General features: G+C 42.2%; 3 protein-coding genes and 1 pseudogene across 7 annotated transcripts in view; 3 read left to right on the forward strand and 1 right to left on the reverse strand.

The window, feature by feature from the left end:
* Positions 1–37,245: 37,245 nt before the first annotated feature.
* LOC124616313 (transferrin) lies at positions 37,246–208,912 on the forward strand. Its single transcript, XM_047144622.1, has 15 exons — positions 37,246–37,379; positions 162,084–162,192; positions 162,276–162,409; positions 169,910–170,043; positions 181,682–181,826; positions 181,916–182,073; positions 185,397–185,533; positions 188,580–188,737; positions 190,696–190,942; positions 191,032–191,183; positions 197,005–197,154; positions 197,329–197,436; positions 206,132–206,259; positions 207,281–207,436; positions 207,819–208,912. The coding sequence occupies exons 1-15, from the start codon at positions 37,313–37,315 to the stop codon at positions 207,987–207,989; spliced, it is 2,154 nt and encodes a 717-aa protein (XP_047000578.1). The 5' UTR covers positions 37,246–37,312; the 3' UTR covers positions 207,990–208,912.
* Positions 74,367–74,484, forward strand: LOC124561512 (annotated as a pseudogene).
* Positions 208,913–219,292: 10,380 nt separating the features above from the next.
* LOC124616361 (acylpyruvase FAHD1, mitochondrial) lies at positions 219,293–244,103 on the reverse strand. The gene is made up of 4 exons (XM_047144674.1): positions 243,930–244,103; positions 242,283–242,379; positions 222,851–222,994; positions 219,293–219,715 (listed from the first exon to the last, which is right to left on the reverse strand). The coding sequence occupies exons 1-4, from the start codon at positions 244,004–244,006 to the stop codon at positions 219,371–219,373; spliced, it is 663 nt and encodes a 220-aa protein (XP_047000630.1). The 5' UTR covers positions 244,007–244,103; the 3' UTR covers positions 219,293–219,370.
* Positions 244,104–244,777: 674 nt separating this feature from the next.
* The window catches only part of LOC124616324 (beta-TrCP), a 116,163-nt gene continuing 72,582 nt past the window's right edge, over positions 244,778–288,358 (forward strand). For all 5 annotated transcript variants that reach the window (XM_047144640.1, XM_047144656.1, XM_047144648.1 and 2 more), the window contains exon 1: positions 244,778–245,111. In XM_047144640.1, coding sequence (XP_047000596.1) covers positions 245,058–245,111 — 54 coding nt within the window. In that variant the 5' untranslated portion in view covers positions 244,778–245,057. The remainder of the gene's footprint in view (positions 245,112–288,358) is intronic.

The following is a 288,358-nucleotide window of genomic DNA, read 5'->3' on the forward strand; positions in this document are numbered from 1 at the left end:
AGAGGCAGACAACGTGCCGTTGCCTAGAAGCATGCTGTTCGAAACAGTTTATCACGCTGCTTTAAAAATGTGGCTCTTTATCGTGGACGCCACTGCGCAATTCTTTCCACGGTAATGAGCGGAAAAACTAAAACGATACTAGGCGGCAAGTGGTTTAGTCATTGGCGCTAACACAACCTTATTATCTATGCTAACTGGTTCGAAAAGTTCAAGTCTGTTACTAGGTGGTCAGAGACTTTGCCTTCTCGAGCAGGTTCTCTGTCTGCACGAAGTAATTTTCAGACAAACGATTCAGAAAAATCTAACATGAATCCCTGTCTTCCGCAAACAAATGAAACGTATTGCTCATAAATAAGCGTAACCATTTATTATTGTTCAATCACGCAGTTGGCGATCATCCACTGGAATCCACAACCTTTAAATTTCTAGAAGTATGCACCAGAGCCACAGCAAATGGAGCGACCACATAAAACTACACTGACGGGAGAAAAATCCCAACACTACGGAGTCGTGCGACATAAACGACAGTGGGAAGGCATGTTTGTATATTTGGAAGATGACTGTAACCCTCCGTTCTTATTTCTCTATTCATTTTTCTGTCTTTATTCTTTGATTATCATGGCAGGCTCAAAGGGTGGTTACTTCTACTCTGTTTAAATTATATTTGCTTCGGTCTGCTTTCGTAAAGAATCGTAGGCACGCGTCTCTGTTAGTGACGGTACTTTCTTCGACTATTTATTATGCCCATAAGCGGAAAGAAATTTGGCCCACCTGCATATTACTTCAGTCTACACTCGACTGAAGGTGTTCCTTAGTACCATTACGTACCCGCGGGTACTATTACAACACGCAACGGATAACGCAAAAATACGAAACTGAAGGCGCTCAGAGAATGTTACGTGCTTTTCTTTAGCTAGAATTTTGCCATGGTTTTGAATTAGGAATTCGTGAATCTACGATCTCACCTCTTTCATATTCACTGTATTATTCAAATGCTTACAGAAAAGGGAATCTCTTTCAGGCAATGGCCTTTAAATGACGTCGGCAAGAGGGACTTGCTATCGTTTTAACAAGGAAGTTTATTCCATCAGTAAACACAGTTAAACAATTGACAAAGAAGTTGAATCTCATAGTCTTTGGAGACTCATAATATTTCTACACATTTTTCACACAAAACTAACTGATAATATACTGACCTGTTAGCTTTACATAGCACGGACCTGAGCGGAAAAGGGAGGTATCTTATGGAAAGCATTTGGTCACCATTCGCATTCCGCAGCAAACTATCACACGCAATGTCGAGAGATGAGCAGAACGGCAAACTCTGCGAAAACTACGTAATACAATACCTTTCGCGGTTCAGGCAGTGAGCAGCGTTCTGTGCCGGCAACTTACATGCGTGAAGCGTCTCTAAACAAGTTAGTGGGTTGAGCGGCTTGTAAACGAAAATGGTTTCAGACGAGTACTAAAAAACAGTACCTATCATTTCCAACAAATCGAAATCCAACGGACCCCAGAAAAAGTTCCCACGCACATCGCTTTTAAGCTGGCTAAATTTCATAACGTCTGCCGTGTAGCGGCAAAAATTTATGGATTGGAACGACTTTAAGAGGGTACTCAGGCCCAATTTCGAAGTATCTACAGTTATGTGAGGCACAAATACACGCGCTACAACGCTCTCAAACGATGTCATTCTGTTGAAAGAAATGCATTCAGAAAATCGCTAAAATGTACTTTAACATCGTCATACGATAAATATAATAAGAATCCAATACTATAAGAACTGAAGAAGCTATTGAATCTTAGAAGGGCGCAAGTTACACTACTGGCCATTAAAATTGCTGCACCAAGAAGAAATGCAGATGATAAACGGGTATTCATTGGATATATATATTATACTAGAACTGACATGTGATTACATTTTCACGCAATTTGGGTGCATAGATCCTGAGAAATCAGTACCCAGAACAACCACCTGTGGCCGTAATAACTGCCTTGATACGCCTGGGCATTGAGTCAAACGGAGCTTGGATGGCGTGTACAGGTACAGCTGCAAATGCACGATACCACAGTTCATCAAGAGTAGTGACTGGCGTATTGTGACGAACCAGTTGCTCGGCCGCCATTGACCAGACGTTTTCAATTCGTGAGCGATCTGGAGAATGTGCTGGCCAGGGCAGTAATCGAACATTTTCTGTACGCAGAACGGCCCGTAGAGGACTTGCAACATACGGTCGTGCATTATCCTGCTGAAATGTAGGGTTTCGCAGGGATCGAATGAAGGGTAGAGCCACGGGTCGTAACACATATGAAATGTAACATCCACTGTTCAAAGTGCCGTCAGTGCGAACAAGAGGTGACCAAGACGTGTAACCAACGGCACCCCATACCATCACGCCGGGTGATACGCCAGTATGGCGAAGACGAATACCCGCTTCCAATGTGCGTTCAACGCGATGTCGCCAAACACGGATGCGACCATCATGATGCTGTAAACAGAACGTGGATTCATCCGAAAAAATGACGTTTTTCAGTTGGTGCACCCAGGTTCGTCGTTGAGTATACCATCGCAGGCGCTCCTGTCTGTGATGCAGCGTCAAGGGTAACCGCAGCCATGGTCTCCGAGCTGATAGTCTACGCTACTACAAACGTCGTCGAACTATCGTGCAGATGGTTGTTGTCTTGCAAACGTCCCCATCTGTTGACTCGGTGATCGAGACGTGGCTGCCGTTACAGCCATGCGGATAAGGTGTCTGTCATCTCGACTGCTAGTGATACGAGGCCGTTGGGATCCAGCATGGCGTTCCGTATTACCCCCCCCTGAACCCACTGATTCCATATTCTGCTAACAGTCATTGGATCTCGACCAACGTGAGCAGCAGTGTCGGGATACGACAAACCGCAATCGCGATAGGTTACAATCCGACCTTTATCAAAGTCGGAAACGTGACGGTACGCATTTCTCCTCCTTACACAAGGCATCACAGCAACGTTTCACCAGGCAACGCCGGTCAACTGCTGTTTGTGTACGAGAAATCGGTTGGAAACTTTCCTCATGTCAGCACGTTGTAGGAGTCGCCACCGGCGCCAACCTTGTGTGAATGCTCTGAAAAGCTTATCATTTGCATATGATAGCATCTTCTGCATCTACATCTACGTACACATGGTTACTCTGCAATTCAAATTTAAGTGCTTGGCAGAGGATTCATCGAACCACAATCATACTATCTCTCTACCATTCCACTCTCGAACAGCGCGCGGGAAAAACGAACACCTAAACCTTTCTGTTCGAGCTCTGATTTCTCTTATTTTATTTTGATGATCATTCCTACCTATGTAGTTTGGGCTCAACAAAATATTTTCACATTCAGAAGAGAAAGTTGGTGACTGAAATTTCGTAAATAGATCTCGCCGCGACGAAAAACGTCTTTGCTTTAATGACTTCTATCTCAACTGGCGTATCATATCTGCCACACTCTCTCACCTATTACGTGATAATACAAAACGAGCTGCCCTTTTTTTCACCCTTTCGATGTCCTCCGTCAATCCCACCTGGTAAGGATCCCACACCGCGCAGCAATATTCTAACAGAGGACGAACGAGTGTAGTGTAAGCTGTCTCTTTAGTGGACTTGTTGCATCTTCTAAGTGTCCTGCCAATGAAACACAACCTTTGGCTCGCCTTCCCCACAATATTATCTATGTGGTCTTTCAACTGAAGTTGTTCGTAATTTTTACACCCAGGTACTTAGTTGAATTGTACTATTTGTACTATTTATCGAGTAATCGAATTCCAACGGATTTCTTTTGGAACTCATGTGGATCACCTCACACTTTTCGTTATTTAGCGTCAACTGCCACCTACCACACCATACAGCAATCTTTTCTAAATAGCTTTGCAACTGATACTGGTCTGCGGATGACCTTACTAGACGGTAAATTACAGCATCATCTGCGAACAACCTAAGAGAACCGCTCAGATTGTCACGCAGGTCATTTACATAGATCAGGAACAGCAGAGGTCCCAGGACGCTTCCCTGGGGAACACCTGATATCACTTCAGTTTTACTCGATGATTTGCCGTCTATTACTACGAACTGCGACCTTCCTGACAGGAAATCACGAATCCAGTCGCACAACTGAGACGATACCCCATAGGCCCGCAGCTTGATTAGAAGTCGCTTGTGAGGAACGGTGTCAAAAGCTTTCCGGAAATCTAGAAATACGGGATCAACTTGAGATCCCCTGTCGATAGCGGCCATTACTTTGTGCGAATAAGAACGATTTTTTTCTGAAACCATGCTGATTACGTATCAATAGATCGTTGCCTTTGAGGTGATTCATAATGATTGAATACAATATATGCTCCAAAACCCTACTGCAAATCGACGTCAATGATATAGGTCTGTAGTTCGATGGATTACTCCTACTACCCTTCTTTAACACTGGTGCGACCTGCGCAATTTTCCAATCTGCAGGTACAGATCTATCGGTGAGCGAGCGCTTGTATATGATTGCTAAGTAGGGAGCTATTGCATCAGCGTAATCTGAAAGGAACCAAATCGGTATACAATCTGGACCTGACGACTTGCCCGTATCAAGCGATTTGAGTTGCTTCGCAACCTCTAAGATATCTACTTCTAACAAACTCATGTTAGCAGCTGTTTGTGTTTCAAATTCTGGAATATTCCATTCGTCTTCCCTGGTGAAGGAATTTCGGAAAACTGTGTTCAATAACTCCGCTTTAGCGGCACAGTCGTCGGTAACAGTACCATTGGCACTGCGCAGCGAAGGTATTGACTGCGTCTTGCTGCTTGTGTACTTTACATACGACCAGAATTTCTTCGGATTTTCTACCAAATTTCGAGACAATATTTCGTTGTGGAACCTATTAAAGGCATCTCTCATTGAAGTCCGTGTCAAATATCGCGCGTCTGTAAATTTTAGCCATTCTTCGGGATTTCGCGTTCATCTGAAATTCGCATGCTTTTCCCGTTGCCTCTGCAACAGCGTTCGGACCTGTTTTGTGTACCATGGGGGGTCAGTTCCATCTCTTACCAGTTTATGAGGTATGAATCTCTCAATTGCTGTTGCTACTATATCTTTAAATTTGAGCCACATCTCGTCTACATGAACCATGGACCTTGCCGTTGGTGGGGAGGCTTGCGTGCCTCAGCGATACAGATGGTGCAACCACAACTGAGGGGTATCTGTTGAGAGGCCAGACAAACGTGTGGTTCCTGAAGAGGGGCAGCAGCCTTTTCAGTAGTTGCAGGGGCAACAGTCTGGATGATTGACTGACCTGACCTTGCAACATTAACCAAAACGGCCTTGCTGTGCTGGTACTGCGAAAGGCTGAAAGCAAGGGGAAACTACGGCCGTAATTTTTCCCGAGGGCATGCAGCTTTACTGTATGGATAAATGATGATTGCATCCTCTTGGGTAAAATATTCCGGAGGTAAAATAGTCCCCCATTCGGATCTCCGGGCGGGGACTACTCAAGAGGACGTCGTTATCAGGAAAAAGAAAACTGGCGTTCTACGGATCGGAGCGTGGAATGTCAGATCCCTTAATAGGGCAGGTAGGTTAGAAACTTTAAAAAGGGAAATGGATAGGTTAAAGTTAGATATAGTGGGAATTAGTGAAGTTCGGTGGCAGGAGGAACAAGACTTTTGGTCGGGTGAATACAGAGTTATAAACACAAAATCGAATAGGGGTAATGCAGGAGTAGGTTTAATAATGAATAAAAATATAGGAGTGCGGGTAAGCTACTACAAACAGCATAGTGAACGCATTATTGCGGCCATGATAGACACGAAGCCCATGCCTACTACAGTAGTACAAGTTTATATGCCAACTAGCTCTGCAGATGATGAAGAAATTGATGAAATGTATGACGAGATAAAAGAAATTATTCAGGTAGTGAAGGGAGACGAAAATTTAATAGTCATGGGTGACTGGAATTCATCAGTAGGAAAAGGGAGAGAAGGAAACATAGTAGGTGAATATGGATTGGGGGAAAGAAATGAAAGAGGAAGCCGCCTGGTAGAGTTTTGCACAGAGCATAACTTAATCACAGCTAACACTTGGTTCAAGAATCATGAAAGAAGGTTGTATACATGGAAGAATCCTGGAGATACTAAAAGGTATCAGATAGATTACATAATGGTAAGACAGAGATTTAGGAACCAGGTTTTAAATTGTAAGACATTTCCAGGGGCAGATGTGGACTCTGACCACAATCTATTGGTTATGAACTGTAGATTAAAAGTGAAGAAAGTGCAAAAAGTTGGGAATTTAAGGAGATGGGACCTGGATAAACTGACTAAACCAGAGGTTGTACAGAGTTTCAAGGAGAGCATAAGGGAACAATTGACAGGAATGGGGGAAAGAAGTACAGTAGAAGGACAATGGGTAGCTCTGAGGGATGAAGTAGTGAAGGCAGCAGAGGATCAAGTAGGTAAAAAGACGAGGGCTAGAAGAACTCCTTGGGTAACAGAAGAAATATTGAATTTAATTGATGAAAGGAGAAAATATAAAAATGCAGTAAACGAAGCAGGCAAAAAGGAATACAGACATCTCAAAAATGAGATCGACAGGAAGTGCAAAATGGCTAAGCAGGGATGGCTAGAGGACAAATGTAAGGATGTAGAGGCTTATCTCACTAGGGGTAAGATAGATACTGCCTACAGGAAAATTAAAGAGACCTTTGGAGAAAAGAGAGCCACTTGTATGAATATCGAGACCTCAGATGGAAACCCAGTTCTAAGCAAAGATGGGAAAGCAGAAGGTCGAAGGAGTATATAGAGGGTCTATACAAGGGCGATGTACTTGAGGACAATATTATGGAAATGGAAGAGGACGTAGATGAAGATGAAATAGGAGATACGATACTGCGTGAAGAGTTTGACAGAGCACTGAAAGACCTGAGTCGAAACAAGGCCCCGGGAGTAGACAACATTCCATTAGAACTACTGACAGCCTTGGGAGAGCCAGTCCCGACAAAACTCTACCATCTGGTGAGCAAGATGTATAAGACAGGCGAAATACCCTCAGACTTCAAGAAGAATATAATAATTCCAATCCCAAAGAAAGCAGGTGTTGACAGATGTGAAAATTACCGAACTATCAGTTTAATAAGTCACAGCTGCAAAATACTAACACGAATTCTTTACAGACGAATGGAAAAAGTGGTAGAAGCCGACCTCGGGGAAGATCAGTTTGGATTCCGTAGAAATATTGGAACACATGAGGCAATACTGACCTTACGACTTATCTTAGAAGAAAGATTAAGGAAAGGCAATCCTACGTTTCTGGCATTTGTAGACTTAGAGAAAGCTTTTGACAATGTTGACTGGTATACTCTCTTTCAAATTCTAAAGGTGGCAGGGGTAAAATACAGGGAGCGAAAGGCTATTTACAATTTGTACAGAAACCAGATGGCAGTTATAAGAGTGGAGGGGCATGAAAGGGAAGCAGTGGTTGGGAAGGGAGTGAGACAGGGTTGTAGCCTCTCCCCGATGTTATTCAATCTGTATATTGAGCAAGCAGTAAAGGAAACAAAAGAAAAATTCGGAGTAGGTATTACAATCCATGGAGAAGAAATAAAAACTTTGAGGTTCGCCGATGACATTGTAATTCTATCAGAGACAGCAAAGGACTTGGAAGAGCAGTTGAACGGAATGGACAGAGTCTTGAAAGGAGGATATAAGATGAACATCAACAAATGCAAAACGAGGATAATGGAATGTAGTCGAATTAAGTCGGGTGATGCTGAAGGAATTAGATTAGGAAATGAGACACTTAAAGTAGTAAAGGAGTTTTGCTATTTTGGGATCAAAATAACTGATGATGGTCGAAGTAGAGAAGGTATAAAATGTAGACTGGCAATGGCAAGGAAAGCGTTTCTGAAGAAGAGAAATTTGTTAACATCGAGTATAGATTTAAGTGTCAGGAAGTCGTTTCTGAAAGTATTTGTATGGAGTGTAGCCGTGTATGGAAGTGAAACATGGACGATAAATAGTTTGGACAAGAAGAGAATAGAAGCTTTCGAAATGTGGTGCTACAGAAGAATGCTGAAGATTAGATGGGTAGATCACATAACTAATGATGAAGTATTGAATAGAATTGGGGAGAAGAGGAGTATGTGGCACAACTTGACAAAAAGAAGGGACCAGTTAGTAGGACATGTTCTGAGGCATCAAGGGATCACAAATTTAGCGTTGGAGGGCAGCGTGGAGGGTAATAATCGTAGAGGGAGACCAAGAGATGAATACATTAAGCAGATTCAGAAGGATGTGGGTTGCAGTAAGTACTGGGAGATGAAGAAGCTTGCACAGGATAGGGTAGCATGGAGAGCTGCATCAAACCAGTCTCAGGACTAAAGACCACAACAACAACAACTCGTCTACATTTGCATAGTCAGTTCGGAAGGAACGGAGATTGTCTCTTAGGAAGGCTTCTAGTGACACTTTATCCGCTTTTTTAAATAAAATTATTTTGCGTTTGTTTCTGGTGGATTTGGAAGAAACGGTATTGAGCCTAGCTATAACGACCTTGTGATCACTAATCCCTGTATCAGTTATGATGCTCTCTATTAGCTCTGGATTGTTTGTGGCTAAGAGGTCAAGTGTGTTTTCGCAGCCATTTACAATTCGCGTGGTTTCGTGGACTAACTGCTCGAAATAATTATCGGAGAAAGCATTTAGGACAATGTCGGAAGATGTTTTCTGCCTACCATCGGTTTTGAACAAGTATTTTTGCCAACATATCGAGGGAAGGTTGAAGTCCCCACCAACTATAACCGTATGAGTGGGGTATTTATTTGTTACGAGACTCAAATTTTCTCTGAACTGTTCAGCAACTATATCATCGGAGTCTGGGGGTCGGTAGAAGGAGCCAATTATTAACTTAGTTCGGCTGTTAAGTATAGCCTCCACCCATACCAATTCGCACGGAGTATCTACTTCGACTTCACTACATGATAAACCACTACTGACAAACACAAACACTTCACTACCACTTCTGCCTAATCTATCTTTTCTGAACACCGTCTGAGACTTTGTAAAAATTTCCGCAGAACTTATTTCAGGCTTTAGCCAGCTTTCTGTGCCTATAACGATTTCAGCTTCTGTGCTTTCTATTAGCGCTTGAAGCTCAGGGACTTTCCCAGCACAACTACAACAATTTACAACTACAATTCCGACTGTTTTTGATCCAAGCATGTCCTATATTTGCCATGCACCCTTTGAGATTGCAGCCCACCCCGTACTTTCCCGAGGCCTTCTAACCTAAAAAACCGCCCAGTCCACGCCACACAGCCTCCGCTACCCATGTAGCCGCCAGCTGAGTTTAGTGAACTCCTGACCTATTCAGCGGAACCCGAAACCCCACCACCCTATGGCGCAAGTCAAGGAATCTGCAGCCAACACTGTCGCAAAACCGTCTGAGCCTCTGATTCAGACCCTCCACCCGGCTCTGCACCAAAGGTCCGCAGTCGGTTCTGCCAACGATGCTGCAGATGTTGAGCTCTGCCTTCATCTCGTAAGCAAGACCGGCAGCCTTCAACAAATCAGATAGCCGCTGGAATGCAGAGAGAATTTCCTCAGATCCAAAGCGACACACGTCATTAGTTGATTGGCGACTCCATAGTGTCCTGTGCACTACGACCAGATAATGGGTATACTTGAAAGGAGAGACAGCATTGGTCGTATATTTTTGTTTATTATCGCAAAATCGATTTTCTGTCACTTAGTGACCATCTTCAGTGCTGTAACATATAACTTAAATTAGTAAGCACTGGTGTCAATAAGCTTACGGCGATCACAAGGCTTTCTGATCAGCCTCCGGGGACGTCTTTCGCTGCTTGCCGCGCCTTGCAACGACCTCCCAATCAACCACAGGCGAGGGCTCAGCCCCACTGCGGGCAGCAACCGGGTCACCCACAGCGGCAGACCGATCTGGGGACAGACGGGACGAGGTTGACATCCCCGTGATACCCAAGTCCAGCTTCCCACAGTGGTGCCCATTGGCAACAGCCTCAAGCTGCACGACCGAAGTCAGCGCCGCCTGCAGCTGTGAGCGAAGAGAATCTTCTTCCTGTCGGTTAAATTTCGCGTCTGTAGCATGTCATCTTCATGGTGTAGCAATTTTAATGGCCAGTATCGTACAACTTGGAAGCCATGTGGCCTTGCCTAGCTGCCACATGGCTAATTCCCTATTCTAATCAGAAAAATCATGACCTCTGTTCTGATAACTCTAACAATAATGTGTAAAAAACAAATAAGTAAATTTATTTACGAAATAAAACATTAAAGTGCCTCTGTCCAACATTTGACACACCCGTTATGGTCGCTTACCCTTCGTCTTGCGAACTCAACGACTAACAGTCACGCGGGGTCCTCTGCTCGCATAACTGCTAGCTTTTGAACATCTTTGACCTAGCCTCCCTGTTCCTGCTTTTTGTCTACCCTCGACAGAATTTAAGTTGGTCGAACATTCAGTAACCCACTACATCTCTTTTGTTCATCTGCTACTTCTTCATAACGTTCATAATTGACCATATACGTTAACAAAGGGTAGAAATGGGAAAAGTACACAGGATGCGCACAATATAAAAATAAAAATAAACACATTTGACCTATAATTGTTCCCCTGCATGTGGCAGTGGGATAGAAACCATAGCACGGTTCATTGAGCACACAAAACAATTAATTTATAATAGTATTCAGGTACCAGTAAAACATACATAGCGTGAGCAAGTATGGAAGCGCTGTTCTTTTAATTATGGAATGGCATCGATTGTGACGTTCCATGGCGTCTATTCAAATTTCGCTCCAGTCGCATAGGTTTTTTCATCGTTGATCGCAATCATATTACTGTTTACTTGGTAGTCTTGCTAAACAGAGAGAACTTGTGGTCTGGTGTTAGGTAGTCACACATCTCTGTTTTGTTAAAAATCTTACCAAAATCTTACGTTAACTCAGGCAGCTGATCCATTAGCATAGTCATTTTAATGCTGGCTTATTCCAATTTATATAGTACAGCCATGGGATTTTTGTATTCCTTTGAAATGGTTTCCCATGCCTCCTTGACAGTTTTTTCCAATATGGTTCTTGCTGTCACATTGTCATTCCCATTTAGGAGAAATGCTGTTTTTGCTTTAGTGCTATATCTCACAGAGATGAAATTGGAGAATTTACCACGTAAATAATTGTTAAGATTGTCACAAATTTCCTTCTGTAACATTACAGGCCTGCCCTTCTCTAATTGTTCTCGACAGCCCGCTTGATCATATATTTTAATCTCCATAACGTTGTCCCAAAACGATTGTGGAATGGGTATAGGAACATTTGTATTTTCTTCTCAAAGAAACATGCCATTATCGGTGGAGTTTATGTTACCTACTGTCCACGTTCTTTATTGCTAACCATAAATCTAGGCGTTCGTCATTTGCTCTAATTTTCTTCTCTAATAGCTGAGGGGTGTTCAGCGGATTGGAGGTGAGACATGTTGACACTTTATACTACTTCAGAATACTTATCAGGTGAGGTTGTCAAAGACTGTTATATACTCTACATGTTCTAAGACGTTGGCAATTCTGAGCAAATGATCATGATGTCATATCTGGTCATACCTCTTAAATTCAGTTGTACACTGCTAAAATAATCGTTAGATAGTGTATGTATAGCGAAATGCATGGAAAAGGAATCATTTACTGAAACATTTCATTATTTCTTAATGTGTACTTTAAGAAATTTAGAACCCTATTTTTCCTCCTAAAGTAAATGTTTTAGGGTAGATAGTAACAGTAAACATACAAAACACAATCAAGTTGCTTATCATGATATGCAAGTACGATCACAAATTTCTGGTCACCAACGAAAAATTCAATCTTTCGCCCAGGACAAAATAGTCTGTATGATTTATCAGAGTGCATAATATTCCGAGTAGAAAAAACACTTGGCATTACTGTCGTAGATTAACTGCTTTACAACATTAAAAAATATACATGACCAACACACAGGCACTATTGACAATCAAAATACATAAAGATTTTTTCTGTAACATCACAAAACACACTTGGCGCTAAAAGTGAGCTAACTTACAGTTCAAAGTGCTCTTGTCAACGAGAATAGTTTGAATTTGTCGTCTGCTGCTGATATTTCTAGGTCTAAATTGCCTGTTTTACTTGTCAAAAACTTTTCTTAGTTCAGCTAAAACTGATACCAAAGATCTCCACACACTATAGCGACCCTCTATGCTACGGACTAAAATTTATCTTTCAGTGCAAAACGTATGTCTTCTTCTGCTGAGGTACATCTAAATTGTCCATATTATTAGTCAGAAAAACACGTTTAAGTTCGGCTAAAAAACGATATCAAAGACATTCATTTATTATTCCAATTGTATGTAACCGCTCCATGTCGCATCAAAAAATTGTAACAAATTGCTCCATACATCACTATATTACAGAATAATTGTAACAAAGTATTCAGAAATTCACATCCAATTGCTTGGTATAGGATTCACAAATTATTTCACGGCCATTCGATTTTCCAGTAGGAACTGGGAATAAATTAACACCTAAAACTTCCCGTGTTAATTCTTCTCTTATACTGTTATGAGGGGCCAGGAGGGACCAGAACATTTTCACAATGCACTTAAAGTCTAATTGTAAGCTGTAAACACCTTTGTATGCTGACGCCAAAGAGCACATAATAATAACAGTATTTTGCAGTTTGTTATTCCATTAACCTAATGAAAACTAGGCAAATCACAGCAACAAAGCGCATAGTGCTGATGAGGAATTTTATGGCTGATATTGATCCCACCAGTATCTAACAGTGATGGATCTCTTCGTCTATTTTTATTGCAATATGTTACATTTATTTCCGGTTAGGGTCAGGTACACATCCCTGTCTGTCTGCCAGAATTTCCCTAGGTTTCTAATGTAGACAGTAACAACCCTATAGCCTCCTTTGACCCGAACATCTGTCGCTTTGGTGCCCTTATGTTTTATAACGATGTATAGGAAACACAAGCGTGGATTATATCTGTGTACTTACTCTAATAAGTATGAGAAAACCCGTCTCAGTTCAGCTAAGACCATTATCAGAGCATCTATATGTACACACATAAAAAAAAATTTTCATCACCCTAGTTCCTAGAACTCCTGAAGATAGACTGTGGATATTGTATCACACACACAGTCCCTTTGACTGTCACTAAATCCACCCAAAGATATAAAGAACCATGCATGAGCAGCGCCTATTAGACAGAGGGGTCCGACAGCCGAGCAGTTCCAGTCATTCCTCTAGGAAGGAGGTATACGGCTCTTGTTGTCTGTAGTTCAACAATGCCTAGACGGTCAATACCGCGGTTCGATCGATTTTGCATTGTTACTTTGTGCCAGGAAGGGCTCTCAACAAGGGAAGTGTCCAGGCGTCTCGGAGTGAACCAAAGCGACGTTGTTCGGACATGGAGGAGATACAGAGAGACAGGAACTGTCGATGACATGCCTCGCTCAGGCCACTCAAGGGCTACTATTGCAGTGGATGACAGCTACCTACGGATTATGGCTCGGATGAAACCTGACAGCAACGCCACTATGTTGAATAATGCTTTTCGTGCAGCCACAGGACATCGTGTTACCACTCAAACTGTGCGCAATTGGCTGCATGATGCGCAATTTCATTCTTGACGTCCATGGCGAGGTCCATCTTCGCAACCACGACACCACCCAGCCCGGTATAGATTGGCCCAACAGCATACCGAATGGACCACTCAGGATTGGCATCATGTTCTCTTCACTGATGAGTGTCGCATATGCCTTCAACCAGACAATCATCGGAGACGTGTTTGGAGGCAACCCAATCAGGCTGAACGCCTTAGACACACTGTCCAGCGAGTGCAGCAAGATGGAGGTTCCCTGCTGTTTTGGGATGGCATAATGTGGGGTCGACATACGCCGCTGGTGGTCATGAAAGGAGCCGTAACGGCTGTCTGAAACGTGAATGCCATCCTCCGACCGATAGTGCAACCATATCGGCAGTTATTGGCAAGGCATTCGTCTTCATGGACGAAAATTCGCGCCCCCATCGTGCACATCTTGTAAATGACTTCCTTCAGGATAACGACTAGAGTGGCCAGCATGTTCTCCAGACATGAACCCTATCGAACATGCCTGGGATAGCTTGTAAAGGGCTGTTTGTGGATGACGTGACCCACTAACCACTCTGAGAGACCTACGCCGACAGTCTGGGACAATATGGATCAAGAGTGCTTTGATGAACTTGTGGATAGTATGCCACGCCGAATACAGGCATGCATCAATGCAAGAGGAAATGTTACTGGGTATTAGAGGTACCAGTGCGTACAGCAATGTGGACCACCACCTCTGAAGGTCTTGCTGTATGGTGGTACAACGTGCAATGTGTGGTTTTCATGACCAATAAAAAGGGCGGAAATAATGTTTATGTTAATGTCTATTCCAATTTTCTGTACAGGTTCCGGAACTCTCGGAACCGAGGTGATGCAAAACTTTTTTTGATGTGTGTATTATAGTCACTCCATGATAGAATATAAAATGTATCTTTCTGTAATGAACGTCTGTCGTCTTGTGTTGATAATGCTACGTCTGTATTATTTGTGAAAATCTCCTCTTATTGTCATTTCGACAAAAACCCGAGCGTTTTATGTGATACATAGGTACTGCACATTAAGTATGTCGAAATTCGCAAAATTCTAAGAAAATTGTACATGACAGTGGTCGAAGCCGTTTCATCAAGTAATCCTATTATACTTCTGTTTTCATTAGCTTAGATACGTGCATGTACACAATAACAAGACAATCGTGGTTAATAGTAGAGGCCCTATTTACAGCTGTGGACAATAGAAGGCGACCAACAGAAAGTGGACTACATGATGAATTTTGCTATGTAGTAAATCAAAGTAAAAATACTTGTATTAAATACCTAAATTATTTTATGTGAGCTCTGTTTCTCTTAAAGTATCTTTGCGATATGCTGTCACCTCGCCAGAAAATGTTGTAGTAAATACTTCCTGTCTGCGGATGTGATACTAAGCAATGCACAATTATTATTAATTAAACGACGGAAATTACTATACAGCCAACAACTGACAAGGGGATGTACTCTTAATGTGATGGATGAAATCTGTGATACGCTTCTAACCACATTTGGTATTTATCTTCTAGGTAAATTACGGGTTATCATAATTTCACATTTTAGTCAACTGCCATTCAATGTGCTGCAGTAAGTGTGGAATTGTTTTAAGTGGCAACTCTGCAGCTTATGACTGGTTACAAAGATGGTGCTCCGTAAATCGAATCGTTTAATATGTATTGAATGTTAGGTGTATTGAGAAAAGATGAATTTTAAGAGAAATAAGATGACAGCGACTGAAGCCGAAACCTCCCTGGTTGAGTGCTGTGCCTGGCAGCAGTGTCATCGGCAAGGCTTATCTGCAGGACTCACGAGCATGGTTAACACATATGCAGGCCGCGAGGTCGATCAGCAGAGTGGTGAATGGTGGAGGCCTGCTCACCGGCATGACATCGTGACGCTGCAGCTGGAGTTAAAGTGGGCACTGCCAGACCGTATATGGCCATACCATCTAGCATAGCAGCATGCAGAGGCAGTCCTGGTGTTCAATGTGACACGCAGCAAGCTTATTGCAGCGCCATAATTATTTGCAAACAACAACCCAACACTCTCTACATGTAACAGCTTCATTTATACTTGCTTACAAGTTCCATCGCAACCATCAAAATTGTGATAAATAATGATGATAAGAAAACTATGACAAAGTGCTCCTGTCCATAAGCCTAGAGTGGAATGGGTTGCACTGCCTGCCTAAATATTATTATTATTATTGTTATTAGTTTAGGTTCTGTAGCTGCATTCCCACAGGGCACTCAGATCTGTTGATCGATAGGGCCAGTCCACCCTCTCCCCCCCCCCCTTTTCCTTTATGACAAGTGCGTACATCACCTGCAACAAGCCAGGGTGGGCGCATATCTAATGTGGGCAGGATGTTGGCCAGTGGGGTGCAGTCAGCATTTCCTCATTCGCAGATACGTGTGCTCTATGTGCAGCCAGCATGCATGCATAGTCTGCAAGGTGCCAATGTTTTATAATAAAAACGTTTTAATAACGCTCTTCTTACTACTACTGGCAGTACAGAACTCTACTGAGTCTCTTCTGGAAGTCAAATTATGCGTGTTATTTCGTTATGTGACACAGAATTTCTAATGTCGTCTAATTTTTGTAAATAAATGGATGTGATCATTCTTGTCCATTGTGAAGAAATGCAAGCATTAACCTTTATATATACAGAGCTCACCATCTCGACTGAAAACGCACAAATGCCACCATCTTGGCACGTGCTGTCATTACACCCCAGAGAATGGCAGGTGGACTAGTTCTATCATATTGGACCCTGTCTCAATTAGGGGCATCTACCTCAGGGCACAATTATCTCCTTTGCATGTCCACTCTCCTAAGGTGCAGTTATGATTAATTGGGAGTGAGGGAGTACCCCAGGACTCAGTTATTAGCCCTACTGTATCGCTTCTGGTTCGTAGTGGGAGAGGGCTCACAAATTTTTCTTTTGTGTTCGTATTCGCTAACCAATAGGACACCTGCCCAAGTGGCCTAGAAGTGTGGGGGGAGTGAGGGTTGCAAATCGTTCTTTTGTCCTCTTATTACTCAACCAATAGGACAGGTTCCCAAGTGGCCTAAAAGAGGGGGCAGAGAAGGGTCTAATAATTCTTTTGTATTTGTATTCCCAACCAACAGTATAATTGGCTTAGAGTTATGTGGGGAGGCGTCCATGAATCATTCAATTCTTCTGGGTGGCAGGTGGGAGAAGGAGGGGGGAGGTCTGGCAACAATGCAGACTGTCCTCGGACTCTCATATCTTCCATACTGATGCATATTGTATAACAAACGAGTAAGCAAGCAATCTTGCAGCAACAGAGAGGTCTGAAACTGCAGCCACGTGACGGTGGAATATATGTACTAGAACTGTTGTTGCTAAGACTATACACTGAAGAGCCTAACAAGCTGATACACCTGCCTAATATTGTGTAGGACCTCGCGAGCACCCAGAAGTGCCGCAACACAACGTGGCATGGACTCGATTAATCTCTGAAGTAGTGCTGGAGGGAACTGACGCCATGAATCCTGCAGGGCTGTCCATGAATGAGTAAGATTAGGAGGAGGTGTTGATCTCTTCTGAACAGCACGTTGCAACACATCCCAGATATACTCAATAATGTTCATGTCTGGGGAGTTTGGTGGCCAATGGAAGTGTTTAAGCTTATATGATTGTTCCTGGATCCACTCTGTAGCAATTCTAGTTGTGTGTGGTGTTCTCTGCCTCGTGATGGTTGGATGTTGTGTGATGTCCTTAGGTTAGTTAGGTTTAAGTAGTTCTAAGTTCTAGGGGACTGATGACCATAGATGTTAAGTCCCATAGTGCTCAGAGCCATTTGTGTGTGGTGTCGCATTGTCCTGATGGAATTGCCCAGGTCCCTCAGAATGCACAATGCACATGAATGGATCCAGGGGACCTGGCGGGATGCTCACGTCTGTGTCACCTTTCAGTAGTATATAGACGTGTCAGGAGCCCCATATCACTCCAACTGCACACACCCTTCACCATTCCAGAGACTCCATCAGCCTGAGCAGTCCCCTGCTGACATGCACAGCCCATAGATCCATGAGCGTGTCTTCACACCCGTATACGTCCATCCGCTCGGTACAATTTGAAACTAGACTCTTCGGAACAGGCAACATGTTTCCAGTCATCACCAATCCAATGTTGGTGTTGACGGGCCCAGGCGAGGCGTAAAGCTTTGTGTCGTGCTGTCAGCAAGGGTACACGAGTGGACCTTCTGCCCCAGAAGCCGATATCGATGATGTTTTGTTAAATAGTTCGCACGCTGACACTTGTTGATTGCCCAGCATTGAAATCTGCAGCAATTTGCGGAAGGGTTGCACTTCTGTCACGTTGAACGATTCTCTTCAGTCGTCGTTGGTCCCGTTCTTACAGGATCTTTTTCCGGCCATAGCTATGTCGGGGTTTTGATGTTTTACTAGATTCCTGGTATTCACGGTACACTCGTGAAACGGTCATTAGGGAAAATCCCCACTTCATCGCTACCTCGGAGATGCTGTGTCCCATTGCTCGTGTGGCGACTGTGACACCACGTTCAGACTAACTTAAATCTTGATAACCTGTCATTGTAAAAGCAATAACCTATCTAATAACTGCACCAGACACTTGCTGTGTTTGATATGTGATCCTTACTGGAATTAAGAAAAACGTGGAAGGGAGGAACCACCAATATAACTTTCTTTTTACTCAACCTGTTTATGTAACAATATATGAAATGTGTTTTACAGATAATCGATGCATTTCACCATAAAATTTTCTTTAACAAATGAACAAATTTGCAAAATTCTTTTGACCTTAAACCTCAAGTTCTTTGCAAAAGAAATCTGAAGTGCTGTATTGCAAAACAGCAAACAATATGACAATGATTACAAGACGGCCGGACCCGCAGCCCACCCGTTATCGGGTGAAACAGCGGTGTTTACTACCGCGCTGGACACAGTCTGTCTTATTAAATGCCCCTCTGCAACACATGAAAACTATACAGGGTGGTCCATTGATAGTGACCGGGCCAAATATCTCACGAATAAGCATCAAACGGTAAAAATACAAAGAACGAAACTCGTCTAGCTTGAAGGGAGAAACCAAATGGCGCTATGGTTGGCCAGCTAGATGGTGCTGCCAAAGGTCAAACGGATGTCAACTGCGTTTTTTTGAGTAGGAACCCCCGTTTTTTATTACATATTCGTGTAGTACGTAAAGAAATATGAATGTTTTAGCTGAACCACTTTTTCGCTTTGTGACAGACGGCGGTGTAATAGTCACAAACGTATAAGTACGTGGTATCACGTAACATTCCGCCAGTGCGGACGGTATTTGCTTCGTGATACATTACCCGTGTTAAAATGGACCGTTTACCAATTGTGGAAAAAGGTCGATATCGTGTTGATGAATCGCTATTGTGATCAAAATGCCCAACGGGCGTGTGCTATGTTTGCTGCTCGGTATCCCGCACAACATCATCCAAGTGTCCGGACGGTTCGCCAGATAGTTCCGTTATTTAAGGAAAGAGGAAGTGTTCAGCCACATGTGAAACGTCAAAAACGACCTGCAACAAATGATGATGCCCTAGTAGGTGTCTTAGCTGCTGTTGCGGCTAATCCTCACATCAGTAGCAGACAAATTGCGCGAAAATCGGGAATCTCAAAAACGTCGGTGTTGAGAATGCTACATCAACATCGATTGCACCCGTACCATATTTCTATGCACCAGGAATTGCATGGCGACGAATTTGAACGTCGTGTGCAGTTCTGCCACTGGGCACAAGAGAAATTATGGGACGATGACTGATTTTTTGCACGGATTCTATTTAGCGACGAAGCGTCATTCAGCAACAGCGGTAACGTAAACCGGCATAATATGCAGTATTGGGCAACGGAACATCCACGATGGCTGCGACAAGTTGAACATCAGCGACCTTGGCGGGTTAATGCATGGTGCGGCGTTATGGAAGGAAGGATAATTGGCCCCCATTTTATCGATGGCAATCTAAATGGTGCAATGTATGCTGACTTCCTATGTAATGTTCTACCGATGTTACTACAAGATGTTTCACTGCATGACGGAATGGCGATGTACTTCCAATATGATGGATGTCCGGCACATAGCTCGCGTGCGGTTGAAGCGGTATTGAATAGCATGTTTCATGACAGGTGGACTGGTCGTCGAAGCACCATACATACTATGGCCCACACTTCGCCGGATCTGACGTCCCCGGATTTCTATCTGTGGGGAAAGTTGAAGGATATTTGCTATCGTGATCCACCGACAACGCCTGACAACATGCGTCAGCGCATTGTCAATGCATGTGCGAACATTACGGAAGGCAAACTACTCGCTTTTGAGAGGAATGTCGTTACACGTATTGCCGAATGCACTGATGTTGACGGACATCATTTTGAGCATTTATTGCATTAATGTAGTATTTACAGGTAATCACGCTGTAACAGCATGCGTTCTCAGAAATGATAAGTTCACAAAGGTACATGTATCACATTGGAACAACCGAAATAAAATGTTCAAACGCACCTACGTCCTGTATTTTAATTTAAAAAACCTTCCTGTTACCAACTGCTCGTCTAAAATTGTGAGCCATATGTTTGTGACTATTACAGCGCCATCTATCACAAAGCGAAAAACGTGGTCCAACTAAAACATTCATATTTCTTTACGTAATACACGAATATGTAATAAAAATGTGGTTTCCTATTTAAGAAAACGCAGCTGACATCCGTTTGATCTATGGCAGCGCCATCTAGCTGGCCAACCATAGCGCCATCTGGTTTCCCCCTTCAAGCTAGATAAGTTTCGTTATTTATAGTTTTTTCGTTTGACGCTTATTTCGTGAGATATTTGATCCTGTATATAGAGATTACAGACGCTGATGAACATACACTCCTGGAAATTGAAATAAGAACACCGTGAATTCATTGTCCCAGGAAGGGGAAACTTTATTGACACATTCCTGGGGTCAGATACATCACATGATCACACTGACAGAACCACAGGCACATAGACACAGGCGACAGAGCATGCACAATGTCGGCACTAGTACAGTGTATATCCACCTTTCGCAGCAATGCAGGCTGCTATTCTCCCATGGAGACGATCGTAGAGATGCTGGATGTAGTCCTGTGGAACGGCTTGCCATGCCATTTCCACCTGGCGCCTCAGTTGGACCAGCGTTCGTGCTGGACGTGCAGACCGCGTGAGACGACGCTTCATCCAGTCCCAAACATGCTCAATGGGGGACAGATCCGGAGATCTTGCTGGCCAGGGTAGTTGACTTACACCTTCTAGAGCACGTTGGGTGGCACGGGATACATGCGGACGTGCATTGTCCTGTTGGAACAGCAAGTTCCCTTGCCGGTCTAGGAATGGTAGAACGATGGGTTCGATGACGGTTTGGATGTACCGTGCACTATTCAGTGTCCCCTCGACGATCACCAGTGGTGTACAGCCAGTGTAGGAGATCGCTCCCCACACCATGATGCCGGGTGTTGGCCCTGTGTGCCTCGGTCGTATGCAGTCCTGATTGTGGCGCTCACCTGCACGACGCCAAACACGCATACGACCATCATTGGCACCAAGGCAGAAGCGACTCTCATCGCTGAAGACGACACGTCTCCATTCGTCCCTCCATTCACGCCTGTCGCGACACCACTGGAGGCGGGCGGCACGATGTTGGGGCGTGAGCGGAAGACGGCCTAACGGTGTGCGGGACCGTAGCCCAGCTTCATGGAGACGGTTGCGAATGGTCCTCGCCGATACCCCAGGAGCAACAGTGTCCCTAATTTGCTGGGAAGTGGCGGTGCGGTCCCCTACGGCACTGCGTAGGATCCTACGGTCTTGGCGTGCATCCGTGCGTCGCTGCGGTCCGGTCCCAGGTCGACGGGCACGTGCACCTTCCGCCGACCACTGGCGACAACATCGATGTACTGTGGAGACCTCACGCCCCACGTGTTGAGCAATTCGGCGGTACGTCCACCCGGCCTCCCGCATGCCCACTATACACCCTCGCTCAAAGTCCGTCAACTGCACATACGGTTCACGTCCACGCTGTCGCGGCATGCTACCAGTGTTAAAGACTGCGATGGAGCTCCGTATGCCACGGCAAACTGGCTGACACTGACGGCGACGGTGCACAAATGCTGCGCAGCTAGCGCCATTCGACGACCAACACCGCGGTTCCTGGTGTGTCCGCTGTGCTGTGCGTGTGATCATTGCTTGTACAGCCCTCTCGCAGTGTCCGGAGCAAGTATGGTGGGTCTGACACACCGGTGTCAATGTGTTCTTTTTTCCATTTCCAGGAGTGTATTTATGAATGCATATAGAGAGATAAGAGCATTCAATGATTTGTTTGGGGAGCAAAATAACTGATGATGGTCGAAGTAGAGAGGATGTAAAATGTAGACTGGCAATTGGAAGGAAAGCGTTTCTGAAGAAGAGAAATTTGTTAACATCGAGTATAAATTTATGTGTCAGGAAGTCGTTTCTGAAAGTATTTGTATGGAGTGTAGCCATGTATGGAAGTGAAACATGGACGATAAATAGTTTGGACAAGAAGAGAATAGAAGCTTTCGAAATGTGGTGCTACAGAAGAATGCTGAAGATTAGATGGGTAGATCACATAACTAATGAGGAGGTATTGAATAGAATTGGAGAGAAGAGAAGTTTGTGGCACAACTTGACTAGAAGAAGGGATCGGTTGGTAGGGCATATTCTGAGGCATCAAGGGATCACCAGATTAGTATTGGAGGGCAGCGTGGAGGGTAAAAATCGTAGAGGGAGACCAAGAGATGAATACACTAAACAGATTCGGAAGGATGTAGGTTGCAGTAGCTACTGGGAGGTGAAGAATCTTGCACGGGTTAGAGTAGCATGGAGAGCTTCATCAAACCAGTCTCTGGATTGAAGACCACAACAACAATGATTTATTTAAGCATGGATAGTTACTTGCTTTTTGTGCCGGAAACAGAACAAGTTATGAATATTTGTGGTGGTGGCGGCCATTTTTAATTCTAGCTTTACATTTATGAATGCTACTATTTCGAGTTTCTATCTGACTGTCAATAAGGAACTTCACAAGGGAGTGATCATAGTGTTAGTTTATCTGTTTGCTCCAGCAGTTCTCTGCAGAATCTGCGGTGATACATGTCGCGTATAATCACACTACCCGTCTTTGGCAAATGAATTTTATTCCATTAAAGTATATTCCCTCATCAAGGAACGAAGTAATGCAAAGTAAACTAAACCGGGTAACTCGTAGGTGGTGAATACTAAGTGGATTATATTCTGCAACAAGCGGCAACGGAAGAGCGACGCAGGAGGAGGACGTGAGACTGTTGACCTTCCAGATACCTGTGGCAGCTGATGAGTTTACCATTCTGTAGGCCGAGCCTGATTGCCTGGTAATGGTGTTTTTCCCGCTCCCAAAACTAATGCAACGGAGCGGTAGTCCCTTAGCAACAGTTGCCAACCACTAGAAAGGTATTATTTTTGTAAACGTCAGTGTCTGCTGCATCTCTATCAACTGTGTTTGTAAATGTAGGGACATATATAAATTTAGATTGTCGAGAAGAGAAATTTATCCACCACACAAGTATAAAGACGGTAAATCCGCTTCCTAAGCATTGAAACCATGTGGTCCTCCGATGACGATCGCAAGAAAACAAATATAATTTGATTAGCATTATCTGTTTACTATGTGCTGTTTCACAGCAATTTGTTCAACAAAGGAATGGCACGTGTAGTAACAGGGTATTGTGTTTGCAAGGAATCATCACTTTCAGTTTGCTTGTGCACCAGCCTGATTGTAGTAGTTCATCTGCCTACATCTATACCCGACAAGTCACCTTAAGCTCTGTGGTGGAGGGTACTTTTGGTAACATAATTTCCGTCTACCCTTTCCCTGCGTATTTCACGAATGATATGCGAGAAGAACAGCCCTGGGTAAGCCATCGTATAAGCTTTAATTTCCCTTTATCGTGTAGGTTATTTAGTAAGGTGTACGTAGGAGGAAGCAATGTGTTGCACAACTCTTCCGCGTACGAGTATCCTCAAAATTTTAGCAGGGCACCTCTCCGTGACGCAGAACGCTTCTCTGGGCGTATCTCCCTAAGAAGCTTTATGGATAAGTATTGCGGCGACGCTAAGCCGAGTGACACACTGGACCCGCATTCCGGAGCACGCTGCTTCACAATACCGTCCGAGAACCAGATTTAGGTTTTCTACAGATTACGAAGGCAACTGCATTTGAAAAGGACGCGGCCGATATACTCCCACATCACTCTTCCTCCTCCATTTTTTTTAAGTCACCAGTTGTAATATCCACGACACTATGTTCTAGCCACAAGATGTTAAAATGAACTAGCTGTTCAAGTTTCAACAAATATTATCGATACTACGTATAAAAAAGACTGTATCGTGTAAAAATGACGATAATTATTTCATTATTTCTGTAATAATTTAATTTCTGTGTGAATTAAAACTATTATCAGAGAACTGCACTCCTAGGCAACGACACTTATAATTTTTTTTGTTATCTGTGATAATTGTGGTTCAGTTGTTCTTCCTGCGCTAAGTGATGAACTGTTCGGACGTGAGACGTGTGGAGGTCTGTAAAGAGAAAACCTGTAACTATATTGTTAATTATTATTTGAAAAATAGAGTCGCTTTTGCCTAGACGTGAATTTGTATTTTTTCAATTGTAATCCAATCTAATTAACGTTTTTCAGTGTTAATTTTCAGCTCCGCAATTAGAAGCGCAGCCATTAGCGCTAGTAACTTACAGCGGAGTTTACTAGTAGCTGGTATAAAAAATATGAAACATTTTTCATTGAGAATAATTTTAAATGCTAAAGAATAGAGAACAAAAGGCTTAAAGACTTTTATCTGAATATATTAACTTGATATAAAAGGAATCAAGAATAACAATAGACAAATTGACTATCGTCTGTCTGCCGCCATCTTAGCAAAAATATCTCCACGGCAGTTTTGAATCGAGAATTTTAACAAACATAAATGTTGTTTTGGGTGGGGGGGAGGGGGCGGCGGCGGGGGTGTCTGGTATCGCTGTCTTTGTTTGACCCCATTAAAACAAAATCCCTACCTGTTTATTCAGTAGTTATTTGGCCTGCATATTAACCTATGGCTGGTTCTCAAGGAAATTTTGAAATTATATTTTCAGAAAAAGAATATTACTTTAATAAAAATGGAACATAAAAGAAAAGAGAGAAAGGCTGAAGACAGAGTATATTTCACTTACACTGATACGATAGCTTCAAATAAGGTTTCAATTAAAATGGCATTAAAACGCAGGCAGATTTTTAAAATAAACCTTATTTGATTTGAATAGAAGAATACGTTGACAAAAGGAAAATAGTGAGTCACGTAAAATTAAATCATATTTTCATGGCATCCCTGGGCAGAGAGTTGGCAGATCTTTGTTATTTTAATTCGTGCGGTAACATACGAAAAGATAAATCTCGTAAAGTTCAAATTTTGAAAGGGAAATTAAGGTTTACTGTCACATTAAGAGACGGTATAGTATATGATATGGAAATGAAGCCTATAAAGGGCATATGTAAGCAAATTGAAGACAGGTCAATTTTAATTCACATCGCTATAGACACATTCCAGCATAGCAATACGAAACTGTGACCGAGTATGACGGACCAGTTGTCACTACGTATAGAGAGCTTATCTCCCATATACGTGGGAAACTCTTACTAAATTTATAACGAATCAAATTTTATCGTGGAAGTAGGTAGCGTGCTAAAAATATGTATATCTTTGGACTAAATATGTTAGAGTCGATGGAATTATTACTCCCTCAGAGTCCTTGTTACTATCCACTTCTTCTTCCGTCACTACAAACGTAAGATCGCAATTTTTGTATCTCTGAGTTAATTATGGATAATAATGTTAATATCGGGATACAGTAAGTAAATCTTATTAAACACGTGTCTTCGCCGTCACTAATTATCTACAGAGATTTATTTTATGTTTCAGCAGCTTCATTCCGCTGGAAAGCGAAAGTTTGGTGATGCGGCGATTACACGCCATCAGTGCGCCGTCATGTGCATATTTGCATCCTTTCTATTAGAACCCGCAGACTAAATTATTTTATATATGAAGTCCGGTTATTCTCCCTGTAAAGTGCGACATATGCATATTAACACGGCCCGCCTTCGCCCAACTTATCGCTATCTCACAGCGACTCTTGCGCCTTGTTTCGTCATAAAAAGAAATTGAACACGTAAGAAAGGGCAGATTCAGATTCAATGTGGAGTTTTGTTTGAATCCCATCCTAATTGCAAACTGAACGTGATCATATTTCTCCCACTGTAGCCTTTGTGATGCTTCCCACCTCCGAACAATTAGCATTCTGAGGTAAAATGCAGTTTAGCAATCCATCTTTATTCTGATCTTTTTACGGAATAAATCACAAATCTTACGAGGACTTACCAGGGACCAGTAGACGTGTAAGGTCGAGTATTGATTGTCTGACAATGTTTGTATTTTGAGTTAGTCTTCGTTTCCTTCGCGAGATAATCACACTTCACAGTTCACTTTTACCCTTCGTCTATACATTGGTGCCAACGATGGCACCAACACTGGCCAGTATTTATGGGCAGTGCCCACACGCTGGAGCCAACATTCAGCCAGGTTCGTACAGAGCCAACGTGAACATGTCCGACGTACAAATCGTTGTCGTTGCATTCGCGTTTTTGAGCGTGATTAACATTGCTCCACTGTTGCTGAAACATTTCGAAAAACTCAACTTGGAAAAAAACGACGACAACGAACGAAAAAACGACCTTGTTTTCGAAACTGCAAAAACAGAAGACGAACAACTTTGGCGACAGTGTGGGGTCGGCGTATCGATATTGGCTCAATATCCTTTGATGTCTGGTCGAAAGCTGACAAGTAGCTATTTCATCGACCCACGGGCGAACACTGATAGCACGAGCGTTAGCCCTAATGTGTGTACCTGGTCTTATACTTTTCGAAATGAAAATAAATAAATGATAAAATTTCTCGAGTGCTCAAAAGAAACGAATCGTTCTGGAATCAAGGGGTATATGGACAGAATTAAGAAAAATGCTTGCTATGGAGAGCTGTTGAATGTGTACCAGGCATGCTATTCCGATGGAAATTTGGAAGACGTAAAGAAGAAATCAGTACTTTGCGAACCGATTTTAAGACAAACTATAAGAAAATCGAGGATAATCACTCTGGAGCCGTACTCTTGGACATATATGTGCCTAACTGCTGGACATTACGGGCACTAAGCTTCCTAAGTACAAGAAGTTACATGGCTCCATCAGTTGCGTCGAAACAGGTAAGCATCATTAAAACAATATTGTACTGTGAAAAAATATTTTTTTTATTTTATTGCAAATAATTGTATTACACTATTTCGTGTAAGTATGAGTATTAGTTATTTATCACAAAATTACATTATCTTTCAAGGGAACTTCCCCTCACTAGCAAAATACCTCTTTCTCTTATATCCTTTGTTGCACTGCTCAAGTACAGAAATAGTCTTATTTCCAAATGCAAAGGTTCTGCACTCACTCGATTTGCATGTCTTGTGAGACTGCCTGCTACATTATCTTCGGTGTCTATCACTCCGTTCAGATAACTCCTTGGGTTTTCCTGCGTAATGTACACTCCTGGAAATTGAAATAAGAACACCGTGAATTCATTGTCCCAGGAAGGGGAAACTTTATTGACACATTCCTGGGGTCAGATACATCACATGATCACACTGACAGAACCACAGGCACATAGACACAGGTAACAGAGCATGCACAATGTCGGCACTAGTACAGTGTATATCCACCTTTCGCAGCAATGCAGGCTGCTATTCTCCCATGGAGACGATCGTAGAGATGCTGGATGTAGTCCTGTGGAACGGCTTGCCATGCCATTTCCACCTGGCGCCTCAGTTGGACCAGCGTTCGTGCTGGACGTGCAGACCGCGTGAGACGACGCTTCATCCAGTCCCAAACATGCTCAATGGGGGACAGATCCGGAGATCTTGCTGGCCAGGGTAGTTGACTTACACCTTCTAGAGCACGTTGGGTGGCACGGGATACATGCGGACGTGCATTGTCCTGTTGGAACAGCAAGTTCCCTTGCCGGTCTAGGAATGGTAGAACGATGGGTTCGATGACGGTTTGGATGTACCGTGCACTATTCAGTGTCCCCTCGACGATCACCAGTGGTGTACGGCCAGTGTAGGAGATCGCTCCCCACACCATGATGTCGGGTGTTGGCCCTGTGTGCCTCGGTCGTATGCAGTCCTGATTGTGGCGCTCACCTGCACGGCGCCAAATACGCATACGACCATCATTGGCACCAAGGCAGAAGCGACTCTCTTCGCTGAAGACGACACGTCTCCATTCGTCCCTCCATTCACGCCTGTCGCGACACCACTGGAGGCGGGCGGCACGATGTTGGGGCGTGAGCGGAAGACGGCCTAACGGTGTGCGGGACCGTAGCCCAGCTTCATGGAGACGGTTGCGAATGGTCCTCGCCGATACCCCAGGAGCAACAGTGTCCCTAATTTGCTGGGAAGTGGCGGTGCGGTCCCCTACGGCACTGCGTAGGATCCTACGGTCTTGGCGTGCATCCGTGCGTCGCTGCGGTCCGGTCCCAGGTCGACGGGCACGTGCACCTTCCGCCGACCACTGGCAACAACATCGATGTACTGTGGAGACCTCACGCCCCACGTGTTGAGCAATTCGGCGGTACGTCCACCCGGCCTCCCGCATGCTCACTATACGCCCTCGCTCAAAGTCCGTCAACTGCACATACGGTTCACGTCCACGCTGTCGCGGCATGCTACCAGTGTTAAAGACTGCGATGGAGCTCCGTATGCCACGGCAAACTGGCTGACACTGACGGCGGCGGTGCACAAATGCTGCGCAGCTAGCGCCATTCGACGACCAACACCGCGGTTCCTGGTGTGTCCGCTGTGCCGTGCGTGTAATCATTGCTTGTACAGCCCTCTCGCAGTGTCCGGAGCAAGTATGGTGGGTCTGACACACCGGTGTCAATGTGTTCTTTTTTCCATTTCCAGGAGTGTAGTTTAGAGATGACAACACGTTATGGTAGTAAGATTCAATTTTTCTGGCTCCTGCGTAATGTCTTTTTGAAATATCCTAAATCTAGGTAGGATATCAACAGCATTTTCTATAATTCTGTGTGCTCTTGTAAGTCTGTAACAGGAAGCATGTTTCGTGTTGTGCAGTACCTTCATGCTATCGGGCTTCTGAAAGCTCTTTTTTAACGCGAATGCATCGTCTGTCAAAAATACAAATGGAAACTTTTCTTCATTTATTGGGAGGAATAAGCAAATTTACATAGTCAAACGCTTACCAAAATTTTAAGCGGTGAATGACACTGAAACGTCCCCTTTGAAAAATTATACATGACTGTGCTTAAACTGACACACAATATTTTTTTAGCGCAACGCAATCTGACTTTCAGTAATCCCTACAAGAGAATGGCCCTGACTAACATTAACCTATACCTTTCACTAATCACTTACCTCACAAAAATCTTCGCTACTCGAACTACTGCAATACAGCGAGCGCCACTACTGCCAGCTAAATAAAAGATTCAAACTACGGAAGGCACCAACTACTGATAGGAATAGTTAGCAAATGAAAGATTTTAATAGAGAACAATCAATGTATTTACCTTAATGGTCATAATATATATAGCAGCTCATCACATCCAGTCTTTCAAATTTCAAAACTCCGCCATCTCTCTCCCCACATCCACCACTGCTGGCGGCTCACCTCCAACTGCCACGCTACGCGCTGTTAACATCCAGCTGCCCAACACTACAATGGCAGACAACAATGCAAACTAGCCACAGACTGCACACAGCACAGCCAGTGATTTTCATACAGAGCGCTACGTAACGTTGCCAATAAGAAAACCTAAACAGCCTACTTACAATACCAGCATCAAATGTTCTACAATTGACTTTAATTAAATAGCCCTTGTAACTGCGCTAAATAGATGCCGAATTCCTAGGTTTTAAAAATTCCACCTGATGCCAAAATCACGACCCACATTTTCATTTCCTCTTCTGACTTGATACATGAAATTAAATTATTGCTTGCTATTGCAACATTTATTAAGAAATTCATTTACTGTTTCTTTGTATATGTATCTGAATTTAATGAAGATAACAGTTTGAAGGAAATTGTCACCACTACCGATCATCCGTCACCAACCACCCATCAGGAGCAGCATTACCATGACCGCTAGCATCACGAACAGCTGCATCACTATTACCAGAAGAGTAACACCATCAGTACCACAGCATCAAGAGTAGCATCAACCTCACCCTTAAGAACAAATCACGAGCATCCAAGTCATTATTGGCAGTTCAATAAAGAGGCAGTAAAACAGATGATTAGGTACTCCACAAGGCCTACGAGTTCATGGCAAAACAAGAAACGGAAAGGGACCAATAAGTAAAGTATGAAGTTTAAAACTATAATCCACGAGTCCTGAGCGGAGCCTGTATATGCAAAAGCGTTTAACGTACGTATTACTGGCAAGGAGAAATGACACTTTGTTGAGGATTTGTGTTTCCCCAGCCCTGGGCCACCGCAAGACATCACATATATTGCAGCCTTGTACTGCACTGAGCGGGGTGGCGCAGTGGTTACCACACTGGACTCGCATTCGGGAGGACGACGGTTCAAACCCGTCTCCAGGCATCTTGATTTAGGTTTTCCGTGATTTCCCTAAATCGTTTCAGGCCAATGCTGGGATGGTTCCTTTGAAAGGGCACGGCCAATTTCCTTCCCCATCCTTCCCTAATCCGAGCTTGTGCTCCGTCTCTAATGACCTCGTTGTCGAAGGGGCGTTAAATGCTAGTTTCTTCCTCCTCCTTGTACTACAAAAACTTTGCAGCTTGACAATGCGGCACACTGAAAAAGATTTGTGTGCCCTCAAAGTTGTGTCCATAGCACAACTAGCCGACAGCACTACCAATACTGCAGTTTGTGTTTCATGATCCTGACGTTTAGAAGTAAGTTCGATACAAGTCACAGTAACCTGTGTTTCCTTTATCTTAGTATGACCTAGAAGTGTCTTTTACTTATTTACCAACTTATTTTCTGTATTTGAAGTCCATAACTGTTTGGCTGTGTGTAGTTTGTTGGACGTTACATAATGTGATTTACTTGTTAACATGGGAAGTGTGCTAAAACTGCACTACTTCCACTACTGAGTTATCCCCAAATTTACGTACTGGATGTGGAATTTTTTGTATGACAATTTGTAAATTTTCAAACAGTACTCGATGCTTTATAGTTCATAAATAGCCAGAATTTCTATCTTAGAATATATGCCGGCACAGTTGAATATGCATTCTGGCACATACCTGTAGGAATACATTTCTTTATCTAAGAGAAAACAAAAACTGCGTAAGTTAGGAATATTTTTTACGGATATCAGCTAAATAATCACAAAGTGTTTTGCACACAATACATTCAGATTATGAAGTGGGCTTTCACATCCAAGTTTCATATAATTACTTGCGTCCTTCACTGTTGAAGAATAGGATAAATTTTTCAAAAAATTAATTTCTCTTTGTGCCACACTAGTATGTGCTTTCATTCCAGAAAAACTTCTGCACGGTATATACAGTCTCACATCTAGCAAAAACTGTTCGGTGAGTGTACGGTTCTCTACGTTACGTGCATATTTATGTATCAAAAAGTACTTTATACATATTTTATTATTTCGTGAACACAGTCAATAGCGCAACATGACGATGCGGGAATTTCGTCGTAAGTGATACAAAACTACACCATTTCTACCTTAGAGAATTTTTTACATTGTTTTCATTTGTTACTAGGTACATTTACATTCAAATAAGTTGTTTCTCACTTAGTCTGTGGCTGCATGCACCCCAAAATTTTCGTCGCAAGGTGGAGAACAGCAGACAAATAATGTAAACAACAGCGAACATAATCTAAACGTGGATAGCTGTCTGCAGACGAAATTGGTTCGAAACAGGTAACGGCACTACTTGAATAAATAAACGTTTTTGTTAACAGTAGCTGATAGCTGTTTTCTTCTGTGTGTGCGAGAATCAACTTGTGTTTAGAACGCTTTGCTTTTAGACCAACTTCAGATTTATTTAGCAGTGTGGGATGTGCTAACTCTGGTACCCAATCAGTAGGTTTGATTGTGTATTACTGATTTCCAGAAAATGTAATTGACACTAATACCTCAGATTCAATTTTTCAAGTAGTCTTTTATTATAAAACAATTTTGAAACGTATAAGCAGTTTTAATCATTGTATTTAACACTGCAGGGTGTCAATGGAGGATTCAGTATGGCATTGCTTTCTTCATTAAATTAAAAACGTAGTATTGGCTTGTTGAATAACACAGAAGCGTGGAAAATTGACTCTACTTCGAAATGAACGTCATACATACGCAATGACTTGTAAGAAGTCTGTGGATACATGTCAGTCTCACCACATTCTGACAAAACATAAAAAGTGTTTTACATTTATTATGTGATTGTATCTTTGCAGTGCAAATATACTGCTTCACAATTTTGTTAAACGTGTTTGCCAATACTACAGCACTAAACTTAAAGCATTCGAATTACCTGTCTGTCGCTATCAATCTGAATGTTATTCCTAATGTCTCTCGAATGCATTTACGTGTCTCATTAACGTATTTTGGTTCTCTATTTTAAGTGTGGCATCATTTATAATTTGTTGTACAATGCAGGTCTCATCCTAAAACAGTTTCTGAAATCTTTCGGGTGTGCAGTAAATTAACATGAGACGAGTCGTTCCTCTTTCCTAGTCATTCTCGGACCCATTTCCTTTTTTTTTTTTCTTTTTTTTTTGTTTGCTTTCCGTTTCTTCTTGCCAACTGGAGCTACAGTAATGTAATTGCGACACACGCTTTCTTTTCGGCATTCGACATCATAACGCTGTGAAACTGGCTTGCCAGCTTACAATTTTGATAACATTATTGTTGATGTATCTGTTTACGCAGCGGAGTTCGCTAGCGCACTCTTGTGCGCAGGCTCTGGTCTCGGAGGTAAGCCAGTTCGCAATCAGGTAGACCAGTCCGCGGGTTAGCGCTATTATTGGCTAACGCTTCTGACGTCACGAGGAATACTGTTCTGCCATGTAAGTTCCCAGCAGCATCGTGAATTATGTGTTGTTAAGTGCGCGCGCACATTATTAGGCATGCTTAAATGTAAATGAAGTGCATAAGAAACAAGCACTTGCATGTTATGATAGTAACCACCTTCATTCAGGCAGAAATAAACCACTCTGTAATGTATTTCGAGAAACTTTGAGGTTATTGTAGAAGTGGACTTTTGCATGATACCGTCACAGCTACACCTCACCCACGAAAACTGACAATATCAGTTGAAACTTTTTTATTTTATTGAACCAGTCAGATAAAGGAGATGTGAGTCCACCTTTGGGGATTACGGATATACAGTCATTTCGGTAGTACCATCTGAATCCTGAAGAAGTTTCTCTGAGACAGAACCCAAGTTGCTGTTAATATGCTCGCATTTAAATGCTATGTAATCCGCAAGATATTTCAGTGCATCTTCGGATTAGCTGTTCCCTCTCTAGGAAACCGTAACAGATCTTTTCTTTGTTGTTGAAATTAGTGCAGTCCAAATCAGCTGTCATATTTCCAGTTGTATTAATACAGAACTCGCTTGTGTTGGACATATGAAGTGTTACTCACTATATTCAGCTGGAGAACCACGTGGCGGCACCTCGCGAATACTCTCCATGATGGATGTTTTTGACTACAAGAGGATGTCTTCTATGTTTCGAGTCAGTATCAGAAGCCGCATTCTATTTTTCACTTCGTAAGGTGTTCTGTTGTTTAAAAGGCGCCCAGACCACAATTCTTGGAAAAATGTTCTTCGAACTGCCTTGGTTTCTATGATGTTGCAGTGCTTGTGTTGTTAAAAAATACGACCCAATGTTCCTTCGGACTTGCACAGGCACTGTGGCGACTACAGCCTTGCGAATGCGGACAACTGTTGTTGTTGTTGTGGTCTTCAGTCCTGAGACTGGTTTGATGCAGCTCTCCATGCTACTCTATCCTGTGCAAGCTTCTTCATCTCCCAGTACCTACTGCAACCTACATCCTTCTGAATCTGCTTAGTGTATTCATCTCTTGGTCTCCCTCTACGATTTTTACCCTCCACGCTGCCCTCCAATACCAAATTGGTGATCCCTTGATGCCTCAGAATATGTCCTACCAACCGATCCCTTCTTCTTGTCAAGTTGTGCAACAAACTCCTCTTCTCTCCAATCCTATTCAATACTACCTCATTAGTTATGAGGTCGACCCATCTAATCTTCAGCATTCTTCTGTAGCACCACATTTCGAAAGCTTCTATTCTCTTCTTGTTCAAACTATTTATCGTCCATGTTTCACTTCCATATATGGCTACACTCCATACAAATACTTTCAGAAACGACTTCCTGACATTTAAATTTATACTCGATGTTAACACATTTCTCTTCTTCAGAAAAGCTTTCCTTGCCATTGACAGTCTACATTTTATATCCTCTCTGCTTCGACCATCATCAGTTATTTTGCTCCCCAAATAGCAAAGCTCCTTTACTACTTTAAGTGTCTCATTTCCTAATCTAATTCCCTCAGCATCACCCGACTTAATTCGACTACATTCCATTATCCTCGTTTTGCTTTTGTTGATGTTCATCTTAAATCCTTCTTTCAAGACATTATCCATTCCGTTCAACTACTCTTCCAAGTCCTTTGCTGTCTCTGACAGAATTACAATATCATCGGCGAACCTCAAAGTTTTTATTTCTTCTCCATGGATTTTAATACCTACTCCGAATTTTTCTTTTGTTTCCTTTACTGCTTGCTCAATATACAGATTGAACAACATCGGGGAGAGGCTACAACCCTGTCTCACTCCCTTCCCAACCACTGCTTCACTTTCATGCCCCTTGAGTCTTACAACTGCCATCTGGTTTCTGTACAAATTGTAAATAGCCTTTGGCTCCCTGCTGCAGTCTGGAACCGCAAGACCGCTACGGTCGCAGGTTCGAATCCTGCCTCTGGCATGGATGTGTGTGATGTCCTTAGGTTAGTTAGGTTTAACTAGTTCTAAGTTCTAGGGGTCTAATGACCTCAGCAGTTGAGTCCCATAGTGCTCAGAGCCATTTGAACCTTTGGCTCCCTGTATTTTAGTCCTGCCACCTTCAGAATTTGAAAGAGTGTGTTCCAGTCAACATTGTCAAAAGCTTTCTCTAAGTCTACAAATGCTAGAAACGTAGGTTTGCCTTTTCTTAATTTAGCTTCTAAAATAAGTCGTAGGGTCAGTGTTGCCTCACGTGTTACCAACTAGCGACCAGAACCAAAACTGTTACTGTCTGTAGTTACTAAAGGCCCTACCCATACCAATTTATTGGGACCGATTTATCGACCGTCCGATAAATTGGGTGTGAAGAGGGGCAATTTTTATTGTCGGGTGGTCGGTTGGGTCCGACCATCCTACAGCCACCCCTACCCCCTCTTCCTCGTCATTTTACCTAATAAATTGTGCCGTGTAGAGCTCATAACATGGAGGTTAGAATAGAGGGAGACGCCGTGACGTCACAGCTGTGAAGCTATGTGAAGCCGAGGGTAGCCATCTCAATCCGACCAAAACATTGCTGCTGTAAGCTTGTGTGCATAGGCTTGTCGCTCGCTTTTGGAAGGATTTTGCGCTATTATGGTGACTTGTGTGGTGTTCGGATGTACGAATCGTTCTGATTGTGATGCGAAATCGGAGGGAATAACATTTCATCTGTAAGTTGTCTCGTTAAGTATGATTTTACAACTTCATTGTGAATGAACGTGTGCTACATCGGTACTTGTACTATAGCGTGTTTTTCTCCTGTATGATTTTAGATTTCCTAAAAATGAAAGTCGGAAAGCTCTGTGGGAGACTGCCGTGAGGAGGAAGAATTGGCGTGCGTCTAAATGGAGCACTATATGTTCTCAGCATTTCCGAGGAGAGGACATAGACCGAACTTCCCTTTCAACAGTAAGGCTCCGAGAAAATGCTGTACCATCAGTTTTCCCTACACACCCAAAACATTTGCAAAAGGTATGTTAACTCAAAGAATTAAATTCTTAGTTTTCAAGTTCACGTTTCAGTATAATACGTACGTATCGTCGATAAGCGAAGTGTTGAGTAACTCACTTTGTCTTCATCATGTACCAAATTAAAAGCTAACACTACATTAACTGGCGTTAAGTACAGGCCTAAACAGGACACTGTGTAGATTTGCCATTCTATGTGCCGTATTGCAGTAAATATTGGTGGTAATGAACAGTGTTTCCCAGTAGTGTAACGTAACTGAAATGCCCCAGTACGTATTACAAACAAGATGTATTTATGGGGTTTTGGAGGGAGGGTATAGCTAACTTAGTTTTCAGTTTCTATTACTTAGTTTGTGATACACGTTTATTACTGAATTAACAAAATTGTATCGTTTACATTGAAGGCTAGCCATTCGTAATATTACATTAAAAACTATTTTTAATCAGAAGAAACGCGGAATTTCGCCTTTACGAGATTTTATTTTAAACAAAAACTTTGAAACAACCAATCTGATGACTTTACATGCGTATATGGTGCAATTAGCGACTGTAATACACGCAGCGCTATAGCACACTGGCAATGTTTTGGTCAGAGTGTCATGGCAGCGAGCCACGCCCCCATGGCTTCAAAACGTAATACGGCTGGGATACGTTGCGCCATTTCCCCTTATTCTTACCTCCATGGCTCATAAAGTATAATATATATCTGTGGAATGAGCATAACCTACTGCGCATATTCACATCAAACCGGACTAGGACGTGATTTTGGGACGACAATACTTGACCACGTTTTGCGATAATAGCGGAAGTTTAATATTACACATATTCGTTTTTTCTTATATACGTTTCTGCACGTTTGAGTATGAATAAATGTTACGGTACAGTATTGCTGTCGCCACGGATGTGAAGAGAAGTATGTGAAAGAACCACTTACTTTTCATAAGTATGAACAACATATGTATAATTATATACCGGGTGATCAAAAAGTCAGTATAAATTTGAAAACCAAATAAACAACGGAATAATGTAGATAGAGAGGTAAAAATCGACACACATGCTTGGAATGACATGGGGTTTTATTAGAACAAAAAAAAATTGCTAGACGCATGATGGGTAGATCACATAAGTAATGAGGAGGTACTGAATAGGGTTGGGGAGAAGAGGAGTATGTGACACAACTTGACTAGAAGAAGGAATCGTTACTCGTGGACACAACTGATCTGTAGAACAATTTGGAATCATAACTTTTCGGCTTTCTCGGAAGCTTCACCGAGAGTGCATGTGGGTAAACCGCTCTGGGCGTGCCAGGCGGTGGCTGACCTCGGTTGCTGGCCACGCAGATTTGGGACCACTCTGCGTGGAGTTTTTGCGCAGCCACGAGAGCGCGCTGCCGTCTGCGAGGTAGCGCTGGCGGAGTGCCTTCAGTTGCGCTGCGGCCGTCGGTGGAGATGGAGGTCCTGCTGAAAGCGCTGCTGCCGCCGCTGTTGGTCGCCGCGCTCGTACACGCCGATGTCTGTAAGTTTTGTCGTCTGCGCCGGCGCAAGGTCTCCTTTCGTGCTGTGTTACTGCAGCGACTAGTGCAAAAGTGATAACATTTCTTGACGAGAGGTGGTGCTGCTGTGCTGAAAACTGCAAGCAAGTCCGCGGAAGGCATTGTAGATCCAGTCGGTTTACCTTCCAGTCTCGTCGATCCACATTTCAGTTGGCTAATTCCATATCAGTATCTTCGTCCACCACAACATTCCCACGAATACTGATGAAGAACAAAGTTTACTTACTGTAGAGAAAAACACTGACCTTTTAACTTTGATGTTTACAATGCGCAAGAAATCAGTTATCAATCGAAATGCCTGTAGCCACTCCTCTCGTCCAAGGGAAAATATCAAACTAAATCTTTACAGTACAAGCACAATGAAGTGACGAGGTTTTACGATTTTGGCCGCTGAACGGAATGCCAGTTCTACCAGAGATCTGAAGATTAATTCTCGACGACTTGTCTTCTCTCTCTTTGTTTTTCTTTTTTTTTCAGATGCTTAATGCAGCTTTTCTCTCCGTTTAGGTGCATGCGTGAGCACGCTAGTGTGTTCTTTGGTCAAACTAGGAGAAATCGATTAAATGGTACATCATATTGTTAAATACAACTTATTTTATTATGATTGGGTTTATTCAATCACCTGCCAGCAGCTTCATACAAATATATCATGTATGCGGAAAAATCACAATATAAATAGTCTGAACAATGATTTTAAATTATTTTGCAATTTCTATGTTTATTCAACACTCATAGCTAAGGTATCTTGACATCAATTGAGGAGCGCCAGAACAAAACCCGTTATATCCACTTTTGCTGTATTCGCGTGTTTGAGCTGTAGGGGGGAGATACAGGAGTAAATAATACATGCTGCCAAAAAATAATTTTCAGCACAACGCGACATCAAGTGTTTTATGGTGTTTTTCTTCTTTTTATATCTTGTGGCCATTTAGAGATCACTGTTTGTTACTTTCTGAATTAACAGCAGATGCGGATTTATCGGTTTTTGTTCCGGCGCTCCTCAAGTCTATACAACATGGAGTATAAAAAAGAAAGTTAACAGACAGTGGGGAGCATACACCTGAAAATTACAGTATTTATGCGACCACAGATACAACACCCATGATTGCCACCTGTCCCGGTTTCATAGGAACCGCTCCTACTTTTCTTTAATTGCCCCGTGCCCCTGCGTGAGTATGACGGGAAACCTCGAGGGCTCTACTTTTTTCGTTTGCTTCTGCAGTTTTATTTTTTTTATATCATATTATATAATATTTAATTCCATATTCTTAAGTTTATCATCTTATTCCTATCACCCAAAGCCAATATGTGTAAAATACAAGAGATGGAAGTAAAGCAATGGGTATAAAGTAAATTGTTTCGCCGCCTCGTTTTCACAATCATGTTGAAGGATGAGTTGTATTTATGGCGTGGCTAAGTGAAGGAGCATTGGTATGTTTCTTACTTAAAATGTTAGGTAGATTAAGTAGAAATACAAATATCAGTAACAACGAATACTGGTGACAGTTATGACAGAACGAAACCCGAAAAAACTGAAAAGAAAATGTTCATTTCGCAATGAAAGGTTAAAGGATAAACATTTCAAAAGTTGATAAGCTAAAGTTGATCATGAAGGGATGGAAAGTGTACAGAGTGTCCTATCTTTTCGATAAAAACTTAGGGCATTGGGGTCGTGAGAAAGCATTTGTTTTGTCAAGAGAGGAACTTAAATTTTCTAGTGCATCAACTTCCAAAAGAAATCGATTGCAAATTTTTTTAGTGTAAAACAACCTTCTATAGACAGTGAAGTTTCAGCTGCCGAACTTTTAAATATTTTAAGTTTCAAGTATGGTATTCGAAGTTTAGTTTTGGGATGAGAATAAAAATTGGCGAACGTTAGTAAGAACTGCACATTTAACATGATAAGTGATACCTTTTGTTTAAAGTGTCCCGACATTTTACTTGCCAAAGGTGACAACCCTAAGAACACTAAATTCCATATACACGCGTTTCAGTGTCGCATAAAACAAAAATGGATTTGTATGTTTTAGGAACTTCATGACATAATAAAACAGAAAATTTCAGAAGATTTTGCAGTAATCCGTTTCGCTGTGGTTCGAATAAACTAAAGGGAAACAGCAAGTAATGACATCGCCTACTTTCTTCCGAAAGTAGCAGAAAGATTGTCTGATACCTACGCGATACAAGTGGAGAGGATTTCAGCTGTGGTTGGTACTCATTCGTATCAAGACAGCTGTCGGCATCTTGCTCGCTCGAAATTTTCGAAACCAGGAGGGGTGTTTCTAATTACTGGTTGGAGCGCAGCTTAATACTGACCTTTATAACAGACTGAAAGCCCCCAGGCCTCTGCCCATTCTTCCACGGCCAGCTTCCGCCTGCAGAAGTTAAAGAAGCTTCATATTTGAAAACAGAAGGAGTCGTGCAGTGTTGCCAGCCAAAAATATGCTATTTCCGCTACAAGCATACTCAAATTCCGCCGCAATGTCAAATATAATTTATAATATAGCCTGCACACGCATTACTGGCGATATATAGGCTAAATAAAGAGCTTAAACTATAAACAAACCTAGTTAGGCCATCTGAAGGTCAGCTACACCAAAGACGACAGTGATGGAACTTGAAGACTGTCGGTCATTCACAAGGTCGCTGTTAATATAACACTTATAGTTTGATGCAACAGCATCTACTCTTTTTAAGGGATTTGAACTTGCGAAGGTATATGGAAATCATTCGCAATCGGGTTTATTAGCTTTATGTTTGAAATGTATCAATGTTTCTTACAATGGCAGTCAAACTTGTGAGCCTGTAAGTACAGCAATATTTTGGTCACCTTGTTATCATTGACTTCAATGCTAGCCCATTCTGGGCTATCTTGCTGAACACATTAGTGTTATAAAAAGCTAAATTGTTAAACATCTCACTTTTTGAGGATAGGTGCTTTGATATAGTTGACTGTCGGATCCTCTACTCTCTGGATACAGATCCTGTACAGAGCCTTTCAGTGACTGATATATCGCATTTAAATGATTAATTAGTGACAGTACGTGGTTAAAAAAATAGAGCTAAGCCTTTCCCGTAGGGATTTTGAAGTTCAGAAAAGAACGTTCAATTGCTGCAGTAAATGATTAACACAGTTCGAAAGATTAGATTAGATTAATACTAGTTCCATGGATCATGAATACGATATTTCGTAATGATGTGGAACGGGTCAAATTTTCCAATACATGACATAATTAAGTTAATTTAACAACATAATTAAGTTAATATAACAACTTTTTTATTTTTAAATTTTTTTTATAATTGTTTGTTTTTTTTCTTTTTTTCTTAATTTATATTTAAAACTTCCTCTATGGAGTAGAAGGAGTTGTCATTCAGAAATTCTTTTAATTTCTTCTTAAATACTTGTTGGTTATCTGTCATACTTTTGATACTATTTGGTAAGTGACCAAAGACTTTAGTGGCAGTATAATTCACCCCTTTCTGTGCCAAAGTTAGATTTAATCTTGAATAGTGAAGATCATCCTTTCTCCTAGTATTGTAGTTATGCACACTGCTATTACTTTTGAATTGGCTTTGGTTGTTAGTAACAAATTTCATAAGAGAGTATATATACTGAGAAGCTGCTGTGAATATCCCTAGATCCTTAAATAAATGTCTGCAGGATGATCTTGTGTGGACTCCAGCTATTATTCTGATTACACGCTTTTGTGCAATAAATACTTTATTCCTCAGTGATGAATTACCCCAAAATATGATGCCATATGCAAGCAATGAGTGAAAATAGGCGTAGTAAGCTAATTTACTAAGATGTTTATCACATGTGGCAACCGTCTTGTTTTACTGGTACTTAATATTTTTAAGAGTATGTGAACTTCTGAAATCCCACTAACACACTCTTGGCGTCTGGAAGAGAGAGAGAAATAGCTACAAACATTCTGTATCACGGCTTCCACATAGCTAGAGATTTCTTGTTAAATAGCTACGGCAACTAAATGCGCTGAATGGCGAAAACAACTGGTCAAATGGAACAGGTCTCGAATGATTCACTTTTATCTAATATAACGTTGGCATTATCAGTGCAAAACCCAACAATATTGTCATCGGATAACTCAAATGTCCCTCTACAATTTTTGAAAATTTTGTACCGACCCCTAGCGTTACCTTCGAGTGCACATATGGGAATTAAACCAAGCAGTTGTGTTTCAACTTCATAATTGTCTATACAGGGCGTTTCAAAAAGAAAGAGCAGATTTCAAACATTTATTTCTCAAAAACTACAAATGATAGAAACACAATTCCAACGGTCCTTCACTCAATATGAGTACCAAATGTTACACAACAAATATCAAAACTGTACCTCAATATGAGCACCATTTGTTACACGACAAATATCAAACCGGTATCTCATTTCTTGCCACACACGACGCAACTGGTCTTTAGTTACCGAATTCACGGCCGCAACAATTCGATGTCGTACCTCTTGAAGAGTAGCGGGCATAGGTGGGACATAAACACAGTCCTTTATGTACCCCCACAAATAAAAATCGCAGGGAGTAAGGTCTGGTGACCTGGGAGGCCACAGACGATGACATTGATCTTGTGCTCCTGCTCTTCCAATCCACCGTCCTGGAATGGTGTTATTTAGGTACCGTCGTACAGGTTCAGAGAAGTGTGGTGGGGCGCCATCTTGCATGAAGATGAAGTGATTTGAATCTTCCTGAAGTTGAGGAAATAGCCAGTTTTCTAACATGTCCAGGTAAATGGTTCCTGTGATAGTTTTCTCCATGAAAAAGAAAGGTCCATAAACTTTGTTTACCGAAATTGCACAAAAGACGTTAACCTTTGGTGAGTCTCTTTCATGTTGAATAACGTCCCTCGGAGTTTCACTCGCCCAAATTCGTACGTTATGCCGATTAACTTTACCAGAAATGTGAAACGTTGATTCATCTGAAAAAATTAATCGTTCGGCAAAATTGTCCTCTTCCATGTCCTGTAGAATTGCAGTTGAAAATTCGAACCTTTTGTTGTGGTCGTCAGGACGCAATGCTTGCAATAACTGCAGTTTGTACGGCTTCATGTGCAGACGCTTACTCAGAACGCGCCATACCGTTGTTTTAGACATGTTTAGTTCGTGACTTGCCCGTGTCGTGGATTTTCTAGGGCTCCTTTCGTAAGCTGCACGGACACGCTCGACATTTTCATCCGATGTGCGTGGACGACCCGTGCTTTTTCGCTTGCAGATGCAACCATCTTCTACGAATCTGTGATGCCACTCATAAATTTGCTTATGACGAGGCGGCTGTTTGTTGAATTGACGGCGGAATGCACGTTGCACACCAACAATGGACTCTAACTTTGCAAATTGCAGCACACAAAATGATCGTTCCTGTGGTGTCGTCGCCATTTTCCTACAAACAAACGCCAGCGCCACTGCGGATTTGCATGGAACTTCTGCGCGGACCATTGAAAAACTTTGAACCTTTCTCTGACAAGAAACGTTTGAATTGTGTTTCTATCATTTGTAGTTTTTGAGAAATAAATGTTTGAAATCTGCTCTTTCTTTTTGAAACGCCCTGTATATCTTGTCAGTAAAACATTTACCTCATACTGATGATATCTGAAATGTCACCTATAAGGATGGGAAATGCGTTGTTTCTCAGATCTTAACTCATCCTTAATATTTTCTTAGGGTACGTCTTAACAAATTTTGTGCACTTTGTGGGACTCTTACCGTTTTTGCAATTGTTGAATAGTTAAAATTGAGTTTGGCTATCTCTAAAACACATTGCAATGAATTGCAACTGAAATTAAGAGCCGCAGCCAACGACATTATTTTTGTATCGGCACTGTAGTATCTTTTTGTACTTTCTCTAATTTAAATGTCTGAAAACAAACGAAACAGAATACAGTGAGCCCCTGCTACACCGACGTAAATAATATTAATGTGTCCTGTATTCATTTGTATATTCTTATATTGCAATTCGTCACTCTAGCTGTAAAGTCCAGATTCGTAAAATACAACTATAATAGCAGTAATATCCACTGCCATTGTGTAACTCGTACGAATTTAAAAGAAAAAGTTTTCCTTCGTGAGAAGTACTTCTTATACGGAGGAGAAGATAAAAGTGTCTAACGGCCCGTCTACAACGAGGTCATTAGAGACGGAGGATAGAGAAGGAAAGCGGTCGTGTCCTTTAGAAGGAACCATCCCGGCATTTGGCTTAACCGATTTAGGAAAATCACGGAAAACCTAAATCAGGATGGACAAAGGTGGGTTTCACGTTCGTCTTGTCTCTCTGGCTTCCTATGTGGTTTTTCGTCAATTCGCGTAGCTCCTAGCACTGTAATACACACTTTACGTTTAGTTTTCATGTTTTCATCACTAACTGGCCCTAACCACTTTTAAAAATGTCTTCAATTAACCACTTTGCAGAGAATAATTGTTTTTTCGATTTTTGCTCTTCTCGTCCAAGTTCACGCCAGTATTCCCTTTCATTCTTTAGTGTTGAACAGCCAACTTTAGAGCACTCATATGTAGTAGCCTTATACGTTTAACGTTACTGTATCGAAATTACACACATCCGATTCACACGACTTGTTGTAATGAACTGAATAATAATATATCGTTATCGCCTCGTGGGTGCATTGGCGCTTTGACTTACAGTTCCGATTATTATTGTAGGCGGCGTCCTTCGGTGTATGTGTTATCTTAAATGTTATCGTCTCAGATGTCATGAAATCATTCATATCCGAAACAATATGAAAGCGTGCAGATTAAACTGTATGTTTACAGTACACATTAAATTTGTATTAGTCTGTAATTTACAAACTTTTTAAAATTAACGTAATAATGAATTAAATATTTTTTGAAGTTTGGAATGGAAATTTGCGGTGGGTTTTACATTCACCGAAAGGAAGTTAAATTACGCTGTATTTTTATTATTTTAGAATTCTACTGCAAAAAACTCCGCTACAAGTAGTGGGAATTGCGCTACGGTTGGCAACATGAGCCAGTATTAAGCAAGAAACAATAACAATAGATGTCAAGCGCGGCAATGGAGTGTTTGACCCTGAGCTCTATATCGATTCACAATGGACTCAACCGGAACGGGTGGGAGCGTCACCCTCAAATAGAGAGGGTATATACGCCACACGCTACTCGAACACAACACTATGTCCGGCATACTACTGATAGAGGAGCATCGTTATTGACATGACCCCTTATGCCCCTTCGAGTCTGTATCTAAAATTGTATTTTGCTGTATCCCACCTTTGTTCCGAGTTAATCCATACTAAAACTAAAAACGTATTTGCTTACTTGGCCTTCATTGAACCTTGCCATATCCATGAGTAATGTATCATTTTATATGTAAAATTTGCCGCTCTTTTCAAATCTCAAATCAAATATTAGGGTTTCCATTTTAAAAAAATCTCTTTCGTCTCCATTTTACCTTGAAAACCACGTACAAAGTCACGGCCATTACTATCAGTGCGCGACTCTCCTTGCCACTTACAACTTTTAGATAAAACATTTTGCTGCTATCTCGTCTCTATCTCAAGTAATTCCCCATCACAGATCAAAATCGTCCACCCTATATACAGGGTGAAAGGTATTTAAACCGACTAACTCTGGGACGTTGTAGGGGACATCAAAACAAATATTTTCCCCTAATGTCATTTTTTCCTAAGAGGATTATTTAAACCGGTGGAGGCCGTATTACGCTCTTCAGTTGTAGGCAACTGCTGCCCACCAGTGTAATGGTAGTGCATTGTCTCTGTTTACTAATGGAGCGATACACCTGAAGTGAGTACACTGATATGGTTGGTGCGTACTACGTAGCGCACCACAACGGACGTGCTGCACAGCGCGTTTATCAACAACAATGTCCTAATCGCCGTATCCCGCATCATACGATCTTTGCTGCAGTGTACCAACGTCTGCGTGAGACCGGGTCATTTAGCAGATTACCTGGACAGGGAGACGGTAAGAACGCTGCGATTTGAGGAAGCTGTCTTGCAGCATGTGGAGCGGGATCCTTCAATCAGCACTCGTGCAATTGCATGTAACATGGAGACGAATCAGACGAATGTAAGAACAGTCCTTCGAGAGCAACTGTTACGTCCATTTTATTTACAGCGTGTCCACAACCTGGAACCAGTTGATTATCCACCCAGAGCACAGTTTTCGTAGTGGTACCTGGAACAGTGTGAAATGCATCCTACATTTCCATCCTCTGCGTTGTTTACCGATGAAGCAACGTTCAGGCGTGATGGAGTCTTCAACATGCACAATTCTCATATTTGGAGTGAGGATAACCCACATGCCACAGTTACTGGCGCTCATCAAGTGCGGTTCTTCGTTAATGTGTGGGTCGGTGTTGTTGGGGACTGTTAAATTGGGCCGTATCTGCTGCCTAGGCCATTAAATGGCAGGCACTGTTACAATTTTCTCGCCAGAGCATTGCCAGAATTGGTGGAAGACGTCCCGCTCCCTACAAGACAACGCATGTGGCTCCAACATGACGGGGCGCCAGCACATTTCAGTCGCCGTGTGCGTCGATTCCTGGACCGACGGTTTCCAGAAACGTGGACTGTCAGACGTGGTCCTGTTCCATGCCCTGCTCGATACCCAGATATACCCCATCTGGACTCTTTTGTGTGGGGAGAGATGCGCAACCTTGTTTAAGCAAGTCCTGTTGCATCAGAAGACGATCTGGTTGCCCGGATAGTAGCAGCAGCACGAACAATTCAGGAAACTCCTGGGGCTTTTGCCCGTATCAGACAAACATGATCCGACGGTGTAGCTTTTGTTTACGTGCCAATGGAGGAATTTTTGGAAGTCTACTGCAATTGAAATTGGGTTGTGTTAATTTGTTGTCTCTTGGTCACAAAAAAAAATGGAAAAGTGTTTGTTGGTTTAATTAATTTGCCACCAGAGAAATCTTCCTCTACCGGTTTAAATACTCCTCATAGGAAAAATGACATTAGGGAAAAGTATTTGTTTTGATGTCCCCTACAACCTCCCAGAGTTTGTCGGTTTAAATACTTTTCACCCTGTACTTGTTCTGGATATAGTTTGGGTGACCTTTCTTAGCTGCCTCACGCGGGACTAGGATTTTAATGACCCATGGTAGATATCTCTGTGGATAAATCGTAATCCAGAGTCGACCCACAATGTCTGAAATGTTTTGGTGCACTTGCCGAATGAATTTGAGGTCTACATCGCGCTATATGAATCACACCTGAGCAGTAGCAAGCCAGCCAGACAGCCGAGTTGCTCGTCCCAGCCATATGAGTTCCTCGTGTGTCGCAAATGCCAAAAGGTGACTGTTTGTGTCCTTGGCGTGATAAACACCCGTCCGGCAGACGGAAAGGCGCTGACTTTACCGCTTTGAGGGTCAGAGTGCTAGCGTGTTGATGCCAGCGGGAACCCCACGACCAGATGCTGCAGAGCACTCGCTTTCACCACTGCTCCGCGTGGTGTTTGCGCTCTTTCTCGGATACTTTCTATCTCCGCAACAGTTACACACACCACACGATCGCAGACGTCAAAACTGTTATCCGGCTGAACATTCCGCTCTGAAAATATTTTCGCTCGTCCGCTGCTTGAATATGTAGGTGCGAGGTGATGACTCCTTTCTTTTGACATAGCGCTGTAGAAAGCTGAAACAGCGACAAAAGTTTCGATAATCTGTACAGTAACATAAAAGACTGACAAGTAGCAAATGAGGCTATAGATCTAAACTAAAAGCATTTATCCTAGTCAATTCTTGCCATTCCAGGGGTTAATTTTTTTTTAGGCATTGGTAGCCTGAGAAAAAGAAATAAAAATACTAGTTTTATTAACTGCAGTTGCATGCGCAGGACTGAAAAAATATGTTCATTAATGTTAACATTAATCACATATATATAGCCCGTAAACTGATTCGTTCCGTATCATTTCGATAACAGAATGGTTCAAGTGATCTATGGGACATGTAACTAACAGGTGAGATCATACTAAGAGTATCTTTTGTGTCCTGTTTGTTTAAATTAAATTTGAGATAAGTGTCTGGCTCTTAATGTCCCGCTGTCGACAGTTATTTTAACCCAATACAGGATTTCATTCAGTTGCACCTTGCTAGATATGCTATGCTTCCTTAGATGCTGGCAGAGTTTAATGGTAGAGCTGTTCGCCGGTACAAACTTGGGAAGCGTACACGAGTTCCTACAACAAGTACGAGGTAGCTACCGACATTTCTTGACAGTAGTCCTGTAGTCCCTTTTTGTAGCAAAATAATACACGTTGTCATCTGTGAAATCTAGTTTTCACTACAATAGAGGTTCCCATGCACCTCCATTAATGGCTCTGAGCACTATGGGACTTAACATCGGAGGTCATCAGTCCCCTAGAACTTAGAACTACTTAAACTTAACTAACCCAAGGACATCACACACATCCATGTCCGAGGCGGGATTCGAAGCTGCGGCCGTAGCAGTATTGCGGTTGCGCAGTGAAGCGCCTAGAACCGCTCAGCCACCGCGGCCGGCTGCACCTCCCTTACACGTTGCCGCAAAACCCATACTTCTTATACTTTTGTACTTCGTAAGTCCTTCTGCTGAAGCGTTTTATTTTCCACGCCAGAATCACACCACCATTACTTAACAAAAATGGTTCAAGCACTATGGAACTTAATATCTGAGGTCATCAGTCCCCTAGACTTAGAACTACTTAAACCTAACTTAATCTAAGGACATCACACACATCTATGCCCGAGGCAGGATTCTAACCTGCGACCGTAGCAGCAGCGCGGTTTCGGACTGAAGCGCCTAGAATCACTCGGCCACAGCGGCCGACCATTACTTAACGTGTCGATTCTCTATGGGCTGTTGGTTGTTCACTTGACAATTTTGCATATGTGATTCACCTATACAAGGAGGCCATCGGATGAGAGCCGAAATTAGTTCCTTAAACTACTGAGCCAAAAGATTCCACAGACACTATTGGAACGACAGCAGTACGTATTTAACTGCAACCAAAGTGTGCGCCACTCGGTTGGAACACACACAATATAAAAAACCGTAAAAGGAGCAGTCAATGCTCGAATTAAGTCATGGTTTAAGGAAGTATTTCAACCATTCCACTATCAATACGATCGCACAGTTCCTTGGCCCACAAAGGACATGATATTGCCATGAGATTCTTTTCATTCCACATAGAACTATGCCGGCTCATTTACCTTCAACTATTTCACAGCCTGTCATCATCATCAGTTATCTGCTACAGTAGCAGGTCCTTTGCCTCTCCATTTTCCGCGATCCATTGTTTCCTTCTTAAGGCTGCTGTATGTTGTACCGTCCATCATCCAGTATCCGGAATCTCTTCCTTCCTCGCTTCCTTTTCCCATCTACACAACCTTCTAAAACTGTTTTTATCAGTCACTCATTCTTTCTTATTATATGCCCAATCCGATTTCTTTTTCTTCTCTTTATTACATCTAGTAACTGTCTTTTCTCTCCCACTCTTCTCAGTACCTCTTCATTTTTTACTCTGTCCATCCAACATATTCTTTCCATCCTCCGCCATGTCCAGATCTCAAAAGCCTCCTGCCTTTCTCTGTCTTTCTTCCTCATAGTCCATGTTTCAGCGCCATATAGAAGAACACTCGGTACAAGACATTTTATGAGTCTCTTCCTGAGTTCTCTGTCCAGACAGCTGCAGAAAATTCTCCTTTATTATAAAACGCCTCTTTTGCCATTGCTATCCTTGTTTTAATTTCTGGCCGGCCGGAGTGGCCGAGCGGTTCTAGGTGCTACAGTCAGGAACCGCGCGACCGCTACGGTCGCAGGTTCGAATCCTGCCTCGGGCATGGATGTGTGTGATGTCCTTAGGTTAGTTAGGTTTAAGTAGTTCTAAGTTCTAGAGGACTGATGACCACAGAAGTTAAATCCCATAGTGCTCAGAGCCATTTTTTTAATTTCTGTGGTGCACTTCCAGTCAGTGTCTATCCTGCTTCCAAGATACTCAAAATTTTGCACCTGTTCTAGTATTTCTCCATTTGGCATTTTTATTTCCTTATTTCCTCCTAGTGCCAATACTTTTGTTTTATTTGTGTTAATTTTCATTCCATATTTTTTCCGTTAGCTTCAATGATGTCCACCAAATCCTGTAATTCTTTTTCCCCTGTGGCTAGAAGGACCATGTCATCAGCAAACTTCAAACACCCTACTCTTCTTCCTCCAATTTCTACGCCTTTGTCATCTAATGAACATTGGTCAATCATGTTTTCCAAGTAGAGGTTGAAAAGAGTAGGTGATAGACAGCATCCTTGTCTTACTCCTTTTCCTAATCCTATCCAGTTTGTACTTTCTCCTCTCACTTTAATTGAAAATTTTTGATTAAGATATAATGAGTTTATAAGTCTTCTGATTTTCCAGTCCACTCTCTTCTCCCTCATTATAGTCGCCAGCTTGTCCCAAACCACATTATCAAATGCCTTTTCTAGATCGATGAAGCACATATATAGGTCTCTTCCTTTTTCAATAAACCTTTGTCCCAAGATTCGTAGGAGCCCTATTGCATCTCTGGTGCCCGTATTCCGTCTAAAGCCAAACTGCTCCTCGCCAAGATTCTTCTCCATTACTTTTTCAAGTCTTTTATTAATTATTCTTAACATCATTTTGGCTCCAGAATGAGATTTTCACTCTGCAGCGGAGTGTGCGCTGATATGAAACTTCCCGGCAGATTAAAACTGTGTGCCCGACCGAGACTCGAACTCGGGACCTTTGCCTTTCGCGGGCAAGTGCTCTACCAACTGAGCTACCGAAGCATGACTCACGCCCGGTACTCACAGCTTTACTTCTACCAGTGTCTCGTCTCCTACCTTCCAAACTTTACAGAAGCTCTCCTGCGAAACTTGCAGAACTAGCACTCCTGAAAGAAAGGATAAGCGGAGACATGGCTTAGCCACAGCCTGGGGGATGTTTCCAGAATGAGATTTTCACTCCGCAGCGGAGTGTGCGCTGATATGAAACTTCCTGGCAGATAGGAGGTAGGAGACGAGATACTGGCAGAAATGAAGCTGTGAGTACCGGGCGTGAGTCGTGCTTCGGTAGCTCAGTTGGTAGAGTACTCGCCCGCGAAAGGCAAAGGTCCCGAGTTCGATTCTCGGTCGGGCACACAGTTTTAATCTGCCAGGAAGTTTCATATCAGCGCACACTCCGCTGCACAGTGAAAATCTCATTCTGGAAACATCCCCCAGGCTGTGGCTAAGCCATGTCTCCGCTATATCCTTTCTTTCAGGAGTGCTAGTTCTGCAATTTTCGCAGGAGAGCTTCTGTAAAGTTTGGAAGGTAGGAGACGAGATACTGGCAGAAGTAAAGCTGTGAGTACCGGGCGTGAGTCGTGCTTCGGTAGCTCAGTTGGTAGAGCACTTGCCCGCGAAAGGCAAAGGTCCCGAGTTCGAGTCTCGGTCGGGCACACAGTTTTAATCTGCCAGGAAGTTTCATCATTTTGGCTGCATGTGAAATGAGGCTGATTGTCCTGTGCTCGCTGCATTTCTTGGTTCCTTGTTTTGTCGGTAATGGAATCATTACTGTTGTCAGAAAGTCCTCAGGCCATTCACCACTGTCATATATTTTATTACATAATCTCAATATTTCTCTTATCCCATCTTGGTTCAAGCATTTTAATATTTCTCCCGGTATGGTATCCGTACATACCGCTTTGCCTTTTTTCATTGCAGCTAAGGCAGAGTTTACTTCTTCCATTATAATGGTTGGTCCTTTCTCGTCATCATTTACACTGTTGTGTGATTCAAGTTCCAGAATTTCTGGTTTGCTATTTGTGTCATATAGCTCTTTTAGATATTCTTCCCATCTCTGGAGGACATCGTCACGATCTTTGTACACTACCTCTTCATCTTTACTCAAAATTTCCATAGTAGCACTTCCTGCTCTGTTTTGTTCCCATGTCATAGTCTTTACTCTGTTGTATAGTAAGTCGTATCTTCCCTTCCTGTCGATTTCTTTAATTTCATCACATTCCTCTTTTAGCCATTTTTTCCTAGCCTGCTCTGTTTCTCTTCGCAGTTCATTATTTAACCTTCGGTATATCTTTATTGCATCTTCAGTGCTCTTGTTTTTCAATTTTCTTCTCTCCTCCTTCTTGGAAATCATTTCTAGTGTGACACATGGTGGCCGAGCGGTTCTGGCGCTACAGTCTGGAACCGCGCGACCGCTACGGTCGCAGGTTCGAATCCTGCGTCGGGCATGGATGTGTGTGTTGTCCTTAGGTTAGTTAGGTTTAAGTAGTTCTAAGTTCTAGGGGACTTATGACCTCTGCAGTTGAGTCCCATAGTGCTCAGAGCCATTTTTGTGACACATGGTTTTTTTGACCTTTTCCCTGTTACATATCCTATATTTTGCTGTCCTGGTTTAATGATTCCTTCTTTCAGCATATTCCAGTACTCGTTAGCATTATCAGGTGGTTCTTTGTCTCGTAATGTGTTTAGAAACTCCCGAGACACCATTTCTGTAATTTGTTCTTTGATGGATCTTATCTTCTCTAGATCCCACTTCTTCACCATGGTCGCCTTCTTCAGTTTTTCTATTTCTGCCATAAGTAAGTTGTGGTCACTATTAATATCTGCACCTGGTAATGTGCGCACCTTCTTGATTCCATTCCTGTATCTTTCTTCTACCAGTATAAAATCGATTTGGTTTCTGTATTTATCCCCTGGTGATTTTCAAGTGTAGAGCCTTCTCTTTTGGTTCTTGAACCATGTGTTTGCCGCTATCAGCTGCCTTTCCCTGCAGAAGTCAATTTGCCATTCACCTCTATCATTTCTCTTTCCAAGACCATGACTGCCTTCTATGTTTCCCTCTTTCCCTTTTCCCACAATGGCGTTCCAGTCTCCCATTACTGTTTTGCAGCATTTTTTATTTTCGTCCATTATTCTCTCTATTACATTGTACGTTTCCTCTACAAATTGGTCATCATGTTCTGAAGTTGGCATATACACCTGGACAATCAGTAAATCTTTTTGTGCTCCTTTCAGCCTTACATCAATAACCCGGTCATTTGCATAGTCTACGTATTCGACACATTTAGCCAATTCCTTTGCCATAATCATTCCTTCTCCTCCTGAGTGGTACAACACTTATCCATCTGACTGCAACTCTCCATGTCCATTCCATCTTACCTCAGCAACTCCCACGAGGTCCATGTAATTCTTTTCCATCTCGCTTTTAAGGTTTTCTAGTTTTCCTGCTTGTAGCAGAGTTCTAACATTCCAGGTACGATTTCTCGTTTTGATTTTTTGCCTCCTTTCAAGTTGCGCCCCCCCCCCCCTCTCCAGGATGGGGGACTATTTTACCTCCGGACACTGTTTTAACATGAGAGAAAGCCATTTTTGTGCATAAAATGGAGATTATGCAGGGAAGATAATCTGCGGCGGTATTCCGTCGCCTTCCGCAGATATGGAGGCCGCCCCTAACATGGGATACAGACGTCTTTTACAGCCGCCCGCTCCGGATCAGACCGTGCATGACAAGTATAGGTTGGAAAATGAAAGACCCCTAGCCCTCGAAACCTAATAGGGTCGTAAAAGAACAAGAGCTGACCGAGGGTGGCCAGATAGGAAAGGTAAAAGTGAGGAGCCTGGCATAAGTAAGTGGAAGCAATGCCAGGACTCAGCTCGGGGCCCCGTGGTCGCCAGCCACATAATCACTAGGTGTGACTCCCTGGGGAGTAGGAGCCTGTAGGAACCTATATCACTTAGTAAACGCACATAGCTGAGACGTTTATTTTTTGTGCTATTGACAATTTAACCCTTTTCCAATCTTCCTCAATATTTCATACGGGATTTTAAATGTTTATCTGTAGGTTCACCTCTCAGAGGCGTTCATTCTTTGTGGCCTCGTTTAATGTACATGATGATGCTTCGGAAACACGGAACTGAGTTTCGTAAACGCTGCATTCCCTCGTAAGGGGAGGTTCTGGTCAAGAGGCACGAAAATTGGGTGAAGTATAGAAGATTCTATTTCATACAAGGATTCTTTTTAATGAAATGAGTGTTTTACCAATTTATTATAATTACATTCGTGTATGAAAAGAGTTTATCTTACAACAAACTAGAAACGGTGACTTCAACCCTTGTCGCTCCTTGTGGCGCCTCCTGGTTTGCGCGAAGCGTTGTACAGAGTCCTGGCTATTTCTGAAACCGTTAAAAACAGAAAATTCTTAAATTAGAATGAATTTGGGGAGCCGTGATGATAAAAATACCTCGAACAAAAATAATGGTCGCTATTTGAAAAACCTGTCAAATTCATGGCATGTTTTTCTAACAAGGGAACCTCCCCATCGCACCCCCCTCAGATTTAGTTATAAGTTGGCACAGTGGATAGGCCTTGAAAAGCTGAACACAGATCAATCGAGAAAACAGGAAGAAGTTGTGTGGAACTATAAAAAAATAAGCAAAATATACAAACTGTGTAGTCCGTTGGGAAAATAGGCAACATCAAGGAAAATTTGAGCACTGTAGCGTTGTGGTCCCGTGGTTAGCGTGAGCAGCTACGAATTGAGAGGTCCTTGGTTCAAATCTTCCCTTGCGTGAAAATTTTAATTTTTTATATAATCAACTTCGCTCTCCAAAATTCCAGGACATGTTCAGATTTGCTTGGACATATGCAGGATTTGACGGTCTACACACGCAAAAATTTGAAAACGTTAAAAACATATGTTTTGACAGAGCACAGGGAAAACTGTGCGACTGTGAAACTGTTGCATTCATTTGTTGCAGTTTATGTGACAAACTCTTACGTTTTCATCACTTTTTTGGGAGTGATTATCACGTCCACAAGAACCTAAATCGGGCAAAGTAGAAGAATCTTTTTACCCATTCGCCAAGTGTACAAGTTAGGTGGGTCGACAACATATTCCTGTCATGTGACGCACATGCCGTCACCAGTGTCGTATAGAATATATCAGATGTTTTTTCCTGTGGAGGAATCGGTTGACCTATGACCTTGCGATCAAATGTTTTCGGTTCCCATTGGAGAGGCACGCCCTTTCGTCTACTAATCACACGGTTTTGGGGTGCGGTCGCAAAACACAGACACTAACCTTATTACAGTGACGTCAATGAACGAACGGACAGATCATAACTTTGCGAAAATAGAGAAAGCAAACCTTTCACTCGAGGGAAGACTTGAACCAAGGGCCTCTCGTTCCGCAGATGCTCACGCTAACCATGGGACCACGGCGCTCCTGAGCTCACATTGTCCTTGAAGTTGCCTATCTTGCGCATGGACTACTCAGTTTGTATATTTTGCTTATTTTTTTCATAGTTCCACACAACTTCTTCCTGTTTTCTCGATTGATCTGTGTTCAGTTTCTCAAGGCCTATCCACTGTGCCAACTTATTACTAAATCTGAGGGGGGTGCGATGGGGAGGTTCCCTTGTAAGTTCAAATGTGTAAAAGAATATGTAAAATTAGGATAGCAAAAAGTCCTCCGTCAAGGCCCCCTAAATTTAATTATCTTTCATTAAAAAAAAAAAAAAACGAAGGAAATGGTTAATCCGTACAGGCTCTAGAGCGCTTCGCGCGCTGAAAAATGTTTCGATGGAAACGTGTTTGAAGTTTAGAGTAACAAAATAAACGTTATTTCAAAACATACGATTAACCTGTGATCCCAGGACCATAGAAAAATACTTCCTCAGTCATGGTCTGCTTCTGAATTTGGTTCTATATTTTTTCAGTCCGAGTACTTTCAGTAAACTGAGATATTCCTAACTGCGTGGCGGAGACGCATTTCCTGTCAAATAACTCCGTGAAGTTTATGCTGTTCGTCTCTACGACGATTCCTAACAAGTACGTAGTCTTCAGAATAGATGAATAGTCTTCGTTGAACATATCTGTAGCTACATCTGCTGCTATTTCAACAGTCTTTGCCCCAAATGGAGATGTCTCCGTACTAGTTACCAAGCACACGCTTTAAAGCTCTTATTGTAATTTTGCGTATTGGCAACGGATCATCTTTTAAACAAATCTTCATTAGACAGAAATCTGTATACTGGTTGAATATTTCCTTGAACTAATTTATCGAGCGCGTACAGCAAATCTATATTTCAGTCGGCGCACGGTTCCATTCAACACGCTGTAACTTCTAAAATACCTTCACAATTAAAAAAATTCTTTTACAAGCATAATCACGGATGTAAATTATGTAATAAAAAATCCATTATTCACTGGTCTTCACAGGACCCTTCCCTTAATTTCATTTAAATTGTACCTGTCTGAGTTAAGGCTGGCCTTTAGGTACATAACTTGGTCAACATTCTCAACTCCAACATCGTTCAGAGATAGTTTGGCCTCAATATTTGCCTTCTGTTTACAACTGCAAATTTGGTTGTACCTGCACTGAGCTGTAAACCATAAGATTTACTAACTATTACAGTTAGTTAATTAGTTAGTTAGTTACATGTCCCACGGATCATTTTTCACGATAGAGCGTAATGATGTGGAAGGAGTCATTTTACATTCACACCGCAAATTATTATAGTTAGTTAGTTAGATAGTTAGTTACATGTTCCAAGGATCATTTTCCACAATAGATCGTAACGATGTGGAACGAGCCATTTATTTGTACAAACGGTTACGTTCTGAACATTTCTAAGGTTTTTTACAAAAGGAAAAAGATACATAGAGATATGAGTCAGTATTGCTAGCCACCACCTGTTACAGTAATAGAAATTATTCTTCGGGATAGAAGGCGTTGTCAAGGACAAACTTTCTCACTTTATCAAATTTTACTTTGCTCTTTGTAAGACTTTTATATCACTGGGTAAGTGAAAAAACTTTTTGTTGCAGCACAGTGCACCCCTTTTTGTGCTAAAGACAACCTTAATGAGGAGTAATGAATGTTATTTTTCTTCTGGTATTGTAATTACGTACCTCATTGTTCCTTTCGAACTGTTGTGGATTATTTACAACAAACTTCATGCGAATAAATATACTCCTTAAACAGATGCCTATAAGACGATCGTGAGTTAGCACCACATATTATGCTTACATCACGTTTTTGCGCAATGAAGACTATGTTTCTAAAAGACAAGTTATCCAAGAGCTTTATTCCATATGGCACTATTGAATGTACCGTCTATGCAACAAAATGAAGGCAGCATGTTTATTACCATACGCGTTCAGCTTCTTTTATTTGGGAAGCATCATCAGTGGCCTGAAATACATGTATCTTTCTTATACATACAATAAACGTATTATGTGATAGATATACTGCTGTATTACATTTTGTCGTGTTTTTCTTTTTCTTTTTATCTTAGAATCAACTTTTGTAGCACAAGTTCCGTATTGTGAATGTATCGTTCGGTGTTACGATTTTCAGCGCTGTTAACACATGTGTGTGATCCTGCCCAGAAATCGGCCAGCTGGAGTATGAAGACTAACAAATACATCTCCAGGACCATATACATGTGTTAACAGGGCTGGAAATCGTAACTAACATCGAAGGATACATTCACAATACGAAACTTGTGCTACAAAAGTTGCTTCTAACCTAAAAAGCAAGAGAAAAACACGACAAACAGCATGTTATATCTATCACATAATACGTTTATTGTGTGTATAAAAAAGAAACATGAATTTCAGGCCACTGATGATGCTTCCCAAATAGAAGAAGCGAAACGCCTATGGCAATAAATATACTGCCTTCATTTGGTTGCATAGACGGCACATAGCTCCAGGAATTTAGAGCAACTAAGGGAAAGACGGGAAACAGATAAAAAAATTACTTATTTGTCTCTCCCAGAGATTTGCAATGCTTCTAAGTGCAAACATGTCTGTGTTTAGGAGTTTCAAAATGTGTTGTTTTTCATATTTAAATTCGCATCAATATCAACCCCTAAGAATTTTGAAGTTTCCACTCTGTTTATTATTTCATCACTATATGCTACACTTATCATTGGTGTAGTACTTCTAGATGTGCAGAACTGAATATGTTGTCTTTTTAAAATTGAGGGTGAGACCATTCGCAGAAAGCCAGTCAGTGACACTTTTAAGAACTTTGTTTGCCATTTCTTCTGTCTCTGTACGCATGCGTGGACTGATTACAATACTAGTGTCACCTGCAAAAAGAACTAATTATGCTTCTTGTATATTACACAGAAGATGGTTTACATATATGAGGAACAGTGGTCAATTTAGCTAGGAGAATACTGTGATTCGCACAGTCAAATGCCGTAGAGAGGTCGCAGAAAATACCAACCGCCGCTGTTTTATTATTTGATGCTTTTAAAAACCTGGTGAGTTAACGTTTAAAGGTATTCTCAGTAGAGCAACCATTTTGAAACACAAACTGTGATTTGCTAAGGTAGTATACTATTCTACACTACATCGTCTTCTCAAAAGCTTTGGAGAATGATGTCAGCAGTGGAGCAGCTTGGTAGTTAATGACATCCCTCTTACCACCTTTCTCAAAGAGGGGTTTAACAATGGCATATGTTTTGATTTAGTGATGCATTATGTATTTCAAATAAGACTGGGCTTATAACATGGGAACAAACTTTTAGTACTCTGTTGGAAACACCATCAAAACCAGATGAGCTTTTATTTTAGACAGAATGTATACGTATCTTAAATTTCAGAAGACGAAGTTGGTGATACATTCATGTGATTGTATTTTATGAAATTTGCGTTTTCAACATACTGCTGTGATTTTGCTCTTGAACTGTTTGTCCCTGTGCTTTCTACTACTTTCATGACACCATGAATCCTGCACGGCTGTCTATAAATCCAGAAGAGTACGAGGCGGTGGAGATTTCTTCTAAACACCACGTTGCAAGGCATCCCACAGATGCCCAATAATGTTCATGTATGGTGACCAGTGGAAGTGTTTAAACTCAGAAGAGTGTTCCTGGAGCCACTATGTAGCAACTCTGGACTTGTGGGGTGTCGCATTGTCCAAGTCCGTCGGAATCCACGATGGACATACGTGGATGCAGGTGATCAGACAGGATGCTTACGTACGTGTGACCTGTTGCTGTCGTATCTAGACGTATAAAAGGTTCCATATTACTCCAACTGCACACGCCCTACACCATTACAGAGCCTCAACTAGCTTGAAGAGCCCCTACTGACACGCAAGAGCCCATGGATTCATGAGGTAGCCTCCACACCCGTACACGTCCATCCGCTCGATACAATTTGAAATGAGATTCGTCCGACCAGGCAACATGTTTCCAGTCATCAACAGTCCAATGTCGGTGTCAACGGGTCCAGGCGAGGAGTAAAGCTTTGTGTCGTCACAAGGGTACACGAGTGGGCCTTCGGCTCCGAAAGCCCATATCGATGACGTTTCTGTGAATGGTTCGCACGCTGACTCTTGTTGATGGCCCAGCATTGAAATCTGCAGCAATTTGCAGAAGGGTTCCACTTCTGTCACGTTGAACGATTCTCTTCAGTCGTCGTTGGTTCCGTTCTCGCAGGATATTTTTCCGGCCGCAGCGACGTCGGCGAGTCAGTTACTATCCGCAAAGTAGTTATAAAATTTTATTGTAATCAAATAGGAAACTTACAAGAACATCATTTTTCGATATAGTCTCCTTGAGTTTCAACGCACTTGGTCAATCGTTGTACAAGCTTCCTGATGCCGTCATAAAAGAAGGTTCTCCGTTGAGCTGCGAGCCAGGAATGCACCGCTTCTTTCACTGCTTCGTCCGAGGCAAATCGACGGCCCCTTTATACCTGTTTGGGTGGACCGAACAAGTGATAGTCAGAAGGGGCGAGATCGGGACTACATGGAGGATGATCCAGTACTTCAAATTTGAGTTTCTGGAGCGTTTCAGCAGTGTGGGCAGCAGTATGCGGACGGGCATTGTCGTGCAACAACACAACACCTTTTGACAGCCATCCTCGGCGTTTGCTTCGAATTGCAGGCTTTAGCCTGGCAGTAAGCATCTCACTGCAACGTACACTGTTTATTGTTGTGCCCCTTTCCCCATAATGTTCCAGTACTGAACCTTGTGCGTCCCAAAAAACCGTAAGCATCAGTTTTCCTGTGGACGGTTGGGTCTTGAACTTTTTCTTTCCCGGCGAATTTGGATGTTTCCATTCCATACTCTGCCGTTTACTCTCCCGCTCGTAATGATGGAGCCATGTTTCGTCACCAGTAATGATTCTGTCTAAGAAGTTGTCCCCTTCGGTACCATAACGATCCAAATGTTTTTAGCTGATGTCCAAGCGCGTTTGTTTATGCAATTGTGTGAGTTTTTTTGGAATCCGTCTTGGATAAACTTTATGAAACCCAAGTCTGTTGTGGGTGATTTCGTAGGCAGAATCGTGACTAATTTGCAGACGATGTGCCACTTCGTCAGTAGTTAATCGTCTGTCTAAGAGAATCATTTCACGTGAACGCTCAATGGTTTCTTCATTTGTGGCAGCAAACGGTCGCCCGGCTCCTTCATCGTGCGGAACACTTATGCGACCATTTCGGAATTTTTCAGTTCATTCGTAGACACTCTGTTGTGGCAAAATACTGTTCCCGTATTGTACCGAAAGTCTTCCATGAATTTCGCCCCCTGATACGCCTTCCGACCACAATAAACGGATCACTGAAGGTTGCTCTTCTTTGGTGCAAATAGACAGCGGAGAAGCCATAATTAACAGCACGGCAGCGATAACGAAACTGACCTAGCAGCTTGAAAATTGCAAAGATATAACAACAAATAAACAAAGCATGCGTCATCAACGTAAAACGACAGTACTACAAAAATAAACAAAAATATAGCTACATTGCGGATAATAAGTGACTTACCCTCGTATATAAAAAGCGTGGAGAAGAATAACGTCTGGATAACTAAAATAAGCACTAAATAAGAAATATATTAATCGAAATTCAAAGGTGTCTGAATGAAAGGAAAATTACCAGTTTTATTGACATGCAAACCAAGATGAATTTGAACAAATTGAAGACTGAGAACCCTAACCAAGAAATAATTAATTTGATTTCGAAATTTGAGGAAGAGACAAAGGATTCCTATACCATAGCAGTTGATTACTTACAGAAATGGGCTATTTCTTTTATTAAATGTCAAGTAGGCTATTTAATTGGATGACGATGTCTGAAACCCAAGATTGGGTAATGATTGAAAACGCTGTTACATACCTGACGAAAAATGGAATGAAGATTTCAGACAACTGTTTTCGGGAATATACGTATCTCAAGAACTTTTTAGAAACTAAGTGTGACTCGGAAGAATAGAAGTTTAAACACTCCTTGGAAGAAAGGTGGAGTTACTTTCTTAAGGAAACCGACAATCCTGAAGGCACATGCCAACTGCTAAAATTATCGGAGTATTTGTTTTCTATTCCCGCACACGAAGCTACTGCGGATAGAGTATTTACGCTGATGTTGGCCCAGTGGACTGATGAAAGAAATCGACTGCTGCCAGATACTGTGGAATCAATCTTAAAGTGCCAGGTTAACTACAAGCTGATTTGCAGATTTGCAAGGAGTTTTATAAATACGTGAAAGGGACAAAGATTGGCTGAAAAGGGGTGAAATATTCCGAAAAATATGATGTACCAACTACTTTTGCAGCAACAAGTTCCATGTAAATGTGTTGTAAATAAAAAGTAATTAAATACATTTTTTACTTCGTTTCTACACCCCCATCTCAGAGCGTACCGACAAGGTCCCAACTGATATGGCAACCGTAATTAGCAAGCAGCAGTAGCAAAGATGGCGACTAGTCAAAGAAAGCTCTAAGTGTTTTACAGTTTGCAAGGACTGAATCTGTTGTTACAGTGGAACGTGCATTCCGTATTAAGTTCCACTGTAATCCCCAAGTGATGATAACATCTGTAGATGGTATCACCAGATTGAAAACACCAGCTGTCTTTGCAAAGGGAAGAACACTGGACGACCAAGAGTGACTGATGAACGTGTTGAAGTATGATAGTCTTTCACGCGTAGCCCCAATAAATCAGTTCAGAAGGCTACTCGTGAATTAGCAGTTCCAGTGACGTCTGCGTAGAAACATTTAAGGCGATGCTTACAAGTACGCCCTTATCGTTTGCAACTGTCAAGAGCTCTAAATCCTACAGACTACAGTTTACGTGCCAACTTTGCAAATGAAATTTTGCTGCATGACGATGAATTTTTTTGTGGATAGTGTTGTCTTCAGTGATGAATAGACATTTCATGTAAGTGGAAATGTGAACTCACATAATGTGCACATCTGGGGACCAGCAGATCCCTACAAAGTGGTAAGGTTGCAACGAGACTCCCGTAAATTATATGTTTTTTGTGCCATATCCCACCAGAAAATTTATGGGTCTTTCTTTATCGGCGAAGCAACTTTAACTGATTTTTCTTATCTTGATGCGCTGTGTCTATGGATCTTTCCTCAATCGGAATAAGCTGAACCAGGTAGCCTTACTTGGCGCAAGATGCATCGCCGCCTCACTGGCATTAGCTCAGTACGCGACTGGTTAAACGACGTTGCACCCGACCGCTGGGGGCCGGATGGCAGCTTATTTTGCACGGCCCCCACGTTCACCCTATCTGACGCCTTGCGATTTTGAGCTTTGGGCGTTCATAAAGGATCATATGTATGTGCCTTCGCTACCAGTTGATCTGCAGGGTGACAATTATTGAACTAGATAAAATAAAATCGTCATAACTTCTGAATTGTTTGTATTAGGACGTTCAAACTGCACGACTGACCGCGGGACATGATGGGGATAATATGCGCATGCGCATGCGTGGTTTGGTTTAGCGACGAAGCCCACTTTCATTTGGATGGGTTCGTCAGTAAGCAAAATTGGCGCATTTGGGAGATTGAAACCGCATTTCGCGACCGAGAAGTCTCTTCACCTTCATCGGGTGACTGTGTGGCGTGCAGTGTCCTGTCACGGAATAATCGGTGCGATATTTCTTGATGGCACGGTGACTACCGAACGGTACGAGAAGCTTTTGGAAGATGATTTTGTGGTGTCACGGCCAGACACCACACTTGCTAGGTGGTAGCCTTTAAATCGGCCGCGGTCCGTTAGTATACGTCGGACCCGCGTGTTGCCACTGTCAGTGATTGCAGACCGAGCGCCACCAGACGGCAGGTCTAGAGAGACGTCCTAGCACTCGCCCCAGTTGTACAGCAGACTTTGCTAGCGATGCTACACTGACAAATACGCTCTCATTTGCCGAGACGATAGTTAGCATAGCCTTCAGCTACGTCATTTGCTACGACCTAGCAAGGCGCCATTACCAGTTTATATTGAGATTATTATTGATGTATCAACAAGAGCGATGTTCTCCAATTGTGGATTAAAGTTAAGTATTCAATCAACTACGTACTTTATTTGCTACTATTAATTCCCTTAACTGTTCCAGACCTCACGCCAATCTGCATGAGCTTAAAAGCGTGCATTTCGGCCTCCTCTAGCAACACGGTGTTGGCTCTTCTGCCAACACTTCAGATTTCATCCCCATTATCCAAAGTGGCCCTGATTTCAACAAGATGTGGTTCATGCAAGACGGAGCTCGACCCCATAGAAGCAGGATAGAATGTTTGATGTCGTGGAGGAACACTCTGCGGACCGCATTCTGGCTCTGGAGTATCCAGACCCCACTGGCAAAGGCCTCGATTGGCCGCTATATTATCAAGATCTGAACACATGCGACTCCTTGTGGGACTACATTAAAGACAAGGTGTACAGCAATAACCGCAAAACCATTGCTGAGCTCAAAACAGCCATTCAGAAGATTATCGATAGCATCGAGCGCTGGATTAGCCGAGCGGTCAAAGGTGCTGCAGTCATGGACTGTGCGGGTGGTCCCGGCGGAGGTTCGAGTCCTCCCTCGGGCATGGGTGTATGTGTTTGTCCTTAGGATAATTTAGGTTAAGTAGTGCGTAAGCTTACGGACTGATGACCTTAGCAGTTAAGTCCCATAAGATTTCACACACATTAGAACGTTTTGACAGCATCGATTTTCCGACACTTCAGCGTGTCATGCAGAATTTCGCTATTCGTCTACGCCACATCATCGCTAATGATGGCAGCCATATCGAACACCTCATAACCTAAACCAATATCTATAGTGACGTTTACTTGTTGAATAAAGTGTGTGCACGCCGTAGTTTGTAACTAATTTGCGTTTTTTTTCATATAGTTCAATATGTCACCCTGTAACAGACTTAAGAAACAGGATCGAAGCAGTTGCTGCAATGATTACTCAAGACACACTGATCAAGTTTTGGGAAGAACTCACCTATCGACTCGATGTGCGCCATGTGACAAATGGTGCTCACACTGAACACTTCCGAGCAAAACTGTTTGAGTCGCTCTTTCGTGTGATGTATTGTTTATAATTGTAGGTTGAATGTAATACATGCTAGAAAGCCTTAAAAACCCGGTATTCATTTTGAAACACATAAGGAAACTCAATTATGGATGGTTGATTTAAGTTTTATCCTAGAGTAGATCTCATTACCATTTGTTATGCATAACTGCACTACAGACAAACACTGTATACAGCCTGTTGGTACGATCATTCGATCTTTCTCAAAGTCCGAAAGGTGTCAGATATGGTTCAAATGGCTCTAAGTACTATGGGACTTAGCATCTGAAGTCATCAGTCCCCTAGACCTAGAACTACTTAAACCTAACCAACCGAAGGACAACACACACATCCATGCCCGAGGCAGGATTCGAACCTGCGACCGTAGCAGCAGCGCGGTTCCGGACTGAAGCGCCCAGAACCGCTCGGCCACAGCGGCCGGTCCGAAAGGTGTCGGTAAGCCGCGCATGCACGTTGTCTTGTGATCTTCACTTGAAAAGCTTCAGTTGCGTTAGAACCACTCAATAGTAATCAGGTAATCACAGCATTCGTCATCTGTACGAATGACTTTTTTCTTTGCCGAAAACTGTTAAGGCATGGAAATGTGTACTGTACTATGTGATAGCGTTCGGTAAATATTTTCGTAGTTCATCAGTTTCTATTTCAGTCCGTGCGTTATTGGTATGGGACGACAGTTGTCGGTGGGATGGTAAAATGTAGTGGGCTGAAAGTACCGTGCCTGTAGACATTTCCATCAGACCTTCGTTGCCTCCAGCCTTGGCTGTTCCCTACACGGCCCTTCCATCTGCGCCGTAAAGTCAGTATGCATCCTTGTTAGCTAGTGCGGAGAATAGCAAGCGTTTCCGCTGTGTTGCGTGCACGCTAACACGCAGAGAGCAGCTGCCGTTTCGCGCGCGCCCTCCCGACGCGACGCCAGATGTGTGTGTGATACGATGCGTGCCGGCGCGGCGCGACCGGTCGGCCTTGGCGCAGGCCACGAGTAGGTCCGTTCCCAGGAAACGGAGCCACCGACCTGCTGAGACAGCGTGACGTCACCGGCCCAAACGCTCGCCTTTGCCGTTTCTCTGCTGCGTAATCGCCACCGCCAAGTAAAGCGTGCTTTCTTAACCCTTAACTGCTCTAGTGGGGTCACGGAGAACCCCAGACGATAGAATACAATACATAGTACGTGAACGGAACAACAGATGACACCTGTGTTCTTGTTAATCCTCGGTGAAGTGAAGTGCTGCCTTTTAACGCGGAGTGTTGAATGCGGTGTTTTCAGTATTATTGTGTGAGATAAAGAAAAAGAGGTCTCAGAATACCCCACCAGAGTATTAACGTAAGTTGTTTTTGACTATCTCAATTAGTGTTTTACGCGACTGAAATCTTACAGTACTTCGGAAACAGCACACTTTCCATGATAACGTTAATTGTTAAGGTTATGTATGAATGCATTACTTTTCAGAATGGCATCATCGAAGTCATTAACAGATGACGAGTTGTAAAGAATAGTGAATGATCCTGCGTTTTTGCAATCTGATGAGGAAACCACAGCAGATGAGGATGACTTTGTGCTAAGTGATCATGATTCCACTTCTGAAGCTACATCAGAACGTAGTTGTGAAGAATCAGATGATGAGGCGTGTATTAGACCTTCCGCTGACAAACATTTTTTTGGAAAAAAGGTGTGCTACAAGTGGTCAAAAGAAGCTCCTCCTACAACTCGTACCTGTGCTCAGAATATAGTTAGTCATCTTCCAGGTGGTAAACGTGAAGCAAAAACGATTGATTCAACTGACATATTATCTGCTTGGGACCTGTTCATCAGTGAAGATTTATTGCAACTAATACTCACCAATACAAATGTCAAGATACATGACATGTTAAACAAATACAAAGCTCCTAAGCCAGCGTTCATAAAGCCGCTAGACATAATAGAACTGAGAGCATTTCTGGGTCTGCTCTATTTATCTGGGGTAATGAAATCCAATCTGTCCGCAGCTCGTGGTCGTGCGGTAGCGTTCTCGCTTTCCTCGCCCGGGTTCCCGGGTTCGATTCCCGGCGGGGTCAGGGATTTTCTCTGCCTCGTGATGACTGGGTGTTGTGTGCTGTCCTTAGGTTAGTTAGGTTTAAGTAGTTCTACGTTCTAGGGGACTGATGACCATAGATGTTAAGTCCCATCGTGCTCAGAGCCATTTGAACCAAATCCAATCACGAAAATGTTGTTGGACTTTTTGCTGGTGATGGAACTGGTCGTGATGTGTTTCGAGCCACTATGAGCGTTCAGAGATTTTTATTCATTTTGTCTTGTTTGCGATTCGATTGTGCTGCTACAAGAGATGCTAGGAAGGCTGATGACAGACTTGCAGCTATTAGAGATGTGTTGGAACTCTTTATAGACAAATGTCAAAAGTATTATACTCCAGGAGCGTACGTCACAATCGATGAAATGTTAGTACCCTTTCGTGGTAGGTGCAGATTTCGCATGTATATGCCCAAGAAGCTAGCCAGATACAGCCTCAAACTTATGTGCCTTTGTGACTCACGAACATTCTATTTATGCAATGCATTTGTTTACACAGGAAAAGGGACAAATAAAAGTACATTATCAATCCCAACACAAGATGTTTTGAAATTAATACCACTAATTTAGGGAAGCAATAGACATGTGACAGTAGACAATTGGTTCATGTCACTTGAACTCTGTGATCAACTAGAAGCCAAAAAGTTGACTGTCTTAGGCACTCTAAAGCAAAATAAACCGCAGATACCAGAAGAATTCAAACCAAACACAAAGCGCCCAGTAGAAACTGCATTATTTGGGGATAACGAAGGAAAGACAATTTGTTCTCAGGTTCCTCGGAAAGGTCGAGCTGTTGTGTTGCTTTCATCTATGCACCACGTTCAGAAAATTAGTACTCAACAGAAAAAACCTGAAATGATCATTGATTACAATGCCACAAAAGGAGGAGTGGACGCACTGGACCAAATGTGCGCCAACTATTCGTTATCACGGCGAACACGCAGATGGCCAATGTCTGTATTTTATGCCATTCTAAACATAGTAGGAGTCAATGCTGCTGTCTTGCTTCAGTGCACCAAACAACTTGACGAAACAAATGATTTAAAAAGAAGAGAATTGTTACAAAAGCTTGGAATGGATTTAGTAAAGCCTCTTATACAACGTCGAGATGTCCGACCCCTTTCTTGTGAACTGAGAGATGTTGTTCTTAAACTTTGTGGTACTCCTCTTACCTCAACATCTTCAGAGCCAGAACCCATGAGGAAAGCAAGATGCTACATGCGCCCAAGAAATGTGGACAAGAAAACCAAAATAGTGTGTGAAAAATGCTCAAAACATGTTTGCCCCAACCACAGATTTTCAGTGTGCCAAAATTGTTTGTAATCATATCTCAAATATGTAAAAATGTTTATAATATTCAGTGATAAAAGTGCAATTCAAAATAAAATTTCCTTAAACAGTTTTGTTTTTCTTACTGGGGTACTCCGAGACCACCCCACTAGAGTATTAGTGTATGAGCATTTCAATAGAGTAGTTAAGGGTTAAAGCTCCCATCCTTCGTGCCATACAGTGGACGTCCCAGTAGGATATGATACAGATAGTCTGCTTGACCATATCAGTGTCTGGTACGCCCAGTTGAGATGGTTGTGAGCCAGACAAGTTACGCCACTACCACACTCTTTTGTCTAGTTCATCGGCTTCTCAGTACGACTGCCCCACACATTACAGATGAATTCTATATCTCATCGTAGATGTATACGTGGATTGGGTCCAAGAGAAACCTGTAAGGTTTTTAAATTTAAGGACGTATTAGACACACAGTTTAAAAACAAAGCATACTACTCAGTTGAAGAATATCTTGGAAGTATTTTGGAAGGAATGTATAAACAATGAAATAATGTAACTATCATTAACTAAATGTGTAGAACTGTATCATTAATTCGTCAATGTGAACAATATAGTGATTATTGCTGAAATCTTCTGATTAGTAAGAAGTTTATGTATTTACGTGTATATGTAAAATGACAGCGTGTGTAAAATGTAAAAATTACTAACTACAAAAAAGATGTATGTGCAGGGTGATTATAATTAAACATTCAAACCGCTGTAGAAACAACACCACTGGTCAGAATGACATCAAATTGCAACGGAATGTTATTGGAGAAGGGGGAAAACGTATGGCAGAAGAAAAATAAATAGTTACAAAATCTATCAACAAAATGGTTCAAATGGCTCTGAGCACTATGCGACTTAACTTCTGAGGTCATCAGTCGCCTAGAACTTAGAACTAATTAAACCTAACTAACCTAAGGACATCACACACATCCATGCCCGAGGCACGATTCGAACCTGCGACCGTAGCAGTCGCTCGGTTCCAGACTGTAGCGCCTAGAACCGCACGGCCACTCCGGCCGGCAATGTAGCAACAGATGGCTCTATAGGCATCATAATTTAATAGTGGTCGACTACAAAGGGTTGATGAATCATACAACAATGCCTAAGGTGTACGTTTCGCAGTAAACAAACGGTACTACCCAGTGTGCATGGATGTAGAGGTGTTATACTGTTAGTTACGTAAGCGCATGCACTACGGCAAGGTCATATCACATTGGATGGAAAAACATCTGTTTTTAATAGTACTGAGGCCAAAAACCGCATAAAAAGTATCAATCACATAGGTTTTTAATTTCCCTGAGGCCAAAAACCGCATAAATAGCATCGTCCAAAATCAAATCGGATTATTAATGTCCGTGTGACTGGCGCAAAACATGTTCAGTATACTGTTCACCGTTTCCTGCAACAAGTTGAAATCACCATGTTCCACGACTGATCGAAGTGTTTCCGGAGTCACGTTCAGATTGTGTTGCGCAATGCGAGTGTTGGTTCAAATGGTTCAAATGGTTCTGAGCACTATGGGACTTAACATCTGTGGTCATCAGTCCCCTAAAACGTAGAACTACTTAAACCTAACTAACCTAAGGACATCACACACATCAATGCCCGAGGCCGGATTCGAACCTGCGACCGTGGCGGTCACGCGGTTCCAGAGTCAAGCGCCTAGAACCGCACGGCCACATCGGCCGGCATGCAGCTAAGTTTGCAATCGGAACACTGAACGCAACAGCTTTCAGATAGCCCCACAGCCAGAAGTCACACAGATTACGATCAGGTGACCGGGAAGGCCAGTCTGTAGGGAAATGGTGGCTGATAATTCTAGCATTTCCCAAATGGCGCTTCAGCAGCTGCTTAACTGGATTTGCAACGTGCAGAGGAGCGCCATCTTGCATAAAAATAATCTCATCCACATATCCAGGCTGTTGGGGAGCAGGAATCACGTGGTTGCGCAAAAGACGCTCATAGCGCTTACCAGTGACGGTACAGGTAACAGGACCGGAAGCACCTGTCTCTTCGAAAAAATATGGCCCTATGATAAATGATGTCGTACATCCGCACCACACGGTGACCTTTTCCAGCATGGAGTGGTACTGGTTGATTTGCGTGTGGATTTTCCGGTGCCCATATTCGACAATTCTGTGTATTGACATCTCCTGTCAGATGGAAGTGGGCATCGTCTGTCCACAAAATCTTCCACGGCCCATCATTGTCCACTTCCATGCGAGCAAGAAGTTCTAAAGCAAAGATCTCTCTTCCTGGCAGGTCAACAGGAAGCAACTCGTGCACATGCGTAATTCTATATGGATAGCAAAGAAGGATATTTCGTAGGATTTAACGCACCGTGCTCACGGGTATGTCAAATGTTCGGGCAGTTCTTCGTGCACAACACGTTTGCACACCACCACTCGTCTCCTCCTGCATTGCTGTCGCCACTGCTTCCACTGACGTCGAACAATTCGTTTCCTTCCTCTACCAGGTTGCACACCAGAAGAACCCGTCTAATCGAATTTCCGAATCATTTTCTCCAGGCACTCGGCAATCATCGGACCAACGGTTTTTTTCAAACCCTTCAATGCCCGGAACTTCTGCAGAGCGACGTGTCATCAATCTTGTAATACAGCTTTACAAGCAGAGCGCGATCCTGCGCTGAGACAGTCATGGCGAACGTCGCAGACGCGAAAGGAGGAAAAGCCGTGTACCCGGCTTGTTTACTTCAGTGGATCGTGCGCATGACGGGTGTTTCCATTTACGTATTCTGACAGACACAGCGCCATCTATTGATCAATTTTCACACTTTTTTCTGCCATATGTTTTTTCCCCTTCTCCGATAATATTCCGTTGCAATTTGACGTCATTCTGACGAGTGGTGTTATTTCTACAGAGTTTCGAAAGTGTAACTTTAATTATAATCACTCTGTATATATATGTACAATGTAAAAATTAGTAACAACTATACTTTTATGAATATGTAAAATGTATTTTGACGAAGCCAATTGCATGGTAAAAATTCTGAACAGCTAATAAATAAGCAAAAAAATCGCAGCAGAAGCCGTCATAAATCTAGTATGTTAGTAACTTTTCTCTTTCTTTTTCTTTTGTTTCAAGTTTTTGCGCTATTTGAAACCGATGACCCAAAAAAAAAAGAAATTTCTGGAACCCCTACTCAGTTTCTGCTGGCAACCTGTGGAACAAGCTAACTTGCCCGCTACGCGTAACTGGATACCCTGTTGCACTCAAGAAAAAGCTGAAGCAATTCCTTTTTTATCATCACTGCTCTCTCAAAAGTTAAGATAATCACCATTTCTTTTCGGCGAACGGTGAAGCACATGCTCACTTCCTCTTTCACTTCTATTCTTCTTCCTCCTTTTCTTTTCGGATAATCATCTCATATTGTTTTCCCCTGCTTTTCGTTACTAGTGTTGCACCACTTCCCCAGGGTTCTCTCCTTCTCTCACCTGCTTTCTCTCCTTCTGCCACAGATTATAGTCTAGAAGTAACTGCTGTACTCTTCACAAACAATTATCTAAACTGCTTTTTCTGTTCTTGCTACACCAATTTTTACCATTTCTGTAATAATTATTTCTAAGTGTACTAATTGTAAGAATTCCTGTAATACGTGCCTTTCAGTTGTAGCTTACATTGGAAGCTCCCTGAGAATGTTCGAAGATAAATGTAGATGCCGTGTGACTGGGGCCTCCCGTCGGGTAGACCGTTCGCCGGGTGCAAGTCTTTCGATTTGGCGCCACTTCGGCGACTTGCGCGTCGATGGGGATGAAATGATGATGTTTAGTACAACGCAACACCCAGTCCCTGAGAGGAGAAAATCTCCGACCCGGCCGGGAATCGAACCCGGGCCCTTAGGATTGACATTCTGTCGCGCTGACCACTGAGCTACCGGAGGCGGACTGTTCGAAGATAATTCTATTGTATATTGATGAGACTAGACAACCTGCAATGCTTCACAGTTGCTAAATTTATATTGGAATTGGGTATAAGTCCTAATCTCCCTGCCCCTCTGACAGTCCATCTCCTCCTTCCCCCTCTCTCTGACCTTGAGCCGTGTCTTTGATTGGCAACTGAAATCGCTTAAGCTGAATGTGTAAATCCATTAGTATTATTAGTAATTCAAATACCGTAGTAGTATTCTAATTACAAGACATTAAGCCATAAACACTACTTTCCTGTTTTCTGCTAAAACCTACTGAGGAAGAGAACACAACAGCTTACTTCTGTGTATACAACTTTTGTTTAAAATTTTGTGTATAAAGAAAAAGAATAACTGTGGGAGGAAACATTCGCCTAATGGTTTAAGTGCCCTTCCATCGTAGTTAAAACTGATTGTGTGAAAGAAAACAAAACCATACATTTTCAAAGCACAGCACATTTTCTTTCTTGCAATCGGTTGTAACAGAAAACATGTACACAGCTGTGTAAAAAAGGATAAAGCCTATCTCCGTCTGAATTTTTTAAGAATATCGTGTAAAAACTTGAAGTAAACTGGTCAAGCACTTTCCGGGATTTTTGCTAACAACATTTCTACTTTAATATATTATGCATTTATAAAGTACATATATTTACAGTCCAAAAATAATAGTACAAAATATATAGTGCACCCGATTGTTTATTAGAGGATAGTGAAAAATTTGAAATAAATCGATAAATAACTTCTATAGGTGTTTGGAAACAACATTTCTCCTTTATATATTGTGTAATATTCATATATTATATACGTATATGGAAAAATATATACTGTATGTCCGTCCGCATATTTATTAGGTAATCTAAAAGAAATTGGTTAAGAACTAATCGAGATTTCTAGTAACAACGTCTTTATGCGGTAGTATAGAATATACAGATACCGATTCCTGACTGGAAATGGAAGAAGAAAAGTCCTATTAACACGTCTTTGGAATGTACGTTGCTTCGGTAGATGGCGCTGGCGAATGAAAGTTTCTCTGACCACGTGCGGTGTGTTCCTTGAATGTTGCAGGTTGCGTGGTTGACGTAGAGTACTATAAGCAGCTGAATGACCCGGTATTCTTGTCGGGAAAAAGGCGAGTTGGTGTTTGTGTAATGCCAAGTAGACAGAAAAGGTCAACAGGCAACAAGGCTATACCAAAACCTAAGTACCCTCCCTGCACGTTCGTCTGTCTGAAAGGACACAGGGTCACACAAACGGACAAAAAGGGCTCGAATTGTTATGTGATGTGGTTGGTATCTGTGAGGTTACTTGTTTTGGGTATAGCCATGCTGCCTCTCGACCGTGTCCATCTGGTTGACCGTACACAAACACCATTCTACTGCTTACAGTACGCTGCGTCAAACACAGCCAGCAGCACACAAGGAACATGCGGCACGCGGTCAGAAGAACTTCAGCGCCATCTACCGTGGCAATGTCGCATTTCCGAACACATGTCCAGAAGACCTTTTTTCCTCCACCTTCAGTAGGGAGTCTGTCCCTGCAGTATGTCGGTTTTATAAATGTCCACCCTGTATAACTTTCGCTAAATGCGGGACTTCAATGCGAGATGCTTACAATGGTTTCCACAGCGAAACAGTCTCGAAACCTGGCAGAAAATCAGACAAGATTCAGATCGCATGTAAAGTGTGTTAGCGGCAGTCAATGCCTTCTCTGCACGATAGCACTGGAAATACTGTCCATTACAGTGCTGCTAAAGCAGAGTTACTAAACACAGCCTTCTGAAATTCCTTCACCAAAGAAGGCGAAGTAAATATTCCAGAATTCGAATCAAGAACAGATGCTAACATGAGTAATTTAGAAGTATATATCCTCGGAGTAGTGAAGAAACTTAAATCAATTAAAGCATGTCTTTCGGTCCAGACTGCATAGGAATTATGTTCCTTTCAGGTTATCCTGATTGCAATAGCTCCATACTTAACAATCATATACAACCGCTCGCTTCACGAAAGATCCGTACCCAAAGAGTGGAAAATTGCACAGGTCACACCAATATTCAAGAAAGGCAGCAGGAGTGATCCACAAAATTAAGGCCCATTTCATTACCGTCGATATGCAGCAGGATTTTGGAACACACATTGTTTCTGGTCGTCTGCTGTTCCTTCTCTACATAAACGATTTAGGACACAATCTGAGCAGCCGTCATAGGTTATTTGCAGTTATTGCTGTCGTTCATCGTCTAGTAGAGTCATCGGAAGATCAAAACAAATTGCAAAACGATTTAGAAAAGATATTTGTATGGTGCGAAAATTGACAATTGACCCCAAATAATTAAAAGTGTGTGGTCAACCGAATGAGTGCTAAAAGGAATCCGTTAAACTTCGGGTACACGATAAATCAGTCAAATCTATAGATCGTAAATTCAACTAAATACCTAGGAATTACAGTTACGAACAGCTTAAATTGGAAAGAACACACAGAAAATGTTGTGGGGAAAGCGAGCCAAAGATTGCGTTCTATTGGCAGAACACGTAGAAGACGCAATAGCGTCTACTAAAGAGACTGCCTACACTACGCTTGTCCGTTCTCTTTTAGAGTATTGCTGCGCGATGTGGGATCCTCACTAGTTAGAAATAACGGAGTACATCGAGAAAGTTCCAAGAAGAGCAGCACGTTTAGTATTATCGATAAATAGGGGAGAGAGAGTCACTGACATGAAACATGATCTGGGGTGGACATCATTAAAGCAAAAGCGTTTTTCGTTGTGGCGGAGTCTTCTCACGAAATTTCAATCACCAACTTTCTCCTTGGAATGCGAAAATGTTTTGCTGATGCGGACCTATATAGGGAGAAACGATCATCATAATAAAATAAAGGAAGTCCGAGCTCGCACAGAAAGATATAGTTGTTAGTTTTTTCAGCGCGCTGTTCGGGATTGGAATAATAGAGAATTATTGCGAAGGTGTTTCGATGAACCCTCTGCTAGGCACTTCAGTGTGATCTGCAGTGTGTCTATGTAGATTTAGTTATAGCTATAGATGTAGATCGACGCCGGATGCAGAGTTTGGGAGTGAACTGTCAACATAAAAAATAGGAAAGTATTGCAAAAAAGGCAGGAGGAAAGAAACGCTGCTACTTGATTACGCGATAGCTAAACGGTCACTGGAAATACACGTGAACGGAGCGATTTATTGTGCGACGGGACTAGGTGAAATTAATTGCAGAAAAGTCAAATGTCAGATTGTGATTTATTGTGTACATATATAACTAATGCCAACGGCCTTGCCGCAGCGGTAACACCGGTTCCCGTCAGATCACCGAAGTTAAGCGCTGTCGGACTGGGCTAGCACTTGGATGGGTGACCATCTGGTCAGCCGAGCGCTGTTGGCAAGCGGGGTGCACTCAGCCCTTGTGAGGCAACCTGAGGAGCTACTTGATTGGGAAGTAGCGGCTCCGGTCTCGGATACTTACATACGGCCGTGAGAGCGGTGTGCTGACCACATGCCCCTCCATATCTGCATCCACTGACGCCTGTGGGCTGAGGATGACGCGGCAGCCGGTCGGTACCTTTGGGCCTTCATGGCCTGTTCTGGAGGATGTATAACTAATAATAACAAAATTGAAACAGTCTCACCTCTTGTTTTTTGAACGAATACCTACTGATCCTTCCGCCCAGGCCAGGGCAGAGAAGTGGGGACGCATGCACCGCACCACCAGTTGCTGTTAAGCTGTGTTGGTGCTGATTGTGCAATGCTACACAGACCACTACCGTGCTTCTTCGATCAAATCATCCGCGACCGCCCTGTCCGAAATCTTGACATCCAAGAGACTGAAGCCTTTCTCCATGCTTTGCTCTGTGGTTCACATAGCCGGTAATTTAGACAGCCGTAACATTTCTCACGTGTTAAGGCTGGTGGCTGTCCCATCTTTTACATTTCTGTGGTGATGTCTTTCAACAAGATAACGTCCATGCTGTCCTGTGTGACCTTCTATATCAAATATGAAATACTGAAGAAACAGTATCTGCAATAAAGGAATGAAACTAATATTGTGTAATGGAAAGGCGCATTCATGGAGAATGTCATTATTTGTTTGAAGAATCGAAATGTCAGCCTTTACTATTCAAGGAGTAGGTTCGAATGTTAGCTGCAATACTTGATTATATCACCGTGAATCCTGTCCGCAACTGAATTCGACTTACATAGTTCCGCCAACTAGCTTTTTCTTTCAGAATTTCAAAAACGGAACATTCCACTATTATAAAAGTTCGTAAGGCTATACGGACAACAAAGCTTACAAAGCACATTTCCGAGCCAACTGAAGATTACTTAAAAAAAAACAAAAAAAAAAACAGTACGACGTTTGTGGAACAGATGGCGATTCCGTAATTATCTTGGAAGTTTGGAGAGGAAACACATTCGCGTTAAAAACCCAGTAAATCTGGTTCCATGTATTACTGCTACTAATCCTTTTCTACTGAATTATTAACTGTCACTGACGAAAACCGTAGGTTTGTTAGGGTGAAAGGAGGTTCGTACGGTGAAGTCAAAGACGCAGATGTTTTCGACGATTGCCCCTTCCTGCACGCAATAGAAATGGGAAGAATAAAAAATACCCAAAGAAGAATTTTTGCCAGCATCCACTATCAAATGTTTATATCTTGCGTAATGCAGTATTACCTCTGAAGGAATATTTAATGAGGCCTTTTGCAGAAAGGACAAAGACTATAAGTTTCGCTAACGATAGATACAGCTGTCGGTTATCTTGGGCAAGAACGGTGACAGAATGTTGTTTTGGTTCTACAGAGTGATTCCGTGATGATGTCACAAACTTTCAGGGATGATGCAGAAGAGTGTGTGTATCAGTTCGAGGTGGAGGACCCTAGCCCGGAAACGATAGAGTCGAAAGTTATAAGCGAAAATCGTTGTGCTACCTCTAACAGTGGGCCTCTTCTACTGCAAGCTGTTTGCTTTCCATATTTTGGGACCAGGTAGTGTGGACCAAAACAAGAAAAAACCTGTCCAGTAAACAAGGGCTCCACAATGCGTACCTTGATTGCTATGAACACTTTTTTAGTGGAAAAAATGTATTTCACAGTAGCAAAGAGGAACAAGTGCTCATAGATCTCAAGGTAGCACTTTAGATCCCATGTATACTGGTCAATTTTTTTCATTGTTTAGTACCTACTACCTCCTAATAAAATGTGGAGAGCAAAGAGCTTGCATTAGAATGATACTTTTACTCTTCTCCATTATCCGTGAAAGTTTGTGTCAACATCATCACTGAATCACTATGTATAACATCTAAAATTAGGATTTTGCATAAACATATAGACGCCAGTGTAGAAAATGCAATATAATTGTGAAAGCAATAACTCTGTCACACAAAGTCATCCATGATTTTGAATTAATAAATGAGGTTGAGGTTGCATTTTTTCCAGGAGTATACCGAAATATACTAAAAACATCGTAAGCAACCGTGCAATTGAGGAAAAAATTTAAATTGTATTTTGAACAAAATTCTGTACAAAAAATGTAGATAAATGCTTCCATGCATGAGGTACGCGACCATTCGTAATTGGGACTTATTGATGGAAAGTCTTGTTCACAATTTAATTTACTGACGCATTTCGATACATCATCATCATCAGAACATATTTGTTTTAAAGAGAAAAGGACGAATTACGACATGAAATGCCACAGAATAGTTATATGCACAATGGTCAGCCGATGCATCGGTATTTACAAAGAAATACAAGAACGAGCCTCACAGCAATGGGCACATAAGGTACTGAAAACAGCCCATACATGTATGAAGCCTATTGCCAAAGCGAACGTACATAGAGAACAGCAGTGCAGGGAAAACAACTGTCCTCACTAAGTGGCGTTTGCAACTAATACAGCGTATAAATAAATCATACAGTGAACATGTAGTATACAATTTGAAAATCACGGAGGAAACATGCAGACATAGTATTTTGAAAATGTTATGCGCTGCACGAAACAACAATAAGTAATATAACAAAATATAGAGTTTTCTTGTGGAATTTTAGCTTCTACAATTACTAAACATGGAACAGTCATCAATAAGGTAATCTGTATGTAGCTGTGTCACATTCCACGCCCACACTGTAATCATTTATGAACACAAATTATATTATTTCTATATTTTGTATCTTGCGTGTTGCTATAATTTACCTCTGCTGTGTGATGAGAATCTCGTTCCCTAGACACCTAGACCACCTACATTTTATGGGCTCCCTAACGTTTATAAAAACCAAACACCCCTGGGGCCCATCGTGAGCACCACTAGATCGCCGACTTACAGGCTATCAAAACATGTAGTCAGTCTCTTTAATCCGCACGTTGGTCACTGCTTGCACCATATCAAGAATAAGACGGACTTCATCCTCCCTATGTCCGCCCCCGGTAGCTGAGTGGCCAGCCGGCACGGTAGCTCGGCGTGTTCGGTCACAGGGTTAGCTGCCCTCTGTAATAAAAAAACTGAGTTAATCGATCAACAACGAACTTAAACGGATGTATTACGACGTCCGCCCTGAGCAGATGCAACGAACAAAATCAGATATTTAAAAAAAAAATAAAAAGTGGTCAGCGCGACAGACTGTCAATCCTAAGGGCCCGGGTTCGATTCCCGGCTGGGTCGGAGATTTTCTCCGCTTAGGGACTGGGTGTTGTGTTGTCCTAATCATCGTGATTTCATCCCCATCGACGCGCAAGTCGCCGAAGTGGCGTCAAATCGAAGGACTTGCACCAGGCGAGCGGTCTACCCGACGGGAGGCCCTCGTCACACGCCATTATTATTATTATCCGCCGTATCAAGCGCCAGCACTTTGGAGAAGCAGTTATGTCGTCAGCTTTGATGTGGTGTCATTATTCACTCTGTAGATATCTTTTCCCAGTCCTTTGACGACACCGTTGTGAATTTATTTTAACACACTCTCACGTCATCGTATTCTTTGTACAGTGGAAAGAATTTCAACCTAGCGAGGCTTTCATCGTTACATCGACGACACACTCATTGTCTGGCGTCATGGACGTGAAAAGCTGGGAGAGTTGCTGAACCACATCAATAACAGCCATGACCACGTCAATTAGAGGTACATACAGGCAGTGCCCTGCCTTACCTTGAAGTTATTGTCCGCTGATAAGCTAATGAATGCTTAGCCACGGCGTTAACCGCCGGCAGGACCGGTACAATGCACATAATCAGCTGCTCAGCTGCCAACACCCTGCACAAAAACGATTTGTTGTTATAATGGCTGCAACAAGCGAAAACTTTTCCAAGTCCATTTCGCCGTAGAGACGTAAGCGGAATGTCCCCGAGGAGAACACGAAGAACCTTGCAATTTTGCCATTCTGTGGCTCAGTAACAGTAAACATCGGCCGGCCGGCGTGGCCGAGCGGTTCTAGGCGTTTCGGTCTGGAACGGCGCGACCGCTACGGTCGTAGGTTCGAATCCTGCCTCCGGCATGGATGTGTGTGATGTCCTTAGGTTACTTAGGTTTAAATAGTTCTAAGTCTAAGGGACTGATGACCTCAGATGTTAAGTCCCATAGTGCTCAGAGCCATTTGACCCATTTTTGAACAGTAAATATCAGTCGGCTTCTAAAGAGGCGTAAAATCGATTCAGTCTTCAGGCCTTCAGCAAAAATTCGACAACGCATGATACCTGTGGAAGATTATGTTTGATGGAGAACGCCAGGAATACACAAAATACTGTATCGGTGTGGACAGTTTTATATCAAAAAGATTGTGTGCACAGCTAAAGAGCGCCGTATAGAAAAAGACGGTGTTTCCGCCTATGGTGTCATGAGAGCGGCAGCAGAACATGCTCTGGAAAACGGACACCGAATTGCATTCGACGAGATATCTACAAGGGAGGATGGGAAAGTAATGCACAATATTTTTTCTATCCTGGTATTGCAGCTGGAATGTTGAAAATTCATGATGATATAGTTTGAAGTTTGCGTTACAGATGGTATTTTGATTTCATGCGCAGCTCTAGCAAGAGACGCCTGAACTACCAAACAAACATGGCGTGCATGTTACTGTCGTGAACTTGCGAAGAAAAGCGAAGTTGAGCCAAAGGGCATAAAAAATGATTCAAATGGCTCTGGGACTTAACTTCTGAGGTCATCAGTCCCCTAGAACTTAGAACTACTTAAACCTAACTAACCTAAGGACATCACACACATCCATGCCCGAGGCAGGATTCGAACTTGCGACCGTAGCGGTCGCGCGGTTCCAGACTGAAGCGCCTAGAACCGCTCGGCCACTCCGGCCGGCCCAAAGGCCATAAACCAAGTGAAATTCACAGGGACATGCTGGTGTGTATGAGGACAACTGCATGGACCGTAGCAACGTCTCCAGGTGGTGTGCATTCTTCAAGAGGGCATTGTGAACCTTAGTGATGGTCACTCTGCAGGCGACCGTTTAACAACTGCAACTCCGCGAAATATCGGAGCCATTGAGGCAGCAATTTTGAAATTGCGAAACTTATCGCAGCAATTCAAGATATCCTATGGTGCGGTGTACAATATTGCTCGTGGCACGCTGAAATTTTGTGTAGTTGGTGCAGGCTGGGTACCTGAGAACCTGACAGACAGCTACAAGAGTCAGTGAATGGTGACAAGCTTGTATCACTTAACGCGTTACGCCCCTGATGGGCATTGCTTTCTGAAAGGAATCGTCACTGGTGATGAGTCGTGGGCCGGAAACCAAGTAGGCCTCTATGGAGAGGAAACAAGCTGTCCCTCCAATGCGAAAAAAAAAAAAAAAAATTCAAAGTGAGTCAATCGGCTAGGAAAGAGCTTGTGACAGTGTTCTGAGATAAACATGGTGTGTTATTGGTGGACTTTGCTGAACACAGGACCACTGTGAATGCTGCAGCCTACATTAAAATTTGGAGCTGCGTCGTGTCCTTCCTGACAAACGCCGCAACATTAATGCTGACGGTGTCAAACTTCTTCATGACAATGCTCGCCCCCATGTTGCCCTGCTCCTATTCGCGAGAAAATCGCCAAATATGCGTGAGAAGTGCTCCAGCATCCACCATACAGCCTGGACCTTCCACTATCGGACTTTGATCTGTTTGATCCCATGAAGAAATCCCTGGCCGGCCAACGCATTGCGACGGATGCAGAAGTGAAATGAGCAGCCCGCAGACGGCTGTACTCCAAGCAAACGGACTTCTACAAACAGGGCACACTGAAACTGGTACAACGGTGGGAGAAACGCTTTGAGAATGTTGCTGACTACGTAAAAAAGTTGGTAAAAGGTGTAAGTTCATTTGCCATTTATTTGCTTTGTTACCTATTAAAATTTTTGGTAATAAGATTATTGTGCGTTACTTTCCAATCTTCCCTATTATCATTAAACGGACAAATTGTTTCTGGAATGGCGTTTTAAATGAAGCGATCGCGATAAATATTTCAATATAGACAGTGTTCTGATGCTAAGCACGGCTTGGGAACCGGCCATCGGGAAGGTGATGCGTGCGCGATAGTCTTACAACGAAAACATCACCTTATATTTATGGCCCTGGACTGGCCATCAGTCACGTCACAGACTATAGCATGGCTATTAACGACGACAGCAACAAGCACACGGCAGTCACCACCTGGCAATGGCCGAGAAGCACTCGCTCGAAGCCTCGTGTGTTTTGAACCATTTGATGCGTCTGGAATCCCGAGAAAATTTCATTAGTTTACAGGTTTATTCCGTCATGAAGTCACAAATTTTCAGGGATAATCGAGAAGGGCAAATGTATCCGTTTGGCAAAAGGGGCCCTGGTACGGAAGAGACCGAGTCGAAAGTTACAAGCGAAAATCATTCTGATACCTCTGTCAGTGGAATACGGTACATTTACCGGTACTGTTTATGCTAATATTGTGGGATAGACGACTTTTGGAGGTGATACAAAAAAAGAAGTATAGCAAACATGGGCTGTTAAATGCACACCTTAGGAGGTATGACCATTTGCTGAGTAGAAGAGATGTGTTTCGTAGTAGCGAAGATGAACAACAGAATGATTTTCGCTATAACTTTCGACTCGATCATTTCCGGATCAGGATGCCTTATTTCAAATTGATAAATTTATCCTTCTCAATTATGGCCGAAAGTTGGAAACGTTATCACAGAGCCATTGTTCATATCGCAGTAATACCAGACATTCATACATAATGTATTATATCAGCACACATTCACAGAAGATTGGTCGTGAAATGGTCTTCGATAGGTATATCGAGGAGGTGGGTCCCGGGTTCGATTCCCAGCCGGGTTGGGGATTATCTCTGTCCGGGGACTGGGTGTTTGTGTTGTCCTCATCATTCCATCAACATTCGTGAAAGTGTCTAGACTCGACTGTCAACAGGAATTTGTACGGGCGCTGATGACCGCGCTGTAGAGCGTCCCACAACACAAACCAGACATGATCGAGGAGGTAATAATAATAATAGTAGTAGTAGTAGTAGTAGTAGTCGTTGTCGTTGTCGTTGTCATCGTCATTAATCTCTGAACTCTGGTCGTTGTCATGTTATAGCAAATTTCGGACTGGTATCCGAGTAAGCATGAGCAACAGTTATATCAAACTTCCGAAATATCGAACAGGAGGGAAGACTAACAAAAAATAGTTTCTTCTGAGATCCTGGACTCTAGTTCTCTCCCTCCTCCACGAAGAACGCGGGGAAACTACTTGAAGGCCATGACAATGACTGCCTACCTTGTAGGCAACGTTTAAATGACCTTGCATTTCGCCCTACACGTCCTTTCTGAAACAAATTACGTCTCACTTGTTGTAATTGCTCTACAGATAGCATTTAATTGTCTCGAGTGGAAAACAAGTAGCGTTTTTTATGATAATTGTGTTCTGCTTCGCTTCAGATCCTCGACAGGAAGGCAGTTTCACATTTCGCATCGTAGTCACGTTTATAGATGTAATCTTGAACGTCTCGCCAGAAAATATGACATCGGAAATTTTTCCAAGACTTTCATGGAAAAATACGTAAATGCAGTCTCCTATTGTCTCGTTCCTGACTGACGCTGGCTGGTAAACAACTAAGGTACCTTGCTGTCCATTTTAACAAATAAAGTAATTTTAAAAATTATGTGCCTGCAGTGTGAAAGGAGGAACACATGATTGAATTTGTAGGTTGTTTGGGATTTTACAGCGTGCGGAATGAAGTACACAGTTGACACCTCAGGCAGCAACAAGGGCCCCAATCCTGCTACTCATCAGGTCGAATAGCGCTTTGTTGCGAACGCGGCGACCGCTCGAAGATGGCAAACAGACGCCAGCGGTCGAGTTCTCCCACGGGAGCGCACGCGCGCGGAGGGCATCGCGCGACGCAAGGTGCGGCGAAGCGGTCTCGATGAGTTGGTTTGATATTTTCACGCGAAGTGGACGCGCTTTGCGGTTTATGATTGAACTTACATTGTTTGAAATTGTGATCGGAGCTGTTCAAGAATGTTGCATATTGTGGAATAACAGAAATAAAATTGACAAACTGCCTATTGACATCTGTCTCGGGTTTCTTCGGCTGACGTTCGTCTGATGATTTTACTGGCGTTTCGCTAGCACGAGTGGCTGGTATTGTCAAAGCTTCACCCTCCATTGCTGGTGGGGAATCGGAGCCGGGCTCGCCGGCCGCTGTGACCGAGCGGTTCTAGACGCTTCAGCCCGGAACCGCGCTGCTGATACGGTCACAGGTTCGAATCCTGCCTTGGGCATGGGTGTGTGTGATGTCCTTAGGTTAGTTAAGTATAAGTAGTTCTAAGTTCTAGGAGACTGATGACCTCAGATGTTAAGTCCCAAGTGCTCAGAGCCATTTGAACTATTTTTTTTTAATAGTGCTTCTCTACAGCCAGAACTTTAGTGTCGCCGAATTTTACTACGTAGTCGATCTCACACAGCGTGTGCTCTGCGACGGCCGACTTCTCCACCTGCTTCAACCTGCAATGTCGTTTATGTTCTTTGATCCTGGTGTTGGGTGATCGTCCAGTCATTCCAGCATAAACTTTTCCGCGTGTGCATGGTAAGCGGTATATTCCCGACTTTGAAAGTGGGTCCCTTTTACCTTTGCCTATCTAAGACACTCTTTGATCTTCTTCGTCGGTTTGAAAATCGTCTTTAAGCCGTGTCTGCGCGATATGCGGCCGATTCTGTCCGACATTTTGGGAAAGTATGGCAAAAAGGCCGTACCCGACATTTCTTTTTCTGGTTCGTCACTTCGCCGAGTGTTTGGCTCTGTTACACTTCTGATATAACTTGTGGATTACCCATTGAGACTCAGAACACTTTCCAGGTGTTGCATTTCGCGTCTGAGATGCTGCGGCTCACATATTCGTCCTGCTCGCGTTACGAGCGTATTAATCATGCCTCTCTTCTGGCTCGGCTGGTGGTTTGATAGTTTGTGCAGGTGTCGGTCCGTGTGAGTCGGTTTTTGATACGCGGTGTGTCCCAGGTTTTCGCCACCCCTTGTGACCAGCACGTCTAGAAATGGTAGTTTTAGTGTCCTTTTCTACTTCCATGGTAAATTTTATGTTAGCGGGCAGGCTGTTCAAGTGTCTTAGGAAGTCACCCAACTGTTCTTCATGGCTCCGCACAACGAAAGTATCATCGATGTTTCTGTACCACACCTTAGGTTTACAAGTCGCCAAGTCCAGTGCCTGTGCTTCGAAATGTTCCATGAAGAAATTGAGAGGACTACCCATGGCGACGCCTTCCAAATGTTCGTAGAAATTGCCATTGCACGTGAAATATCTCGTGATGAGACATGCATGAAAGAGCTTTGTGATGTCTTGCGGGAAAATGGAACCAATGTGCTCCAGAGTGTCACTGAATAGCACTTCCGTAAACAAAGAAACATGATAAAATTGGTACTTATGAATTGTGAAAAATCTTATTAACAATGTAATATATTGATGCGATTCAATACATCATCATCAGAACATAGCTGTGTTAAGAAGAAAAATAAGAATGACATCACTTGAGCAGCTCCGACGTCTTCGGCATTATTCTGGATACCGGATTCCGTGACAATTTTTGGTAAGCCGCCTCCTGCAGCATTAGCCGGATCTTCGCGTCATAGACTACTTGTACTGTTATGACAACTGCATTGCTCTTATCACCTGACAGGACTATGATGAGACAATGGTTGCGGAGCGCGCGAAGGCCATTACGTTCAGCTCTTTTCATATTCGGCGCTGGTGGCTTGGATGTTGATAGAATGAGACTCGTTTCTCGGCGAATTTTTTTCTGCTGTTTCACTAGGAATCTTCTGACTGCTTGTTCCACACCTCTTACGTCAACGAAAGGGATACTCAGTGGCGGTGGTGCAAGGTCAAATCCTTTCTTAAGCGCTGACATGGCACCAGCATCGATGTTTCTCGCCGCCATGCTGATAACGGTACATTCCGTTGTTTCATTTTGAAAGCCGGCTGGATCTCCCTGTCTGCCCTTCTGTTGTTTTCCGCTTTGATGACATCCGTTCTGCTGCTGCACGTCCGCCAACCCAGTTCCAGTCCAAAGCTGAAAGCGACTCTATCAGCCGCAGGTGGAAGGCCATAAACTCGCAGGTGTTTGTATCCCTCTGCTTTCTCTCCCAATGCAGGGCGAAGCTGAAACGGCTAAATATTCTTCTGCCCGCAGAAGTGACACAAGGTGGCAACTCGTGGAACCGTTTTATCACGGCAGAGCTGTTGGGAGGCTAGAGAACTTAATAAATTAGCTCAGCTTCCCCAGACGATCAGTGTCTCATACACCGCAGCCATGCCACTGTCATATTCTGATGCATGCTTTTGGATCATAGGGTTCCGGGCTCGTTTCCCGGCTGCGTTGGGGATCTGTGCCCGTGGACTGGGTGTTTGTGTTGTCATCATTCCATCATCATTCATGAAAGTGGCAAGATTGGACTGTGTACAGACTGGGAAGGTGTACGGGCGCTGATTACCGTGCAGCGCGCCCCACAAACCAAACATTATCATCATCTGACGCGTGCTCGTAGAAGTTTCCCCCTGTACTACGTATAAGATGATCGCACGAACAACATTTGAATGCGATTTCTGAATGGGAAACACTCTGCGTAATATGAGGAATATTCGTAGTGGTACTCCTTCCTCACCAACTGCGACATGGTCGCGTATACAAACAGTGATCCAGTATTGTCAAATGTTTTTTATTCCAGTCTTTGATCACAATATGAATTCTTTAGACGCTGACCGGTTTCAGTCCGTAATAACCATCTTCAGATCGTTTTTACACCATGTCCTAAAGTGATAAGGCCATAATGGCATCGTCAAAACATGTAAATATAATTATGTTTTGACGTTGCCATTATGGCCCTATCACTTTAGGACATGGTGTAAAAAAGATCTGAGGATGGTCATTACGGACTGAAACCGGTCATCGTCTAAACAATTCATATTGTGATCAAAGACTGGAATAAAAAACATTTGTACTCCTTCCTCGTGTAGCTGTACTCAAATGCTATTCATTTGCGTGTCCACACATATACTATATATCATGCCACTATACTGCTGGCCATTAAAGTTGCAATACCCTGAGGAGGCCATGCTGTTACATTGTTAATGACCAACAGTGTAGGTCTCGGCCAATGATATATATAATACAAGAGAGAGAGAGAGAGAGAGAGAGAGAGAGAGAGAGAGAGAGTGTGTATTCGTACGTTCGTTCGTTCCACATCTTCTACTAAACCACTGTACCAACATCAACCAAACGTGGTACACGTATCCCTTACTGTTACACAACAATGGCTGAGGGGGTAAGAACCACCCGCCTGCCTTAGTTCAGGAAATATGACATTATAAACAATGAGATGCGATTAAACTGCCGCATCGTGCGTGAAGTTTAAGTTTATTACTTCTGTGCTACAAACTCTATTCGCAATGTATTTGGCAGACAGTTTCCACGTGTGCCGATAAATGCATCTACAAAATTATATGATGGTACCATACATAATTCAGAAGATATGACCTCATAAACACTGAGAGGCGTGAAAAACTGCCGAGTCATGTGTGACGTTCATTAAGTTTATTACATTTCACTACTAATTCTATTCGCAACGTGAACGTCAGACAGTATCCACAAATTCCGCTGAATGTACCTAATCAAGGCCGTTTCTACCATTAGGCAAGCCGAAGCGGCCGCCTAGAGGCGCCAGAGGGCGAAAAAAAAAAAAATTTCAAATCGAACAGCGAAAATATTGAACAGATGATGAGAAAAAATGAAAGAGAGGAAAAAATTGAAATTCCGAACTGGTTTAAAAAGCATACGCAACAGCTACTTCGTAAGTCTTTACTTACTTTGACGATAGTAAACATATTGCCTGTACCTACCTCGAAACTGAAGCACCCGCCACTGAGTACGAAACGGAAACAAATGTGACCGCGATTCATCTCTGCTGAGCGCTATAGAGCGACACGGGCGCTGGCTTAAGACGATGTCGCGACTCGATACCGTACTCCCCTCTTTTTCTTTTTGTTTCTGCAGGTCACTTCTCAAATGTCAGTTGTATTGAGTGGTTCTGTAGATGTTTTCAGTTCTACTATTATACTTGTTTCAGCGTATCTAAAAGCAGTAAAAGGTAAGTGCAGTTCATCGTACCCATACATAAAAAATGAGTTGGTGTCTGTCTTCTTTCTAGTTTAAAATTTTCAGCACATTCTTCGTATTTCTGTTATTTTGGCAAATTTCAAAAATGACAGGAAAAAATAAGAAATTGAGTCTTTTGTAGTCCGCGTTCAGTTTTCACGGAACTGAGGACAAAGTACAATTGAGGACTGTTCCAGAAAATGAGTACGTCTGGTCAACTTAGTTTAATAATTAAAGATGTAACACGACATTTGAATTGTTGTGCCCTTCGGATGTTGGTGGTGGGTGGCGCACGGAGGGGAGGGGGGGGGGGGGCGGGGAGGAGGAGGAGTATCGGAGAGAAAAAAAGGGGTGGTGTCATTTTCCATTTCTCGCCTAGTGTGGCAAAACACCTAGCAATGGACTTGCCCACTCAAATGTATCATTGTACGACACATAGATCAAGAGGTATGATGTCATAAACACTGAGATGCGTGAAAAAATGCCGCATCAACCATCAAGTTTTAATACATTTATAAGACACTCCAGAAGTCGAGTCAACTCAAAGAAATCCCTGACACCTGGCAGCGTTTTTGACAGCTTTCACCTGCGAAGCGCAAACGCCTGAAGGCGGATAACAATAATAAATTTTAAATACGCGTCCATTTATGCGGTGGGGATCGAACGGAAAGCTGGACTATTAGCCGCGAAAATAATTTCCATCGCAGTTTATTGCAAGCAATGGGGGAAAAAATAATGAATGTATTTGCCGTCATTGGATTGTTCACATCATGTACCTGATGGATTTCGCTTACAACTATTTTGATAGGCCAATACGAAAAGTAACTTCATCAGAAGAAACTTCCAGTGCTAGTCTTCGCAGGAGAGTTTCTGTGAAGTTTGGAAGGTAGGAGACGAGATACTGGCCCAAGTAAGGCGGTGAGGGCCACGAAAGGCGAAGTTCTTGAGTTCGAGTCTCTGTCCGACACACGGTTTTAATCTGTCAGAAGGTTTCATATCAGCCCACACTCCGCTGCAGAATGATAATTTCACTCTGGATAAATTATAGCATTATCTGCCTACGCTTGTAGATAGATAGTGCAAACAATGTGGTCGATGTTGTAGAATGAGATCGAGTTACTGTCACACGCGACCGTGATCCGCCTGGACAGATGTGTGACGTCTTTCGCATAGTCTCCTGTGGTGAGTGGTAGAAAGTCACACGTACAATTTTCTAAGTCTGTGTGTTGTTCTAGGCCGATCAGTCTGATGCTTCATATCCACAGTACGTACGTGTGCTGAGCTGTTATTTCGTATTTATGAGAGTTGGGGGGGGGGGAGGGTGGTACTTGCTAGTACTATGGTCTAAAACCCTAATATTCCTCAAACGCTGACAGCGGGCTCGAGGCTCCTTACCTTTGTGGGGGTATGCCTATCGGGAGATGGATACGGAATGATCTTACACTGTATGTCAACCATCACACACTCCCGATTCTGTACGCGAAAAGAATACGAATTCCGGTTCAGGTGAGATCACCCTCAGTAGGTGCCTAAAATAAATCCTCGTTAAATGCACAATGGTTAATTAAAATTATGGCCCTATCTAAAATGTTCTGTATCTGACTGCATTAGTATTAACTAATCTTCTTCCCCGCACGCGAAACGTAAGAAGATCCAATCTCCAAGAGTTTCTGTACATTCCGCAGTAGAAATACCCTGCTCTGCTCGTAATTTTTCCCCGTAATGAAATAAAACTCCTCAATACACAGGTCTATTATACATGCTTCATTTGCTTTCAGATTTCTGTATTTTCCAAAGCAAGAGAAGAGCTTTTGTGTGTTGGATTGTACGAGATGTTTATCTGTTACAATAGTGCTGCATGCATTCAGAAGGAATTACGGAAAAGAACAGAACACTGTGCGTTGGTATCGACAGTTTAGGGACACTGATTATCTCTGTAAACTGAGAAGTACCAGTCGAACAGGTGTGCCAGATGCGGCCGTGGAGCGGCCGAGGGACAGTTCCGTATCCACCCACAAAAAAAAAGTCAACCGTCCACGCAAGACATGAACTTGGAATACTGTAGCAAACTCAATGGAAGATTTTTCGACGGCGGTCGCATTTCAGACCATACCACCTGCAGCTAGTTGTATTGGGACTTATGCTGGTTTACCTATATGGATATATTTTTTTATTTTTTTCTGCCAATTTTATCCATTCATGCAGCTAAGTAGTTTACGGGAAAGATTAAAACGCGGTACGCCCGCAGCAGTAAAACCTGTGGAGCAAGCGAGAAAACATGAAGAATAGATTGAAAAATCAGCCAACTAGTTGCAAATAAAGGTTTATTATCCCTTGACCATGGTGTCGATATTTGTAAAAATATCTTCTTCAGAAGTATTTGCCCTAAAAAGTACACACCAGTTACAAAATACATTTTTTCACAAACATAATAAAAAATTAATAGAAAAATATCACTTATTACATCACATGATGCAATAGGCGTCACAAGATAAAATATTTGCAAATATTTGTGATGCAATAAGTGAGTACGTTTACGTCGCAAATATTTTTCTATTAATATTTTATTGTGTTTGTAAAAAAAAGTATTTTGTAACGGGTATATACAATTTCAATACAATACAATACTACTGAAGAACATATTTCTACAAATATCGAAACCATGGTCAAGGGACAATGAACTTATATTTGCAACTGGTTGGCTGATTTTTTAATCTATTGTGAATTACACAGTTTCTGTTTCGCAGCCATGTTTAAGATTTTGAAAGATGAGCAACATTAATTTTCTTATGTTTGCAAAAACCTCTCGTTTCAAGAACTACTCCGCTTGCGCAGTTCGATGCTGTCGCTCATTATCATCCACAAAAATGAAGTCAGTGGCGAAAACATCCTCAAAAGGCGCTAATGGGGAAGCAGTACATTTGTAAAACTCTAATTCCTCCTTCTCAAACCCCACCCTATGGGGAGAGAGGGAGAGTTTTAGTTTTAGCGAATCAAAATTTACGAAGTAAATAAGTGCTTTTTATTTATCCGTAACCATTTTCCACGCAAAAATGAGAACATGGATTTTCTTGAATTACAGCGCCAACTACGAAGAATCAAAACAAATGTTTAAGACAAAATGTACGTAGTTTTTTACGTATAATCTGATTCTGCAATAAAAAAAGGGGTTCCCATTTGAAATTTTAAAGTTGCCTCCCGCCCCATCCCTGTGGCGGGCTAATTTTAGCACCACCAGATGTTCCCCTCGAAAATAATCAGCTTTGGATTCTACACATTTTTTCGTGTGAAGCTTATTTTTCGAGTTATTCTGGTTTGTCAACTTAAAATTTACACCCTGTATAGCATTACACCATCGTTTCTTAAACTGTGTTCTGTGGAACCGTGGAAATCAATAAATGGCTCCGCGATACTTACGTACGTTACAAGGTGGCTGTCTCTGTATTTTTTTGTCTTAAAATACACTGTTCAAAAGAATTAGGGGAACACGTGTATCAGCGTCCGGCACGTTACATTTATTTTGATACAGGCGTTCGGTCTTATTATATGGCTTGGGATTTCACTTTCAGTATAGGCAACAATTAAAATCTTTTGCCAACTATTGGGTGTCTTACCCATTACAGTGTCAGGTGACCCTTTCAGAAGTGAGTACCGGTGTCCCAGTGTTCGCAAGTGAGGTATACATTTGGCTGTTGTCATTTGTGAACGTTGTATTCAACCACACGTATGTACTGCGATGTCTTAATGCAGTGCAATTTGCAAGGGCGGCCTGTTTGATCAGAAAAGGCTGGACTTTCAGTCATGTTGCTGCAGATGCCAATTTCTCTGCATGTGTCATCCATAGCTTGTGGACACGCTACAGCGAGACAGGTTAGTACAGAAGGCGTGTTGGACACGGTCGCCGACGCACTACGACACCGCTTGAAGGCCGATATCTGGCCATATCTGCGTCGTGGCGTCGCACGAATACCACCAGAGCACTGCAACGCGATCTCAGAAGGATCAGTAGAGCCGCTGTGTCCGATCCGACTGTAATGGACAGGATACGAGATAGGAACTTTCGACCCATGCGTGCTGCTCGAGTACCCCCCCCCCCCCCCCCCCATATACATCATTTTGTACCTCGCCTCCAGTTCTGCCCTCCCCATGTTAACTGGCAGTATCGCCACTGGCGTGTTACTCACAGATGATTCCAGATAATCTCTGACCCAATGTGATGGCCGTGTTCTTAGACGGAGACCCTTGGTGAGCAGTAGCTCCCAGATGTTGTCCAGGAAATCGACAAATTTCCAAGGTACTGTGATGTTGTGGGGAGGCTTCAGTATTGTTGTCGTTGCCTATGTTCACCTTACCATCAGGCTGTACATCGAAAAAATCCTGTTGAAGCACGTGCTGGTTGCTGCATACAGTGGTGCCCCTGAATTCCTTTTAATGCCAAGGCCTATGTCGCGGGCGTCAGCGAAGCCTGGACGTTGAAGTAAACGAATGGCCGGCCGGCGTGAGTCACGACCTAAACCCATCGTGCATATGTGGGACATGCTTGACAGACGTGTTCGTGGTCGTCCTGTTCCACCACAGTCTCGCTAAGAACTCTTATGGGCTCTCATAGAAGAACGGGGACAGATACCAGAGGGACTTATACGGAGCATGCCGTGTAGGAGTCAGGCAGTCATGAACCCTCGTAGAGGGCATACACGTTATTGAAGTTCTCAAAGCCCAATGAAAAGTACCCGGGATAATGGGATGAATGATTGCTTCCACTTTGTTCTGAACACCTGTCGGACATGCGCTAACGATCAAGAATGTAATGATGTTTTGTTGTTTACTTGATATGTGAAAGGTAAAGGTATAATTTCGTAACATACCCAGGTCTCAACGGAATATGGCAGCCACGCAAAGCCACGTTCCCCTAATTCTTTTCAGCAATGTAGTTGCGGAGATTTGCTGCGGGAAGGAGGTGTAGCTTAGGCATCTTACTTAATCATCTACCAGATGGCACATCGTGGTGAAATCCACTCAACTGTCGAAAATCTTACTAAAATTTCCGCTATAGGAATGATAAAATGTTAGGTGAAAAATCAGAAAAAATAGCGATGCTCTCACTTTAAAAACTGAGGGGTAACTCAGCGCATCAGAGATTTAGCAACCAACATAAAGAAAGAACTTACTTTTCGTTTCAAATCATGCTAATTTTAATTACAAATGGATGTATCTAAAGATGTAACTTGACTCGCAGTATCAATTACAAAGGTTTGGTATCAGCACGAAGATCTTTTTTACAAATGTCTACCGACACGTAATACTGGAAATGAAGTTTTTACTCTCCTAAATTGTTTTCTTGGACAACTACTTTGATACCCGTGTCAACGGAGCAAATAGCGCAGATACAGCTTATTAAAACTATCGCAAAAAACTAATCTACTAGCCACAGCGTGAATTGTAGACATTCACTTGCTGAAAAAAAATCCTCCACTTATATGGTCACCAAATCATTAACTACATAAAATCTCAGTCATTAAATAATCGTTTATTCTATGGGAGGATACAGACGTGCACATACATCTCTCCTTCTGCTTACAGAACTCAGATCGTTACCTCTAAGAACGATCCTGACCCGAATTTTTGAGTTTAGGGACGAGGTGTGTGCTTTCTTGTCATAACACAGAAAGCTGTATTACGTGACATAAATTAGCTGCTTCAAATTTTCTTTTGAAACGACATTTTAAAAAGATCGTAGAAATAAATACAACCCTTCAAGATGAATGTATTTGTTGCTCACGAAAATACCCTTGCTTTTAAGAAAAAATAGAATTTTCTTACAATTTGTATGCGAGTTTGATTGCTTTGCTACAATAAAATGCTTTTTAGAAAAGGAAGGGATTGAATTAAGAGAGACATTTACTGAAGGAGTTATTCAGTATTTGAAATATTTGAATGAAGCTGTATTTTCCATAAGGCGCCTGATTAAATACCAAAATGAATTGTGGATTAAAGCCCACTCATTGTCCGTGCACGACCTTCGAACATATCTCCAGAAGAAAACGAAACTTTTATTGAAACAACATCTGTTATAACTGTCGAAGAAATATTTTAAAATTTAAATTCGCGCCGTTAGCGAAATTCTTGTGCACATTAAAACACGGCCGCGCGCGTAGCCGTGTGGTCAAAGGCCCCTTGCCACGGTTCACGCAGCTCCCCTCGTCGGAGATTCGAGTCCTGCCTTGGGCATGGGTATGTGTGTTGTCCTTGGCATAAGTTAGATTAAGTAGTATGTAAGCCTAGAGACCGATGACCTCAGCAGTTTAGTCCCATAGAACTTGACACAAATTTCCAAATTTTCCATTAAAACTCGAATATTCCCGGCTTTCGTGGCAGTATCAAGCGACCATAGGCCACGAAATCTGCCTATTCACTTCGCCAACGACATACGAGAAAGCACCACAAAATCAAAACCATGAGAAGTTGTAACTTGTGTAGCAGAATAGCTACCAAAATAAATGTCCAATAGTATCATGTAAGTTAAAAAATAAAAGAAGAACCCAGTGAAGATAACACAAAATGTGTTGAAACATGTCAGGCTGAAACAAAACAGGAAACAGGTGTCTTGCAGAAGGCAGAATTCCTCTTTCCATTAATATATTCCTTTGCTCGACGATCCTGCCGAGAACCTCCTCTTTGCGTACCTAATCAGTCCACCTAATTTTCAACATTCTTCTGTTGCACAACACTTCAAATGGTTCGACTCTCTTCCTCTTTTTCCATAGCCCATGTTTCACTACCATACAACGCTGCGCTCAAAACGCACATTCTCAGAAATTTCTTCCTCAAATTATGGCCTATGTTTGATGCTGTCAGCCTTCTCCTGGCCAGGAATGCCCATTTTGCCTGCGCTAGTCTGCTTTTTATATCCTCCTTGCTCCGTCCATCACGGGTTATTTTGCTGCCTATGTAGTAGAATTCCTTAACTTCATCTACTTAGTGGTCATCGGTTTTCATGTATATTTTCTCGCTGTTGTTATTTCTGCAACTTCCCATTAGTTTCGTCTTTCTTCGATTTACTGTCAGTCCATGTTCTATACTCAAACTGTTCATTCCATTCAACAGATCCCGCAATTCTTCTTCACGTTCACTGTGGATAGCAATGTCATCAGCAAATATTATCATCGATATCCTTCCACCTTGAACCTTCCTTTCATTTCCGTCACTGCTTCTTCGATATATACGTAGATCGAACAGTACGGGCGAAAGACTACATCTGTGTCTTACATATTTTTAGTCCGAGCACTTAGTACTTGGTCTTCCACTCTTATTGTTCCCTCTTGGTTCTCGAACATACTGTATATCAGCCGCCTTTTCCTATGCATTATCTCTACTTTTCTCAGTATTTCGAACATCTTGCACCATTTTAAATTATCGAACGCTTTTTCAAATTCGAAAAATCCTATGAATGTAGTCTTTGTTTTTTGGCCTCTATTTTTCGCAGTTGCACATATACGAGTTGTATAGGTTAATTCCCATCTTTAGCAACTGTAATAAGACCTGTAATAAGACCTGGCGTGTTTCGCTTTATTTTTCAGTATCTTCAGTGGTCAGTGCAACAATATAGTTTTTTCTCTTACAGTTTTGTTTGTTTCGATCATGAACAGTTCGCATGCTTTCCTTTTACTATGAACAGTTTCTATTCTTTTCGTTACTCACAGTCTTTTTTGTTTTGATTCCATTCTTCTTCGTCCTCTACGTGTATGTCTTGAGTATTTACATTTTCACACAGCACTTTCACTGTACTTTACACATTTACACTTTTGCGCACAGTCCTCCCGTCATTCTGCGTGTTTTGTTTTGCTATTGCGCGATGCGTTCGTGTTTTGTTTGTTTTGATAGTGGCGGAGGCGTTTACTATTGCTCTGTTAGTGTTTCTCGAAGAGCGAGAGGGGTGGCGGAGAGGAGAGAGGGGGAAGGCAAGAGAGGGAGAGATATATATGTTTTTCCGGCGAAGTACTTTTTCCCCTTCTGTAGAAGTACGTTTTATTATTTTTTAAACTTTATTTTTTATTTCTTATGAATGAGTCATGATTTTTCTTTAGTCTTGCTCCCATTATTAAACGCAACGTCAAAACTACCCCTCTGGCACTTTTCTCTTTTCTACACGCAAACTGATCGACTGATCGTCATCTAACAGATTCGCAATTTTCTTTTGCATTCTTCTGTATATTATTCTTGTCAGCATTTTGGATGAATGAGCCGTTAAGGTGATTGTGCGATAATTCTCGCACTTGTCGACTGTTGCAATCTTCGAAACTGTGTCGTTGTTTATCCTTTAGCCTAATGATACATCGCCAGTCTCTCACATTCTGCACACCAACATGAATAGTCGTTTCGTTGCCACTTCCCCCAATGATTTTGGAATACCATTGGAATGTTATTTCCAACACACCCTCTTGATATATCTTGGTGAAGCATTTTACCGTTCATGATGATGGAATTTTACTTGTTGTCCGTTATTTACACGGCAGCAAGAAATGAATATCTAAATTTTAAAATCATTAATTGGTAACATTCTTACTTCGAATCTCTTTGCAAAACGTACCGCAGTGGGAAGCTTTCTACTGATAAAGATAGTACGGGCTCGACAGTATATATCCGCAAACAATTTTGCATTTATTTCTGCTACACTATTTTTGTGACGAGCACTTCAAGATGGATCAAACGTGTCGAGCGGGGTGTGGGAAGAGAATGGATGCTGACGAGATCTGTAAACAACTACTGCTCGTACTTACGTTACGTTAATTACGTGCTAAACTATGACCTTGCACTGGAAGGAGCGATGAATACAAAGTGGAGGTAGTCTGCTGCGTATATTTACACGGCGAGCAAGATTCGATGAAAAAAAGGGGGGGGGGGGGTGAGGAGATGACCTAGGTTGCACGAATAGCAGTGAGAAACGACGTGTGTGCGCGCACCGTGTGTGTTCTGTTGCAAGACGGACAGGGAAATCCCAGACTGACGCAGTTCCAATGGAAGCTCTTGAATCATAATAGCTCTTCACCGCAGTAAATGATGTTTTTTAAGAGAATGTATTATGTTTCCTTATTTTTGTTGTCGACAGTGACATGTTGCTTTCCTGTTTCAATTTTTCTACCGCTGAGGTTGAATAAAGTATTTACTTCAATTTTTTATCATTTTGTTGTACAGCAAGAAGAAAACATTAGAAAAAATTACTGTGTACCAGGCGAACTGCGTCATATTACACTTTTTAAGGGACAAATGGAATTTTGTGGTCATTTTCCCATAAACGCGTTATTCGTTATTACAGAGTCATTAGGTCTGATGAATAATAAGAGTTTCGTTAATGTGTTTACAGTACTTACTGCAGTAAATCACCATGTTATCACTTATCAGATTTAAGTGGTAATATCTTACGAACTACCCATAGTAAGTGAATTCGGGAAATGTGTCCAAAAACCAGATCTACGAGGGGCGTTCGAAAAATCCGTGCAAAAATAGAAGCTACTAACGTGTTTGGTGTAAACCTTTTTTTATTTTTCGGAATAGTCTCCTTTTAGACTTATACGCTTCGTCCAACGCTGTTGTAATTTGTTGATCCCTTCCGAATAATGGCGATTGTCCAAGTCTGCAAAATAGCTATTAGTTGCTGCAATCACCTCCTCATTTGAATAAACTCTTTGACCGTCAAGCCATTTCTTCAAATTGGGCAACAAATAGTAGTCCGAGGGAGTCATGTCTGGAGAATAGGGGGGATGTGAAACGAGTTGGAATCCTATTTCCATTAATTTTGCGATCACAGCTGTTGAGGTGTGTGCTGGTGCATTGTCGTGATGGAAAAAGACTTTTTTGCGGTTCAATCGCCGACGTCTTTCTTGCAGCTCGGTTTCCAATCGGTCCAGTAACGATGAAAAATATGCACCTGTAATAGTTTTACCCTTTTCCAGATGGTCGATGAGGATTATCCCTTGCAGATCCCAAAAGATAGTCGCCATAACCTTTCCAGCCAAAGGAATGGTCTTCGCCTTTTTTGGTGCAGATTCTCCCTTGGTAACCCATTCTTTAGTTTGTTGTTTGGTCTCTGGAGTATAGTAATGTATCCATGTTTCATCCACAGTGACGAAACGACGCTTATAGTCCTGCGTATTCTTCCTGAACAGATGCAAACCATCCTTGCAACACTTCACACCATTCCGTTTTTGGTCAAGCGTGAGCAATCGCGGAACCCATCTTGCGGATAGCTTTCTCATGTCCAAATATTAATGCAAAATACTATGTACCCATTCATTCGAAATGCCCACAGAAATAGCAATCCCACACACCTTAACTCTTCTGTCATCCATCACCATATCATCGATTTTATCAATGATTTCTGGAGTCGTAACTTCCACAGGGCGTCCAGAACGTTCAGCATCACTTGTGCCCATATGGCCACTCCGAAAATTTTGAAACCACTTATAAACTGTTCTGATCGAAGGTGCAGAGTCACCGTAATGTTTATCAAGCTTCTCTGTAGTCTCCTGAGGCGTTTTGCCTTTCATAAAGTAATGTTTAATCACCACACACGAAATTCTTTTTCGTCCATTTTTTGGCAATCACTCGACTTCCTTGATTCACACGAATGCCAAACACAAAGAAATAGACCAATATGGCTGAAACTTGGTGCGCGTTCTTTCCAAAGATGCTACTAACTAAACATTACCTTGATACGCGACGGTGGTGCCATCGCTCGGACTTTGCACGGACTTTTCAAACGCCCCTCGTATGCGTGTCACCGAAATCTTGGTGAAGCAACCAGCGTTTACAGTAGCGTACATTCCCAGGTTGCACCTCATTTACCCGGCTATAAGAACTGAAAAGCTTAATTTTAAATTCATTCTTTGGTAACACTTCTATTTCGAATTCGTTATCTCTCGGCAAAAGCCCTTGGAGACTGCTGATGAAGACAGTATGGGTTGTACATGGTCTACCCGCGAACGATTTTGCATTTACTTCTGCTATTCTGCTGTGCTATTTTTGTAACGTTTTCCATTTGTTATCATCACGTTAAAAATTTCTTCGTTTATAACATTCATTCTATATCTAAATTAATAATGGTTCAATGACACAATCTACTGTGGCAGATTCCGTTATTTCTTCACGTAATTTTTCTGAGTAATCAAGAACACGAAAAACTGTTTGATTACTTCAATAAGCCGTGAACTTGGGATGCTAGGAAACCAGCAGCATCTAGTCACACGACCTCCTAGAGCTCTTCATTACTTCGTAACCTCCCGACAGTAATTACTGTTATTATTCAGTGACTTCGCAACCTCGCGACATCCGCATTTAGCAATGAATTACAGTGTGCTACCTGAATTTAATGAAACCGCTGTTCTTCTTTGATACCAGAACGTCTTTCGCAAAATGAAAACGAAAATCGATCTAACAGATTCACGACTCGCACGCGCTGCATTTAATATGGCTTATAACATGCAGTCCTAGCAAGTTCACACATCGCTAGTGAGATTCACATTTCCGTCTAATTACTGATTTTGGGTGTGATGACAATATCTCTTGACAACATTACGAGGGCTGATCAACAAATACTGAGACAGTTTTTATAGCATCTCCACCAAACATTCTTTGCCAGGTCCTCGAGAATCGCCTCACTTTTCTTGGGTACAGCCCCGTTCTCAAATTTAACACTCCAAAGCTTTGCCTTTATGATGGGAATTTTAAAAAAAGTCACAGGGTGCAAGATGGAGGCTAAAGGCGGGTGTAGTACACATGTAATGCTTAATTGAGTCAGAAATTGCATGACTTGATTTGAGACGCGTCATGTTGAAATCGCCATCGAGCCCGAGAAAGTTCTGGTCGTTACCTTGCAAAGTGCTTCCTCCATTTAGCCAATACTTACATGTAGGATGCTGTTGTAACAGTAGTGTGAGCAGGACTGCATGCTATTAAATCGTTCTTTGACAGTGAAAAAATCTGATCATCATCACTTTCCCTGCAGATAGAACAACTTTCTCCTTTTCTGGTGTTGAAGAAACTGGCGTTTTCGACACTGTACTGGTCGTTTTCCTTCAGGATCATAATGATGCAGCCATGACTCATCACTGATGTTAATCGATTTCAGAAACGCGTCCCCCCCCCCTCCCTCCTCCCATCAGGAAGGAGGTGGCAGCACCTAACGCCTTTTGCCCATTCGCACAGCCTTTTTTGCGGGAGTCAACAGACGTGGCATCCACCCCCCTGGGCACAAAGAGGGACCACATAGAGATGATCATGCATCGTAAAGAAGCTGCCATATGAAATGCTCAGCACTTCACTGAGGTTACGTAATGCTATCGCCCGATCCTCACGGATAATCTCAGCAACTGTGTTGGTGTTGACTTCAGTCACAGCACAAGCCAAAACAGCAGGGTCACCTTGCTTAACAAAGACACGTCGGCCTTCTTTGAAGTCCTTGAACCACCTAAATACTGTTGCATGAGGTAGAGCATCTTCACCGTACGCTTGCTGCAGCTTTTCGTAAGTTTCAGTGGCTTTATGGCCCAAACGCGCACACAATTTTACTGCGCCATACTACTCCTCTCGCGTCACCTCCTTTGTAGGTATGCGAAAGGGGTAATTTGGGAAAACAATGTAAGCGATATATATCGTAGGTGTGACTGTGACTGTCAGATATCAATTATGTTTACAGCGATAATAACGAATGATGAGCAATACGGATTTTGTTTATAGCGTTGCCAACAACAATGAACATACGTGAATATCAGTCTATGATTAGACGTAATATAATTTCACTTACATTATTCGTCGTTGATATTTTCGTCTTGCATAATTCCACCGTGATGTGTATGCGGCCCGGTAGGAGTCCTTCCTTTCCATAAACTGTATAGACTCAGGCTGTGCCTCGAAAAAAAAAAAAAAAAAAAAAGAAAAGATTGTCACTAGGAAGTTTTAAACCACGTCATTGCCAGATTTTGCAATTAGATATAATGCAAGAAGTACATATCAGCACGTTCTCCTGGTCGGCCTCTTCTTTTGATTGACGACTTGCGAGATTTCCATAGACGCTCGATGTTCTGCGTATGTACAGACGGTTCATCACAGGTCACGAATTCCAGTGAATGATTCATAAAATCGTGATCAAAACATTCGTTCTTGAGTGTCTTGTAAGACTTCCATCCGTCTGTCATTACTGTCGTTCCAGGCAAGATGAAGTTCTTTGTAAGAGGTACGGAAGTTCTTTGTTTTCTGGAATAAACTTTCACAATGAAATTTTTTTGTATTCCCTCTCAATACCTCCAAAAGACCCCAATCTGTTCACATTCGTTCTCGAAAGATCGTCCTTTTCGGTAACTCCGTGTAGTTAGATCTGACTCATCAACTTCACAGTTTTGTTGTGACCAGCTATTGGAGTACTGTCATTGATCATAATCACGTACCAAACTTCAAGACAGAATCTGTAGCAATCAGACACGGTTTTTACAGATAGTCCTGTTTCTGGGGCTGTGTTCTCGGATGTGTAGTCCCTAACCCAGCAAGCCACCAAGACAATACTTTATTGAATTACGAATTTGCAGTTGTCGAATTACGTTTTTCTCCTTATACTACTTCTTTTCCGACATTTTGTGCGGTATAGCTGAAATGGGAATTCCGAGTGAGAACTTTTTGTACCGAGCTTCACCCTCGTCTGCCTATTGCAATCCACGCAAGTTCTCGGGGCCTGATTTTAGAGGTAATGGCACTTCCAACATAAGCCTTAGCGTCTTTGAGTGGCTTTTAATGTGGGAATTAAGTCAGCCCAAACAGCACTGCTTCCTTCACACATATCTATTACACTAACACCAGTGTACACTGATTTCTCAAGGAAGCTCTGTAGGGAACGTCAGCGAAACTCTCTAGCATGTCATAATATAAGAATCTTTACCGCTCATGACTTGGCAATTCTCACAACCGATATCTGGCATACCTTCGATATATCAGTCACACCATCGATATATATCGCTTGCAAGCGTTCTTCCAAATTACCGCAAAATGCGGTCGAGCATTAGTACCAACCTACTGATACAAGAGTGCTGCAACCTATGGATATTATACATAAAAACCTGTTCTTTTAAAATATTCATGCTACAGTTAGGAAACTATCACGGAAGCTACAGGAAAAAAAAATCAGTCTGTCTTTGCTAATCAGTCCTCGGGCAATAATTTCACAAGACACTGCATCATCGTACCCTTGCTCTCGCAAGCTCTCGAGTACATTTGTCAATTCATGGCAGCCGTAGTTGCTGCTCTTGACAAAACCGAGACCATGAAAGAAATTTAAGACTTAGTCGTACTACTGTCTTTTAACAGAGTACTAACTGAAAGGAACCCGCTTCCTTGGTATTTTCTTCCATATGTTTTCTGAAATCGAAAAAACTGCAACTAATGATCTCGTTAAGTCTTCCATCGAACTTACTCAGAGCATATTCCTATAAACTACGCCAGGTATTTTGTTTTCGGTAGCAAAGACGAGTGCGTTTTGTGGCTACGCAACACACGGACACGCTAAAATGCGAGAAACAGGATTGATTCTTTTAAATTCATTCCATAACATTGGAATGTTGACTTTGTGCTTTGTTGATAATCATAGTGTACGCTAGTAGTACTGTAAATCGGAGTCTTTTAAAGCTGAATGATAGTCAGCTGAAATAGGTGGAATTCGTGATATGAATACTAACTTGCCTTTTTCTTTCTCGGTTAATATTTCAGCTTCTACGACAAGGCAGGCGTGTATTCTCTCATGCAAGCGATCATAAGCCAATCGGCATCCTGCGATAGACTGTCCCAGACATCTTGCACTTTTTGTTGTAATTGGGCAGTGGTTCTTGCAGGCCCTGGAGAATGAGTAAGCTCTCGCTTCAGCATGGCCCATACGCGTTCAATTGGTGATCATGCTGGCCAGGACAGTTGTTGTACACTGTTAAGAGCAGAATGCGTCGCACCAGCCGTATGTGAACATAAATTGTCCTACTGAAAACGAACGACATCTTCTTCCGTCAAGGAAATGGCAGTAGCACAACCTGTGCAACGCAGAGGCCGCTGGATAGCATATTACCCTGCAGAAATAACAAATCTGACTGCGTTGTAACTGATTTATTTCATGTTCCATAGGTCCAACTGTGTTGGGTTCACAAAGGCGTGGAACGAATCAGTTTTTTTCAAATACAATATGGTGACCTTGTAGCATATACAGACATTTGAGTACATAATTACGTAAAAATTTATACAGTATATTCTTTGAGCAGCAATACAGAAAAAAGACGATACAGATTTTCTTAGGATCATTACAGCACTACGGAAAGATAGATACAGAGCTCAAGTTAAATAACATTCTTAGTGGCATTATGGTTCAAATGGCTCTGAGCACTATGGGACTCAACTGCTAAGGTCATTAGTCCCCTAGAACTTAGAACTAGTTAAACCTAACTAACCTAAGGACATCACAAACATCCATGCCCGAGGCAGGATTCGAACCTGCGACCGTAGCGGTCTTGCGGTTCCAGACTGCAGCACCTTTAACCGCACGGCCACTTCGGCCGGCAGTGGCATTATGTCAACTTGTATTATATAATATTAAAATTTTACAGTTTCTTTACTTAAAAATCCATTTAGACTCTAAAAAGCTTTTTCTAGCAGATATATTTTTAGTGCTTTCTTAAACTTGCTCTTTGTTCTGGTATAGTGGACAACCTTTTGCGTCAAGCTCAAATTTCTATGCTAGCTGTGTATGTCATTCTGCCTTCGTGTTTTATGCTCCTGATAATTACCGTTTGGTTGAAATATCTCTATATTTTTACAGACAAAACACAAGAGAGGAAAAATATATTGGCATGTAGCTGTGTGTATTATAAGTTTTCGAAAGCTATTTCTACATGAGTCTCTTGGGCGCAAGCCACATATAACTCTTAAACCTCGCTTCTGAGCAATGAACACCTTCCTTGCTAATGGCTGGTTGCCCCAAACAATAATGCCGTATTCAATGAGTGAGTGAAAATAGCCATAGTACGCTACTTTTGCAGTGTTATGTTTAACACATAAAGTGACAACCCGTAAAGCATACGTAACAGAGCTAAACCTCTTACAGAGATCTATAATATGCGAAGACCGGTTCATTTTCTTGTCAATGAGCACTCCAAGAAATTTTGTTGGTTCCATTCTTGGCTGATTACCACACGTCACACTTACCCCTCTCTTTTTTTCTGCTTTTGTACAAAGCTGAATAAAGCTGGTATTATGGTATTACTGGAATTTCATGAGAGACCATTCACCTTGAACCACTTAACCACGTCTGAGAGTATGTGATGAATGGATTCCCCAAGACTGCTATCTGTTCTACTGCTCATAAAAATTGTGGTATCATCAGCAAATAATGTAAACTTATACGGCAGGCTTGCACATGATGGTAGATCTTTATTAAAAAAAAAAGGAACAGGAATAATAGTGGCCCAAGAACTGAGCCCTGAGGCACTCTACATGTAACAGAACTCCATTCAGAATGTGAGGAAGCATCACATACTCCATCTGAAGTATTCAAGACAACTTTTTGTTTTCTGTCTTGGGGATATGACTGTGGCCAGTTGCCCACAATACCATTTATTCCTACTAATTTTACTTTATGCAAGATAATCTCGTGAACAACACAGACAAACGATTTAGACAAATTACAGAAGACACCAAGTGCTAGCATTTTCTTATTGCAAGTGCATAGATTGCGTCTTCTGTTGAATGGCCCTTTTGAAAGCCAAATTGGCTCTTGCTGAGAACTCCATTCTTCATGAGATGATCAGTAATTCTTACATGTATTAGCTTTTCTAGAATTTTAGAGAACGCTGTCAACAAAGAGAGAGATCGATAGTTAGTTAATTCAGTTTCATCGCCCTTTTTGTACAGGGGCTTTACAATGGCATACTTAAGTCTGCTGGGGACAACACCTTTCTGAAGGGAAGCATTGAAAATATGACAGAGAATGTCCAAGAATATTTCAATAAATTACTAGAAATATTATCAACCCTTGCAGAGTTCTTACTTTTTAGAGACACGATGATTTTTTGAATTTCATCAACAGTGACCAGGTTAAGGTGCTTTTTGGGATTGTGGTTGAATATACAGCTTAACAAAGAGTTACGGCTTCATCATCATTGAGCTTGCAACCAGTCTGTTGAGTTGCTGATAGGAAGTGTTTATCAAAAATCTCAGACCCCATATCATGAAGCCTTGGGGGTCGAGCTGTGTGTATAATTGGCGAATGCCCTCTGGAATAGACCGCTTACCAAGTCTACATCACACACGTGTACGACCATCACTCGCATACAGAAAGAAGCTACTCTCATCAATAGAAACAACAGAGAGCCGTTCCATTCTCCTGCCGACCTCTCACAACACCAGAATAGCCATGTTTGGTGGTCAGTGGTATCGGCGGTAGCATGGCCAGAGCTACAGTGGTCTTAGTCCTGCTCCAAGCAGACGCTTTCCAATGGCCCTTGGTGATACAGTATGTACAATACATTCCCAGATATCTTCCCTGGACGATGTCCGCCTGCTTAGATCGGTGGTAACGTGCTCGCCTCCATGCAAGCTGGCCCGGGTTCGATTCCCGGCCGGGTTGGAGATTTTCTCCGCTCGGGGACTGGGTGTTGTGTTGTCCTCATCAACATTTCATCCTCATCACCGCCGCGCAAGTCTCGCACTTGGCAGCCGAACTTCCCCGAATGGGCCCTCCCGGCCAATGATGCCATACGAGATTTCCATTTCTTTCCCTGGATGATGTTCGTTTGGCCACTGGTGCTCGCACAGTGCGTCGACTTTGTGTTGCATCTGTACTGCGCGAATGTCTAGAGTCTGGTCTACGACAGTGAGAATGTTCCAAAAACCACTTGTGAAAGTAGCGACAGACCAGGACGCAGTGTGCTCAACATGTGTAGCAATCCGTCTAAACGTCCATCCAGCTTCCCACAAGTCCACAATGCGACCTTTTCAATTGACTGTAGTTTTTCAACAGGAGCACCTATTCGTCGGTGGGACATGGTTGTACCCTAGAATGTATGTTGCAAACTCAGCAGCGTTACTGCGTGCAGAGTCAGAATGGAGGGTACACAGACTTGCCTCCAGAGCGCCATCTGATCATGTATTACCGTGACAAATGAATCACTAACACAACCACCCCTCAATATGCACATATTATAACTTGGTGCTACTGAACACAGTTCTTGGGAGTGTTGCTTTTTTTCTCCGGCATTATACTTTCACTACTGCATAAAGCACCCTCGTATAATGTCACGGTGGGCAACGGTGATAATGTTGTGACTCATCAGTGTAACGTTATTCTTCATCTGTAGCGCAGTCATAGGTGGATTTCCAAGAGTGTCTGCTGAGAAATTTAGCGTCGCGGAGTGGCCGCGCGGTTTAGGGCACCATGTCACGGATTGCGCGGCCCCTCCCGCCGGAGGTTCGAGTTCTCCCTCGGGCATGGGTGTGTGTGTTGTTCTTAGCATATGTTAATTTAAATTAGTTTAAGTAGTGTGTAAGTCTAGGGACCGATGACCGCAGCAGTTTGGTCCCTTCGGAATTCACACACATTTCAATATTTTTTTGCTGAGAAATAAAACCAAAATATTAAATCGAAGAATCATTGATAATCGAAGAACTGACGAAGTGTGCTGCTGGGAACGGTGTTGCGCTACTCCATGGGATTACTTTTCGCGAGGCAACAACAACGTTCACATCAGTCGCTGAGACAAATTATGCTCTTAATATGAATGCGGTCTATGGTTCCACTTCCTCATACAGTGTCATCAGAAACGGGATGGAGACGTGGGTTTAGTACTGAGCACTTACTGAGCTACAAATTGATCTGCAGAGCAAATGTACATTCTGTTTCGTGTTACCAAATTTGAAACTCCGAGGAAGCAGTGGGCATATCATGGATGTGCTTCATCACTATTCTCGCTGTAAATGACGGAAATAGAACACAATTAAGCAAATGAAATCTTTATTTGCATCTTTAGTTCCCTACGCAAGAGGGCAGTACGTACTGTTGCAGAATTGAATGCTTTCAGCCAAATCATAACGAGACTGCAGTGGGGCAAATGGTTCGCAACTTGAAATATTTGGGAGAGCATTTTCAGTTCTAACATTTTCCAGATAAGTAAGAAAAATCACCCAAAAACGTTGGTCGGGGCTCGGAATACTGAACTATTTTCATTTTGTTTCTGGCATATTATGTGACAATGGCGCTGTTGCTGCAATGCTTGTTTGTGGAGGCTATCGGAGACGCATCAGTTATGTCTGGTGGAACTAAGAAGCCGAGACAAAAGAAATTACTGTGAGGGTAATAGGTATTTTATCAGACACTGTGTGTGTGTGTGTGTGTGTGTGTGTGTGGGGTCGGAACCTTACACGTAATTGGCGCTCACTTAACAAGACTGTGCTGTCTGCATGCATGATTAAACTGCTAGTCCCCAGCTCCTGTAATGCTTTCTTTGTCATTAGTTCTGATGCTGCCGTTTAATTCTTTACGATATATGTTAAGCACATTCTTATGCACTTGCTACACCAAAGGTCCTCACTCATGATATTGCATGTTCTTCTTTTCTTCACACTCAAGCTTCATTCCTCTGCTACTACTTCCAATTTAGGATTAACAAGTCCTCCCTGTTTTGTCTCATGTCGTGCCAAGCTGTCCCTAATTCTGGTGATCAACATCGATTTTTCTGTACCCATTCAATTAATTTTACAGTGTACACCACGTTTTCTTCTGGGAGATCAGCAATGCAAGATGATGTAATAGTTAGGACACTTTACTTTATATTCAGAACCACGAGCGTTAAAATCCTTGCTCATCCATTCACATTTGGGATTAACATGGATACCCTAAACAACTTGTGGTAAAATTTTATTTCTGTTGTGCATTTGTAGGACATTATGAACTGAAAACGCCAGAGAAAAATTTTGGCATCCCCAGGAATCACGCTAATACCGTTTAATATCCCCTCAAGTGTTGACGATGATCATTATCCAGCTGAAGTCTGTCATTTATAGCTAGATCCCGCACAGCTACCGCACTGTCGAATGTTCATGCGGCGTTTCAAAGGGCGTGCACCGATTGCAGCCTAAAGGGTTTACTGTTTGTCCAACTGCACGCAAGCAGTTTCAACATTACTTCAGCAAACAGGTCAACAACGAGCGAAGCGTTGTGTCATAAAAAATGGCCCTGAGCACTATGGGACTTAACATCTGTGGTCATCAGTCCCCTAGAACTTAGAACTACTTAAACCTAACTAACCTAAGGACATCACACACATCCATGCCCAAGGCAGGATTCGAACCTGCGACCGTAGCGGTCACGCGGTTCCAGACTGAAGCGCCTAGAACCGCACGGCCACACCGGTCGGCATTGCGTCACAAACAGGTTGACTGCGCAAGAGTGTTTCATTTAATATTTGGAAATATTCGCTCTGATCTGTTGGTAGCACTGTTATCATTAGTCGCTTTCTCCGAGCGCTGTTCTCTGTTGTGTTCTGTGTGCCATTTCCTACTCCTCGCAGGTCTGGTAGAAGAAAATTCAGCCGTTAGGGCTATCTTCCGACTGTAAACAAAATAACATTGATATAGGTAAATTGTTACACTGGATCTTTGGTTCGACTTTTCTCCCTCCCGACGATGTTGGGGCTGTTATTGCTGAAGATTTAATGAGCATTAAACCCGATAGTGAAAAGTCTCTATACGTCCATATTTTCACAGATGGCTGCGGGACCTCGGGTGCTCACTACAGAATGTTAGAACAGTGAGTGCTGACCCAGATTTTGACTGGACCAGAGATGGGAATCTTCCTGCACGTCGGTCAGGCGGCCTGAAGATGGCGTAATGTATCACCGAAACTGGTATCCCAATAAAATAACAATTTGGAAGTCTAGACGGCTGAAAGGTGTTTGATTTGACATTCCGATAGTGAAAATGTTACATGTTTTGCAGATTATTTGACAACGAGCTTCATAGAATGTGGGTTTCCGCCCGAAATTTGGGCTTCCAATTCTGAAACTTCTGAAGGAACAACCAATGCATGTGAAGCATTTCACAGAGTTTTCGGCCGTAATTTTCAGAGTGCACAGCCACAGTGATATCATTAAGGAATGAAAACACTTTCCGTGCCTCTTTAAATGCACTACTGGCCATTAAAATTGCTACACCAAGAAGAAATGCAGATGATTAACGGGTATTCATTGGACACATACATTATACTAGAACTGACATGTGATTACATTTTCACGCAATTCGGGTGCATAGATCCTGAGAAATCAGTACCCAGAACAACCACCTCTGGCCGTAATAACGGCCTTGATACGCCTGGGCATTGAGTCAAACAGAGCTTGGTGGCGTGCACAGGTACAGCTGCCATGCAGCTTCAACACGATACCACAGTTAATCAAGAGTAGTGACTGGCGTATTGTGACGAGCCAGTTGCTCGGCCACCATTGACCAGACGTTTTCAATTGGTGAGAGACCTGGAGAATGTGCTGGCCAGGACAGCAGTCGTACATTTTATGTATCCAGAAAGGCCCGTACAGGACCTTCAACATACGGTCGTGCATTATCCTGCTGAAATGTAGGGTTTTGCAGGGATCGAATGAAGGGTAGAGCCACGGGTCGTAACACATCTGAAATGTAACGTCCACCGTTCAAAGTGCCGTCAGTGCGAACAAGAGGTGACAGAGACGTGTAACCAATGGCACCCCATACCATCACGCCGGGTGATACGCCAGTATGGCGAAGACGAATACACGCTTCCAATGTGCGTTCACCGCGATGTTGCCAAACACGGATGCGACCATCGTGACATTGTAAACAGAATCTGGATTCATCCGAAAAACTGACGTTTGCCATTTGTGCACCCAGGTTCGTCGTTGAGTACACCATCACAGGCGCTCCTGTCTGTGGTGGAGCCTCAAGGGTAACCGCAGCCATGGTCTCCGAGCTGATAGTCCATGCTGCTGCAAACGTCGTCGAACTGTTCGTGCAGATGGTGGTTGTCTTGCAAACGTCCCCATCTGTTGACTCAGGGATCGAGACGTGGCTGCATGATCCGTTACAGCCATGCGGATAAGATGCCTGTCATCTCGACTACTAGTGATACGAGGCCGTTGTGATCCAGCACGGCGTTCCGTATTACCCTCCTGAATCCACCGATTCCGTATTCTGCTAACAGTCATTGGATCTCGACCAACGCGAGCAGCAATGTCGCGATACGACAAACCGCAATAGCAATAGGCTACAGTCCGACCTTTATCAAAGTCGGAAACGTGATGGTACTCATTTCTCCTCCTTACACGAGGCATCACAATAACGTTTCACCAGGCAACACTGGTTAACTGCTGTTTGTGTATGAGAAATCGGTTGGAAACTTTCCTCATGTCAGCACGTTGTAGGTGTTGCCAGCGGCGCCAACCTTGTTTGAATGCTCTGAAAAGCTAATCATTTGGATATCACAGCATCTTCTTCCTGTCGGTTAAATTTCGCATCTGTAGCACGTCATCGTGTAGCAATTTTAATGGCCAGTAGTGTATGCCACTTCTTGTCAATTGTCGGAATTCATGTACACATGTTTCCGCAGTCGCAGTCTAGTTTTAATTTGTAGCTATGGTAGATGTGACTTGGCATAGTTACATTGTCAAGGAATGCTTAGTGACAACTGTGTGGGTGCACTAACGACAACACACAAGGCAGACAATGAGACAAATTAAGGGAGGCATTCCAGGAAAGATTTCATGAGGCTCTACTGCGAGAGGCAACACTTCAGGATTGGGTAAGATATGCTTTTGCTTTTGGCACTGTTAAAGAAAGGCCGTGGTGCGGATGGAAGATGACACGAGAAGAAACATGTGTTGGGGTATCTGATTCGATTGGTCAGTCTTATGAAGTCGACACGCAAATGTGCATCGGAACTCGGTGTACGTAGGACAAAAATGCGAGATCACATGAAAAAAAGACTTTCAGGTCAAAACTGTTCCGCCGACGTTCGTAAGCGAGTTATCGGATACAGACAGGAGTGAGCGCGTTTTAACATGGCGTGCTTTTTTGTGTCCAAATGTAGTAAACCGTGCCAAGGTTATATTTTCAGATGACTGTGCCATTTAACGCAGATCATGTGGTTGGAACATTGTCGTTTGGGCCACAGAGAATCCTCTTTACACAGTCTATTAGAAAGGAACACGCCTCATGTAATGATATGGGCGTCGATGACATCACATCTGCTTGTATCGTACTTTTTTAAAGAGACCATGAATGGCACAGTTTATTTACATATGTTACAAATATGGTTAATATCTCAGCTTGAGGAAGAACGCTTATGTTTGCAGCAAGACGGAGAGCGTCGTTACTCCTGCAGTGTGAGAGTTCCTAAAAGAACACTTTCGAGGTCGGTGGATAGGTTGTGCTTTATCAGCAACACCAGATTCCTTGAAACGGCCGCCAAGTAGTCCTAACCTCACCACACGTGGCAACTCGTTATGGGCAGTCATTAAGGCGCATGTACCTACGCCTCATTAGCGCTACAAACGAAGAACTGCACAATGCTGTTGAGGAAATACTTTGCACTAGAACACCGGACGTGCTCAAAAATATGTCAAGAACAATATGGAAGCGTGTGGGAATGTGTTTACTATGTGATGGGGAACATATTATTGGACACTTAATATGTAAGTAAGTACTTGTGCTAAAACAAATCAAATCAATCAGAATTCCGTACTGGGGGTACGGGGACTTCTCGCCCACCGAGTACATCCGTTTCAGCCTGCTTACTGTGTTCATGCGTAGGCATACCTCTACAATTTTTCCCTCACTCTTCCCTCCATTAACAGACTGGTTATTCCTTGATGCCTCAAGATCTGTTATATCAGCCGATCCCTTCGCTTAATGAAGTTGTGCCATAAATTTCTTTTTCCTCCAATTCGATTTTTTACCACCTCATTCGTTATTCATTGTACCCATCCACCCTCCAAAATTCTTCTATAGCACCACATTTCAGAAGCTTCCCACAGTCCATCACCTACTCCCTCATCTCTCTCAATCACCTCCTCCATCCTCTCTCTCCATCACTTCCTCCTTCCTCTCTCGATCATCTCCTTCCCCTTTGTTCGTCTTACCTCCTCCTCCCTCTTTCTCTCTCTACCTTCTATTCCCACCTCTTTCTTTCCATTTCCTCCTCCCCTCTCGGCGCATCACCTCCTCCCCCTCTCTCTCCACCACCTCGCACCCCTCTCTATGTCCATCTTCCCTCTTCTCTCTCCACCTTATTTTCCCACCCCTCTCTGTCGATCTCCTCCTCCCCCCCTCTCTATGTATACCACGTCCCCTCACTCCCCCTCTGCCCCTCCGTATCTGACCTTGACCTTTGTTCACTGTTATTGATAACGAAACCTTAATTGACAATTGAAGTCGCTTAAAATGAGTGGGTAGGTAGGTTCGGATCGTTGGTATGCGTGGTATGAGGTCTCCCTCCTGCTGCTGGATCTGTGAGGTTAGTAGCTTCTACGAAAATGTTTCGCTTAGTCTTAATCTACGAATGGGTAGGATCATAAGCCATAAATACGGGGGCTGTTCAATGAAGAATGATCATAATTTTTTTTTACAACATACCTTTACTGATGGTTCTTCTCAAAGTAGTCTCCCATGAATGCGATGCACTTCTCCCAGCGTTTCTGCCAGTCTTCAGATACATGCTGGAAACCATTTTTTGAGAGTTCCTTCAAAATCGCCTTCGCAGCATTCATCACTGCATCTGATGATTGATAATGCCTCCCACGAAGGCGTTTCTTCATGTTAGGCAATAGAAAAAAGTCACATAGGACTAAACCTGGAGGGTGAGGGACGCACTTCACGTTGATTTTTGCAAGATATTCAGCAACAACATTGGCAATATGCGGCCGCACATTATCGTGGTGCAGCATCCAGCCTGCTTCAAGGAAATGTAGTCTTTTGTGCCCGTTATGGACTTGCAATGTTTCACGACATCCCTGTAGTATTGTCTAGTTACTGATGTGTGTGCAGGTACAAAACGTTGATAAACCATTCCATGAATATCAAAGAATGAGATGACCATAACTTTCCCAGCAGAAGAAACTACTTTTGCTTTTTTGGGGGTTGCTGATGAAGGAGATTTCCACACTAAGCTTTGCTGTTTACTCTCAGGATCCAAATGATGTAGCCAAGTTTCATCAGCAGGGATTACATTTGAAAGAAACTCCGGATCTTCCTCTAACATCAACTTCAGCTGCATACAGGCCTGCACGCGAATGTCCTTTTTTTCGGTCTTGGAACCCATCGCGCACAAATACGTATCATGTGTAGTTTTTCTGTCACCAACATGTGGATGGCACCCAATGAAATGTTCAGTATTTCGAAAGTGATCTTAAGGTAGTTCGTCGATTCTCTCTCACAATGACAGCATCAGCGTTGTTTTTTTTTCGTAATAGCACTAACTGGAGCACCGGGTCCACCTTCTTTTGAAATTGATTGTCTCCCCTCTTTAAACATTTTAAACCACCTTCGAGCTGTGCTGCAGGGAAGAACAGACTCTCCATAGACCTCCTGTAGCATTGCATAGGCCTCAGATGAAGATTTGTTGAGACGAAAGCAGAATTTCAAAGCCGCATATTGTTCCTCGCGTGTTACCTCCATTGCAGCGGTAGGCAATACTGAATATGTTTGATCTTGCCTGCCACTCACAGGCGGGAACCAGGAGGCCCAACAATGAAACTACTACGGCGTGTTTGTTGCACATTAAGCTAACAGAATATCATTAGATTAATTTTTAGCACGAAAAATTATGACCAAAAAAATATAATCATTCTTTATTGAACAGCGCTCTTACAATGTTTCTGTTTTCTGTTAAAACTGACTCCGCGGAATAAAACTAAACCGCACGTAGTTTTGTATACAGCTTCTGTTTAAAATTATATATTATCTAAGGAGAAAGAGTATACAGTAGAGTCTCGATTATCCGACGTAAACCGGCCGCGGCAAGGTCGGATAAGCGGGAAGGTCGGATAACACGGAAAATAATACACAAATACACAAAAGTTAAACTAAAGTAGGCAAAATGAGTTAAACATTTAATACAATACAAATCACATTAGACTGAATAGATATTTACTGTGTTAAGAAGTTAGTAATTGTCTTTTGTTTGCCTGCTGGTTGCCGTTTTTTTTTTTTTTTCTTTTTTTTTTTTTTGCCTCTAAATCACGTAGTCTCTTAAGAAGTAAAACCTCGGTAGACGATGTTTCCTCCAGTTGCTCTACATATTTTAAAGCAGTTTCTAAGGCCTTGTGTCCCTCCTTGTGAGAAATCTTGGGCGCAATTTCCTCCACTACATCCACTTCTTCGTCTTCTTCTTTTTCGTTTACCATGCTGACTATTTTTTCATCTGTCACTTCAAATTCTTCATCTTGGACAATCCATTCATTTATGTCATCTTCTGTGGCGTCAGCACATCCCGGAACTTTTCGTAACAATGAAAGCAGGGTAGTATATTCTGGTTCGGTCTGCTGCTGTAGATTTTCATAATCTGGAGAATTTTCTTGATTTTCCTGTAGCAAAATTCTCCAGGATTTTGCAATTGTATTTGCTCCAACACTCTCCCAAGATTGGGCCACGTCATAAGCTACGTGTTTCAAATTAATACGGCGCAACTGCTTTAGCATGTCTTCTCCCTTGTCCATAGCATTAATTAAAGAGGAAAGCAAGTTTCTGCGGTAGTTTCTCTTCAGTGTTTCTGAGGTCCTTTGGCCCATAGGCTGACATAAGGATGTGACATATGGAGGCAAAAACATTGCCTTTATATCTTGATCTTGAAGTTCATCTTCATTAGGATGACAAGTGGTATTGTCTAGAAGCAACAGTGCTTTGCGGGGTAAGTTGTTGGCTTTCAAAAACTTTTCAGTTTGTGGCACGAACTCGTTAAAAAACCATTCTTTGAAAATGTCTGAGCTCATCCAAGCATTTTTTTCGTTGTAATATTTCACCGGTAAAGAATTTTTAGATACATTTTTAAATGCTCTAGGTTTTCTTGGTTTACCTATCATAGACAGTTTCATTTTCAAATTTGCTGTGGCGTTACTGCATGCAAGAATTGTCACTCTTTCTTTGCTACGTTTGTAGCCTGGCGCCGCCTTTTCGCCCTTTGACGCTAATGTTTTCTCCGGTAACATTTTGTAATTGAGACCAGTCTCGTCGCAGTTAAAAATTTGATCGCTCGTTAAGCTTTCCTTGTCCAATACCTTGTGAAGTTTATTCCTAAACAATTGAACAGCTTCAAACTTTGCTGAAAGCTTTTCACCACAAACATTAAGTTGCCGAACTCTGTATCTTTTCTTCCATCTATCGAGCCAGCCTACACTAGCTGTGAAATCAGGTTCACCTTCGTTTAGTTCGTTATGAAACTTTAAGGCTTTTTCCTGCAAAATAGGTCCCGACACGGGTACACCTTTATCTCTATGTTGAGTAAACCATTGGAACAAAGCTTGACTTACTTTTTCATAATCACATTTTTTCATGGTTTTCCGATCTTCCAAAACAGCCGAGATTGCTCGCTGAGAACACCATTTATCAATTTCATTGCGGTTCGTTTTCCAGTCCCCAACTGTTGTTTTCCCGACGTTATAATCTTGCGCCACATTTAATAAAGTTTCACCATTGTCTATTCTTTTTAAAGCTGTAAGTTTTTCTTCCATTGAAACGACCACCTTTTTCCGTTTTGAAGCCATCACCACAAATTTTTACAATAAACAAAGTGCAACACGTCCACTCCACTACAGATCTAAGTTAGCACTGAGGAGTGAGGAGTAGCAGATAACGGCAATTAACAGAGTATCAACAAACAACACGTTAGTCACTGACTGTCGTCGGCTGGCGCACGGCCGGCGCGGTGAAAGGGTCGGATAACACACAAGGTCGGATAACCGAAGATCGGATAATCGAGACTGTACTGTATATGGTAGAAACAGTTAGTCTAATGGTTTAAAGGCCCTGAGACCGTAGTTAAAACTGAGTTTCGTTTTGAAACCGCACATTTTCACAACACAGCGTAGCAAAGCATTTTCTTTCTTGCAGGCGGTTTTAACAGATAACCAGTACACTGTTGTTTAAAAAAATATATAGCTTTGTCTGTCTGAATGTTTGTTGGAGTAGGCATATCGTGTAAAAATTTGAAGTAAGTTACGAACTTTTACGGATTTTTACTAACAACTTTGTCATTTATGTAGTATATGCATATTTATAAACCATGTATATTTAAAAAAATGCATCCCATGTCCGTCTGAACGTTTATTAGAGTATCGTGTAAAATTTGAAGTAAATCTGTCAAGAATTTTTCTAGTGCTTTTGCTGCTCAAGCAGCGAAATTCATCTACTACTTTTAGTGCCATACTTAGCAACCTAATTGCTTCAGTATCACCCGCTTTAATTTGATTTCGTTCCGTTACTCTTCTTTTACTTTTTGTTGTTGTTTATCTTGTAATCTTGTTTCGTGACGCCATCCACTCCGGTCAACTGCTTCCAAATCCAGTGGTGTGTCTGACAGAATTGCAATGCATTTGGTATCCAACTTTGACAACATTCTTATTCGCTGTCACCAACTTAACATTCCTGTCGTTCCTGGAATGGGACGCTATATAATGCAAGCCCTTTTTTTCAATTTTTCTTATCTATAGGCCCTTTTTTAAAAATTTTCTTATCAGTTTTCTGTGCATGAGTCGTAATTTGTTCCACGACCAAGTAACTTTGGTTCGGATGGTCACAAGGGAGCTGATAAAGTAAAATAAAGTAAGATCAAGCAAAATAAAGATAATGGAACACAGGTCGCGTATTATTTGATTTACTTTGACTAGTTCCGCACGTCAGGCACGAGCAAACTCGGTTTTCAGTGCTCTGGTAGCAACACGTTAGAAGTTTAAAACACCACTCGGTACCATTCTCAAAACGAAGTGATCATAATATACCAAACAGTACACGACCTGTAGCTTTTTATCTGTACATTAATTACAAAACTCACTGTGTTCCCGCTAGGCGATGTTTGCGTTTGCTAAAAAGAAATTTTAAAAATGTTGTCCTTGACATCAAAATATTTAATATTAAACTTGGACAACATACTTATTCGCTCTCACCAACTTCAAATTCCTGTCGGCCCTGGAGCGGGACGCTATATAATGCAAGGTTGAAAATATGACGCACCCAGAATACCTGATCGGATATTAATGTAGCTTCATAAACGTACTCGCCATCAGCGGATATGTCAAAGATTAGAACTGCAATTCACTGTGAGGGGTAGGGATATGTTGCCTTCTAGTATGTATAAAGAAGGTGAACAGCGTCAGAGATTGAGTGATGCCTGTAAAGGGCACGGAGATGCCCTATACTCGCATGGGTCTCCGTTATTAGAAGCTAGCAGAGTTAGAAGGGGCCTTATTGTGCATCCTCATTTGTGGGGCATTTGGATGCGACAGAGACCTGATGTAAGAGTGCATGGGAACGCAAGAGCAGGCATACTACACTCATGCTCATAAATTAAGGATACTGCTGATACATGGTGAAACAAACCTCTGCTGGGCGGTTTGAGGGCTTAAATCACCTCGGGCTATGACCATGCGGTGCATCTGACCTGCGGTCGCACGGTGGCCCTGGCAGCGGTCCACATATGCAGAGGTGTGTTAGTGCATATCAGAGTATGGTGCAGTGAGTAAATGTGCGGACGTTTTCAGACGTGCTAATGGTGACTGTGTGTTGAAAATAGCTCAAAGAACACATATTAATGAATACTAGGGCGATTGGAGGCTGGTCAAACACAGGAGGTCGTATAACGGGCCCACCGTGTGCCACAAAGTGTTATCTCAAGATTATGGCAACGATTCCAGCAGACAGGAAACGTGTCCAGGTGCTACAGTACGGGACGTCCATAGTGTACAACACCACAAGACGACCTATATCTCACCATCAGTGCCCGCACGGACTACTGCAGGTAGCCTTGCTCGGGACCTTACCGCAGCCACTGGAACAGTTGTCTCCAGACACACAGTCTACGGACGACTGAACAGACATGGTTTATTCGCCCGGAGACCCGCAAGGTGCATTCCACTGACCCCTTGTCACAGGAGATCCCGTAAAGCCTGGTGTCAAGAATGCAGTAAATGGTCATTGGGAGAGCGGTCTCAGGTCAAGTTCACGGACGAGTCCAGGTATAGTCTGAACAGTGATTCTCGCCGGGTTTCCATCTGGCGTGAACCAGGAACCAGATACCACCACCTTCATGTCCTTGAAAGGGACCTGTGTGGCGGTCGTGGTTTGATGGTGAGGTGCACGTACACCCCTGCATGTCTTTGATAGAGGAACTGTAACATGTGAGGTGTATCGGGACGTCATTTTGCACCAGTATCTCCACCTTTTCAGGGGTGCAGTGGGTCCCACCTTCCTCCTGATGGACGATAACGCACGGCCCCACCGAGCTGCCATCTTGGAGTAGTACCTTGAAACAGAAGATATCAGGCGAACTGAGTGGCCTGTCTGTTCTCCAGGCCAAACCCCAGCGAGCACGTCTGGGATGTTCTCGGTCGACGTATCGCTGCACGTCTTCAAACCTCTAGCACACTTCAGGAGCTCCGACAGGCACTGGTGCAAGAATGGGAGGCTATATCCCAGCAGCTACTCGACCACCTGATCAGAGTATGCCAACTCGTTGTGCGGCCTGTGTATGTATGCATGGTGACCATATCCCATATTGATGTCGGGGTACATGCGCAGGAAACAGTGGCGTTTTGTAGCACATGTGTTTCGGGACGGTTTTCTCAACTTATCACCAACACTGTGGACTTACAGATCTGTGTGGTGTGTGTTCGCTATGTACCTAAGCTATTAGCGCCAGTTTTTTGTAGTGCCACGTCGTGTGGCACCACATTCTGCAATTATTCTTAATTTATGAGCACGAGTGTAGTTGTCAAAGTTCCGGCAGACCACGTCTGACCACCTGAAGGGAGGATCGCCGTGTTATTCAGCAAGCACATCTGCGCCTACCATGAGAGAACAAGTAATGGACTCCATGGAACATTCTACCTCATCCCACGCCATTAGTAGAAGACTAGCAGCAGCCGGACTAGGGACCGTGGTGCCGCTACCAGGAAGCACAGATTGCTGATGAATGGTGCCGTATTGTCTTCAACAATGAATGACGGTTTTGCACTACCCGGAATGGGATGACCATCGTCGGTGGATATGGCGGCGATAAGGTGGAGGTCCAGTCCTTGCAATGTTTTTGAGAGAGGCACAGCGTCAGCGTATGGGGAGCTATCGGGTATGAGTTCAGGTCACGGCTGATAGTGAGCAAGGGAACTCTAACAGCACAATGGTAGGTCACTGAAATCTCGCACCCTCGTGTGTTACATCTCATGCGATAGTATCGTGTGTTACATCTCATGCGACAGCATCAAGGTGCGACTTTTCAACAGGACAACGTTCGTCCACACATGGTATGTTTCTCTCTGAACAATCTGAGTGATGTTGAGGTACTCGTGCGGCCTTAAGAGCTCCAGATCTGTCCCCGATAGAACCTGTGTGGGGACCAGCTCCAAGCTCGTACGTCAACTCCGTGACAGTATCCAGGATATCAAGGACAAGTTCTAACAGTCTGGCACCAGCGTGCCTCAGGAGAGGATACTTCAGCTTTATGACACCCTTCACAACTGAAGCAGTGCACGCATGCAAGCCAGAAGATGGGCACCGCCCTAGTGGTAAATGGGCTCATATGCCAAACTTTTTGTAAATTTGACTAGATTTTGTAATTACTGAAATATCACATACCCCTTCAAGCCGAAGAGTCTCATTTCGATTCCTCCTCCTCTTCCGGGTGCTTCATTTTTTTCAGTCAGTGTGTGTCACAGTAAAAGCCGAAACAACTTTTGTGCTTCTTTACGTTCGTTTATGAATTTGCCCTCACTAATAATAAGGGAGAGTGGGCGATTCAAATCAGGTGATTCAGAGGGAATTAGATCAGGAAACGAGATGAGTTCTGCTAGTTGGGCACCAAAGTGACTGATGGTGGTGAAAGTGGAGAGAATATAAAATGTAGACTAGCAATGGCAAGAAAAGCGTTTCTGAATAAGAGAAATTTATGAACACTGAATATAGATTTATGTGTTAGGGAGTCTCTTCGAAAAGTACTTGTGAGGAGTACAGCCAGGTATGGAAGTGAAACATAGGTGGCCGGCCGTTGTAGCAGAGCGGTTCTAGGCGCTTCAGTCTGGAACCGCGCGACCGCTACGGTCGCAGGTTAGAATCCTGCCTTGGGCATGGATGTGTGTATTGTCTTTAGGTTAGTTAGGTTTAAGTAGTTCTAAGTTCTAGGGAAGTGATCACCTCAGATGTTAAGTCCCATAGTGCTCAGAGCCATTTGAACCATTTGAAACATGGATGATAAACAATAAATACAAGAAGAGAATTGAAGTTTTTCAAATGTGGTGCTACAGAAGAATGGTGAAGATTGGATGGGTAGATCATGTAACTAATGAGGAGATGCTGAACAGAATTGAGAGAAAAGAAAATTGTAGCACAACTTGATCAGAAGAAGGGATCGGTTGATAGGACGAATTCTGATACATCGAGAAATCACGTATTTAGTACTGGAGGAAAGTGTGGCGGGGTAAAATCGTAGACGGAGACCAAGGGACGAAAGCAGTAAGCAGATTCAGAAGGATGTAGGTTGCAGTAGCTATGCGGAGATGGAGAGGCTTGCACAGGATACAGTAGCATGGAAAGCTGAATCAAACAAGTCTTCTGACTGAGGAAAACAACAAGTAGCGGAAGTTGCCGCCAGAGAGAGGTGTACGAGCAGTATATCGCAAGATCGGTGGGAGAAGCTCGGGAGTGCCCTGGTGGACTTGCGCAGGCGGCCGTGTGGAGACTGTCCTTGGACCTGTTTTGTCCAGCGACCTCCGCAATCCGAAGCCTAACCGCCGCACACCGCTGTCCGCCAGCCACAAAGCCCGCATCAACTACTCCGCAACTTCTTGCCGTGGCTTTCCTGGTACACTGAGACCTTGTTATCCACTCTGCAAATTGCGTAGGTCTTTCTTGCGCTCTCCATTGTTATACCTAAAACATATTGCTCAAGGCCAACTTGCTTTTCAAGTCGAAATAATTTTGCTTCGCGCCAGACAACCAATAGATGGCCGTGCGACATAATAAAGTACCCCCAATCTGTTTCATGTGGTCTGCTTCAGGGTGGTGATGTCTGCAGACAACGCCGGTACTGTTCGTTATACGAGGGGCGTTTGAAAAGTCCGTGCAATAATAAAAACTACTTACGTGTTTGGGGTAAGTCTTTTTTAGTTTTCGACATAGTCTCCTTTTACACTTATACACTTCGTCCAACGCTGTTCTAATTTCTTGATCCCATCCGAATACCAGGTACTGTCCAAGTCTGCAAAATAGCTATTAGTTGCTGCAATCACCTCCTCGTTTGCATAAAATCTTTGTCCCGTCAGGCATTTCTTCAAATCGGGGAACAAATAGCAGCCCAAGGGAGCCAAGTCCGGAGAGCAGGGGTGTGCTGGTGCATTGTCGTGATGGAAAAGGACTTTTTTTGGGGTCCAATCGCCGGTGTTTTTCTTGCAGCTCGGTTTTCAGACGGTCCAGTAACGATGAATAATATGCACCTGTGATAGTTTTACCCTTTTCCAGATAGTCTATGAGGGTTATCCTTTGCGAATCCCAAAGACAGTCGCCATAACCTTTCTGGCCGAAGGACTGGTCTTTGGTGCAGATTCTCCCTTGGTAACCCATTGTTTAGATTGTTGTTTGGTCTCAGGAGTATAGTAATGTATCCATGTTTCATCCACAGTGACGAAACTACGCTTAAAGTCCTGCAGATTCTTCCTGAAAAGCTGCAAACCATCCTTGCAACACTTCACACGATTCCGTTTTTGGTCAAGCGTTAGCAATCGCGGAACGCATCTTGCGGATAGCTTTCTCATGTCCAAATGTTAATGCAAAATACTATATACCCATCCATTCGAAATGCCCACAGCACTAGCAATCTCACGCACCTTAACTCTTCTGTCATCCATCAAAATATCATGGATTTTATCAATCCACAGGGCGTCCAGAACGTTCAGCATCACTTGTGCACATATGGCCACTCCGAAAATTTTGAAACCAGTTGTAAACTGTTCTAATCGAAGGTGCAGAGTCACCGTAATGTTTATCAAGCTTCTCTTTAGTCTCCTGAGGCGTTTTGCCTTTCATAAAGTAATGTTTAATCACCACACCGAAATTCTTTTTCGTCCATTTTTTGACAATCACTCGATTTCCTTGATTCAAACCAATCCCAAACACAAAGAAATAGACCAATATGGCTGTAAGTTGGTGTGCGTTCTTTCCAAAGATGCTGCTAAAGTGCTAACTAAACATGACCTCGATACGCGGTAGTGGTGCCATCTCTCGGTCTTCGCACGGACTTTTCAAACGTCCCTCGTATTTACTTCCGTCTCTTCATATCCCTATTACTATTCAACTCAGACAAAAGGCAGAGATCTGGAATAGTGGTCATCTCATTCCCCTGATTTACGTCCACCAGACATCTAAAGGTGCAGACACGTGAAGCCAATTGTGAATGCGGTGAAGATCTAAAACCTCGCACACTTCAGGGAGCGCACTGTTGATGCATGTGCGTCAATTCCCATACAAGTGCTAATTGAAGTCCATGAGAGATGAGTGAAGCGGATAACAACCACCTTAGACCGTGTTGGACAACACACCGAACACATCCTGTAACCTTTGTGTTGTCATCAGTTCTTGCCTCGTGAGAAACGTATTACGCTATTATCAAATGAAAGACACCGTTCTCTTCCTCTTGTGATCGCATATCTAGTAGATATTTTGCAAGACCCTTTTTCGGTTTGTAAATTATGGGTTGCTTCCAAGATGACGGATTCCGAAATGGCTACTATGTTGGTGACATAGCCTCAAAAGTCTTCCTCCTGTCCCATATCACATTTCTTGGCTTTAAATTTCTGTTTATCCACGGGTCGTTTTAAAGAGTGGGTCCATTTTTACGGAGCACCCTAGGTCTACACACACAGTATGACCATGTTCGAATGTACGATCTGTCTACGCGACAAGAGAAAAATCGCATACACAAGAAACCATGTCTACTGTACAGTAGTCGTTATGATTGGACACAGCCAGGAATTTGCACGTTCATACATAAGAGTATTCATTCGTACTCAGCAGTAAAGTACGCTGATTGCAACACTGTTGGCGGCCCTGAGACCGTCACTACAGAATCTTATAACAGGAGACTGGTGTTGCAGAATGGACTTTCAGTTCAAAATCGTGTTCTGTCTTTAATGACCATGACCTAGACGGGATGTTAAATTCTAATCTACCTTCCTTTTTTCCCCACTTGTACTACCACTTCATAAAGACCCTTGTAATGTTTAGATACTGCTATAAAAAGCTCTACAATCAAAGTTCTTCGTGGTGCATCAGAACTGGTGTAAACAGTCGGAAGTTGCGCAGGAAATGCTCGGAAGAGGTCCTGGTTTGAATAAAAGGTCCTATGACCGTGTGTCGGGAAATGGATGATGTGCGTGCAACGACAACAAATCGCCTCGGAACACAGTACAAGCTGCATCGCATCCACGTCACAACAGATGTTCAAAGTGTCTTCCATGGGAGTGTGGGTGATGCGTTCGTCATACAGGATACACGAAATCTTACCTTGCCTTACACCATGTTGGCGAGTGTCTTGTACTTGGATTCTTCTCAACATCCTGTAGAAGCCGGTCCTCCAAATCTGGTGAACGCACAGCCTGCCGCCTCCCTGAAAGGACCTATGATCACGCAAACATTCAAAAAGGGTTCGAAATATTGTGTGACATTGTTGGTGTCTGTTAGGGTATTTGTTTTGGTATAGCCCTGATGCCAATCGACCATTTCCATCTGCTTGGCCGCACACAAACACCATCTCAGCTTGTTCCCGACATGGATACCGGAGCATTATGCTGCTTACAGAACGCTGCGTCGATCTCACAGCCTGCAACACACAAGCTACACATGGCACGTGGTTAGAGGAGCTTCCATTCGTTAGTCTGATCTACAGTGGCAACTTTGCATTTCTGGACACATGTTTACAGGACTTTTTTCTCTCCATTTCCAGTGAGGAACCCGTCCTTGCAGTTTGTCGATTTTATTAATGTTCACCCTGTATAAGAAGGGTATGTAAGGTAACGGGGAGCTCTTCCAAGTACTTCGTAATTTAAATTTAAAGCACAGCACCAAAAATAATATGTTGGGCTGGTGTACTTCAATCGAAATGTTTCATAGTAGAATTAAGTTATAAAGATGTTTAGAACAACTTCAAAGTAAGTCCCTATTTTATTATGAAGACATCATTCAGTTTCGATCTTTGTAGTGCCAGACAAGTATTTGCATGTCTCATATTTCGTGCAAAGACGTCATTAAATGAAGGGAGAGGGTGAAACTGTGCCAAAACATGGCGTCTTTCCTAATTATGTAAATCTTATAGCATGTCATAATTTAGTTCTGATTTTAATTTTCCGTGATTAACAATAAAATTATGTATAAATTCAGAGTGAAAATAGTGTAATGCAAAACGGACATGAAAATACTTGTTTTGTGTTTTGATGAGCGTCGTAGTTCCTTTGCATAGTGTTTTGTTTTTTTAATTACGACGAATTATAAAATTATGTGGTGATAAATGTGTGTAAAATTATATAATGTATTTAGGTTTAAGTATTTAAATCTCATAAAAAATTGTAAACGAAGTGTAGTCATGTTTAGGAATTATTTTGATTAACGTAGTGTCACGTGACCCGACTCAGGACTGGGGATATGAGCGGGGAAATGAGGTCTTTGGTCGTTGTCCGTTTGTGGTGGTAAGTTCGGAGCAGCAAAGTGCCGCGAGTGTAAGCATGGACGCCAGTGTATGCGAATAAATTGTGAAGGAACAACGTGAAAGTGTGTAGGTGCGAGACAATAAACCATGTGTACGAATTGCACCGATTATTATTTATCCAGATGGGATTTATTTGTGAACTTTAACATGCATCGCCTCAAAGTTAGAAGTGTTTTTTTAAATAAATGTGCGCCTCTGGGACACAGAAAATCCTCAAGAGGTGGTACAAATGCAACGAGATTCCCCTAAAGTGACTGTTTTTGTGCTGTATCCCGGTGGAAGGTTTATGGGTCTTTCTTTTTTGGTGAACCTACTGCAACTGACACTTCTTACTTTGGTACACTAGAGCAGTGGCTCTTCCCTCAGTTGGAAGAAGATGATCCAGAGAACTTCATACTCCAGCAAGATGGTGCGCCACCTCACTGGCATTGCGCAGTACTCGATTGGTTGGACTTCACTGTACCCAAGCGCTCGATAGGCCGCAAGGCTTGCTTTTCATGGCCTCCACGTTCACCCGACCTAACGCCATGCGATTTTCTCCTCTGGGGCTTCATCAAGAATCGTGTGTATGTGCCTCCGCTACCAGGAGACCTCCCTGAATTAAGAAACTGGAGTGAATCAGCTGTTGCTACAATCACTGAAGATACACTTACCAGCGTTTGGGAAGAACTCGGCTGTAGACTTGTGTGCCGTGTAACCAATAGTGCTCACATTGAACATTTATAAGGTTCTTGGTAAAACTGTTTGAGTTGCTCTTTCATTTGACATACCATTTATAACTTAAGTTTAATATGCCGGCCGAAGTGGCCGTGCGGTTAAAGGCGCTGCAGTCTGGAACCGCAAGACCGCTACGGTCGCAGGTTCGAGTCCTGCCTCGGGCATGGGTGTTTGTGATGTCCTTGGGTTAGTTAGGTTTAACTAGTTCTAAGTTCTAGGGGACTAATGACCTCAGCAGTTGAGTCCCATAGTGCTCAGAGCCATTTGAACCAATTTAAGTTTAATATAATAAATATTATAAAGCATTAAAACCCCGATATTCATTTATGAACACCCTGTACAACTGAGAATATTTAGAGAACCGGCATTTGAAGCAGACTGTAGAACGATTCCGCTACCACCAAAGTACATTTCGCGCAAGGATTGCAAAGAGAAGATAAGAGCAATTAGGGCTCATACGAAGGGATATAGGCAGTCCTTTTTCCCTCATTCCATTTGCGAATGGAACAGGAAAGTAAATCACTAGTATTGGTAAATGGTACCCTCCGCCTACACCGTACAGTGCCTTATTGAGTATGGAGGTAAATGAAGATGAAAGCCACTTGCCAAGAAGAAGATGGCGAGGTGAAGTGAGAAGTTTTGGAGGACCATCGCTGCTGAAGACGGCGTGAAACAGATTTCAGTGGAAGCAGCAGTTGGGAGAGACCTTTACTCAGCAGTGAGGCGCTAATGGCTAACGACGCTAAGAGAGCGACAAACAGTAGCTCTGTATATGGAGAACCTACAGTTGTTACGTGGAAAAAATCATCGCACCTGGAATACGTTCCCTTGGAACTTCTCTCTACTATCAGGAGTGCTTATCCTTGTTCGGAAAAAAACTGTTCTCTCAGTTTCTGCACGTACCTGGTCTGAATAATTTCGATGCTAATAGTTGGCCTGATATGTTTCGATGGATTAGCGCTGAACGACACGGGCATCTCGTTGAGACTTCAAAAACAACGGGTAGTAGCGTGTAAATATGTTAAACTGAGACTACTTTCAGATGTTTTCGAACACGTCACGGAAATCTGTGCCGTTCGTAGCAGAACTAACAGTGAAAAGCGAGCACGTTCCGTTACAGTGTTTGCTCCCACGTGTATGCGATAGCGAAAGGTCTCGTATGCCTCTCCTTCAGTTTTCAACCACGACCGTCTGGTTGTGCCATACATTGAACTCCGCGGTATAGCTAATTAAATAGGAAAACATATTAGAGTTTATTTTGAAGTTGTAGTTCATTTCAGTGGTGGGCAAAAGCTGATGATGAAGTTTCCTCGGATAATCAGCCGAGTCAAAGCGCCGTTCTGCGGCAACGTTTCGACAGGTTTACTACTCATCATCTTCGGAAGAAGTCTCCATCTGACTTCGCCTGAAAATAAAGAGTAGGAAACTTGTCGAAACGTTGCCGCAGTATGACGCCTTGCCTCGTCCGATAACCCGAGAAAACCTCATCATCGAGATACGCCGAAAAATCCTGCATTCCCATACTTATTTGCAGCTTTATTTCAAAGCCAGATTTAGGGCGTCATCAGCTTCTGTATTGAAAGTACCGCTGATTGTCTTTTTGCTGCTGGTAGTTGCGAGATGCTGGAAAACTACGGGCTTCCTTAAAGGATCAGTCATTCTCAAAAAGTTAGTGACGATGCAGAACGTTACAATGAACTCAGTTAATGGATGGTTCTACAACGTTTCGTACTGGAATCCGGCTGTTACACAACGCTTTTAATGCTGGAATGTGACGACGTTGCATGAAAATAAATATATTTTTAACCGATATGGCTTTTGTTACAATGTATTGCACCTACTCTAAAAGGAGGATGCTGCGGGCAAAATCCTTCCTCCAGTGCATCTCTTACATACAGAATAGTAAATACACTGCCTCTGCTTCGGAGCTCACCATTGCTTCGCTTTTTTGCTTCTGTTATATATTTCAGCAGCATCATTTCATTGCGGATAACTAGACAACGTATACAGTGAGGACACACAAACTGAAATGCACTTGATAGCGGTTTGGCACGTCATTGAGCGCACGTCACTCGTTATGCCGTCCACACAGTGTTTTTCCCAGTAAACATGACAACTGCCTCCTAAAAACCTATTGGACAAACTTGTATTTCCCAATCGCCTGTAACCGATGTTACACAGACAGGAAAACGATGTGATTGCCCTAATCGCCTGCCTAATGGCTCTCCACATCTGTAGCTCCGCAAGCGCTGGACGAAACATTCCGTGTCGTGGCAGCGTTAGGTTTCGCGGTCCACGAGGCAAACAAGCTGATAATACGAACAGAACGCCGCACGCTACGCTCGAATCGTTTGCGCTGACCCAGATGCGTGACGTTAACCTAAGTCACGAATAATGCCGATTTGCCCTCAATGCTCGTTTCTGTTTATGCAAAAACACAATGCTTGCAATAAACATATATTTCTTTCAGAACGTGAATTACTTTTTTATTCGGTCCTTGTCTGATTATACAAGGTGTCACAGGAGGAATGGTCGCTATTCAGTGATATGACTGGGACGATCATTCGAAGCAAAAACGTCAAGTAAACATGGGCTCTAAAATGCATACCTTACAGCTGTGAGCACTTGTGGATCTTCGCTACTGTGAAACACACCTCTTCTATTGATCAGCGGTCACAGCTCTTAAGATATGCATTTTAGAGCCCATATTTACTAGATTTTCTGCTCCGAATGCTCGTTCCTGTCGTATCCTGAATATTGATCATTTCTCATAGAACACCCTGAATAACTCATGTAGTATGAACACCATTTGATGTTTATCGTTACAATAAGTAAATAAATAGACGAGTCTGAAGCGTTTGGTAGCATACTGCCATCATCCAGAATCTTTTTCTTGGCTTACACTTAATAGCATTTGTTTCTTACTAGTGTGGCGCTTGGATATTTGATTTATTTCGATAACATGTCACAGGCGCATGTAAAAAAAATGCTCATGGGACATGCAGTTGATTTCCTTGCTCTTCCTTTCCAGGTAACGGTTTCATTAAGTCATGAATGAAGTGTACAACTGAAACTTCCTGGCAGATTAAAACTGTGTGCCGGACCGAGATTCGAACTCGACACCTTTGTCTTTCGCGGGAAAGTGCAAGTGATAGAGCACTTGCCCGCGAAAGGCAAAGGTCCCGAGTTAGAATCTCGGTCCGGCACACAGTTTTAATCTGCCAGGAATCTTCATACCAGCGCACTCTCCGCTGCAGAGTGAAAATCTCATTCTGGGAACTGTACAACTACTTTCACAGATTTTCCTCAGACGTTGCTTATTCTAACATAGGTTGAGGACGTAACGTACCGTGTAGTTTTGGATCATGTAGTTCTCTAGTACATTTGACACAATACTGTGGAAGTATACAGAATATAAAATTCAAAAATGTTCAAATGTGTGTGAAATCTTATGGGACTTAACTGCTAAGGTCATCAGTCCCTAAGCTTACACACTACTTAACCTAAATTATCCCAAGGACAAACACACACAACCATGCCCGAGGGAGGACTCGAACCTCCACCGGGACCAGCCGCACACAGAATATGAAATTTAGCACATAGAGCTGCCTCTTTCGGCAACAACAACGGCTCTAACACATGGCTGGGCACTGAGTCGAATTTGGGTTGGATGACAGATATAGGTACGACATTTCATGCCGCTTCAACTCTTTGTCACAGTTCATCAATCGTGGCACAGTTGCCAAGAGGTGCCACGCCAGTCGCCTGGCAACCCATAACCAGATGTTTTCAGTGGGTGAGACATCTAGAGAACGCGATGGCTTAGCAACAAGCGGTCTTGCATTATCTTCTTAAAAGTTAACCGCATGGAGACATCGAAGATAGGGCACATCCACTGATCTTAAAATCTCAGAAATGCTCTGCCTTGCGTTTAAATTACTGGCTTTTCGAACCAGAGGTGGTCGTGTTGTGCACCCACTGAGATCCCACGCCATCACAGAAGATTCTCGGACGGAGTGCTTACGACTAAGGCAATCTACCAAGTTCGCTTACCTTGGAGCCTGCAGACACAAACATTCATCGTGATGCTGTACGCCTATCCCGGTCTCGTCTGAAAAGTTGCGGTGCTCCATACGTCTTCGCACTGTTCGCTGCTGCAGACAAGTCCATTTCTTGACTAAAGCTCGTGGAGACCTACTCAGCCGAGCGAACAATATCCTTCCTCTTGGACGCTTCGGGCCGCAGAGATCCTTCACGCCGTTGAGTATGGCCCTCCTGTACCCGTCGATTCCACATTTGCTTGACAGCTTCAATGCAAATTTAAACGCAGCCAAAACCTCTCAGAAGCTAAACGATGTCAAAGTTAGAGTAAGGAAGGCTATGCGTGAAGCGTTCTGTGAGTTCGAAAGTAAAATTCTATGTACCGACTTGACAGAAAATCCTAGGAAGTTCTGGTCTTACGTTAAATCAGTAAGTGGATCGAATCAGCATATCCAGACACTCTGAGATGATAATGGCATTGAAACAGAGGATGACACGCGTAAAGCTGAAATACTAAACACCTTTTTCCAAAGCTGTTTCACAGAAGAAGACCGCGCTGCAGTTCCTTCTCTAAATCCTCGCACGAACGAAAAAATGGCTGACTTCGAAATAAGTGTCCAAGGAATAGAAAAGCAACTGAAATCACTCAACAGAGGAAAGTCCACTGGACCTGACGGGACACCAATTCGATTCTACAAAGAGTAGGCGAAAGAAGTTGCCCCCCTTCTAACAGCCGTATACCGCAAGTCTCTAGAGGAACGGAAGGTTCCAAATGAAGTGAAAAGAGCACAGGTAGTTCCAGTCTTCAAGAAGGGTCGTCGAGCAGATGCGCAGAACTATAGACCTATATCTCTGACGTCGATCTGTTGTAGAATTTTAGAACATGTTTTTTGCTCGAGTATCATGTCGTTTTTGGAAACCCAGAATCTACTATGTAGGAATCAACATGGATTCCGGAAACAGCGATCGTGTGAGACCCAACTCGCCTTATTTGTTCATGAGACCCAGAAAATATTAGATACAGGCTCCCAGGTAGATGCTATTTTTCTTGACTTCCGGAAGGCGTTCGATACAGTTCCGCACTGTCGCCTGATAAACAAAGTAAGAGCCTACGGAATATCAGACCAGCTGTGTGGCTGGATTGAAGAGTTTATAGCAAATAGAACAAAGCAAGTTGTTCTCAATGGAGAGACGTCTACAGACGTTAAAGTAACCTCTGGCGTGCCACAGGGCAGTGTTATGGGACCATTGCTTTTCACAATATATATATATATATATATATATATATATATATATATATATATATATATATAAATGACCTAGTAGATAGTGTCGGAAGTTCCATGCGGCTTTTCGTGGATGATGCTGTAGTATACAGAGAAGTTGCAGCATTAGAAAATTGCAGCGAAATGCAGGAAGATCTGCAGCGGATAGGCACTTGGTGCAGGAAGTGGCAACTGAGCCTGCCCATAGACAAATGCAATGTATTGCGAATACATATAAAGAAGGATCCTTTATTGTATGATTATATGATAGCGGAACAAACACTGATAGCAGTTACTTCCGTAAAATATCTGGGAGTATGCGTACGGAACGATTTGAAGTGGAATGATCATATAAAATTAATTTTTGGTAAGGCAGGTGCCAGGTTGAGATTCATTGGGAGAGTCCTTAGAAAATGTAGTCCATCAACAAGGGAGGTGGCTTACAAAACACTCGTTCGACCTATACTTGAGTATTGCTTATCAGTGTGGGATCCGTACCAGGTCGGATTGACAGAGGAGATAGAGAAAATCCAAAGAAGAGCGGCGCGTTTCGTCACAGGGTTATGTGGTAAGCATGGTAGCGTTACGGAGATGTTTAGCAAACTCAAGTGGCAGACTGTGCAAGAGAGGCGCTCTGTATCGCGGTGTAGCTTGCTGTCCAGGTTTCGAGAGGGTGCGTTTCTGGATGAGGTATCGAATATATTGCTTACTCCTACTTATACCTCCCGAGGAGATCACGAATGTAACATTAGAGAGATTCGAGCGCGCATGGAGGTTTTCCGGTAGTCGTTCTTCCCGCGAACCTTACGCGTCTGGAACAGGAGAGGGAGGTAATGACAGTGGCACGTAAAGTGCCCTCCGCCACACACCGTTGGGTGGCTTGCGGAGTATAGATGTAGATGTAGATCCCAGCCAACGCTACAATGAACCACTGTTTCAATACGCCACGATTCTACCGCTGTCCAATACCGACACGTTCTGGTGGATGTTTCTTCTTCTTCCAGGAGACATAACATACCATCTTCTCACAAACAACGTTCAAATGTAATTTCTGAATGACAAACCCACTGTATTATCTTTCCTCAACCCACATAGAGTTTGTAGATGACGTCACTCCTGTCTATTCAATGTGATTCCGCTGGGACGCTAATATACTGTCTCGTCACAATAATCTGACCACTTGTCAAAGGCCTGAGCAACCACCTTTTGCAGAGCAAACCTTTAGGAGACGTGCAGTAAGAGAGTCGCTGAGGTTCTGGAGGTACCGACAAGGATGTGGAGCCATGCCGACTCCATTGCCGTGGCCAGCTGTCTTAGGTTTCTCGGCTGAGGATCCTGGGCGCGAACAGCACGATTGAGGTGGTCCCACAGGTTCTCGTTCGTGTTTAAATCCGAAGAGTTTGGCGGCCAAGGGAGTACGGTAAACACATCCTGGTACTCTTCGAACCATGCACGAACACTGCAAGCTCTATATGACACGTTGAATTATCCTGCTGGTAGACGCCATCGTGCCGAGGAGAAATAAACTGCACGCATGTGTGGACATGGTCCCCAAGGATAGTTGCATGCTAGGGTTGATCCAGTGTGCCTTTCTAAATGATGTGGATCACCCAGGGAATGCCACGAAAACATTCCCTAGACCAAGATGCTCCCTCCTCTGGCTTGGACCCTTCCAACGACTGTCACAAAGTGTTTGCTTTTAGTTCTCTTGCGCCATACAAGCCCACAGCCATCTGTCCTATGGAAAGGCCACCTTTTGTCACTCTGTGAATGGCCAATTGCGGTACTGGCGTGCAAATTCCGTTCTTCGTCGCCGATGAAAAGCAGTCAGCTTGTTTGCATGTACCAGCTGCCTGCTACCGAGGCCCATACGCAACAAACGGTCTTTGAGAGGACGTTGTTGGTAACCCTTTGATTCATCTGGGCGGTCAGTTGCTCAGCAGTTGCACGTCTATTCGGCCGTACACAGCTACGCAACCGTTGCTCACCCATGTCATTTGTGGCTTGTTGTGCACCACAATTGCCTCGGTTCCACTTTCGGTTCAAATGGTTCAAAGCACTATGGGACTTAACATCTGAGGTCATCAGTCCTCTAGAACTTAGAACTACTTAAACCTAACTAACCTGAGGACATCACACACATTCATGCCCGAGGCAGGATTCGAATCTGCGACCGTAGCAGCAGCGCGGTTCCGGACTGAAGCGCCTAGAACCTCTCGGCCACAGCGGCCGGCTTCCAGTTTTGAAAAGCGCCATTTTTCCACTCACGGTATACTTTAACCACGGCAGCAGGCGAAAAGTTAGCAGACTTGGTCATTTCGGGAATGCTTCCACCCTTGTACCAAAAGCCAATGTCCTTTTGGGCGTCAGAGAAATAGCTGTTTCCGCAGTATGGCAACGACTAGCATTATTTTCCGCGTCCCCCCTCCCCTACACGCTTTGTATACCCTCCGCTGCAGGTAGTGCCATCTGACGTCTGTGACTAGTTATTGCACGTTGACATCGAACATAGGCCGTGGTCACATTAATGTGACTGGACCGAGTAATTAGCACATGTAACCATGTAGTAAATGGCACAGCAAACTGAAGATTCACCTCCACATCTACATCTGCATGGCTACTCTACAATTCACACTTAAGTGCCTGACAGAGGGTTCATCGAACCATTTTCATACCACTTCTCTACCATTCCACTCTCGAATGGCGCGTGGGAAAAAGGAACACCTAAATCTTTCCGTTCAAGCTCTGATTTCTCTTATTATGATAATTATTTCTCCCTACGTAGCTGGGTGTCAACAAAATATTTTCGCATTCGGAAGAGGAAGTTGGTGATTGAAATTTCGTAAATAGATCTCGCCGCAAAGAAAACCGCCTTTTTTTCAGTGACTGCCACCCCAAATCGCGTATCATATCAGTGACACTCTCACCCTTATTGCGCGATAACACGAAACGAGCTGCCCTCCTTTGCACTTTTTCGATGTCCTCCGTCAATCCTACCTCGTAAGGAGTATTCCAGCAGAGGACGGACAAGTGTAATGTAGGCTGTCTCTTTAGTGGGTTTGTCGCATCTTCTAAGTGTTCTGCCAACAAAGCACAGTCTTTGTTTCGCCTTCCCCACAATATTATCTATGTGGTCTTTCCAATTTAAGTTACTCGTAATTGTAATTCCTAGGTATTTAGTCGAATTGATAGCCCTTAGATTTGTGTGATTTATCGGATTTCTTATAGTACCCATGTGGATGACCTCGCACTTTTCTTTGTTTAATGCCAATTGCCACTTTTCGCACCATACAGATATTCTCTCTAGATCATTTTGTAACTGGAATTGATCGTCTGATGATTTTACTAGACGGTAAATTACAGCGTCATCTGCAAACAATCTGAGGGGGCTGCTCAGATTATCACCTAGATCATTTATGTAAATCAGGAACAGCAGAGGCCCTATGACAATGAAAACACTGCTGAGAGTTACTACTTTCTTAGTTGTGTCACTACGTATACAGTTACAATGGCGTTAATTTGGATCAAATCTGTTCCGCTAGGGCCAGATGACTTTGCCATCCGCTAGGTTACATATGCGATGAAGTGCTGAAAAGTAATGCCTCCGATCTTTTTATAAGCAGTATCTTAAGGATTTTCAAATAAAACATTCACATTCTACATCTCTATTATTCATGTCTACTCATTTATTCTTCAACGTAACTGCCTATACGAGTGCTGCTCGGTTTTCAGTTTACAGACTATACTCTCGTGCGTTTCTTGTTCGTCCCGCGGCTTCAATATTATGAAGAGTGAAGGATTCCCACAATGCAAACGACGCTTCTGCACAAAGAAACGGTTCACTTCAGGAATTAAGTTTCGAAACTTAATCTTCCATCATTAAAAAAGAAAACAAGAAAACAGCAGGCAACTTGTCAACCAGCATTACCTCCTATGGGAAGGCTGGCCCCCTGGGACAAGAATGCGGTCGAGATGCACAATGCACAATGCACACTGCATGACTTTGTTGGTGGAACCACAAACTTATCTGTGCTTGCACCGCTTTACCATAGGGTAATTCTCGAAGGTGTTCTGTAAGTTTTGGAAACATAAAGATCGGATGGGGCCAAGTCGGGAGTGTAAGGAGGATGATCGATGACTGTTGCAGATGTCGCAGGTTCTAGCCTTGTCATGCTGAAGGAGACGGTGCTACATTTGCAGATAAACTCTTGGAATTCGACATTCGATTACAGTACGTTGTTTCCCACGCACTGACTACCGTACTTTACGCACTATAAGACGCACTTTTTTCTTCGTAAAATTGCCTCCAAAATTCAGGTACTTCTTATACTCGAATTTAATATAAAAAAGTCCAGTCTTAAAATGGCCATATTTTCGATACCGCGGGAAACCTATCTCTATCTGGCAACAATGGATTCAACTGGCAGCAGCAGTGCACGGATGCCACGAACCTGAGTAGCGGGGGCCTGGCTTTGGTGGCCGAGCGGTTCTAGGCGCTACAATCCGGAACCGCGCGACCGCTACGGTCGCAGGTTCGAATCCTGCCTCGGGCATGGATGTGTGTGATGCCCTTAGGTTAGTTAGGTTTAAGTAGTTCTAAGTTCTAGGGGACTCATGACTTCAGAAGTTAAGTCCCATAGTGCTCAGACCCATTTGAACCATTTTTGAGTTGCGGGGATTCACAAGCTTCCTAACTGTCTCCCTCCCGCCCCGCTATCATATACCCAGACCACTGCCTAGCCTAAGGTGCGTCATCGCAGTCTACGATGCCAGTGAACTTGAATTGAAAGTGATCTGCTTTACACAAACCCAGAACACTGTCTGACCTACGATGCGTCATTGCAATCTACGGTGCCAGTGAACTTGAACTGAAATTGATTTCTTTTATCGGAAACAGTACAATATTTTTTATTAGTAGCTTGTCTCGTAATGGGACAAAATAAAAGGTATTCATATGGTGCGTGCTGTAAATTGAAAGTAACAGCATATGCAGAACATCATGGAAACAGAGCAGCTGAGCGACATTTCGGCCCTCCACCAACAGAAAGAAAACCATTCGCGATTAGCGTGCTAGTAAAGAAGAACGGGAAAAAAAATGAGGAAGACTAAATGTGTAGAAAGAGGACCAAAATTAGAATATGACGTATTAAAATGGATTCAAGGACACTGTCAAAATGGCATTGGAATTAATACAAAAATGGTTCAAATACACGCTCGTAAGCTAACGCTACAGTGGAACTTAAATAGACTTCAAGGGTGGAGTTGGTTGGTGCTACAGGTTCATGAAACGTCATGCATGCGCACCAAAACCAGAACATCTCAGAAATTGCAACAACAGTATGAAGAGAAAATACAGGGTGTTTATAAATGAATATCAGGGTTTTAACGCTTTATAATATTTGTTATATTAAACTTACAGTTATAAATGATATGTCAAATGAAAGAGCAACTCAAACAGTATTATCAAGAACTTTATAAATGTTCAATGTGAGCACCATTTGTCACACGCCACACAAGTCTATAGCCGAGTTCTTCCCAAACGTTGATACGTGTGTCTTCAGTGATTGTAGCAACAGCTGCTTCAATCCGGTTTCTTAATTCAGGGAGGTCCGCTGGTAGCGGAGGCACGTACACACGATCCTTGATGAAGCCCCAAAGGAAAAAATCGCATTGGGTCCCTTGCGATCTATTTGGCGCTTGGGTACAATGAAGTTCAACCAATCGCGTACTTCGCTATGTCAGTGAGGTGGCGCACTGATGCCAAACACAACTGTTTGAGTTGCTCTTTCATTTGACGTATCATTCATAGCTGTAAGTTTAATGCAATAAATGTTATAAAGCGCTAAAACCCCAATATTCATTTATAAACACTCTGTATTGTCTTTCCATCGCTTCATAAATTTTTTTCAGTCTGACTTCGCAATCTAATTATAAAAAATGGTAAAAATGTTATATTTTTTTAAAAAATACGTAAAAATAAGGTTCATCTTACAATGCGTAGCGTCTTATTGTTCGTAAAATATAGTTACGCCACATACCGCCATGTTGCGCGCGCGCGCGCGCGCGCACACACACACACACACACACACACACACACACACACACACACACTTCGGAGGTCTCTAGCGGTAGAGGGCTGCCACTATGGAGACATCTACATCTACATGATTACTCTGCAATTCACATTTAAGTGCTTGGGAGAGGGTTCATCGAACCACAATCATACTATCTCCCTACCATTCCACTCCCGAACAGCGCGCGGGGAAAACGAACACCTAAACCTTTCTGTTCGAGCCCTGATTTCTCTTATTTTATTTTCATGATCATTCCTACCTATGTAGGCTGGGCTCAACAAAACATTTTCGCATTCGGAAGAGAAAGTTGGTGACTGGAATTTCGTAAATAGATCTCGCCGCGACGAAAAACGTCTTTGCTTTAATGACTGCCATCCCAACTCGCGTATCGTATCTGCCACACTCTCTCCCCTATCACGTGATAATACAAAACGAGCTGCCCTTTTTTGCACCCTTTCGATGTCCTCCGTCAATCCCACCTGGTAAGGATCCCACACCGCGCAGCAATATTCTAACAGAGGACGAACGAGTGTAGTGTAAGCTGTCTCTTTAGTGAACTTGTTGCGTCTTCTAAGTGTCCTGCCAATGAAACGCAACCTTTGGCTCGCCTTCCCCACAATATTATCTATACGGTCTTTCCAACTGAAGTTGTTCGTAATTTTTACACCCAGGTACTTAGTTGAACTGACAGCCTTGAGAATTGTACTATTTATCGAGTAATCGAATTCCAACGGATTTCTTTTGGAACTCATGTGGATCACCTCACACTTTTCGTTATTTAGCGCCAACTGCCACCTGCCACACCATACAGCAATCTTTTCTAAATCGCTTTGCAACTGATAATGGTCTTCGGATGACCTTACTAGACGGTAAATTACAGCATCATCTGCGAACGACCTGTGAGAACTGCTCAGACATGAAGAATAAATGTGCAGAATGTTAATGAAGTTTGTTTCCTTTAAAAAGGTTTGAGTTTTCACATAAAAAATTCAGAGGCATTACTTTTTAACTCGCTCTCTTATCATCCCAGCTGTACTGCCACTATATATAAAGGATCTTTCCAGTCATTCCTTTGCGACAGGTGGATTCCCATCTCCCTTAAACCCAATAAGACCCCACCACAGACAGATAGACCAAACAGTCTCTCTGATTAGATTAGTACCCATTCTTCCATCGTTGTCAAAGGCACTAGAATACATAGTGCATGGTTAGTTAACGGAATACTTGGGCTCGCATGGATTATTTCACATTCATCACTCAGGCTTTCAGAAACATCACAGCACACGACGACATGATACTGCCTTTTTATAGACAACAGGCAGCTATATTGATCATTCTTGACTTCAGCACTGTCAATTCCAAGAGCTAACTGCAAAAATGAAAAAGGTCATATCTTACAAAGCACCACTGAAGAGAACGCAACCGACACAATAGATAGAAATAATGTTAGCGGTCCCTCATGTATCAGCGTTACGCTTAATGTTATTTTCCCTATTAGTAATGACAAGTCTTCCATATTCTCATATTGTAACATCTGTATCCGAGCGATTTTCATTTTGCATCTGAATACGAGAATTACAGCCATAAACTCCAACAACAAAATCGCCTAGCCGTTTGATAAGGGTAATAAAATAGGACCCAAGTTGAACACTACTAAAACGCAAGCGATCTTCCTGACATGCCAATCTCTCGTGAGTTCGCATATGCGCGAATGCTTCCGCAGGTCGTTTAAAAAAATACAGCAATCCCTTCAGTACCTCAGAAAAAGGTTTTTTTGTACTACTGGAAGAGACCTTCAGCTGGAGTGTACCGAAAGATATATGTGGCACTTCATGTTATATAAAAACAGAAAATATTGTTCCACAGACAGAATCATGGAAATGGTTCTGAGTTTAGGTTTCTCAACCTTTGATTTTTATGACATCCTACGATACGGCATAATTACTGATAGCTTCCGGTCCTCAATTTCTGTGTGGGATACACCTTTATATTATCACATTACCTTTTCCTATAGAGAACTATACTGGTTAATTACAATCTGATGGAGCAATTACACACACTTCGTATGCTTCATCGACTTCATCATAAGCACAGTCCCAAACATCTATCCTCAAATATAGCATTCCTAAACCAACAACATTCACAAGACTCCAGAGCCTGGAATTGTAAATTACTCTATCCCCCCCAAACACCATTAGGTCTGCGTTGCGAACACTCGACTATAGCCTGCCCCGTAACGTCAGAGAAGCTATTATTTTCCCTTGAAATCATGGAATTACTTCTCATTTAGTTAACTGAACAATAATCTGCAGTCTCAAAGCTATTACCCGACATCATAAACACTTTTTGCGCGCCTTGGCATCATTTTCCATCTCTCCACACATTTTGAATCCCCTTCTTCTTTCTACTCTTTGTAGGATTTAGTTCCGTTACAGTTATTATGATGTAAGATATAATATAATTAATTTACAAGTTCTCTTTATTATCTCTAACTGTAACCTAAAAGTAAGCATGAAATCAACACTGTAAGCAGTCAACTTTCTAGGTTGATGTAAGAGAGGGTCTATGAAACCTAGCATTGGCTATGTAAACAAGCTAAGAAATACATCAAATATCCCAAAGAGGAAATGTTAAGAATTTGAGTATGCACTGATTTGAATTTATAAAATCCTCTTTGACTGGAATATTCTCTTTCAAATTCTGAAGGTGGTAGGAGTTAAATACATGGAGTGAAAAGCTATTTACAATTTGTACAGAAACCAAACCAAGAAGTAAAGCGGGCTGTTTTAGATTCGATTCATTGTAGAATCTCTGCTCCTTTCAGCCCACACTAGACGAGCTGATAGTGGGACACTGGAAGTTCTCAACTGGGAATAAAAGCGGGAGGGGTTTACCAGTTCCTCTATTTACCTGGAGACCAAGAGAAACATCCCGAAAACCTGGAATGGAACTGGGGAGGATTGGGACTGTTTTATTTTTCGGACATTATGTTTTATTTCCCCAGACAGTAATTAATGGCTGTCTAAATGTTTTCTATGTGTATGTTGTGTAGGTACCTATGTGCACGGAGTGGTGTGTTGATGCAGCATGCTACAGTAACAAAATGCAGTTCAATTCAGACACAGTATAAACGAAGCGCGAGCACCGTCCTCTAGAGAAGAGCATTCACGAAAGATCAGCAGAATAACTATAGCGTATGCGAACGTTCTGCGTGGCCGCTTTGGTCGAACAGTAATGCTGCATCGCTGACGTGCTTGTCATCCAAGAAGCCTTTGTGCAGTGACAGCTTTTCCTCGCGGCTGTCATATATCGCGCAGCTGATACCACAGTATTGTTAGTGACTGGCGCAACAACTCGCGTGATATCGAGGTCACGAATGTGCAGATGCAGTAAATACGCATCCGGCGATCAGCGAAATGCGCTCTTTGCTTAGCACCGTCGTGCTCTTCTTTCAAAATACTATGGATTCTTTTTTGTAGTCAAAATATTTGAGAGATTACCACACAGCATTTCAGTGTAACTAAATTCTAGACTACTTTTAGTGACTCTACATCGAAATTTAATATCCTGCCGCCGTCATCCTGTCGTAGAGTGACGGAAATGAAAAGTGTTACTACATGAAGTGACAGTCTGACATTTATCAAACTTACAAGGTGACCGCATTTACTCGCATCCTCAATTTCGTCCAAATTTAAGATACACTCATGCTCATAAATTAAGGGTAATTGCAGAATGTGGTGCCACACAACGTGACACTACACAAAACTAGCGCTAATAGCATAGGCACATAGGGAACACGCACGACACAGATCTGTAAGTCCACGGTATTGGTGATAAGTTGAGAAAACCGTCCCGAAACACATGTGCTACAAAACACCACTGTTTCCTGCGCATGTACCCCGACATCAATATGGGATATGATCACCATGCACACATACACAGGCCGCACAACGGGTTGGCATACTCTGGATCAGATAGTCGAGCAGCTGCTGGGGTATAGCCTCCCATTCTTGCACCAGTGCCTGTCGGAGCTCCTGAAGTGTCGTAGGGGTTTGAGACGTGCAGCGATACGTCGACAGAGAGCATCCCAGACGTGCTCCATGGGGTTTAGGCTTGGTGAACAGGTAGGCCACTACATTCGCCTAATATCTCATGTTTCAAGGTACTCCTCCACGATGGCAGCTCGGTGGGGCCGTGCGTTGTCATCCATCAGGAGGAAGGTGGGACCCACTGCACCCCTGAAAAGACGGACATACTGGTGCAAAATGACGTCCCGATACTCCTGACCTGTTACAATTCCTCTGTCAAAGTCATGCAGTGGTGTACGTGCACCAATCATAATCCCACCCCACACCATGAAACCACGACGCCCATACAGGTCCCTTTCAAGGAAATTAAGGGGTTGGTATCTGGTTCCTGGTTCACGCCAGATGAAAACCCGGCGAGAATCACTGTTCAGACTATACCTGGACTCGTCCGTGAACATAACCTGGGACCACTGTTCCAATGACCATGTACTATGTTCTTGACACCAGGCTTTAAGGGCTCCTCTGTGACCAGGGATCAGTGGAATCCACCTTGCTCGTCTCCGGGCGAATAAACCATGTCTGCTCAGTCGTCTGTATGTCTGGAGACAACTGTTCCAGTGGCTGCGAGCAAGGCTACCTGTAGTACTCCGTGGCCGTCTGCGGGCTCTGATGGTGAGATATCGGTTTTCTTGTGGTGTTGTACAATGTGGACGTCCCGTACTGTAGCGCCTGGACACGTTTCCTGTCTGCTGGAATCGTTGCCATAATCTTGAGATCACACTTTGTGGCACACGGAGGGCCCGTGCTTCGACCTGCTGTGTTTGACCAGCCTCCAGTCGCCCTAGTATTCTACCCTTCATAACGTCATCAATATGTGTTCTTTGCGCCATTTTCAACACACAGTCACCATTACCACGTCTGAAAACGTCTGCTCACTTATTTGCTGCACCGTACTCTGACATGCACCAACACACCTCTGCATATGTGAACTGCTGTCAGCGCCACCGTGCGACGACCGCAGGTCAAATGCACCGCAAGGTCACACACCAAAGTGATTTAAACCCGCAAACCACCCATCAGAGCGATGTTTCACCATGTATTAGCAATATCCTTGATTTATGAGCATGAGTGTGTATGCAGGGTTCGGTAAGAAACGGCAGTAACAGAAATGGGAGCTCCGGATGGCGAAGAGTTTGGAAAAAATATACTTTTTTGGCATGAGAAATGCAAGGCATGAGCTGTCTATAGTTGCTTAGTTTCCAGGAAATGGTTGACGCAGAGGCCAGAGCGGTAATCCGAAGGTCGTAGGGCTGATTCCCTATTCGGGAGCTTATTTTTTGTTTTAAATGTTTGCTTTACTTACACTGCAAATAAAGCGAAATATGAACAAATTGACCCACTGATATACAGCGGAATATGTTATAACCCTTTCTGGAAAATTTTTCCAGCACTCTACGTATGCCTACAAGAGAGTGCTGGATCTTTTGGACCGAAGATTCAAAAGACGGTGCATGAGCACGCGGTATATTAACGTCGTCATTACTTCATCATAATCTGAGGAACTTAAAAGAGCCTTATACAAAATTTTTTTGAATGACGTGATGAAGCCCTACGTACGGGAGAACAAATTTATTCTGTTAATTGAGTCTTTTGGGAAGACAAACAAATCCACGATTACACGACAAGATTTTACAAGGTTAAGAGGGAGTGCAGTATTAAAATGCACTCAGTTAGCGCAATTCTGCAATGTCTCTTTTTATTGTGAGATAAACAATTTGATCAAGAAATTACAAATCGGCTCTTACCTCATTGAGAGGAAAAAAAAATCACGCCCCGAGAAGACTGCATCAAAATACATTCGGTTGTATGTCACCAGCTGTCCTCTATCATATTTAGCAAAATGATACATTACACTGCACTGTGCGACGAGAGCGAATATTTTATGAATGCAAATCAAGTTTGTTTTGCATAGAATCTTTAAAACAACCACGTAATTGTAAAAATGCTGCCTTTAAAGCATGTGCGACATGCCGAGCAATTTATTTTATTTTATTTTTATTTTTTTATTTTTTTACGATGAATACCATCCCAGCACGTGTAAATTATCAACTATAAAATAACAGAAGTATCTGATTTTATATACGAAGTTCTCGTGCACGCTTTATAATCCCTACCTGGAAGTTTATATGCAGTCTTAAATTTTCCTTTAACTTTTAGCACCTTTTGTGCAAATATTAATTAATACAGTATACTGAACGTTATTTCGGCTTGTTTGCAGTGTAATTAACGTAAAAACTGAAGATTAAAAATTAGTTTCCGCGTATGGACTTCACCCCACGACCCTCGGATTTCCAATGCACCAACCGCTGTGTGGAAACGACGCTAACATAAATGGCTGAAGTCTCACCCAACCCGCGCCAAAAGTGCTATTTTCTCTAAATGTCATCTCGAGGAATTTCTTGCCATGTCTGTAACACATGCTATATCCGTTCATGAATAGTGCTGACCAGATACTGGATTGTCGCATCCGAGACATGCTCTGTGGCTGAAAGGTAAGGTTACCGGGCGGTCAGTCAAGAATCTGTACATTCCTCAAGATGTTTTGATGTTAAATGCAACATGGCGTCTTGCATTGTCAGAAGCTGGAGAGGTGAGTGTCTCGTAAAGAGCTACTTCCTGTGACCTTACACCAGATAGTCTACGGACACGTTAGCGTCGTCGATCTGACCACCACAAACAGAAGCGAGACTCATCACAGAACGCAGCTCTGACTCTACAACTTGCAACTGTCTGTTGTCTGTGGTATTTTGTTAGCGGAAAACGTAGCATTGCATCGGAATCCAGCTTCCAATAACCGTTCCCCGTCAGTTCCTGGTGATACTCTGCCTATAAATTCTGCCCCGATTTCAATTGTCATTCGTCTATTCGGCAGAGCCACGATGTCCTAGAGATGGTAAAAACCGACCGGTTAAAACCGATATCGGTATTTTAGTTCTGAATAACTGCTATTCTTGGTACTTCTTTGGTCTCGGTTGTAACAGGTGTTTTTCTTTTATTTTTTACTAATAACCGAGTAAAAATATCGAAATATTAGCTATCCAGCGCAGCAGTGCTAAAATTTTTCGTTTTTAAATAAACCTTATTTTTTAAAAAGAAGTAATTTTTATTCGTAAAATTTATATTGGTTCGAAATCTTGCGTTATAGTAGAAAATGGGAAAAGCGATCAGTGTTATTTAGAGCCGACAGCAACGAGCAACGAATACATGGCATAATAATTGGATGCTGAGACAATATTGTCCCTGTTGCCGTGTGTCGTGGCTTAACGTATGACTTGCAGTGTACATCATTTGCCCACATCTGCTGTATACGGTAGTTTCTCGCTGTAATCCCCGGCCCTCCAGAGCTCGAGAGTGGCACCAACCCCATCTGAAAATATTTTTACTAATTGTCGTAGCAGTGAAGTAAATTGTTGATTTGCTTTAAAAGGTTCAAGATTTTTTCTGCTATTTCTATGAAATAGTAAAAGAGGGAGGGAATTATGGTAACAGTAATAAACTAAAAACTTAAGAACAGTTCATTCACAGTTTACAATAAAAATAGAAAATAGCTGACCTTCTGCCTGAGTCTACATAATACGCCTTTATCTGCGCGTAGCCCTTGGAAACGCACAACTTAACACGAAAAATAAGAATTCTTCAACCTCAGTTTCCGCCCTTTAGCACTAACTATTCGTAATGCCCAAATAGTGGTTCGATCCCCGATTACAACATGACTTTTTACCAGAATTTCAAAAAATTAGCATCAGAAGGAGAATTCTGGTGATTTTTTGTAGAATTCAACCACCTCTCACTTTTGGAGAAAAGCAGCGAATGGTGAACGGACTAAGTTTTCTTTATTTTCCAATTTAATATTTGATTCAGTGTGTGTCTTGAAACCGAGAGAGTCAAAATTTTTAAATCGTTCAAAAATGGTTCAAATGGCTCTGAGCACTATGGGACTCAACTTCTGAGGTCATTAGTCCCCTAGAACTTAGAACTAGTTAAACCTAACTAACCTAAGGACATCACACACATCCATGCCCGAGGCAGGATTCGAACCTGCGACCGTAGCGGTCTCGCGGTTCCAGACTGCAGCGCCTAGAACCGCATGGCCACTTCGGTCGGCTTTTAAATGGTTGTCCGATTTCTACGTTTATTGCAGGAGACAATAGGAATAAAAAACCAAAAATCGCTTATTTCATAAAGCGGTTATTTTGAACGGTTTTAACTGCCAGGTTAATCAGGCGTGAAAAAAATGCTATAACCAAAGACCGGTTGTTATAGCGATAACCGGCATCCCGGATGTCATCGTGGTGTAGTGCTTCTGACTCTTGTTGCCACACTGTTGGACTGAGTCCATCTCGTTACCACTTGCTCTGCAGTAATGGCACTACTGCTAGTTGTCTTCAGGCCCGCACCGAGGCCATGGGGAGATGGGCATTCGCTAGTGGCGTAGGCACAGGAGGCGCAAACAGGACTCGCGCACTGAGAGTTCCGTGCCAACTTAATATGGTGAATCACCTAAAACTTGCAAAGCAAATAATCAGCTACTGGAAAGTGCTATTGATGTATGGCTTTCACGGAATGGATTGGTAGTGAGGGGCTCGTATTGTTAGCCCATCAACTGATTGTAACAATACTCAAAGTGTATTTTTTTTTTTTTGCAAACATACACTTTTTAAATGGAACTATGCCTATTGGCATTAACAAACTAAAAGTAGCTTAAATTAGAAACTCAGTGGTGTTTGTTGCAGGATCTTAGTGCGAGTCGTTTACGAGATGCCGTATGAAAACTTCCCACACAGACAGCTGTACAACGTCTGTGGTAGCAGACACTAAAGAACAACACAAGTGCAAAGACTAGCTACGCAAGTTCTCACCAGTAACGAGGCAAATAGCCATCACAGGTTGTGTTCAAAATGACCACCGACGCCCTAAGACACGCTTCCAGCCTGGTATGGAACGTCTGCTGCACGCGTGCTAGCGTTTCAGCGGAAATGTCCGGGCAACCTGCAGTGGTACGTCGTTGATTATCATCGGCCGTCTTTGTAAACATTTTCTTTCAGCTTTCCCTACAGAAAAAAAAGTCTACAGGTGTCAAATCCGGAGAACGCGCCGGATAAGGTACAGGTCCTCTGCGTCCAACCCAACCATTTGAAAACAATTCGCGAAGACATGTTGTAGTACTTCGTGCACTATGGGCTGGATAGCTATCGTGTTGCTACCACAGGTTCCTTCTAGTCTGCAGAGGAACTTCGAGCATCCGTGGAAGATAGTCTGTTAGGAGGCTGCGATACTTGTGCGCTTCCAGTGCTGCGTCTATCAAAAACGGACCTATAAGCTGGTGGTTGACTGTTCTACACCACACGTTTACACTCCATGGACGCTGACGTTCCACCTGACGAAGGCAACAGGGATTGTTAACTGACCAACAGTGCATGTTTCGGCATTTTACCTGGTCACGATTGGTAAATGTGACTTCATCACTAAACAAGATACGTGATACATCTGGAGTATCCTATTTAATATCCATGTACAGAAGTTAACACGATTCTCATAATCAATTCCATGCAACTCGTGATGGAGAGAGGTGAGTTAGGGACGGAGCCTTTGTCAATGGAGAATGACTAAGACACTTGCCTGACTCATGTAATTTCCTCAGGAGGATCAACTGCAACAGCAGCAAGAACATTAATTTTCCTCTCTTCTGTCATCACTTGTTTCCTTCTGTTACGTTGACCACGTGACCAGATTTTATTTTATTACAATGCAAAAGAACTCTCCAGCCCTTGACGGGAGCCGTGCGATATTGCAAACAGGTTCCTTTGTATAGCAGTCACTTGTGGTGACCTCTCTATCACATAAATATCCCAGAACACAATGAAAAATCGCTTTCGAGCTGATCGCGAATTACCAACCATTTCCGCACGTACTGGTTGTAGTGGAAAGGTTCAAGGGGCTCTTGACTTGTTACTTCACCTGTTTCGAAAGGTTGGAAGTTTATTTTCGTTTCACTGACAAAATAGCTTTCTATGAATATGGAAAAACATAGTAATATTGAATCAGAATTAAATTTCTTTGTTCTTTAATTGGCTTTCTGAAATCACTATCACCTATATGGCCAAACGTGACGGGCAGACCAATATGTTAAAAGAACTTACCGTTTTACCGTAGTTTTCTCCACAAGCGGCAAATAAAAGTTCTCCAAACTAAAGTATGCAGGATGACTGGATAAAAAGCTTTGTAGTTTTGTGACAATCAACAGGTAACTCATTTGACTCAGATTTCTTACCAACTACGCCGTCAGGTCTAGCTTGTTACTAGCGCTGTAGATTCTTGATCTGAATAGCCAGCAATTGTGGGTCACGAATTTGTCAGAAATTCTATATAGATGTTTGTTATTGGGGGAAGAAGGAAATCTATACATGTTCCGACATTTAGCTTGTACTTAGTAGTATCTAAGAAAATCGATCTAGAAGTTTCCCACGTAGCCAGAGTGCAAACGACTGTAGCTACGCAGCGAGCCGGCCTCATGAACGATTGTTAAATGCATCATACTCGTAGTTTGGATTTGCGGACTGCTGTTCAGGTCCTACTCTCGTTTTAGAGAAAACGTTTTCCTTGTGTAAAATATTTTTCACAAATTATTGACACATAGTCAGCAAGGTTTCAGAAAATATCGTTCTTGTGAAATACAACTAGCTCTTTATACTCATGAAGTAATAAGTGCTATCGACAGGGATGTCAAATTGATTCCATATTTTTGGATTTCCAGAAGGCTTTCGACACCGTTCCTCACAAGCGTCTTCTACCCATACTGCGTGCCTACGGAGTATCGCCACAGTTGTGCGACTGGATTCGTAATTTTCTGTCAGAAAGGTCACAGTTCATAGTAATAGACGGAAAGTCATCGAGTACAACAGAAGTAATATCCGGCGTTCCCCAAGGAAGTGTTATGGGCCCTCAATCGTTCCTGATCTATATTAACGACATAGGAGACAATCTGAGTAGCCGTCTTAGATTGTTTGCAGATGATGCTGTCATTTACCGTCTTGTAAAGCCATCAGATAATCAAAACGACATGTAAAATGATTTAGATAAGATATCTGTATGGTGTGAAAAGTGGCAATTGACCCTGAATAAGGAAAAGTGTCAAGTTATTCACATGAGTACTAAAAGAAATCAGCTAAATTTCGATTACGCGATAAGTCACACAAATCTGAAGGCTGTAAATTCAGCTAAATACTTAGGGATTGCAATTACAAATAACCTAAACTGGAACGACCATATAGATAATATTGCAGGTCGAGCAAACCAAAGACTGCGATTCATTGGTAGAACACTTAGAAGGTGCAACAGGTCTACTAAAGAGACTGCTTACACCACGCTTGTCCACCCTAGTCTGGAGTATTGCTGTGCGGTGTGGGGTCCGCATCAGAGGGGACTGACGGATGACATCGAAAAAGTACAAAGAAGGGCAGCTTGTTTTGTATTATTGCGAAATAGTGGAGATAGTGCCACAGACGTGATACGTCAATTGGAGTGGCAATCATTAGGACAAAGGCGTTTTTCGTTGCGACGGGGTCTTCTCGTGAAATTTCAATCACCAGTTTTCTCCTCCGATTGCGAAAACATTCTGTTGGCATCCGCCTACATAGGGAGAAATGATCATCACGATAAAATAAGAGAAATCAGGGCCCGCACAGAAAAATTTATGTGCTCGTTTTTCCCACTTGCCGTTCGAGAGTGGAACGGTAGAGAGACAGCTTGAAGGTGATTCATTGAACCCTCTGCCAGGCACTTTATTGTGAATAGCAGAGTAATCACGTAGATGTATATCGCTGGTGTAACGTAGAAGTTACGTCAAGTCAAATAGCAGACACACGAGCACCCGACCTTTAGTCCTGATCTCTTCCCACGCGATTATCACGCTTTCGGTCTCTTACAAAGGCCTTGCAAAGCCGATGATAGCTGTCGGACGAGAATGTGGAGCAGACAGTTATGGACTTTCACACAGCAGGACACGTTGTTTTACCAAACTGGTATCTTCAACCTGGTGCGTTGGTGGGATAATTTCGTCAATGCTCCCGACGATTTTTCCTGATTGCCATATCGATTCTGGACTGTACGGCCTACGAACGGAAACTTTTTTATCGCCCGTTGTAGAAAAATCGTCTTTGACGTGAACTGGAGCCAGGTGGTTGCTGGTTCACGTGGCATCCTGTGCACCTACTGCGTAGCTCGGTCAATGTTTTTTTTTTGACGACACTGGTATGCTTTTCGCAATGCGGGACGGAATACCTTACGCGGATCCGCTTGCGTAACGTGGCACAGTTTCTTGCTCCGTGTTCGTCCGTTTCACCAGACACTTCTTTTACGTCCATATCTATATTCCGCAGGATTGCCCCAGAGAAGTGTGATAGGACCGCTATTGTTTTGTAAAAATATGGCATTTCAGTCTTTGATCGCTATTTTTTATTTTCAATGACCGGTTTCAGATCTTCAGATCTGTTAGATAAGGTTAAAAATATGATTAACAAGAGAGATATAGTTACTGACAGAACTATCTTAGTTTACAAAAAGAAATTCTGGAGTGTATTAAATGCCAACATACCATATACTGCAGTTACAGAGTAACCTGTCAGTACAGAACTATTGGTACGCTGTCATAACCAAAATAATTTTCAATCTGTTAAAACCTTGTATCACAGTTTGGAGAATCCTGATTGGTAAAAGTAAAAAGTGCCCTCTATCTGTAAGAATTGTGCATATGTACTAAGATGTTATTTTTTCGCCGTACATATTAATGGCGAACATACTTTTTAATAATAAGACAGTTTTTTAAGAAATAACAAATGAATAATCTTTTTTGAGTGGAACATGAACTGAAATAATTTACAAAAATTTAAAAATCTATAAAGAAACTTAAAAATATAATTAAAACATATACATATTCTTTCGAAAATGTGCATTTCCCCTTCTTTGTATTGATTGGTGGTGGAGAGGATTTCCCTACGTCAGAACGCACACAGCGTCACGTCAAGTCCTCTTCCGCCGCGGCCGGCCGGAGTGGCCGTGCGGTTCTAGGCGCTACAGTCTGGGGCCGAGCGACCGCTACGGTCGCAGGTTCGAATCCTGCCTCGGGCATGGATGTGTGTGGTTTCCTTAGGTTAGTTAGGTTTAATTAGTTCTAAGTTCTACGGGACTGATGACCTCAGAAGTTAAGTCCCATAGTGCTCAGAGCCATTTGAACCATTTGAGCCATCTTCCGCCGCGCTGAGGGCCGTTCCGATGCAGCTGGTTCTTGCTGGAGCGTGCTGTAAGCCTAAAACATGTCTTTAAAAATCTCATAATACCTCCTGTGCATAAAATCACTTTGCTCATTAAGTAGGAGGGCCGGGTTTTTCATTAGATGAGCGTTTATTTCAATTTCTTCGAGCACGTTGAGATATAGACTTTTTGGAACTTTATGTAGCACCTCTATTTGTTCATTTATATTGCTCACTTCATGTTTACTATCCTTTACTTGCGCTCCAAATGCTGTCCGATTGATATGACGGCAATGTTCCCTGTATCGCGGCGGAAGAGGACTTGGCGTGGCGCTATATACGCTCTGACGTAAATAAATCCTCTCCACCACCTATCAATACAAAGAAGAGGAAACCCACATTTTCGAAAAAATGGTTCAAATGGCTCTGAGCACTATGGGACTTAACATCTGAGGTTATCAGTCCCCTAGAACTTAGAACTAATTAAACCCAACTAACCTAAGGACATCACACACGTCCATGCCCGGGGCAGGATTCGAACCTGTGACCATAGTGGTCGCACATTTTCAAAATAATTTGTGTATGTTTTAATTATATTTTTAAGTTTCTTTATAAATTTTTAAATTTGTGTAAATTATTTCAGTTCATGATCAACAAAAAAAACATTATTCATATGTTATTTCTTTAAAAATTGTCTTAATATTAAAAAGTGTATTCGCACATTAACATCTAAGTGTATATGCACAATTCTTACAGATAGAGGACACTTTTTACTTTTACCAGTCAAGTTTCTCCAAACTGTGATATAAGGTTTAAACAGATTAAAAATTACTTTAGTTATGACAGCGAACCAACAGTTCTGTACTGACAGGTTACTCTGTAACTGCAATATACGGTACGTTGTCATTTAATACATTCCAAAATTTCTTTTTGTAAACTAAGATAGTTCTGTCAGTAACTATACCTCTCTTGTTAATCATATTTTTAACTTTGTCTAAGAGGTCTGAAGATGGGCAGCTAGCCTGAAACCGGTCATTGAAAATAAAAAATAGCGATCAAAGACTGAATTGCCATATTTTTATTAAAAGAACGATCACAGCAATCCCAATAACACAATCATGTCTAGTTTTGATAAGCTATTGTTTTGTATGGATATAAATGATCTGGCGGACAGATTGGGCAGCATTCTGTGGTTGTTTGAGGATGATACTGTGGCGTACGGAAAGGTGTCGAAGGTGAGTGATTGATGATAGAAGATGACTTAGACACAATTTCTCTTTAGTGTGATGAATGGCAACTAGTTCGACATGTAGAAAAAAGCAAGGCAATACAGATGGGTAGAAAGAACAAACCTGTGATTTTAGTGTACGGTGCTACTAGTGTCTTGGGTGACAGTCAAGTCGTTTAAACATCCAGGCGCAACGTTGCAAAGTGATATGAAATAGAACGAGCATCTGAGAACTGTGGCAGGGAAGGCGAATGCTCGACTTCTGTTGATTCGTAGAATCTTAGAAAACAGTGGTTCACCGCATTTAGGACGATGGTGCTACCTGTTTTCGAATACTGCTCTAGTATTTGGAATCTGTGCCAGATCAGATTGAAGGAAGGCATCGAAGCAATTCAGAGGCGGACTGCTAGATTTGTGATCAGTAGGTTCGTGCAACACAAGGTATGGAGATGATTTGGGAACTCAAATGAGAATCCATGGAGGGGAGGCGACGTTCTTTTCGAGAAACACTATTTAGAAAATTTAGAGAACAGGCATTTGTAGCCGATTGCAGAACAATCCTATTGCCACCAACATACATTTCGCGTAAAGACCACGAAGATAAGCTACGAGAAATTAGAGCTCATACAGAGGCAAAGATACAATCGTTTTACCCTCACTCTGTGTGCGAGCGGAACAGAAAGGCAAACAACTAGTAGTGGTACAGGGTACCGTGCACCACACACCGTACGGTGGCTTGCAGAGTACGTATTTAGACGTAGATGTAGAAACCACTTATTGTTTAATATGTATTCAGAAGACATAATCCAGGCAGCTCTATCAGATGAAATAGCTGGCATTAAAGTGAATGGGCTAAACATTAACAATGTTAGGTTTGCTGATGACACTGCACTACTAGCTGGAAACCTCAAAGATCTACAATTACTTCTTGACAAAGTCGCAGAAAAAAGTGAAGAATTTGGCTTGACTCTTAACGTAAGCAAGACTAAGTTCATGGTAATATCTAAAACACACCAACAAGAAAATCTTACAATCAATAGGGAAAGAGTCGATCAAGTACGTAAATTTAAATATCTCGGAACAATTGTAAATGAGGAGATTGAAAGCTCAGAAGAAATTAAATCGAGAATAGGACAGGCCAGAAGTATCTTTAATAAGATGAAAAATGCATTCTGTTCGAGAGACATTTGTTTAAACACAAAAATGAGGTTGCTAAGATGCTATGTATTCTCAAAATTATTATACGGAATGGAAGCGTGGACATTGAAAAAGAAGGACATGAACAGTTTAGAAGCTTTTGAAATGTGGGCATATAGAAGAATACTTAGAATTAGTTGGGTGCCGAGGATTACTAATCAAGATGTCCCAAGAACAATGGGAAAGGAAAAAGAATTAATTAAAATTATTAAAGTAAGGAAGCTACAATATTTAGGCCATGTTATTAGGGGAGTAAATTACAAAATATTGCAAATAATACTAGAAGGGAAAATTTGTGGGAAGAGAACGAGGGGTAGAAGACGGACATCCTGGATTGACAATTTAAAAAATTGGTACAACTGTTCAACGTCAGAACTCCTTAGATCAGCCAAATCAAGATCAGAAATTGCCATGATGACAGCCAACCTTCTTAGAGGAGACGGCACATGAAGAAGAAGAAGTAGAAACCACTGTGAACAGCATGACAGCGAGTGACTTCCATTGTACCGCTTAGTAGGGCTTTTTCCAATTTCATTTACATGTGGAGCGTGGGATGATTGCTTAAACGCATTGATGTGCACTTCAGTTAATCTAATCTTGTATTCGAGAACCCCACGCGAGCAATATATCGGACTTGTATCACATTCTTGCGATCTTAACTTGATGCTGCTTCATGAAAGCATCTGCCAGGTTTTTTAGCACCTGCATGATGCTTTCTCGTGGGTCAAACAAACATATCACAATTCGTGCTTCCCTTCTTTGTATAAGTTCAGTATCGCCTCTCTCAGGCCACACAAACTTGAGCAATATTCTAGCATAGATCACAGGGCAGTTTTGTAAGCAACGTTCTTCGTAGACAGAATGCATTTCGCTAGTATTCTACCAAAGAACTATTGGGGTCCAGTACCATATTCCCGCAGTCATCAGGACACAGTGTTGAGGTCCTAATTATGCTCGAGAGAACCAAGAAAATATTATTGTCAATAACACATTCATTAGGCAGAAATAAAGTTTGTCTTCCCAAGCGCTGTGCCACAACCAGGCCGGTAAATTAGCGCATCGTCAGCAGTAGAAACACCTCGTCGGCAGTAGAAAACAGGCGTGAGTTCATCTCGAAGTATTGCCAGCACAGTGAAGCTTCAGGTAGTGGCTGCAACGTCACGACGGGGCCGTTGACCCGCCGATTCCAGCGGCCTCCAGTTCCCTGTATCAATCTGCAAAGTGCTCTCGTGGACGTTGAAGATTTACACTCACGAGCCCCACCCAGGTCCACCTGAAGTACTCGCTGGCTCGCAGGGCTCAACGCTCGGCCCCCATTGAGGAGACAGGAGCCAGCATACATCCGTGTCTGCCATAGGTACAGGATGAGTAGTAACAGCGCCCACCCACTCGAACACGGATGATGGACGGCGTCCAGATCATGCAGTTCAGTCTCCAGCAGATCTGCTGGGTGATCGTGGCCTCCACGACCCATAAGTGTAGCCTCAGAAGTTGCCGGTGCAGCTGCAGTATCTTTCCAGCCAGACTCGTGGTTCTGTAGACGAACGGAGACAGCTAGCTGTGCCAAGAGTCGACCTCTATAGCCTCTCCTCTCACTCAATAGCTGCAACTGGCACAAGTGCTGAGACTATGCATTGCGCAGTCAGCAATCAGCACTCATCGCTCAGCAATAACCCATTTGTTAACAGGAGTGGGATATTTATATTGGCGCTTCCAGTGCGGTCAGCTGCGGTGGGGATGGCTATGATATCGTGTGTCCTGATTTTTCAAATCAAATGGTTCAAATGGCTCTAAGCACTATGGTAATTAATATCTGAGGTCATCAGTCCCCTAGACTTAGAACTACTTAAACCGAACTATCCTAAAGACATCACACACACCCATGCCTGAGGCAGGATTCGAACCTGCGACCGTAGCAGCAGCGCGATTCCAGACAAGCGCCTAGAACCGCTCGACCACAGCGGCCGGCCCTGGTTTTTCCTTCTGTATCAGCTCTCCTAGTGACTTCAGACTTTCACAACTTCACCTTTGAGAGGCTCTTTTCTGCTGGCCCGAAACCTGAATACTTAAAGTTGCGCTGTACCTAGTCTTGTCTTTCTTACGAAACTCTGCTTTGTCACTAGTATAACTATATGACCGGTTTCCATGATGTCATTGTGCTTCACTCGCAGACCTGGGCACTCGGTCATTCCCCTCCCCCTGCTGCGACAACTTCCGTGTTTGTCGCAACTCGCTTAGCATTTCCCCCTAGCTGGCAGTCTACTGGTCATTGACTCAGGCAGTTCACCTTCCGGGAGCAGCCAAGGTAGAACTTGGACGAATTTTTGGCGTCTGCCGGGGATACTAACAGAACCGAAGTCTGCTACCTGCTTTGCATACAACTGTGCCTATGTAATCTTTCCATTCCATATCCCTGCACATTGCTACACCCGGGTATTTGTATTAGCTGACAGATTTCATTTGTGACTCATTGACATTGTAGTCATAGAATACTACATTTTTCGCTTTTTGAAGTGCAATATTTTTCCTTTATGAACATTGGAAGCAAGTTTTTGACTTGACTGAATGTTTATTCACATAACAGCGTTGTCTGCGAAAAATCTGAAGTTACCATTAACATTGTCTCTCAGGTCATTAATACACAAGACGAATAGCGAGGATCCCTAAACCCTTTCCTGGGCCACACCTGAAGTCACTTTACATCTGTTGAAGTCTCTCCATTCAAGGTAACACGCTGCGTCCTCCCTACTATTAAAGCCTCAATCAAGTCACAAATTTCGCTTGATATCCCATACGATCGTACTTTCGATAATAAGCGTAGTTGTGGTACTGTCAAACGCTTTGTGGAAGTACTGTGTCTGACTGACCGACTGCCTTGATCCGTAGGTTTCAGGGCGTTGCTTCAGAAAAGCGCGAGGTAGGTTTCCCAAGGCCGATATTTTTCGGAATCAGTTCTGGTTGGCGTGGAGTAGGTCATTCTATTTGAGATACCTCATTACGTTTGAGCTCAGAATCTACATCACTGAAAGGCTAAGGCTGCGGTCACAGTGGCATCGGTGGATTCTGCCGACGACCGACATCACCGATCTTTACAAATCAGTACGCCAGTACGTGTGCGTCCACATTGCAGCCGATCTTATCGCCCGATTCTACACCCTTCGAACGACGATCGGTGAAATTCAGATCCGTTTGTTCTCTTAGATCGAATTGCCCGACATTCTCATACGAAATATGGACTGTGAGAAACTAATAAGCATAGCGCAGGAAAGGAAGAGTTCATGACATCGAGAATGGGCAATATCATATCGGGATAAAATTAGAAGGATGACGTATCTTAGCTTAAAGCTACTGTAGATCTTGTTTGGGTTGTGGTAGTTGGGCATTAGATGTCTATTTTTATGCCAATAGGATGGTGATTCCGTTACGAGGTGGTTTGCAGATGTGGTGAAGGCCTAGGTGTTTCCACTTTTCAGTGCTTAAGGTTATCAGAGTATCTTATCCTAAAATTCATGTTCTCTCTCACACGTGTGCTGAATGACAGACATTTCAGATTAAGGGACATATGTGTATTTTGTTGAACTGTATTTTAAGTTGTGCTCCTCAATATCACCACGAATCATCTCGAGTAGGTAACAGAATGTTTCTCTCTTGATGTAATATATTCGTGAAACTTGTCTGGTTCTTCCAATAACTGAGCTACCCAACCTCCTCCATCCCGCCATAAACTGACGAAAGAGAACGGACGCACTGCGACCAAGCTGTCGGTGGAAGTCAGCGGGCGACCTCCATAGCGACGACGTCTGGCGACTGTTACCAGTACCAATGTGAACTCGGCCTAAGATGGTGCACGCTGCCAGTTCCTAGTTGCCTATTTAACGGTTTCTGATTTTCAGTATTTCGTGTACTTATCGGCAAAGTTGAAAAATTTTAAATGTTATCATCATCTACACATTAATAGTTACGTTCTTACGTTAAAGGGCTAACGCAATTAAGATAACGGTCCAGTCGTATTAATGTGACCACCGCTTATGTTCAATGTCAACGTGCAATAACCACTCGCAGACGGCAGATGGCAGCACTAGCAGTGGAGGATACATAAAGAGTATCGGGGGGGGGGGGGGGGGGGGATGTGGAAAACAGACTTACTCGTTATTATGCAGAGAGAAGCGATTACTCTGACGCCCAAACGGGCATGACCATTGGTTTTTGGGCCAAGGGTGGAAGTACTTTCGAAACGGGTAAGTTTGTAAAGAAACGGATAAGTTTGTAAATTGTTCATATGCCGCCACGGTTAAAGTATACCGCACATGGCAAAATTGCGCTATCCAAAGCCGGCGCCGAGGTAACTGTGGTGCTCCCTCTTACTAATCGGCCTATCCTGCTTGCAGTATAAAATATGACCGTGGATCGCGTGTAGACCCTTCTGATGGAAAGTCTACTAAAAATAAAAAGTGATTAAAGCGAACAGGGCTATAATTTGGCATATGAAAGTTATTTTGTGCATTCACTCACGAACAACACTGGACAGAGAAGGGGTACCACTGATCAATGATCCAAAAGTTACGCTAATGAACGCAAAGGACACTAATTTTAAGTGAGTATGTAATGATAAAGAAAACTGAGAAGTCACTCTTACGTTATGTTTGGCATTAAATTTTGAAAAAGGCAATCGAGTAATGATTTGAAAATATGTAATTAAACTGTATGTTAGTACTGAACTACGTTACGTGAACAATGACTTTCAGTAACGTCATCAAAGAAATTTAGAAAAAAAGCAAGCACTTATTACTTTGCCGTTACTTATTTTGCAAATTGGATTTCGTATTATTGTCTGAACAACTGAGCATTTTTTACTGACTTGAACAGAATTAAACACTAGAATACGTACCAAACCAAACAGCCATGTGCTCCAAGCTATATGTAAAATAAATAAAACTTCTGCACTCTTAATTTGTGCATTTCTTTAGATTTGAATTTTTTTTTTCCAGTGATTGATTCTCAAACTTGAAAAATGAAATTGCTTTACTTTAGTCATATACTGAAACCTCTGTTGTACAACAGTTAATTGAAAGTAGACTGAGGCTAAAATTCTTAAAAGTGAAATTATTCCTTAATAAACTGGCTGTAACTATTCAGTTTGTTTCTTATGACACTCAGGTAGCATATAAGGAAAAAAAGGAACAAGGTTCCTGCTTGGTAACAATGTCTGGGGTCAATGAGGACACAATCGCCCTGAGTTTAACTGATTATTATTTTAAAAAATTTTATCAATCAAATCACATTCAGTTGTGCAGCTGGGTTAGCTGTTAATAATTTCTACCAATGAACAGTCTTACCTCAGTGCTGTGCATACGACGAAACTCGGAGCCAGCGAGGAAACTGTGTTGCTGGAACTGCTGCTGTTGTTGAAGACGGTAGCATCTTGCGGAGCCACGGCTAATTACAGGAACGGGCAATCGTAATTAATACAGCTTCTTCCGCCCGTCCACTGTCCGTACTCCTGCTACTAGACATCTGGCCGGCGCGTACATGATGCCGCCGAAAATTGTGGTCTCTACCGCGAGAGCGTTGTCACCACACTTCCGCACGCTACAAGCGCTGCAACCCGTCCCCTCTTTTACGCGCGCTCCGCGCAACAACTCTCTACCCAAAGACTGTACAACGCAAAAGCACTGCTATTATCGTTGCTAGTCGATGCAAATAACAGTTCCTTTGGCTTTTTCCCAGAGCTTATAAGTTTCACAGTAAGACACAGATAAATACAATGAAACGTCAACAGGCTTCTACCTAAATTTACAACTACAGTGAAGCAATGCCCTTACTTATTAAAAGAAAGCATTTAAATTACAAATATTTACATACAATTCAGAAAAAAAGTTATATATCGATAGAGGTCCATGCATCCTACATTTTCGGTGTTACACACGGGCCGTTAGATAACATCGGTGAACGGCGGCTGTAGAGATATGTACGAGCCGAATAGACATGCAACTGTTGAGCGGCTGACCGCCCACATGAACCAAGAGGCTTCCAACAGTACCGAGCGAGGTGACGCGGTGGTTAGCACACTGGACTAGCATTCGGGAGGACGACGGTTCAAACCCCCGTCCGCCCATCCTGGATTTAGGTCTTCCGTGATTTCCCTCAACCGCTTCAGATAAATGCTGCGATGGCCGATTTCCTTCCCCGTCCTTCCCTAATCCGAACTTGTGCTCCATCTCAAATGACCTCGTTGTCGACGGGACGTTAAACATTAAACCTCCTGCTTCCAACACCATCTCCTCAACGACTATGCATCCGCCGGGCTGAAGCTGAAGGAACAGAGCAACAGATCGACGCAAAAGAGCATAGTGCCGCTAGAAATTTTTAAAATCTTACAATAAGCCTGACTGGTTTCCGCAGTGAAATACTGCGATCTCTACAGTTAATAAAAGCTGTCGCCACTTAAATCGACGGACAACGTTGGGAACCATACTTTGTTCTCGAACTATTTGGTTGATGCATAAGTTCTTGGAGTTCTTTCAAAAGTTCAACAAACACAACAAAGACTTTGGTCATCAATACTATATTTTCCTTCACTATTTACAACAGTCTGCCATCGTTGGGATACATTTCGTATTCCGCGACTCTAGAAATCACGTGATTTTGAGGCAAGGAACCCGTCTTGCGTTAGGTTCGAAGAGCATTTTTATCCGGAAAGAAAGTTCCTTGAAGGTTTTCGATAGAGAGCGGAAAAGATGGAAAATTTTAGGGCGTAAGGTAGGGCGAATAAGATGGGCGCGGAATGACTCGCCAACTGACGTACTGTATAGTGTTTGTTGTCAGTGTTGCAGAATGCGGGCGGGCGTTATCGTGGAGCAGCATCTTGTTGACCGTTGTTCTTGGATTGTGTCCGCAAGACGTCTTAGTTGCTGACACAATGTCGTAGCGCGCAACAACGGCGCTGCTCCACTAGATGCATAACATTATCTTTTGTGGGTGCGGGGATTTTCTGCTTTGTTTGGACTCAATCATTCTTTTCTTTTACTTACGTTAGCATAAAGACGTCATTTCTCGTCGCCAGTGACGGCCAGGATTGGAATGGTCAGTGTTGTTCACGAGCCAACTGATGACGGGCAAGCGGAGATGCACGTATGGCCAGCCGCTTATTTCTGTGATTTTGGCTTAGAGCATACGGTACCCATACGCCCGATTTTCTAACCTTCCCCATTGCATGTCAATGTTGCACGATGGTGAAATGACCGCAGTTCATCACATTTGCCAGTTCTCGATTACACTGACGTTAATCACTGTGCGTTAATGTTTTTAAACGATCATCATTAAACCCCGAAGGTCTTCCTGAACGTGGACAGCCGCTACTGTCGAAACAATTCTCCTTAAAACGAGAAAGCCCTTACTTGCCGTGCTCTGTCCAGTGGCATTATCCCCATACACGGCGCTAATGTTTTTGGCTGCCTCCGCTGCTGTCATTCCTCCGTTGAACTCAAACAGAAGAATATGTCGGAAATGTCCCGATTTCTCCACTTGGCATTTCATTTACTAGCGTCCACAGCTCCATTCATTATCTCCGAATGACAAAAAGACAACACGTAAACTCAGATAGCAACAGTGAACTATAAATAAAAAAGACATCAATGAATAAACCCGTAGCAGCCGAAATACCAACACGCAAAACAAAAACGCCATGAATTTATGCACCAACCCAATGCCTATAGTGCCGTATACGAACTTTACGAGAAGATAACCAGACCCAGATACGGCGATCTGCATGTTACAAACTAAGTAACTGAAAGCGTTTTCGCCGTCGGTATATGCTACTGGGTCCACCTGTCCTACAGGGCTTCTACTGTTATGTATCAAAAAATGAACGCAGATTAGCCGATTGGGAAATTCGTTGAATGTCAACGAAATAGCAGTCCTCCCCGCATTCCGCGCTAAGTTCGGTAGTCTACATCAGTAACTAAGCAATTATGTTTCGTCGCCACACGCCTCTGCCGCCCCCTCCCCCCCCCCCCCCCCCCTCCCCTCTATTAGTTTGTTGAAACTCAACAATGTGATGTAGCAGAACCATTCAAAATATGGAATTCGAATCAGCATCTCATGATAGCGTGCAAGCTCGTGGTAGTGCGGTAGCGTTCTCGCTTCCCGCGCCCGGGTTCCCGGGTTCGATTCCCGGCGGGGTCAGGGATTTTCTCTGCCTCGTGATGACTGGGTGTTGTGTGATGTCCTTAGGTTAGTTAGGTTTAAGTAGTTCTAAGTTCTAGGGGACTGATGAGCATAAATGTTAAGTCCCATAATGCTCAGAGCCATTTGAACCATTTGATAGCGTGCAACAACATCAGATTCTTATCGAAATCATTCTGCTGCACCAATTACTTCTGTAGAGAATAAAGTCAGTTTAGCAAGACAGATTTGGGTGAGCAATGAATCCTTATACATCCAGTTATTAGCGTGGACTTGTATAAATGTTTTTGTCGATGATAGATGAAAAACTTTCAGTTTTGCAGATGGGTGCACACTGAAAGCAGTCTTCTGAGGAGACTGGTTCACACCTCGTTCCAGTTATCCTATAGCTACATGGTTGTTCATAACTCAGAGAGGATGTTATGATAGTTCTTTCAGTATGGCCACTTTTTTACTATTTCCTAGTCAAAACTGAACAGCTTTCTAAATGGTTTAAATGGATCTGAGCACTATGGGACTTAACATCTGAGGTCATCAGTCCCCTAGAACTTAGAACTACTTAAACCTAACTAATCCAAAAAGATCACACACATCCATGCCCGAGGCAGGATTCGAACCTGCGACCGTAGCGGTCGCGCGGTTTCAGGCTGAAGCGCCTAGAACCGCTCGGCCACTGCGGCAACTTTCTAATTCATTCATCCATCGTGTTCGACATATCCCATAAAGCCAAATGTTAAAGGATGTGGAACACGCCAAGGAATACATCAACATTAAACAAATGAGATGTACACTGCATTAACACCATACAACATAGTAAATATGAAGGAAAGCCACTGTTTTGCAGAAAATTTCCTCAGTTATGTTAAATAACTGGTGCTAATTTGTTATTAGTAGCTTAATATTTACTTGATAACATAATTGTCTTTACTTCAACAAAAAATAATTATCTACGTCTGTAGAAATGGCGTCATATTTATGAGACACTAACAACTACCATCCAACTTTACAATGCATACATCTCTTTGCCATGTAGCTAACAGGAATTTTCTGCCCTTGAATCTAGATAATCAGGTATTTTATAACATGAGTGACTAATTAGGTATTTTCACTACTGAAGCCATACCGTATATTAGACGGCGGCACATTCTCCATTTACTTTGACAGTTCATCGAATTAACTGTTGAAGTTTCTGGTGTAACACCAACTCTGGAGGGTTTTATGTTTTGGCACATTCGCATTGCTAATTGATCTTTGCGTCGCCTCATAAGTGATTCCACAAAATTACGACCAGGGAGATTATTCGTAAACCTTCTCGCTTCCTTCCCCCTTCTGTCCAGATAATCCTTTACTAGAAGTCTTGAGGTTCTAAAGTCAAAGGATAGCCCTATTCGCTGCATATTTTCAATCCGTCTACAAACAGCTTCTCTTCTTCAAAAGAAAAGGCAGTTTGTCCACCCCGAGGTTTAACGTTGGCACCTCTTTTTAGGTGTCTGTATAGTACGCTACAATGAATCCCATGTTTTTCAGCTGCTTCCCGCAAGCAAACTCCCGATTTGATGTCAGAGAGGGCATTGTTCATACGATTAGGTCTGTGTTTTTTGTATCCACCTCCTGTGATAGGTTTGTATTTCAGTGGCATATTTGAACAGCAACTCTGAAACAAGGAAAATATGTTAGTTGTGCATGTAACATAACTAGAGAACTATATGGTATTAATATGGCATACTAATAGATTTTTTTAGATTTTGGTATTGTGGGGTGGATAGAAACACGCCGCAAAGTTTATAAACATAACCCAAATAATTTGAAAACTCACAGATCTGATTTCATTGAAAGTGAAACAAAATCCAGCCCTTACTGTTTTATATAAATGTTATACCTAGTACTTACAATGCCAGTAACTATCATACATGTTTACTTACCAGAGAAGTTCAAAGTAGGTAGGAAAACAACTGAAAAACTATCGATACAGACACAAGGATAAACATCAACCTCCAATGCTGCCAACGCAACAAAACATAATTTCCTTGCAATTCTATACTACCTTATAGTATTTAAAGTAATTGTGTACATGAAGTTTTGTTTCTATTCACCCTGCTGTTTCTATTCACACCGTTTTACGGTAGTGAAAAAGAAAAAGTCTGCTTTAGTTCACGTCACTTATCCATTATCAGGCAATGTATTATTGCTACTCGGGTCTAATTCTCGTCTTCTGTCCGTTTCTCTAGCCTAAGGCACTCATATCTGAGACTGAAAGAGTAGCAACCTAAAATGTGTTATTATAGTGGTAGCAGTGGGTTAAAGTGTCACCTTCATTGTGTTTCAGATCGAATGTGTGTGGTGGAAGGACCTAGCGGCGATACAAGAGCAAAGAAATACTGTCAGCTTCTTGAAGACGGCCAGAGCAAAGCAAAATGTGTGCTTGGTAACAGCAGGTACACACAAATTTAATAAATGTATCAAATTTGAAAAGTATTGTTAGCTGCAACGTAGACTGTATGACATCGTCTTTTTTCAGAGTGGATTGTTTAAGATTAGTGTCAGAAAACAGAGCTGACTTCACTGTCCTGGATGCTGAGACCATTCAAGCAGCAATTACCTCAAAAATTAGAGATATAGGTGTCACAAATGAGCTGCGATACTTTCGAAAACGTAAGTACTGACGTCTATGGTTGGCAAGTAAAGCCTTTCCAATCGTACCAAAATTTACAAACAGTTCTTTGTGTCAATGTTTAACATTGCCCATTCCATACAAAGAGTAATGAAATCAATAGGAACGCTTCAAAAAAAAGATGGATTACTCACAACTGACACTATCTGATTGTTCATTTTCTGATCTTTGCATTTCGTTATTTGCCGGTGTTGTATGTCTTGAATGACTTCGGTTGACCTCATTAATCACATATTTTTACATTTCTTGGAAAACACAGCTTCGTATGCATCTAACATTATCAAACCTAGTGCAGTCATTACGTCATTGTACTGGACTAGGATAGCTGTGGAATTTAAAATGCCCATATATTGTTGTCTTAACTTTGAAAGTAAGCACAGAGTACCATGAAATTCTCCCATGCCACCCCAGAATTTTCTCGGAATTTAATGTTTGAAACCTGAGGACTGTTCAAACTGTATTAATCTTTCTGAATCATCATTGTTAAAATGTGTACAACTTGGCTTCCGGCGTTTGCCGATAGGTGGCAACAACGGTAAGCAGCAGTCGAAAGAAACAGATCGCAAACGTCAGGCAGTTAGCTTGGACCTCGGTCAATATAACCTCATTCAAACATTAGTCGATTTGTGTCTGCATCATAAAGTTGAACTTGATTGAAAATGTCACGTTACGAGTCTAATTCTCGTCATTTGCGGGAGGCATTACTGTTTTGCTTCAATATGAGAAAAACAGCAGCTGAGACTCATCGAATGCTATCAGATACGTTTGGTGAGGACGCTGTTAGTGAAACAACGTGTCGTGAGGGATTTCAACGCTTCAAGAACGGTGATTTTAACGTCGTAGACCGCCATAGTGGTGAAAGAGAGAATGTTTTCGAAGATGCAGAATTGGAGACATTGCTGAGTGAAGACTCGCTTCAAACTCAAGAAGAATTGACATGATTAGCAGGAGTGACACAGCAAGCCATTTCAAAACGTCCCAAGGCTATGGGCAACATTCAGAAAGAAGGAACTTGGGTTCCGTGTGAGCTGAAACCAAGAGACGTTGAACGGCGTTTGTGTGTTTCTGAACAGTTGCTTCAGAGGCAAAAACGGAAGGGATTTCTGCATCGCATTATGATCGAGGACAAAAAATGGGTTCATTATGATAACCCAAAACGCAAAAAAATCATGAGGATATCCCGGCCCTGCTGGACGTCGGCGGCCAAACCGAATATTCACGGTTCCAAGATCATGCTCTGCATTTGGTGCGACCAGCTTTCGGCATCGTGTACTATGAGGTGTTAAAACAAGTGAAACAATCACAGGTGCTCGTTATCGAAGGCAATTAATGCGTTTGAGCAGAGAATTAAAAGAGAAACGGCCGCAATACAGCGAGAGGCACGATAAAGTGATTTTACAGCACGACAACGCTCGATCCCCCGTTGCAAAAGAGGTCAAAAGGACTTGGAAACGTTAAACTGGGAAGCTCTACCCCACCCGCCGTATTCTCCAGACATTGTTCCCTCTGACTATCACCTGTTTAGATCAATGGCGCATGGCCTGGCTGACCAACACTTCCGATCTCATGAAGAAGTCAGAAATTGGATCGATTCGTGGATCGCTTCAAAAGATGAACAATTTTTTCGACGTGGGATTCGTACACTGCCCGAAAGATGGGAGAAAGTAGTGGCCAGCGATGGAAAATACTTTGAATGGTACACGTGTAACCAATTTGTTTCATTAAAGCCTAAAATGTTGGGGAAAAAACGGCGGAAGCAAAGCTAAACACCTTGTATATTCAACAGGATTTCAGCAGTACAGTAGTACCCCGACATAGGCTACCCCGTTTTGGAGTCCGCGCGAGATACGTTGGCCGATGGGCAGTGACCAGTTTTCGTTCGAAGCGCTGGGAGAAGTTCATTCGTTTCTTCAGAAGGGGAATCCGACAGTTTTTACCACCTTCGGTCGGTCGGCGATGACAGAGTCGAGGCGCACGCCCTGCAATCTTTCTCAAATGATTTTACGGAAAGTATTCGCTAAAGAAATTTCATTTTTGCAGTATGTATAGCTTTGTATGTCAGCTTCATGATAATGTGTCCATCGTTTCGTTAATGGTCATACACTACTTGCCACTAAAATTGCTACACCAAGAAGAAATGCAGATGATAAACGGGTATTCATTGGACAAATATATTATACTAGAACTGACATGTGATTACATTCTCACGCAGTTTGGGTGCATAGATCCTGAGAAATCAGTACCCAGAACAACAACCTCTGGCCGTAATAACGGCCTTGATACGCCTGGGCATTGAATCAAACAGAGCTTGGATGGCGTGTACTTACAGCTGCCCATGCAGCTTCAACACGATACCACAGTTCATCAAGAGTAGTGACTGGCGTATTGTGACGAGCCAGTTGCTCGACCACCACTGACCAGACGTTTTCAATTGGTGTGAGATCTGGAGAATGTGCTGGCCAGGGCAGCAGTTGAACATTTTCTGTATCCAGAAAGCCCCGTACAGGACCTTCAACATGCGGTCGTGCATTATCCTGCTGAAATGTAGGGTTTCGCAGGGATCGAATGAAGGGTAGAGCCACAGGTCCTAACACATCTGAAATGTAACGTCCTCTGTTCAAAGTGCCGTCAATACGAACAAGAGGTGACCGAGACGTGTAACCAATGGCACCCCATACCATCATGCCGGGTGATACGCCAGTATGGTGATGACGAATACACGCTTCCAATGTGCGTTCACCGCGATGTCGCCGAACACGGATGCGACCATCATGATATTGTAAACAGAACCTGGATTCATCCGAAAACATGACGTTTTGCCTTCGTGCACCCAGGTTCGTCGTTGAGTACACCATCGCATGCGCTCCTGTCTGTGATGCTGCAAACGTCGTAGAACTGATCGTGCAAATGGTTTTTGTCTTGCAAACGTCCCCATCTGTTGACTCAGGGATCGAGACGAGGCTGCACGGTCCGTTACAGCCATGCGGATAAGATGCCTGTCATCTCGACTGCTAGTGGTACGAGGCCGTTGGGATCCAGCACGGCGTTCCGTATTACCCTCCTAAACCCACCGATTCCATATTCTGCTAACAGTCATTGGATCTCGACCAACGCGAGCAGCAATGTCGCGATCCAATAAACCGCAATCGCGATAGGCTACAATCCGACCTTTATCAAAGTCGGAAACGTGATGGTACGCATTTCTCCTCCTTACACGAGGCATCACAACAACGTTTCACCAGGCAACGCCGGTCAACTGCTGTTTGTGTATGAGAAATCGGTTGGAAACTTTCCTCATGTCAGCACGTTTTAGGTGTCGCCACCGGCGCCAACCTTGTGTGAATGCTCTGAAAAGCTAATCATTTGCATATCACAGCAACTTCTTCCTGTCGGTTAAATTTCGTGTCTGCAGCACGCCATCTTCGTGGTGTAGCAATTTTAATGGCCAGTAGTGTACGTAACATGTTGCTGCATATGAAATTTAGCTAACATTTTGAATTTTTCTTTAGACTTGGGTGGAGGTCTCTTTCTGTTACCAATCTCGAGAAACATGATATGATGTAGCATACTCAATAGCGATCGCGATCGCCAGTGATAAATCCATAGTGAAATATCCACAACATTTCTCATATTTCATAAACAGTTTCAGATATCGATGTGAGATCTTGGCAAATCATAGCCCGCAAGCAGGAGAGTATTTTGCCCTATGGTTATTATGCAAAACTTCATCACATAATGTGTTATTCCACTAACTACAGACTTTTTTTATGAAAGAATGTAATTTTTAAGGGTTATAGATAGCTGGTGAAATGAGAAATGCTGTGGGTTTTAGAACAACATAAGACACTTAAAGTAGTAAAGGGGAGCAAAATAACTAATGATGGTCGAAGTAGAGAGGATATAAAATGTAGACTGACAATGGCAAGGAAAGCGTTTCTGAAGAAGAGAAATTTGTTAACATCGAGTATAAATTTAAGTGTCAGGAAGTCGTTTCTGAAAGTATTTGTATGGAGTGTAGCCATGTATGGAAGTGAAACATGGACGATAAATAGTTTGGACAAGAAGAGAATAGAAGCTTTCGAAATGTGGTGCTACAGAAGAATGCTGAAGATTAGATGGGTAGATCACATAACTAATGAGGAGGTATTGAATAGGATTGGGGAGAAGAGAAGTTTGTGGCACAACTTGACTAGAAAAAGGGACCGGTTGGTAGGACATGTTCTGAGGCATCAAGGGATCACCAATTTAGTATTGGAGGGCAGCGTGGAGGGTAAAAATCGTAGAGGGAGACCAAGAGATGAATACACTAAGCAGATTCAGAAGGATGTAGGTTGCAGTAGGTACTGGGAGAGGAAGAAACTTGCACAGGATAGGGTAGCATGGAGAGCTGCATCAAACCAGTCTCAGGACTGAAGACCACAACAACAACAACAACAACAAGACAATACATGTTTATTTTTGTACTGAGGATGTGCTTCTTCATGACTTTACTTTTCCTCAGTTCCGTCTGCACATTTTAGGGAAGTTACATTGTAAACTCCTGTTTTTTGGCAAAAGAAGCAAATTTTAACATAGCAGCAAGAGAAATGTGTAGGTTTTACTCTGAATTCGCCATTCATGGCGCTTCTTTAAAAGCTATAAATGGTTAACAAACCAGGTGAAAATAAATCGCTGCTATTTTTGCGTTTTCGGCGGAGTTCTTTTTAGATACTGGCTGAAGGAGATGTTACAGATCTTGAGTGGTCACCATGCAAGTGTCGGCACGGAGGGGCTCCACGTAATATTAAAAAAAAAATTAGTTTGGGCTTCAGTTTATAACGGCATTTCCCCTATAGCGCCTGCTCGTAACCCCCAGCAATACCACTCTCCCCACACGTGCCCTGCTGATAGCGAATATATCGGCCACATTGTTTCGCACGTACTCGATGCAAATCCGGATTAAGCGATTCGTCTGTTACAGCGCCTAGTACTTCTGTTCCTCCACTCCGCCCACACAGTGTTCAGGTCACGACGTCTTCGGACGTGTTTCGCGCGGCATCGTTTTGATAAATGAGACTGGCTTGATTGATACATTCAAACTGTGTCATCCAAACGAAGAAGAACTGATTCGTCTGCATCAAACAAGAAAAATTTCCATGAAAAAATTAAAATCTGTGAACATTCAGATAAGTTTGATCTACGGGAACCAACAGTCAGAACAATTATAAACGGTGAAGAGAAAATTCTCGAAGCTGTGAAAAGTGCTCAGTCGTTGAAATCACTCAGATGGTAACAATGTTAAGTCATCGCGGAAAGCAGAGGCGGCAAGCGCCAATAAACTGCCTCACTCTCTCCAAAGAAACTGAAGTCCATGATAGAAGACGGTGGCTATACCGTGTTCAACCCACATGAATGAAACTGGTCTGTTCTGTAGGAAGATACCCATAAGAACTTTTATCGTGTGTAAAGGGAAAACCTTTCGGGTTTTAAGGGCGCCAAAGATGTTCAGTTCAGTTTCCTGAGACAATTTATTTTGTGTGTGTGTATGTGTGTGTGTGTGTGTGTGTGTGTGTGTGTGTGTGTGTGTGCGTCTTAATGATGTATTTATAGTTTTACAAATACCAGGGCTGAGGTGGCCCATAGGTAGTGATGAAAGAATCACAATAGTTGGGTGCCCAGCAATCCTCATGTTGCATACAGAGAAATTGAATACCTGAAAGTGAGGTGGTAAATTCGAACATATAACATGATGTATAATGTATTTATACTACACAAACAGAAACTGAAAAAATAGTGTTCAAAAATAAGGTATTTTGCCACTAAGCTCAAAATTTGAAAAATTGGTATTTTTTGAGGCGCTGTAGCGCCTTAGATATTGGGAGTAGAAAAAAATGGCAAGAATCAAAATTTTAGAGAATTTTATGCTCTTTAAAAAAGAAAATAGACGTTAAAGCAATAGGAGCAAAAAACTGAGATATTTTGAAAAAACTGAAAGTCTAAACAACGAGCTCTCTGTTAAAGACTTTTGGAAGCAATTCAGTGTTTTAGATGCCGTGAGAATTAGTGAACAATCTTGAATGAAATTTCACAAAAAAACTTTAATTGGTGCCTCGAAAAAACCGTCCCCTATTTCCGCAATCGAAACCCAGCAGGAATCATCACCAAATCCTGATCAAATTGATAATGTGATTGAAGAAGAAGTCGATCTTGCCAGAGAATTAAATTTTGATGTCGATGGTGATGACGTTGTAGAACTGCTGTATTCACACAATCAGGAGGTGACAATTGATGAACTCACAGAGATGCATGAGCATTAGAAAATGTTGAACCTGTTTGTTTAGACCCAGAAAATCAAATGACGGTTGCAAGCGTGAGGGGAGGCCTCAGTTGAATTGAAGAAGAGTTACATTTTTTTTTAAAAAAAATAGGCTCCAGCGAAATGCGTATTTCTACTATAGAACGGGAATAAAAAATTTATTCGCCTGCCACAAGGAAATTTCGCGTGCGAAGAAAAAAAATTTTACTCGTTAGACGACATTGTTAACATTTTATGAAGCCTTGTACGTCACATTAACTTCGCTTTACGTTGTTGCAATGCACAATACTGCATTGTAATATAATTTGCTGCATCGTCGTACATTTTTCTTCTCAATTGCATTGTTGTCTTTAGTCTCTCGTTCCATCTGAACGTAACTTGTATGTATTTATATGCAAAATTGCCCCTGTATTACGTGAATTCGACTTTCTTGGTTGCCGTTCGGTCCCATCTACCGCGTAAATCCGGGGTACTACTGTATTTCAAACACAATTTCCATTTTTGTTGTGATACCTGCTTAGCAGAAATCCACTAGCCCAGATGTATATTGTACGTAAAGCTGACGGATTTTGATGACAGAACCAGGCTGATCTTATATCACCGTCACAGTATCGCGGCAGTTCTTTGTACCTTCAATTTTTAGTTTTTCTAACTTATAGGTATTGGATTATGCCCACCTTTAACCCTCTCTGTTGAACTTCCACTATGATAACGGCCTCCCTTTATGTAGCTAACATTCGGGTAGTCACCTACACACTAGTTGCAAGACCGTGTGTTTCCATAAGCTGGCACTGACCTCATTCAAAGTCAGATTTAAATTTTATTTTGCATTATCTATGTACACCTCACACCTACCATATGAACAAGTACATAATACATCACCTTATAGTATGTGAATGGACTTCTTTCACTTCAGTTCTGGAATCCAATCACAGTACATTAATAATAAGGGTTACTGCATGACAGATTTTCTTTCCTGGACAATTGAGAGTTCTGTTATTTTGGTAACCATCTGCATGTGAATGGTATACAAAGAAACTAAAAATGTTTACAAGCACGTAGGGTGCATGTTCTGTTCTTATTATGTTCTATAGAAGGTAGAGATAATAATAATATGTACTCATCAAAATCAGAACCTTTGTAATACATGTACTTAAATTTTATAAATATTCCTCCTTTATTTCAGATGATTATGAATATGAAGTAGTTGCTGTGGTCAGGAATAGTGCAAATATCACAAATTTTTCACAGCTTCGGGGTTCAAAGTTATGTCATCCGGGTTATGGTTTGAAAACCGACTGGAATGATGTGATATCAAAAGTAAGTATTTGGTCCGAGTGAAATGAGATAGATTTCCTTTAATGGCAAATTTTGCACTGTGATTTAAACTACACTAGGGTCTGTACTGGAGAAATATCTTATTTTTTCTCCCTTGTGTCTTTGTCCCACATCAATGCAGGTTGAACATGATTACTTACAGATTTGGCATGGTTAGGTTAAGAGGTGGCCAGATGCTCCTCCATTACCCACTGAGCAGAATATGTTTACCCCAATTGTCTACTGTCTCGTGCAGTGTAACTCTTGAGAAAGTAAAGGAAAGTTTTCCAGATGATTGTAAACTGTGTAACTGAGGCAGGAATTGGGTTCCAGTGTGGTATTCACCTATCTGCATGTGGGAAACTGCCTAGAAACCATATCCAGGTTGGCCGACTCATCGACCATTGTTAATATGCCGTGCAGATTCAGTCCGGGGCGAGTGCACCTCCTGGTCGTGGAAGAAGCATTTGAATGTGCACGGCTATCTGGACAGCTCATACTGGAGAACTATATCATGATGAATGTTATTAACTCTAACATGAAAAGTAATAATCATAATTAGAAGTGATTTCATTAGATGATTTGACTGTGTATTTACCCAGCTACTCATTGGTGCCTATAATTTATATTCAGTACTTCTTAAAGTAAAGTGCACAAATGTAAAAAGTGTGAGATAACTAGAATTTTTATGCTTAGAACAAGATACAAAAAATGAAAACAAATTAGATACAAGGTCACATTTTTCTCAAGAACTGAATTTTATGGGAAGAGGATGAGGTCATATAGTCAATGCATGTTTGTATTCAACCAGTGGAAAATCCAGGATGGAATAATGACAGTGTTATGCAAAGAACAGATTGCTACTCACCATGTAGAGAAGATGCTGAGTTGCAAGCAGGCACAACAAAAACATTGCTATACATTTAAGCTTTCAACAAAGAGACCTTCTCCTTTAAGTAGAAGCCTCAGTGGCCATAGACAGTGGTCTTGTCTGAATAAAATCTTCTCAGTTTTCAAGCCGTGTCAATTCCCATGAAATTCTCAAGCCTTTGATGGCTAGCTCTGGCATCATCATCAGGAGTAAAACTACTGACTGTTGGGGCTGGCACTATTTCCCACTTATGGCCACTGGCACCAATGAGAGAGGACTGAAAAGATGGACCGAGTGATGTCAGGTGGCGCAAGGGGTCGGCGCCATGTTTGAAAATGTCACTCCCATCCCCCTACAAGCGTTAAGAATCTCCCATTGCTTCCTTTCAACATCGATCATTGAAAGCTCTAGAATTGTATTGGAACTGACGTGACTTGAAAACTGAGAAGATTTTATTCAATCGTGCCACTGCAAAAGTCTCTGTGGACACAGTGGTCTTGCCAGTGTGAGTTGTGCTTGTGTGAATGTATGTATGTGTTTTCCACTTAAGAAGAAAGCCTTTTGGCCAAAAACTTAAGTGTATTGCAACCTCTGTGTTGTGCCCGGCTGTGACTCAACATCTCCTCTGTATTGTGAGTAGCAATCTATCCTTCCCATAATCAAGTACGTCTTCAGGAACTCATCAACAGAATAAATAAAAAGAAACCCAAAATCTTTCATGAGCAATCACTTGAGTGGGTCAGTGATCCTCCCGACAATGACTGAGAGTACTGCTTTTTGAAAAGGGATTAAAAACACTTAACTGATAATTTAATCAGATTTTGTCTGATCAGATTCTGATGGAGACAAGATTTTTGCAATAAAGAGTAGGAGTACAAGAGTCTGGATTTTATATTAATGTTTTAATAGCTTGGTTTTGAAAATCTGATATTCAGAAACTCAAAAATATAATACGCATTACCAAAGGAACCTCTAGAAATACAACAGCTACTGTTCTTCATCATCTTGATATATGAAAAACAAAACTGAATTTTTTCCAATGACAGTTAACAGACACACTTCTTCTTACCCATTTAATTAAATTCCATGAAATATATTATTTCTGTTGCTCTGACTTGCTGAATGTTATAATTTTCATTCTATTTTTCATGTCTTTCGCACATCCATATATTTTGCACCGGATTAGTATTTGCACATTAGGACTAGAATATTTGGTACTCTTCTATTCTTTCATTTTATTTTGATTGCATTGATAAGGTGTGAAACACTGAAATATCTTCTGTATACTTGGTGTAAATGATAATTATTTACCGTGTACCACAGTGGCGTTGAGAGAGTCAAGAAGAATAATTTTATACAGGGCACTTGTAGTCTAGCAAGTCAGGAAATTCCTCAAACCACATAAGCTACAGTGCATGTGCATTGCACAAGATTTTCATATTCTCTCACACTCTATGTGCAAACTATTAGCCCTAGAGAAAAATGAATTTGATCTTTCTTGTAGAAATTTTAATACTGTGATATGTTTTCACTAGAGGCCATAGTTTTTGAATCATTCAAGAAAAACATACAAAAGTGACCTTCAAATGCAGCCCCAACCCTATACACACACCACACTGGTCAGGAGTTTTAGTATGTTGCTCACAGCTCTCCCTCCTAACACTGTACAAAATTTGCAACGATACGAATTATTTTCCACATTCTGCCTTTTTTTTGTCTTCTTTGACTGGGCTTATTATGCCACATACTTAGTTGTGCACTTACAGAAATTGTAAAATTGGTGTTTGTGTAAATTCTACCTCATTTTATGAATTTTAACAGCATACAGTTAACAATTAAATTGTTTTGTTTGTCTGGTCTTCTGACTACTAAACTACTGTGCTTGCAACAGTTAACTTTGGATTGAGTTTTCAATTTAATTAGTTTTTGTGTAATGTGTAGAAAAATGACTTTTCTTTCATGGCCCTCATGGGCACATTTAAACAGCTAACGGTAACAAAATAGTCCTCTAAACCCAAAAAAGGCTACATATGGAAAGTAATTCCTTTAGTTACAAACTTGTGTTCAGTTGTACGAGGAAGTACCATCAACAACATATTAAAAAATCCTGGCCATTGGAAGGGGGCAGGGGGGGGAGGGGGAGGGGGTGAGAATGTGGACAGGGGCACTCTTGAAGGTCACTTTTGTATGTTTTTCTTGAATAACTCAAAAACTGTGGCCTCCAAACTACATTAAATTTCCTGCTCAGAGGGTTCTATTCATTTTTTTCTCTAGGAATATTTTTAGGGAGCTACCATCATTAGCTGCAATTGGGCATTGAAATAATTCAATCACAAAAGTTGAAAATTTTGTTCTGACCCAGAACTTGAAATCGGATTTCCCACTTTAGGTGAATGGTTGCCTTCACTGCTTCTGCTATCCAAGGACACTTTCTGTCTGACAGAAATTCTCAGCTTATTGCACACTACTAAGTAGCATCCCTTTCCATTTATCTCATTCGTTTCCAGCGTTCCTGTATTCCTGCAAGACGTTCGGACCCTATTGTGCATCCACAATGAAGATATCATAGCAGTTGAGCTTACAGATATAGTATGTAGTTTTCTCTAGAACAATAGTTTGCATATAGAAAATGAGAGAATATGAAAATCTCATGCTATGCACATGTGCTGTTACTTAGGTTTTTTGTAGGCCAGTTTGATGTATCTTCCCAACTTGATGGACCACACTTGACTTGTACGAAATTGTTCGTCTTCATGCCTCTTCACCACTGTGGAACATTGTAAACAACTGTCATTTACAACCTGTATAAATAGTAAAATAATATGTTACTATACATTTAAAATAATAACATTAGCGTTTATTGATACATTTTACAAGTTTCTCTTCATTGTATTGACCTGACACTCATTACATCATTGGTGTATTTTTCTCACAATAAAATTAAACATGTATTAAAACTATTTTTCCAATATCTGAATTAACAAGGTACAGTACATCTGTTGATCATTACCCATCCAGTCATCCAAATTCGGTTTTTCGGGCTTTCCCTAAATTGCTTAACACAAATGCCGGAATGGTGTCTTTGGAAATGGCATGGCTGATTGTCTTCCCTTTCCTACCCCAAATTTACCTTGGATTCAATCTGCAGTGACCACCTCACCAATAGGATGATACTCCCTTAATCTGTATATGATTTGCTAATGTCTAACTGACAGAAATGGATCAATTCATTATAATTGGGTTAACTATCAAATACTAGCAAAGCACAGTCCTATCTCTTACGCATCCATGCAAAATCAATAGAGTTCTAAAGCTTCTTGTCTGAATTCAGGACATAAGCCTTCTAGGGATCACAACACAAGGTGATTTTCTATGTAGCCTCAATACTACCCCACATTGGTTGGCAACTGTGACAGCCTCAAATGTGGTATCTCACTACACTTACAGAATTTCTAACTGTGTGATTTATAATTGTTTGTTCACATTTAGGCTCATAATAACAAAAAACACTGGACTTAGCTTTGAGATGATTATTTGCTCAAACATTGCATCTATTGTGATACACACATATTGGAATCTAGGGAACATTATTTTCTCTTTCAGGTAATGGACTTACTTTCATCTGAGAGAGTTTGTGCCTTCCTTATTATATCTGCTTGGTTATTTTAAAAATATCTTTGACAGTGGGTTATGCTGGATGGAAAGAGAAAACAGTTGAAGAATAATGACTCATTGTGTGTGGAAGCATTGATTGCCATTTAGGCACATAAATAAGAATTCCGAAGTAGTAGTTCAGCTTGTGTTTTTCTTCAAAACATATAGACATGCACATACATACACAATTACATTTTCGTTTTGCTGTGGCCCAAATTGGGTGGGCAACAGTCTTGGGTAAAGCTCATGAGTGAACATTAAAGAGGTGCAGCAAATGGAAAGGCATTGGCTAGAAGATGGATGGGCAATAGAGGGCAGTTACAGGTATAGGCTAGGCCAGTGCTTCCCAACATGTGGTCCGCAGACCCCTTAGGGGTCCGCCGGCTCTTTCTAGGGGTTCCGCGGCCACCTTTCACCAAATTGTGTAAAATAATGAGTAAAATTATTGAATAAGAATGTGAAAATCAAATTCATCACTTTTTTTTCGTATGAAAAACATGTGTACTTTTACTTCAGGTCGTATTTGTTGTGGACTGGCAAGACAGCCAATCCACAATGACGGATAGCCGAAAGGCACGCGTTTAAGCTCACGCAGGCTGGCGTGAGGTCTGGAACAGGTAAAGTAATTATACTAGCAAAAATAGTACGTATCTGTTGGAATACTTAACTTTAATCCATAATTGGTGAACATCGGTCTGACGGTATATGCATCACAAGATAAATAGCAATTGATAATGGCGCCTTGCTAGGTCGTAGCAAATGACGTAGCTGAAGGCTATGCTAACTATCGTCTCGGCAAATAAGAGCGTAATTTGTCAGTGAACCATTGCTAGCTAAGTCGGCTGTACAACTGGGGCGAGTGCTAGGAAGTGTCTCTAGACCTGCCGTGTGGCGGCGCTCGGTCTGCAATCACCACAGTATTCCCAAGCAGCCTTTGCAGTTCCTAAGTGAGAACGCAAACAGTTTAGTGCCGGAGAATGCGGCTTCTCTGGTCGACTGTTTCGCAACAATACGGGGGTCGTTTGTGCGCCGGCTCACGGCGCTAGAAGCGCTGAAACCTTTTACGCATGCGCAGAGCATGCTTTGCCGACCAGTCACAGCACTCGCCGGCACGTATGCGGCCCCAGGCATCATTAAATGTTAAACTTGCTTTGTCAGTGCACTACCTATTTCATAAGTCAATTTTTGACCAGTTTATTACTTCTAACACGGATCGGTTGTTGAAGTCAGAACATTGAAGAAGGGTGCAGTTTCTCCATCGCCTTCACAACAAGGGAAGTTTCCAGTTGAAATGAATGAGGAGGGAGGACGACCAAAGGAAGAAGTGTCGAAGTTCCATGCGGCTTTTCGCGGATGATGCTGTAGTAGACAGAGAAGTTGCAGCATTAGAAAATTGTAGCAAAATGCAGGAAGATTTGCAGCGGATAGGCACTTGGTGCAGGGAGTGGCAACTGACCCTTAACATAGACAAATGTAATGTATTGCGAATACATAGAAAGAAGGATCCTTTATTGTATGATTATATGATAGCGGAACAAGCACTGGTAGCAGTTACTTCTGTAAAATATCTGGGAGTATGCGTGCGGAACGATTTGAAGTGGAATGATCATATAAAATTAATTGTTGGTAAGGCGGGTACCAGGTTGAGATTCATTGGGAGAGTGCTTAGAAAATGTAGTCCATCAACAAAGGAGGTGGCTTACAAAACACTCGTTCGACCTATACTTGAGTATTGCTCATCAGTGTGGGATCCGTACCAGATCGGTTTGACGGAGGAGATAGAGAAGATCCAAAGGAGAGCGGCGCGTTTCGTCACAGGGTTATTTGGTAACCGTGATAGCGTTACGGAGATGTTTAATAAACGCAAGTGGCAGACTCTGCAAGAGAGGCGCTCTGCATCGCGGTGTAGCTTGCTCGCCAGGTTTCGAGAGGGTGCGTTTCTGGATGAGGTATCGAATATATTGCTTCCCCCTACTTATACCTCCCGAGGAGATCACGAATGTAAAATTAGAGAGATTAGAGCGCGCACGGAGGCTTTCAGACAGTCGTTCTTCCCGCGAACCATACGCGACTGGAACAGGAAAGGGAGGTAATGACAGTGGCACGTAAAGTGCCCTCCGCCACACACCGTTGGGTGGCTTGCGGAGTATAAATGTAGATGTAGATGTAGATGTAGATGAACAATCACAAGAAGCTCCACAGGCTGATTTATTATGTGAAAACGCTGCAAGTACTCCATTGGTTGCAATATCCTGTGGAAGTGGAATAACCAAGAAGTGTAATTACAATGAAAGCTATTTAGAAATGGGCTTTGTGGAGACAAAGTAGGGTGAAGGTCAGTGTGTAATTTGTGCGCGAGTCCTTCCGAACAGTTCAATGGTTCCAGTTAAACTGCGCCGTCATTTGGAGGTACTCATACAGATTTCCAGGCTAAAGACATCTTTTGAGATTTTCTCAAAAGGAAGAGTGCTGAACCAGCTGCTTCTCAGAATTGCATGAAAACTCGTGCAAAAACAATTAATGAAAATTCATTAAAAGCTACTTTCTTGTTTAGTTATGGAGTGGCAAAAACAGGCAAAGCTCATATCATTGCAGAAAATCTCATAAAGCCGTGTGTTAATGATATTGTTTCTTGCATGCTAGACGAAACGGCACTGAAACTTGTATCTTCGGTGCCATTATCAAACAATACTGTCAAGAGACGCATTGTTGACATGTCAAATGATATGAAAGACACTCTTGTTTCTCACATCCAACACAATTAATTTGCTCTGCAGATAGATGAATCCACTGATGCAGGATTAGCGATTTTATTGGCTTTTATGGACACACAGTCTAAGTCGCCATATCGTCGTGGATTGCGAGGCCGCTCCCGCCGGAGGTTCGATTCCTCCCTCGTGCGTGCGTGCGTGCGTGTGTGTGTGTGTGTGTATGTTGTCCTTGGCGGAAGTTAAACTTAGGTTAATAGTGTGCAAGACTAGGGACTAATGACCTCAGCAGTGAAGTCACATGGCATTTACATACATTTGAACATTTTTCTGCGGATTTCACGAAAACACACACACACTACTGTTACGAACGTGTGAAATGTCAATTACCAAATAATTTTAATCAGGCTATAGTGTGTTGAACAAAGGGAGTAAATCCACTAGTAAGTGTCTGGATACAGTGGGAATTCAAATTGGATCGTTAATTGCAAGTTGTTTTCATTCGTCTCTAAACCAAAGACTATTGCTACTTCATGGGGCGGGGGGTTATTGGGAACATGGCACTTCCATTAAGAAGCTTTCAGTTCCCTTAGGTTTCGCTCTGAAATTTAAAGTTACTGTGCTCTTGACTGACTCAGGGTCCGCCATGGATTTTTGACTGAAGAAGGGATCCGCCAGCTGAAAAGGATGGGAAGCCCTGGCCGCTAGGCGATAGTAGAGATTGTAATCGGGGAACTGTGCAGTCAATCCAAACAAGGCATGGAGATTGTGATTAGGAGAATTGTGCGATCAATTCAAACAAGGCAGTGTTGTTGAATGTGGAAGATCTAGATGAGACAGATTTTGAACTGAATGTGAAGTCAATAATTGCTCTAACTTTGGGTGAAGAAAATGGACTTTGATTATAAACTGGGAGAGGGTATTCATAAGTCTAAAGATGTGCCTGCTTTCAGGGGCTGTATCACAGGCCTCCACTATAAGTTGACTGACTGTCTTCACTCATTTTAATGTAACTTGATACTCATGAAGAAGTAACAGAAATGTTGCAAGTATGTTTCAGCATGAAACAAGGCATTTTGGTGTCTGTATTGTTATGTTTGTGACATGTGTACTTACACTAGTGAAAGAGATATTGCTTAAAAGCTAGCATGCATGCTGTTTTCTGTTAAATGCATCTGTGCTCCACACATTGGCCCACTATAGTTGATTGGTTGGCTTTCCCCTGATTTACATATTGTCTCAAAGTAGGCCTTTATTCATGTAATAGAGAGCTATTATTCTTTCCAATAAAATGATATACCCTTATTCAATGACAACATCATATTTTGAAGCCGTATTTGCTCTGCAGAAGCTAATGTGATGCAGATTGATCAAGAGAGAATATTGGACAGTGATGCAAAATGACCAACATCTACCAGTCGAGAATGGCAGCTACATGAGTTACCTTAAATACCTCCACAGGATAAACACCACTCCATTCACCCTTGTTGCGCAGAAAGTGAAATTATAAAATAGTACATTATAAGTTTATTTTAAAGTGATCAAATGGATATGCTATGACCCTTACAGTTATCTGGCTATTTCACGTAGTTATATTTACATGGTCTTATGACCAGCAGCATAGGCAAGTTTCTGCTATGTTTTGTGTTGACACTGAAAATAATGCCATTTAGCTTACATGAAATATGTTCTAACTAATTTTAATTGGTGACTTATTTTACCTTTAGTTCAAATAAAGACATAAACCATCCCACACAGGTTTCTGGGCTCATATAAATGCTCTTTTCAGTGATATTAGCCTGTTTCAACCTTAGATATGATGACAACAACATGGTAGAAAACTACTGACCAATATAATTTGTTCCAGAATTTTCCAAAATTTTAGAAAAAATTGATTGAAGCACTAACTCAACAAATATATAAATGACCATAAGCCATTAAATGGTAATCAACATGGCTCTCAAGCCCATAAAAAACGGAAACAGCAGTAATGCAATACACAAACAAATAATTAGAAATCTAGAAAGAAAACAATAGTGAGTAGAAATTAGTTTAGATATCTCCTAAGAATTTGGTACTGCTGATCATGCTAACCTTCGAGAAAAATTGGAAGCACTTGGTTTTCAAGGAGCAGGCAAATTGTGGTCTGAATTGTACCTACAAAACTAAACACAGGTTGTAAGACTGATGTCAACTTACTCCAATCACAAAATCAGTTTAATATCAGTTGTGGGGGGAAAAAGTGGAAATTGGAGTACCACAAGGCAGTATTCTAGGTCCCACAGCATCTTTTATTTATATAAATGATAAATGCACCTCAGATAGTGCAGCCAAAGTCACGCTGTTCACAGATGATATTAGTGTGATTGCTGCTACTGATCAACTCCTCAAGTATGTCCACTTTTACCTCAAAAAGGTTGACATTAAATGTAAATAAAACAAATTACTTTCAACTAGGGAAAATACCCACCCTGGTTGTCACATGGGCTAGCATGTCACTTCTGGGATTGGGCAGAAGTGCTGATTCTAGATCGAATCTGCCTGGTGGATTAACAATGAGGCCTGGTGTGCTGACAAGCCTGGATGTTGATTCTAGGTTGTTTCCCACATTCGATTAGGTAAATACCAGGCTGATACCCACATTACACCTCAGTTACACAATTCACAAACATTTAAAAAACATTCACACATGTCTGCATGGATAACATTACACACGGACAGTTGGGGTGCACAAATTTGTTTCTTGGAGAGGGCGACAGGAAGGACATCTGGCCACCCTCTAACTAACATTAACAATGCCAACTCCAATGTTAACCATGCTGACCCCACTTAGGTTCAGGACAAAGGCAAAACAAAAAGAAGAATAAAGACATCGATTGGAAAAATATGTCAAAATGTAAGATTCGATATTGGGTAACACCTACAGAATTTCTGGGGCTTCATACTGATTAAAACTTGAATTTTAATGATGATGGAATAAAACCTGCCCAGAAACTCAATTTAGCCTGATTTCCTTCAAGATTTACGTCAAACATTTGGAACTCAGAAGGTGCCAGGATGGCATACATCAGCTAATTCCAGTTTCTAGCAACATATGGAATAATATTTTGAGGTACTGCCAGTTGTTACCCCAAGCATCCCACATACACACTGCAAACCCATATTCAGAAAGCTTAAAACAATAACAATACATTATCTGTAATGTGTTTTATATGTCAGAGTGAACCTGTAAGATTTTCAGACAAATGCTTTCTCAATTGCAACCCCCAGAGCAACACAGAAATCCCTTCACAGTAAACAAAAAGAAGTAACATACAAAGGCCCTAGAGCCAGAGTGATACTATAGTGTTCAACAGACCGGAAGGTTAAAGTGCAAAATTAGAAGACAAAAATAAATTTAAGGCAGAATCTTAAAAAAATTCTATTTCAACAATGTTTTAGCGGTTGCCTGATGTAAAACTTTTACTGAATAATTATTTTGTGTTGCAATGTTTGCTGCTTAAAGAGCACCAAAGAACAGACACTGAATTTCTAATAGACAAAACATATATGTATGGCATATAAATTTATGTTGTTATGTATGAACCACTATGTATAGTCTTATCCCAGTTTCCTTTGATGATTCCATATAAAACTTACTTATGCTTTTGGGCAACATCATTCAATTATTATTGTCTAGAATGGATAAAGAGATGAATCAGAAATAAAATAGATAAATATAATAACATATAAATGAAAATAATCATTTTATGAAAAAATAATATAATTGGATGGATAAAAAATCTACTCACCAGGTGGCAGCAGAAGGTACACACATAAAGGTTAAGGAAATGTGTAAGCTTTTGGAGCCAGTGGGTTCTTCTTCTGGCCGAAGAACTGAAGGGGAAAGAAGAGGGACAAAAGAAAAGGCCTGGCAAGGTTTTGGAAATGGGGAGCACACTACGAAAAGAGTCTCTCCTGACCTGGGGTTCTGGGTGACTTTTCTGTAACTCTCACCACTTCCTAAACCTTGCCAGTCCTTCTGCCAGAGGAAGGAGCCACTGGTTCCAAAAGATTGCAGATTTGTTTAACCTTTATATCTGTTTTCTCCTACTGATGCATGGTGATTAGATCTTTTTAATCTATCTAAATATAATAGCAGCAACTAAAACAGAACATGTATAAATGATTAGATTTTGCTTGGAATTTATCAAGGTTTTATTTGTGCATTATTCAATACAAAAATGGAATCTAAATGTTATGACAAGATAGCAGATCAAACGAGAGTAAAATGTTCCATTTACAGAAATCTTTTTTTCCTCTTTCTTACATCCTAATTTGTGGAATTCACATAAGAAATATTAATTTATTTTTTTTTTTTTTTTTTTTTTTTTTTTTTTTTTTTTTTTTTTTTTTTGCCTTCTGCTAGTTTTTTGAGTCTCGTGTTGTGCCACAGTCATGTGAATCAAATCTGACACTAAATGAAAATTACATCAAATCATCTTCACGATTCTTTGGAGCTGCATGCAAAGCTGGTCCTTGGGCACCAGACTTCAGACTGGATTCTGAATTAAGTAAGTGTTTTAACAATTACTGTTGCAACTAATTGTCAATTATTTTGTGTGAGTGCTCACTAATGGTACATAATTGTCTCTAATTACAGAATCAAAATATCCCAATCTTTGCCTCTTATGTGACAACCCCAAAGACTGTTCAACTTTGGATAAATATTGGGGTCGCACAGGACCGCTATACTGTTTAACTGATGGTTATGGTGATGTAGCTTGGGCACGATTAGATGATTTGGAAACACACTTTGGTGTAAGTTGTTTTACATATCATGCAAATTTCATTACAACTATCAACAGCATCTTAAGTGGTTTTACATGTTTCAGTTATTATATTTTGATGCGTAGTGTTTGTGCAAGGTGCTACCAAATGAAAAGTGTAATGCAACAAAAACTTTGTGTGTAACACTGAAATTGTGTCAGTCATTCTGTTGTAGATATCTATTTATCAGCTTATGAGCAGTTTTATTCCGGAAAAAAAAAGAAAAGGAAAAAAAAAATTAATTAATTACATAATACAGACAGAAAAATGTTCTCGCTAAACATGAAAATATAAAGAAATTATGAATTGGTAGCTTTTGGAACCTGGGGTCCTTCTGTCATAGGGAAGAAAAAGGAGGAAACGTAACTGATGGGGTTTAAGGATACAGGAATAGTGGCAGCAAAGACAAGCTAGCCTCCAGCTTGAACAGACTTACTGGATACGACAAGAAGGGGAAAAAAGGCTGCAGTTACTTGCAGTTATACAGGGTGCTATTTATAGACTCTGTCACATACAGTGTTTACTTACATAGAGAAGTTTAGTTATCCTCCTACACTTCCTTTGAACATAGCCAATGATATTGTCATTTTTATTGACTATCTAACATTCTGTGGAACATACTGGGCCTTATTAGTCAAAAATTCCTAGAAACATTTGCACATTTGTGAAGATACTCCTTAATTATCAGTCAGCACAGTTTCAGAACTGGGAAGATGGAATTTCATTTCAATTTGAATGGACCTTGTTTCATCCTGGGCAATACCTAGATACTAAAGAGCCCATAGTTAAAAAGTCTTTTAACACAGGGCAGTGAGACATCTGTTGAGGGTTTATTTACCACTTGCTCCATGTGGTGCCTTGAAAACAAATCCAAAAAATCACCCTGAGAAAGGGTCAAACATTCTGAAGAAGAGAGCCCCTTCAGCCAACAGCTAGCAGTAAAATCCATCGAGCATGGCCAACGGGGGATGACATTGCACTCGTGGCACCATCACATCTGTGCTGTAAGTAACAACCAGAGGCCTGAATTGACAAGATCTACTCACTGCCATTAAAAGGTTACACCAGATTCTTACCCATTTTCTATGGAAAACATAGTATTTATACGGTACTAGCGTACTCATATTGGTGAGATTTCTATCCCCATCTTTGAAAATCTGCCGCTTGGGTGCTCAAGTGTTACCTGTAGTGCTAGTTTCTGCTGATAAGGTATCCGGTAATCCACATACAACTTTAGGGGCAGATGCTGTGATGTCTGCCAAGAGTCTTAATCATGGTCCCTGAAGAACTCAGATTATTGGTAGGTACCACTATCTTGAATGACTGCCCCAGCATTTACCCACAGCCCCAATGCACTCATTTTGGCAAGATTTACCTCATTTTAACACCAAGGAAGTGTAAATGTTACACTTAATACAAATCTCTTCATTCAGCATACACCTGTAACCAACATCCTTGGGGTTGTGTGACCAACAGTTAGTTTTAGGGGCAAATATCATGCAGTCTGCACAGGAAAATTGCTCTCAGGTACTCTCAATGGGTGTGGCCCACTACTTCTAAAGTTGCTCCAGCATGAAATCCAAATAGAGAATCAATACATTGAGGTGACAAAAGTCATGGGATACCTCATAATTTTGTGCTGGACCTCCTTTGGCCTGGCACAGCGTAGCAACTCACATGACATGGGGTCAACAAGTTACTGGAAGTCCCCTGCAGAAATACTGAGTGATGCTGCCTCTCTAGCCGTCCATAACTGCAAAAGTGATCCCTTGATTGTGCCACATAAATGTTTGATGGGATTCATGTCGCACAATCTGAATGTTCAGGACATTCGCTTGACGTGTCTAGAATGTTCTTCAAAGCAATCGCGGACAATGTGTCCCAGTCACATGGAGCCTTGTTGTTTGGGAATATGAAGTCCATGAATGGCTACAGATAGTCTCCAAATAGCCGAACTTAACCATTTCCAGTCACTGGTCGGTTAAGCTGGACCAGAGGACTCAGTACATTCGATGTAAACATAGCCCACATCATTATAGAACCACAACTAGCTTTCACAATGCCTTATTGACAACTTGGGTCCAAGGATTTGTGGGGTCTGTGCCACACACTAACTCTACCAACTGAAACTGGGACTCATCTGACCAGGCTATGGTTTTCCAATCATCTACAGTCCAACCGAAATGGTCACGAGCCCAGGAAAGGCACTGCAGGCAATGTCGTGCTGTTAGCAAAGGCACTTGTGTCGGTCGTCTGCAGTCATAACCAGATTTCACCGCACTGTTGTAATGGATACATTCGTCATACATCCCACATTGATTTATGCAGTTATTGCACACTGTGTTGCTTGCCTGTTAGCACTGACAACTCTATGAAAATGCTGCTGCTCTCAGTCATTAAGTGAAGGCTGTTAGTTACTGTGTTGTCCATGGTGAGAGGTAATGCCTGAAATCTGTTATTCTGGGCACACTCTTGACTCTGTGGATCCTGGAATATTGAATTCCCTAATAATTACCAAAATGGAATGTCCCATGAAATTCCCATTATGTGGTCATAATCATATCGGAAATCTTTTCATATGAGTCACCTGAGTGTAAATGATAGCTCCTCCGCTGCACCACCCTTTTATACCTGGTGTACACAATACTACTGCCACCTGTAATTGGTGCATATTGCTATCCCATGACTTCTGTCACATCAGTGTATGTGACCTTCATCTACTTTTTGGAAGATATTGTTTCAGTAAAAAAGAGCTTTGTTTCATATAAATGGTTTTTCCTGATTACATGTTGAATCAATGAGGGAAGCTTCTCTGCCTCCTTAAACATTATTTTTTTGGAGCTTAACATGTGTTCTAGTAGCCTCTAGAAGATAGATATTAGGGTTATTGGTCTGTAATTCAGCACTTCTCTTCTCTTACTCATTCTAAAAAAAAAAAAAAAAGTGTCCTGCACTTTTTTACATTTATATGGAACTGTTAATTGTATGAGTGATTCTCTACAAGTATGGGCCAGGAAAATAGCTAATTTTGCAAAATAATCAGTGAAACATCTTATAGGAATTTGCCAGGGCCTGGTGCCTTGGTCACGTTGGGTAACCTAAATTGTTTTTCAGCACTGGGAGTGTGTATTTCAACAGTACTCATTTGGAAGTGTTTCTGGCAGTCACACTTGTGTGACAGTAGTATTCTCCTGCAAGAATGCGACTTTAGCTGTAGAGTTTAATTTTTGGATGTTTTGTTTGTTATTGTAAGTTGTAACATTAAACTGAGCCACGAGTTACTGGATATTTGATTCAAACTTGTTATTTTATAGATAACACCAGAGTCTGAGGCTGTTGCCCCTCCTGAGGATTACAGCCTTTTGTGTATTGATGAGTCCCTTGTTCCTGTCACCAAGCCGAAGCCGTGTTCATGGATCGCAAAGCCATGGCCAGCTATAGTTGCAAGAAGGTAAGCTATAGTTAATTGCATTCAGGCACTGTTTAAGTTTCACATTAACAGTTTCCTTTCAACAGTAACTATTTCTTACTAATTATGAATCAAATTCCACACAAAGCATTGCATAAATCATGAAGTGCACATCTTGAGATTAAATTAATGAAGATAACCCATCCCAACAATCCGGTGGTTTAGCTAATTAAATGGGTGCTTATTTGCCACATATAAATCTTTATTGTTGCATCATTCAAGCCATTTCGCATAAAAGCTGTGGGCTGATGACTTGCCTGGAGACAGTTAAAAGCATCAGCTGCATTATAGATTATCCAACCAGAAGTAATTAATGTAGTGCAGCTGCCGGTTTGTAATGTATAGGAGAGTTTCAGATGCTATACCTGTCTGTAACACCTTGGTTCAAGACAATATGACTGAATATAAAATGGTAACATAACAATGAAAATAATCAATTATTAACAATATACTGTAACTGGATAGATAAAAAATCTACACACCAAGCAGCAGCAGGAGAACACACGCACAAAAGGGTTTAACTTTTACAAGCTTCCAGAGCCAGCGGCTCCTTCTTCCGGCAGAAGAGTTGAAGGGGAAGGAAGAGGGGAGAAGGAAAAGGACTGGAGAGGTTTATGGAAAGGGTACATTTCAGAGAAGTCACCCAGAACCCGGCAGGTCAGGGGAGACTTACCCGACGAGATGGGTGGAAGACAGGGGAATGCGCAAGACACAGATTACTACGAAAACAGTGAAAAGCTAAGTGCATTGTCAGACAGGTTAGAAAATGAAAGATGTAGAAAACTAAAATGGAGTGAAAAAAGTAGTAGTTAATGTGAAGAAATGCTGAGACAAACAGAATTAATGTCAATTAAGGCCAGGTGGGTGGCAAGAACCAAGGACATGTTGTAGTGCTAGTTCCAAAGTGCAAAGTTCTGAGAAACTTGTGTCTGGGGGAAGAAACCACATGGTGCATATGGTGAATCAGGCACTGAGGTCATGATTGTCATGTTGTACAGCATGCTCTGTAACAGGATATTTTGTGTTGCTTGTATACACCTTCTGACTATGCCCATTCACACTGACTGGTAATTGGGTGGTTGTTGTTGTTGTTGTTGTTGTGGTCTTCAGTCCTGAGACTGGTTTGATGCAGCTCTCCATACTACTCTATCCTGTGCAAGCTTCTTCATCTCCCAGTACTTACTACAACCTACATCCTTCTGAATCTGCTTAGTGTATTCATCTCTTGGTCTCCCTCTATGATTTTTACCCTCCACACTGCCCTCCAATGCTAAATTTGTGATCCCCAGATGCCTCAGAACATATCCTACCAACCGGTCCCTTCTTCTTGTCAATTTGAGCCACAAACGCCTCTTCTCCCCAATTCTATTCAATACTTCCTCATTAGTTATGTGATCTATCCATCTAATCTTCAGCATTCCTCTGTAGCACCACATTTCGAAAGCTTCTATTCTCTTCTTGTCCAAACTATTTATTGTCCATGTTTCATTTCCATACATGGCTACACTCCATACAAATACTTTCAGAAACGACTTCCTGACACTTAAATCTATACTCGATGTTGACAAATTTCTCTTCTTCAGAAACAATTTCCTTGCCATTGCCAGTCTACATTTTATATCCTCTCTACTTTGTCCACCATCAGTTATTTTGCTCCCCAAATAGCAAAACTCCTTTACTACTTTAAGTGTCTCATTTCCTAATCTAATTCCTTCAGCATCACCAGACTTAATTCGGCTACATTCCATTATCTTCGTTTTGCTTTTGTTGATGTTCATCTTATATCCTCCTTTCAAGACACTGTCCATTCCGTTCAACTGCTCTTCCAAGTCCTTTGCTGTCTCTGACAGAATTACAATGTCATCGGTGAACCTCAAAGTCTTAATTTTTTCTCCATGGATTTTAATACCTACTCCGAATTTTGCTTTTGTCTCTGGTACTGCTTGGTCAATATACAGATCGAATAACATCGGGGAGAGGCTACAACCCTGTCCCAAACCGTTCCCAACCACTGCTTCCCTTTCATGTCCTCGACTCTTACTACTGCCATCTGGTTTCTGTACGAATTGTAAATAGCCTTTCACTCCCAGTATTTCTATGGAATCCAAACTGATCTTCCTCGAGGTCGGCTTCTACCAGTTTTTCCATTCGTCTGTAAAGAATTCGTGTTAGTATTTTGCAGCTGTGACTTATTAAACTGATAATTTGGTAATTTTCACATTTGTCAACACCTGCTTTCTTTGGGATTGGAATTATTATATTCTTCTTGAAGTCTGAGGGAATTTCGCGTGTCTCCTACATCTTGCTCACCAGATGGTAGAGTTTTTAAAATCAATCATTGGACCAAAATCATGTGTACAAGGTTTCATAAATGTACATATAATTGAAAAACAGTTGAAGAGGCTTGACAGAGTAAAGGCCACTGAACCATATGAGATACTCATTACACTTTATTCCAGATATGGATCAAAACAGGCCCCTTTTCTAGCAGAAATCTGCCATAGGCACCTAAAAAAAATGAAGTTTTTCTTCTTCAGTTTTTCCTTATTTTTTATTGTGCTTTTCAGGAACTTTTGTTCGCAACAGTCCTTGTAATGCATGTAATGAAGTTCCTTCATGTTACACTTTATAATTTTTATCTTGGCTCATTACACATCCTAGCGTCACAAATATAAAAAGGAATGAGTAGAATAAGTACATGTATTAAGTAAAATAAAATGTGATTTCCTGTATGAGTTTAATATTAATAGTGTCCTTAGTTTCAAATAATTACAAAAAATTAATAAATCCCTACACTAATAGCATCAGAAATAGTTTGTGGGGTTTCAAAGACTACATTTTAATTTAAGTTTTATTTGTCTGAATAAATTTCCATAAGTGATTATCTCACATTTTATATGTGTGTGCAAGTGATTGAAAGTTATTATGGTGGGTTCTGTACAATCTTTGGTAAAAAAACTGTTGCATCATACATTAAAAAGTTTTTTTTAAAATAATATGCTGATATCTGAAAATATGTCTTTGACAGCCAGGTGGCAGCTCGTGTTCAGAGGATGATAACTGAAGTAGCACAAGCAGACCCTGTTGTACATTGGATATGGGCCATACATCATTTGCTGAATGTTGTACAGCAGACTCCTGTGCAGCTTCCAGCTGTAATGTCACCAGAAGGATATCTCAGACAAGGTATTGGAGAGGCTAAAACATTAACCTGTAAAAGCAGCTATGTGTTCAAGCAATTTAACTTCAACTACACTGCAGCATCACAATTAATAATCTGTCTGTCTGCATGAATGGCCACCACTGAACTGTGGCCAAGAGACACTGAGTTGCTAAGCATGCCACCCAATGCATGTGCTTGACTTCAAATGCTTCAAAGCCTTTTGCCATCTGTATAGTTCCCACCAACACCAGCTTGTCTGAAGTATGGGAAGGTGGGAACTCTCACTACAACTTACCCTTCCCAAAGCCTCCAAGGCCTGAAACTTTACGAGTCCCTCCTGTCTTCCACAAGCCTAGCCCCTTCTCTGCCCTCGCTGCAGGCATACTCATGCTTTCTATCTCGCCAGTGCACCTGTGCATAGACCTTTCCCCTTCTTTGCATCTTTTCTCTCCCTTTGTTCTGCCTCCCTCCTCCCTGCCCCCCACAGCACAGCTTCCCTATGCTGTACCTCACAGCTGCTGTCCTGTCTCCACCACAATCCTGCACTTTGCCATAGGCAGCACTAGCACCTTCCCCTGGCTCTATCCCATTATACTTTCCTGCTTCTGTACCTCCATTACTCACCCCAGAAAAGATCACTACTTGCCTCTGACCCAATCTCAGTTGGCCAGAGACAACAGTGGCCATTTGTGTGGGAGTAGTGCTTGTGTGATGTGTGTGTTTTTGTTTCATCTTTGTCTGACGAAGAACTTAGTCCGACAGCTACAAAATATCTAGCTGTCTTTTTCATTGTGCCTGTCTGACACACAGTACCTCATCTAGGTGGTGAGTGGCAATACATCCTTTTCACATTGTAGCTATTCCATGTTGGATTTTCCACAGTTTGTTTTGTATTGTCTATTTCATTATTCCTATTACTTTCGGGTTTGAGACAAATTCAGAGGTGTACAATAACTTTAAAAATAAAAATAACAGATTTTTGAGTAGCCAGATTTTTAGTTTAGGAGGAAACTTGTGATGATGAGATTGTTGCTCTTGCACTACATGAATGACACCAGAAATAAAAACTTTCATGCAGAGAAAATATTTATGCTTTTTTTTATACTGTAAAGTGAACTACAATATAGGAAGAACCTGGACTGTTGTTTGTACTCAACACAAATTAAATTCATGTTTCATCACAGATAATTTTGTAGTGAATTATCAGTTCACTTTTTGCAAAGCAGTCCTAAAAATACATCTGCTAACATGCCAATGTGAAGTTTTTGTTTGTATAGTTTATTATAATATGGTGTTTCAAAATTCAACAGTATTCTGACATTTAAACTGTTTGAAGACCTACTAATTTCCAACATATCCCTTATTTCTTACTTTTGTATTCATTAATGATATCCTTAAGACCGCTGCAATAGTATTTTCCTACAATTTGTTGAGAAGTATGAACAGCTGAATAGCCTTCCATAAACTCCAAAACCATTCAGTGTTGCTAAAAAATCTTTGTAGTGAATTGGCTCATATTTTCCACATTGCCCATGTTAAACCTCTTAATGAGATGTTCATATTAAGGTACTGATCAATAAAAAGTGTGAGAGAGATGGCTGCTTTTTCTTTCTTTTGCATCAATCCCTCCTTCACCTACCATTTCTTTTCACACAAGTTATTATTACTTCTTTGCAACATAAATCTTCAGTGTCTGTTATCACTTCACGCTCTTTATGTTGTTTGTAACACAACTGTTTTTTTTTCTCTCCAGCAGAGCAACTTATTGTCCCAGAACTTTATGGCTTGTGCCTGTTACCTTCTTTTGATTTTCTGTTTTCTATTACCTCTGCTTTGCTTGTGTTTGTTTAAGCAATTGTATTACTTTTTTCTACACAGGGTTCAACTTCATTTTTTACTTTCTTATTTAGTGTTAGATAACTTTTGATGTATTTAATTATTACTGGAAAAATATAACTTGTATGTTTATGTTTTCTTACAGCTCCTGGATTTGAAAGTGCTAATACTATGACACATTGTGATCCACTCAGGGTTATACGAATCTGCACAAAATCAGACAAAGAATATTCAAAATGTAGCTGGCTAAAACAAGCTGCTAAAGCATATGGAATTGAACCTGACATTGATTGTACAGAAAAAAGTTCAACTGAGGATTGCATGAAAGCTGTTCATCAGAAAACTTCTGAAGTGGTTGTTATTGGACCAGAACTACTTACTACAGCTGCGAAGTAAAACTAATAATTCATTATATTATGACAGGAAGTACGTCTTATCACTATGCATGTTCTTAATAATTTGCATTTTTTTACCTTTTTAGGAGGTACGGATTAAAACCACTAATTTTTGAGTACACAGACAGTCTTGTGGACTTGTACAGGATGGCTGCAGTAGTACGAAGAGATTCCAAAATAAAAAACATGACCATGTTAAAAGGAAAGAAAGCATGTTTCACAAAATTTGATGGTGTTGGTAAGTGTCATGGTATTGTGATAAAAGAAAATAGTAGCTATGTTTGCTACTGTATGAACAGATGAATTGTGGAAATAGAACTTGTCCTAGGAATCAAAGAATTGTGGGATGAAACTTTCATTGTGCTTTAGTGTGTAGGACATAATCAAACTTCCTACCAGAGCTTAATTGGGAGTGAACCCAGACCACTAAATTTTGCAAACTGTGCTCTTATGACTGCACTGTTTTGTTTGCAGTGTGCTTGGATATCCTATCTGTTAACATTTTCTGCAAGAAGAAAAGGTCCAAGTCAGGTCACAGTCTACCATACAGCTGCACCCTGAACAAATTCAGATTCTGCAGTATGATCATACAGGCATTGAGTTTTTTAACACCTCTCCACTGGACATATGTAATTGTATCCACCTCCAGGAATTTTGCTAATAGCCAAATTTCACTTCTTCAATCCTCAGTTTCCTATTGCTGGATCATTCAGTAAGCTTTAAACATAGTAATGGCAATAGTTATTCATTTAGTCCTCATGTTTTGTGGCCTTTATAATGAAAGAAATCTTTCAGGAATGTGGAATGAGTCAGGCATATGTTAACAAAGAGCATCAACTGTCAAAAACAGCATTAATAATTAACTATCGTTGGATGCATTTGTGCTTCCCGGTACTTTTTTAAAGAGAGAGTATCAAAGACACTACTATGGAAAACTATTGTTACATCCTCATTTATATCAAGTAGGAGCAATTATCCATTAATAATATCCTAATATCTTCATGATCATATTTATATTTATCACAACATAGGAACAGAGACTTGCTTGCAATCAACATTGCTACTTGTCACGTAATTGTGGAAATCCTCCATTCTAAACAGTAAAACAGTATAAGGGTTCAATAATGACCCACTGCCTACAATTTTTTTTTTCTTTTTGTTCCAAACCATTGATATTTTCAGTTATATTACCTCACTTTTCCCATTTATGTCTCTGTGTCAATGACATATTTCAATTTACAAAATTTGGTGTTTTCATAAAAATTTTGTATAAACTTGGAAAGGATCAGTTTGACCTACCCTTAATTCCTGTACTGTATGCAACTGCAAATAATAATTTTTGTAGTGAACATTTCAACTGTGTGCTGGCAGTTGCATTGAATAATCCAATAGTGAGGTAGTTTTGTATCATAGCCTGATACAAAAAATTGCCTTACGTGACACGCGATCAACACAGTTCCAAAAAAAAGTCTAAGTCCAGAGAAACCAGGTAACAGCAGTATTTGAGAGTCAGTGTAACAAAGGCTTCAATGATAAGATGCAAACTACTGATTTATTTCAAATTCATCTCTATCACTGGTAAACCAGTTGGTAATAGTGCAGAAACAAAATTTTTAGGGATAAGATTGTAACACAATATACATACTGAATATCTGAAATCAAAATCTGCTACCATCTTTGGTCACTAAAATCCTGCTGAAGAGCAAAAAAAGTAAAGAATGCACAATATGCCCACTTTCATTCTCACCTTAATTATGAGGTCACGTTCTGGGAAAACACAAAAGCAGTTGCAGCACATTCAAAAAGCAAAAATGATAATTAGAAAAATTGAATGATTTGTGCAAGAGAAAAAGCTTCACAAACTGAACAAGTCAGCAATGCATTGATCTACTTCTGACCCTTATGGAAGCAGTTATTCAGCTTCACTTTAATTGAATGAGTTGTTCGATGTCCTCCTGAAGGATATCGTGCAAAATTACACACTGTGATCAAAAGTATCCAGGCACCCCCAAAAACATATGTTTTTCTTATTGGGTGCATTTTGCTGCCACCTACTGCCTGGTACTCCATATAAGCAACCTCAGTAGTCATTAGACATCGTGAGTTAGCAGAATGGGGTGCTCCACGGGACTCACGAACTTCGAACATGGTAAGGTGATTGGGTGTCATTTGTGTCATGCATCTGTACCTGAGATTTCCACACTCCTAAACATCCCTACATCCACTGTTTTTGGTGTGATAGTGAAGTAGAAACATGAAGGGACATGTACAGCACAAAAGTGTACAAGCCGATCTCGTCTGTTGACTGACAGAGACTGCTGACAGTTGAAGAGGGTCGTAATGTGTAATAGCCAGATGTCTATCCAGACCATCACACAGGAATTCCTAACTGCATCAAGATCCACTGCAAGTACTATGACAGTTAGGGGGGAGGTGAGAAAACTTGAATTGCATGGTCGAGCGGCTGCTCATAAGCCACACATCACTCTGGTAAATGCCAAACAACACCTTGTTTGGTGAAAGGAGTGTAAACATTGGACAATTGAACAATGGAAAAATGTTGTTAGGAGTGGCAAATCACGGTACACAATGTGGCGATCTGATGGCAGGGTATGGATATGGCGAATGCCTGGTGAACGTCATCTGCCAGCGTGTGTAGTGCCAACAGTAAAATTTGGAGGTGGCGGTGTTATGGTGTGGTCATGTTTTTCATGGAGGGGGCTTGCACCCCTTGTTGTTATGCATGACACTATCACAGCACAGGCCTACATAGATGTTTTAAGCACCTTCTTGCTTCCCACTGTTGAAGAGCAATTCGAGGATGACGACTGCATCTTTCAACACGATCGAGCACCGTTCATAATGCACAGCCTGTGGCGGAGTGGGTACACGACAATAACATCCCTGTAATGGACTGACCTGGACAGGGACCTGTCTTGAATCCTATAGAACACCTTTGGGATGTTTTGGAATGCTGACTTCATGCCAGACCTCACTGACTGACATCGATACCTCTCCTTAGTGCAGCACTCCATGAATAATGGGCTGCCATTCCCCAAGAACCCTTCCAGCACCTGATGGAATGTATGCCTGCAAGAGCGGAAGCTGTCATCAAGGCTGTGGGCGGGCCAAAACCGTATTGAATTCCAGCATTACCTATGGAGGGCATCACGAACTTGTAAGTCATTTTCAGCCAGGTGTCTGGATACTTTTGATCACATAGTGTATATCTGACAGGGGTGTTAGATCATCAAAATCTCAAGATGGCTGGATGGCCCTGCCCACAATGCTCCAAATGTTCCCAATTGGGGAGAAATCAGGTGACCTTGCTGGCCAAGGTAGGCTTTGGCAATCATGAAGATAAGCAGTAAAAACTGCCACCATGTGATGGCGGGCATTATCTTGCTGAAATGTAGGCCAGGAGTGATTTGCCATGAAGGGCAACAAAAGAGTGCATAGAATATTGTCTACCTGGTGCTGTGTATGACAGCCAAAGGGGTCCTGCTATGAAATGGCATTCCAGACCATCACTACTGGCTGTCAGGCAGTGGCGGGTGACAATCAGGTTAGTATCCGATCTCTGTCTGGGGCACCTCTAGACATGGGTTGATATCCCACATCTGCCTGGGGCGTCTCCATGTGCATCTTCACTGGTCATTTGGGCTCATTTCAAAGCAGGATTCATCGCTGAGATTCTAGCAGCAGATACCACTGCAAATGGGCATGTTCATATACAGAAGTAAATGGTAATCAGTGCAAGGGGCACCGTGAGCTCAGCCCCCTTTCTGTTAGCTGCCTATTAATGGTCCTTGTGATCAATGAAGCACCAGGTGCACATCATATTGATGATAATGATGAATCCAGGGCTCTGAGTGCCTCTCTGGCAATTACTTGGGCCTCACGTTCTGTCATTTCTCTAGATCAACCGCTTCCATCTTGATGCTATGCTGGTCATGGTTCACCCATTCCTGCCAGTATCACTGAATAGTGGCACTGCTCCTATTCGCATGGAAATGAGCATACAGCATTGTGGGCCGGGTGTCCCTCATGCAGGGAAGTTCGTCCGCTGAGGGCAAGTACTTATTGCATTCAATGCCACGTTGGGCGACTTGTGTGTCGGAGATGGGGATGAAATTATGATGAGGACAACACAACACCCAGTCCGTGAGCAGATAAAATCTCCTGCCCCAGCCAGGAATCGAACCCGGGTCCCTTGGCCTGGCATTCCACTACGCTGACCACTCAGCTAATGGGGGCGGACGCTCCTATTAAACTGTTGAGTAATTCAGTGATTACTCCAACAGGCTTCTTTGAGCCCAGCTACATGTTCTCTCTCAAATTCTGATGTCTGCGTATATTACTCATGTACACATCTGTGAGGCATAGTTGCTGTCCATCTGAGTACACGGAATTAAATTGGCAAAGACTTTTTATGTCCTGGTTTCAACGTGTCCCCTTTTTTACTGTCCTTGCCATTTGCACACTGAAATTGTGCTGCCACGTCACTCATTCATCTATCAGCCACTAAAGTTTACAGTTTGCATTTTCGATAGATACGAATATCACTTTGTGACCAATTTGCATAACTTCTTGATGGTGCATAACTTTTTGAGAGTTTAGTTCTCAAAAACGTAAAAACCTTTAAAGATTTTCCAAATTCGTAATAACAGTACCATTGCTTTTACTCCACTGAAGAATATTAAAATGTATGAGGTATATTGTATAAATAGGCATGATTTGCAATTTAAAATGTTCACATAGAAATTTAAGTTCTCAGCCTTTACCTGTGTGTATGTATATAAACAACTGATCTGTGCAATGTTTTATGCATAATGTGCTTTTGTGGATAAGAGAACTAATAAAAATACAAGACAATAAACATTTTGAATGAAGCTGAAATATCAGAGGATGGTTCAGCTGCTGATCCAATCCATAGCACATCTCAGTCACCACAGCACACTAAAACTGTTAATAATTAGAGATGCAACAGTGCAGGAAGTTTCTATCTCACATCGAAGAAATGATAGACATGTATTCAATAACCTATCAGAAATATTAAATGTAAATGCTTTGGAGTTTGAGTGAATTAAAGAACTTTCTGTGTAACAATTCCTGTTCCTTTGAAGAGTATCTTCACAGGGTCTTTTAAAATTAATACATTCAATTATAAATATAATTAATAGAAATATAAAATATAATATTTCAAAAAGTTAAGTTAGATTTAAATAAAATGTACATTTGTGATATCTTCTCCCATGTTGTTGTTGTGGTCTTCAGTCCTGAGACTGGTTTGATGCAGCTCTCCATGGATCTCTCATGGATTCCCCAAAATATGATTCACACAAAGTGAATATCAGAACAGTATTTGTGACTTGATTGTAGTTATGTAGTACATTTTATTAATGCAATAGAACTTATCGAAACTCACTATCTTTTAATAGCCTCATAATTACTACTAATTAGTAGTAAGTGCTTAGATATTTGTTTCTGGAATGTTGTTATGTAGTGTCTGGTACTTCGAATTGAAAACCCAGCTGGGTGAGAAACTAAGTAATTAAGTAATATAAAAAAAAGAATCATTACCAATGACTCTGCTGTTGGCAAAACAAGTAAAACAAAACCAAATAAGAAACTATAAGACAGCTGGAAATGTTGTACTGTATTAATGTTCATAATTCAAAAAATGACTCTGAGCAATATGGGACTTAACTTCTATGGTCATCAGTCCCCTAGAACTTAGAACTACTTAAACCTAACTAACCTAAGGACATCACACACATCCATGCCCAAGGCAGGATTTGAACCTGCGACCGTAGCGGTCGCACGGTTCCAGACTGTAGCGCCTAGAACCGCTCGGGCACCCCGGCCAGCTGTTCATAATTAGATGAGTATTAAATCAACAGTGCAACATATATGTTAATGAGCTGGTGGTTTGTGTGTGTGTGTATTGGGGGGGGGGGGGGGGGGGGGGGGAGGGGTAGGGGATGGTTGTAGGTAGTGATTCTAGTTTTGAAAATGTTGTACGTATGTCATCAGCATTTAAAAATGTCATGTTTCAGGATGGAATTCAGCATTAATAACCCTGTTAAGGAAAGGCAACCTCCCTGCTGCTTGTCCTTTCTCTAGAGCAGTTGGAATGTTCTTTTCTGACATATGTGTCAGTGGAGTAAATACTTCTGAAGTGGCTTTCAAATCATTGTGCCCCTCAGGTATGACTTCATATTATTTGATTACCAATTACTTGCTTGCCCATAAAAACATGTAGAAAGCATAATGGTTTAACCATGACCTTATGTGGATATTCTCAGTTGCTGTAGGCAAGTAATTTGAAATGTGAATAAACAAACAGAAAACACTATTTAGTAATATATTTTCTTGTTTAGAGAGAGAGAAGAAAATGTTTGATGGAGAGACTGGTGCTTTCCATTGTTTGGCTTCTCAGAAAGGTGATGTCGCTTTCGTAACAATTGACACAATCATGAGAAATACAGGTGAGTTGTCTGAAAAAAATATTAATCATTATGTTAGACAAATAACACAAAAAAATCAGTTGACACTTTAGGTGACATATCTTTAAGGCTACTTTTCATTTTGGCAGTATTTTTCCCAGGAAAGGTGACACCTTATGGTCACAAGTTTATATTTAAGGCTAGCCCCAGTCAGTCAGTTTTCCTTTCAACTTGGCACAGATATTGTTATTGTCCAGGTACCATTGGATCTAGTGAATGGCCCCCTCCCCATAGTTGTGTACCAAGCTGCAACTTTGCTGAATTTTCTGAGCCTCACAAAGGCACAGAAATGTTACAAACACCTCTCATCATCTACATCTGCAACACATGACATGTCACCAGTAAGTAATTGAGCCATATGGTTTATGTACTGTGACACAATAAGTGTTTCTGTGGATGGCTGGAGCATGCTCTGCAACATCGATCTTGATTGTATAGAAATACATCGCAAAGGAGCTTCCAAATTACAATTAAGTTGTAGAAAATCCTCAGAGGTGGCCACCCAGAACTATTCCTCCTCATTCACATTGTTCCTTACTTTACTGAACTTCACAACCAATTCCATATCAGTAACATAGTCATTGTGTGTTTACAATAAGCTTCACAAATTTGATGGGTAATAGACTTTGTGTTCATAAACTGCATGCATTCATTAACTCAATGTAGTACATACATCACATCAAGAAGGAGAACCTTCAGAGATATTCAGTTAGACAAAGTATAAATTAATAAAAGGCAACTTAATCTTCATACTGTATTAACAATAAACTATCAATATTCATGTTTACACCAGTTAAATTTGGAAGAAAAGCTGCTCCTTTGTAAACTTGCTGCCCCCTCACATATGTTACATAGCTACTCCTTGTATATTATTGGTAGCTTAATATTTACTTGATTCCAGTAGTACTTTTCAAAGGAAACAATTATTATATCTACAAATACTGAGTGCTGTTTATATAGCATTACTATTTTTGCAGCTTTACAAAGAACACTGCTACTTGGCTGTTTATAGTATAGGGTGGTTAAAATTAAACTTCACTGTTTGAGAGGGTGCCCATGAAAAATGAGTGATCATAGGACAATGAAACTTTGTGGAAACATTTTAAGTACATGCAGAAGAGAAATAATGAATAAACCAGTGAAAGAAACACATTTTAATTTGTACAAGAGAGAGTTACATTTGTTAACTGCATACCGTGTTTACATTCCAGGTTACAAACATTGCTCAATGTGACAACTATCTGCTCCGGCGACAGCCTGGAAATGCACTAGAGATGCCATTTCACAGTTATTAACAGCAGTTTTCGAACAATGGAGAGTGTAATGTTTAACTGTCATGACACAACTAGTGCACTGCTTGAAGGTCATGCATTGTATCCAGCATTCTCAGCCATGGCAACAGTAACTTCTTCAACAATTTGTGGTGCAGTTGGCCATCAGCCTCTCCCATGAGCAATTCCCAAATCAACAGTTTATTCAAACTTCTGAATTGTGTTCTTCAACCCCAGTGCAGAAAGAGAACCTCTCAATATTCCTTTAATGCATCTATACTCACAAAGAGCAGCAGTACTAGTGTTGTTGTTTTGATAAAACTGCTTTATTAGTAAAGCTCTGCTTGCCTTGTCCAGACCTGTGTTGACTGATAAAACCATAAAACCATCCTACACACTACTAGTCCTTCAGCTTTACAATGAAGACTGCTACTTGACATGTAGTTAACATAACTTTACAATCTTTGACTCTAGATATTCAGATAATTTGTAGAAAGAGTGGCTAATGATGATTTTTTTTAAATTTTCATTTTCTTTCAGATCTATTGAGATTCCAGTATCTTGCTTTATGTTAGATGGGAGCTTGCTGGGTATCTTTGCAGCAGAGTGCATAACTACTCTATGTATCCTAGACAAGAAGGAAAAGTCTACATGAAAATTATTTATTTTTAAATTTTTTACCTGGTATTGTTATTGTTATCATAACTCAGCATAAACTGATTTTAATTGTCACTAAAACACAATATTGATTTGATTTGATTTGAATGTATTGAGAAGCGAATATAAGAATACCTAGATCCTAAAATAAGACTCTGCAAAAGTGCAGTTACCTACTTAGCACATACGAGGTGCGGCTAGAAAAAAACCGGACTGATGCTGGAAAAAACATTTATTTACAATTATTTACAATTTCATGTTATCTCCTTCAATGTACTCTCCTCCTCGGTCTCTACACCGCTCCATACGAATTTTCCACTGTTCATAGCAATGCTGCAGATCATTTTCGGTAAGTCCATACATTACTTCCGTCGCTTTTTCATTTACTGCTTCAACAGTTTCAAATCTAGTTCCTTTCACAGCTGACTTGACTTTAGGGAAAAGAAAAAAGTCACAGGGGGCCAAATCAGGTGAGTAGGGTGGATGATCTAAGATGGGAATGTTGTGTTTTGCCAAAAACGTCTTCACTGACAACGCACTGTTAGCTGGGGCATTGTCTTGGTGAAGGATCCATGACTTTTTTTCTCACAAATCGTTCCGTTTTCTCCGTACTCGCTCACGTAGGGTAGCCAGGACGCTAATGTAGTAATGCTGATTCACTGTTTGTCCCTCTGGTACCCAATCAATGCGCACAATCCCTTTGATGTCAAAAAAACAATCATCATTGCCTTGAATTTCGATTTTGACATTCGTGCTTTTTTTTGTCGTGGAGAACCAGGAGTTTTCCAATGCATCGATTGGCGTTTAGTTTCGGGATCGTAAGTAAAAAACCACGATTCATCGCAAGTAATAACATTTTGTAAGAAGGTGGGATCACTTTCAATGTTTTCCAGGATGTCAGAACAAATCATTCTTCGGCGTTCCTTCTGTTCAATTGTGAGACACTCTGGAACCATTTTTGAACACATTTTGTTCATGTTGAAACTTTCATGAAGAATCTGCCTAACACTTTCCTTGTCAACTCCTGTTAACTCAGACACTGCTCTGATTGTTAAACGGCGATCTTGTCGAACAAGTTTACCGATTTTTTCAATGTTTGCATCAGTTTTTGCTGACAATGGTCTGCCAGTGTGAGTGTCATCACTGGTGTCTTCACGGCCATCTTTAAATCGTTTAAACCACTCAAACACTTGTGTTCACGATAAACAATCATCGCCGTACACTTGTTGTAACATTACAAACGTTTCACTTGCAGATTTTCCTAGTTTGAAACAAAATTTGATGTTAACACACTGTTCTTTCTGTACACTCAACATTTTCCGATGCACAGACAAAAGTCAACTACTTAAAACAGATGCCACGGGCAGACTGAGTGCAGGAGGCAGATGAAACTCGAGCAGTAGGCGGAGTGAGAGTAACGTGACAGGCCACGCGACTTTCAGCCTTATTGCATTCGTTTTATTGTTTCACCAGTACTAGTCCGGTTTTTTTCTAGCCACACCTCGTATAATGGCATCAGAAGTGCAAATACCATTAATGCCACAATGGTTGTTTCAGAGTGATGTGTGCATGTCAGTATTACCAACTCCCCAGTGGTCTTGGAATTAAAGACCACAGTTAGCAATACAGTTCTTTATTCAGTAAGACGGCCATACAGAGGCTGATGGCACTGACTCAGTAGTGTGTGAAGACACCCAGGCAACAGCCACTAGCTCAACATAGCGCATGATGGCATGCTCGGCCTAGCGGCGTGAGAACGCTGGACAGGAGCACTTTCTTAATGAAGTGATAGTGGCTGGTATGGCCTCGCATATGTGAGACCGACATCAAGCATTCGGCACAAATATGTGCTGGGCAGGTGGCCACTCAGGTGAACAGTCGGACACACAGACTGCTGGTGTGCAAGCTCTGAACCCAGGACCCCCACAAACACCCAGAGACTGTACAAAGTTGTCCTGGAAATGGGCTCTTCCCAGTGGCACAGGCTCATGCTCTGATATTGTCGTGTCTGCCAGCAGCCCATAGACCAACAGCTAGCAGGTGTTGCAGCTAGATGTAGATGAAGCTGACTGGCCCACATGGGACCGACAGTTGCAAGCAGCCTGTCTTGGGTGTCAGCAGTAGTTGAAGACAAGGTACTGCTAGAGCCTGAGTAGTGAGCATTTATAGTGGCTCTACCCAGCTTCGTTGTGACAAAGCCTCACCTTCGGTCATGTAAGTGACCAATGCAGTTCAGTGCTGGGCCACAGCCTGAGGAAATTCATCTTGCCACCTCTAACAACCGGGTTTCATAGGCAGCTAGCTTTCTTGTCTTGCCACGGGTTGTGAAGTCAGCACAGAGGGATGTTGCCACAACACACAATTTTCTTACTGCTCACTTCTGCTGAATGAACAATTTATTTGCTTTATGTGCACTGCTCCAGAAAATTATTCCATAATAACATCGTATGCTATGGAGGTACCAATTTTGTTGAATACTATCACAACCAATTATCAAATGTCAATGTCATTTCCTTTGTAGCACTTTTGTCTCTTAACTGCTGATGAGTCCCACAGCTGGTGTAGATGCTACACACACTTGCTATTGTTACCCACTTGGCATAGAAACTGAAAATGGAACTTATCTTCTGAATAGTCTTTGTATTGTCAGATGAGAATCTTCATTCTGGATGAATGAACACAGTGTTTAACCAGGGAATAAAGTAACAATTTTAGATAAACTGAGACAGAATTTCTGGTCAGTACTGAACTCTCAAGAGACAAAAGTTTAGTACTGCCAATAAAAAAATATCTAAGTAAAAACAGAAACACTGTCCTAGCTTTCAGAACTATTAGTTCATTCTTCAGGGAGGAGAAAGGGTTGGGTTGAGAAAGGTTAAAAAGGAAGGCAGGTCACTCACCTATTGTGAGAACAAATGGAAGCAAAGGTCTTCGTTTACCCTCATCCTCACAGCAGCTGGATCCCACCCATCCTGGGCTCTGTCACCTGCCCTTCCCTTTTACTTTCCCCAAACTACCCCTCTCTCCTCCCTGAAGAGGGAACTACCAGCTGTAAAGCTGGAATAGTGCTTTCACTTTTACTTTCATGTGTGCATATTTGGCAATACTAAACATTTCACTGGCAAGCAATTTTGTTTCATAGTTCGGTAGCTTTTAGTTTCCTCAGTTGAATTTTCTTTGACAATTATAACAAAATTTGCATGGTGAATATCTGTTTTTCTTTCCATGAAACACTGGAGTCACAGACCTATTTTTGTTACATAGCGACATCATTTCACTAATGCTTATAGCTCAAGTTTTCAATTTTTAACTTCCAGATTCCAGTTTTAGCAAAATTATGTGTTAAAAAATGCCAGTGGTGTGGTAAATACTATAAAATGTGACTAATTATGCACATGAAATACGGCACAAAATTTACGTAAAATGTACACCACCATGTAAGTATATTGAAAGCAGAGGGAAACATGTACTGGGGCTCGGTAATGAAAGGTCAAGTAGATTCTTTACAGTTAGTTGACACAAATGTGCCCCCTCCCCCTTTTTTTTTTTTTTTAAGGGACACTGGAAGACAACGATAATGCGAAACAAACCTACATACTTGCTGGCAAAATACCTGATGGAAATGCTAACCTCTTATGAGAGTAAATGCCCTCATCACATCAGCAATTCTGTGGATTTTGTAAAACGCCTCAACACTTCAGGGTTAAAGACTCACATTTTCTGGTGAGTTTCAATGTTGTTTTGTTATTCACCAGGGTGCCTTTATGACAGTTACTAGAGCTTATTGGTCAGAAATTTGAAGAGAAGACCATTGACCTTTGAGGTATGTCCAATTGGATACTCACATGAATTTTCCATTATGTGGATGACACACTTGTCATCTGGCCTCAAGTAAGGGACAGACTCTTTCACTTCATTGCAGTAGGTACTGGGAGATGAAGAAGCTTGCACAGGATAGATTAGCATGGAGAGCTGCATCAAACCAGTTTCAGGACTGAAGACCACAACAACAACAACACCCCAACATTGAATTCACTATGGAGACCGTGGCAGAAAGAAGACTAACATTCTTTGACATCATGGTGAAGAGAAGAGCTGATGGCACACTAGGCCAAGGAGTGTATGGAAGAAAACACACAGTGTTTGCAAAGGAATGGAGTATTAAAAACACTAGTAAATATGGTGCGCACCATCTCAGACACAGAGTCTGCCCCAGGAGCTGGAACACTGTGTAATTGTATTCCGAAAAAAAAAAAAAGTACCCAGAATGGTAGATTAGGTGTGCTCTCTGCCTCATCACTACAGTATGTGGAGATAAAAGAAGTCATAGAGAAAGAGGCAGCCACTGCCTTTATACCATACTCTGGTGCACTATTAGTGAAAATCAGATGCATACTGAAGACAAACTGAGTAAAAGCTGTCTTTTTCCTGCACAGTAAAACACAAGCATTAATGGAAAGTGTCAAAGATTATCTCAGTTTGCGGAAGTCAACATATACCGATTGCACATCAGTGTGTAAAGACATGTATTAGACAGACATGTGCACCGGCAGTGATTGTTGCTGAGAACACCAGAGGCACACTCGACTGACATATCACAAGATGTCAGCAGTTGAAGAGCACTGTTTGTCTGAGAATCATGCGGTAGAGTATGAACATACCAGTATCTTAGCACAGACTTCCAAATACTAGGACAGCATCATCTAAGTGGCCATGGAAATTTGCACCAGAGACAATCTCATCAACCAAGATTGTGGCTCTAATCTTAGCAAGGCGTGGGGGCCAGCATTCAGTTTAATTATGAAGACTCTCAGCAAACAAACTGATCTGGGTGAACAGAGAAAGGGAACCTACATCAATGCTACTACAGACACCACCACTATCATCTCTGCGACCACCGATGCGCAGTCATGGACTGCAGGGGGAAGGCTTGTGGGGGGGGGATACAAGTTGGCTGCACATTCTCAGCAGCTCAGTTCCATCAGTGCACCAGATGATGGCGGCATTTATGATCACCAAAATATTGTGCCTGTTGGAGACTATGAACCACCAGTATGCTTGTGGACTGTTCGATAAACAAATATTCCAGGAGAAACAGAAGAATTTCAAGTTTAAAACCTTCTCTGGAGGTCTTTTTGTGCGCTTTGCAGTAACATGTATTGTGATCACCCTCTATCACTTCTTTTTCACATACATGACTCGTCCTTCTCCCACAAAGAAACACAACAAACACTGGTGACTTTCTGTTTATGAACATTCTCTTATATTTATGTGAATTTGAAGAGAGCTGCCATACTTTATACCCAGTGAAAACTTCTGCCCAAGTTTCTCTGCATTTCCTTATTTTCCTCCAACAGCAGTACTTTCTGCCAGCAGCAGCATTTTCAGTGAATAATCTCTACTACTGCTGACCCTATCTGAAAACTGTTCATGCATATTGAGAACATTAGTGGTCCTACCACACGTGTTTGGGGCACACCCAATATTTCTGTCGTTTCCGTTGAGCACTCACCCTCAAGTACAACATACTCAGTTCTATTTGTCAAAAACTTTTGAGCTAGCCGTGTAGCTGTGAAAATACTCCTTATGATCATATCTTGCTTACCAGTCAACAATGTGGTATAACATCAAATGCCTTTTGAAGATCAAGGAAGATGGAGAATTTGTGTGTTCCTCTGCATCTGCTGTTTGCAAGACAATGCATATGATGGGAGCACACTATTTTGTTTTCTAAAAACAGGAAGTTATGTTTCACATGAATGTGTTCTGAGAGAAGCTCGTTTAACTCCTGGAATGTTCTAATTTTCCAAGTTCAAAATTTGCAGTAGGTTCCTGCATAAGGTGGAAGTTAATGATATTGGTCTAAAATTCCACCCATCCATACAATCTTTTGATCCTTTAGGAAACCGGAGTGTCCTCTTCAAGTCATGTAGCACTACTTATGTTAAATACATTCTCAATAATTGTGAATTAGGAAAGGGGCTGGTTCCATGGCATATTTCATCTTTATAAATGAATACATTTTTAAATGTGGAATTTAATTTTTGGCTTCTGTCACTTACTTCAGTTTCATTCATGTTACATTGAATGGAATATTTAGATTTGTGCATTGACTTTACATATCGCTAGAACTTCCTCGGATTTTCTGATAGATCTTCCACCAATATGTGACTGTGGAAATTATACTAGGGTCCAAACCTAGCCCTCCTTAGTTCCCATTAAGTTTTCTCTGTCAATTTCAATCCTCTCTCTTTTTTTTTTTTTTTTTTTTTGTGGCGGCTTTGTTACAATCTGTTTTCACAACATTCTCTGAATGCTACCATTGAATCATGGTGGGTCTTTGCAGTCTTCTGTTATTTCAATTGATACATGTCGATCTAGATCACAATTTATCATGTATCTGATATTTAATCACAATTCCTCAGTATTTTCAGATATGAACTAAATGTTCTTAGTTTTTGTCAAACTGTGCTGTTCAAAAAGCCATGGGTAACTGAACTGCTGTTTATAAAAATCTGCTGTAATGACTCCACTCTTATGAACTCCAGGCAATGGCTTCCTAATGAATAAAACTTAGTTACTAATGTAGAGATCTTTTCTTCTCTTCTTCATACTAATACCATAATGGCAGCATATAAAACTAATCAGTAAACTATGTTGTTGTATGCCACCCTTACAAATTCTTTGAAGAGAGGCATTTTCAGGTGTAGTGATTAAGATAATCACTATCTATTTTTCTGTTTGCACAGATGGTGCCAACACAGAACTATGGGCAGTAAATCTGAAATCAAAGGATTTCCAAACATTGTGTGTTCAAAATGAAACTAATAACTCTGACAATGACAACTGCTACATCAGTTGGTCATCACGTGGACAAGTAAGTACTACCAATATTCTATGCAAGAAACATCTTACAGCTGGGACTTGCATATGTGCTTGGTATTGTAACAGAAATAAAGACATTGACCTTAATGAAAACAGTCCTAAACAGCAATGATGATATACACATTGTGTTAACAATATATTGATACTTGTACAGTGCACATGGATTTGTTACTGATAACCCCTGAAAAAGGTAGAAGTACAATCCTTTATTGACACCAATTAATTTCCCAGTTAAGGAATTAGCCACAAATCCCAAAATTTCTCTCCTTCATGATTTCAACTCATTTGTGCTCAAAGTCAAATTTCCAACAATATTTGATAAACATTTAAGTGTTTTATCATCCACTTCAAAATTCTTTACATTTCACTTTTACAATTACTGGTACTCAGCAAAGAAACATTGTTTGACATTCTAGTAGCACTGTATGTGACAGGGTTATGTCAGTTTTTCACCAATTGTGTAATTTGACTTGTATGTGTAACTTGAATTAATATATATGTAGTACCTGTTGTTTTGGACATGTGTGAAAGAACAGACACAATTTTGATCTTGCAGCCATTATGAATCAAGACACAAACAAATTAATGGCATTGGCTCCCAGTGGCAATGATTTTTCAGTGGAAGAAGCTGAAAATTTGTGCCAGAGCAGGATTTGAATCCGAGTCTCTTGCTTACTAGCACATGTACTGACCACTGCACCATCTGGACACAGTGGTCAGTGCAGCTGCACGAATTACCTTAGCGTGCTTCCCTTCAGATACAAATTGTCAACTTATTCACACACTATTAATGTAGTACCCCTTGCCAATTATTGTCATTACTCGCAGCATTTCACCGATTCTCCTAAGAGTTCAAGTGTGGTATGTATCCACGTCCTCTCCTTAATTATATATATGTGGTGTCTGTTATATGGGAATTTTACATAAAGAGCACCTTTTTTTAAAGAATTGCACAGTCTGATAACGGCTCAAAGTACTTCATTTCTATACTAGACCAACATCTTTACTTCCAGGTGATGGTAGACAGCAGTATTTCAGACATGAGAGCAGTAGAGATATATTCAGCATTTTTAAAGATGAGCAATTTATTTGGAAAACACTATAAAACGCCAGTATCAATATTTCAGTTATTTGGAAAATATGATGGCCAACAGGATTTATTATTCCATGTAAGTATACACTTTTGGTGTTGTCTTTGTTCAGTTTAATGCTTGATTTGGTTACTACCAAGAATTTGAAAGTTGCTAATAAAAAGCAAATATGGTATATTCAGTCACAATGCATGTCCTGGTGTCTCATATCAGAAGTGAAAATCATCTCTTGGCTCAGCATATGATTAGTCTCATATCAGACGAAAAAGATTTTAAGACTCTGAGAAACTATATTTGAGCCAAGGAAGATTTTAATATGTTTCTACTCTGTGAGTCTTTTCTTCTGCACTAAAATTCTGTTGTTCAAGTTGGTGGTTGTAGGACTGTAACCATCTTCCTTATTATTTATGGCAGTATTACAGTTGCAGTAATAATCATAGCTTTCTTCTACCACATACAGGATTCCACAGAAAGATTTGAAGACTACACCACATTACAAGAAGAAAGCAATTTCAAATTAAATTATGAAAACCTATTGACAGAAATGAAACAGTGTCAAAGTATAGCTGTATGGAAGCAAGGATGTGTTTGGTTTGTGCTAATTGCACTTGCCATGACCTTCTTGTATTAGCATTTGAGGCCAGTTTGTCTGAAGAGTCAAACATTAATTTAGCCATATATTGATGGTTGAGCTACATGGCTGCAGATTAAATTACTTGATGGAATACAGCAACCAGCAACTTTTTATGTAGCTGTATTTAACCAAAGATGCATTTTGGGCTTTTGCCCCTCTTAAATTTGAAATGCAATCAACAAAAAAGCTGTTTTGATGAAGAGATGAATGTATTATACCAACCAAAGGTGGGTAATAGCCTGAAATGTCTTGGCACAAATACAGCCATATAAAATGTTGCCAGATACTGTATATATTCAAGAAGCTGATGTATGAAGTACATAATGGACACTCCACTTTAGATTTTGAGCATGAGACAAACATCTTGTACATGGAATAACTGTACTGACTGATAGTACATACGGTGTAATAAATATGAAATCTAGCATATCACACTATTTATGGAGAATTACTACACAGAAGTGCGCAAGGTTTTGTTTCATATGTCTGAAGCAACTGGTAATCAGGCTTGTGAATCTGTGCCATATTGGCATACTTGTTGTGACACAAATGGCCTTCTTAGTAGTGTGAACAATTTGTTGTGCCTTATGAGAGTGTATGTTTGGTGATACGTTGAAACTAAAAAATGGAATTAGGCTTCATTTTGCCTATGCCATTTAATGATGATCTAAGTGTGTGTGTGTGTGTGTGTGTGTGTGTGTGTGTGTGTGTGTGTAAAATTAAAGTAACATGCGAACACACAGAGAGATAGAGGAATGACTGAAAGTAAAACAAAGCAAACACGAGTTGCTAGAGCCACCAAAGAGAAATAACATGTAAAATTAAAAACACTGTTTTCTTTATAGCTAAGTGTAAAAGTTGTAATTACATATGAAGCACAAGAATAAAAAACAGATACTTCTGGCTAGCAACTGTTGAAATTGTTGTCACTTATTTATTACCTTCTCCATTTTCTCCCATCTTCATCAATGAACTTGGTACAGTGGTAATATGTTATATACAAGCATTTGATACACACTTCCCTCAGGAGCTGTTTTTATCATCAACTAGTGAACATATATGACAAAATTTAAATATTTAAGTCAGCAATGCAAACTACATATTCCCTATAAACACTTTTGGGTGTCAACAGCATTAGTAAATGTCTACTGCCGGCTGCTGCTTCAAAGCTAAGAACTTCGATGATAATATTTATGGCTAAAATTTTATTGAATAATAATTGATTAATGAAACACACAAAAAACTACAAACCTATAATTTATGGCACTGAACCTTTGAGCTAGCATCAACTAACAATAAACCTGATTTTAAAAAACAATAGCCCATGTGTATACCACAAGACAAAAGTAATCCACTATTTGTTTGCCTATTAGATAATTGTAAAGTGGGCAACAAATCACGTCTTCAAAGTCAATTTTTTTTATTTTCTTTCTTAACTTGTGTTTACCAGTGTACAGTGTCATTTACATTCGACATTTCATTGTTACTTCTAGATTTGGAATACTCAGCATGTGACATAAGTTACTCATGCTCAGACTCCCTCAGAATTTTAATTAATCCATTAATTTTTACAGCTACACTCTATCTCGTCTCCTTAACCCATTTCCTTCTTCTGTTCATTTTCAGAAACCTGAAGCCCATGTCATATAGTTGTCTTGACACACTACATTAATTTCCACAAATATTCTCAGTTTGTTTTATATGTGAAACTGATTTTTTGCTGTCAGCTAGTCACTTTTAGCATACATATTGTAGATCACCTACTACGTACTTATACTTGCGCCCTTTACTGATGATACTGTAGAAATACCCCCACTAGCTAAGACTGGGTAACTAGTGGTACTTGAGTCCTAACCAACTGAACAAAACAATAAGCAAAGGTCCATATGACTGCAAAACATGACTGATTCCAACTTTGAACACAGCAAGAAGATACACCATAATGATGCACTGTACGTAATCTGATGAAATCAACGCATTGGTCTCCGTATTAGAGAAAGGCCTGAACTTTGCGCTTATACACAGGACTGCTCCCATCCGAGATGTTATCAGCAAAATAGAACAGCCAATATCAATGTTCTTCAGTGATGCTGCTGTAGAAATTAAGAAATTACGTGGGATGCACGACTCGGTCTTCATCCACGAACTTCCGTCACTCTGCACTCTGAGACTTATGGGAAGATGAGGATATCATCATTGAACACTATTGTTGTTCTCTCACAAACCGAATATAACAAGATACTGAAACAGCAAAATGATCCTGCACACTGCTGATTAAATTAAGATCTGAATAGGAAGATTTAGAAGAAAATCCAGGACTTCATTATGAAATGTTCACTTCCGTCCAACATCATTTAAGAGTTTATAATACACAATGTGATGGCGTATTCCACATTATCATTCACACACCACACATTGGTCTCATCCTTATACAGGGTGGTCCATTGATTGTGACGGGGCCAAATATATCACGAAATAAGCGTCAAACGAAAAAACTACAAAGAACGGAGCTTGTCTAGCTTGAAGGGGGAAACCAGATGGCACTATGGTTGGCCCGCTAGATGGCTAGGTCAAACGGATATCAACTGCATTTTTTAAAATAGGAACCCCCATTTTTTTTATTACATATGCATTTAGTATGCAAAGAAATATGAATGTTTTAGTTGGACCACTTTTTTCGCTTTGTGACAGATGGCACTGTAATAGTCACAAACATATGGCTCACAATTTTAGACACAGTTGGAAACAGGTAGGTCTTTTAAATTAAAATACAGAATGTAGGTACATTTGAACATTTTATTTCGGTTGTTCCAATGTGATACATGTACCTTTGTGAACTTATCATTTCTGAGAACGCATGCTGTTACAGCATGATTACCTGTAGATACCACATTAATGCAATAAATGCTCAAAACGATGTCCGTCAACCTCAATGCATTTGGCAATAAGTGTAACAACATTCCTCTCAACAGCGAGTAGCTCGCCTTCCGTAATGTTCGCACATGCATTGACAATGCGCTGACGCATGTTGTCAGGCGTTGTCGGTGGATCATGATAGCAAATATCCTTCAACTTTCCCCACAGAAAGATATCCGGGGACGTCAAATCCGATGAATGTGCGGGCCATCGTATGGTGCTTTGACGACCAGTCCACCTGTCATGAAATATGCTATTCAATACCGCTTAAACTGCAGGCGAGCTATGAGCCAGACATCCATCATGTTGGAAGTACATCACCTTTCTGTCATGCAGTGAAACATCTTGTAGTAACATCAGTAGAACATTACACAGGAAATCAGCATACATTGCACCATTTAGATTGCCATCAATAAAATGGGGGCCAATTATCCTTCCTCCCATTATGCCGCTCCATACATTAACCCACCAACGTCACTGATGTTCCACTTGTCGCAGCCATCATGGATTTTCCATTGTCCAATAGTGCATATTATGCCAGTTTATGTTACCGCTGTTGGTGAATGATGCTTCATTGCTAAACAGAACGCGTGGAAAAAATCTGTCAACATCCCGTAATTTCTCTTGTGCCCAGTGGCAGAACTGTACACGATGTTCAAGTCATCGCCATGCAATTCCTGGTGCATAGAAATATAGTATGGGTGAAATCGATGTTGATGTAGCATTCTCAACACCGACGTTTTTGAGATTCCTGATTGTCATGCAATTTGTCTGCTACTGATGTGCGGATTAGCCTCGACAGCAGCTAAAACACTTACTTGGGCACCATAATTTGTTGCAGGTCGTGGTTGATGTTTCACATGTGGCTGAACACTTGCTGTTTTTTTAAATAATGTAACTATCCGGCGAACGGTCCGGACACTTGGATGATGTCATGTCATCCAGGATACCGAGCAGCATACATAGCACACACCCATTGGGCAGTTTGATCACAATAGCCATACATCAACATGATATCGACCTTTTCCACAATTGGTAAACGGTCCATTTTAACACGGGTAATGTATCACGAAGCAAATACTGTCCGCACTGCAATTAATGCGTTTGAACAGAGCATTAAAAGACAAATGGCCGCAACACAGCAAGAGGCATGATAAAATGATTTTGCAGCACGACAACACGTGTCACCCCAAGTTGCAAAAGCGGTCAAAATTTACATGGAAACGTTAAAATGGGAAGTCCTACCCTACCCGCCGTATTCTCCAGACATTGCTCCCTCTGACTGGCACCTGTTTGGATCAATGGCGCATGGCCTGGCTGACCAGCACTTCCGATCTCATGAAGAAGTTACAAATTGGATTGATTCATGGATCACTTCAAAAGATGAACAATTTTTTCGACGTGGGATTTGTACACTGCCCAAAAGATGGGAGAAAGTAGTGGCCAGCGATGGAAAATACTTTGAATGATACATGTGTAACCAATTGGTTTCATTAAATCCTCAAATATTGGGGAAAAAACGGCAGAAGCAAAGTTGTACATCTTGTATGAAAACAATTTTCTGCAAAAATTTTGCACTGTTTTGGTGTTCTACAATATAAGTCTTCCCACTAAACAGCATTCAGGTGAAATGGAACACCTCATCCACTATTTCACTCAGCTATGTATCGGCTTGATCTCACCTTAAATTTGTCAAAGATCCCTGTGGCCCATACAGTGTTGACTGGTTGGTTTAAAAGAAGGGGGGAAGCGACCAAACTGCAAGGTCATTGGTCCTTTGTTCCCAGCAAAATAATTACACAGGGGAAAAAAGAAAAGATAGGAGACATACAAAAAATACAGAAGAATGACATAAGGACAACCAAAACTACTATAACATCCACCCTACAAAGCATTAGGGTGGAGAACACAAAGCGACAAAGAACACGCGTTGAAACTTATATAGAATGATAAAACCCACTGACATGTATAAAACGTAAAAGTAAATTAGCCAATGAGGCACTGTCAGCTAAAATTAATGGCAACAAGTCCGATAACTGAAGGATCCGTAGCAGGGCAGCCGAAGGAGGACAGCTCACCAACATATGGGCCACTGTCAGCCAGGCGTTGCACCGATACTGAGGCGGGTCATCACGGCCCAGGAGGTAGCCGTGTGGCACCCAAGCGTGGCCAATGCGGAGCCGGCAGAGAACCACAGAGTCCCTGTGAGAGGCTCGCATGGAGGACTGCCACACATTTGTTGTCTCCTTAATGACACACAGTTTGTTGTGCATGCTGAGGTTATGCCATTTCATAGCAGCCAATCTCCATAAGCTGTTTTCACATAGCCTGTTTGGCCAGCCTGTTGGCAAGTTTGTTGCCTGGGATTCTGACGTGACATGGGTTCCACACAAACATAACTGAGCGACTGGACTGTTGTGGGGAATAGACGGACTCCTGGATGGTCGCTACCAAAGGATGACGAGGGTAGCACTGGTCGATAGCTTGTAAACTGCTGAAGGAGTCAGTACACAGAAGAAACAACTCCCCAGGTCGCAAACAGATGTGCTCAACAGTACAAGATATAGCCACCAGCTCGGAAGTGAAAACACTGCAGCCAGCAGGCAAGGAATGCTGTTCAATATGTCCTCCATGGACATATGCAAAGCCGATGTGAGCATCAGCCAGTGAGCCATTGGTGTAAACCACTTCGTGGCCTCGGTACATGTCAAGAATCGAGAGGAAGTGGCAGCAAACAACCGCAGGATTAACTAATTCCTTAGGGCCATGCGAAAGGTCCAGGCAAAGCCGCAGCCTAGGTGTACACCATGGAGGTGTACATGAATGGTCCTCAAGTATAGGTGGTAAAGGCAAGGACTCCTGTTCCGAAAGAAGGGATCGGACACGAAGTGCAATTAGAAACCCAGACCTGGGCCACCGATGTGGGAGATGAACCGCCGTGGGTGGGAAAAGGAGACGGTGATTCTGATGTTTAGGAGAAGTACGAACATATGCAATGTAACTAGCCAGCAGTTGTGCATGCCAAACATGCAATAGAGGGACTCCAGCCTCCACAAGGACGCTGGTAACTGAACTGATCCTAAACGTTCCTGTCACTAGGCAAACACCGCAGTGGTGCACTGGGTTGAGTAAACACAATGCTGAGGCTGCTGCCGAACCATAAACCAGACTCCCACAGTCAACACAGGATTGAACAAGAGCTCTGTAGAGCTGTAGCAGCGTAGAGCGATCTGCATCCCAGTTGGTGTTGCTCAGGCAACAGAGGGCATTGAGGTGCTGCCAGCAATTCTGCTTCAGCTGTCAAAGATAAGAAAGCCACATCAATTGGGCATTGAAAACCAGTCCTAAGAATCGATATGTCTCCAATACCGTCAGTGGATAGTCATTAAGGTAAAGTTCTGGTTCTGGATGAACGGTACGACGCGACAGAAGTGCACAACACATGACTTTGTGGCCGAAAACTAGAAACTGTGGGCTAGAGCCCATGACTCTGCCTTGTGGATGGCTCCCTGTAAGCGCCACTCAGCAGAACCAGTACTGGTGGAGCAGTACGAAATGCAGAAGTCATCTGCATACAGAGAAGGTGAGACAGACAGCCCTACAGCTGCTGCTAGACCGTTAATAGCCACTAAAAATAGAGATACACTCAATACAGAGCCCTGTGAGACCCCATTCTCCTGGATATGTGGGGAACTATGGGAGGCAACAACTACGACACAGAAAGTATGAGGAGACAGGAAATTCTGGATAAAAATCGGAAGCGGGCCTCAGAGACCCCACTCATATAATGTGGCAAGGATATGATGTTGCCAGGCCGTATCATACACTTTTCATAAATCAAAAAGGACGGCAATCAAGTGTTGGCCTCTGGAAAAAGCTGATGGCAGACTCGAGGGACACATGATTAACAGTGGTAGTGACCCTGGTGGAAGCCACCCTGACTTGGAGCCAGTAGGCCATGTGACTCCAAGACCCAACCCAACCACTGACACACCATACGTTCCTGCAGCTTACAAAGAACTTTGGTGAGGCTGATGGGCCGATAGCTATCCACATCAAGCGGGTTTTCATCGGGTCTGAGCACTGGAACGATGGTGCTCTCCCGCTATTGTGATGGAAAGACGCCATCACACCAGATCCGGTTGAAGATGATGAGGAGTTGTGGTTTGTAGTCAGATGAGAGATGTTTAATCATCTGACCGTGGATCCAATCTGGCCCAGGAGCTGTGTCGGGGCAATGTACAAAGGCACTGAGGAGCTCCCACTCTGTAAATGGGGTGTTGTAGGATTCACTGTGACATGTCGTGATGAACAAGAGGACTTTCCCCTTGAGAGTGAGAAAGGCTGGGGGGTAATTCTTCGATGCAGAGGCTCGAACATAGTGCTCAGCAAAGTGATCGGCAATCGCGTTTGTGTGGTACATATAATGCCAATTATGTTAACACCGGGAACATCTGTTGGGGTCTGGTACCAGAAAACACGTCTGATCTTTGCCCAGACTTGGGAAGGTGACGTTTGGCACCCAATGGTCGTGACATCTCTTTCCCAACACTCCTGCTTCTGTCGTTTGATAAGTTGGCGAACACGGACATGGAGCCATTTAAAGGCTATGAGGTGCTCCATGGAAGGGTGCTGCTTATGCCGCTGTAGAGCTCACCGATGCTCCTTAATTGCTTCAGCAACTTCCGGCGACAACCAAGGGACTGCCTTTCATCAGGGGCACCCTAAAGAGCGAGGGATCGTGTTTTCTGTCACAGAAGCAATTGTTGTAGCCACCTTCTCAACCATCACTTCAATGTTACCATGTGGAGGAAATTCAATGGTGACAACAGAGGCGGAAGTTTCCCAATCCGGCTTGTTTAAAGCCCATCTGGGCAGGCATGTGTGTGCCTGACGATGGGGAGTGACAGCGAGATGGGTAAGTGGTCATTACCACACAGGTCGTCATGTGCTCTCCAATGGATAGATGGGAGAAGTCCTGGCCTGCAAATCGATAAATCAATGGCCGAGTAACTAGAATGAGGCAAAATGAAATGTGTTGTGGCCGCGGTATTTAAGAGGCACATGTCGAACTGAGACAGTAAAGTTTCAACATCTCTGCCTCGGCCAGTAAGCACAGTGCCAACCTGCAAGAGGTTATGGGCGTTAAAATCTCCCAAAATTAGGAAAGGTTTAGGGAGTTGATCAATCAGTGCAGTTAATACAAGCAGGGATACTGCACCACCTGGAGGAAAATATACATTGCAGACAGTTATTTCCTTCGTCGTCCTTATTCTGACAGCCACACCTTCAAGAGGGGTTTGAAGGGGAATAGGTTCACTACAGACTGAGTTTAGGACATAAACATAAACTCCACCCGACACTCGATTATAGTTGCTATGGTTCCTGTAACATCCCTTATATTGCGGAGGGAGGGGACCACATTGCCGGGACCAAGCTTTCCTGGAGGGCAATGCAGAAAGCATGTGTAAAGCTTAACAATTGCCGTAGCTCAGCCAGGTGGTGGAAAAACCACCGCGATTCCACTCGAGGATGACCTCATCATGAGACTGGGAAGGCATGGAACAGTCAAGGGGCTGGAACATTCAATGCGGCAGTTTACGCCTCAGGGTCGCCTGCTGCCACCGACTTTTTGCCTTAGCAGTCTATACCCATTGTGTCCGAGGGTCCAAAGAGATCTACATCGTCAGCGAACGCCAGAAGCTTCACCTCATCCGCAGATGCAGAGTTTGTAGGTAACGGTGGTGTGGGTACCACCGCAATTCCCTTGGTCTTGGGGACCTTCTTTTTGGATTTCTCTCCCTGCCTGTGAGGACTTCACTGATTCAGTCTCTGGGACTGAGCATGAGCGTGAAGACCTACACCGGGCTAAGGATGGCAGTGAAGCTTGTTCGCCCCGGTACATCGTATGTATGAGAGTTGATGGAGATCTTTCATGTCCATGAAGCCTCAGTTTTTTTGTGGAGTATTTGGAGGATAAGTTTGAGGAGGTGGAGGGCATGTCCAAAACGTGATCTGGGTCAGTCTTGATAAAAGCGGCATCTTCTGCCCAGTCATGGGCATTACTTGCTTGTGACAAGTTGGGGGATGTTTCTGTTACCATCACGCCCCCATAAGAGATAAAATATGGTCCAGGGTGTTATATTCCACAGGGACCTTCTTTTGCAGTGTGACGATGAGCTGCCCCTAACCGGGGCAATACTAGAGAGTGGCGTTTGAGGTAGGGCGCCAAAAATTTTAATAATCTACTTTTCAAAAATATGTCCATTTTGTAGCGCACCTCTTTCTGAAGGGTCTGATACATAAAACATATGTGTTTGAGGAAATGTAATACATATTATTTGGTCTTAAATGTGCCAAAGTGTAGTGCCACACCTCTTCGCACAGCATTCTTTTATCGCAGGTCACTGTATTTCGTTCTGTGGAACTCAACCGTGTAACATTTTGTAATGGTTTTGTGAGACATAAAATTAAATATAGGATACATAAAACCAGTGAAGACAACAGACAAACAAGACAGTACACATTTCTTCAATCCTTAAGTCCTTGCTTTGCTTTTCTCACTAACCTCAGTACAGCTTTACATGGCATGCTTTCCTTTTGGGCAAGATACTATTAGCTCATCATCAAAGCTTGTCAAACGTTTTGCTACATAGAAAAACCAAATATCGTTGTCTAATACTGAAAAAGGTATTAATATGAATAGTACCCAGGACTGGGGTGCTTTTTTGATCTGATTACGTGTATTTTGTCACTGTCTGCTAGATAACAGGCCTGCCTAATATTGCAGGAATTTTAACACACACCAAATAAACGACACTATTTTGGCACAAATGGTCATTTTTATAACACGCCAGAATATAATAATAAAGTACCAATATCAAATGCCCATTACACCTACTGCAAGCAAAAAGTTTCATGTTAGGAAATAGTTTCACATTTCATTCATACGCTCTAGCTTCTGAAGCACGAGATCGAAAAGTAGTAGTACGAAATGTTTATATATATTTGGAATCATCGTATTCTTCCATAATTTGTGTGATGTCTCCCTTTCTTCTCCTTCCTGATTCTAACAAACAATCTTGTCAACATTAATTCTGTAACTATTCCTGCCAGGGTTAAAACTTATTCTACGGTTAACTTGACTAAACCTGCCACAATCATCATTTTAGTTATCTCGCGTTCATTCTCCGGTTACGCGTTATTACGTGTTGATACAACACGTTTTCCGCGCTACTCCCAGAATAGAACTTTAGCGGCTGTGCTAGCTGGGGACTGTACAACTGGCCCTTACCAGTGTACCGATGTGGCAAAAAAAAATTCTACCAAAATTTCATTTTCTTGAATACACCGAGAAGATAATACATAATCTTTCTTATGTGTTATTCAACAAGAATGCGTTTCAAAGTCATACGAATAATCAATAGACCGACGTGCGCGAGATGCTAGGCACTTTTTGGAACAAGGTTCCCCCACCCCAGAAATTGGCGGATGGGCCAGATACACCGGTTTGCTCCCAGCCCCCTATATCCAGGCCTATTGCGCATGCCTGAATCTGACAGCTTAGGCACGCCAGTAAAATTTTTTCCGCTTAGCCTGTGGCTGCTTGCTGCCACACTTCTGTGGCCAGAAGCGGGAGAAGGTACTACTCTCACGCGACTCAACTGCGCATGTGCTCGCTCTCAACTGCTCAAACGAATCTACTATAAGCAGTTGTAACGTCACACTCATTGGAGGCAACTTGCTGTTATGAAGTATTACATAGTCATTCTAAAGCCGTTGACACATTTTGCTGTTGGCAGACGCTTGTGTCAGCACTAATATCCTTTGTTAGAGTATTGGTTCTTACCAGTCAATGTCATGAAAATTTAACTGAAAACTAGAGCAATGAAAAATTCATGGATTTCTATTTTTTAAAAAAAAAAAAAAAAAAAAAAAAAAAAAAAAAAAAAAAAAAAAAAAACCAACGGTTTTCTCCCGGATGAAAAAATTCCCGGGTTTTTCCCGGATCATATACACGCTGTGTTTGTGGCATAGGTGATGGTAGTGGTGAAAGGGAAGGACAAGTGTAAAGCACAATGTGGACACACAGCCTACCCAAGATCACTAATCCACAAAACATGTCACATGTTCTCACTGCGCAAGAGACTAATTTGACCCAAGAAACTGGCAGACAGGAACTTTCGCCTCCTCTATTCCCATTGCCAGCCAAATACTGATGACAACAACTTATACTGTCAGATGTGAAAAGGCTGCCTCAGAGGCATGCAAATGTGTAAATGATCCCTGACATGTAGGAGGTTTTTTTTTTATTTGGGGTGGGGGTATGGGAGGGGATTATCAGGTGAATTAATAGCTAGGTACATATGACAATGAACACAAACTTCAGACACCTACTTTATTTCACAAAATTTCAAGTTAACAATTCCATTGCAAATTAAAGCAGCATACATAATAAACATTTATGTTCTAGCTTTAACAGGGAACTTCATGGCCAGAATATTTCCAATGCCTGCTTCTATAACATCTCCAGGCTGAACACGATCGAAGCCAGGTGGAGATCCTGTAAGGATCATATCACCTTCTTCCAGTGTGATAAATTTGGAGACGTAACTTATTAACTCTGGGATAGAAAAAAGCATATCTGAAGTATTGGAATCCTGGAAAGTCTTCCCGTTAACTTTTAACCATAATTGTAGATTTCCTGGGTCCTGTATCTCATCACAGCTTATGAATCTGCTCACAGGACAAGCAGTGTCAAAACCTTTGCCCAAAGCCCAAGGTAAGCCTTTTGCTTGGCATTCATTCTGGAAAAAAAGCAAAATAATATTAATTAGAATCATTAATGCTGGCTGAAATAAAGAAAAAAAGCTATAGAAAGTTTCACCACATCTACATCTTGGGACTAACTTCTTTGCCCACTGAAAAAAAAAATTAAAAAATTTCTATTTTGGCAAAAGCTAATACTTTAATTTTTCACCATTTCCACCCAATCTTTGTGTCATCTTTCCCCATCGCCCTTTCTTTTACTGGGAGCAGTACACCAATGTCATAATTATGTCCAAGTGGCATTTCAGGTTATCCCTGCATGCTTCCATAAATAGTATTCTCTGCCAATGACTACACAGTGGTTTGCCAGACTATGGATGTAGATGGTATTGAGACTCACTTGTAACATGAGAGCCATTCAGAAATTAGGCTCACTCAGCTAGCACAGGAGATACTCATACTGGGAAAAACAGAGAGAGAGAAATACACAGACCAGACAACAAAATGGAGTGGAAGACATAATTATGACTTCCATGAAAATGAAATGAATATACATTGGGCATGAAGTCAGATTAATGCATCGTACAGTAAAACCCCTTTTACATTCCTGCATTTTATGTTCTCCCACTTTTATGTTCATTTTTGTTGGTCCCAACAGAAGTCCTGTTCTCTCAATACAATCCTTTCACATCATTAACAATGCTGTGTTACAACATTTCCTGCATTTTAAGTTTTCTTTGATGTTATCATGACCTTTAACACTGATTTTAATACAGATTTCTACAAAAAGTGCATTGTATTCCTGCTCAAAGACAATCCTGGAACAAAGCAGAAAATGCAGACTATACACGATGTTAATGATCATGTAATGCAGCATTAGCACAGAAAACAGTTTTATTATCAGTGTGCTGGGTTGTTGTTGTTGTTGTTATTGTTGTTGTTGTTGTGGTCTTCAGTCCTGAGACTGGTTTGATGCAGCTCTCCATGCTACTCTATCCTGTGCAAGCTTCTTCATCTCCCAGTACTTACTGCAACCTACGTCCTTCTGAATCTGCTTAGTGTATTCATCTCTTGGTCTCCCTCTATGATTTTTACCCTCCACACTGCCCTCCAATGTTAAATTTGTGATCCCTTGATGCCTCAGAACATATCCTACCACCCGGTCCCTTCTTCTTGTCAAGTTGTGCTACAAACTCCTCTTCTCCCCAATTCTATTCAATACCTCCTCATTAGTTATGTGATCTACCCATCTAATCTTCAGCGTTCTTCTGTAGCACCACATTTCGAAAGCTTCTATTCTCTTCTTGTCCAAACTATTTATCATCCATGTTTCAATTCCATACATGGCTACACTCCATACAAATACTTTCAGAAACGACTTCCTGACACTTAAATCTATACTCGATGTTAACAAATTTCTCTTCTTCAGAAACGCTTCCCTTGCCATTGCCAGTCTATATTTTATATCCTCTCTACTTCGACCATCATCAGTTATTTTGCTCCCCAAAAAGCAAAACTCATTTACTGCTTCAATTGTCTCATTTCCTTATCTAATTCCCTCAGCATCACCCGACTTAATTCGACTACATTCCATTATCCTCGTTTTGCTTTTGTTGATGTTCATCTTATATCCTCCTTTCAAGCCACTGTCCATTCCATTCAACTGCTCTCCCAAGTCCTTTGCTGTCTTTGAATTTGCAATTGCATCAGCGAATCTCAAAGTTCTTATTTCTTCTCCATGGATTTTAATACCTCCTCCGAATTTTTCTTTTGTTTCCTTTACTGCTTGCTCAATATACAGATTGAATAACATCGGGGAGAGGCTACAACCCTGTCTCACTCCCTTCCCAACCGCTGCTTCCCTTTCATGTCCCTCGACTCTTAGAACTGCCATCTGGTTTCTGTACAAATTGTAAATAGCCTTTCGCTCCCGGTATTTTACCCCTGCCACCTTTAGAATTTGAAAGAGAGTATTCCAGTCAACATTGTCAAAAGCTTTCTCTAAGTCTAAAGCTGCCTATATTATAGGTTCCTAGGTATGGAAGGGTGGGAAAGTATGCCTTAATGATAATCCCAATCTGACGACAGTGACTCTAGTAGCAACCTTCCTTCTGCTCATTGCATTGTATAACAACAGCTTAAATTTAATTTCACTGTCATTTACACAAATAAACTCTGCTTTTGAAGACTGCCATCTGTATATGGCCTTTCACGAATCACTGTTACTTCCACGTGAAATATGCTAATCCACACTAGGCATGCAGTCTTATGTTGGTATGACCTGTTGTAAGATGTAAGCATTGCTCCTCAAGCTGCTCCATAATATGACAATTTCCACCCTCTTTCTCACCCTGGATGTCCTTGAATTGAGTGATCTTTTCAGTGACAAAATGTACATTTCATGCCTATTGCTCTCTGTTTATGAAGACTGCCAACTTTATTGTTTTAACCAATACTGTGTTACAAGTTCTGTTTACCATAATTTTATAATGATTATCAGTAATAAACATCAAATAGAACACAAATATCTTTTTAATGTGGTTTCACAACAGAATTATGCTTCCGTGTTTTATTTACACTATGTGACACGATCAGAATGGAGAGGGAAACCAGTGTGCACATTTGAGCGAGCCAGCACTCTGCCACTGCCTTAGTGATTGATGCTTAGTATACTGCAGGGAGACAAGCAGAGCTAAACAAAAACAACTGATTATGTCACATTTTTTAAATGGGCAAAATTTAAATTGTTTTAATTTCATGTTTTGAACAATAAAAAGGGAATGACAGTAAGAAGAATTTATTCATTTTTGTTTGTTGTTTGCTATGATTTCCTGTATTTTACACTTTCTTGCACTTTACACTATTTTGGGTCAGTTCGCTGAAATATGTAAAAAGGAGGTTTTATTGTATATGAACCAATAAAGATTTTTCCTGAAACCCAAGAGGTAAGAATAAATCAAGACAATGATCAAACTGCAGTTGAGAAGATTACATTATAAAAATTGAAAGGGCAGCAAGGACACACATGCATGGAGAAGTCCGGCAGCCTTTATTCAGAAGTGGATGAGAAGTGGTTGTTGTTGTTGTTGTTAATGATGAAGATGGCGATGAATAGAAATTAAACTTGCTTGGAAAGGCTAATTAATATTCAACTATTACAAGAAATTACTTACAATAATACTTATTTCAGTCATGTCCAGTCCCAAACAGTAACCACCAACATGAGACATAGCATCAGCTACTGAAATATTTCTTCCTTTTCGTCCAATTATGACTCCAAGTTCCACTTCCTCATTTACATGGGAATCAGGATAAATCTAAGGAAATAATAAAAAGAATATCATATAAAATCTATGCTACAGTGTTACAGAGAATTTAATAACATAATACCATACAAAGAGTCAATATGCACCTATTATAATCATCATTTCTACCATCTTCCTCAGCTCTTCCAGAGGATATGAACTGCAGCAAGTTCCTCCACATGTATGAGGGCAAAGGAAATATGAATGAAAAGGGGGAGTGGTAGTGAGACTGGGGATCAGGGTGGTACGAGAAGTGGAGGGAAGGGAGGGGAGGGGGGGGTGCAGGATTGCGCATGGGCAATGGCAGGGCAGTTTGAGGAGGTAGTAGTATTAGGACGAGAAGGTAGCAATGAGGGGGCAGTAGCTCTGTGGCAGTTCTGGCACAGTTAATAATGGGCTTATACTGTATGGTTTACAAGTATTTGTCATTGCATGTTTAGTAGTGAGACACGATCCTCTGCCAGAATACTGCTCATGTAAGTGATGGGAAACACTCCAGGCCCTAGCCTCATACCACTGTAGAGAACAGGATACAGCATAGTTAACAGAGATCCAAATCCTGTGTATAGCAGGCAATCAAATCGACTGAGATAGATGGGAGGGAGGGATGATAATTAAACTATTTGTTACTTCAAAAGTAATCATCATAACTTTCAATATATTTATCTCACTTTGAGACAAGATAGTCAGTGACTTTATCAAAAAATGTTTGCAGCTGCCTATGGAACCATGATTATACCCAGGCATACACCTCTTTGTCCAAAGCAAATCGATGGCCACAAATGTAGTTCTGCATGGCTCCAAAGGTAAGGGAATCACCTGGGGAGAGATTGGGACTGTAGGGAGGATCTGTAAGGGCTTCCCTGGTAAACTCCTCCAACGTACTCGAAACAACCTTTGCAACATGTGGGCCAGTCTACATTTTGAGTTTCATTGGGAAGCCCTTACACATCCTCCATACAGTTACAATTTCTCTCCATGAGATTTCCATATTTTTAGAGCACTGAAGAAAGACATTCGTGGCCGTCAATATGCTTTGGACTCAAAGATGTGCAAATTTAAATCATGGTACCACAGGCAACTGCAAACATTTTTCCATGAAGGTGTTGACTGTGTTGTCTCTGCATGGGATAAATGTATTAACAGGTACGGTCATTACTTTCTTCCATCTATCTCGTTTTCATTTAACTGGCCTTTACATTTGTAGTCTAGGTGGAACAGTATTAATGATGTAAAAGTATGGACAATTATGTTATCAGATCCTAGTATGGTACCACTAAAGAAGGGAGAAATTATCACTTTTGTGGCATGCACGATCATTCTGACGACATTTCGATGATGATGCTGATAGTGTTTAACGGACTAAAGTGCTGGGTCATCAGTCTCACACGTGAAAAGGTAAAAGTAAAAATTAAAAAAAGTAAATCAAAGAGTTTGAAAACGCCCTTGACAGTGGTTATAACACAATAGGTAAAAGAAAATAGAGAGAACCCAGGCAGCATCTTGAGAAGAGAGTCTAAAGGTACAATGGGTTGAGGGCGGAAAAAGGTAATCTGCGTTCACATGAGGAGGTATGCGCCACAGGGAGAGGCTCTCTCACCCACAACCACTACTAACATTGAAAGTGGAGGCGTATTACAGTTTCATTCAAAATCCACTCTCACTTCAAAATGCAACACTCTTGAAGTGGCTGTCTCATCATCTGCAAGCATCTGAGGTAGTGAGGTAGGTAAGCTGAGAGTGTGCCACCGATCAGCCCACAGGACACACTCAACAAGAACATGTGCTATCATCAGGAGACTACCTTAGCTGCAGTGAGGAGGATCCTCCAGACGCACAAGGAATTCATGGATGAGTATCAAGTGGCCGATGTGTAGACGACATAATACAATGGCATCTTTACGAAAGGCCAGGAAAGATATATCCACATCTTAGTGGGTACTTTAATCACTCTCAACTTGTTTTGTGTCGTAGTAGCCCACCATTCCAATTCCTGGAGTCTCAACATATTGTTTTTAAGTAGTAATCTTAAATTGGTGCCCAGTATTCCAGTGTCAAATTGATCTCCTACAGTTGTATCTTCAGCTAGACAGTCGGCTAGTTCATTCCTGGAATGCCTATGTGGCTTGGTGCCCAAATGAAGATCACTGTCTTTCCTGAGCTGTGGAGGTCAACCAGTAGGTCCTCAATGTTGGTGACCAGAAGATTTTTGGGATATCACTGGGATATGCCTTTTAAGCAACTCATGGAATCACTACAGATCAGAAAGTTCGTCATGGCCAGGGATTTAGTGTAACGCATGGCCTGATATATGGCAACCAACTCTGCAGTGTATACACTACAGAAACTCAGCAAATACTGCTTCTTGTGTCCCCTTGAGTGTGCAAAAGCATAACCAATACTGCCACTGAATTTCGATTTGTCCAAGTAGATGCATACCAGATTAGAATAACCGTGGATGATTGAATAAAATAGGTGTCAGAGAAGGGTAGGATCACATCCTTCTTGGTCTCACAAGAGGTCTAGCCTATTCACATGACAGGGGACAGGGTACAGGCCACGGGAGGGGGGGGGGGGTGCTCAAGACTGAATTAAAGGAACACAAACTAAAGAAGTTTTGAGTCAGATCCCAGTTGGTCTATCCAGTTTGGACAATGTGTGGGGTGTGAGTCGTGCTTGGGTAGTTCAGTTTCTAGAGCACTTGCCCGCGAAAGGCAAAGGTGCTGAGTTCGAGTCTCGGTCCGGTACACAGTTTTAATCTGCCAGGAAGTTTCGTATCAGCACACACTCCGCTGCAGAGTGGAAATCTCATTCTGGAAACATCCCCCAGGCTGTGGCTAAGCCATGTCTTCGCAATATCCTTTCTTTCAGGAGTGCTAGTTCTGCAAGGTTCACAGGAGAGCTTCTGTAAAGTTTGGAAGGTAGAGGCGAGATACTGGCAGAAGTAAAGCTGTGAGGACGGGGCGTGAGTCGTGCTTGGGTAGCTCAGTTGGTAGAGCACTTGTCCGCGAAAGGCAAAGGTACCGAGTTCGAGTCACGGTGCGGCACACAGTTTTAATCTGCCAGGAAGTTTCATATCAGGGCACACTCTGCTGCAGAGTGGAAATCTCATTTTGGGAATGTGCAAACAGTCTGAACTGTTGGTTGTAGAACGCAGCTGAGTGAAATGGGTGAATAGGCACTTGACAGATTGTGGTTGCATAATTTGTTAGAAGCTGCTGCCGTCTAACTCATAGAGGTGAGATACCGGTTTCTGCCGGGAGGCTATCAACAGGGCTCGTATTGAAGGCCCCCACTGCCAACTGCAGGTCAGTGTGGGGAACAGGATCCAACAAGTTCGGCACGGATGGTGCTGCTGATCTGTAGGCAACACATCCATAGTCCAAGCGGAATAAGATCAGCACTTTGTAAAATCTCAGAAGAATTATGTGGTTCATACCCCACGAGGAGTTACTAAGAAAATGAACAAAATTTAGCTTCTCTATGCAAGCTGTCTTGAGCTGATAGACATGTGGCACCCACGTTAGTTTGTACTCCAGTAAAATACCTAAAATTGAAAAGTTTCAATGATTTCAAGTAACTGGTCACCAAGATAAATTTCTGGGTACAGGTGCACAGTCCAGAGTCAGCAAAAATGCACAACTTGAGATTCTGCAGGAGACAACTGATAGCCATGATTCAGGGTCCAGTCATGTACTCTCTATACAGCCCCTTGAGGTTGGCACTCAGTGGCGCACAGTGGTGCAGGGGCATAATACAGGCAAAGATCACCTAAATACAGTGACAGAGTGACTATGGGGCCCACTGCATTTATGACAATAGCGAACAGCTTTACACACAGAACCACCCCTGAGAGACTCCAGTTTCCTGTACATATTGATCGTTGAGAGTTGAATCTACTCAGACCTGAAACAGTTGGAGAGATAGGAAATTCTGGATAAAACTGGGTAAAATGCTCTAAAAACCCCACTCATGCTATGTAGATAGGACATGATGCCACCAGCTGGTATCATATGCCTTTCTTTAGGTCAAAGAACACAGCAATCAGATGTCGGCAATGCGCAAAAGCATTGTTCACTGCAGATTGCAGATGAACCAGATCTATGGTTGGCTGGAAAGCCAGAAAGCCACTTTGGAATCATGATATATGCCCTACGGCTTCAAGCTAGTTAAAATATGTGGGTTCCTTCACAGTTTCAGTAAAGAAATAATATCTTCCTGCCATTGAGAGGGAAATTCTCCTTACCACCAAATACAATTAAAAAGCCAGAGGATATGTTTAATGCTGTCAGCACAAAGATGTTCTAGCATTTGGTCGTGGATTTCGTCAGTTTCACTTCAGTGAATTGTGCTGCAAAACAATCAGCAAGTACCATAGAATCAGCGCAGATTTTACCACTGACAAGGATGCCAGGAACCACCATGGGTGGTGGATGGCTGCAAATGCGGTGGAGTTTAGTCCATACTTGGGACGACAGGGTGTGGGATCGTACAGATGATACATATTGCTCCCAACATTCCTGCTCGACAGGGTGTGGGATCGCATAAATGATATGAGGGCTATGCCGAAAGTTTTTAGCAGAATGTGCAAAAAAAATTTATTTGCAAAAAAAGTTTACAACTTTTCAAAATACTCTCCATTAGCATGTATACATTTTTCCATTCTCTGAAACCACTTAGAAAATGTGTCAGTCCAAGCTTCTTTTGGGATGTCATTTAGTGCACTCTCGTACGCTGCAATGGCCTCTTCATCTGATGAAAACTGCTGCCCTTGAATTTTTTCCTTAGTCTTAGGGAACAGAAAGAAGTCACAGGGGGCCAGGTCAGGAGAATAGGGGGGATGGGGTAACACCCGCACTTTTTCCTTCTCCAGAAAGTCCATCGTTCTGGCAGCCCTGTGCGCAGATGCATTGTCGTGATGCAGCAGAAGGTGCCCACTCTTGGACTTTGGATGCTGTGACTTCCATGTGGCGATGACTTTTGGAAGACAATTGTTCACGTACCATTCAGCACTGACTGTACGACGTAGTCCAAGCTCACAGAGGTGAGATGCCCGATATTTGTGAAAAAATTTGCCACCATCTTTTTCCCAGAGCTCCAACTTCGTTTAACTTTTGTGGGTGGTTCCTCCCCTGGAAAGCACCACACAGAAGACTGTCTCTTTGTTTCAGGGTCATAATGGTAGACCCACGTTTCATCACCTGTGACGATATTGTAGGTGTCTTGGGACTTCCCTCCATTGAATTTTTTGAGCATGAAACGACACAAGTCCACTCTCTCCTCCTTTTGGCTTTCTGTCAGGGAATGTGGCACCCAACAGGCACATCTCTTAGTAAGGCCTAAGTGACTATGGTCTGTGCTGCTGTTGATCCAATATTTAGGGTCCCTTCAATGTCACAAAATGTAAGATGTGGATCTTCTTTTTTCCTCACAGCATCAATGTTTTCAGGAGTCACAGCTGTTGCTGGCCGACCGGGACGAGGTTCATCTTCAATTGACTGCCGACCCCTCGAAAACTCGCGAAACCAATTTCCAACTGTGGCCCTAGAAGGGGAAGCTTCACCAAAAATACACAGCAAAAAAGAATGGCATTCTTCGGCACTTAAACCCTTTTTATAATCGTAAAAAATCATGGCGCGAAAGTCGCGGCGCGACAGCTCCATCCTGCACCGTCTCTGACTCAGCACTGCCTGTGCTTTCTTACCGCAGTGTGGGGGGATCATCGCTAGCCAGGGGCTGCGCGCGCACGTCCCAAGGTCGAAAAACATCGCTCTATCGAATGATAACAACCCCATTGTCCTCCGCCTTATGGTTTACGGGCTGCTAAAAACTTTCGGCATAGCCCTCGCACATATTGCTCCCAACATTCCTGCTTGACAGGGTGTGGGATCGTACAGATTATACATATTGCTCCCAACATTCCTGCTTCCTTTTCTTGAATTGTCTTGCAGCTCCAGTGTTGAGTAGGCAGACATCCAATTCTGAAAGGTGTCCTAATATTCAGCCTCTGGAATACACTCTCACTGCCCCACAGAGGATTATGGGCATTAAAGTCCCTCAATAACAGGAAGGGGAAGGTAGCTCTTCCACTAACTCAAACAGCTAGTAATAGTGGAAAGGTCCATGAGGGAGTATAATTGCATATTGTCATTCGAACTGAGAGGAAGACATGAACGCCCATGGTCTCCCCTGTAGTGGTAAGGGTCACCTGCTCACTGGAAGTGTCTGTGTGTGAGGGTAGTACAGACCCCATCGGACGCTCTCTCAAAATTAATGTGACCAGTACAGCAGGGTTTGTAGTTTACTGGAGCAGGGAGGTGTGTTGCCATAAACCCTGTTTCCTGAAGAACTATGCCAGTTATGGAGCAAGTAGCCATTAAATGATGGCGTTCGGTCAGATGGAGATGGTAGTCATTATTGTAGTGAACAAGGAGGGTGTGATTCCAGACAGTTGATACACTGGTGAGACAGATGGCCCTACATCTAATGCTAGACCGTTAATGGCCACTAAAAACAGAGATACTCTCAATACAGAGCCCTGCAGGACCCCATTCTACTGGATATGGGGGCACTATGAGAGGCACCAACTTTGACACAGAAAGTATGGAGGGACAGAAAATTTTGGATGAAAATCAGGAGCGGGCACCAGAGACTCCACTCATATAACGTGGCAAGGATGTGACGTCGACAGGTTGTGTCATAAGCTTTTTAAACTAAAAAAAAACGGCAACCAAGTGATGGTGTGTGAAAAAGGCTGTTCAGATGGCAGACTCGAGGAACACAAGATTATCAGTGGTAGAGCAACCCTGGTGTAAACCTCCCTGGCATGGAGCCAGTAGGCCACATGAGACCAGGACTGAACATAACTGCCGGCTCATCATACATTCTAGCAGCTCACAAAGAACGTTGGTGAGGCTGATGGGCTGCGGCTATTCACATCAAGCGGGTATTTACTAGGTTTGAGTACGGGAAAGATGGTGCTCTCCCGCCATTGAGATGGAAAGATGCTGTTGCACCAGATCTAGCTGAAGATGAAAAGGAGATGTTGCTTGTAGTCAGACGAGAGATGTTTAATTATCTGACTGTGCATTCGATCTTGTCCAGGAGCTGTGTCGGGGCAAAATGCAAGGGTGCTGAGAAGCTCCCACTCTGTAACTGGGGCGTTATAAGGTTCACTTACATCGGCCATTTGATGGTGCAAAAGGCTGGGGGGTAATTTGCCGATGCAGAGGCTCGAGCAAAGTGCTCGGCAAGTGCGTTTGTGTCTGTAGATAGCACGCCATCGATGTTAACGCCAGGGACACCTGCTGGGGTCTGGTACCCAAAAACATGTGTGAACTTCGTCCACACTTGGGGAGGGGACGTATGGCACCCAATGGTCAAGACATACCTCTCCCGACACTCCTGATTCCGTGTTTTAATAAGCTGGCACAAGCAGGCATCGAGCCGTTTAGAATCTATTAGGTGCTCCAAGAAAGAGTGCCACTTATGTCGCTGTAGGGCCAGCCTATGCTCTTTAATGGCCTCAGCAATTTCCGACGACCGCCAAGGTACTGATTTTCCCCGGGGGCACCCTAAAGAATGAGGGATCATGTTTTCCACCGCAGAAACGATCTTTATAGTGACCTGCTCAACCACCACATCGTTGGTATTATTTGGGGGAGACTGATCAGTAACAGCAGAGGTGAAAGCACCCCAGTCTGCCCTGTTTAAAGCCCATATGGGTAAGTGTCCGTGGGCATGACGCTGGGGGAGCGACAGGAAAATCGGGAAGTGGTCACTACCACACAAGTCATCATGGACTCTCCAGTGGACAGATGGGAGAAGTCCTGGGCTGCAAAGTGATAAATCAATGGCCGAAAAACTACCATGAGCCACACTGAAATGTGTTGGGGACCCAGTATTTAAAAGGCACAGGTCGAGCAGAAACAGTAAAGTTTAAGTAAGCACGGTGCCATCTCACACGGTGGTAATGGGCGTTAAAATCTCCCAAAATAGGAAAAGTTTAGGGAGTTGATAAATCAGTGCAGCCAAGATGTTCAGGGGTACCACACCATCTGGAGGAAGGTATACACTGCAAACAGTATTTCTTGCATCTTCCTTATCCTGACAGCCACAGCTTCAAGAGGAGTTTGAAGGGGCACAGGTTCACTACATACTGAGTTTAGGACATAGATGCGAACTCCACCTAACACTCTTATTATATTTGCTACAGTTCTTGTAATATCTCCTACAGCCATGGAGGGCAGGGGTCCGCATTGCTGGGAACCAGTTTTCCTGGAGGGCAATGCAGAAAGCAGGTGTAAAGCTTAGGAGTTGCCGTAGCTCAGACCGGTGGCAACCGATTATCCATAAGAGCCCAGTGGATGCGCCGGACGAAATGAATTCCTCTCCGCTCTAAATTGGCGTGCAGCTCATCTTTTGCAACAGATGGTCCCTGTGAAATATGATACCGTGTATCATATTTAAGCTCTTGCGGGACATGATGGTAAGAGAAACATCCCTCAGCTTGTCACAGGCGAGTAGTGCCCGTGACTGGGCAGAGGATGTTGTTTTGATCAAGACTGACCCAGATCGCATTTTGGACAATCCCCCCACCTCTCCAAAGTTGTCCTCCAAATGCTCAACAAAAGCCGGCCGCGGTGGCCGAGTGGTTCTAGGCGCTTCAGTCCAGAACCGCGCGACTACTATGGTCGTAGGTTCAAATCTTGCCTCGGGCATGGATGTGTGTGATGTCCTTGGGTTAGTAAGGTTTAAGTATTTCTAAGTTCTAGGGGACAGATGACCTCAGATGTTAAGTCCCATAGTGCTCAGAGCCATTTGAACCATTTGCTCAACAAAAAACTGTTCCTTCATCGACACGAAGGATACCCCATCACCTCTCTAACATACAAGGTACTGGGGCAAATAAAATTCGCTGCCATCCTTAGCCTGGCGTTCCTCCCATGGTGTGGCCAGGGAGGGAAATGATTTGGGGTTATACTCCTGTGCATTAAATTGAACACTGAGAGACAGCTGGTGCTTGACCACCAGCAAGAGACGACGTAGTAAGCTTCATGGCATGTCATCCGCCCTGGTGCCACTCACTCTGACCACAGGCCTCCCCCACAGGCCCCACCCCACCTCAGCAAGGACCACCTGGCGGGATGGCTATTGTCGGGAGTCTCAATGCCCCTGGGAGACGGGCATCTATTCCTTGGCCTACGTGGGGAGTTAACAATGCAGGCATCAGCAGAGCAATCCCTGTGTAGTCAGGGGACTACAACCAACAGGGTGCATGGCGGCCCTACCACAACGGACTGACTACTGAGCTGGGTATGAGGTGCAAAGAAGTCTATGGTCATGGTCAGCACAGAAAACATCACCTATAGTGGAGGGAGGAAAATGCACACAGGAAGATGTCCTCGCCCAATAGATGGAGAATGAGCAGAACTGCAAAATCACAATGAGAAAAAATGGATGCACCACGTAAGGTGCCCTTCCCTAGTTGGCTCGCTCTTCTGGAAAATTTTGAAAAATGGATGTCAAACCCTACAGGGGACCATCACATAAAGGCCAAAATGTGAGAGACCCTTTTCAGTTGCCTCTTATGACAGGCAGGAATACCTCATACCTATTCTAACACCCGGACCCGAGAGGGTGGGGGAGGGGCACAATAGTCTGAACCTTTGGTACCTAAAACATCTCATCAGAGAGGAGGAAAATAAAGCCTGACATGACACCTATAAACCATGAACTTAACCTTCTCAGGTAAAATGTTGCCTTCAAAGGCTATGATAAAAATTCCAGTGTCTACTGTATTATCCCTGGATCACCTCTGAATGTGGCGAACACAATGGACTCCATGTTGTGTCATACTAGTACGCACCTCTTCATCAGTTTGTAGCATTAGGTTCCAATGGAAGATAACATCATAAATTCTTTTGAGCTCATTATGAGGAGAAACAGTGACTGGCATATCTTCTATCTTGACAAAGGATTCAAGTTCCTGTGATTGGTCAGCATGCAGTATTTTGATCAGCAAAGATCTATTTCTCATCATTTCTATTGCAGCAACCTCCCCAAACCAATCTTCAATATTTTCAACTAAAAAAAAAACTTGGCAAATTGTCCACATCCATTTCTCCTTACATGGTTCCCGTCGTGAGGCATGATCAAAGACGGAAGTGGTATAGGATTGTAAACCTCTGCATTAACATCTCTGTTCCTGACTGTTGAGATGGCCATGTTGACAAAACCACCATTAAGTTTGACCCATTTCATTGCGGATCATCCACTCCAATGCCACTCTCCAGTCAGAGGCTCTCCCCTTGGGTACTACCCCCCCCCCCCCCCCCAAGATGTCAGTGGGCTACCACCAAGAGGGTACATGGAAACCCCACCAAGGTGGACTGGCTGCCATACTGGTGTTTGGATGTAAACACAGATCCACTTGATTGGTAGGTGCAAAAGATAACAGTGCAAGTGGAGAGTTAATGCACCACAGTAAGGCATCCTTCCCCAAATGACCAGCACTTCTCTAAAATTTGGAAAGTTGAGGTCAAACTCAAAATGAGGGCCACATTTTAAAAAGCAAAAAAAGGGTGAGGGGGAAAGTATTAAGAAGAAGTGGAAAGAGTGACAAAATTCAGAAGTCCAAAGAATAGTCAAAATACCAAGGTGAAAACATGACCAAATAAAAAGACTCCTGTTGGTCACCTCTTATGACAAGGAATGGCTGCAGGCCTGTTCTGGATCTCGACACCAAAGGCGACTAATGACATCTCATGTTGGATCTTCAGCTTCAGTATAGTTATGAATGTAAAAAACCTGAAAACTGGACAATGTGTGCTACAAAAGAGCTCTGGTAATGGGCATTCTGTAATTCGATGATAGAAACAGAGGAGATAGATGGGAAATAGTTGCTGACATGGAATTCCTTGAAGTTACTCCATTACAGGGGTGAGGATGGGACTGCAAACTGGTCAGCCAACACTGGAGAAAGTGATTTGTTTCTTGGTATTGAGAAGGCAGAGTTCATGGTACTGGATCATTCAGATTGATTAATATACCTCTGATCGGCCCACTTAGGTGCATAACCCCACAGTGCACTGTGGGCTATAAAGACTGCCAGTAACAGAAATGCTGAAGACTGTTTCTCTGCTAGCCATTTTCAATCATTACCTTCATTTTGGGTAGGAGGATAATCTTGCATTCTGGTACCTTGGTATTTACAGTTACGTATTTAGAAGTACCTTGTCACTAAGCACGTAAGTGCAGAAGCGTACAGATCCTGGTGTAGTTTCGGCTTCCGAGGGGGCTTCAACAACTGTCCCTGGGAAAGACAAAGCCAGTATTAGTTTGCATCCTGTCACTGTGGTGCTTTCAGCCACTGTCTGATATCTGGTTGAGAATCACACTTGAAAAGTTCCTCGAGGAAGGTGTCACATTGCACTTCACCTATTAATGAGTTGTATTTTGCGTTATTAGATATGTTGATCTTATCCTTTAATTTTGTGGCTGTCTTTACATAGGTATTTGTTTTCTCGAGATTTTTGGCGCAGTTGTGTGTTTAGGTAATTATTTTGTTTCTGTTTGTTTACCTGTTCAAAGATTTCTTTAATTGCTGATTCTTGTAGTTAAGCTGGATGCTTTGCTTAGGTTTGCTTTCCATTCACCTGGTGCACACCCGAGGGCAGTTCTATTGTTACTATTTACACGTAAACATTTGCTTCAGGACAAGTTGTTAAACATCTGTCACAAATGACTTTGTAATTATTGAAAACTGTGTCACCTTATACCAACTTCTTTGCCTAAATGTATGTTATATACTAGCTGAACTTTATTTCTTGGGTTTTACTTTCTTCCAGATGATGATGATAATTTATGGTGGAGGGCACTAAACAGCAAGGTCATCAGCACCTTTGCATTCGTGATTCACTGCCAAACATAATGGAAAACCTATGGAGAAAGGTAAAAAAATGGACTATCAAGTTTAATCTCACCACAAGAGTCTTAAGGCAACCCCAATAAGGTGAGCTTCAGAAAAGCCCATAATAAAATCCCAATGAGACACAGCAGAGTAACTGGATAAAATCATGGATAAAACACCTGTAAAGACACGGTTAAAAACGATCAGATAACCACTGCTGGATGACTACCTATAAATAATACGTGATCCAGCCACTTTGTGACACATTAAGATCTCACACCCAATATTTTGAGAAGAATTCTGGACACCACACAAAATCTTAACACACGAACAACACTCACCTATTTATCAGTTAGAATAGCGGACAGATCTTCAGGGAAACCTATTTCAACCCTCAGATCACCATATAAAACACACTCAGTTAAAATAAGTCATATTGACAGCTGTGTCCCGCCCCTTCTTCAGACAGTCATGAGTGGAAGGAGGTAAACCATGGACACACTGAATTTTTTATGGAATGTAATTTATTATTCCTTGTTTCCAGCCACTGAGCCACCGACACATGGTCTTCCTGGTCACAAATGAACTGTCAGCCTGCAGGGTCCTGAACAGCAAACAGGAGGAGGAAGGGAGCAAGCCACCTTGTCAGCCGGATCAGAGAGTTCTTTTCCCTGAATTCCTATGTGCCCTGGGACACAGTAGAAAATGATTTCCTTGTCTTGCCTTTGCAAGGGAAGGAGAGCATCCTGCACTTGCTGCACCATCCGATCTGCTGGGTACATCTGCCCAACAGCGAGAATACCACTTTGAGAATCTGAGCAGATGAGGAATTTCTTGTCATTATACCTTCTCACCTGCTCCATTGCCCTCAGGATAGCAAAAAATTTCATGTAATAAACAGGAAACTACCCTGGGAGCCATGTCCTGAGGACACTGTCAGGGAATATAACAGAACATATGAGAAAATCTCCCTGCTTCGAACCATCCATGTAGACAGTAGTAAACTCTGGGTGGCTATGTAAAATCCAATTAAATTTAATTTTAAAAATGCTTCCTGTACGCAGTAAGTTCTAAAATCACTCTGGGTCTGGGTAGTAGCCAGGAGAATACCCTACTCCACCCCTGGCTGGCTTTGGACCTTACTGCCCCCCCCCCCCCCCACCTTAATAGCTCAAGACTCTCCCTTGCACGGATCCCTTGTTGCTTGTAGCCAATAGTCGAAAAGCTGTACCAGTGGCAGTTGTAAAACTTTGCTGGATGCTGGTACATAGGAACGAAGGAAGTCCTGCATGCTTGGTGTACCACCAGACAATGATGCTGAATGGCTTCTGCATACAAGCTAGCAACAGGGATTGTGCAATAGACCCCTGTTGACAGCCTGATACCCTCGTGGTGAATTGCATCCAGCAGTTTGAGGTATGAAGGCCTCGCTGACCCATAAATCTGGCCTCTGTATTCAAGCCAGTTCGCACAAAGGCCTTATAAAGTTGGTGCAGACATGCACTGTTGGGTCCCCAAGACACATTTAAGGATGTTTAAGGCCTTGCGCCGTCTCAGTTTCAGTTTTTTAAGGTGTGGTAGGCATGTTCATTTATCATCAAAAGTAAGGCCCAGATACTGCACCTTTCCACCAGCTTTAAAAGTAAGGCCCAGATACTGCACCTTTCCACCAGCTTTAAAACAGATAAATTCAAAAGACAGCAGGAATGATTAAAATCAACACAAACTTTTTTCTCCAATGAGTATTTAAAACCTGTTGTGCAAGACCATTCCTCCAACCACCTGATCATCAGTTGCAATTGCTGAGTAGCTGTCACGAGGCTGGAGGATGCACATAAGATGGAGTAGTAGTAGACAAACGCAGAACACAGTATGGGATGTAGCACTGTGGAGGTGATACTGTATATTGCAATACGGAATGCTGCGACACAACCTCGTGGGACACCATTCTCCTGCTTAAAATGGTAAGATAGGACATTTCCAAACCTGTATCTAAAATATCTGTCCAAGACAAAGGACCATATGACGATGGGTAGACATCCATGGAATCACCACTGATAGAGCTGCGACAAAATATTATGCCTCCAGGTAGTATCTTAGGTCTTTTCCAAACCAAAGAAAATACAGACAAAGTGTTGTTTATGAAGAATAGCTTGTTGAACTGCTGCTTCTAGCAGGGCCAGGTTGTCAAGTGTGCTTTGATACCTCTTGAGCCCACTCTGGGAGTGACTGAGTAGGGACCTGGTTTCAAGAACCCACACTAGGCGCCGATTGACCATGCGCTCCGGTGTCTTTCCTATGCAGCTTGTTACGCTAATACTATAACTACCGGTGTCTGACCGATCCTTCCCTGAATTAAAATGATGATTAAAATATATCCTTTCCATGAACTGGGAAAGTTGCCTGCCATCAAAATTTCATTAAAGAGCTGAAGGAGGACCTCCTCCGACCGTTGGTCCAGCTGCTTCAACATGCTACAAGTTAATAGGTCATTTCCTGGGGTCATATCACAAGCTACTGACAATGCAGAATCCAGCTCCCACAGAGGGAAAGACTGGTTGTATTCCTCCATGTTGGTGGAATGGAAATCAAAATCAGCCTTCTCTTGTGTCTCCCAATATCGACATAAAGTGAGATCCTGGCTAGAGTCACCCGTAATGGACTTACACGATTCAACCATTGTCTGAGCTATGTCTCTCAGCGATTTTACAAGAGACCCCTGTATTCGTACAGCTACTATTGGCGGTTAAGAGCTGCACCTTGAGATCCTCCTGATGGCTTTCCATACTTTACTTGTGGATGTGGACCTGTTAATTGAGTTCACGAACTCTTGCCAAGACCTCTGCTTACTCTCTCAAATTATTTGCCTCACCTTTTCACACACCCTTCCGAAGTTTGCAAGTCTCAACTGCACTGCATCGACTGAATCTGCACATTGCCACCATCCTGTGCCTGATTGGGGATCGACACTCATGATGCCACCAAGTGACAGGTCGGCTCCTAGGTGTTTCTATTGACTTTGGGATGGCTGCATCAGCTGCATGGTGAATCACAGCTGTAATGTAATCCACCCAGTTCTGGTCACTGTCACACTGCTCGAAAACCACTAACTGCCTGTAAAGCATCCAGTTAGCCCATCTGAAAAGGCATCTCAGTGGCTTCCTTTCCAGATCTGCTCCATCAGGCGAGGGTATGGTTGCCATCATGAAGGTCATCGTCCACTGGCCACTGAGAAGCATCTGCAAGGGTGCGCAAGCAGAAGGAGAGATCTATGGCTGTAGGCTAACCCAGGGCAGTACTAAAATTTATAGCTTGACCCATGTTCATCAGTATGACATCTATTGTATGTATCAGATTCTCAGGTACCTGACCCTTGGGGCAGGTTGTGTTAGAACCCCATAGTCAACTGCATGGGTTTAAGTCCCCTAAAAGGAGAAAGGGACAGGGTAACTCATCAAGATGATGAGTGAGGATTCCACTGTCAAGAGGCTCATGGGGTGGTAGGAACACAGAGCACACTGTGATGGCAACATGGGCCTCTACCTGAACAGTAACTGATTGTCATGTTGTGGTTAAGGGAAGAGGTGAGAAATGAGAAGGGTCCTTGACGAGCACTGCAACCCCACCTTTTGCCCTGTCACCAAAATGTCATCTTTTCTGTAAAGGTGAGCCTCCAAGTACAGGCGTGTGTCATCATCATCAGTCAGATGTGCCAGAATGATATCTGATGGTGCCTGGGACAACTTTTGACCCGAATGCTGAGGTCCTTTCCCTGTCCCCTTCTAAGCAAGGACGAGGGGGAAAAGAGGCAGTGAGAGCCACTATTCCTTGAAGAAAGTGAATGTTGAGAGGCACTCTATGTTTGGGGTGCCTCTGGGCTGATCACTGTGAAAGCGTTACTGGTCTCCTCCACAGTAGCTGCATGGATCGTTATTTCTGTAACTTTGCTTTGGCACATGCAGGTGCAAGTACAGATGCCGTATGTCACCTGTGTCAAAGCGTCGGCCTTAGGAACGGGTTTCCACACCAAGGAAGAATAAGAAGTGGCAAAGACAGGGGGTTTCATCGCCTTATATTCCTTTCTGGCTTCTGCATAGGGGATCTGCTTGGTCACTTTTATTTCCTAAATTTTGCATTCCTCTGCAAAAACAGGGTAGTCTCGGCTCCAGACTGGGAGGCTCCCAGAGCAATTAATGCAGACTGCTTGAGATGTACAGTTGCACCCAGCTTAATGGGCTGCCCTTCCACACTTCTCACGGGCTGCTTCACCTCTGCAACTCAGCTTTGTACGGCCAAAATGCTGGCATTTGAAGCAGCGAATAGGATAAGGTACATAGGGCCTAACCCTGAGTTGGAAGAAATGTGCCATGATGTGTTCAGGTAGCATCGTAGAACTGGATGTCACAGTGAAGGTGGCATTCTTCTCAATTTCTCCATTATTCTTATGTGTCCTTTGCTCCACATCTCTTATCCCCTCTGATGCTCATTCTTGTTTGAGTTCGGCAATGTCAATGTCCATAATATCATGACAGGTGACCACACAAAAAGGTGTCATGCAACTCAACAATGACGTCATACTCACCCAATTTTTGTTACCTCCTGGACTTTAGGGTGCCAGCAAGCCCTCCTGGACATTTATGGCTATAGAAGGGGGCACTGTTTCAAATGTCCCATCCATCCTCTTGATCACTACAAAGACATTCCGAGTCATGACTCCTTCAGCCACGTTACTAACAAGTTTATTTTCATGAGGACTAGCCTCCCTCATTCTTCTCCTCCTGCTGGGAGGAGATGATGATGTTGAGGGTTCCATCTCAGTCCCTTAAGCAGCTAGGGAAATAAGGGTCCATACAGACAGAGCCCCGAATGCCTGAGTAAGCCTTATACAACTGAGATGTGGCAGGCTCCTGAGAGGTTGCCTGCTAACGACTGTTCCACCTCAACGGGCATGCACCTGCTAACGACTGTTCCACCTCAACAGCACAGCACACCCTGAGACTGAGGTTTTTTTTAATAGATGTTTATTCCATCCTCGCAATCTGGGGGTCAAGCCAAGATCCCCATTCCCCGTGACACACAACTTGGCCGAGTCTCAAAAACTATCATTGGAGCAAGAACAAGTATGCCATTGCATCTCTTGCCCCCAGGCCCATGTACTCTTCCCCCCCCCCCCCCCCGCCTCCTACTTGATTGGGATCAGAGTACGCAAAATTATTTTTTTCAGAAAACTATTATTACTCCCCTAATAATAATTGCATGATGACTTTTACACGATGTTACCAAGATGTCAAATTAGGTGTCGCACGAATGACTGATATAATATTGCTGCAAGTATTTAAAAAATACTTAGTAAAACAAAAAATGTGCACTTTTATCCCCATCTACCCTATGGCTTATTTTCCTGACAAATAAATCCGTCATACATTTTAATTTTACCCTTCACTTGTTTTGTTATATACCTTACTCTGACACTCAATTGCCTTCCAAATTACTAGGATCATTCTTTGGTGGCAGTTTATAAATTATTACCCAATGGCTGCGGTTTAGCGAAATGCTCAGCTCCTTTACATCAACTGTCTAAACTACCTTAGATCTAAGAGGATTACTAGCTGCTGAGCTCTTTTTGACTAGGAGTGCTCCATTCCAGTCTCTTTACCGATTTCAGTGAAACTTCCATAGTATTGTGGGCACTGATAGATGACATTATCAAAAATGCCTTCCCTCTTGTCAGACCAAGAGATTATTTTGAACAGAATGTGGTCTTTCACTATTAATGAATAAGTTGTGTTTTAAATCAAACAGTGTGTCATCAAACTGCATAAAAAGGGCTTTATCTAATTCACAAACAAACTCCACAATTTCCCAGTACAATAGCAGTAAATCAAAATTTCCTTTACATTTTACACAAGACTGAATTAGTGTGATAATTCACTACATGCTGTTAACCCAGTATTATTTCCAAATTTGTTACAAATTCAGAAGACCATATATTCACAATAGCACAACTTACACTTACTCAAGTTTACTAACAGTATAAATGAAGAAATATTACCTGATAATTATTTCACAAACATCATTGAATGCTGACAGGTTTTCAGAAAAGTAAAAACATAACAAATTATCTGATGGGAGTATGCATTACTAATTCAGCAAAAGTATCTGGTCCCCTGCTATGGCAAAATACCTTCTGGCCTTACTAGTTCTTTAGATGCCCCTTGCTGTCCAGACCCATTTCACAATGTGTGCCCACAGTTGAATAGTTGAATTACATACTCAAAAATAGTTTGTTCAATTGATTCCCACTAGTTAACATAAAGATTGATATGATATCTTAAATTTCCATGGCTGGAACAATGGTAGTGTGCTGAATCCAGACATTGCAATGAGCTCACATGACAAAAACAAGAAACACACAATGAAGTGCAAAATATATAGGAATATGACAATTACAAAGGATGATGACACATGATTTGGGAGTGCCACAATTGATCCAAGAGCACTGTGTATCACTGCAGCAGAGTTTAATTATGGCACTAAAAACAGTACAGGGTATGTTCAGCTTTTCTATGGTGACTATAACCTCAGATTTTTTCCCCCTAGGATAACATTCATCCTTGTAGAATTGTCTGAATTGCTACAACATTGCAAATAATGACACTGGATGAATGGAGTGGTCTCCATATTTGCCAGACATTAATAACATAGAGAATTTGGAGGATACTTTCAAGAGATGTCACTACCTCACACCTTTCAGGATTTATAAAACACATTCAGGGAGGAATGGCGTCCCATACCGACAACACTTTTGAACACCCAAATTGTAAGTGTTACAGACAGATATTTGTTGTGAATTGTCATCTGTAATGAATATACCATTTCTTGAATTATTGAGATGCAGGGAGTAATGGTATTCGTTGTGACTACTGATCAGAGTCTAGGTTTCTGATGTATGCATTCATGTGACTGTCCATTGTGTGGAATCCCTCTTCTGTTGCACGAATAATACTAATATTTTCTCTAAATGTTCATGAAGTCTTTTGAGGCACACTTCTGTATTAGTAGGAACTACAATACGGCTTGGGATTGTTCCTGAAAAGCTGCCAACAGCTGGCAATTAGTTGTTAATTTTTTTTTATATTGTTTGATATGAGGTTAAAATCAGCACCATTTTAGCTTTGAGAATAAGAAACATGTCATTGAACATAGATAACATAGGCCTAACTAAAAAGACCACTATGCTCTACCTACCTAACTCCCCACCTCTCCCTCTCTCTGATGGATCATTGTTACAAACAAGCCAAATTCTAAAAGCTAAACAAAGGTATCTTGCAAAATACAGACTTCATAAACACAGTGATTAAAAAATGTGTGCACAAAGTGCTCTCTTACCTCGATACTGGAACCTTCAGTAATGTACGCTGATGTTGGTTTTAAAAAAATTATAGGAGTCTTTGGTGCTGGTTGTTTGCTTAGTTTCACCAGTTCTCTGCAATAAATATCACAAAAAGTAATAAAGGTGTTTAAGTGTAACTTAGACAAAAATTCACTATTAAAGCCATAATGGATACAGCCCTGAATAAGCAATCTGAAACTGACAGACTTTGTACAGTTAGTGTTTTAGATTTTCAAATTTTGACGTGAACTCGTTTTGTCAGATGTCAGTCTGGAGATAATGCTTAAAGCAAATGATCAAATCACACCAAGAGAAAAAAAAAAAAAAGAAAAAAAAAGAACAGTTACTGAATAACAAAATACTCGCACCCCTGCAGCAGTTTATTTTCTTTCTTTCTTGATCACTAACTGTGCTATAAACTTTTTTTGATATCATTGTTTGTGCTGCTGTCTGGTAATAAAATATTAACTATAGGGACTTCTCAATTTATCCTATGTTTACATACAACGTACATTTTGTGGTGGAAGGTATTCCACACCATGATTACTCTGTTTTCCTGCCTCAGGTCTGAATGGATAAAGGGAAAAATGATTATAAGTATGTTTATTTCCCTGATCTTTCCCTTATGTCCTAGCACCGAACACACAATAAAGGCAGCAGACCTTTGGTACTGATACTTCCCATTTTAATTTCTCTTAAGTATGTTTGTCAAATACTGTCTCCAGTTTTTTAAGGTCAGATAGGAGCTGTTTTAGTACAGTAATATGGTGTCTTTTGGTATGAATGCTGGAAAATGAGCATATGTATTAATAGCATATACAATGTTACACATTCCTCACTGGGAACTGTCACAATACCTTGAGAAAGTTATATGAGGAGGTACTCATTAACCTCAAGAACAAATAGATGGAGGGGAAGAGACAAAATTCTCTTCACCAAGAGTGGTCCTATCTGTTACATACTATGGGGATTAGAATAAAGAGGGGAATGAAGTTGTACTAAACCTCTTTAGTGCGCCCAGTGACACATATTACAGATTAATTTTCATTCGTTTTGTAAGTATACACAAATGTATAACATACGGTACCCACACTTCAACTCATCCCTCGTTTGTCGGATGCTGGGTGCAGAAGAGTGAACAGAATCGATTTCTTACATTAACTCTTCCTTTACAGACTCCTCGCAAATATATTCGTCTCATAGTGCCCTAATTTTGAAATTTGGCAAAATACTCTAATACACAAAACCGCATACAAACTAGGGCATTAAGAAAAGGTACAACATTCTCTTCAGTGAGAAGTTTTGTATCATTTTCACAAATTCATACAAGTGTCAATCGCTGGCTGTAGTTTTCTTATTAACATTGGTAGGGTCCATACGTCTGTATAATAAAGAAATGTGATTCCACAAATATTCTTGTACTTCCAGAGAACAAAATCTAACAAATGCGATGTGTTGAGTTGAAAATCTACGGTCCATATTTAAAGTTTCGACAATGATGACAAATACATGGATTACCCTTGACTACAGAGAAACTTTAAATTGCGACGGAATCGATAAAAGGTATATACTGAGACACATTCAAAGTATCCCTTGAATATACTTAACAAGAATGTGAATGTTAACATATGTTACAGACATACTTGTAGTTTAACCCAGCGCCAATTATTTTCTTTCCAATTTTAGTGAAATTTTTCAGCTGTTCAGTAGTGTAAGACATTTTTCCTGCTCACTTGACGATCTGCCTACAACGTCACTATATTTCGCACTGCACTTGAAGCAACCCGGCCGATAAGATAAGAGAAAGTTGGCAGCGCGAAAGAGAAATTGCGATAAACTTCACTAATCAGTCCATAATTTATTTATGGGTTGTTCTAAATTCTAATGCTTGGACACTTTTGTGAAACGCCTTGTCGACTACCGGCAATATAAAAACAATACTGGTAGTTACTCGTGCCGTTAAGTTATTCTGTTAATCATGAAAGGCTACAAAACATACCTTGAAATGTAGATTCATAACGTACGCACGCTGCATCGTTGGGATAAAATTGCTTATACTCATTCTATGAGGACCACTACAATATTTTACATTACGAATCCACTTCATATTTACTTTTACTTCACTTTTTCTATATCGAGGCAAGTAGTAAGTGTGCAGGTACAGAATTACGTCGGATTAGATTTGGACATGACTGAGTGTGTACCAAAGTGCAAGAAAACCACTTCAGCTTTAATCATGCGCGAGGAAATATCACACAACGAAAGCTAACTACGCGGTCTTCCCTCTTCGGAAAGCGCTTCGTATCTGTTCAGTGTTTACTGTCAACAAACGGGACACAGGTACACCCGCTTCTCGGTGAAACGAAAACAATCTTCCCTTCCCAATTTCGTTCGTCAATTGTTTCCGTTCCGTACTAGGTACCAACATCAACACGCGAAGTGTAGGAGAAAAGGCGAATGTTGTTAAGGTTTACGAAGTTGTAAGCACTGCTGCAGCGTAGGTGTACGCAATCGGTACGGTGTACATCGTTTGTCACGTGTCGCTTTCTTCACCTTTTAGCCAAATAACCGACGAATGTAATCATGTACTGCACTTAATATGAATGCGAACGGGAGACGGCCCTGTATTGTATGTCACTCGCGTCGTTACCACTGCCATCTATAGAGGTCAATGACGTCACTTCATGAAATAAGGGCATCGACTTCCGGTTTGTTCAAGGAGCAGTGATTGTCTTGTATTTAGACTGATTTTGATAGTACTGGTGTAAACAATGCTCAATATGGAAACGGACAAGATCATGGAAGACAGCAATTCCAGTACTCAGGTAACTGCTCGATAAGATGTCATTCAGTTTGTGCTAATAGTTCACTGCTACTCACAGTAATGTTTTATCGCCATCTTGCGACCTACAACCTTATACCTGATGGCACCGACTCCACTTCCTTAAACTATGGTGATGGTAGAAATGTCATTATCATGCGTCTAGACGTGTGTAGTTTAAAATTAAGTTAGTTTGTAAGTTAATTACACATACCTTTGTGTGTCAGTTATTTGTAGAGTGCCCTCAGCATCGTCAGTAAATTTTCCCTCGTAATAGAACTGTTTGAAATTTACTAGTAGAATGTTACAGAGCTAGGAACAGTAGAATTACATTTAGGATTGAGTTGCGTGCTGACATTGCGGACATGCATTTGCAGTGACCTACTAGTTTCAGGTGCCAGAAATCGCTTATCATGTTGGTAGAATGATTTCGGCAATATAGAATATCCCTTCTCAATGCGATCTTTGTTAGGAATCTTACAATTTGTATGTTGCGGAATTTGCATTGATATCATATGATTTGTGTGAAATGGGTACTAATAATAAAACAACCGAAAAGCATATGAAGCTGTTAGACTAGTTGGAAAAATAAACAATTCATCTTAAACTATTTGAAATATGTGTCAGTAACGGAGTAAGCTAAGATTGAACCGTAACCCCAAAATTTAAAAAAATAAATTCTAATGGCGAATCAGTGAGGAACATCGTTATGGATTCTGTCAAATGTAAATAACAATTCGAATTTGAAGGAACTCTTAATAACTCTCCTGAATATTTATACACCCTCAGTTCATGCAGTGTTTGCCGTTTTTGCAGTTAATTACAGTTAATGGTAATGAAGTTAATTTGCTCAAAATTAATACTCAAAGTGTGTTTGCAAACCTGAGGCTGGCACTTCATGCTCCATCATAAATCGGTAATTTTTATGTTAGAATTTGCTGCTTCACTATCAAGCAAAAGGGAAAATAAGTAGATACTGTTTTGCAATAGTTCAATTTCTGTGGCTGGTGCTGGAAAGAATACAGTTATTATATTCCTGGAGGATGTTAGTGGTACTATGTTGATTTCTGTTTTTCTTCCCGCCCCCCGCCTCCTCCCCCCCCCCCCCCCCATGTCACCAAACACTACTTCAGGTTTGTGATGTACAATCATCAATCTCTAATTGCAAATACGAATACTCAATCTCAAGGGATCAGCTGCTGTTTGTGGGAGACGCAAACTTTTAACTTCATCTCATCAGCTTCGTAGTTTTGTGCTCTTATGGATATGTGGTATTCTCCATTTATGCACAAAATGTATAATGAAGATATATTTACAGTTTAAACAATTCATTTGTGTAGCTGTAAGAAAGTAACTTGTTTAGCTGGATAAATCTCTTGTCAAATCCGAAACTGAAAAATGCTAAATGCGTGGTACTCACACTTACGGGATATAACTTAATAGTTGATTAAATGTGGTGCTAGTTCAACATGAAACTTAAATTGACTTTGTCATGTAGTTGAGAACAAATCAGTCTCTTTGCAACGGATTTTTTTAGAGGCGTGTTTTACTTATTCATTCTTGCAGTATTTATGGCTTACACATGTATCCATTGGTGCTTCTTCAGGCACTAGAGGCATAAAGTATAGGTTTCCAGGTGGTGGTGTCACACGTCTACAAATAATCTTTCCTGTTGCACATTCCACATGACCTTGCTATGTGCAAGAGGAAGTTTGTGTGTAATCAAATATATAAGTGTGACAGTTAGCAATAAAGGTAATTGTGTTCACCTAGCGCCTTCAGAACAACCCGCGGGCACATGAAAAGAACGTGGAAATTAATACCACTGATGATGAAATATGTTTGATTAAAATAAACATTCAGTTGGAAAAGGCGGCCTGATCTTACCTCCATGATAAACATGATTGAAGTGGCAACTAAGGATTAATGACAAGTACCTAAACAATATTGAGATCATTACACATTGTGGCGTCACCCCTATTAGAGAATAGTTTGATCGCTAGCTATAGCTGTACTTCGTAGCCTAATATATTGTAAATGAGTCCTGTTAGCGCTATGAATTTCCGCGTGTTGTCATGTCACGTTGTAACAGCACGGGATTTATACTTTACGGCGTAAATTTACTATTAAGCCATACGTTTAGCAAGCCGAACTAGAGTCTTTCGCAGATTATCATGTAGTTATACACCGCTAGTTTTGCACAATATGTTGTGTAAACTACGTAAAATGCTGACAGTCCCGTATCTCCATAGCATTATGATCCGGATTTCGCGTACCGACCAGCAGAAGCATGATGTAAAATTCCACGCATCCTGAGGTATACATCCACGTATCTTTGTTTCACTGCTTGAGCCGCGAAGAACATAACCAAGTCGGAAGAAAGGTCTAGTTAAATTTAGTAGCGTAAGTCTAAGAAAAGTGCTTTCCCAACCGACTGCTCGTCCTTTTGCAAACATTTATGATCAGCATTTTCATCTGTTAATCTATTTAGGACGGCCGATATTGCGGCATAATTTCATTCACATTTTTTGGCCACACAGGCGACGGTACTCCTACAAACGGGTCAACACTTCTGTTGTAGATGTTCTTAGGCTTATTGGAAGGACATGACTAAAAAAAGCTGGGCTCCAGCCTACAATTGAACAAGAGTGCCTTACTATTGGAGGAAATACACAATTAGCTTCCTTCAAATTACTTACCCAGCCAGTTAACATGAAATACAGTTTCACACGGACCGTGAATCAAGGCGCACCTTGACATTATTCTTGTATGTAAACCACTGACAGACTTCAAAGAAGCGGTGTCAGAAAAAATTAGAGCGCCGATCGAGGGAGGGGGGATCACAGCCATCTGTTTGTAGTCTAATATTGGTATACTGAGCCAAGGAGGCTATCTACTTCCCATTTATCGCATTAGTTCCATCTGTTCTACTACTGGTGGTTCGTCTTGACTTACTTGAAACCTAGTGGTTACAGAGTAATAGTCATATTTCTTAAGTTTCTTGTTGAATGTACAGTTTTTTTTAGAAATTTGCAAGCTAATACCTAATATTGATACTATTTATTTTTGAATCGTCCATACCATGAACTGTTTCAACCATACAGCCGCAATTTCGAACAGTAAATGGAAGAAAACAGCACACGTGAACAGCAAATCTATTTTCTGTAAATATTTATGCTAGCCAGATGCTTCTGTGTGACAGAGAAACGTACAACTCTGTACAGTTCCATTTTTATGCATATTAATCTGCTTATGCTTTGACACATTTGAGCTTACGCTTTGCTGTCGAAAGTTCCTGTAGATTACAATGGTTCAAACTAGGGGAAAATAATGAATTACTGTTAGAGGTGTTTAGTCACCTGTTTATATAATACTGACACAAACAGGTAGCTGATTGTTTTCTGTACTTGACCTTAATATAAATATCGGTATGACTGGATTATTGTCATTTATTCACAGGATAGGCTCACACTGGATATAACAGAAATATATTGTTTTATTTATTACTACTGATAAGTAACTAGCAATATATCTACAGAAATTAAAGGCCAGATTACATGCACATTTTACTCAGCGCTGCCAAGGTATGCTTGTTGTGTAAGGGGATATAATTTACCAGTGTCATTAAGAGTCCCTTCTCTGTTGTGTTACGTAATTGATGCAGCCATTTCCGTCGTCCGGTGATATAATTTCAACGACAAAGGCATTTCTGTATAGGTATCAAAATGAATTAAGAACCTTAGGTGTAGTTTTGGGGGAAAGTTTCTTTTGTAGTTGATTCGGATTGAGTTTGAGAGAGCCAACGTTCGCGTGGCCTCCTATTGATGTTTTATATTGGCCTGACAGGCTGGCGCCGCCTCTGCGGCCGAACCGGACCGCTCACATCGATCTCGCGTCTGGCGTCGCGTTGTGGCGTCGCCTGGCCTCGCATCGCTTAGCTTCACTCTTCCCTTCGCGACAACTTTGTGCTCCCCCGATGCTGAAGAGCTGGAGTGCATACGGCTGCCATCCCATTTCGTCTGTCTCCGCTACTGGAAAGGGAGCGGTTCTTCGTGCTTGTACTGGTTCTCACGCTTCATGTAATTCGGTAATACGCCAAAAGAGATGAATTGTTCACGGTCGTTGACATGGGCGCAGGTGCGTACAATGTATGTGGTCGGCCCTGAATTCCAATGGGACGTCTCCGACTGGAGCTTTAAAAACTGCATTATGGTTCAAATAATCATTTACATCCATAAACGCTGTGGAAGTAGTTTTCGTGTATTGCATAATTGCATTAACGTAGTTCTTTCGAAAGATGAGGATTATTCGATCCTCTTTAATTACCAAGAAGTCTTTTGTTTTACTGTGGACAACCAACGTGATTTTTCCTTCGGAAGCCCATGAACGCCTAAATGAGCGCTTTTAGGCACTACATTCAGAAAGTCTTCAGAGCGAGCGTCTTTTTTTTCCACTTTGAACTTTGCTGTGAGGAGCGAAGAACGTTTAATCGTGTTCTTCCTGCTAAGTTGCGGGTTTGTTTCTGTTGAAAGCTGCAGCGTGCAGCAATAAAGTTTACAATTCAAATGTGGGAAAGCAGCATCAGAAACATTTGAAATGATGTATTTAGTGGAAGACTAGTGTACATCTAGTTCGAGCTTTCGCATTTCCATTTAAGATTCTGTATTTTAGCTCTCATATTCAGACTTCTGATATACCACCCTCCGACTTGTAGAATGTTAACATTTCGTTGATTGTTCAGTCATTTTCTCTTGGACAGTACCCCTTCAAAGTCACAGCTCGGTGATCCGAATCAGACTAATCTGCAATGTTTTGCCAGAGGAAAGATAAGGGGTCATTGTTTAAAGTACATACTAAATGTCCTGTGGACACAAGTTTTATATTCTTAAAGCAGTGGTTATCATTGCCCTCTGCAACCTCATGCCATTGATCATTGCTGATCCTTCTGGCCTTCAGGGGCAGTTTCTCACCGTAAGGGCATGAGGATGGGCTGTGGGCCTCTATTTGATCCTCTGCCTTCTGACAGATTGAGGGTGACCCATTGTACCGAAAGTCTTCGGCCGCCGTTCGTGGTGATTCTATATTCATAATCTAATCAGTGCCCGGAATTGAATCCTGGATGAAGGGTATTTTGTGTAGACTCGTTTACTCATTTCGGTACTATCTGAACAAACTGTACATGAAATATTACTCAAGGTATTAAACAGATATTTATCTACTGTCAGTGCTAACATCGCGTACTGTAAAATATACAAAGTAAGAAGAAACTATCTTACATCAAATATAGTTCATACAATTTGCCCAGGAGCGGGCGACCATAATTAACTCTTCAGTGACATAAATCCGTAAGATTTCAGTCTGTTTCGTCTTCGTTGTAAAGTCATTTCTAGGTGTGTGCTTTTATTTGCTAACATACTAAGCGATTCGCCTCCGTCGACGTTATTTTTTTAGAGGACGGAGATTTCAGCTAGTGCCTATCAGCTGCTATGATACAAATTTTAACACGGATTCGTGAATGCTAGTTATAATGACGACCATGTTAAAGTGCGGTGCATATACTATGTGATCAAAAGTATCCGGAAACCTAGCTGAAAATGACTTAAAAGTTCATGGCGCCCTCCATTGATAATGCTGGAATTCACTGTGGACTTTGCCCAACTTTAGCCTTGATGACAGCTTCCACTCCCGTAGGCATATGTTGAGTGTGGTGCTGGAAGGTTTTTTGGGGAAGGCAGCCCATTCTTCACGGAGTGCTTCACTGACGAGAGGTATCGACGTCGGTGGGTGAGACCTGGCACGTAGTATGCGTTCCAAAATATCCCAGAGGTGTGCTATAAGATTCAGGTCAGGACACTGTGGAGGCCAGTCCGTTACAGGGATGTTACTGTCGTGTAACCACTCCGCCACAGGCCGTGCATTATGAACAGGTGCTCGATCGTGTAGAAAGATGCAATCACCATCCCGGAATTGTTCAACAGTGGGAAGCAAGAAGGTGCTTGAAACATCAATGTAGGCCTGTGCTGTGATAATGCCACGCAAAACAAAAACGGGTGCAAGCCCCCTCCATGAGAAACACGACCACACCATGACACCATCGCCTCCGAATTTTACTGTTGACACTACACACGCTGGGCAGAAGGCGTTCACCGGGCATTCGTCATACCGACACCCTGGCGTCGGATCGCCACATTGTGTACTGTGATTCGTCACTCCACACAACGTTTTTTCCTCTGTTCAATCGTCCAATGTTAACGCTCCTTACACCAAGCGAGGCGTCGTTTGGCATTTACGGGAGTGATGTGTGACTTACGAGCAGCCGCTCGACCATGAAATCCTAGTCATAGTAATTGCAGTGGATCCTGATGCCGTTTGGAATTCCTGTTTGATGGTCTGGATAGATGTCTGCCTATTACACATTATGACCGTCTTTAACTGTAGGCAGTCTGTTAGTCAACAGACGAGGTCGGCCTGTACGCTTTTGTACTGCACGTGTCCCTTCTCGTTTCCACTTCAGTATCACATTGGAAACAGTGTACCTAGGGATGTTTAGGAGTGTGGAAATCTCGCTTACAGACTAGGTACAGAAAGCTGGCTTAAGCCAGAGATAAATTCTGCCGAAATTTTTACAAAGGTACAGACGGTGTTTAGAAAGGATAGATTGCATGCAACCGGTGGTGGAGTGTTCGTCGCTGTTAGTAGTAGTTCATCCTGTAGTGAAGTAGAAGTGGATAGTTCCTGTGAATTATTATGGGTGGAGGTTACACTAAACAACCGAACTAGGTTAATAATTGGCTCCTTTTACCGACCTCCCGACTCAGCAGCATTAGTGGCAGAACAACTGAGAGAAAATTTGGAATACATTTCACATAAATTTTCTCAGCATGTTATAGTCTTAGGTGGAGATTTCAATTTACCAGATATAGACTGGGACACTCAGATGTTTAGGACGGGTGGTAGGGACAGAGCATCGAGTGACATTATACTGAGTGCACTATCCGAAAATTACCTCGAGCAATTAAACAGAGAACCGACTCGTGGAGATAACATCTTGGACCTACTGATAACAAAACAGACCCGAACTTTTCGACTCTGTATGTACAGAACAGGGAATCAGTGGTCATAAGGCCGTTGCAGCATCCCTGAATATGGAAGTTAATAGGAATATAAAAAAAGGGAGGAAGGTTCATCTGTTTAGCAAGAGTAATAGAAGGCAGATTTCAGACTACCTAACAGATCAAAACGAAAATTTCTGTTCCGACACTGACAATGTTGAGTGTTTATGGAAAAAGTTCAAGGCAATCGTAAAATGCGTTTTAGACAGGTACATGCCGAGTAAAACTGTGAGGGACGGGAAAAACCCACCGTGGTACAACTACAAAGTTAGGAAACTACTGCGAAAGCAAAGAGAGCTCCACTCCAAGTTTAAACGCAGACAAAACCTCTCAGACAAACAGAAGCTAAACGATGTCAAAGTTAGCGTAAGGAGGGCTATGCGTGAAGCGTTCATTGAATTCGAAAGTAAAATTCTGTGTACCGACTTGACAGAAAATCCTAGGAAGTTCTGGTCTTACGTTAAATCAGTAAGTGGCTCGAAACAGCATATCCAGACACTACGGAATGATGATGGCATTGAAACAGAGGATGACACGCGTAAAGCTGAAATACTAAACACCTTTTTCCAAAGCTGTTTCACAGAGGAAGACCGCACTGCAGTTCCTTCTCTAAATCCTCGCACAAACGAAAAAGTGGCTGACATCGAAATAAGTGTCCAAGGAATAGAAAAGCAACTGGAATCACTCAATAGAGGAAAGTCCACTGGACTTGACGGGATACCAATTCGATTCTACACAGAGTACGCGAAAGAACTTGCCCCCCTTCTAACAGCCGTGTACCGCAAGTCTCTAGAGGAACGGAGGGTTCCAAATGATTGGAAAAGAGCACAGATAGTCCCAGTCTTCAAGAAGGGTCGTCGAGCAGATGCGCAAAACTATAGACCTATATCTCTTGCGTCGATCTCTTGTAGAATTTTAGAACATGTTTTTTGCTCGCGTATCATGTCATTTCTGGAAACCCATACTCTACTATGTAGGAATCAACATGGATTCCGGAAACAGCGATCGTGTGAGACCCAACTCGCCTTATTTGTTCATGAGACCCAGAAAATATTAGATACAGGCTCCCAGGTAGATGCTATTTTTCTTGACTTCCGGAAGGCGTTCGATACAGTTCCGCACTGTCGCCTGATAAACAAAGTAAGAGCCTACGGAATATCAGACCAGCTGTGTGGCTGGTTTGAAGAGTTTTTAGCAAACAGAACACAGCATGTTGTTATCAATGGAGAGACGTCTACAGACGTTAAAGTAACCTCTGGCGTGCCACAGGGGAGTGTTATGGGACCATTGCTTTTCACAATATATATATAAATGACTTAGTAGATAGTGTCGGAAGTTCCATGCGGCTTTTCGCGGATGATGCTGTAGTATACAGAGAAGTTGCAGCATTAAAAAATTGTAGCGAAATGCAGGAAGATCTGCAGCGGATAGGCACTTGGTGCAGGGAGTGGCAACTGACCCTTAACATAGACAAATGTAATGTATTGCGAATACATAGAAAGAAGGATCCTTTATTGTATGATTATATGATAGCGGAACAAACACTGGTAGCAGTTACTTCTGTAAAATATCTGGGAGTATGCGTACGGAACGATTTGAAGTGGAATGATCATATAAAACTAATTGTTGGTAAGGCGGGTACCAGGTTGAGATTCATTGGGAGAGTGCTTAGAAAATGTAGTCCATCAACAAAGGAGGTGGCTTACAAAACACTCGTTCGACCTATACTTGAGTATTGCTCATCAGTGTGGGATCCGTACCAGGTCGGGTTGACGGAGGAGATAGAGAAGATCCAAAGAAGAGCGGCGCGTTTCGTCACAGGGTTATTTGGTAACCGTGATAGCGTTACGGAGATGTTTAATAAACTCAAGCGGCAGACTCTGCAAGAGAGGCGCTCTGCATCGCGGTGTAGCTTGCTCGCCAGGTTCCGAGAGGGTGCGTTTCTGGATGAGGTATCGAATATATTGCTTCCCCCTACTTATACCTCCCGAGGAGATCACGAATGTAATATTAGAGAGATTAGAGCGCGCACGGAGGCTTTCAGACAGTCGTTCTTCCCGCGAACCATACGCGACTGGAACAGGAAAGGGAGGTAATGACAGTGGCACGTAAAGTGCCCTCCGCCACACACCGTTGGGTGGCTTGCGGAGTATCAATGTAGATGACACAAGTGACACCCAATCACCTGACCACGTTTGAAGTCCGTGAGTCCCGCAGAGCGCCCCATTGTGCCGTCTCACGATGTCTAATGACTACCGAGCTCGCTGATATGGAGTACCTGGCAGTAGGTGGCAGCACAATGCAACTAATATAAAAACCGTATATTTGTGGGTTTTCCGGATACTTTCGATCACGTAGTGTATTTGTACCAATGAATTTGAAATTAAGGCTGTTGTAACACAACGCAATGAGTAGAAAAGGCATTCATAACATTTAGTAAACATTTTTGATCACAGTTCATATCACATAATATATTTAAATGTATGTACGTTAATTGATTAGCAACAGTAATCAACCGGTCACACAGATAACTCAACGGCACCTAGTCTGGCAGTTACGGTATCTCAACTTTGGGTCGTTGCAATCTGAAACTGAGAACTGTTGACACGAAGTGTTCCGAATGACGACGACTTTAACGATCAGCAATAGTTGGCCCGTGGCCGACGGCCAACTTATCGCACTCTTACCGTAGTCTACTGGGTAATTTATGTAGTTACCAGCTAATAATAACGGTACATATGCGTTCTGAGATACCGTCCCACAGTGTCAGTGTTGGTTCTTGAGCGAAAGTGTTTGACAACCACTGCACTGGAGATTATAATATTGGAAACATTCTTGCCTAGCTAGTTAAAGCCAATTTCTTCTTTGTCATTCCTGGTAGCTAGTGATGTACGTCTCAAATGGTTTCTCTTTTAAGCGGACGCTACTAATTAAGATAAACTGGAAATCTAGATAAAGTGGATGTACCAGCAGAAGTCTTTTTGGATTTATTCGGACAATTAGGGGAAAAGATCAAAAACCGTGTTAACCTTTAGCATGTACACTGATATGTTTTCGAAGGGTACAAGGAAAGATGTGCAAGTCGAGGCTCCGAGTGGGGAAAAATGTCTGAGTGTAAAGTTCGTATAGATGTATTCACACAGTGGCCTCGAGAGCCACCTACCATTTTAGGTTAAGCTGTTAGTCTGTTGAAGTGAACGTCGGTACAATATAGAAAAGAGTGATTGAGTTCTGCAGTACCAGTTTTTTCTGCTGCTAACAGAGGATTAGTGCCGCGAGGAAATGAACGAAAAAAATAGTAATCGCGTAGCTATGGAACTATTGCTGCCAGGAAGAACAATGTTATCAGCTGAGAACCCACAAAAAATATTCGTCTTTACATAAGACAGAAAAAAATAGCAGTTAATGGCCGTGACAGTGAAAGAGGGGATTGAGGGTGACTATTCCATTCTTTATTAATAGCGATTTCGTTATCTTTAGACATTGTGGCATAAACTCTTATACTGCCGCACTTTAAAACTATTGGCAGTTGCCGAAAAGTGATATTCTCGACAAGTAGCTGTCTTCAGTTCTTAGATGTATGCACAATTACTTTAATATAAAGTTGCACATGTGAGGAGGGATCAGTACTTTCATGGACCTGATACTGTGTCACCCCGAAAAAAACACAATCCCATTGCTTTATGACTTAACCAGTTGGCTTTGCAATTTTTTTATTGTCTGAACATGACAGTTCAGCAAACCGAATGGTATAGTGTACCTGCTTTCATAAAACCATAACCACTGCTAAGCAAAACCCGGCTACCAGTACTCTCAAGAAAGAGTCGTTGCGTACATAAAACCGTTGGGCCGCCATTCAGTTGTATTTCCGATTTTCTTAGATACGTGCTCCTACTGCCTCGTTGGAAACTCGAAGGAAAACGTGCCACCCTTCTGCGAAGTTCAAGCGAAGATACTGAGAAGCACTACGGCTTAGCCCCCCGTCCCGTTTGCAAAGAATCTTTTTGTACGAACTCTTTGTAGTCATATGTAAATTAGACAGTTAAAATGAAGATAGCATTGTGAGGAACCTCGTAGTGACGCATGAGAAGACAAGGAACTATGTTGCTTTTCAATAATGCAGCCATATTTTCTGTTGGGGTGTCGAAAGGTAACGCTGTGCTGTCTTCTCATCAAAGATTGTTCCGAACATCTCAGTGTGTAACTAGGCATGACTCTCTTAGCGGTGGTATGCCCATGCCTTGTTCGAACCTTCGAACTGACATACCTAGCTAGGTATAGAGGGGCCGACAGAAACGTGGACTTAATCGTCACGCAGCTTGACGTTTTCGCGCGTAATCTATCACCTGAAGAAACAAAGATCAGAGAAATAGGATGTTATTCTCATTACGATGCAAAGTTCGTTTGAACGTGTATGCATATGGAAGTTCGGGTCTGGTCGTGAGTCATGCACGAATAACCAAATGGTAAGGTGACCGCTCGCGATAAGGGGGAAATCCCGGTCAGAGTCCCGGTCCGGCACAGATTTTCATTGTCATTCCGTTCTACAGCTGATGCTAGCCCTTATTCACAGTTACGAATTCATTTAATGAATATCAGGGAAGTCTTTATACTGATTTGAGAATTGGATTGCTGACTTCATGATTCGTAGTCTTCAAACCCACATAGCCTCGAACCCACACTGGTGTTATCTTACACATTCTAAAGCTTCCTCCAATCTATACCAGATCCCCCTCGCAAACTTTTTCACTGACGAGGCTCCGGCGGTGAAGTATACACTTCCTACTCTAGCGATCGAATGAGTTGCAGATTAAGCAGTCATCTTCCCACAGTTTGTCACTGTCACATTCCAGCGTTGTTAAGATGGTTCGCTACTTAACTGAAATCTAAGAAAGAGGAAATCTAGAGCTAACGCACTATTAAGACCGCCAGTTTTTCATCAGTTGCTGCATGTAATCAATCTCTTCGTAGTGGCGGAGTAGAAATATACGCTGACTATTCAGTGCGCAAGTAAACACCCGTGCTTAACGCAGTTTCAGATGTGTGATAACTTTACAAATGAGTAAATGTGTTAAATATGCACATAAGTATGTTAGCAAGAAAAAGTTTCGAAAGGGTTTGAAATCATGTTTAGTAAGTATGTTGGAAGTCGCTAAGTGCTCTCATTCTCAATAGCTGGATGAATAAATCCCGTGCATTTGTGCACCGTGTCACACTGCCTCAAGACGCACGGTTACTAGTGGCCTTATTGTGTTAAACTTGCCATAAGGTCATACCTCTTAAAGAATAGATAATGACAGCATTATAAATTCGGCCAATATTTTTGGATCAGCCAGAACATTATGACCACGGACCTGCTATCGATATAAGCCTGTCCAGGCGATAGCAGCGTCATTTAGTGAGGAGTGACAGCCAGACATACGCACGGTGCATGTAGTATCAGTGAGCGAGCTGTCCGTATGTAGAATTGGGAAGGCGCGCGATCTATCAGTTTGACTGAGGGCAGATTGTGATGGCCGGAAGCTCGGCACGAGCATTTCGAAAACTGCATGTCTTGTCGGGTGTTTGAGTGCTGTGGTGTCAACACATCAAAACGTCGTGGGGTTGGGTGGCCACCGCTCATTACAGGTATCAGATGTCGTAGGCTGGGCAGACTGGTAAAACTAGACAGGCGGTGAACTGTGGCAGAACTGACATCAGACTTTAATGCTGGATAGAGTAAAATGTGTCAGAACACATACTGCACAGAACACTCGTAACGATGGGCCTTCGCAGCAGATGTTAACACCAAATCGGCAACTACGACTGAAATGGGACCATGATCATCTGCACTGGACATAGGCGCAGTGACAGAGCGTTGCATGGTCTGATGAATCCAGATACCTTCATCACGCCGAAGCGAGGGCGCGAACCCGCCGTTTTCCAGGGAAACTTCTTCTTTACACCTGTACTGCAGGACGGATAAAAGCTGGCGGCGGCTTCATTGCGCTCTGGGGAATATTTCACGTGGGTATCAAAGGGCTCACACGAGCTCATGCAATGCACCATGACGGCCAAGGAGTGTCGTACACTGGTTGCAGACCACGTACAACCTTTCATAACAATCGTGTTTCCCAACAAAAGTGGCATTTCTCAACAAGATAATGCGTCACAAGGCGAGGAGTGTAATGGAGTGGTTCGAGGAACAGAGCGGCGAGTTCCAGTTGATGTGCTGGCCCTCCAACTCGCCAGATCTGAACCCGATCGAAACCATCTTGGTTGTGATTGAATGTGGCGTCAGAACTCATCGGCCTCCCCCCCCCTCCCTCCCTTCCGGGACCGGAATTTACGCGATTTAGGTGACTTGTGTGCGCATGTGGTGCTAAATCCCTCTAGCGACCTACCAAGATCTCATTGCTTCCATGCCACGCCGCGTTGCCGTTGTTATCCATGCCAAAGGTGGACATAGCAGCTATTAGGTAGGTTGTCATAATGTTCTCGCTGAGCAGTGCACATACATACGGTACATACTATATACAGGGTGATTCCAAGATAAAGATGATTCCAATTCATTATAGAAAGTGTAATTGTGCTGGTCACTAGTCGAGGAAAGTTTAAAGTTTTATGTCCGCACAGATACTATACCATACAATCAACATGAGCAGCTTGCGTTGCTCGAGGAACATCGTAATATTAGTCCATTGCATACACGAATCAACAGGTCCCTGTTTTGAATCGACAGATTCACCAATCCGATTTCTCAGATCTTGAAGAGTGGCTGCCATAAATGGGAAAGGACTGTCTTTTATGTACCCTCCCCCCCCCCCCCTCCACACACACACACACACACACACACACACACACACACACACACACAGAGAAAAAAATAGCAAGATGTGAGCCTGATGACCTGGGAGGCCAGAAGCAATGAACAAGTTGCTGTTGATCACCTTCTTCCAATCGAACGTTGTGGGACGGTGTTAAGATAACGCCTTAGGGTGAATGTGAGGGGGGGCTCAGTCATGCATGAAAAATGAAATCACTGGAATCTTCGCGAAGTGGAGGAAACAACCAGTTTTGCAGCATGTCTGGGTATGACATTCCTGTGACAATTTCCTCCGCAAAAAGGAAAGGCCCATAAAGTTTGTGAAGGAAATGGCACAAAAGTTTTGGGTGAATCTCTTTCATGCTGAACGACGACGACAGGATTTTGTGACCACCAAATTCTTACATGATGACGGTTCACTTTACTCGTTAGATGAAAAGTCCATATGTCCATGAAGATGAGTTGTTTGGCAAAGGTGTCCTCTGCCATATCTGGAGAATTAAAATGCAATATTCATACCTTCTGTTATGGTCGCCAGGACGCAATTGCTGTAATAAATGCAGTTTGTAAGGCTTCATATGCAGGCGTCGTTTCAAAACTCGTCACACCATTGTTTGAGGAAGTTCGTGTCGTGTCAGGAGGCTCCATGTTAACGCATCTCGGATACGTCGGCATTTTCCTCCTAGACGTGCGTGGTCACTAGTGCTCTTCCCTTTGCATGTGCAACCAACCACCAAGAATTTTTATGACAGCCATAAATCTGCTTGCGCAGGGGCGGCGGCGGCGTGTTGAATCGGCGGCGGAAAACACATTGCATTTTAGCAATGGATTGACTTCGACTAAATTTCAACACACAATTATTTCTATTATTGTGTAGTCGCCGTGTTGCAACAAACAGCGCAGCTGTGTCAATTTTGAACCTTCCTCTATATAGTGGCATGCACATGCGATTCTATTATAGTTCGTCTTAATAAACAACTGAAATCTGTTCTTTTTGTATCACCCTAACTCTGCAGACCGCTATGCAGTGCAGCCTTGAGAGCACTTCGTATAAGTGGCGACTTCATCCATCCATCCCTCCGTAAAGTTGTATCCTGGTTGTGAGTCGACACTGGTGCTATGTAAACGCCTTTCGGAAATCTAATATGATGAACTCGACCTGTTCTCCTACTTCTACTATTTCCGATATTTCCTGTTAGGGAAAATAAGTTTTTCGTAAATAAGTGCTAATTTTTACTACGGAGAAGTTGTCTAGATTGCAGTTAAGCCAGGGACAGCATCCATTTCTTTTTACCTACTGTCTACTTGTGTATCTCTGTTAATAATAAAATCTTCTAACCGTCCATCGGTTACATATAAATGATGGCTTATAAAGTAGGAAAGAACTTAATAAAATTTATAAAGCAGAGTTACAGCACGTTAAAACATATAATAATTATTTACCAGATTCTTTGTCAGTTTTAAGAAATCCTAATGAACAGGTTTTTTGTAAATCCCTGCCGCCCACGTTGAAAGCTGGAAAGCCCACTAGTGTGGGATACGGACCAGGTTGACTACCACTGAGATAAGATATATTGCGATCTAGACCGAACGTATGAGGAAAAATTGGGAAAATTATCGCGGTCTCCTACACACTTTCATCTGTATAATAATGCTTTTGATTCTTTACTATAAGCGTGTAGTCCAGGAAAACAATTATACAATAAAAATTAAATGTAAAATTCCTGATGTACCGTGTTCGGATCATGTAGTTAAGTTCAGCGTGACAAATGAGACGCGCGTGCGTGTAGAACAGCTTTATTTTCATATTCGGCCAGAATATCCTTGTACTTTCTTTAGCTCTTAAGCCAGCTGTTGAGATGTTGCGCCTGATTTTCACCTTGAAATACTTCGGTTTGATGGTACCCAACTAGGGGCATTCACCATTGAAACGTATGCTAGAAGTCAATTTACAGAACTTAATTTTCGTGTTGTCATATATATCCATTCACTTCTTAGTCTCTCAGGACTTGTTAAGCTTAAACATATCGATAAATTTAAGATAAAACTGCGTGACCGAGTAAGTAGGAGAAGGCTGCTAAGAAGTGAAGCATTGAGGGGTGTCGTGAGTCGTGCCTGTATAGCTCAGACTTCAGAGTACTGCACGCGAAATACAAGGTTCTGGTTGGTCCTGGTCCTGGTCCAGCACACAGTTTGAATATGCCATAAACTTTCGAATACATTTTTTTTTCTTCAGATCTTGCTGTCGCTTTGTTTTTGAATTGCCTATTGAAATTATGATAGTAGCCGCGGGTACTCTGTCCATGAGAATCCTCAACCTGTTAAGGATTTTTTTTTCTGCACAGTCTTCTTTTACATTGAAACTCATGCATACGGAGGTGAAGAAATTGAAGAAAAACCTTGTTAGCGCTGAAAATGAAAATCATGCAAGTTGGTTACATCGTTTTATGTGCAAGTATACCCAGACAAAGACAATTCAAGGCAGTACAGTGAAGACAGACACATTCTGAAGAAGAAAGAGAAGTGTCAGTCCCTGGAGATAAGTTTTAGTGGGCGACTTAATCGAGCACACAATGACCGGCTGCTCTACGTCAGATAATGCTTATCTAAGGAGGAGTAAACTGTTAGCATACTCAAGAGCATCAGTAACGTGATACTGAACGATATTCATTAAACTACTCGTCATAGCTGTAAATGACGATGCTTCACTCAGAGCCGTTTTTGTCAGCAAATCTGCTGTACTAAGTACAACCGATGTAAACAAACTCTACCGTTAATCAAAAATAACCGTACGTCGCGATGATCCACACGGGCAGTAAAAATGAACAACTTGAAGGAAATACAGGTTGGGAAAAAGAAAAGTTAGAAACTTTCAGTTGACGTTTGGACTAGCACAACAGGTTCTGTATAGGCTTTGTGTGTGTGAGGTGCACCGACCGAGGTGGATTCGCATGCGGGAGGGTTGGTGTTAAATTCACCGTCTAACTATTCAGCATTAAATTTTCCGTCGCCTTCCGAAATGAAGGTGAATACGGGACGTTTCATTTGATACACATTCGATATCCTTCTCCATCTGTCACAAATCAGTTCGTGCTCCGTATCTAGTGACCTTGCCATCGACAAGAATTAAACTTTACACTTCCTCCGGTGTAAGATGCGCGAGTCTGTATTAATATTCCGGTGTACTGTTAACACCCTCATGAAGTACAGCGAGTGTGATATCTTTCGATTGACCCTGTGAAGCTTCAACGCAAGCGATAAGCACAGTGGTTGTGTTGACTTCAGGGTCGTGGACAGCAGTTACTATCACAAGTAGGGTCGTGCGGTATAGTCCAAACTGAGATATCAGCCATTCTGTTGTGGTTACCGTCCCCACGTCCGCAGCAGACCTCCATCGTGAGTTCCTGGGAATTGATAAAAGTCCGTATGATCGTTGCACAAGGGTATCTGCCCTTTCTGCGTGCAAATTATGCCTGTTACTTATTTGAAATTCTGCTAAACCGTGCCATACTGACAGTACCACATATTAGCTTCGTTGGTGACGGAATGGTTACTGCTTAATAAACCGCAAAGAAGGCTTGGTATGGAAGCCGTAATGAGTGACACCAGTTCTGCCCAAGGAAGTGGCATGTACTGATCGTGACCTGAGGAAGGAAAATACACTGAAGAGACGCAAGTTTGTTGTAACATTATGGATAGGTGCGTTGTTGCAGGTCCTTTAATAGCATTCTGACGCGGTGATGTCCAGTAACTTTGGTCCAGTATTATGTAAAAGAACCAGACTAATACGGAATGAGGGTGCTATTATTATAACGGATTCATTAAGAGTTTTAGAACAAAGCAGATCTCTAAAAATATGATCAACATCTATACTGTGTTTTATTCGCCGACGTACGGGGTTTCCCAGAGACCGCCAAATTTCCAGTATGTTTTAGTAAGTTTACCCCTAATGTGTACGCACAACGTGAGAAAACAAATATTTAAAGACTCCTATGTGCTATATCTTAGTATTCCATTAATTTCCAGAGGACTCTTAAAGAAAACTCAAAATAGTAGAAATGCCCAGCTTAAGTGAAAGTTCTTTTAATTAGTTGGTGCTATTAACAAGTTGCCTTAAATTCCTACACAGGTCCCATGGAAGCCCAACTGTCTCCACGGGCCCGTGTTCGTAGTGCGGTGCACGTTTCGAGCAGCTGTTCGTCACGTTGGCGTATTCGGACACAACCATCGAAACATTCATCCAACCAGGCGACACGTTTCCATTGATCCACGGTTCAAGCTCTCGATTTTATGCTCACTGCGATTGTAATTGGCAACCTCGTTGGGAACTGACGATCTAAGGGGAACTTGTAGGGGCCGTTTGCTAATGAACCCTATGTTCCATGTGCACTGAACGGTGTGTTCCGAACTACTTTTCCTGCGCCAGCTCTGTTATGTCGTCAGATCTGCCACAGATCGCCACCTGTCATGCTCTACAGAGCGGAGAAGACTCCCCTGTGATGAGGCGTGGATGTCCAATTCCTTGTCGCCTACTCGCGGTTTCAATGTCCTTCAACTACTTTCGAAAGAAGCTCGAAACAGGAAGTAGTGCGCCAAACTTTTGGGATTTTTGACTGTGTAAGACGGGTGATGGTGCGTAGTTGTACACGCTATTGTGATCATTATGGTCGACGTTTTGAACAGTGCATGTGAGAGAACAGTTCGGCATTTGCTAGGTACTGTGCTGGATGCTGACAGAATACATTGAACATAGTCTGATGAAAAGTGTTCGTGTTTCGTCTGAAGAATGTTGCACTACTATCTTTCGTGTTACACGTCTTGTTGATTGCATACTGCAGGTCTGTCTTTGCTGTCGTGAAGGTACTTCAACAACCGAAGGTAATTATGGTAACAAACCAAATAAATCATAACTAAATTTTCTCTCTGTGATAGGATGCAGTAGACCACGGATCCCATGTATCAGAATACCGAGAAAATGTTCCTGAACACCCTGCGGGTTCACTCTGTTAACATATTCGAGCATTTGCTCCATGTTACAGGCATGTCGAGGAAGAAGTATTACAGTGTAGCTTTTCTGGTCTTTGTTGATGACAGTTGATGACCAAAATGGTGTCATATTATATGATGATTGGAAGAAGATGAAAAAAGTAATAAGAAAACTGTACAATGAACAAAATCACATTGAAAAAAACTAACAAAATCCTGTATTAAGAATCAGTGCCCCAAAATGTGAAAATTGTCGCTCAGCCTAGTTAATCACGCATGTATTTCTACACCGTCCTGCCACGTCAATGTGACCAGACTATGTTCGACGTCAGCGTGCAATAACCACTCAAGCGGCAGGTGGCAGCAGTAGCAGTGCAGGGTATACGAGGTTTGTCCGGAAAATACGTATAAAAGTTGAATAATAACTTTATTTTACAATTATTCAGGTATTACAATATGGTCTCCTTCAAAGTACTCGCCCTGAGACGCGATACACTTCTGCCAACGCCGTTTCCACTGTTGATAACATTGCTGAAAGTCTTCAGTTGTGATGTTGTGCAGTTGCCGTGTCGTTTCCGCCTTGATGGCTTCCACATCTCCCAAGTGCCGCCCCCGAAGCACCATTTTGCATTTCTGGAACATGAACTCACACGGGGCTAAATCGGGTGAATAAGGCGGGTGGTCTGTCACGGTGATTGAGCTTCGGGCCAAAAACTCGCGCACAACGAGCGACGTGTGAGCGGGCGCATTGTCGTGATGAAGGATCCACCAGCCCTCTTTTGCCAACTCCGGTCGAACTCGGGCCACACGAGCTCTGAGACGTATCAGAACTTCAACGTAAAAATTTCCGTTCACTCTCTGGCCGGTAGGAACAAATTCCTTGTGAACAATGCCCTTAGAATCAAAGAAACCAATCAACATTGTCTTCACATTGGACCTTGATTTTCGCGACTTTTTTGTTCTTGGTGCTCCTGCTAGTGTCCATTCCTTGCTTTGAGATTTGAGGTCCACATCGAATTCGTAAAACCAGGACTCGTCTCCAGTGATGACTCGGTTGAGAAAGTCCCCTCGTTCCTCTGCTTCCAACCAATCCTCACAGCACTCAACGCTCTTTGCTTTCTGTTCTGGCGTCAAGAGCTTCGGTACGATTTTCGCACACAATTTCTTCATTTCAAGTTTTTGTGTCAGGATTTCGTGGACGATTGTTTTGGAGATTGACAGCTCATCAGCAATCATTCTGACTGTTAATATACGATCTTTAAGAACACAAGCCCGAATTCGTTCAACATTTGCATCGGAACTCGATGTCGACGAGCGTCCTGGGCGAGGGTCATCGTTCACTTCTTCTCGGCCATCCCGGAACCTTTTTAACCACTTGTTCACGGTTGGTTCCTTCAGAGAATTGTCTACGTAAACCTGTTTCAAACACTCAAAAATCTCACGGCCATTCTTGCCTAGCTTTGCAAGAAACTTGATGTTGACACGCTGTTTTTCAATCAGAGAGAGATCTATGCCGACTGCAGGTGAAAAAGGGTAACTGTCAACAAGGTGACTGCAACCTGTAACATAAAGACATTATTCAACTTTTATACGTATTTTCCGGACAAACCTCGCATAAAGCGTATCGGGGGACGCAGAAAACAGTGCTGTCGTCTCGTAACACACAAATGGAGCGACTTACGACGTTCAAAAGATGATGATAATTGGCCTTCGGGCCAAGGGTGGAAGAATTTCCGAAACGGCTATGCTTATAAACTGTTGCGTGGTGCCGTGGTTGGAGTACACCGTGCATGGCAAAAAGGCGCTATCCAAAACTGGCATCAAAGTAATTTTTACGCATCACGGGCCATGGATGACAAGGGGTGAACGACGGCTGCGGAGATCCGTACGGGCGAATAGACGTGTAACTGTTGAGCTGCTGACTGCACAGATGAACCTAGTGGTCTACCAACAGTGTCTCAACGACCGTTCAGCGAACGTTGCTGCGTATGGGCCTCTGCAGCAAGCGCCTGGTTCATGCACGCAAGCTAACTGCTGCTCATCGGCGACGAAAGCTGAAATTTGCACGCAATTGGACGTCCGCTGAGAGGTGGCAAGTGACCTTTTCAAATCAATCAAATTTTATGCTCCATCAGACAGATGGCCGTTGGCGTGTACGGCGTGAAACGTCTGAAAGCAAAAACCCTTCAACAATCGTCGGAAGGGTGAGGCCGGATGAGGGAGCGTTATGGTGTGGGGAATTTCTCGTGGCATCTCGTGATTCTGGAAGGCACACTGGATCAACACAAGCCTGTATCTATCTTTGAGGGCCATGTCCAACCCAACATGCAGTTTGTTTTTCCTCAGCATAATGGTATCTGCCAGCAGAACGTTTCAACGTGTCACACGGCTCACGCTGTCCGTGTGTGATTCGAAGAGCATCAAGATGAATTAGCCGTACACCCCTGGTCACCAAACTCGTCGGATTTAACCCCTATCGAGAATATGTGGGACCACCTTGGTGGGACTGTTCGCACCGCGGATCCTCAACCAAGAAACCTAGCGCAGACGGCCGCGCTGGAGTCGGCATCGCTTCACATCTCTAAAGACACCTTCCAGAGAGCGAGGTGGCGCAGTGGTTAGCACAGTGGACGTGCGTTCAGGACGACAACGGTTGAAACCCACGTCCGGGCATCCTGATTTAGGTTTTTCATGATTTCCCTAAATCGCATCAGAAATCACCAGGATGTTTGCTTTGTAAGGGCACGGCCGACTTCCTTCCCCATTCTTCTCTAATCCGATGGGACCGATGACCTCACTGTTTGGACCCCTCCCCCGAATCAACCAACCAGCCTTCTAGAAACTCACTGACATTCTTCCTGCACTTCTCGCAGGGGTTCATCTACAAAAAAAAGTTCATGTTTTTGACAGGTGGTCGCATTAATGTGACTGGACAATGTGGAACCGCCATTGGCCGCAGTCGGATGGAGCGAAGTTCCGCGGAGTGAGGTTAGCACCTTGGAGTAGCATTCGGGATGAGCAGGATTCAAATCCCCCCCCCTTCCGCTGTAAAGTTTTAGATTTTCGCTGTATCTCTTGAGACAAATATCGGAGCCTTACTGACATTCATCCCGCACGTCTGGCAGAGGTTTAGCTGCAAAAGGAGGTTGTAAACGACATCTCTTCACAGAATGACTTCCCACTGTGCAGTGGTGTGACTGCCGATTTGAACCTTCCTCGTAAATTAAAGCTGTTTGCCGGACTGGGACTGAACTGGTCTTCCTTCCAGCAGTACTAGTCCCTCCAGGTATGTAGGAGAAGTTACGTGAAGTTTGGAAGGCAGGAGATTAGGTTCTAGTGGACGGGTTGTGAGTCGTGCTTGAATAGCTCAGTCCTCGCTAGCGGAGGCATAGGTTCCAGGTTAGAGTTCGTGTCTAGCGCACAGTTTTCATTGCCGTGAATTTTGGACACCCTTCTCCCATATCCGTTGCGATTTTTCAACACGTCTGTAATTAGTTCTTCTTCAACAGAAAGTTAAAGCACGAATGTTCATTTCAATCGAATTTATTTCGGAAATCTTCTGAATAATCACAGGAACCTTAGAACAATTTAAATTTAGCTGTCTCGAAAGGAATAAAAATAATTTAGCAGCATAATTGGCTATAGAGTAAGCTTTCGATAAAGCAAATTAATGGCAGTTCCATGAAGCAATAGCTCTCAGTAACAGTATCTGTTTCAAAAATGTCGCCACTTTTCAGTTTTCTGGTGACACGAGGGAAATTAGACAGTGCTCCATCGACCGGCCAGTTATACACTGAGAAATTCTCCCAGTGAAATGCAGATTAACACAAAAGCGTACGCATGTTGATTTATTATGAAAATACCAAACATAACATATAGTGTCACACTGATACCACGTAGAAGGCGCGGAGCGTGCTAAGACTGCGTAATCAGCGCCAAGCACAGCTGCCGCCGAAATTCCCGGGGGGGGGGGGGGGGGGGGGGGGGGGAGTGTTCAGTAAACGTGAGAGCGTGCTGAAATTACTTTGGTAGAGGTTGCGAAGTTTGTGGACCCAGACTGAAGCTGAGGAGTGGATGCGTGTAAGGAGATCAAATATTTTAATTGCATATGCACTTGATTTTTGGTCTTCCAAATTGCTTGTCTTACGCTGACTAGTTCCTAATCTGTTGCAAGCATCGTAGCTACTAGACTGTAGCAAGTTGCGCGCGCGCGCACACGCACGGAAAGGTCAGCATCGGTGGTAATGCCACCTGCTGTTTTTTTTATTGCAGATCTGGATTTCAGCGAACGATGCAGCTATTTTAAATGCGTTATAAGTTGCGTAGCTCGGCGTAATCATAACGACACATACTCCAATCCAACTTCGGCATATACAAGCGTTAGTTGGACTTACGTTTGTACATGCCTACGTTACATGGGAATATCTGCCCTTATTATTATGTTGAGTCTTCAGGGCTATTTACTACACACTATTGATGGCTGCATTTCTAGCTGAATTAACAGATCTGCAATAAAGGAGACAGGTGACACAACGACAGATGCTGATCTCCTTTCCCTTGTGGATTGCATCACGATCGAGGGGCACAGTCATTCCTATGGAATCGAACATGAAGTTGCACACAGTTGCAAAGTCGTTTTAGCTGGTCGTCTGACAGTCACAGGTTTCGGTAGATAAATCTGGTAATGGGACCAGTTTGTGTGAAAAGAAAACTCTAAAACTAATTTATCAAATTTTCGGGATGTGCAATTGATAAATTTGTTGTTCGTAGGATGTCGTAGCACAGAGGTAGGGCTGTGGGATGAAGGTGGTCGAAAACTGTAGATAAAAGCTGACATCCAATCCTTAACCACGACAAGATCCAAAATATTCGCGGATTAATCTAAATCTAGTCGACGTTCTCTCAACGTAATAAGCACGTCGATGCTACAATGGTTTTTAGGATATTCACACACCCTGCAAGTACGACTTGACTCCGTCGACGTTAACTTTTTAGCGTAAGCGGAAATTTTATCAGAAGTACTCGCTGAAGAGAAAAAAGGTAGAAACCGATAATAGAATGTGTATACAATATGAAAGGGAGATCGGATTTTTCATATGAGTGAGAGTTTGATTCGTGGTGCAAGGGATTCAGATTTGTTACTCAGTTTATCCGATGTTATTGTTTGGCTGAGTGATTATCTTTATAGAGTAGGGAAAGGCAAGTACATACTACATGAAATAGGACCACACCAAAAAACCACTGTTTTTAAAATTTACATCAGCTGTTACGGACTAAGTCGGCAAAAAAAAACTCGTAATTCATGAAGCCGAAATGTGGTCTCAAGCAGAACAAAAACACTGTTGCAGGAATGAGTGATAAAATAAGAATTCTATGGAGACAGTATGAAGTTGTGGACCGAAGAGTTGAAGCGCTTTAACGCATTATCAGAAAAGCATTAATTACATTATTTGACAACTTGCGTCTAAATAATTCCAGGGATAACCAAAATGGGATAAAAGGGCAATTTAGATGGGACAAAGGGCTGGACAACGAGAGTACGGCGTGTGTAAAACGAGATATACAGAAAATGAAGACTCGGAAAATAAACCTGAGCAACGTGACATTGTTTAAAGTTGAGATTGTATTCGGAGGAGCGTGGTTCAGATCCCCGTTCTGGTCGTGTATTGAGGATTTCCAACTAAATGTTACTGCCGTCCCTTCAGAAATACTGCGGCTGCTTATCTGCGCTGCCCTTACCCGGCTAAATCTGTGATCAAACTTTAAGACTTAGATATCGATGGAGGATTAAAATATAACCTACCGCTCAGTTTGTGCTAAAAACTCATGCCAGAATACCAGAATACAGAAGACGGGAGGAGAGATTTACTGAAGCTCAAGACCTAATGGACTGTACGATCGACGAGTAAATGAGTATCTAGAAATCAACGAGTAACTAATGGATAATAGAGTTCGGTTCTTGTACTGTCGGGAACGTGATCGGGACGAAACTGTACACCACCCACGCAAGTGCTAAGTACTCCGTCTTTGTAGGTCGAGACGTAAAGTGGATTGGCCTGGCTGTGTAACAGGTCAAGTGTGCTGCTAATGGACGCGAAGACGACAGTAGCACTCCGTGACAAGCAGATCTTGAAGAACCCGGAAACACGGCGCGTCGCCGCCGCCGTACTGTAGGACGGCTAACAGTAAACTCGGCAGCCGGCTGCAGACATGTACCTGCACGACCGCATGCTGCTGTGCTTGCGCTCTCTCTCTCTCTCTCTCTCTCTCTCTCTCTCTCTCTCTGTTTTTCGGCCGTCGCTGCTAAATGAACCGCACAGACAAAGCGTCGACTAACGGTACTTGTCCACTGCCTCGTTGCCCCCGATTCGCCGCATGGCCAGCTTGTCGCTTGCCTAGTGTTCCTGAAGTTCAGCTTTGTTGCTGTTCCTGTGCAAAGTGCTTCTTCGGCATCACGAACGAACGAACACGTTGCCTGTCTGTCTTTCAAAAACAGAGGCATACATACCAGGTAATTAACAGGGTGACAATTATCGAACTATATGAAAAAACTTACATTAGTTACAAACTACGGCGTGCACACACTTTATTCAATATAGAAACGTCACTACAGATATTCGGATTTAGGTTGACATGTTCGATATGCCTGCCACCATTGACGATGATGTGGCGCAAATGAATAGCGAAATTGTGCATGACCCGCTGAAATGTCGGCACAACGATATTGTCGATGACCTCTTGAATGGCTGGTTTCAGTTAAGCAACGGTTTTGGGGTTATTGCTGTACATCCCGTCGTTAACACAGCCCCACAAAAAGGAGTCGCATGTGTTCAGATCCGGAGAATTGGGCGGTCAACAGAGCCTTAAGTGCTCCTCCAGGACATCAAACACTCTCCTGCTTCGATGCGGTCGAGTTCCGTCTTGCGAGAACCAAATCTTGTCGAAATCAGTCACTTCGGGTAATGGGGATGAAATCATCTTCCAGAAGCTTCACGTACCGTTTGGTAGTCACCATGCTATCAAGGAATATCGCACCGATTATTACTTGACGGGACACTGCACACCCCTAGAGGTTGAAGATTCCTCAATCGCGAAATGCAGATTCTCGTTCCTCCAAATGTGGCCGTTGCGCTTATTGACGAATCTATCCAAATAAAAGAGGGCTTGGTCACTAAACCAAACCATGTATGTATTTATTTATTTACACGTCTGATTCCGTAGGACCAAATCGAGGAGCAATTCTCAAAGATAATGGAATGTGTCAGTACGTGAAATAACAACATAAAAATAAGCTAAAAATAAAATGTTTATCAACCAAAAGTCAGTTTCAGTAAACACATTCTACAAATAACATAAGAATCAGCTTAATTTTTCCAGGAACGCCTCAATAGAATAGGAGAAGTGACCCATGAGGAAACTCTTCAGTTTAGGTTTGAAAGAGTGTGGATTACTGCTAAGATTTCTGAATTCTTGTGGTATTAACTTATTGATAATGGGTGCAGCAATATGCCTAATTTTCGTGTCGAACGATTGCTTACTTAGATGCCATTCGAATAGTAAAAATGGCAGCATTAATTCTTTGAACAACATACTGAACATGGGCTTTCCACGGCGGTTTACTATCTGAACACCAAGAAATCTGAAATGTTCAGTTTTACTAATCATATGCCCATTCTGTGAAATTAAAATGTCAGGTTTTGTTGAATTGTGTGTTAGAAACTGTAAAAACTGAGTCTTACTGTGATTTGGCATTAGTTTACTTTCTACAAGCCATGAACTTACGTCATGAACTGCACCATGTGAAACTGAGCCATTGTTGCACACAACATCCTTTCCTACCAAGCTGGTGTCATCAACAAGCAGAAATATTTTCGGCTTAATACTAGAGGTCACATCATTTACATAAATAAGGCACAAGAGTGGCCCCAACACTGATCCCTGGGGCATCACTTGACAGTACCCTACTCAAATCCCACATCACAGCCATTCTCAACACTGTGAATAACGACCTTTTGCTGTCTCTTGTTAAAGTAAGAGGTGTACCAATTGTGAAGTACTCTCTGTATTCTGTAATTGACCAACTTCTGGAGCAATATTTTGTGAGCAACACAATCAAACGCCTTAGTTAAATAAAAATTATGCCTTGCACTCTGTTGTTAAATGACTTCTAAAGCCGAACTGTACATTTGATAGCAAATTATGTGATATAAAATTATCAATTATGCTTGCATACATGGCCTTTTCAATGACTTTAGCAAACAATGATGGCATAGAAATAGGTATAAAATTGTCTACATTCTCTTCCCCCTTTTTAATATAGCAGCTTTAGTACTGAGTTCTTTAATTGTTCAGAAAACTGGCCATTCTGAAAGGAAAAATTACAAATATGGCTAAGTAAAGGACTAACATGTGCAGCATAGTACTTTAATATTCTACTAGGCACTCAATCATATTTATGAGACTCCTTAGTCTTCAGTGATTTAATTATTGACTCAGTCTCCCCCTTGTCAGTATCGCAGAGGAGTATTTCAGAAATCAGTCTCGGAAAGGCATTTTCCAAGAGAGTTATTGATTCCCTGTAGAAACTAAGTTTTTATTTAGCAATGCTCATAAATTGATTGTTCAATACTGTGCATTATATGACTTATCAGTAACGGGACTATTTTTACTACGAACTGACTTTATATTGTCGACCTTGTGCTGCTGACCAGACACTTCCTTCACAATTGACCATATGGTTTTAATTTTATCCTATGAATTAGCTATTTTATTTCCGTACCACATACTCATTGCCTTCCTAATATTTTTAAGCACCTTAAACGGTTTGTTATGGGCTACTGTAGCTTGATTGTGTTTACTATTAACATTTTTATATAATTGCCACTTTGTGTTCTACATTCACTAGTCACCCACCCAGGCTGCCTTTTACTGTTAGTACCCCTTTTTAGAATGTTCTAATGGAAAGCAACTCTCAAAGAGCATGAGAAATGTGTTAAGGAAAGCATTGTATTTGTTATCTATGTTGTCGGCACTATAAATATCGTGCTACTCTTGTTCCTTACTGAAGTTTAAAAAACTCTTTATTCGGAATGTTTTCCTACATAGTTTGTAATTATGTGACAATTTGTTCAGTACAAAAGCCTTTTACTGTTAAAATTGGTGCATCATGGTATGAAAGGGTATTCACTCTTTTACCAACAGAATGCCCATCTAGTAATGAAGAATGAATAAAAATATTGCCTATGGCTGTGCTATTGTTCCTCTGCACCCTATTCGGAAAGAATAGTGTCTGCATCAGGTCATATGAATGTACGAGATCTGCCAACATCTTTTTTCTTCCACATTCACATACAAAATTAAAAGTGAAGTCACCACGTATAACTAATTTCTGGTACTTCCTATAAAGTGAAACAAGCTTGAGCAGAAATACTCTTAAGGCAGTCAGGGGACCTATAGACAACAAGAATTAGTTTAGTTTCACTAAATTCAACTGCCCATGCACAACATTCAAATATCTGTTCAGTGCAGTGCCATTACAAGTCTGTGGACTCAGACGGAATACTGTTTATGTACATGGCCACTCCCCCACGCCACAAGGAGCTCCTTGAAAAATAGCCAGCTTATCTGTATCCTGGTAAAGGAAGCCTCTGAAGTGGTGCGTGCTAATTCCCATCATGCCCCGCAGCCAACCATGAAGTTTAAACGTCTAACGCAAACTGTTCAGAAGGTATGACGATTTTATTTCATGTAGTTCAGTAACTGTCGCCCTGTATATACGCGGATTTAAATTACGTTTTCGGATTTTCAGAAATTCTTTGTGTGCTAGGACAGAATTCGTTGGCGCAGAAATCCGTAGCGGTTTTTCCCTAAGTTTAATAAACACAAGAGATAGATATGAGACTTCAGACACCAGTAAGAGATTCTCCTTGACTATTTGTCTGCCAACGCTGGGATATTTTTTCGATCCCGCGACTGTAGAAATCATGTGGTTTTGAGGCGAAGAACTCGTCGTGCCATGTTCGGAGTATGTTTTTATGAGGAAAGAAAGTTCCTTGAAAGGTGTTCGATAAGGAGCGGAAAAGATGAAATCTTAGGGCGCAATATGACTTCCCAACCAAACTCCTGCATAGTGTTCGTCAGTCTGGCACAATGTTGGCGGACGTTATCGTGGAGTAGCATCACTTCACGCAGTTGTGTATTGCCTCAGCAGTACGTCTCAGTTGTTTAAAATAAATGTCGTCAGTCATGGTTACACCTCGGCGAAACAATTCGTGGTATACTACACTGTCGCTGTTCCACTAGATGCATAGCATTATCTTCTGTGGACGCGCGCAGATGTCTGTACGGGGAGTTGCTGCTTTGTTTAGGTTCAAACATTCCTTTCTTTTCCTTATGTTAGCATAAAGACACCATTTCTCGTCTCCAGTAATGATACAGGATAGGAATGGTTAGTGCCGTTCACGAGCCAATTTATGATGAGCAAGCAGCGATTCACATGTGGCCACCCACTGATTTTTGTGATTTGTGGCTTGGAGCATGCAGTACCAATGCAGTCCATTTTTGGATCTTCTCCCATTGCATGCAGACATAGCACTATTGTGAAATAACAGTTCATCTCCCCCCTGCGGGTCCAGGTGTTAGAATAGACCCGAGGTATTCCTGCCTGCATGGCGCGAGAATCGATCCGGCGACCTTCGGATTACGAATCCGACCGCTTACCGCTGCACCACGACGGTGTAGAAAATTAGTAATCGTAGAGAGTATTTCACTGCAACCGTTTCTTTTAACTGTCGATTTTCTCGACAACGGCTGAGAAGTGCATCTTGGTGCTTTGCCACATTATACCTCTGGTCATGAGCTTTTATTATGCGCAGTATGAATCGAATCTGAATTTCACAATTGGCGGCCTCCCCTTGTGAGCCGGAAGACCACACCTGCCCCCTTGATGGTGGGTGGCTCTTCCCTCCCTGCTGCTCCTGCACCACCTACTTCAGGAGCAACACCCCCCACCCCATCCAACCATCGGGGATATTAGTTTCCACTTCTGTGCCGGAGGAGCGTAAGTCTACTTTGGCTCCTCTCGCTAGGAAGGGGTCATTTGGGTCACTCCCTTCCCAGGTTTCTGTTAGTGGGAAAGATGACACCCACCAGCGGCTGAAGAGTCCAAAAGCAGCTGGTCATAGGGCTTCACGCTCATTCTGTCCCGGAGACTGAATCAGTGAAGTCCTCCCAGCCAGTGATACCCAAGGAGCAGCGAGAGAAATCCAGAAAGATCCCCAAGACTAAGGGAATTGCTGTGGCACCCACACCACCGCTACCTACAAGCTCTGGGTCTGCGGATGAGGTTGAGATTCTGGCGTCCGCTGAGGACATGGATCTCGCCGGACCTTCGGACACAATGGATAGAGACTACTCAGGCAATAAGTCGGTGGCAGCAGGTGACCCTGAGGCGTAAACTGCCTCATTGAATGTTCCATGCCTTCCCAGTCTCACGATGTCGTCCTCCAGTGGAATTACGGCGGTTTTTTCCAGCGCCTGGCTGAGCTTCGGCAACTGTTAAGCTTTGCACCTGCTTTCTGCATTGTCCTCTAGGAGACCTGATTCCCAGCATTACGGACCCCTGCCCTTCAAGGTTATAAGGGATATTACAGGAACTGTAGCGACTATAATAGTGTGTCAGGTGGAGTTAGCAAAACGTTCGAAACTCAGTCCATTGTGAAACTGTGACCCTTCAAACCCCTCTTGAAGCTGTGGCAGTGAGAATGACGACGCAGTAAATAACTGTCTGCAATGTATATATTCCTCCAGATGGTGCAGTACCCCTGAGTGTATTAGCTGCACTGATTGATCAAGTCCGTAAATCTTTCCTACTTCTGGCACTATGCTTACTGGCCGAGGTAGAGATGTCGAAACTTTACTGTCTCTGCTCGACCCGTGCCTTTTAAATACTGTGCCCTAACACATTTCAGTGCGGCTCATGATAGTTACTCAGCCATTGATGTATCAGTTTGCAGCCCAGGACTTCTCCCATCTATCCCCTGGAGAGCACATGACCACCTGTTTGGTAGTGACCACCCCATCTTCCTCTCACTGCCCCGACGTCGGGTCCACGGACCCCTACCCAGATGGGCTTTAACCAAGCTGGACTGGGAAACCTTCACCTCTGCTGTCACCGTTGAATCTCCCGCACACGGTAACATCCAAAGTGATGGTTGAGAAGGTGAGTATAACAATACTTTCTGCGGCAGAAAACACGATCCCTCGTTCTTTAGGGTGCCCCCGGTGAAAGGCAGTCTCTTGGTGGTCGCCGGAAGTCGCTGAAGCAATTAAGGAGCGTCGGCGAGCTCTACAGCGGCATAAGCGGCACCCTTCCCTGAAGCACCTCATAGTCTTTAAACGGCTCCGTGCTCGCGTTCGCCATCTTTTCAAAAGACACCAGCAGAAATGATGGGAGAGATACGTCTCAACCATTGGGTGCCATACGGCACCTTCCAAAGTCAGGGCAAGGATCAAATTTTTTCTTGGGTACCAGACCCCAACAGGTGTTCCCAGTGTTAACATAAATCGTGTGTTATCTACCGACGCAAGCACGATTGCCGATCACTTTGTTGAGCACTATGCTCGAGCGTCTGCGTCGGAGAATTACCCTCCCCCCCCCCCCCCTTCCCAGCCTTTCGCACACTCAAACGGCGGCTAGAAGGGAAGTCCTCTCGTTCACTACACGCCACAGTGAATCCTATAACGCCCCATTTACAGAGTGGGAGCTCCTCAGTGCCCTTGCACATTGCCCTGATACTACCCCTGGGCCAGATCGAATCCACAATCAGGTGATTAAACGTCTCTCGTCTAACTACAAGCGACATCTCATCGTGATCTTCAACCGGATCTGGTGCGATTGCGTCTTTCCATCGTAATGGTGGGAGAGCACCATCATTCCGGTACTAAAACCCAGTAAGAAACCGCTTGATGTGGATAGCTATCGGCGCATCAGCCTCACCAACGTTCTTTGTAAGCTGCTGGAACGTATGGTGTGTTGGCGGTTAGGTTGGGTCCTCGAGTCACGTGGCCTACTGGCTCAATGTCAGGGCGGCTTCCGCCAGGGTCGCTCTACCACTGATAACCTTGTGTCCCTCGAGTCTGCCATCCGCACAGCCTTTTCCAGACGCCAATACCTGGTTGCCGTCTTTTTTGATTTAAGAAAAGTGTAGGACACGACTTGACGCCATCGTATCCTTGCCACATTATACTAGTGGAGTCTGAGGCCCGCCCCTGATTTTTATCCAAAATTTCCTGTCGCTTCATACTTTCTGTGTCCAAGTTGATGCCTCCCATAGTTTCTCCGCATATCCCGGAGAATGGGATCCCGCAGGGCTCTGTATTGAGTGTGTGTCTATTTTTAGTGGCCGTTAATGGTCTAGCAGTAGCTATAGGGCCGACCGTCTCACCTTCTCTGTATGTAGACGACTTCTGCATTTCGTACTGCTTCACCAGTACTGGTATTGCTGTATACTGTATTTTTCTAATTGGACATACTGTATTTTCCCTCAAACTCCTCCATTTTCCTGTATTTATTTATATTTATTTATTTCTGTTTATCTTATTGATACTGCTTAAGTTCCTTGTGTATTCTGTAGTTACTTTGATAATTGTTTCTTCTCTTAATTGGTTTGTGTATCACTCTCCATGTTTTATATCTCCTGAAGTAGCCTTGTCGAAAGACTAATTTTATTATTTTTGTTCATTAATAGAAACTGTTATGTAGACATGCTGTTCCTATTTTGTTAGTTTTCTCCTGTCTACTCCATTTTTATTTACTGTTCAATTTTTACTTTTTCAATGCATTACCATCACTCTGTCAAAGACGTTACCTACTGTATGTCTCTGCTTCAGTCTAGATGTGTAACTTATCTTCCAATGTAGTTTACAAACATTGTAACTTCTTTAGTGACAATACTCGGTAATCGTCTGAAGATGGCCTTGTAAGCCGAAAACCGGTTAACACAATAATAGTAACACTGTAGAACAAAAGCAAACTCGTGCTTTCCATTTATTATAATGTTGTTCTACAAAGAATTGACGGCAGGTTGAGATAATATCGCATCTCCAACATCGCTGCGGCCAAGAAAAGGTCCTGCAAGAAGGGGACCAACGACGACTGGAGAGAATCGTTCAACGTGACAGAAGTGCAACCCTTCTGAAAATTGCTGCGGATTTCAACGCTGGGCTATAAACAAGTATCAGCGTGCGAACCATTCAATGATAGATCGATATGGGCATTCGGAGCCGAAGGCTCACTCGTGTACCCTTGATGACTGCCTGACACAAAGCTTTACGCCTCTTCTGGACCCGTCAACACCGACATTGAACTGTTATCCGACAAGGCAACATTTTTCCAGTCATTGAGTCTAGTTTCAAATTGTATCGAGCAGTTGGACGTTTACGGATATGGAGACCGCCTCATGAATCCATGTACCCTGCATGTCAGTAGGAGACTGGTCAAGCTGGTGGAGGCTCTGTCGTGATGTGGGGCGTGTGCAGTTGCAGTGATATAGGACCCTTGGTACCTTTATATACGACATTGACAGGTGACACATATGTAAGCATCCTGTCTGATCACCTGCATCCATTCATATCCATTGGGCAATTCCAGCAGGATAATGCGACACCCCACACGTTCAGAATTGCCACAGAGTGGCTCCACGAACACACTTCGGAGTTTAAACGCTTCCGCTGGCCACCAAACTCCCCAGACATGAACATTATTGACCATATGTGGGATGTCTTGCAACGTGCTGTTCAGAAGAGATCTCCAGCCCCTCGTACTCCTACGGATTTATGGACAGCCCTGCAAAATTCATCGTGTCGTTTCCCTCCAGCACTAGTTTAGACATGAGTCGAGTTCATGCCATGTCGTGTTTCGGCACGTCTGCGCGCTCTCGGGGACCCTACACGATATTAGGCTGGTGTACCAGTTTCATTGGCTCTTTAGTGTAGCATGGCAATTACCAGTTAGTAAAAGCTTTTGTTTTGTATAGCATAGAAGCTTTCAGCATGTACATTCTCAGTAATTTCGTAAAATTTGTTTTCAGCAAGGGGGAAGTTGTAAGTAACGATGAAAATGAAATAAGATTGCATATTTATTTTCGACATTTAAATTTTCGTTAACCGCTGTCATAGGATTGTCAGATTATTACCAGATCAACACAGTACATCAAATACACGTGGGCGAGAGTAACAAAGTTATTGACAGCCAATGAATTCAGTTTTCTCGTTCAGATTGGCGTGGTAGCAACAGCTGAGTGACTCCGTAGTACAGGAATTCTGAAGTTCACGCTAACACGCAGCATTAAATTCGTTTTGTAAATCTACTAGTTATCACTTTTATCTAAAATTTCGCTGTTGGCTTCAGACGTTCTATAGCATAAAATGAATACGCTGCACAAAGAAGCAAAACAGACAACGAAAATTAGTCACAACGGTGACGTTACCGGCTGAGACACTTCATTTGCAACTAACCGTTATAACCAACACATAAGGTTTTACAGCAATATGGCAGAACGGAAGCAGCGATTCAGCTCGCCCGCATTGGTTGTCATTGTGATAAATACCTTTTTTCTGGTCCGGATATACGTCGCCACTTGTCAGTGGGACTTTTTTTTTTTTTTACAAATAAACTACCGCAGAAGCAGCCACGCTGTGAGTGACAGTGCGGGCAACAGAGTACTGCGTAACTAATGTGAAGGACAATGGATACCCCTGGAGTAACCACCGCTATTCTTCGTTGCTAGAGATACGCGTCAAAAAATTTATTTTGCTGTAGTAAAGTTCATGGTGTGGGTTCCTGTAGTCATGTCCTAGTTCATGAACCACGGGCAACGTATGAGTGGCCAAGTAAGTGGTCCCGACAGTCGGGATACCAGTTACTTTGGAATAAGGCTGGGCATCTCGGACATATTCTGAGTCGTGGTCACCTTTGTGCTCATACGCCAAAGACTACCAAATCCACCGGTTAGTCCCTCAGCCGTTAGGGGTAAAACCCAATGGGACTCGGGGCAAGTAAGGCTAGCAACCTGCTTCCCTGGTACTTTAAATATGATGCTGGCAACAATCAGAGCAAAATGCCTCGGAGCTTTGGAGGTGACGGAGTCCCACCTCTAACTGACAAACCAGGGACTCATAAGATACGACTTGGCAAACAAATGGTAATGAGATGGGGAGCTATTAATATCAATGGGGGCTACTCTGGGAAGAAGGTAGAGCTGGCAGAGGCTGCAAGTAAGATGGGGCTGGACGTTTTAGCTGTTAGTGACATTCGGGTAAGGGGTGAGAAAGAAGAGGAAGTGGGAGAATACAAGGTCTACCTGTCAGGAGTCAAAGCAGGAATAGCACAATGGGGTGTAGGGCTTTACATCAGGAAAGAAATGGAACCCAGCGTAGTTGCAATAAGGTATGTAAACGAACGACTGATGTGGATAGATTTGACAGTGTCTAGCAAGAAAAGTAGGATTGTGTCAGTATATTCGCATTGTGAAGGGACAGATCAAGATAAGATGGATAGTTTTTATGAGGCACTCAGTGATGTAGTTGTTAGAGTAAAGGACAAGGACAGTGTTCTGCTCATGGGTGATTTTAACGCCAGGATTGGAAATCGAACAGAAGGGTATGAAAAGGTTATGGGTAAATTTGGAGAGGATATGGAGGCCAACAGGAACGGGAAACAACTCTTGGATTTCTGTGCAAGTATGGGCTTAGTAATCACAAACTCCTTTTTTAAACATAAGAACATTCACCGGTATACTTGGGAAGGCAGGGGAACCAGATCTGTCATAGACTATATAATAGCAGATCAGGAATTCGGGAAGGCTGTGAGGGACACACGTGTATTCAGGGGATTCTTTGATGACACTGATCATTATTTAATCTGCAGTGAAATTGGGATTGTGAGGCCGAAAGTGCAGGAGGTCAGGTCCATTTGTAGGAGGATAAGAGTGGAGAAACTTCAGGATAAGGAAATCAGGCACAAGTACATAACAGCGATCTCAGAAAGGTACCAGTTAGTTGAATGTAGTCAATTACAGTCATTGGAAAAGGAATGGACAAGGTACAGGGACACAGTACTAGAAGTGGCTAAAGAATGTCTTGGAACAGTAGTGTGTAAAAGTAGGATGAAGCAAACAGCTTGGTGGAATGATAGTCAAGGCAGCCTGTAAAAGGAAAAAGAAGGCGTATCAAAAATGGCTACAAACCAGAACCCAGGTAGACAGAGAAAGTTATGTTGAAGAAAGAAACAAAGCCAAACAGGTAATTGCAGCATCCAAGAAGAAATCGTGGGAAGACTTTGGAAACAGGTTGGAGACTATGGGTCAAGCTGCTGGAAAACCATTCTGGAGTGTAATTAGCAGTCTTCGAAAGGGAGGTAAGAAGGAAATGACAAGTATTTTGGACAGGTCAGGAAAACTGCTGGTGAATCCTGTGGATGCCTTGGGCAGATGGAGGGAATATTTTGAAGAGTTGCTCAATGTAGGTGAAAATGCGATCAGTAATGTTTCAGATTTCGAGGTAGAATGGGATAGGAATGATGATGGAAATAGGATCACATTTGAGGAAGTGGAAAAAATGGTCAATAGATTGCAGTGCAATAAAGCGGCTGGGGTGGATGAAATTAAGTCGGAACCCATCAAATACAGTGGAATGTCAGGTCTTAAATGGCTACACAGGATAATTGAAATGGCCTGGGAGTCGGGACAGGTTCCATCAGACTGGTCAAAAGCAGTAATCACACCAATCTTTAAACATGAAAACAGAAAAGATTGTAACAACTATAGAGGTATCTCTTTAATCAGCGTTGTGGGTAAAATCTTCTCAGGTATTGTTGAGAGGAAAGTGCGAGTATTAGTGGAGGACCAATTGGATGAAAATCAGTGTGGGTTTAGGCCTCTTAGAGGTTGTCAGGACCAGATCTTTAGCTTACGGCAAATAATGGAGAAGTGTTATGAGTGGAACAGGGAATTGTATCTATGCTTTATAGATCTAGAAAAGGCATATGACCGGGTTCCTAGGAGGAAGTTATTGTCTGTTCTACAAGATTGTGGAATAGGAGGCAAACTTTTGCAAGCAATTAAAGGTCTTTACATGGATAGTCAGGCAGCAGTTAGTTGACGGTAAATTGAGTTCATGGTCCAGAGTAGTTTCAGGGGTAAGACAAGGCTGCAACCTGTCTCCACTGTTGTTCATATTATTTATGGATTATATGTTGAAAACAATAGACTGGCTGGGTGAGATTAGGATATGTGAACACAAAATAAGCAGTCTTGCATATGCGGATGACTTAGTTGTGATGGCAGATTCGATTGAAAGTTTGCAAAGTAATATTTCAGAGCTAGATCAGAAATGTAAGGACTATGGTATGAAGATTAGCATCTCCAAAACGAAAGTAATGTCAGTGGGAAAGAGATATAAACAGATTGAGTGCAAAATAAGAGGAACAAAGTTAGAAAAGGTGGACAGTTTCAAGTACTTAAAATGCATATTCTCACAGGATGGCAACATAGTGAAAGAACTGGAAGCGAGGTGTAGCAAAGCTAACGCAGTGAGTGTTCAGCTACGATCTGCTCTCTTCTGCAAGAAGGAAGACAGTACCAAGACTAAGTTATCTGTGCACCGTTCAATCTTTCGACCAACTTTGTTGTATGGGAGCGAAAGCTGGGTGGATTCAGGTTACCTTATCAACAAGGTTGAGGTTACGGATATGAAAGTAGCTAGGATGATTGCAGGTACTAGTAGATGGGAACAATGGCAGGAGGGTGTCCACAATGAGGAAATCAAAGAAAAACTGGGAATGAACTGTATAGATGTAGCAGTCAGGGCGAACAGGCTTAGATGGTGGGGTCATGTTACACGCATGGGAGAAGCAAGGTTACCCAAGAGACTCATGGATTCAGCAGTAGAGGGTAGGAGGAGTCGGGGCAGACCGAGGAGAAGGTACCTGGATTCGGTTAAGAATGATTTTGAAGTAATAGGTTTAACATCAGAAGAGGCACCAATGTTAGCACTGAATAGGGGATCATGGAGGAACTGTATAAGGGGGGCTATGCTCCAGACTGAACGCTGAAAGGCATAATCAGTCTTAGATGATGATGATGATGATGATGATGATGATGATGTAGTAAAGCAGTTGGAGAAGGGGAATGCAAATTTTATGTTGCCACGAGAGTGTATAATGGACCGGTCTGTTGTCTTTTGTATGCCGCGAAAGCAGCTAATTCAGCATTGGGCTGTTTAAGACTTTCCCGACGTAGTAACTGCTTCATTGGTTCACGGGCGTCGCGTCGGATAATGTTGCGGAAGCTGCACAGTATTTCTACGAGACAATTGCTCGTCATCCTCAGGTGCTTGTTGACGTATAGCTGACGCATTCAGCGTTGGTAATCATGAGATTATTATTATAAATAACAATTCGTCACTATTATTAATATTCCACTCAGCGTAGTCGACGTTCACTTTTGGTCGCACGGTGTTAAAACTTATTTGTAAGGACTGGAACCCTGTATTTTCCTTTCTTTAACGCTTTTAATAAATTCCCCATTGACTATTTGTTGCATGCTTTAAGCGCAGTTCTTTTCTAATAAGAGGAAAATCAACATGTTTTATATGGATCACATATTTGAGAATACCAGGTTGTCTAGTCACCGCTTATCAGCTGAACGTGTATGCAAAAGCTTGGAGCACGTCGTGGGAGATTAGACAGACAGATAAACTGATATAAGTCTTTGTAGTAGCTTTCAGGCTTGCAACAGTAATAGACCTGTTGCACGTATTGTTCGTGAGAGTAATACTTTCCTTTCGAAATTTCAGTATACGCAGTAGCCGGGAGATTAATTTGGAAGCCTAGTTCATTTTTTCTGCTTTACTGCTTCATGAAGCTTTGTCGCCAAATGTCGTTAGCAGGCAAATATAGTAGTATTACATGAAACCAATGGCGAACTAAGCGCTCTGGTAGGAGACCAGAGAAAAATAATGTACTAGCTCCATAAGTTGCAGTGGAAAAGTTTTTTTAAACAGAAAGTTATTTAATATCTAGCTCGACCAGATGGCTAGAATTTATACATTTCCCGTTGACAAGTTGTTTGCGAGTCTGTTTAGTAAGATTTTAGTGTTCTCCAGTGAGGCCATCAGACATGGTGCTTCCACAAGGACGGTGGAAGGATACAGCTATGACCTTGGTGGACGAGCCATCCTGTCCATCTGAAATCTGAGTAACTAAGGGAAATCACTTGACGGTTAAATAGGGGAATACTGTATTGGCACTGAGGCAAATGAGAATTTATTTTATATGACTAGCATACTGAAATAATTACCTATATAGCTCAATGTTTCTTATCCTGTTCCTGATCAGAATAATACCACATTCCTCAGTAATATGCAATGTGTTGCAAAGTTCACAGTTGTGTCGGGGTGCTTTGCACAAAAAGTGATATACTTAAGAAACGAATATCGTTCGTTAAAAGTGCTCCTTTCCAGACTGCAACTCGCTGTGTACAGTTTTGGACAGTTTCGCTCAATAGCACGCAACTTGGCGCGAAGTGAATTTGAAATGGCAGTAAGACTCGTCAATCATTACATTATTATAGCGTTTCCGCGAACTCGGCGTGAAGCTCGCACCTAAAATATCCCTGTGAAGTCTGTTCGCTGAGACGTGATGCGTTGCTTGAATTCGCTGTACCAAATAAGAACATTACATGCTCTATTCAAGGGACGTATAGAACGTGGATAAAAATAAACTTTTTCAGATGTGGTTCTCTGATAACATTTGTTTACTTGCCCTACCTTTTCCTTTCTCATCTACAAAATGGCAGGCTGTGGCGATGATCTTGTCAGAGAGATGCATAACAAAAGTAGTTTAACTCATTATGTAAGTTTTACCCTAAGTAGATTTTGGACGAACATGTTTCTGCTCGAAATTGTCTACTTATGGTGGGTGCGCGTCACTTAACGTTAAAGCAGGCACCTAGCGAGTTGTACAGTAAAGTTAATCACTAGGTTTACATGCGGCACACCTTCCGAAAGAAGCAAACCTAATTTCGGAAACCGGTTTTCGCTGTCGTGTTTGCATGTTAAGGGCTGAAGCGGATTTGCGAGCTCAGTTAAATATGGCGTCTGGAAAACGGTGATTCCAGTTTCTGATTTAGTCAGCACTATCCGTATTTCCCTTCACTTAAGTTTCAGAGGTTGACAGTTTCGTGCCCGATCTAACATTTCTGCTTGGCTTTCGTTGCGTTTCACCACGTCCACATTAGTCGAATATTTTGAAAGCAAAACGTAAGCTGATAGTCAAATTGCGTTTCAAAAACGGTTGTACCTTTACATGGGAGCGACAATCGATTGTGGACGTGGAAAACCGGCAGCTAGAAACGGATTACCAAAATCGATTTAGGCGTGTTTATATGACCAATCACAAACGGTTTTGGGAGCTTTGCGTAAACATAGTGTACATATAAGAATCCTCAGTTCGTCCCCCGTTTCTGCTCATGCAGTCTGCAAAGTAGCATCGTCTTCTGACGGTGGAAGTTAACCTATTCTTACTGAGTTCACTCATATTACAGTAATGGATTTTGTGTGTGCTTTTGTGTCTTCCTAAGACTTCGACACATATTCCAAAGTTTGGAGGAGGACTTCTTTCTTTTCTACTAGTATTCTAACACCAGGGAGCAGTATTTAGGTTCTACAACACCTGGACAAAAAAGCGCACACACAGCATAAATCTATAAATAGGCAAACGTTTTTAATGAAAATTGATTTGCTGTTATTTGACACTTAGAAAAAAGAAGTTGCAAAGGATTAAGTAAAAAGGCACCATTTATTGCCTTATAAATAGTTCAATGTGTTGCAGAGTACAAATTTTTTCGAGCAAATAAAAATACATGTTTTGAAGTGTTTGGACGACGCTCTCCCTATTCTTTTCTCAGCAGCGTAGAGAATTTACCATACGACCTTCGTCGAGAACGTCCACTACGAATATTGCTTTGTTCGATAGTAAACTGTTACTATTGCGGGAGACAGTCCACACAACACGAGCAGTATCGGTGCTGACGTGTACTCGAAAATTCGAGACAGGCGAGATTCAGCACATGAATAAAAAGCGAAGGCCGCTGCGGTAGGTTCCCGCTGCGGTAGATTCCCTTGCCAAGAGTACTCGATTGAGACAGTCGCTTCGTTCGTGTAAAAGGGCTTAACACTTTGCAATGCTAACTTTGAAGTCACAGTATATAATACCGTCTGGAAGTGTAGATTAAAGCTAAAGCAAAAGTCGTATATAAAGTGTGATATATCTCAGCGGGAGAGACGGAGACGTGGACCCTCGCTACTCCTGAACAGTACGTGTCGGGCGACAGGTGCATAGCCTCCCACTCGGGCGGGCGGTGAGCTGTGCCGGTCACTGCTGGTGGGTGAGTCATGAGCCGGGCTGCCTCATCTTGGCCGTCTCCTCGCTGTAGGAGGGGAGGCTAGGGATGGCGTGGTGGGGGTCGAGGGTCTGCACGCTGCCTCTCCGTCACGCCGCTAGCGCCAGTGTCGCAAGCGGCGCACTGGCGAGACCCGCTCGCTGCTCCCGCGTCACGGAGAAAATCAGACACGAAACCGCGCTCGCGCCAGCTTTCGTCATTTCCCCACTCCCACCTAGTCCAGATCAGCCCAGGCGTGTCGTGGCCTGCGGCTAGCTTCTGCGAACGCCGACAGCCCTCGGGAGTCCCGCCGTTTCGTTCGGCAACGAATATAGCTCACGCGTGTGTTGGCAGCGCAATACAGGTAAACCACGCGAGTGTCGTGACTGCGAGAGTGCTTACATACAGTGTTGTGCAACTTCAGTTATTTTCCCATTTTTTTGTGCCGGAGACTTACGAACGTGAAAGTGCGATCTGCTCGATTCCTTTGTTTTGTTGTAGATAGCGTAGGGCGAATCAAGTTAGATCTTGTTATATTATCATAATGGTGTAAGCATATTGAGATGAAGACTGAAGATGTTTCTAGGCACAAAAATTTGTGCAAAATGTAATTTTTCTGTGGATATTTTGATGGAGTATGGCAGTCTTCTAAATTTGGCGTGATAAAAAAATAAATCTTGTCATCTGTTGTCGAAAGCAAATTACCGTACTCGAGAGAACAGTGAAATGAGAACACACAATATGCGCAATTGGCATTGAGAAGACAGTAGAAAATAACGGCGAGACTTGGGTTACTAAGCACAAACTGATTTCGATACAGTCATAACACGCTTCCTGGGCCAAAACGATAACATACCCTTGATTGCTGCTGGCCTTTTGAGTTTTACTTTTACGTATGTGAGAATCTTGCGTTGAGATTTGTGTCACTTGAACGTTTACTGTGAAGCGGCTTCAATACAACACGTTTTACGTCCATTGCGAGACTAGTTATACATATATCTATGGAATTAATTTCAATTAAGTGTTCAACTTCGCCTACTTTTGACATTGTAAGGAATGAGAGTTGATTAAAATCCTACTTGTATAATCGGCAATTCTCATGTCCAGCATCTCAGCTGAATCAGTACTTTGAATGCTTTCTTGCTCAAGCTTGGAAACTCTCTTCCTTACTGAATACCAAAATGTTGGCAGTGTCGCTGATGAAAATTTCACTTGTAGCGAAGAATGTGTTCACTTGTAGCGAAGAATGTGATGGAAGTTCCATCATATATTTCTCATCTGCTGTAATGAACTATGAAGGAGAATCATTACTGAAGGGATTTTGGACCTTCTGAAGCCTATCACAGTTTTCAGGAAAGCATTTTTCAAAATGAACATGAAGTTCAGAAAAGTCCTTCAGTTATAGAAGTAGTATCTGCAGTAAGGCCTATCTCATTGTCGTGTGTAAAATGCGTGGTAACATGGAAAGTAGTCCGTTCCTCCTCCGTCATTCATTTTCCTCTCCAAAAGAAGCAGATTCTTTTTTGAAGGCCGAAACTTTGTCAATAAGCTGAATGAAATAAGTTTCACTTCCCTGCAGTGCCTTATTCGGCGAGTTTTAATTCTCAGATATCACACAAATATGCGACCTTCAATAAAAATTACGTCCAGAAAGCACCAAGCACTGATAAGATTTTCTTCATCCAGGTGAGAGCAGGCTTCTCACTTAAGTTCAAAGACGCGATAATATACTTCCCCTGGAATGCCAACGAGTGCTGCTATAAAATAAGAGATGTTTGTACAGCACTCGTGTCGTGAAACATTTGTCTAAAAATCGAGCCTCCTGAGGACGAATTTTATTAAATTTCGCCTTATTTGACAATTTGCTGTACTTCATTTAGATAAACAACCAAATGTTGCGAAGCGATCG

The sequence above is a fragment of the Schistocerca americana genome, chromosome 1 (assembly GCF_021461395.2).
Source record: "Schistocerca americana isolate TAMUIC-IGC-003095 chromosome 1, iqSchAmer2.1, whole genome shotgun sequence".
Taxonomy (NCBI): domain Eukaryota; kingdom Metazoa; phylum Arthropoda; class Insecta; order Orthoptera; family Acrididae; genus Schistocerca; species Schistocerca americana.

Excerpts from the sequence above, each read along its gene's own strand:
- LOC124616361 (XM_047144674.1), bottom strand. The coding sequence starts at position 244,006 with ATGTCTTACACTACTGAACAGCTGAAAAATTTCACTAAAATTGGAAAG. Across the intron at positions 222,995-242,282 it reads CTGAAGGTTCCAGTATCGAG|ATTTATCCTGATTCCCATGT; the intron begins GTAAGAGAGCAC and ends TTATTTCCTTAG. Across the intron at positions 219,716-222,850 it reads TGACTGAAATAAGTATTATT|AATGAATGCCAAGCAAAAGG; the intron begins GTAAGTAATTTC and ends CTTTTTTTCCAG.
- LOC124616313 (XM_047144622.1), top strand. The coding sequence starts at position 37,313 with ATGGAGGTCCTGCTGAAAGCGCTGCTGCCGCCGCTGTTGGTCGCCGCG. Across the intron at positions 37,380-162,083 it reads GCTCGTACACGCCGATGTCT|ATCGAATGTGTGTGGTGGAA; the intron begins GTAAGTTTTGTC and ends ATTGTGTTTCAG. Across the intron at positions 188,738-190,695 it reads AGAAGGATATCTCAGACAAG|CTCCTGGATTTGAAAGTGCT; the intron begins GTATTGGAGAGG and ends GTTTTCTTACAG.